At 37.8% G+C, this 288,358-nt stretch overlaps 6 protein-coding genes and 1 long non-coding RNA gene across 26 annotated transcripts in view; 6 read left to right on the top strand and 1 right to left on the bottom strand.

Moving 5' to 3' along the window:
- The first annotated feature begins 91,153 nt into the window (after positions 1 to 91,153).
- Positions 91,154 to 95,820, top strand: LOC148855544 (protein indeterminate-domain 4, chloroplastic-like). Of its 7 annotated transcripts, none has more exons than XM_088984123.1 (4): positions 91,154 to 91,479; positions 91,726 to 91,959; positions 92,226 to 92,622; positions 94,401 to 95,820. In XM_088984123.1, exons 2-4 carry the CDS (start codon positions 91,809 to 91,811, stop codon positions 95,668 to 95,670), a joined length of 1,818 nt encoding a protein of 605 aa, XP_088840249.1. In that variant the 5' UTR covers positions 91,154 to 91,479; positions 91,726 to 91,808; the 3' UTR covers positions 95,671 to 95,820. The 7 variants fall into 7 exon arrangements, with proteins under 7 accessions (XP_088840249.1, XP_088840248.1, XP_088840251.1 ...); XM_088984122.1 differs by having other exon boundaries at positions 91,160 to 91,573; XM_088984125.1 differs by having other exon boundaries at positions 91,248 to 91,479; positions 91,731 to 91,959.
- Positions 95,821 to 139,470: 43,650 nt separating this feature from the next.
- ARC3 (GTP binding protein) lies at positions 139,471 to 238,986 on the top strand. Its single transcript, XM_088941294.1, has 16 exons — positions 139,471 to 140,112; positions 150,508 to 150,566; positions 159,870 to 159,934; positions 162,929 to 163,063; positions 180,203 to 180,251; positions 182,554 to 182,666; positions 182,768 to 182,839; positions 187,546 to 187,656; positions 190,753 to 190,934; positions 233,350 to 233,604; positions 233,732 to 233,799; positions 233,989 to 234,392; positions 235,652 to 235,756; positions 235,914 to 236,051; positions 237,518 to 237,684; positions 238,729 to 238,986. The coding sequence occupies exons 1-16, from the start codon at positions 139,784 to 139,786 to the stop codon at positions 238,799 to 238,801; spliced, it is 2,325 nt and encodes a 774-aa protein (XP_088797420.1). The 5' UTR covers positions 139,471 to 139,783; the 3' UTR covers positions 238,802 to 238,986.
- Positions 238,987 to 248,455: 9,469 nt separating this feature from the next.
- Positions 248,456 to 266,626, top strand: LOC148855542 (ubiquinone biosynthesis protein COQ4 homolog, mitochondrial-like). Of its 5 annotated transcripts, XM_088941365.1 has the most exons (4): positions 248,509 to 248,662; positions 248,752 to 249,041; positions 252,293 to 252,510; positions 265,976 to 266,626. In XM_088941365.1, exons 3-4 carry the CDS (start codon positions 252,328 to 252,330, stop codon positions 266,480 to 266,482), a joined length of 690 nt encoding a protein of 229 aa, XP_088797491.1. In that variant the 5' UTR covers positions 248,509 to 248,662; positions 248,752 to 249,041; positions 252,293 to 252,327; the 3' UTR covers positions 266,483 to 266,626. The 5 variants fall into 5 exon arrangements, with proteins under 5 accessions (XP_088797494.1, XP_088797491.1, XP_088797493.1 ...); XM_088941368.1 differs by lacking the exon at positions 248,752 to 249,041 and having other exon boundaries at positions 248,456 to 248,662; XM_088941367.1 differs by lacking the exon at positions 248,509 to 248,662 and having other exon boundaries at positions 249,027 to 249,166.
- Positions 266,627 to 266,868: 242 nt separating this feature from the next.
- LOC148855540 (uncharacterized) lies at positions 266,869 to 272,122 on the top strand. 10 transcript variants are annotated; one of them, XM_088941377.1, is made up of 10 exons: positions 266,890 to 267,039; positions 267,149 to 267,174; positions 267,341 to 267,412; positions 267,534 to 267,605; positions 268,008 to 268,069; positions 268,996 to 269,101; positions 269,222 to 269,398; positions 269,478 to 269,995; positions 270,136 to 270,383; positions 271,512 to 272,122. In XM_088941377.1, the coding sequence occupies exons 1-6, from the start codon at positions 267,025 to 267,027 to the stop codon at positions 269,010 to 269,012; spliced, it is 264 nt and encodes an 87-aa protein (XP_088797503.1). In that variant the 5' UTR covers positions 266,890 to 267,024; the 3' UTR covers positions 269,013 to 269,101; positions 269,222 to 269,398; positions 269,478 to 269,995; positions 270,136 to 270,383; positions 271,512 to 272,122. The 10 variants fall into 10 exon arrangements, with proteins under 10 accessions (XP_088797496.1, XP_088797498.1, XP_088797497.1 ...); XM_088941376.1 differs by having other exon boundaries at positions 266,903 to 267,039; positions 267,149 to 267,220; XM_088941370.1 differs by having other exon boundaries at positions 266,869 to 267,220.
- On the top strand, positions 269,600 to 272,108 carry LOC148855541 (LRR receptor-like serine/threonine-protein kinase FEI 1). The gene is made up of 6 exons (XM_088984921.1): positions 269,600 to 269,995; positions 270,287 to 270,383; positions 270,700 to 270,767; positions 271,391 to 271,465; positions 271,649 to 271,812; positions 271,955 to 272,108. Exons 1-6 carry the CDS (start codon positions 269,600 to 269,602, stop codon positions 272,106 to 272,108), a joined length of 954 nt encoding a protein of 317 aa, XP_088841047.1.
- Positions 272,123 to 284,938: 12,816 nt separating the features above from the next.
- On the top strand, positions 284,939 to 286,410 carry LOC148855539 (glutathione S-transferase F12-like). The gene is made up of 3 exons (XM_088981935.1): positions 284,939 to 285,140; positions 285,625 to 285,673; positions 285,771 to 286,410. Exons 1-3 carry the CDS (start codon positions 284,994 to 284,996, stop codon positions 286,238 to 286,240), a joined length of 666 nt encoding a protein of 221 aa, XP_088838061.1. The 5' UTR covers positions 284,939 to 284,993; the 3' UTR covers positions 286,241 to 286,410.
- A 1,368-nt stretch (positions 286,411 to 287,778) lies between these two features.
- Positions 287,779 to 288,358, bottom strand: part of LOC148855538 (uncharacterized) — a 1,197-nt gene continuing 617 nt past the window's right edge. Inside the window, exons 1-2 of the long non-coding RNA XR_016112199.1 lie at positions 288,278 to 288,358; positions 287,779 to 288,178 (exon numbers count right to left, since the gene is read on the bottom strand). The exon at positions 288,278 to 288,358 is cut by the window's right edge and continues 617 nt beyond it. This is a non-coding gene — a long non-coding RNA (uncharacterized LOC148855538). The remainder of the gene's footprint in view (positions 288,179 to 288,277) is intronic.

The following is a 288,358-nucleotide window of genomic DNA, read 5'->3' as shown; positions in this document are numbered from 1 at the left end:
TTGGGAGACCTGGTGCAACACATGCTGTTGATAGAGCTGAAGTTGCTGGAACTGTTGCATTTGGGCCTCCATGGTCCGCATCCACTGCGTAAAGTCCTCTAGTTGGTTCGTGCTAGCCACTAGGGGCACGACCGAAGGTTCGGTGAACGTCACTCCAACTGTAGTTGGGAGTGGCGCGATGATGGGTGACACTGCAAGAGGCACATTCAAGCTGGGGTTGTTCCCTAGAGTTATCCATTTCCGTGCTTCATCCGATGTTGTTGGAGGAAGCCATGAGTGTTGGGTTTCTAGAGAGTAAAGAGACGTGAAAGTTTGGAGAAAGGCTTTTCGAAGCGTTTCCCACAGACGGCGCCAATTGATGTAGCGCAATCCGGTCACTCCTAACTGGCACTCGTGTGGCTCCTGGAAGACACCTGAGATGGGGAAGAATAAGAAGAATCCCTTGGGGGTCAGCCCGGCGGGGACACTCCGATGCTTAAGTTAGTACTCGGTAGAAGCAAGGGAAAGGCGAAAGGCTAAGAGTGCAGATAGCGCGTTACCGCTATATTCAAGAGATCAGGAGTTCAAGAAGAAGTTTCTCTTCTACCCTGAGGGCTTTTATAGGGACACTCACACTAGGTCGAGCATAACCGCCACTGGGCTCTTGCCACAGTCGTTACCTACCAGGGCTGCGCAGGTGGCCATTGTGGCATACGCTTCGCCCGGGTGAGTGACACGTTTTCAAAGTGGCAGGCAGACCTTTACCTGCTAAGAGACGTGATGCAGACTGCCGAACGGACTGGGACTACGCCATCAGTAGAGGATATGGCGCAGTCTGACCGGTATGGTTTGTCGGTCGCAAGCTTCCTGAAGAGTGCTAGTGCGGCTCATTCGCGAGCTATTTTGCGGCAAGCTTGGAGCACTCCAAGATTACCCTTAGTGGAATTGGTCATCGTAATGACTTGTCTGCTAGGGAACTTGGGCGAGCTAATAACTTTAGCTCATGAGCTACAGTTGCCTTGGAGTATCTCTCCAAAGATAGCCCGGGGAGCCCGGAGTTCGCGTCGCAGCGGACTCCTCCCCTCGTGAGCTGTAACATAGCGGACTACTTCGTGGGCCCGTCACTTAATCGCACTGGGCTGTTGCTCATGCCAAGTCAGCATCTATGTGTCACCGTTTCATAGGTTGGGTCAAATCATCCTTCATCAATAAGAGTTGAGATATCTCTCTTGATTCTTACAAATCAAATCAGAAAACTTAATCCATGTAGTTAATTGATCGAATTCAAAATACCCCAATCCAATTCGCCATGACTCACTCTGATTTGTTAGTTATGAAATATTATATATTATTTATATATTTATATATTATATATGCATATTATATATTATTTATATTCGTATATTATATATTATAATATATTATTATATTATATAAATAATTTAATATAATATCATATATTATTTATATTATGTCATAAAATTTTTTATTACAATTATAATCAAATTGGATATCTGATAAGATATTCAAATTTGAATTCAGATCATACTCTTAAAAATCTGATAGATTCTTATCCAAATTGGATCGGTAAGATTTCTTAAGGGATTGCTTCAGATATACCCTTTATCGAATCTAATCTGATCTGTTTAAATTGTATTGGTTCAAATATACCCTTTACCGAATATGATCCGATCTGATCCGTTTGCAACTTTAAATATGGGGAGAGAGAATCTCTCGTTTTGCATCACTGATGAGTTGCGGAAGCTTAAATCAGGGTTTCAGAAGATGGGTTCATCGTTTTAGGGTTTCATTCACCATCTACTGTTGCTGCCATTGAAACAACCAAATGATTGCACATTGAAACAGAAAACAAAGTACCAATCAATAGTCTTAAGTCAGGGTTTCAAATACTTGAACTGGTAACTCCTAAAAATGACTTTAACAATCTTTTCCCTTTTGAAAATAGAAATTCTCCTTCATGAGTGTATCCCTATTCTCATCCGCTCCTCCCCTCTCTCCATTACAACTTTCCGATTGAGATTTCAAAAATCAAAGCACAGAATCCTCCTGTTCTCCCTCCTTGAAACTAAAATTTATAAACATAAAAAACACGACCTCAAATTCTCCACCAAAACGAAGCCAAAAAGCATCCACTACCCACCATTACATATCTTTCTCCCTCCCTCATTTCATCATCCAACCTGCTTTCTCGTTTTTCCTGGACAACAGCAATGGATGCCATCTCTCTCTATTAATAGAACAATAAAGAGAACATCCCATTTTTCTTTGCCAACCAGATTAGCCCAATTCATCAAATCATTCCCTTTTCACCGATAAAGTGAGGAGGATCATCTTGAGAACATTACCCATCTCATCTATCCATCAGTTTGATGCGGCTTAGTTGCTAATGTTGATATTCTTTTGTAGGCAACGCCATGCATAAGCTTACCCTAGATTTTGAAGTAGGGGAAAGAACGAATCAAAGTGTGAAGAAGCGGCGTCACTTGACTCCTAGAGAGAGAGAGAGAGGATAATTTACAAAAAGTATATAAAATTATGCACAAAAGGGTAAAATGTATACTTGGAAAATATTGATCCATGGGTCTAACTCTAACGTTTTCCATCTAGATCAATGATGGAAGGGAGGTTTTTGTTGATTTCTTTAAAATTTTGATGGAGGTTTTTATTAAAGTAAAACTAAAAAGGGAGGTTTTTATGATTGTTAGAAACTTGAGAGGAGGTTTTTGTATTTTACCCAAATAGCATTTTATAAATTTATAGAGATATTTTTGGAAAATCGTTTGCAACCCTAAATAAGGGGAGAGAGAATAAAAGATGACTTTGGTGGCATGAAAGTAAATAATTTGATATTTAGTGACAAATATAATTGGGGATAAAGTATAATAATGATTATTTCTGTTTTATTGATAGCTTTTTATAAATTTATAGGGATAGTTTTGGAAAGAGAAAGTTGATGCGTGTTATACCTTTTGTGATGCGTTGAATTAATCTAAATTTGGCAGATCGGTTTGGGTATTTCAAACCAAAATTCATCCAAGATTGTAGTATTGACCTAAGATTTTCATCAAGATTTCTTAAACCTATGGTGAAGAGAATCTAAATTTTCATTCTTGATGTTTGACAGTCCACAAATATAGACTGTCCAAGTTCACGCGGGAATAGCCAATCGCAGTCACACTGGTACAAAGTTGAAGATAGCACGCCTCCAATTTTTTCCTTGATTCATGAAGTAGCAGCAATGAATTGCCTTTGAAATAACAGGTTTGAATGTTGTCCAAGATTGTGAGATAAAAAAAACCCTAATTGACGATCTTGAATTCTCTCTCACTAGTACTAAATTCTTTTCTCACAAATTCTCTCAAAAGAATACTATGTAAGATGGTGCAGGGTTTGATTAACCCAAGGGTTTATATAAGCCTTCCGGAAAATCTTACATAAATCCCCTCCTAACCTGATTAGGAATGTTCCAATCCAATTGGAGTTTCTAATTCAGTTAAGACTTTGAATAGTCAAACTAGTTGGTTATAACTCTAATTAGAACTCTTTCTACTTAAAGTTTAACCAGCATTTGGTCACTTTTAGGGATTAGGATCAATGATAAAAGGTGTCTATATGACGTGGGACCCATAAGATCTCAGTCCAAAACAATTATAAAGAGGGTCCACACTTAAGTGTAACTTACACATGGATTGAATTCAGCTCCTTGTTTATACTAGTGAATTTGGATGTGTGTTATACCCAATAATTGGCCCATTAAACTTTATATCTAAGCTTGAGTCTCAGTCACCCGTTCAGTACTATTAATTTGGTGGGTTAATTTAATGTTCACTAAATATTTAAGGCCTAACAAGACACTTTCATAAAATCTCTCAGCCAATAGTATCATAACATTGTTCATAGGAAAGGACCTTTTCCCTAATTGTCAAACACAGTGATACACCCTCTTCTCATAATGGTTATTGAGATTGAGACAATTGTAAACATTTTATCAAAATTAACTATTTATAGATATAAGTACATTTTTGTAAAATTTAATTTTAAAACAAGTTGAAATCAATTACCGATAATTTTAGGTTTCCATCAAAGAGTGTAAATAAAAATTCTCTTTGTTTGACAAAATGGTTGAACCTATCACAACAATCACTTATTAAAGTATCTTTCCAATATGCTCCAATATATTCAAGCTTCTGACCCCAAAGGATCTCATTAGTTAACATATCAAAAGCATACCAGTCCAACACCTAATGTAGTATCATTATCAATTCAAAGGATTAAATACAAGTTTTCAACTTTACCTATTTGTCTCCAATCTGCAAGGTTAAATTGAAAATATTTCAACAATACAAGAGTGCCAGCCTTGACATGATAAACACACCAAGTTTTTCAATTGGCTAAAATTCTTTTAATCTAACATAAGTGCCATAACTATCCAACTTAAGGGGTATTACATAGAAACAAACAATATATATTTAAAATAATAATGAATTTAATTTATTCAATTACAAATATTAGTTTACATCACTCATGTTGGAGTTAAGGGCATGCACTGTCTAAAAAGGGATCCTTAGAGAAGTGTTTTGCAACTAAATGGTAGGTTTAGGTGTTGTAAACAAGAATGTCTAGGTACGATTCAATGTAAATTTTCGGCAGATTTAGGTTTTCCTTTTGGGTTCTTGTGTGGTTTTTCTAGGTCATTGAATTAGTGAATTGCTTATGATGTAAAAATGAATGGCAAAATTTGGATGCTTCCATTAGTGTTCTTGGTTCATTATGTGGATTAGGGAATAATGTATCATATCTATGGTGAAATTTTGGTTTTCTATAAAATTTGTTTTGAATGATTTGGCAAATGTGTTGTATATTCTTGGTATCAAGATTTTTGTGAAGCTGGGAGAATAAAATCATCGGGTTGAACCAAACTAGATTTTGGCTAAGTTTAATGCAAAAATCTAAGAAAGACTTCTTGCCATTTTGACTTGGGATTTCTTTCTCCAAAGATTAGTGCTCCAAAGACACTTGAGGAGAAAATGAGAATGGAGAAAATTTCATATGCTTTTGTAGTGGGAAGTCTCATTTTATGACATGTCATGTATCATACTAGATATTTACTTTGCGGTGGGTAGGGCTAGTAGGTTCTAAAGTGATTTAGGATAAGAACATTGGACTATGGTCAACAACATCCTGATTTATTTGAGGAATAAACACTATATTCTCATGGGGATGATCTCACACCTCTTGAGTATACATTGTGGATTCCACCATCTAAAGTAGCCAAACAGGTCATGTAGATGAGAAGTTTCTTAGAGAAACTCACAGTGATACCATCCAATGCATATCTACTTATCACCATGATAGTCGAGTAGGTCTAAATTGTAAGAAAGTTGCAAGTCACAAGAGTAGCGAACACATTGAAATGAAGTGTATGGAATCTCCAAGAAATCTATTTGATCCTATGAATGAAGCACTCCTACAAAGGGATTTTGATCACGCGGACATTATGGTGCTATGGTAACTTGATTGATTTTAAAAGACTAAGTGGAAAGTTGTTGTATATATGATTATCATGTGCCAATTTAAAGTCATACCTTAAATGGTGTTTAAAATTTGAACACCTTCTTGTTCACATATATTTTCTTTTAGCACAAGAAGGTTTATAGGAAGAGACCTCTTATTTGGTAAATATAACAATACAAGTTAAAACTAACTTAACTACTAGAGTTCTTTTACAAATGCTCAACATAGAGAAGAGATCTGTAATAGATGGGTAAGACTAAACAAACTCAAGGGCTTCTTAGCTTTTCTCACTTATAAAACTATTAAAGCTCAAGTATCTCTTTAAAAGTTAACTCTACCTAACTTGCTCTCTTTAGAAGTAACTATACAATATGTACAAGGAAAACACATGTTTATTTGTTGATTCATCTTGCTTCATTTTGAATTCAGCTAAAATTCTCTATTTATAGAGGATTTGAGAGTAAGTAACCATTTTTTAGAAATGAGTGAGCTTTCTTTATTCTTGGTAATGATTCAAATTTTTTCTAAACTTGATAGAAGTCTTTCGAAAGATGGTAGTAGTTAGAGCATTTAAAGGGTGGAAATTTCTTCCAAGTAGACGACTATTAAAATTGCCAGTCAACTACTTTATGAAGGGAGAAATATATTTTTTCTCTTCTAATTGACCAGATCCTCATCATTCGATTGATACTAGTTTTGAACTTGACCTATCTGTGTTAGTCGACTATTCAATTTTGGGTCATCATCTGTCTCTCAAATAGGGCATTTTTATGTCTCAACTGTCACATTAGTCAACTATGCTTTTTGGGGCAGTCAATTATGTCTCAAAGCCTAGGAAATTCATGCCTTGATTGTCATTGTTAGCCAACTATTCTTTTTTGGGTAGTTAACTATATTATAGAGCCTGGACAATCTTGTTTATCAAATAGTCCGTCAGTTATAAACTTTAGAAATTTTAGTTCAAAGGCTTGGGATCATTTCCGTTGGCTTTCAAAATGATTATTTATTGTGATTATAAAAATCTTTTTAAGTATAGGAAAGCCTAGGAAACAAAACTATTCTAGCCATTTGGCCTTTAAGACTGCCTAACTTGAGTTCAATCTTATTGAGCATCAAAAGAGTGCATTTGAACAATTGATTACATCAAATTCCTAATGTATGATACAGTTATAGCACAACTTGATGTAATATTCTCTTTGGTGAGTTGTTGTAGCAGATGATGAATTAGAGCAACTCCAAATCTTTAAGTTCTTTAGTAGCCTTGTCATTCTTGATTGGCTGGAGCTTCCTTAGTTGGTTTGAGTTGATGACAATGATGAAAACATTATGTTCAGGTAACAAACTCAATAAAGCTTTACTTCTTCACCTTTGTTTGCATTCTAGCATTAATTCAATTTAGGCTCAAAGAAACTTTTCATAAGGTAGTTGTATATTTAATTACACAATGGATACTCTCAATGAGTTTGTTATCATCAAAAAACACATAGAATTAACAATTTTTTTCACCAATTAAATCCTCTTCAAAACATAGAATGAAAATTTTCTATGATGAAAGGGAATGTGTGTGCAGTGTTGTATGATGGAGATAATAAACTAGGTAATAAAAAAGTAAGTCAAAGTAAATGCAAGAACATAAAGTTCGCATACATTTTTATAGTGGTTCAACTAAACTTAGCTTACACCCTCCCTTAGGAAACGTCATAAGAATTTCCACTATAACCGCTTGGGCATCTGGGTGCCAACAAAACCTTACAATTGGTGGACTTTCAAGTATTAACAAGACCTTACAAATTGGGCTTATGGGTGCCAACCAGAATTGAATAGTTAGACTTACGAGTGGCAACAAGACCTTAAATGCTTGAGATTCTGGGTGTCAACTGATGTGTGTGCATGCTACACATTGTTTTTATTGTCTCATACATGATTTTTATGATAAATCTTAATGGTTATTGCCCTAATTGAGCTTAATTTCAAGAGAACTGAAGTTTGGAATAGTTTGGGGTTAATAGAGAATGAAGACATAGTGATAGTGCTACAAAGGAGCACTTCAGCCTAGGAGAATAGAGGCACAACCACAGCTTATTGGGAGGCTCCAGGAGATGATTGATTTTAGCAGAGTTCGAAGGGGAGTAGGACTCTAAAGCTGCAAGAAAGACTATAAAAGAAAAAGAAAAATAAGAAATTAGGGTTCGACTTCTTGTTATAGGAACCAAGGGAGAAGTGCTGGGAGAAAGATCACAAGGCTGCCGAAGGAGAATTGGAGAGGAGATTGAGAATTCATGCAGAAGTTTTAGGTTGTCTTCTTCTTTAACTCAGCGATTTCGGTAACTTAGGTTCAACTAGAGTTTTCTTTTGTTTGAATCTTTCATTCTTTCTACCATACGAACCATGATTGATGTTATTTCAGATCTATGATTGATCTTTTAAGCTAATCCGATAGATAGTTATTCAGTATTGAGATTTCTTGATTAGGGTTTTCAATAGTAAGAGTAAATTCAGCCGATCTTCTCTTGTTTCTTGGATTACCTATATTGCTTAAGAAAGGGTTTAGGTAATTGGACCAACTGATCAAGAAAACAAATTGAATGTATCTTAGAGATAATTTACATGATTTGTTTGGCATTCATTTAGCAAGAACTAATATCATTCGATTTTCTTGTCCTTAATGCATCTACAGTAATTAAATTCTTGATAGAGATATAAGGGTTGTTACTGGTAGATAGATTGACATGTGCTCGAAAGAGGCTGTTCATAACAAGTAGGAAATTGCCAACCCATAACTGAAATCAACTTCGGTTGGATAGTTTAATGAGATAACCACTGAACCAATTCTGCAATCATTTTCGTGAAGTGTTTTCCCTATTTAATTAGGGTGGTTTAATTCGAGAACACTTAGGATAGTTAGCTAATTAGGAAATAATTAATTGATTTTCGGATTATCAGATAACATAAGGCAGATTTAATACTAGTAGTTATTGGATTAATCCTTGTGGGAACGATACTTTATTCATCAGTATATTACTTGATCGGCTAGTGCACTTTCTAGTGTAGTTCTAAACGCATCATCAACCAAACCTTAATAGTTGGGCTTGTGGATGCCAACCAAATCTTTGATGATTTTGAAACTTGAACACCCTATTACAATAAGATGATAAATAAGCTCAGATGGTGCAATGCGTCTTAATAGGCTAATAGAGCAATTACAATAAAACTAACCTAGTATGAGAGATAACACCAACAATTCTGTAAGCTCAAATGTGGATTTTCTCACTTTATAAGCTCAAGAATTTTCAATCTTTTTATCTCATAGGGAACTCAATAGATCTACTCTTTTCATAGCTCATGTTCACTTCTTTCTTTATCTTGCTAAATACTTTGAATCCTAAATCTATTGCCCACTTTCTTTCTTTCTCATAGATTCATATAAGGGAAAAATTGCATATTAGTACCCTATACTTTGGGCCTAGTCTCACTTTGGCCCCCAAACTTCAAAATGTGCCAATCCAGTACCTAAATTTTCAAAATGTGCCAACTTAGTAGCTACAGTTAACCAGCTATCAGTTTTGTGTGTCATGTGACATCATGTACAATTTAAAATGTTTGAAAATATCAAAATTACCCTTCAAAATAAAACATTGTTCATCATGTTCTTGAGTCAAGAAGATGAAACATAGCCCAAGATCTTTGTCATGACCGCTATGCTCTAAGTATAGCACCCACTTGCATAACTGATGACTGAAAGGTTACTAGAGAAGATTACCATAAAGAATTTCAGACTAGGAAGAAGAGTCATGTACTTTAGCTCCAAGAGATCTCCTTCAAGGTAGTGGCGGCGGATTTGGAGGCTGTAACCAGAAATCAATTGAAACTTAGGTTGGGGACTTGTAATTCACTAACGGAGGTTAAATCCCTCCTTCCACTTGATACCATCTATCATTCCAGTAAGAAAAGTCTTGTGGTACTCTTCTTTCTTTATGTTTTTTTGACAACTCTACCTGAGTCCCTGTTTTTTGACGGATAGGTGGCATTCAGATGCCTAACACCATGAGATGTTTGTAGTGTTTGTCTAATTTAACAAGTTCGTCTTCTCTCTCTCCCCCTATCAAGATATAAATGTGAGTCGGAATTCTGTTGTTGCATTCTTCTATGAAGCATAGGCCATTTTAGAGGATCACATGCTTTGAAACACCTCCTTCATTTTATTATTTTTTTTTAACCTTTTTAGTTTTTCTTTGTAGATTTGTTGTTTCTCTTAGGTAAGGTGGTCAAGCAATGGTAGGAATCTGTGGCGACGAAAGGATTCGTATTGTATCTACTTTCTGGCTTCTCTATTGTATTGTATCTACTTTCTGCATTCTTCGTTTCCAACACTAATGTCCGCCTCTACCCACTCGTCTCTCCTCTCTAAACTCAACTATTACGCAATACCCAGATTATGCATTCGGCAACATCACCAAAGTTTGGCATGCACGTCTCTTTCTTTCTTGACTACTTGCTTCTTCTCCCTTTCTATTGATCAGAGCGTTAAAACTTTCTTTTTCTTTTTTACATGGTTTTATAGAACTTAGAATTCAACTAGAGAACGAGTGGCAATGGTGATTGGATTTCTAGGTTCGGCCTTAGGAATGGTGGGTGGTGTTAGATGTGGAGGGACCTTTAGTCTCAATGCTCAACTTGATCATTGGATTCAACAAAAAATCCACTAATACTCTTTCCAAATGTAGCCCATCTGATCCTCTGTTGTAGGCGACTATAGTTCTTTAAGTCTTTTGTAATGGATCCGAAGAGGAAATTACTATCGAGGGAGAGCTTCTATAGAGATAGAAGCTGACAGATAGAATTAACTCCACCAAATTTGCAAGGGTTGCCATTCATGTTCTTTCCCCTTTCTCATGAAAGTGAGGCATCCCATAATGAGATGAAGATGGCTATTCCTGCTATGAAGAAAAATACAAGTGTTAGAGAATGGACTAACTTGCTAGAATTTGACGAACATGGAGAGAAGTGATCTGGACCACCGAGTTCAGGGTTTCCAATGAAGCTACTGTAGAGATGACAGGTGAGACGAGAGTTCAGGGTTTCCAATGAAGTATCAGTCGCAAAAGCTCAAAAGCCAATCTTGATTAGTTGACAGGTGAGGCGAGAGTACCAAACACAATGAGCTTGTTGAAGCTCATAGAGGGCTTTATGTAGCTTGCAAGCATGATCAGGTTTGGACGGATCTTTGAAACCCTTGGGTTGTTTGACATATATGTCTTATTAAAATTCACCATTAAGGAAGGCATTGTCAAAATTGATTTGATGAATGCACCACTCTTGAGCGACGACAAGAGAGAGAATGGTACGGATGGTTACTAGATTCACAGTTAGGCTACAGGTAGCAGTGAAATCAACACCTGGAACTTGAGTGAATCCTTGTGCAACCAAATGAGCCTTGTAACGGTCAATGGTGCCATCGGCCTTCCGTTTAGCTTTATAGATCCATTTATTATCTACCACATGCATATTGGAGGAACATGGGGCAAGACTCCATGTGCCATTATTAACTAGAGCATTGAACTCTTTTGTTATAGCATCATGCCAATGAGCAGATTTCATAGCTTTTGGAATAACTGGAGGGTTCAGCATTGTCATCATGCAAGTGAGCCAATAAGGACTGAGGAAGAGGATACTTGGTAGTGAGATGTGTGCGAGGAGGCAAGGAGCCATCTGTAGATCGAGTAACCATGGTGTGTTGGCGACTGGGAGCTACAGAGTTGTGAGGAGGAAGAGCAATGTAATTATCAAGGATATCTTGTAAAGGACGGGATCCATGAGGACCAACCTCGGGGGAGATGGACACGTTTGGTGATGCTGATGTACTATTTTGACTGTTAAGCGTCATAGGAGAAGAAGTGTACCTAGTCGGTGGTGGTGATGAGGAAACCATAGGTTTAGACGTGATGGGAGCAACTTTGAAGGAGATGGGAGGTTGTAAGTAAATTCCAGTCGACTGAACTAGATCTGATGAAAGGGCCACAGATATTCCGGGGAATTTGTATTTGTCAAAAGACACATGGCATGAAACATATTCTTGTTCACTAGGAGGATGCAAACACCGATAACCTTTGTGCTTGTCACTATAGTTGAGAAAAATACATTGCTTCGAACGATAGTCGAACTTGTGCTGGTTAATGGTCGAAGCAATGGATAGTAGGCACACCCAAAAATCTTGAGAAAAGGAAAATCCGGAGGAGAACCAAGAAGAACCTCAAAAGGAAACTTACCATGTAGAGTGCTGGTCGGAAGGCGGTTGATTAAATAGATTGCTATAAGAGCAGCATTTGCCCATAAGGAAAGGGGGAGCGACGAGGAGGCCAGTAGAGACATGGTAGCTTCAATTACATGACGATGTTTCCGTTCAGCATTCCCATTCTATTCATGTGTGTGACAGCATGTGAGTTTGTGAGTGATAACGACGAAGTCCAAATATTGAGAAAATTTCCGATATTCTCCACCCCAATCAGATTGCAAGGCTTTGATCTTAGTATGAAATAACACTTCAACATGACACTTAAATGACAGGAATACATAAAAAACACCCAACTTTCTTTGTAAAGGAAACAACCAAGAAAATTAACTATAAGCATCAATGAAAATTACATAATAACGAAACCCTGCATTAGATAAAAATGGGGTTGGTCCCCATACATCAGAATAGACTAAATTTAGAGGACCGGAAGTAGCTTTAGATAGTAGGGACAATGAAAGTCTATGACTTTTGTTCATTTGACATGACTCACAAAGTAGACTCGAACTAGAGTTAAGTTGATCCTCATAAGGTAAACCAAACTATGACACTACCTACCTCACAATTCGCATAGCTAGATGTCCAAGTTGCTTGTGCCAATCATTGATGTAAACACATTCACCGACTAAGGTTGAAGGCTTATTCGTGCTAGACACACTTCCTGGAAATTGATAGAGACCATTTCTACTTGGCCCTTGCAATAGTGTTTTCCCCATATAGTCCTTCACAAGAAAGCAATCACCATGAAACTCAAGTATAAATTGTTATCATGATCAAACTTTTGAAGAGATAACAAAGTTTTAGACAAATCCGACACATGAAAGATATTGTTTAAAGCAAACTAATGAGTAGCATTGTTAATAACTGATGAACCAACATAATTAATTGCCAAACCTGAACCATTTCCCACTTTAACTTGATCAGTTCCTCCATAGTCAGACCGAGTTTGTAGATTCTCAATGTCGGGTGTCATGTAATGTGTGGCATCACTATCTGGGTACTAGGTTGGATCAAACGAAGAAGGTGTAGTAGTACTACTGTTGTAGGCGGCTGGTTTAGTCTCTTCATTCTTCAAGTTTAGATCATACCGGCAACGACATTTCATAGCTCCATGCCCTGGTTTGTTGTATAGTTTACAGACAATGGGGTTACCATGAACTCTTCCTGGTGGGTATATTGGGTATTATTACTAAAATTTTTACTTTTAAAATTAGCAATATTATCCGTGGGGGAAGTGGAATCGGTAGGGGTGGCATTTTGTTCTAACCAGCCCTCATGACCAAGAAGAATGCCTAAAACATCACTAACATCAAGGCCTTCTTTATCTGACTTATTAGTAATTGTAGTCACAACAGACTCATATTCGACTCTGAGTCTGACAAGTATGTAAAGAATTAAATCACTAGTATTGACAAGTTCAACAACTACAGACATACTATCAACTATAGATCTAGCTTTTCGGATAAATTCAAAAATAGTCATACCTCCTTTCTTGAGACTTTGAAGTTGTCTCCTATATTGAAGCAATCTGGAAAGAGAGTATTTGGCAAAAGATTTTGCAAGGGCATTCCAAACTTCGCATGAGGAGCGATGACCAACCACTTGTGTGAATACATTCTCTGTGAGGGACACAATAATCCATGAGAGCACTAGTTGATCTTTCTCAAAACAGTTTGAGTATGCTGTATTAAGAATCATTCGATCACCTTCATTTGGATATGGTATTTGTTTTGGATGGGCAACAATCTATCCATGTACATACCCCATTAATCGATTTGTGTAGAGAATCGACATAAGTTGAACTTTCTAGAGTAAATAATTGTCATTGTTGAGCTTGATAGGAAGATAATGTACTCCATTAGAATGAGTAGAGCTCGAGCCTGAAGTGTTATCGGTGGCTGAGACACCTATTGAGTTCTGAGAGCCAGAACTGAAACCCTTGAGGCCATGAGAATCGATAGGGGCTCTGATACCAAGTCAAGCAGTAGAGTTAATAATAATGTGGATCAATGATGAAGTCCTTCGTCATGTATCTATTTATAACAATTAAGAGTTGTACATATACATGGAGTCCATCAATGATGGAGATTTACAAAGATAAGTGTTAACGAGATTACAGTTGGAAAGATGAGTTTTATCCTGAATGGGATGAGAGTTATCCTACGATGAGAGTTAACCAGGACTCATCGAGAGACCAATGATGCATTAACTCTACTACTATAGGGAAATATACGTGGAGGTATATCTCCAATAGTGAATGAGTTGTGGGCAAAGTTTATAACATTGAGAGAAGCACAGGGTTTTTTACAGCATTCCAAAGCTTCATTGGGTAACCTTTCAACCATCATGCTCTTGAAGGAGTGGATGCTTGATAAAAAAAATTAGATGACATCCAAAGGGAAATTGTGTCTTTTTACTTGTCACTTAGTAGTTAGTTAGCGATAGGTACTAAGTTGGCACGTTTAGGAAGTTTTTGTCACTTAGTAGTTAGTTAGCGATAGGTACTAAGTTGGCACGTTTAGGAAGTTTAGGTACTGGACTGACACATTTTGAAGTTCAGGGACCAAAATGAGACTAGGCCCAAAGTACATGGAACTAATATTCAATTTTCCCTTTTATAACTATAGTAATATAGCCATTTTTAAGCTATTGGTGATTAATCAACCCTCTATTGAAGGTCTTATAGATGATTCCTAGGATGTTTCAAGCTTTTCCTATAGAGGAAAAATGTTTTCTCTACATAGCAGTTGACTAATTACCCTACTCAGACATTACTGTCACAAGTAGTCAACAAATTGCTTTTAGGCTAGTTGACTACTAGGTGATACTAGCACCAGACTGGCAAGGGTACTCGACTACAACTTCCCCAAAGTAGACTATTGACTACATCCAACCTTACAAAACTTTAGTAGTCAACTCTTAGAACTTGGGAATTGACTTAGGCTTCCAAACATATATTTAAGTCTGAGAAGAGCCTAAGAACGCATTTTAAGCTTAACTATTGGTCTCTATGGTTTGGTATAACTGGGGTAGGTTTGAGTAAAGTCTATGTAGTATATGTTGCAACTAAATACATCAAATCCTAAAAAGATAAAAAATAAGTTAAATGCTTTAGAGCTCGATGCCTTCTTTTTCTTCTTTCTTGGAGAGTCTTTAGTTCAACATTTAAATCAATTGTTCCTACTTGCCATAGATTAACAATTACTTCTTCAAATATTTTAAGCTCAACTGAGGATTTGTTATTTGTAACTATACACTTACTTTTCAAACCATTAGTACTCTTATTAATTTTGTTATTATTAAAACACATAGGGTTAACAATAAGAATACATCTTACACTAAAATAATTGGAAAAAATCTAGGGATATCCAATTTAGGTCCTATGATATATGACAAAGCTAGGTGGCCTCATCTTAAAGGTGTTGGGTACATTGAGGAATTTTAAGCAGTCTTTGATAATCCTAGTCTTGATCATACCTAAATCCCAAGAAAAATGGTGAGAAATGTTGGAAATTACTCAAGAAAATTGGTGACATATGCCTATTTGGTTAGATAAAGAAATATTTACTTTTCTAAAACAATAAGGGGAAAAACCTTTCCTTAGGAAAACAAGTAACGAAGGGGGATAATTGAGAAATGAAGTACTCTAAATCCAAAACAAAGGAAGGAAGGTGCACCAACTCCATCAAACTGGGGGAGATCTAAAAAATAGATGATGCATCCATTACATAGAATAGGGGAGATAACCAGATTGCATTTTTAATGTTTATACTTTTGCGATGATTATTTTCCTTTTATTGCTTCTATATTCTTATCTATGTGTTATATTATAATTTTAGGTGAATTTAATCTTGTACTATTTATATGAGCATATCAACTTTATCTTTTTTTTTTTTTTGTTATTGGGTTTTTATCATCGAAAAGGGGAAGATTGTTGACCCTATGCATTTTGATGATAGCAGGCTTATTGAGAGTATTGACATTTGTGAAATGATAAGTATGCAATTGTACTAGGTTTTCCTTAGATTGAACTAAAGAAGAAGTGTGAAGAACATTGATGATCCAACGTGCAGAGGAGCAATTGTATTAAATGATAGAACAAACTTTCTCCTAGGAAGAATGTGCTACCATGAACAAGAATAAGAAAAAGGCATTAATTTCCAGAGCTTACAACTTGTTTCTATTTAGCATTTAATGAAATCATTTGCAAGATTCATAATAATAGGCTTAACTAAGTTACCTCAGTATAACTAAAACCTTAGAAACGAATAGTTAAATAATGAGGCTTTCCTTAGACTTTAACTGAGCTTTAATTTTGAAAATTTGAAGTGTAGATACCTTAGAAATTGACTCCTAGACTTGAAGAGTCATCTACATAAAGTTTCTTAGGTTAGACATAGCCATTAGTCAACTACCCATAATGCAGTAGTTGACACTACCTATGACAGCCAAGATTGGTAGTAATTGACTATTTGTCAATTAGTCAACTACTCATGAGATAGTAATTGACTATTTGTGATAGTTGAGCTTGGTCCTACACAAACTTTGGTTAGTAATTGACTAATGAAGTGATGGTATTTGAATACCAAGAGGTAGTAGTCAACTACCATAGAGAAAATATTCTCTCTTGCAAGTAGTCAACTACATGAATCTAGTAGTTAACTACCTAAATCTAACAAGATTGAAGCAGTTGACTACCTAGTTGTGCTAGTCAACTAATTGATAGAGGGCTAAGAACTTCTTGATCATTTGAAGACTCAATGACTCTTTTCTCTTCTAGTAAGCCTTTAGAATTGTTGAGAACATGTTCTAAATATTTCTTAGAATGGTTTAATCCCTTACCAATGGCTTTACAATGGTCACAAGCTCTCTAAGCATGATTCATGTTATATATGCATTGAGTTAAAAAATGCAAAAGAGTGAAGAGTGCTAAAAAGTTCTAAGTGAAGAAGAGATAAACTTAGTTTTAAAAGATTATAAGCTTAAAGAGTTTTTAAACTTGGAGAAAAGCTTAAAAAAGTTATTTGTGCTATATTGATTATCTCCATATTTGTTTATGCTCTTATTTTTCACATTTGAAAAGTTTGTTTTGTATTTGCATATCAGCCTTGTAAAGGCATTTTCAATATTCTTGTTTGTACATCTTATTGTAATTGATTAGCTGGTAGAGTGATAGTTTCTAGTTAAAAGAGTGTTTAGGGATTGAGCACTAGAAAGGTTGTGATAGGACTCATAAGTCTATCTGGTTGAAGGTTTTGTTTGCATCGAGGAAGCCCAACTGTTGCAAAAGTCTTGTTGGCACATGGGATGTTCAATTGGTGTAAAGGTTTTGTTGGCATTTGAGAAGTCTATCTTGTTTAGTGAAATTTTAAGTTGTTGTGGCTGGGGAAAAGGCATAGGCCTAATTTGGCCAAACCTCTAAATCTTGTGTGCTTGTTTGATTACTTTTCTCATTGTTCTTTACATTTCTTGTTGATAATGATTCTTCTTATTGCCATACTTGTTACACAATACTCTATATTATTGTTCTCAAATATTCTTGTATAATACTCAAGTTTTAGAAGGCATTAGTTGGGCAGAAATTTTGTAGAACCCAATTCAACCCTCTCTTGGGTTAGACAATGTGGACAATAAAACCATTGTTCTCAAAATAGGTAAGATATTTTAGGTGCTCAGAAGGGAGAATTCAACCAATCCTAAAGGGAAATTTGGTCTACCCTATTCTGGTGCACAATTAAACTAGTTTTGAGTGCTATAAAACTACAAACTAAGGGAGCAATCTGACTTTTATTAGAAAGGAGACAATTTGGAAAGTTGGATCAACGAGTAGACTTTTAGACAAAAAAGAAAAAAAGAAACTCTGATTTGGGTGCCAACTTGAAGCTTTTGCAGGTGTGAAACATTAAAAAAAGAAAAAAGTTAGATGCCCTAAATATGGAGATTCTGGGTTTTACACTAAACCAAATCGGTTTCCTTTTTTGCATTTTCACTTTCACTTTTCCGCTCTTTTGCCCTAGTTTCTTCATATTTCTCTTCTTAATATCTTTTATTCTCTTTTTCTTCAATTCAGAACTGTTTTGGACTGATTTCTCTTGTATTTTCTTGATATTTCTATTCAGTTTAAAGCTGAATAGAAATAGCAAACATAATCCAACAGACTCTCATTCTTCTCTCTGCTCTTCAGCAATTCAAAAATAAAATAATAACAAAAGACTGATTGCAATTCTGAAAGGAGGCTTCTGTGACTCAGTTGTTGTAATTTGGTGTTGAACGCATGGTATACCAGTCACCTTCTATTAGAAGTGCAACTTAGGTTAGAGTTAACATCAGCCCCCCACAAGGGGTGCCCCACAATGTCCCACAGCACATCACAGCCGTGTATTAATAACCTGATGATAACACAGTAAGTGATGATAGTACAATAACCTCCTGATGATAGTACAATAAGTGATAACCTATATGATTGGGATGTAGGACATTGTGGGGCTCCCCCTTGTGGGGTTGGGCCATTCAAATTTTGACAAAAGCCCAACCAAGCCCTCTACTGGGCAATTCAAAGAGGGTAGATTGGAAGATGCTACAGGTTAGCCATTTCAATGGTTGAGTATTTTAGTGTGTGCAGTGATTGAGTACGTAGTTGTATGCGGTGTGTTTCTAGGATCCTTTTCTGTGTGTTTAAGATGGGCTGATGGTACAAGGAGTCTCTAGTGGTTCCTGGGTTCGAATTAATGCAGTAAATTGGTGATCATTGATGTGGTTGAAGTAATTAATTGATGAGATCACATTGACAACTTGAGGGAGTTGCGATCTCCTGCCCATACCTATCCACAATATACTACCACCTGTGACTGGGGAATATCTCCCCCTACATAATATCATACAGAGGATGAGATGTTCTTCATGTGTGATTGCGATGAATATGAACAAGATTCTCATAAACCGGAGATCGAGACTAGATTCAATACCCCACTGCACGCCTCATAACACACCTAAACAATGTATTGAAATCATCTCCCAAAATTTTTTTCAATGCACGCTCAGATGTGCATGTTGGATACCTGTGGGGCACAGATGTAAATTCTAATTGATATTTGGTGATTATTATGATTCTTGGGTTGGAATTATTACGGAATTAACATGTGAAGTGACCGACAAAAACAGGATGCAACACAGGCGAACATGATCTAGAGTGTGGCCGGTTGGTTGATATTTGATAACAACTGAAGTGACTGAACTGCATTTTATATTTTCATTTTTTTTTAATAAATAAATTATATAATAAAGTTTTTGAGAGATATAATAGGTTCAGCTACTTATGAAATACAAAGTTCAGTTAAAAGGCGTAGGGCTTTTATTTCCTCTCGTTAATTAGGTCAAACTTTTTCTCTTTCTTATGTAAAAAGAAAATTGAGGTGACACATCTCAACCGCAAATAGTTGGAATACAGAGATCTATAATTGAGAATTGTATTGGTTGCATTCCTCAATAAAGTGTTGGCATCAGGAATCTTAGTTGGCAAAATAATATTAAAAGAATGACATAAACGGACACATGTTGTCTTGCGGATTGTAAACATGAAGGGACAGGGAATAAAACGCAAACCAACTTACTCTTACTTACCCTTTTAATAGTTTCTCATATTTGAATATTATCATCTCTAGTATTTCAGCTTACATTTTGTTTTTGTTTTCTCTCATCTATAATTAATTAACAAGATGAGTGAGTGAAAAAATCGCTATAATTAATTAATAGCGATTTTTTCTTTTTTTTTTATGGAGAAGAGATTTTCTAGGGTAAAAGAACCCCAATAGAATTTGGGATTAGAAGCCAACAAGGGTGTCTGGACAGAGATATGTTATCCAAATAGAAATGGTTGTTAGATATGAATATATAAAGTTATGGTGTCCAAATAGAAGAATATTATTCCATGAAGTGACTATTTATTGTTTGTCTTGATTCGTGGATGGTCTCTCATAGATGCATAGGGCTACCCAACCCCTTTCATTTAGAATTGAGTACTCAGCTATGAGGAAAACCTAGAGAATCTATAGAGTCCTACTTAGTTAGGGTTGTTCAAATCCTGAATGAAGGTATGGCCTACCCAGAATAAGGGTCGTATGGACCATTATCGATCTGCAGAATTGCTTGAACATAGCGAGGTGGGTCTCCCGCCTTTGACTGGTGATCGATGATGATCATTTTATTACTATTCAGGGCTGTCCCAAGAAAAAAACAACACCACAAGTACTAGTGAAGACACCATCTTGGGCATAGAAAGCTCTATCTTTCTCCCAAACACTGTAACAAGACTCCAACGGAACCAACCTTGTAGCCATAAATTGACAGGAAAATTGTATAATACTAAGGTCTAGACCAAAAACTGCCAAGGGTTTGAATATAGCTCTTTATGAGACCATCTCAGTATTATGTCACCTTTTGACTATATTAATGCCTTTTCACATTTAATCTGACTTCTCCAAAATATGAATGAGAACAAATGGAGAATCTTGGTCCAATATCAGCTGTCGGCTAAGGCCGACATTACAGATCAATGAAGATTACACCATTGTTCAGTAGTTTAGGTCCTATAATTCATCACTCCTTGTATCTGTAGCATCTTGGACAGGGATAATTTCTCTAAGAACAGTAAATTAACATGTACAGCACTCCTTCCATCCAACGATTCCTACACTTGTTCTTTTGTTCTTTGATAGTTGAATATATCAATATAGGAGGAATTAATACTTAGGTTGAAGTTGACAGAGAGGCCGAGTGGATAGTCAGAAACCAACAATCTTGTCTTATCCCTTGGTGGACTAGAGTCAAAACTATTGCTAATTAATGAGGAGGTTTGAGGTTGAGGACGCTAAACAAGTAATCAAGTTTACCTATTCAAGCAACTCAAAGGCTCTTGGTTTGTAGTTGACAAGAAAAAGTACTCAATGCCACATGGTAAGCAACAAAAGAAAAAATAAAATGGGTTCCTTTGTAACGTACTTGAGATATAGGTTTTGTTTGCTCACTCGTCTGGTGGTATTCTGACCTTAAGTGTGAGATCAGGACACCCAACATCTGTTGCCAAGCATAGACGCTCTCTCTCTCCCCTTCTCCTCCTCTCTCTCATAAGATGGTACACTATTTGTGCCTTTACCTTGCCCATTAGTCAAAGGGCGGAGCCATGAATTTCATAAGGGGCCAAAACTTAAAATAGATTGGAGGGGAGGGGGTGAATAAATATAAATGGACCTCATAGAAGATTAATCATTGTGTTGGGGAGTGAGAGAGAGGGAAATTTGTATGGCAAAATGTATACTAGTGGGGGATTTAAGATCAAATCAGCCCCCACAAGTCTATGCCCCAATACATCCCCGCCCTGTATTGAGAACATGATATCATCATCTGAAGATGTTCTCAATCACAGCGGAAATGTGCTATGGGACGTTGTGGGACACAATCTTATGGGGGGTTGATTTGAACTCTTATACCAGAAGAACTTTAACGAATGAAAACACCCTGTGAATTTTCGTGAATACAGACTCATTTATTGGATACCGCTATTATGATATACCAGTTGATTGGTTATTATAAGTTTCTCAATTATCATGCCTTTCCGGTATTATAGTATTTTTATAAATTTTTGCATTTTTTTTTAAAGATCTCAGGTTGATTTTCTGGATTTTTTATATTTTTAAATTAAAAGTCATCAACACTAAAATTTAATAAACGGTCATGCGTGTGTTGAAGTTTCTTCATAAGATAGGATTCTCAAGCACACGGTTTTTATATTTAAATAATCTGCACATAAGAAAAGGAACAATGCTTCTCCTTCATCTAGAGAAAGGTAATTTGCCTAGCCTTTTTCTTAATTTCACTTTTTTCCCTTAAATTTTTTCTTGAGGCTGTGTTTGGTTGCAGTGCAATTTTATTTGCAGTAGTATAAAAGCACGGGAGTGCAAATTAATAAAATGTAAATTCTCGTCTAATTTTATTTTGGGTTTTTCTTTATTCTACTTCATGTCTTAATTTACTCTATTTGTAGTGCAATCAAAGAAACTGAGCTAAAATTTGAAACAAAAATAGCTAAGAATTTACACTCAAATTATTTGAACTGCCATAGTTTTACACCAGTACAAATTTATAAGCACAGCTTAACGCTCAGTTTGATAGGAATATAAATAGAAATATATAGAATGCAAAACCTTGTGTTTTGTAAGTATTTGCACAGTACACATTTGCATTTGCACTCTTTCTAAACTGATCCTAATTTACCATTGTTTAGTTTTTTCCCATGTCAACAAAAACAACTTTTCAGAAGAATATTAAAGATAATAATGGTTGTTGGTCATGATGATGATGTCCACACCTCTACTGATTGATTCATGATTCATGATTCATGAGCATTGTCTCCCGTTCCTCCTTAGACTTGTAGTTCTTTTTATTTTATTTTTTCCATTGTCACCTATTCTTTTTTAGAAATAACAATCTAATAGGAAAGATATCATCTTCTTATATTCTCAGTAGAAAAACTTATTCATGCAATCTCAGACCTAACTAGTCACAACATTTAGCTAGGATTAAATAAAAGGGGTAGACATTATCCATATTCATGTGATGAGTTTCAAATCTATTTCGATCTCTTGTTGGAAAAGCTAAATTTAGTACAGATCAACCTCAAGATGCTGGAATCAAATACAGTAGAAATGATGGAAGGTGAACTGGTTTGGATCCCATGAAGTAAGAAAGCAATCCATCAAGGTAAGAAAGTTGTAGAGCGACTCTTGGAGCAAGTCTCGCCGGAGGAACTGGTGAGTTATTTATAGCATCAATTTCCCTCGTCCAAGAATCGTCAGAGAGGACATATATCTCCTTGCTGCAATCCTTTTCAAATAAAAGAATTTACACTAGCAAGACAAGATGATCTTACCACAAGATGATCTAAGTTAGTAATAATTTCTGAAGTAAAGACAGATTTAGAGGGTGTCCTGGATACTTTAGCAAGACAAATTTGTACTTAAGGCTGTGTTTGGTTGCAATGCAAATAAATTTGCATTGATGCAAAATTATGGCAGTGCAAATGATTTGAGTATAAATTCTGACTTATTTTTCTTTCAAATTTTAGCTTATTTTGTTTGATTGCAGTGCAAATCAAGTGAATTAAAACAAAACAGAATGATGTAAAACCCAAGACAAAATTATACGAGAATTTATATTTTTTTTATTTGCACTCCCATGCATTTGTACTATTACAAATAAAATTGCACTGCAATCAAATGCAGCATAAAGGCTCAGTTTGGTAGGAGTACAAATACAAATATGTACTGTGTAAATACATATAAAATATAAGATTTTGCACTCTACAAATTTGTATTTGTACTCCTTCCAATCTGAGCCAAAAGTGAAAAGTTTGTAAAAAGAGAGTGGTCTTGGTCTGGGCTAAGCACGAATATTGGGGTGTGGTTAGGGCCACGTGCAATTGGGGTCGAAGGGGCTTCTGGCTTCTATTAATCCTTCTAGTTGGTGTTGAACTCCTTCTAGTACCTAGTGGCTCTTGTGGTTCCCAAAGCTCCAACATCTTCCCATGACCATCTCAATCTTCCACATTCTATTGTCTTTGAAGAAGCACAAGTAGAGGGGCTCCCTGTCCAAAGAAGAGAAGGGAGATTTAGCATGAATGGTTGTGCATGAAATTAACACCAAAGAGTACACCTCCGAAGCTATGTTGATCTGTTCTAACTTATGCCTAGCCTGACACATTAATCAAGTCACTGAGCTGTTAAGTATCCAACCTTTGAATTTGATTTTTCTCAAGTATTGACTTTGGCTATTATTTGGTAGGTATAAGCATGGATGTTGACAAGTAGCAATAGGTGTGTAGAAGGCACATGTGAGGAAGAAGGCCCCCGCCCTTGCCCAACTTGCTAAGAAGCTATGCATTGAGGAGTACGTAGTGGTGGTGGATTCCAACCATGAGAGGCTACTAGAGTTTAGTAGAAAATGCCATGGCCCCCACCCAACACAAGGGGTGGTCCTCGGGGCAAATGTAGTTTAAGGTTTATCGTCTTTGACTAGAAGGTCTGACTATTCAACACTTTGGAGATATAAGGGGTACCAAGGAGCTTGCCCAAGGTATTCTTCTTCCACATATTTGGACCAAGATAAGGTCATACCTGGCAAGGATAGTGGAAAGAATGGTGATCAAGATCATCATATCAGTAAGTTCAAGTCCTCAATGTGTATTATTTTTACTTGTAGCAATGTTGAAGTGTGTTGTCTTGTGTAGAACAATTGTGCAGTTACCAACATGGTGAACTGGATGTGAAGAATGAATTAGAGAAAGGCAAGGCCATCACAAAGGTTAAGCTAAAGTTGATTGATGGGACTAATGCAAAGGAAGATCAATGGTGAACTCAGATTGACGATATCTACTCTCTCTCTCTCTCTCTCTCCCCTCAGTTCGCTAACCCTGCAGTGAACTCAGATCTAAGGCCTTCACCTTGCCCTTTTTATACCCTCCTTTTAGACCCTAAAGCTTGAAAACATAATTAGACTTGTCAAAACCCAAAATTCCCTCTTTTGATGCAATCCACATGACAAGTGAGAACCTTGAAGATAACTTCCTCCCTTACGGTCCTAATCCACACAATGCTCAAACATTGACTCCAAAAAATCAAACCCAACACATCCATTGCTTCAAGGGTGCTAAGATACAATAAATCTCACCATAAATCTACGATGATCAACCTAAAAAATGTTAAGATTCCATTTTGATAGCCTTGAATGATTAGAGTAAGACAACCAAGATCAACAAATTCTTTTGTAGATCAGAATCATCCACTTAACTCCTCATCTTCCATGCCCGCACACCAAATTTCATCCCAAAATTTCCTCATTTGATCCACCATCGATCAAAGATTTTATTTCAATAACTCTTATTTATCAAAGCTTATCATCCATGGATCTTCATCATCTCAACCTATTTTGATAAATCAAACCTCACCATTATGTTCATAAACCCCAAAAAATCCAACACGCCAAAATTTACAACCAAACTCTTCCGATTGACCATTAAACAAGAAAGATTCCATTTTGGACATTTTCGTTAATTAATGAATCATAAGTTAAAACCTTGATCTGAATCAAATCTTTCAACCCACACCTTTGATCAAAGATCCATTACTTTCATCAGATTCAAGACATCCAAAAAATTCTTACGCACAAAATTTCATCGCAAGACTTCCTTGTTCGACCCTCTACTAAATCAATATTATATTTCAACAAATCTCATTAATTAAAGCATACTAGCCATATATATCTATCATCCAAGTTCCACTTGATCGATCAGACCATGTCACTTTGTTCAAAGGCCCAAAAAAAACCTAATACATCATTTTTCACAACCTAATTCACCTATTTGACTATTAAACTAGAAAAATTTTATTTCGATGCACCATATTAAATCACTATAACAACTATCCCAACCTGAAACCTCAGAAGGGTGGGGTTGGCTAATGTCAATAAAAGACAAAATGACATTTATGGTTAAGTTAAATTTATATTTTATGCCATTGAACGTCTTAAATACGAGACTACAATGATAGGTACATGCCCTAGGCTCTCATCGGACACACAAAACATGTGAAAATCAACCCCAAATTGAGGCAAATCATTTCATCAAAGAGGGAAGTTTGACTGAGCACCATTTTTTTTTTTCTGCCAAAATCTTTACCCATCTTAATGAAAAATAAACTCTCTTGAAGCCCAAACTTTATGATTAGGTGAAATTCAGGCTTGCTTTCCCCATGTTCTCTATAAATAAAGACCCCACTCAAGTTTTAGAGAGAAGAGGGACCTTAGAAGCATCTCTTCCCTCTATAGAATCCCTATTTACACAAAATCTCGAAGAATTTTTAACCTCAGACCTTAAATCCGCCCTTGTGTTCTTAGAATGAAGATTTGTAGCTAGAAGTACTCCCCATCTCATTAGCCCATTCAAGCTTCATTTTAACTCATTCCAGCTGTTGGAAAACCTTTGCCAAGTTCACACATACACGAGAGGTAAGTCTCTCACTCATTTTTATCCCGAATTTGTAATTTCTTGGTTGCTTGAAGTTTGGAGATCCATTGAATCCAAACTAATGATCAACTCTTGTCACCATTGATTTGATTCATGATAAGTTGTGAGTCATTGAGATTTCATTTGCTCAACACCAACCTATTGTTCTAATTGGATTCCCATGATGAAGGTCTTGTCCAAGGAGGAGTAGACTGGCATTGCTTCCCTTTTTGTTGGATAAGTCATTAACATGAGTGGTCCAAGTTGATGGAGCCTCTTCAGTCTTCGGTGGAATGGTGAAGGTGCACATTACAAGAAAGTCGACCAGTGCTTGAAATTTGATGGTTGGATAAGGTTGATACTTAATGTCAAACTCACCAAGTTCAATCATCCATTGGATTAGCTTACCTGAGGTCTTAGCTTTCTATAGCACCTGCCTAAGTGGTTGGTTGATAAAGATGAGGGTGTTTTGGGCCTAGAAGTAGGGCCATAGCATGCGTGCTAAAGTCACAAGGGCTAAAGCCACATTCTCAAGTTCTAGGTGCCAAGTCTCCATGTCCTACAACACCTTGTTGATATAGTAGATAGGCTTCTGCACACTATCTTCTTCTTTGACAATGAACGAGCTAACCACACCATCTCTAGTTGAGAGGTACAAGAGAAATTGATCACCGGGCTCAACTTGACATGTAGTGGAGGGGAGCATAGGTACTAGTTCAACTATTGAAAGGCTTGCTCAAACCCTTCTCCTTAAAAGCTTTGAAGAAAGGTAGGCATTGATCAGTAGACTTAGACATTCATCTGTTGAGCGTGGCAATCTGACTTGTGAGGTGTTCTACATCCTTGATGGACCAAGGAGAAGGCATATCTAAGATGGCTTTGATTTAACTTCATCTAATACTGTCGAAGGATGCTGAAGATCTCTCTAGTTTTGCTAAATGCTATTCGGCTTTAAGGATTTTCACCATCATGCCATTTATGCAAGCTTCGACGTTATAGTTGATCTAGTCCTTGAATATTCTATTCACCAACCTTTGATAAGTTGCACTGGTGTTCTTCAAGCCAAAGGGCATGTCCTTGTGGCAATACAATCCTTAGTCAGTAACAAAGATTATTTTCTCTTAGTTTGTGCATCTAGATTTAGTTATGGATTGATATGCCATCCATTAAGCAAAGCATCTTTTGGCCCAAGGTGGTGCCAATGATATGGTCAATCTTTGTTGAGGTTAGTAAAATCAATGCATATCCTTCACTTCCTCTTGACCTTCTTCACCATCAACACATTTGCTAGTCGGTCCAGATAGTCAACCTCCCTAATGAAATATACTATGTGGAATTTTTCAACCTCCTCATTTATTATCTGCCACCTCTTTAGGACAAAGCTCATGTTCTTCTTCCATATGGGTCAGTAGAAAGAATTAGTCCTAGGCATACCTACAACAAACCAAGCAAAAACATCGACATTAGCCTTTAAGAACTATATGATGTTATTGTGGACACCATCATCTAGTAGGGAGCCTACTTAGATGATTTTCTATGAGTCACCATCAATCAAGGGTACCTAAATCAAATCATTGATAGATGGCCAGTAAGGTGGTAGGTGGGTACTCCGATGTTGTGGTTAGTTAGAAACTTCAAGGCTCAGTGGAAGGTGGGCAGTAAGGCCTTGAGCAGATTCAATATGGGACAGCCGAGGATGACATTTTAAGGTGAAGGGGCCTTTACTTCTAGGAAATCTACCAACAGAGTGTCCTTCTGAAGTCCTTCCCCCACCATGAGCAATAGGGTTATTTTCCCCTTTGGTTTTATAGTGTCTCTAGTGAAACTAACTATGGGGTGTTAATGAATTTCCCCTTTGGAAGAGAGGCCTTCAAAGTTGATCCAAGAGCCGATGGAGTAGGGCAACATGGAGTGCCACTGTCAATCTGCCCCTTAAGCGTGGAGGTGAACACTTTGCACATTTTACACGCATCCGAGGCTCCATGAAGAAGGTGGTAGCCTTGAACCCCTCAACGTGGTTTACGAGGTCACTGGTTGCATTGTACTTCTGAAACTATAACTACTTAAAACCAGTTGGGGAGTTCCTCTATTATGGCCTATGTGAAGATATATCCTTTGGTGATTTAGGCTTCTTCGATTGGTGCTTAGCAATACAGGTGGCTCCTCTCAAACTTATCCAAGCACTCATGCATGTCCTAGATTTGGTTGTTGAGGTCAACTCCCCACTTAATTGATCTAGACTAAGCATGGCAGTAGTGTGATTGTTGACTATGGGGCCCTAGACACTCTTTGGTAGGTAGGGATGTGAACTGCTGAGTGTTGGGTATTCTGGGGATGAGCATTTTGGGTCGGTTCTGAAAGTCATTCTTGGAGCATTATGGTGATGGTGTTGCTCATTTTGGTTGTCCTTGGGTCCAAGGTGTATCTCCTTCTTCTTTATGATATTGTGTAGGAAGATCAACTTGTACTATGGGCACATTATCTGTTGGGGGGACTTGGGGTATTAGTCCCTAAAGTTCTGGGATGGCATTGAAGACTTTTTGTTTAATTTCTCACAGATGGTGTCAATTTAATGTTACACGAATTAAGCTGAATAGGCAGCAACTGAGATGTCTTAACAAACTGGACAAGCTAAACTAGATTTGATGACCTACACACATACAAGGTCAGAGGCCTCAATATTGTCGTTCACTGGGGAAGGAGAACTTCAACTCTCAAGTTAGTAAGCAAACTTGAGTGGTCGACTACACCAAGTTGGTAGCTGAGCTAAAAAGAGTTCGGAAAGTAGGAGAGCAAGAAAGCCAAAAAGCAGGGGAGCTAGAGTGAGAGAATGTAGAAGAGTAGTACCTTATGCAGTGTTCCCTTAAATACCTATTAGGGAGTGTCGATGTACTCCTCACTTGGGGGGCACATGTCATGTTCCAAGCTCGTCTTTAACTAAGGTTCCAGGGGTGCACTTCGCATCTTTCACACGAGAGGCAGGACGAAATGCAGAAGGTTGGGGCTTCGTCCGGTATTCACCATGTGTCGCCCTTCATCCGAGGTTTGCAGCAAGTGAGGGCATTCCACGTCAGCTGAGCTCATGGCCCATGGCCCATTTTGTTTGTAGCAGATCATGAGAGAAAATTCATGTACAGGTGTTCACTTAGAACATAATAATAATATCAAATGCAAAGGAGGGAATAAGCAAGGAATTAATGTCTGAGGTTAACGAGAGAGAGGTTCTAAGAATGAGAGGCATGGCTTAGATTGAATCATGACGGTTTGTCATGAATTATGACACCATGGTCAGACCGGGGTGCTGCACCATGCTCACAGATTCTCTAGACAGTCTTCAATTAAGGATCAAAATTTTGATACGAAATATATTGTATCATATTTTTTGGGTTCTCTAATACCTGTTTATAAATGTTTCGAAAATCCTTTTATATAAACTAATTAAAAAAAAAAAGACCAAAAAAATATATAAAAATGCATGGTTTTAGTACTGATACACAGGTGCATCATATTTGAACCTTGGTCCTCACCTATTATTAGTTAATTAAATTGGACACCAACATGTATCATCCAAGTTCTCTTAAAGCTCAGTTTGAAAAGAGTATAAATATAAATATATACAGTATAAATACATACAAAATATAAGGTTTTGCAATCTACATATTTGTATTTGTATTCCTTCCAAACAGAGCCCAAATTTAGAAGGACTATTTGTATTTTATATTATTGGGTATATATGTATTTTCACTGTACATATTTGTATTCATACTCGTAAACACAATGGTTCATTTATTTAGCTACGTGTACAGAACATGCCTCTGACTACATATAAGGTATTAAACCCCACTGAACTAAATTATGTCAATGTCATATTAAATGCTTTTGCCTTTTCTACATTGATTGCATTTATTTATTTTGCAAAATGGAGACAAACCCTATTTACTCATGGAACAATATACTCATTTGAGGTAAAAAAGCAGCTTTAAAAAGAAAAGTTGGAGAAACCCTATTTGCTAGTAATACAATTTCAATTTTGATTTATTTTTTGGTTAGTGGCAGTTGGTGGGGCTAGCTGCTGCTAGCTGCAACTAGTTGTGTTCATTAATTTCAAGAAATTTCTCAGAATTTTCGCTTCTGTAGAATAGATATGACTTTGGAAGTTGATCTACCAGAGCCACTTTTGTTTTTAAGCCAAGATTACAAAACAAATCAGACTTTCTTCTATATGCAAAACTCTATCATGCATTGGAAGGTCCTGAGTTTAGTACCCAGTTATTATTTTCATTGATTCTAGTTTCTTAGGAAAGTATATAATGCTTTAAGATGCTTCCAGCCTTCTGTTTGAAACAAACCAATTTGTTTCTTCTAATGGAAAATGACCAAAGGTGGATATAGACAAGATCAGTACCAGTTATGGGGATTGTGACATTCTTCGTTTGCAGGCCAGGAAGAAAATAACAAAGAGAACCAACTTCAACGCATAAATAAATACAAGGGGGACCGTATCCCATTTGTCAAATTGCCGACAATGCATCAGAGTCCCCAAATATTTATACCTTTAATAACTTTTTATATTTTGGAATTTTGCACAAGTCTCTTATAGTTTGATATATATATATATATATATATATATTCTAAAATGATAATTTTCTTTTCCTTTTACTCAGTTAAGTACGGGTTTCTAGTAGTGGGATCGGACGAGTTTACTGAACAAGTTCTCCGACTCGCCCAACTGAGAAGTAGCAGATCCTTCTCAATTCTCATCTGGTTGAGATGCCACTGGTATACTTTTATTGTCCCATTGTTAATTTGGTGTGGTTTTTGGCATTTTCAGTCATTTAGGTATTCCATTAAATGAGGAATTTGAGAATGTAATAAGCAGGGAATCATAGATCCATAGGTCCGATATGGGGCGATCTACAGGTCCAATTGTGATTTGAACCCAACTTTTAAAATTGATATTTTATAAATTAATGGACTAAATAATCTATTAAATTCATATTTATATCAAAAAATTTATTTTTAATCTCAATAAATTTATACAAAATTCTTAATAATACAATAATTATTTTAATACTTTATATTTATAACTTTGCACATGATAGCTATCTTAAATTTTTATATATTTTTTATAAATTATTCATTATTATTTTAATTTACATTAAATAGCAACATATTTATTATCTATAAAAGTAAAAATATTGTTTAAAAATATTCAAGACTATAATATTAAATTGAATCTATAAAATCTACTATTCTACATTTATATCAAAAAATGATTTTTATTTCTGCAAAATTATATAAATAAAAATATTATTAATGGAAGGACTATTTTAGTAATTAAAATTATGAATTTGCATATGATATGCATCTTAGAAATTTTAACAATTTTGATAACAAAACTATTATTTACAAAAGTAAAATTATTGTTCACCAAATATCTAAGAATTTAATGTTTAGTTGACTTTTTTGTTAATGCTAGAATGTAAAAATAGTAAAATAAAAAATAATTTGGCATACAAATTAAAATATAATATTTGCATATATCTTGTGCAGTTCTGGTTGCGATCGAACCTTGTAGTTCTAGATTAAAACCTCCCTTTTTATAGAGGTTTTGAGAGAAAGCGACCATTTTATAGCTATTTGAGGGATTTTTCCATATTTAATAAACATTTGAAATGTCTCCAACATGAAAGATGGCTTACCAGACATAGTTGTAGCTGTTTATGCCTCCAAACAGTCAAATTCATCGAAGTAGTTGACTACTAAAACCCAGTAGTCATCTACTAGACGAAGGGAGAAATCTTTTTTCTCGTCAATTCAATTGAATCCTCGTAATTAGTCATCTGATGTGTATTCTATCTCGGATTATCATAGTTAATCAGAAATATTATTTTGGCTAATCGACTACTCTTCGTAGTGTGGCCTATATACGCCTTGGCTATCACATGTAATCAACTATGCCTTTTAAGGTAGTCGAATAGGTCTCATAGGCTGGCACTTTCATGCCTTGACTCTCACAAGTAGTCAACTCTGTCTTAAAGTTAGTCATTTTCATCCTTTATTGTTAAGGTTAATTGAATATGATTTTAATTAGTAAACTAATATTAGTCTAACACCCAAAAACCTTGGAAATATTTGTCCAAAGGTTTAAAATTCTTTCCACGACTTTTAATGATAATTTTCAATTACAGAAAACCTATTTTAAGTCTACGAAATCAAAAAATCCAAACCTATTCTAACCATTTGTCTTAAAGTTGACTAAACTGAGTTAGGTTTGTTGAGAATCATGAAAAGTGCATCCAAGCAACTGATTATATAAAAAATCTTAAAATATGACATCGAACATGGCTTGATGTAGTTTCCCTCCTTAATGTGTTGTTTTAGCATAAATCCACTTTGATTAGCTCAAAAGCCTTTTAACACTTTTGTACCCTTTATATGCGATATTTTCTTGGAACATCCTCATTGGAGAGATAAGTGTTGGTGTAGAGACTATGAAGCTCAAGCAGCTGAAACAAGCAATGTTTCCATATCTTCTTCTTCAGTAGCAATCTTGCTTAATATAGTTAATCTTAGGAAGGATTTACTTAAGTTAGATGCATACTTAATACACCATTAGTACTCTCAATGAGTTTTTTATCATCAATTTACATACATTCACCCCCCTTTTTGATGATGACAAACCATTAAAATGATAACAAACAATTAAGCTAGAATATATACCAAGTTAACTCTCCTGAATAATATGCTACATTGACATTTTTACTCAATAATGCACAATTAATTTAAACCATTCAACATGATATAATGAATGTGGCATTTATAAAATGAATATGAATGATAAGCATGAGAATGACCATTTAAATTGAATCATCAAAAGACATTTAAGCTCAATCGATCATAGTTGATGTTAACATTTAAGCTCATTGCACTAAAAGGTTAGTAAACAATGAGATATCATAATTATAGCATAATATAACCATTTAGCTCCTACTGAATTACATTGAGGATTCATTTGAATATTCTCCCCTTGAATCATTTATAACTTTGGGAAATACTCTAACAATTTCTAAGTTCCTCTTTAACCACATATGGGGTAGTTAATTTAAAACTCTCCCTAAATTATTTGTGGGGAACAACCCAGTTCATCACCCCCTAGACCATATGTGTTAATTGGGAAATAAATATATGCATCTAAAAAATCTGCTCCAACTGAATATTTAGGCCAAGTCTAGTTGCTTGAATGAATCAAGCATTTTTCATGCTTGTTTTAGGGGTGAGGTTGAATTTTCTACCCCTATTTTAGATGCCTTTTAAGAGTTTAAGGAATTTTTATCATTTGCCAATCATCTACAAATTATCCCCTATTTCATATAATAAATTCAAACAATAAACTATCAAAAGCACATAGGGGAAGGAAAGAAGTGATAACCGTGAGAATTAAGTCATGGCAAATTCCATTTGCACGTGAGATTGTCAACATTTATGCACAAGTATTTCTTCACGAGGATTGAGTGCTTACTTCCTCACCATAGACAACCCAAGTGGGATAAATATCCCCACTGCTAGGTAGATTAACTTCATTATTTGAGTTTCTATCACTTTTATGTGGTTAAACACTTTCTGTGTTGAGTTCATTTGATGAAAACTCCTAATGAAGATTTTAAAAGAGGTAACAAAGTCTTAGAGCCTCGGGTATCCATTTATGATATGGACATCCCCAGCTCTATTTGGATTAGTACATATCCCAAATTTCTTTCCTTTTAGTTCTTTTCTCTTGGACACTCTAACTCTTGAGGTCTTCAATCCAGTGGAAGAATTTGCACATTCTTATCATGTCATGTCTGAAAGGGTAAGAGATAAACTTCTTCCCTTCACATTTCTCATCATTAAAGCAAAGACCAACTCTACAAGGACACATAATTTCTTACTTTCCTAGGTTTGGAATTTCAAAATTCAATGTTTGGTGATAGGCTATAGTTTTCTCTATGATGGATTTTAGCAAGCCTTGATGTATTTTTAACTTCTTTTAAGTAGTCAACTGTTTTGATCTTTAGCAATCGACTGCTTTAGCTAATAGTCAACTAAAGTTCTGATAGTCGATTATCTGAAACAATTTGAATGTTCTCAAATTATTCATCATCGATCATCACAGCAAAAGACCTACTAGGGCATGTTGTGATTTGATGTAGGCGCTAATAGCTCAGGTCAGTGGCACGCATGCACGTCGCGGAATGCGGCAAGCAACGCGGGGCCAATAGTGCAACTGCATGCGGCGGCCTCGAATGGTAGTGCCCTCAGAACTAGACTACATCCTGGCCGTCTTGCCGTCTGGCCGTCTAGACCACATCCTTGGGGGTGACCCCCAAGGTGAGCATCTAGATTCTCTACTACTAAGAACTTTCTTGCCTCCCTTGTGGCCTTGTCTGAGCATCCCAACCTCAGGCCTCGCCCAACTCTCGTTACACCTGTACTAATTTGATCGTCGGAGTTTCCACCTCGGGTTAGCACCCGAAGCCTCTAACGTCTTCTCTCTCTTCACAGGTCTGACCTATTGGCCCTTGGCCACAGCGGACCTAGGATTCATCAGTCAGCCCTTGACTCAGAAGCATATTTACCTTATTGCCCTCGGCCCATCCTCAATGGCAACAATTGGTGCCATCTGTGGGAAAGTCGCTAAGACTTCCCTCAACTGAATTTACACTCTAAAAACTTGTCCTAAATAGCTAACTCCTAAACTTTAGTCCAGATGACAAGAAACACCAAGAATGCTCAGAACTTGGTCATAATGTACCAATTCCAAAAGGTCATTGACTGGCTTGACAACCGCGCACAGAGGCTGAACGAGGTGGAGCACCCGACAAGAGGCAGCCCCGCTGGAAGCCTAGGGCATCATGGCGGATGACTGTCTCCAGACCTGCTAGCCATCAGCCCAATCGGACCCAATAGGGTCGACCCCTCAGAGTCCAATAGTAGTCGGTGCACTAATTAGCCGCTGAGGACCTCTTGACACCTAGCCAATGAGGGGACAAATTAGCACAATCTCATGATCACCGACAAGAAAGCCCCCAGGATGAAAGCGAGCGATTGAGCCACCACAACCCACCTTTGAGGGCTAAGGGTCGACGTTGCACCTCTCCCTCTCGCGTCTCAGACCTCCGAGACGTGCCAGAAGGAATGGAAATTAGGATGAGACCCAAGCCCCCATCAACTTGCAAGCATAGCTCGGTGTAGACAAGGACGCCTAGACAAGCTAGAATCCTTCATTCGGGAAAATGGATGCCTTCACCGCCAACATCACCTCGGAACTCTCCTACCTCACTACAAAGCACCGATGCTTGAGATTTACGATGGAACATCCAATCCGGATGACCACCTGGAAAGCTTCAAGGCACTCATGCTCCTTTATGGGTATTCCAATGCCTTGACGTGCCGAGCTTTCTAGGCAACTTTCAAAGGGGTCACCCATCGATGATTCTCCGGGCTCCCCCTCGATCCATCAACTCATGGGAGCAGTTCGCCAGCCCCTTCCTCACCCACTTCATCAGTAGTCGACGATGCCACAAGAGCGTCATCTCGCTCATGATAGTTCGGCAAAAGCGTGGTGAGAGTATGAGGCTCGACATCGACCGCTTCAAGAAGGAGGAGATCAAGGTCCGGCACCTCGACCCCATGGTCTCTATGCACACATCCATCAACGGCCTCTTACCGAGCTCGGCCCTCAAATGCTCGGTTGCTAGGACCTAGCCCAACTCCAAGGTGGATTTCTTGAAGAAATCCCAGAAGTACATCGCCACCGAGGTGGCCTCAACCGACGACTGCCCAGAAAGAGAGGCCGACCACCACTGTGGAGGCCCGAAGAAGAAGAGAAGAAATGGAGACGGTCACAATGATGACAACAACAACAACAAGGACAAGAAGAAACCATCGGCCTCGGTCCTGGCTTATAGCAAGTACACGCCACTCAACTCCACCCGAACACAAATCCTCATGCAAGTAGAGAAGGAGGAGTACGTGAAGTGGCCGGAGAAAAGAAGAGGAACCCCAAGAGGGGCAATCCGAAGAAGTACTACAAGTACCACTGCAGCACTGACCACGACACCGAGGACTGCTACGAACTGAAGAATGAGATCGAGTCCCTCATCCTTCGTGTTCACTTGAAGCTGTACGTGGGTGGTGAGGCTGGTGCCTCATCCTCGCAACAGCAGTAGTAGTAGTTAGCAGGCGTCATAGATATCATCATTGGGGACACGACCTCGAGTGGTGCCTCGGCCTCGGCCCGAAAGGCCTAGGCCGGGTAGTTAAATATCTAGTGGATAGCTCCCAAGAAGCCAAAGCAAAGTGAAGCCCTCACCTTTATGGACAAGGACTTGAAGGGGATTTCATTTCTCCATGATGACACGCTGGTGGTATCGGTCATCGTCGCAAATTTCATGGCAAGAAGGATACTACTCGACAACGGCTCCTTGGCTGACATCCTCTTCTACGACACCTTCGAGAAGATGAAACTGGTGCCTGAGTGCCTCTAGCCCACCGACGTCCCACTTGTTGGTAGCTGACAAGGATGAATGAGTTCTTGGTCGTGAAGATTGGCTCCCCTTACAATGCTACCATTAGGCTGCCAACCCTCCATGCACTCAAGGCAGCCATTTCCTCTTACCACCTCGCCCTCAAGTTCCCCACCGAACACGACATTGGAGTTGTCAGGGGGGACCAGCTAACCAACCACTAGTGCTATGTGGCAACACTAAAGGGAAAGAACAAAGAGGCTTTACCATTAGATGGACCATCATCATCTTTTTGTTGACCGAGCAGCTGCTCACCAACAGAAACCAAGCTGAATGAGTCTGATGGCAGGCTACCCACTACACCCTGCTTGTGGGGAAGTTGTATAGAAGATCTTTCACCTTGCCCTACCTCCGATGCCTTAGCTAGGAGGAGGGCAAGTATGTGCTCCGAGAGATTCACGGAGGCATCTGTGGCAGTCATATTGGAGGTAGAGCCTTGGCCCAAAAAGCACTAAAGCTAGTGTATTTCTAGCCGACAGTTCAGATGGATGCAGCCGAGGTGGTCAAAAGTGTGACCAGTGCCAGAGACACTCCAACATCTCCCATCAGCAAGCTACAACCCTTTTAGCCCTTAGCAGTCCATGCCCTTTGTGGAGTATGGATTTCCTTGGCCCCTTCTCTCAAGACACAAGAAATAGAAAGTACCTCACCATCGCCATTGATTACTTCACCAAGTGAGTCGAAACCGAGCCCTTGGCCACCATCATAGCCAAAATGATACAAAACTTCTTTTGGAAAAACATTATCTGCCGCTTTGGCCTCCCCCACATGCTATTCATGACAACGGGAAGTAGTTTGACTACACAAGGTTTAGAGAATAGTGTGCCACCCTCGGCATTAAGTAGCAGTGCACCTCGGTAGGCTACCCACAAACCAATGGCCTAGTCAAGGTTACCAATAGGACAAATCTAGAAAGGCTAAAGACTAGGCTTGATAGAGCCAAAGGCCTCTGAGCTGACGAACTATGCACCATCCTATGGGCCAACTGAGCAAGACCTCGGACTACCACAGGAGAGACCCCATTCAACTTAACTTATGGCATCGAGGCCATCATTCCAGTAGAGATCGGCCAGCCAACGCTTTGGACTAAGACATACAATGAAACTGAAAATGATGAAGAACTTAGAACCAACCTAGATCTGTTAGAAGAAGTCTGAGAGTAGGCTTAGATCAGGGTGGTGACCTACCAGCAGAGGGCAGCTTGCTATTACAACTCTTGGGTAAAAGAAAGATGCTACAAGGAAGGAGAGCTCATCCTCAGGAAAGTCATGGTGCCCGAGCTCGGTGTGGGCAAGCTCAGTCCCAACTAGGAAGGCCCCTATAGAATCAAGCAGGTCGTCGGCCCCAACACTTTTCGGCTCAAATATTTGAATGGAAGACCTGTTCCTCGGACTTGGAACTCAAAGAATCTATAGATGTATTATCAATGAATGTACTCCCTGGTGATCAAGTAGTGAATAAAGAGCAAAGTTTCTCCCCTCTCGGCTCCAACTTTTAGTGTATAAGTTCTTACTTCGCTAACTACGAGGACCCCTCGGCCACACGACCAGTTGACGCATACAACCACCTTCGAGGTTACATGCTCGGATTGGCAAGCCAGGCCAATGCCACGACCATCAGCAGCATCAAGTAGCCTCGGCCTAGCTTCCTTAGCAGGGATAAGGAATAGGATGAAAGGAGCTAAGGCTATCGCCTCCCTTCCCTTTTCCACTAAGAGAAGGGGCCCTAACACCTTGGTGGCTTAGTTCAGCCTCGTCCAATTGATTTTTAATGGGGTTGGAGAACAAGCCAGGAGAGCTAAGGCCTTCGCCTCCCTTTCCTTCTCACTAAGGAAAGGGACTCCGAACCCCTAAGTGAATGGCTAAGTAATAAACCCCTAAGCAAAAAAAAAAAGCAAGTACAAAAAATAGACAATAAAGGCACAAGTTACGCAAAAGGTGTATTTCATTAAGCATCTTTCGTCAACTTTATAAAAATTGGCCTTGGATGGGTGATGTTGAGCCCCTTACAAAATGACTTAAACAAAAAAGTAAAGAAGAGAGAACAAGGAGCAGCCTATGCAGCATCCTCGGTAGGAGCAGGAACCTCGACGACGTCAACGGCGGGCACCTCAGTAGAAGGAAGGACCTCGGTAGTGGGCACCTTGGCAAAAGGGGCTTTAGCTTCTAGGACCCCCAGCTTGTCTACTAGAAAGTAGGGCATTAGCCACAACACCTAAAGCTAGTGTCTTTGATGCCCTCCAAGTAGGAGTCAGCCCCGTAGTCGATGAGGGCTTCCTGGTACTCGACCGCCATCTTCAAAATCTGAAAGGTGCCTTGGCCCTCTCCTCAACTTCCACTACCTGCGCCCAACCTGCTACCAGGGACTCATCCAACTGGATGCACTTCAGTTCAGACTACTTCAACATCTCGTCCACCTTCTTCAAGGCCTCCTTCAGCTCCAAAGAGCCTTTTCAATCTTGAGGTCTTCCTCCAAGACCTTCCTTAGCTCCTACTCCTCCTGCATGGCTGAGACAGTGGAATCTTAGCCGCTCTTGGCCTTGGTGACCTGCACCTCAAGCCGCTCCCTCTTCTCTTTGGAGTTCTTCAAGTGTTGATGGAGAACTCCAATCTTGTCACTTAGATCGACGAAGTACCGCCATTCCTGCAATGAGAACACTCTCATCAGTGACTAAAGCCAAAAAGACAAAGTTTCAACTGAAGAGATGATACAAGAAGAAGCATACCTCGACCAAGTGATCGAAGGTGCTATCACAGAGGTCCAGTGGACCCTGGTTCATCATAGCTAGACGATCCCCTCGAGGGATCATCCCTGTGACCAAAGCCCTCCCAATCAAGGGAGTCTCCCTTTCTGAGGTTCCATTGGGGGCAGAACTTTCGCTGCTTCACCAACTCTCCCTCACCTCGTGGCTCGGGTGAAGGGTGAGGGCTCAAAGGACGAGGCCTCCTCGCACTCCCTTGGTTGGAGGCTCCCTCGGCATGCCGACGCCCTCTCCTCCTCGGCTACCGCCACCCTCGGCTGGGCAGTCCTTGTGCACCAAGCTCTTCCTCGTGGAGTATTAAGGTGGATCAGCTGGCCTCTTCTAGCTAGTCTCTCGTGCTGGTCCCCCTCGACCGACCTCTTCTCTCGGTCACTCCCAGCATTAGTACGAATTGGGGGCTGAGGCATTCTCTTGGCTAGCACCACCTCCCATGGTGCCTGTCTCTATGATGGGCCACGCCCGACGTCCTCTTCTTGGACTTCGCCTTCTCTACCAACATTTGTTTGGCATTAATCGACATCTCTGCAAAGAAATGAAGCAGACATCAATAGTTACATAAAGGAAAAGAAAAGCCGAAGTGTTAAAAGCCAACAACAGGAATTCTCCTACAAAGGTGGATAGGGCTGAGGCCAACAAAAACCAATAGTAACTCTTCCTCCACTAGGGGCTTGGACTAGATCTTCCCCGACACTCGGATGCAAGTAATCACCTCGGCTTCATTGTCCCAAAGATAAGGAGTGGGATTCTCAACGGTTAAGTTCAGCTTCCCCCAACCTGACCTAAACGACCAACCCTCAGGATAGAAGACAAAGAAGAACTTGCTCTTCCAATGGTGCACCGACGTAGGGTTGTCGATAGCTCAGCCGTGTTGAGCTTGGAAATAGTAAATGCCTGCCTCTCGAGGGTGTGGCCTCAGCAAGAACATGGCTCGAAAATTTTTTTGGGTCAGCTCTACGTCTCAAAGCCGAGCCATCACCAACACCGCGATAATGGTCTTGAGAGTGTTGGGGGCCAGCTAAATGATCGAGATGCCATACCACCTCAGCAGCTCAGGGATAAGGGGATGGAGGGGGAACCTAAGGCCAAACTCTAAGAAGTGCTGGTAGACACATATTTCGCCCTCCTCCGCCGTCCACGGCTGATCACTGGTGTCTGGAACCCTAAGTCTATAAGTGTGAGGGATGTGGTACTTCTTGGCTAGGGCCTTCACTTGCTCAAGGCTGAGGATACTATCCAGCTCCAAGCTGGGAAGATGCCCCACTGTCACACCTCGGGCCGCGTACTCGGCCACCATCCTCAAACTGGGCTCGGAAACTTCCTCACCCTCGACTACCTTAGGTAACCCCAACGACCCCTCGGCCTCATAGATCTAGCACTTTCATTGGGAGAGTCATCACCCCTTCGACTATATTCAGTGCCTACAAATGTAATCCACTTCCATAGAACCTCTACCTTAGGCCTCAAAGCAGGGACCTCAGGCTCACCCAAGTAGCCTACGCTACTGCTAGAAGGCGTCGGGGTTTGAAAGGAGCTCGCTCCTGAGGGGCATGGGAGTTCATAGCATTCTGGGCCGGAGGAATCTTTTACCTAAGATGACGAGGTATGGAGAGTTCTAAGGAAAGTAGGAAGGAAGGCCGAGGTCTCTAAAAGCTAAAGTGCTTGGAAGCAAATGGTGAGGGCAAACTCAACTAAGTCCCCTATTTAAAGGAAAACTAACAACCCAGATCAGATTCAATCCAACGACCACGAAGCGATTGCCACTACACCCCAATCCCGCGACCAACATGCATCGCTCACCTCGAGAAGATGAAACGATGTCAAGCTAGTCGACTAGTCCGCTCGCTGAGTTAGCTAGTTTGCCCAATGATCCTGAACCGGAAGTAGCATGACCCGGCCAACATGGCACTCATCTAACATATGGATATGGTGTGGTGACCCATCCCACGCACGGCTCTGACCCAGAGCCCATCTTTGGCATGGTCCTGACCCATCAATGTGGAGACCCATAGTGCACATGACCTATACCCGGTGCCAAAACCCGTCCCCTGTATGGTCCATAGTTTGCCAGCAACAAGACCCGTCCTGCGTATGATCAACATACGACCACCTACTACCAAGTGTCACCCTCGGCGACCATCAGTCGAGGCCAACACCTTGTATAGATTCACCAATGGCATCAGCAAAGTGCAGGACCCTAGGGCAAGTGCGCCTCGTACCCGTATCTAGCACGGGGCCCGAACTTGTAGAAGCCAAGGCCGAGGCCTCCATGTGGTAGAATCTTTACAATGCTCCTTGGAGGAGGAATCAAATACCACCTCGTCGACACCACCACAATCAATGACTAAGTGCCTCCTTGACAAGCCAAAGTTGAGGCCGAGGTCCTCGCCAAAAAGGCCATTTAGCATGTCCTAGTGAAGATAACACACTCTCTTCAGCCGAAAACAAGGTCCTCAGCTAAGACCTCCACTCCAGCCTCGAGTGTGGGGGGCAAATGATGTAGGCACTAATAGCTCGGTCCAATGGAACGCACACGCGTGGTAGAAGGTGGCGCGTGGAGCGGATCCAATGAAAGTGTCGCACAAAGCAGAGGCCAGTGTGCAATGCAATGCCAATAGCGCGATTGCACACAGTGACCTTGGATGGCCACACCCTTAGAGCTGGACCACATCCTACTAAGAACTTCCTTGCCTCCCTTGTGGCCTCGTCTGAGCATCCAAACCTTAGGCCTTGCTCACCTCTCGTTACACCCATACTAATTTGATTGTCGGAGTCTGACGAAAGCATGAAAATGTATATCTAAAGTGTACTCGACAATTGACATTTGTAAAATAAAGAGCTTAAAAATAATATTTTTCCATAATAATTTTTATAAATGTTAATTTTATTATTTGTGCAATTTTTATGCTGAAAAAATTAATAATTTAATGGAGGAAAGCTAAAGCATAGATCCAAGAAACCCAAGCCCAAGTTCCATGACCGAAGTATGAGTGCTGATTCGTTTCCTGCATTACTCTGAATAGGGTCCGATATTTTAGGCATATCTTTCTCTACAGATGTTGAAATTTGATTATTCTTGAGGCTATGGATAGCTAAGAGATAGATCTACAATTCTTCTATGATAACTTCCTCTAAATCAATATCTATTCAGACGAAAATTTGGGGATAAAATGCGGGTCTGGGCTAAGCAGATTGAGGAAGGAGCCTAACAACATAATAAAAAGGAAAAATCTTACCTAAAAGGGGGACAACTTGCAGAGGTTATTTTGGCATTATTTTCTCAGTCTTTCATTGAAGAGAAGAGGGGAGAATGATGTCTAAGCATGGCTAAAGCTTCAATAAGGATAGGGAGGTTCTTGATCGATGAGTTTTACTTGTTATTTTACTTTGATTCCTTGAGAGATTTCAATTTTTAATTTTGTTCTTGAGAGATTTATTTTATTATTTTGATAAACCCTGAAGTTATATTCTTCAATTTCCATATAAGATTAATCATGCTCTTTTTATGTGCAATTTGTTAGAAAATTATTGATTGGGTAGATTTATTTTATGACTTGATCCTTGACTGCAATACTGTCAATCTGATATGTTGTCGTTCTTGGGTAGCTTGTAAGAATAGATCATTCTGTTCTTCATCGACAATTAATTATCTTAGAATAAATACATTTGTTATTGTCGTTGGTTTCAAAGTTATATTTTTCGATTGTTTGTTTGGGATGTAAAACTTGAAATTAAGTAATAAATAGGAATTAAAGTCGACACCAGCTAAGCAAATCGATCAAGTGAATCTCAAAGCCTTGTTCATCACAAACTACTTTTCATCCTTTAAACATTGTTACTTCTATTCAAATATTTTTGCTCTTCTTTTTATATTTAGAAAATCATTTTTCTAGGTTATTCACTCTTAGCGATAACTCCTTTTGTTGGTTTAATCAGCTTCTCTGTGGATTCAACACTTAAAGCTATGCTTCAATGATTGCTTAGCCAAGGGTAATAATTTTGGGTGAGACAAAGTCTTCGCCTCGGGTTAGCACTTGAGGCCTCTGACATCTCTCTCTTCACAGGTCTGACCTACCGACCCTTGGCCATAGCGGACCTCAGACTTATCAATCAGCCCTCGGCTCAGAAGTGGATTTACCTTGTTATCCTCGGCAACAACATGATTCTTGATAGTTGTGATGATGATTGACAAAGCCTAAAATCTTGTTAATTAGGGTACCTTTTTGTTGTGGCTTTTACAAATTAGTTTTATGAAACTTGTTGTATTGATGATGGGAATAGACTATGCCTTTCCTATCATGCCTTAGTCTCTATCTTCTAGAAGATGGTTTCATCCTTTTGGAATCAAATGAAGTCTTTTCAAAACTTATAGGGTAATCCCTAATTATTGAAGTTTTTCTAACATTGTGAAATATATTTTTATGAATTGAGGATGTCCTAGAGTTTTTCTAATTTGTTATCTTTGGCTTCTTGAACACATTTTTGACTTTGGGGTTTTTGAATGACAATTTTGACTTCGTAAGATGTTCTTTTTCAGATTTTAGAACTTGGTTCTCCTTAGTAACATCTTGAAGGGAAGCATTTAGATTTTCCTTTTTAGTCATTAACTCTCCAATTTCAGTTGACATGGTTGAAATTGAGGAGTCAAGAATATTTTGTTCACCCTTCATATCATTAAATTTAACTTCAAATTCTTTTATATTTTTCCTAAGCTCCTCGTTTTTAATAGCTATTATTTTATTTATTTCTAACAGTTCTTCTATAGCATCAATAAGATCATCTTCATTAAAATTAGAACTAAGAGATTGGGTGCTGGGACTTACCTCTTCAGCCTGGACAATAAGGCAAAGATTGGCTTGTTCACTTTCTAATTCATCTTCACTTGTGCTTAACTCATCCCAAGTGGCCTTTAATGCTTTCTTCTTCTTTCCACTGAACTTTTTCTTCAATAAGGGCAACTTTGTTTGAACTGCCCTTCCTTCTTACATTCAAAAACAAGTAGGTTTTTATGCAAGCCTTCTTATAGTGTACCTTCTGCAAGCCCTTCTCTCTTCATTATTGTCACTACAATCTTCAATTTCTTCTTTTTGATTAGTTGCAAACTTGAGGGCAATATTTTTGTTGTTGTAGTCTTTTTCTTCTTTCTCTTTTAGTCTCATTTCATAAGTAAGAACAACTCATAAGCATGTACCAACATACTAATTTTGGACTCTTTTGCCAGATTGGTTCCCTCATGGAATTTCTAAGGTTGTTTCACATGTTGAAATTTTATTAAACTCATTCCTGCCTAAAGAACACATAGATTGTTCATAGCCCAAACATTTAGGCTATGTTTGGTTTGAAAGAAAAAGTAGGGAAAAGAAGGGAAAGGTAGGAAAATTTTTACAAACCTTGTATTGGTTTCTCTGTCTTTCCCTTCCTTTCCCTACCTTTTCGTTCAAACTAAGCATAGCCTTAGAGAAACCTTTTTCTTTTCATCCTTTGTTCATTCTGAGGAGTCTTTCTCCACAAATGTCTCCCCTACCTTCTCTGTAGGTTAGTATGGTCCAGTCTATACTATTTTTCAAAGATCATATTCCAAGAAAATTATATAAACTCTTATCTTTGTTTTATAGTAATTGTTATAAATTTATAAGAGTGGATGTTTGAAGTTGACTGACCTTCTGTGTAGGAGACATTGGATTGGGTGGCCATATTTTACCAAGTTGTTAAGCTTTTGGACTGGTGAACCTACTCTAATACCACTTGTTAGGACGGATGAACTTACCCGAGAAGGGGGCGAGTTGTGTATAACTTCAAAATTTGAACAGTTCAACCTCAAATACCTTCCCAAAAATCTAAAACTAAGCCTGTAACATAAATAGTAGTGAAATAGAGGCTTCGTCAAATTATTTAGCAATGAAAACAAGTAAATGATCAATGTGATCAACTCACTACTAAAGTATGGGCTGCAGCTTCAAACAAATAAACAATATATACTGAAGAGCAAATATTTAATTTGAATCTTATTAAATTAAAACATCAGTGAATCTATATAAAATTGGCATAAATTAAAAAATTAACTAAAAAATATCATAGATGGATTAAGCAATACATGAATTTGAATTTGATTAATAGACAAATCATATTTTCATATTCAGTGCTACCTGGGGGGGAGGGAAATTTATTCCCGCCTGTCAACCACTAACACACATTCGCACATGCAAAAACAAAGCCAAGAAAAGTAAAACAAAAAAAATGTCATTTACTAAAACACCTCCTATAATTTCATAGATTTATTAAAACCTACCTTATAGTTTGCATTTTCCTAAAACATCCACTATAGTTTACAATTCATTTACTTAATAGATATTCATTTATTTAATAGTGAAAAATGAGAATTTTGACCCTAAAGTTCTTTTGGATAATTTTAATCAAAAGAAAATAAAAATGAAATTTTCATTTTTTTTTCTCTTAGTAAAACACGAGTAACACTCTATTTAAACAATTTTGTTTTATGTATGAAGAAGCGTTAAGGGCAGTTTTTGAATAAATAATCATAGGTGCTTGACCTTGAACATTTTCCATTTAGTTTAGGTATCAATGTTACTATTTTCATATGGCAAAACAAACACTTCTTAGTTAAAGGTCGGTTTTAAGTAAATAGGTTGCAAATTATAGGAGGTGTTTTAGTAAAATGAATACTATAGGATAGGTTCATGTCAATCCATGAAATTATAGGGTGTGTTCTAGTAAACGACCAAAAAAACAAGGAAAAAGCAATAGATAAAAATTTATGAAAAAAATAATAGATAAGAAAATTTATGAAAAACAAGGAAGTGAGTATCTTTGTTCAACTTTTCTTGGTTAGCTCATTATGAACTTAAGTTTTTACAAGGAGCCAAGGCAATTAATAGATTTACTCAACAAAACAAAAAGAAAACAAGAAAACTTAATAAGTTAGGGCTACTGACTCAGTTAATAGATTAGAGCTCACCAGTAACCAAGGAATCTTTGTTCTGATTTTTTCTGAACATTTTTGTTTTTCAAAACAAAAACAAGTGCTGCACTATTAGCAGTAAAATTATATTATTTTTTTCTGATGTGGTAGTTTTTATTTTTAAAATTACAAAACACACCATGTTTTCCATCTCCCCCTGATTTTATGCCTTTTGTATATCTAATAGTTGCATTCTTCTCTTTTACATTGATTGTTTGTTCTTTCTTGATTTAAAATTTGAATCCAAAATTACTTAAAATTATTTTTTTCAACAAACTAATTCAGTTTTTAAATCTTTGTATGTAAATGTAAATTTTCCCCCTACTGTACACTTGAATATAATTTTTGTCAAATTTGATAAAACTATTATAGTTAAAGAGCATTAAGGACTAAAGGCTGAACTGAATTACGTTATTATAAAACGCAAATTCATCAGATTCCCTCCGCTGCACCGTCCCAGCATAAAGGACACAAAATGGATCGATTGTGGACCTGATTCTGCCTGATGCAGTCCGTATCCACATATGAGTTGGATTTACAAGTCTGGATCTGGTTTCTACTTGGAATCCATATAAAAACCCATATCTCTGGTCCACCACAACAAAGTGGACTATGCTCTGGTCCGATCGATCTTCAAGGATCTTATGTTTCTGGCTGTCCCATATCCGATGTTGGTTATTCGGATTTAATTCAACTTCACCGAACCCCCATCACATTCATGAAGAGAATATATGGATAATTTTGATAAGGACCAAACCTTGTAAATATGGATTTGGGTCAGAAATTTTAGATGTGACTAGCTAGGTAGCCCCATCACAGGACGTACATCCATGAAACCTTCCGTTTCATCTATTTGGTTGCTTATACTTTGTACATCATATCATCATCCAACCAATCAAGGACACGATCGATGGTGAGATGCTGGCACCACTGAATTGTGAATACTATTAGCACTACACGACATATCCATAGGGGACTATTAGGTCACCATCACAAGCCATGTGACCTAAACAACCTTGATGGCTCTGTTACAGAAACCAAAAGTCAGGATGATCGTTTTCACATGTCCTTCATAGAGGTCTTTGTTGGGGTATATTATAACCGTGATTTTCTTTCTTTCTAATCCGTGATTGTGAAATTAGTATTCTTGTTGTTGAGTAATGTATACAAGTCACCAAGTGATGGTGGGTCAGTTGGTAGGTTCTCACTTGTCAGTCTGGTTGGAGTAGAGGATGATGATTTTTTTTTACCGAATTTTCAAAAATTGGTGATTTTTGAAATCAATATTTTTTTATTTGGTATCATTTCTGTCATGTAAGCCGAATTTTGAGAAATGAGCTTTGAGCCTATTTGTCACTGATTAATTCTCAAAGGTCAATTATTTTCATATTAGAGTTGTTATTGAGTGCCATGCATGTTAGATGTCATGTCATATTCAAAAAATAGAATAGTCTAGAAATCCGGAAATCACAAAAATATAAGGGCTGATCTCAAGAATCGATTTTCGCCAATTTCCTGAAAATCACCGAAATTAGCCAATCAAATAGAAATTTCAACAACGACGATTCCTCTGACGCTGATGTGGCCTTGGCATAGCAGTGATTTTCAAAAAAAAAATCACCGTTGATGCCAAACATCATCCAAGGATCAAATTCCACTGCCACGAGCGGTGAGAGGTTAAGGGAGGGGGATGAGTTAACCAAAGAAATCCTTGAGTTGGATTGAAAAGAATAAAGTAACTTTGCTTTACAAAAACGTCAGATCAAATGAAGTTTAGAAGGCAACATTTGTAATTTTGAATAATATTGAAAAATGTCCCGCTAAATTGTAAATGTAATTTTTGTAACTTCAAAGTCCTTATTTTGTGAAACCGAAACCTCATTACTGATTTTTATGATTATCCGATATTTTAGGGGAGGTTTTTATATTTTAAAATTTCTGGATAGTATATACAATACTATACGGTAAAATATTTAAACCTCTTTTGATTTATTAACAAATTCAGCATGATGATGAGTGAGTCTTTGTAATATTTTTTTCTACTATGGGTAACAAAGTATAACGTGTATCATCTTTTTCAAGTTGATAGGTATTCTTCTTATCCATGTGCCTTGCATTGTGTTAAACTGTCAAGACCTCTCTAATAAAATATGGCAAGTATTCATATCTACAATATCACAATATACTTCATCATGGTACTTATGAATTGAAAAAGGTACCTTGTAGCGTTCTTCCACTCGTATGCCGCCTCCTTCCTTGATCCACCCAATCATGTATGAATTATGATGTTTTTCAAGAATCAGCTGTAATTGTTGGATGACATCCCTGCAAATAATATTTTCCTGACTCCCCTGTCAGACTTTTGGCTAACGGAATCACTTAAGTGTCATTATTAATTACCCTTGCTAATTTTTCAAATTTTCATTAATCTAATGGAATTCAACAATGATAGTAATTGTGAAACAGACTGTTTAAACAATTAAAAACTCGTGAGGGTTATTAACCAATTGTTCTATCTACATTTTGCCCACTTTCATTTTTTTGGAGATCAAATCAGCTACCCACAAGAATGTCTCCTACAACACATTCTTGTTGTGTATTAAAAACATTTCTCAATGATATTATCAGAAATAATGATGTCATCATCGGGAGATGTTCGCAATACATGAAAGGTATGTGTTGTGGGAAGTTGTGGGGCCGGGGCAATATTGTTGGGGGCTGATTTTTTTGGTAAACCTTTACAAAGATTTAGAGGAAGATATTATTAGAGTTTCCATGATTCCATCCATAGAATGGTCATGAGATTTTGATCGTTAGCATACCAGACTAGAGAAGACTTGGTCATAGCAAGAACTACTGTCCGTGTCGTTTCTTTTGGATCAGTGAAAACTTGGTCATAGCAAGAATTACTGTCCGCGTCATTTCTTTTGGATCTCTCCTCTTTTAGTTGCTACTGTATTCTTTTATCAACTTTTTTCTTGATAAGAATTTCTTGAAGTGGAACCGGACTCAATGGCAAAAGGATGATTAGTAGGATTTTCTGTTCAAAGATTATCTAATCAAATGTCAGGTCCTACTGTACTTTTGTACCAAAGGAAGCATATGAGGGAAGAGATGTAGTGTTTCTCAACTAATGAGATTGGGGTGGCAATTTCTCACTCAACCCGTTGAACCCACCCAATCCACCCATTATCTAAACCCACCCAACCCACCTATTTACTTTGCGGGTTGGAAATAAGTTGATCATTCATTCGGTTAATTTAAATGGATTGTGTCGGGTTGGGTTGCGGATAACCATTGCGTTAACCACTAAAGGTAACAACTCAACATCGTGGCTTCGCAGGAAAAAGTAATGAGCCCTTAGAGCAGCTCGTTACACCTAGCTCGCGAGAAATGGGGTTCGCCACAACGTGAGCTCCAGGTTCCCCGAACTACCCCGAAAGGGACATTCCGAGGCAATTTTAGCTCGCGAGCTAGGGAAACTAGCTCGCCCGAGCTCCGGAACAGATAAGTCATCCCGGGGACCAATTTTACTAAGGGTGATCTTGAAGCACCCCGAGCTCGCTACAAAGTAGCTCGGGAATGAGCCGCATGAGCGCTACTCAGGAAGCTTCTATCTGACAGGTTGTGCCGATCAGACTGCGCCACTTTCCTTACTGACGCCGCAGTCTCTGTCCTTTCAACAGTTTGTGTCCACGTCTCTCGGTAGGCGGAGGCGTGCCTACCAATTCAGGGACGTGTTACTCACCCAGGCGAGGGGTACGTCACAACGGTTGCCTGCGCAGCCCTGACAGGTAACGGCTGTGACAGGAGCCCAGTGGCAGTTGTGCCCGACCTAACACGAACACCCCTATAAAAGCCCTCACGGCAGGGGAGAAACTTCTTCTTGAACTTCTGATCTTTTGAATATAGTGGCAATGTGCTATCTGCACTCTTAGCCTTTCGCCTTTACCTTATTTCTACCAACTACTGACTTAAGCATCGGAGCGTCCCCACCGGGCAGACCCCCAAGGGATTCTTCTTATTCTTCCCCATCTCAGGTGTCTTCAAGGAGCCACGCGAGTGCCAGCTCGGCAAGCCCACGTCACCTCAACCCTCAAGGCCCGGTACTCCATTCCTGGAAAACCAATTCGAAACCTTGGCCACAGGTTCCAAGCAAGAGCTCTCTATCCGAAGTCATCACCAGCGGCCCGAGCTATTTCCTGCACACACCATTCCTGACAGTACAAAAGTGAGCAGCACGAATGTCGAGCCCGTCAGAAAGCAGAAACGCCGCCACCAAGCTCGCCGGTCTACTACCCGCGACCTACCTGAACTCGGATGCAAAGAAGAGGTAAGCTCGGGCGAGGTCAAAGCACCCATTCTTTCAGTTCAATCCTCCCTATCTTCCGAGCTACTGGCAGTGCCAATGCCTAAGGATTTCAAAGCTTCCCCCTCTTGATAAATATGATGAGTCATTCAACCCAAATGATCACATAGATGTCATCCAGTCGCAGATGCACCTAGAAAGAGCAAGTGAGTCGTGCATGTGCATGGCCTTCTCCACCACCTTCAGGGGAGTAGCCCGCACATGGTAGCAGAACCTGACGCCCAGATCAATAAGAAGCTGGGCCCAGTTCGCGCAGGCTTTCATGTCCCACTTTGTTACTAGTAAGCGGTGTCCGCAAACTAAAGAGAGCCTCCTCAACATAGTGCAGAGAGAAGGAGAATCCATCCGGGGCTACGTCAAGCAGTTCAACGATGCTTGCATGCAGATATCGCGCCTGGACACCGTCGTGCGCCTTGCAGCAGCTAAGAAAGGTGTGACGCACAAGGAGTTCAAATGGCACTTGGTCGTCAACCAACCAGCGACCATAACTGAATTTCTTAAGCTCGCAGACAAGTTCATAGCCACCGAAGAGGAAATCAACCAAAAGGGCAAGAGTGCGCCCGAAAAGAGGAAGAGAGAAGGAGAGCTTTCCAACCAAGGGGACAGTCGAAAGAAAAAGGATGCAGTTCACGGGGCAAAGCTAGGACAATCATTTTGGGCTCCTACTGTGGACCAAACTGATTACACCCCACTGAACACAAAGCGGGCTGAAATCCTGATGGAGATCAAGGATGCTCCATATGTGAAGTGGCCACCCCGTTTGAGGGGAAACCTCAATGAAAGAAATAAGAATCTATATTATAGCTTTCACAAAGATCACGGTCATAGTACCAAAAATTGTAAAAATCTCCGCGATGAGATTGAAGAACTCATCCGTCGCGGATATTTAAGAAACTTTGTACAAAACATAAATAATAATAATAAAGCAGATTGGCAAGGGGAGCACAGTAAGGACGCTCCCGAGTCCAGCAACAGGCCAGCCAAGCAGTCACAGAGGCAGCCTCCGAAAGGGAGGCCGGTCTGGGGCACCATCCACGTTATAGTGGGAGGATCGATCGTCGCGGGCTATACTTCAGCAGCAGCTCGAGCGTCAGTTTGCGAAGCCGCCCAAGAAGAACAAAATCCTCCTAAGTGGCCGAGGACAGAAGGGTCAATTTTCTTCACGGAAGATGATGCGCGAGGGGTTCATTACCCCCACGACGACGCACTTGTGATAAAGCTGAGGATCAGCGACTTCGAGGTCAGGCGCGTACTCATCGATTCAGGCAGATCAGCAGATATCCTCTTCAAAGCTGCGTTCGACCAGCTTCAGTTGTAGAAAAGTGACTTGAGGCTTGAGGACACTCTTTTGGTGGGCTTCAGCAGAGAAGAAGTTTGGCCCCTTAGGAAAATAACAGTACCTGTGGAAGTCGGAACATGGCCCTGCGTAGTCAGACTCGACCACGACTTCCTGGTGGTCGCAACCCCCTCCCCGTACAATGCCATAATAGGTCGGTCGATCACCCATATCCTGCGGGCGGTGGTCTCCACCTACCATTAGGCTATGAAGTTTCCTACAGACTTCGGTGTGGGGGTAGCGCAGGGTGACCAGCTCGAGTCCCGCAAGTGCTATGTCGTCGCCTTGAAGGGAAAAACCAAGGTGACGGACGACCTCGAACTAGAAAGGCCAATGGGGCAAGGCGAAGAATGAGCTGCACCCACGGAAAAAACAGTCGTAGTCCCAACCTCAGCGGTAGACCCAGCTCGGACACTTCAAATCGGTGCTTCCATCCAGGAACCTTTACGATCTGAACTGGTAAGTTTCTTACTTCAAAATTTAGATATTTTTGCATGGTCCACGGTAGAGATGCCCTGCATAGACCCCGACCTTATAACTCACAAGCTGAATATTGATCCTGTAATTAGGCCCATTAGACAGAAGAAACACAACCTAGCCCCAAAGCGGTGGAAAGCGGTCAACGAGGAGGTCGAGAAGCTCCTCGCAGCTAACTTCATAAGAGAAGTCAATTACCCGAGCTGGGTAGCCAACCCCGTTCTGGCGCATGTGCGTCAAGAAGAAGTTTGGCCCCTTAGGAAAATAACAGTACCTGTGGAAGTCGGAACATGGCCCTGCGTAGTCAGACTCGACCATGACTTCCTGGTGGTCGCAACCCCCTCCCCGTACAATGCCATAATAGGTCGGTCGATCACCCATATCCTGCGGGCGGTGGTCTCCACCTACCATTAGGCTATGAAGTTTCCTACAGACTTCGGTGTGGGGGTAGCGCAGGGTGACCAGCTCGAGTCCCGCAAGTGCTATGTCGTCGCCCTGAAGGGAAAAACCAAGGTGACGGACGACCTCGAACTAGAAAGGCCAATGGGGCAAGGCGAAGAATGAGCTGCACCCACGGAAAAAACAGTCGTAGTCCCAACCTCAGCGGTAGACCCAGCTCGGACACTTCAAATCGGTGCTTCCATCCAGGAACCTTTACGATCTGAACTGGTAAGTTTCTTACTTCAAAATTTAGATATTTTTGCATGGTCCACGGTAGAGATGCCCTGCATAGACCCCGACCTTATAACTCACAAGCTGAATATTGATCCTGTAATTAGGCCCATTAGACAGAAGAAACACAACCTAGCCCCAAAGCGGTGGAAAGCGGTCAACGAGGAGGTCGAGAAGCTCCTCGCAGCTAACTTCATAAGAGAAGTCAATTACCCGAGCTGGGTAGCCAACCCCGTTCTGGCGCATGTGCGTCAACTACACTGACCTGAATCGGGCTTGCCCAAAAGACTGCTTCCCGCTCCCTAGAATTGACCACTTGGTGGACGTGACCTCAGGGCATGAGTTGCTAAGTTTCTTGGATGCCTATTCGGGCTATAACAAAATCAAGATGGACCCGGCAGACGAAGAAAAGACTACCTTCATCACGGATTTCGGTCTATACTGTTATAAGGTTATGCCCTTCGGGTTAAAAAACACAGGGGAGACCTTCTAGAGGCTTGTGAATAAATTGTTTGTGCCATTAATTGGTAGAAAAGTAGAATGCTATGTAGATGACATGGTCATCAAAACTCAATTCTCACATGAATTAATACAAGATTTGCATTCAGTTTTTGAAATCTTGCGTAAGTTTAATACGAGACTGAACCTGAATAAGTGTGTATTCGGTGTGACCTTGGGAAAATTCCTAGGATACATCGTCAATCGGTGCGGCATTGAGGCCAACCCTGATAAAGTTAAGGCCATCTTAGATATGAGACCACCTCAAAAGTTGAAAGAGGTTCAGAGGTTGAATGGCCGCATAGCTGCCCTAAGCCGCATCATGTCCAAATCGGTAGATCGTTGTCTGCCATTCTTCAAGGTAATCAAGAGCAAAGGGTTTGAATGGACCCAAGATTGTCAGCTCGCGTTTGACGAGCTCAAGAAATACCTCGCTAGTGTGTCGATCTTGACCCAGCTCGAAGAGGAAGATATTTTAGAACTGTACCTCTCGGCAAGTAATGAAGTGGTCAGTTCGGTACTAATAAAAGAAGTAGATCAGATTTAACGACCCATCTATTATGTTAGTAAAGTATTGCAGGAGGTAGAGACGAGATACCCGGAGATAGAAAAGCTAGTGTACGCACTGGTAATTGCAGCTCAGAAGCTCCGCCCGTACTTCTAGGCTCATACTATTATCGTCCTCACCGACAAGCCACTGAGGCAAGTCTTACTTAAGCCCGAGGTCTCCGGTCAGTAAACGAAGTGGGCAATTGAACTCAGCGAGTATGACCTCCAGTACAAGCCGTGAACTGCCATTAAGGCCCAGGCCTTAGTAGATTTCATCGCCGAGTGCACACTCAGCTCCGAAGCCCCCAGGCCGGTTGAGCACGAGGCCCCCAACTCCTCGCCCTAAGGTTACACTCTCACCCCGAGGGGTGGGGGGCAATTGATGAAGGATGATTTGACCCAACCTACGAAACGGTGACACGTGGACCTGACTCAGCACAAGTAACAGCTCAACATCGTGGCTTCGTAGGAAAAAGTAACAAACCCTTAGTGCAGCTCACTACACCGTAGCTTGCAAAAAATGGGGTTCGCAACGCGAGCTCCAGGTTCCCCGAGCTACCCTGAAAGGGACATTCTAAGGCAATTTTAGCTCGCGAGCTAGGGAAACTAGCTCGCCCGAGCCCCCGAACAAATAAGTCATCCCGGGGACCAGTTTTACTAAGGGTGATCTTGAAGCACCCCGAGCTCGCTACAAAGTAGCTCAGGAATGAGATGCATGAGCGCTACTCAGGAAGCTTCTATCTGACAGGCCGTACCGATCAGACTGCGCCACTTTCCTTACTAACGGTGCAATCCCTTTCCTTTCGACAATCTGCATCCACGTCTCTCGGCAGGCGGAGGCATGCCTGCCAATTTAGGGACGTGTCACTCACCCAGGCGAGAGGTACGTCACAACGGCTACCTGAACAGCCCTGATAGGTAACGGCTATGACAGGAGCCCAGTGGCGGTTGTGCCCGACCTAACACGAACACCCCTATAAAAGCCCTCACGGCAGGGGAGAAACTTCTTCTTGAACTTCTGATCTTTTGAATATAGTGGTAACGCGCTATCTGCACTCTTAGCCTTTCGCCTTTTCCTTGCTTCTACCAACTACTGACTTAAGCATCGGAGTGTCCCCACCAAGCAGACCCCCAAGGGATTCTTCTTATTCTTCCCCATCTCAGGTGTCTTCTAGGAGCCACGCAAGTGCCAGCTAGGAGTGACCGAATTGCGCTACATCACAAGTATTAGTTCCTTAGCCGTTTGTTTTTTAATTTTCTTCATTTGACTAAAATAATTTATAATTGATGTATTAGCTTCCTATTAATTATTGACTAAATTAATTTTTCCTCAAATCAAGACACTTCACCCAAATCGATATAAATCCAAATCAACCTGACCCAAGTCCGGACCAATTCAACTCGGTCTAAATATGAATAGACCCGATTACCTCAGTTCGCTTCATTTGGGTTAGTCAGCCTAGCCCGAACCCAACCCAATCTAGAGCATGCCGATTTGGGTCGACCGAAACCCGAAAAAGATGGGGTGGCTCAGCTTGGACCTGGTAAAATTCGACCCATGTACACACAAACCGACCTAATTTCCTTCCATTGACCCAAATTTGGACTAACCAATTGGTTCGGTCCCAAACCCATGCACAACCTGATTTGGGCTGGTCCAAGTCAATCCACCATTGGTGGAACCGGTCCGATCCGATCCAACTGGACTGATCTGAATCTAAACAGTTCAACCACTCTATATGATTAGCTCGAAGACAATCCAATTAGATAGTTCAACTTGGTCTGACTGGTTTGAACTTAAGTGTGATTTAAACCTTCACCACTTGTGTAAAAAACTACTATTACCACCAAGCTATGACTAACTTATTTGTCAAATGGGAATCAATTGTTTATAAGATTAATGGGTTTGGGCGGGTTGGATTGGGTCAAGGCGAGTTTGGGTTGAACCCGACCCATTTAATTTTATATAATTGGGTCATTAATGGGTTGGCAGGTTAAATGAATTGGGTTGAAGCTCAATTCAAACCAAACTCAACCCAACCCGCCCAATTGTCCCCGCTAATGAGCGCTAACAAAAAGCCACATTATCCTCAACACCTGAAGTACATCACTCTTCTCGACAACCATCCTCTATGCTTGGTGGCAAGGTCCTGTCCCCCCTCATAGAAGGGGAGGTAAAACTATAATGACTAAACCCTAAATGTGTAGTCAACACCTTGTTTGAATTCCTGCTTGCCTTGGAGAAACTTTATTAGTTAATTTTACTATGCTCATCTTATTTCTTCACAATTGCGTCACAATAACATCATAAAGCACAACCTTGTTGTAACCTGATGAGGGGAAATTTGGTCCTCCGAATCACATCACAACACGTGGCTTCCAAGTGACACCTCGATCGGTGCCAAGTAGATCACCTCGGTAGGTCGGCTAATAGCACCTTGCTAGGGATGACCTAAAGTACCTCAGCCTGGCCGACCTAAAGAACCTTCGAGCAAGGAGCGACCCACCTTAGGGATCAACCAAGCCAGGAAAGGTACTATCAATGACCTACAAGATGTGTTCGCTGACTTGTCGCATAGATCCATTGCTAGACCGAGTTCTCTAGAATATTAATAAGTTGACCATTAGACCGATCTACCCGCATCACGTGCACTAGAGTCAATCAGGCGGACCTTATCCCTCTGCATAGATTACATAACCAATGTCATTACTCTCTCTCAACTTAGTGGAAATAGCTCCATGAGAGTCTAGGACCCGATACAGGAGGTCTCTGACCACTCACACCTATATAATGGTCTCATTCCCACTTCAAGAGGTATGTGTGATTAAGCTCTTGCACTCTCTAATCTCCTAAGAATCTCAAAGAAATCTTCGTTGACTTAAGCATCGGAGTGCCCACACCAGGTAAAAGCAACCTGGGCATTCTAACTCTCTCTTTTGTAGAATTACATAGCTCGGCCAAACTCAGCTCGGTTACTAATAAAGGAAACTTTCAATTCAGCATCCGAGTCACCTGCAATGTCTGTGGGAACCACTACAAAAGGCTAAGTTCTCGCCCCTCAGCACTTTTTAACAGCATTCATGGCTTCTTCAAGCAACCAACCAACTAACAACAACAACAATCAGCTCACTGGATGACACGACCAACTCGGACTAAGCCCGAAAGTTCCTTTAGTGACAATTGGACAATTTAGTGTACCTCTGACTCCACCAAGCGTCCCTCGCACTTTGAACCCAACCTTTCTACCATCTCAAGTGAACGCGCCTCCTCCTATGGTTGAGCCCTTCGTGGCTCCTACTGGAGTTGATGCGCGCCAGTTCTATGACTTGGTGCAATGTGTCCATGGAATGAGCAATCAAATGAGGGTTTGGGAAGATAAGTTCGCCACCCTAATAGAGGGGCAACAACAACAACAACAACAGAAGACTCAACAACAGAATCAACGAACACATCAGCAACAGCCACAACTACAACAAAATGTCTGGCTAAATACTTCCTAACCAGGTTCCCAACTAGTTTCCTAACCAAAACATGAACCAGCCCTTGGTGGAAAGCCAAGCTACCACACCCATCGGAACTGAAGCTGCCAGTTCGTCTGAAAGGTCCAAGAGGCACCGCAGACATACTCACCGTGCCACAAAGAAAAGTCATCTCACTCCGTCTATAAGTGAGATGGACAAGAAGAATGAAAGAAAGGAAGCCAACCAGTTAGGCACCTCATCTAGGCAGCCACTATCTCACACCTTGCCACTGGTCCCCGAAACACTCACAACCCAACAGCCCAAAGACTTCAAGGCCCCCAGCCTCGAGTCCTACAGTGGAATAACACACAACGTGGACCATGTTGATAGTTTCTATGCCTTAATTCAACTACATGGGGCCAATGACACAAGATTGTGCATGACTTTACCAACAACTCTCTAAGACACAACTCGGCTATGGTACTCAGGATTGGCCCTCGGCTCCATAAAAAGTTGTGATCAATTCGCCAATCTATTTATCACTCGCTTCACCACTAGGAAAAGGCGTCCTAAATCTGCAACCTACCTACTAAACATGGTGCAGTGACCAAATGAGACGCTCCATGAGTATATCAAAAGATTCAACCTAGAACGTCTCCAAATCCCCAACCTTGACCAGGTAGTACAGATCACCATGGCAGTGAACGGTGCCCGCCACCTTTACTTGCGCTGGGAGATCGACCTGAATCCTCCCACTTCAATGGAGAAGTTCCTTGCCAAAGCAGACAATTTCACCAAAGTAGAAGAAGCACTGAGATCCCGGTTAGAGTCGTTTGGGAAAAGGAAGCGAGTAGAAGAAGAAGTAGCAAGCAACAAACAATGGCAAAGGAGTAAGTTGCCAAAAAGAAGTCGCTCACTCTGTAGTAGGTGAAGCAAGTCACCAAGAAGAAAGAGCAAGTCTCCACATTGAAGTTTAGAATCATCAATGATCTAGAACTGCACCTGTACAAAATAAAAACTATACCACCCTAAATACAAAAAGGGGCAAATTTTCAATGCACATTAAAACAACTGAATATGTAAATGGCTGCCCAAAATGAAGGGTGACCCAACAAAGAGGAACCCAAACATATATTGTCATTTCCACCATGACGTTGGTCATGACACAAAGAACTGTAAAAACTTGAAGGATGAGATCGAAGAGTTGATCTACCATGGGTACCTAAAACAGTTCATCAAAAGAGAAGAAACATGTTGACTTGCCAAGCAAAGTAGGGAGGCACCTCAGACCAGTTGGGAGTAGGAAAGAGACCAAGCTCCCCAATCCCAAGACCAATAGCCACCAGAGCAACCCATCTATGGGGTCATTAAAATGATCATAGGAGGGTCGATTGTTGTAGGGTGTACAACTTCAACAAGAAGAAGCTCAGTTCAAGACCTTAAACATGATAGTGATAACTTGCCAAAGCGCCCTCATAGAGAAGTAATCTACTTCATAGAAGATGACACTCGCGGAATACAGTATCCGCACAATGATGCTCTGGTTGTGAGGTTAACGATAAATGACTTCGAAATCAAAAGAATTCTGGTCGACTCAAGGAGCTTGTCCAACATCATCTTCCAAGAAGCATTCGAGAAGATGGAGCTTGGGAAAAAAGATCTACAACAAGCCAATGTACCCTTGGTTGGCTTCAACAAAGAGGTAGTCCAGCCCCTTGGCCGAGTGAGGATACCAGTTGTAGCAAGCTTGGCCCCCCAACTTGGTCTAGTTTGATCACGAATTCCTTGTAGATGCAACCCCCTCACCTTATAATGCCATCTTGGGCTGACCTATCCTGCATGCCCTCCGAGCGGTAGTGTCAACCTACCACCCGACGGTAAAGTTTCCTATGACTGGAGGCATTGGAATTATGCGAGGTGACCATCTCGAGTCTCACAAATGTTACATAGTAGCATTAAAGGCTAAGGGAAAGACAGTCATTGGCATCAAATTAGAGCTGGCCCTAGAGAGCATTGACGAGCGAGCTCAGCCAATGGAAGATACTGTCCTAGTGCTGGTCTTAGAGGCTGAACCAGAGAAGATAGTACAAATACGAGCTTGCCTCACTGAACCGGTGCGCCCCTATCTAGTAAGTATCCTACTTAATAATCTAGATGCTTTCACTTGGTCGGCAGTAGACATTGAAAAACTGGCCTTCGCGTTAGTGTTAGTAGCCTGAAAGCTAAGACCTAACTTTTAGGCCTACACTATCGTAGTCTTGACCGACCTACCTCTGAGGCAAATCCTCTAAAAGCCCAAGGTCTCAGGGAGACTTATGAAATGGGCAATTGAACTCAGTGAATACGATATCCGATTTGAGCTACGGCCAGCAATCAAGGCATAGGTCCTAACAGATTTTGTCACTGAGTGTACCTTCAACACGCCAACCCCTGAAATTGTCAAGCTAGTAACCACTTCGGAGGTGTCTACTAGTGCGGTACCTACCTTGGCTCAGGAAATCCCAGCCTAGTATGAGCCCTAGATCCTCCATGTGGGCAGCTCATCCAACCAGTAAGGAAGTGGGGCTGCACTAATCCTCTACGGACCAAGCAAGGTAAAGCTAGAATACGCCCTTTGGTTCGCACTTCGAACTTAGAACAATGAAGCTGAATATGAGACACTTATAGCCAGGTTGTCACTGGCAAAGGTGGTCAGGGCTAAGCATTTTGTGGTATGCAGCAACTCATAACTAGTAGTTAACCAAGTGAATGGACAGTATGATGATCAGGAGCCTACATGGCCAAGGTAAGGGAGCTCCTACCCGATTTTCACTCTTGGCATATGTAGCAGATCCCAAGGTAAGAAAACACGAAAGCCAATGCACTCTCTAAACAAGCTAGTGTGATTGACTCTACGAAAAGGATGACCTACATGGAAGACCTCCCACACCCAACCATAGAAATGGTGGCAGAAGAGGTTGTCCCCATACTGATATTAGAGCCTAGCTGGATGGATCCGCTTATTGACTATCCGTGCCACTAGATCCTACTGAAAGACCGCAATGTAGCCCAAAGGGTAGAGCGACAGGTAGCATGCTACTTGATTATAGGTGAACAGTTGTACAGAAGATCATTCACACTCCCCTACTTGTGTTGATTACAGCAAGCTGAAGTAGACCGAATGCTACGGGAATTCATGAATGTCTCTACGGAAAAAGTTCTTAGTTGTGGCAGTTGACTATTTCACAAAATGGGTAGAGGCCAAGCCACTAGTAACTATCATAGCTCGAAACGTGTAGTTTTTTATAGAAAAGCATCGTCTACAGATTCAGGCTACCCAAAATACTAATCTCGGACAACAATAAGCAATTTGAAGACATCAAGTTCCAAAACTAGTGTGCGGAGATGGGCATACAATAGAACTTCACCTTGTTCACTCATCCCCATGCAAACTATCAGGTCAAAGTAACGAACAGGGTGATACACCATGGCCTTAAAGCTCGGCTCTCTCGAGCTAAAGGTTTGTGGATGGATGAGCTGCCAATGTCCTATGGGCCTACCGAACCACTATTAAAATGGTGACCAGTGAAACTCCTTTCAACTTGAAAAACGGAACTTAAGTTGTGATCCCAACTGAAATCGAAGTACCGACCTTACGTTCTGAGACTTACAACAAAAAGAACAATGAGGATGACCTACAGACTAACCTCGACTTGGTAGAAGAAGTTTGCGATCTTGCCTACATTTGGACCACAACATACTAACAGCAAGTGGCTCGGTACTATAATGCTCGAGTCAAGAGATGCCAATTTGGAGTTAGCGACCTAGTACAAAGGATGGTCATGGTACCTTAGCCCGGTGTAGGAAAGCTAGGTCTGAACTAGGAAGAACCTTACAAGGTGTTTAAAGTAATCGGTGAAAATGTGTATGAGCTTGAAACACTAGAGGGGAAGATAGTACCTCGTACGTGGAATATAAACAACTTGAGGAGATATTATTTGTGAAAGAGTTTAGAGGTTCCAAGCTACGTCCACAAAATTATGAAATTTTACTAAGTGTGAAAGTGAAGCTATCCGTTCCAGCGACCCGGGCTGACCTCCCAATAGCTCGGCCAAATAAAGCTTAAAGGATGCCAAATTGCTTTCAGCACTAAGGCACCCGGGCTGATCTCCTAGTAGTTCGGCCAAATGAAACTTAAGGGATGCCAAATCGCTTCCAGCACTAAGGTACCCAGGCTAACCTCCTAACAGTTCAGCCAAATGAAACTAAAGGGGAATCCAATATCACCTCTTTGGCTCTAAGGCCCCTAAGCCGAATTGCTTCTATAGGCACGTTGGTCAAAGATAGTTCATACAACACAATATCTCAGCAAAATTGGAAAAATACAAAAGGATACAGCATATGCTGAAGTGAGGTTCATTAGAACTATGGGATAAATATAAAAAAAGAAACTTTAAGAAATAAAGTTTGTAAAATAAGGAGCATGTAGGCTCCAAGGAATTTCTGACAGGAGCACGCAAACTCCCGGAAACATCAACTGAGAGAAAAACTTATGACAGCTCGGCCAACTTATTCATCATCGCCACCCTACAGCTAGTCATCGACATCGTCTACCTCCTCGCCCTCTTCTCTGCCATCCTCATCTTCCTCATCAACAATCAAAAAGCTCCTTGTTGACCTACATCGCCAACTCGTCTGGCACATCTTTAATAGATAGACTGCCAGAGTTAAAGTTAGGGCACAGGGTTTTAAGGTAGTGACGACAAAGTTTGAAGCCTCTTTTCATTGTAGGAACACTGTTGACAACCTGCTCCTAGGCGTACTCGGGCAACAAATGGAAACATTCGATGATGCAACTTGGCCCGACAAATATCTTTATTATACTTCATCCACCGCTCCAACTGGCAATCTTGGGCAGCCATAGTCTCCCTGGCCTCGTTCAGCTCGCACTGCATGTCAACACTTAACTTGATAAAATGTTGGCTATCCTCCTCAGCACTGAGCTGAATTCCCAACATCTAAGTCTACAAGGTGTCAATGTTCACCTGCAGATCGCACCTCTCTCTCCGAGCCGAGGCAACCCGGTCTAGAAACACTTAACCCATAGTGTTCACCTACCAGAAGAAGAAAAGAATAGTTAGTACAAAGACAACAAAGCAGGAAAACTAAAGCATTAAAAAGAAAAAAGACAAACCTAGAGGATGCACTGAGTCATCGATGAATGACCGACCCTCCTCTTCTTTGTGGACGTCTTCTTCTTTGCTACCACCAAAAGTGATTCCATGCTCACCATATCTGAAAAAGACAAGAGAAACATTAGCCGATCTAAAAATGGTTTTTAAAAAAAACGCGAAAAGCATGTTGGTTGACCTACCTATGTGGCTCAGGCCAGCCCAAATAAGCATATACTCAGCTAAAAAATTCTCTACTTGAAAACGTTGACGCACAAGGCGCTGAACTTCAAGTTACAGATCATCATCGAACTCTACGTTGACCTTCCGACAATACCCCCAACATACGGTGTCCATATTCCAGTTGGCTCTAAGAGAAAGGAAGAAGTATCTGTTCTTCCAATCTTTGATCTTGGATGGGAATCAAAGGCCGGAGGCCAGCGCCTCGTCAAAGACGCAGACCTCACCTCAACCGTGACTTCATGGGTAATGATGTGAGTCGGCTTAATACAGTCAACTCGCTTGGGATCTAGTATGCTATGTAAAGCTTGACTATACGCTTCTCATCTAGCTCAGTGTGACCGAACGGGGTTTCCACCTCTTGGGCGTCCACCTCCACCTCTTGCTGAGACGATGAGGCCTCAACCTGAGAGCCCTCTTGATCTAACAACGTGGTTCCTCCTCTTACCCAACGAAAATGTAAGGGTCTACCTTAAGAATGACCCAAAGACAATGTTACAAAGGAAATAGACTCACCAGTTATAGGGGATAGAAGGATAACACTGGCGGCAAACAAACTTCGACAAGCGACCAAGCGGAAACAATCTGATAGAGTTCTCCTCCAACCAGTCCCCCCCTCCCTTAATGAAAGACTCAAAACATTGCAAGTGGGACCCCGATGGGGACCCCCTATTTATAGTCTACTAGGAAGAAAAATCAATGACTGAGGCATGCTACCAACAAATCGACGGCTGAGAAGACAACACTGCACGTGAACTATTTGAATTTCAAATTTTGCGTGCCCCCCTTCAAAATTTGAAGTTTTGAAATTTGAATTTTGTCGCAGTCCTGCCCATCCTCAAGTTGGATCAAATGAGCGAGTCGAGCAACCTGCAAACCCACCAGACAAATTACCATATTGAGAGCTACTCCCTTTGCCGATCCGACGTCAACTCAGGAGTGAGGGGAAATTGATGAGGGGTAATTTGGTCCTCCGAATCACATCGTGACACATGGCTTCCACGTGACACTTTGGCGCTGAGTAAGCAAATCACCTCAGTGGGTCAGCTGGTACCACCTCGCTAGGGCCGACATAAAGTACCCTGGCTTGGCTGACCTAAAGAACCTCCGAGCAAGGAGTGACCCACCTTAGGGACCGGCCAAGCCAAGAAAGGTATTATCGGTGACCTACAAGACATACTCGCCGATTTGTCACATAGATCCATTGCCAGACCGAGTTCTCCAGAATATTAATGAGTCGACCATTAGACCGACCTACCCTTATCACGCGCATCAGAGTCTACCGGACGGATCTTAGCCCTCTATATTTACATAACCGACGTCATTACTCTCTCCCAACTCAGTGGATATGGCTCTACGAGAGTTTGGGACCCATTACAGGAAGTCTCTGACCAATTGCACCTATATAAAGGTCTCATTTCCACTTCAAAAGGTACGTGTAATTAAGCTCTCACACTCTTTAATCTCCTAAGAATCTCAAAGAACTCTTTGCTGACTTAAGCATTGGAGTGCCCACCCCAGGTAAAAGCAACCCGAGCACTCTAACTCTCTCTGCTGTAGAATTACATAGCTCGAAAAAACTTAGCTCTGCCACCAATAAAGGAAACTTCCAATTCGACGTCTGAGTCACTTGCCACTGAGAGCCGCCAGATCGCACATCACCATAACCATTGCATGTAATTACACAAACTTAGTACATGATACATACTAAGGACTTCACTACATTTATGACCTCATTATATGTATTATCTAACTATATCTTTGCATAAAAGCACACATATATACAAAATCCCATGAGTATATATACTACACAGTCATCATATAGTAGGGCACATGCACAAGCAAGACATAGCTATCGTATACATACTTAACACAATTATGGAATGTTTTCAGTTTTTCAACACTGTTGATGGGGCCCAAAAAGTTGAGAGGGCATAAGATGAGTTTAAGGAATGAGTGCAAGAAGAAGAAGGTATGATGAACATTAAACATGACAATACTATAAATGTCACCCTTAAAATTGATATTTAATAATTAAAATGCAACAAGGGCATAGCCAAAGACTTAGCTCAACACCTTGGAGTATGTGGACGAGGTCCATCAGGCACCTAAGTAGCTATAGGAGGAGAAACTATAGGAGGTGGACATTTCATATAATCTTGAATAGAAAAGGCCCTTGTTTATGTCTACAAACCTAAGCGAGGACGAATTTGCAAAACTTCTAGGCTCACTCAAAGGTACTAACTAACCTCATAACTCTATGACCTTTGCTTAAGATTATAAATATTTCAATAGGACAAGGCATTTTCTCTTTCTTGGATGCATACAATAGGTACAACCAAATCGTAAAGAACCTAGTTGATACATCCCACCAAACCTTTAAAACACCACTAAGAAACTTTTATTATATAGTCATGCCGTTTGGGTTAAAAAATGCAAGGGCCACTATCAAAAATCCATAACTTGCATTTTACATGATGTGATACATAAAGAGATAGAATGTTATGTGGATTATGTAGTGGTTAAATAAAAAAAGAGGGACGACCATGTAGAGGTGTTAGGAAGGGTATTTACTAGGTGTAATGAGTATAATCTAGGAATGAACCCTACCAAATGTGCTTTTGGACTCAAGTTAAGGAAAATTCCTAGAATACAAAAGAGAGGTATAAATAAAACATTTCTTAGGAAAGGTGCTCTACATGTATAGATTCATACTGCGTCTCATAGTAGCTATAATCCCCATATGAAAGCTTATAAAGAAAAACACCCCCTTTAAGTAAAATTGAGAGTATGATAGTTCCTTCAAACAATTAAATCTTAGCTAAAGCACATTCAATGGCAAAACCCATAGAATCAAAAGAATTTAAAATTTACATAGCAATGAGTCTAGAGGCAATAGGATGTTTGTTAGCATAGGAGAACGAGGAGGGACACAAAAGACCAACTAACTATGCTAATAGGATACTCAAGCAAGAAAAAAATAATTATTTACCTATGAGGAAGAATTGTTTGGCCCTAGTTTTTGCCACTCAGAAGTTTAGAGATTATCTTTTGGGGTATCAGATATTGTTGATGGTGAAGAGTAACCCTATCAAGTACTTTATAGACAAACCACCACTTTCAAGAAGACTGAGTAAATGGCTAATACAATTGAATAAGTACTCTATTACTTGTGTTAACCCCAAATCCATAAAATTCCAAGCTATAGAAGACCTCCTAGCAAACTTACCGACTAAAGGCAAATTGATTATTATAGAAGAAATCCCTAGAAAGGTCCAAATGATAGAAATAGTAGAAGAAATCTAGTGGAAGTTGTATTTTAATGAATCTTTAAAATGAAAGATGGAGGTAGTGCAGGCATAGTGTTACAATCACCTAAAGGAGACAACACATCACAATCTCATAAGCTTCAATTCCTAGGGTCACATAATATAGTAGAGTATGAGGCCTTAACCATAGGACTCTACTTAGAAGGAGAAATGGGGGTAAAATAACCTAGGGATGGTATATGGTGATTCCCAAATAGTGATACAAGAAATGCAAGGTGAGATGGAAATAAAAGAGTTCCTCTTCCTCCCTTATAGTACTGTAATTTAGAAATTCTGTCAAGACATTAAATTTACATTTAAACATTTGAATAGGGCAAACAAAAGATTTACATACTCACTAAGAACCCTAAGATCTTGTACAACCATAAAGGGAGATGAGGTGATAGTAGTGATACATAAAAAGGATACAAATACATGGAGTGAGAAATTGATGCCTATGCTTAGTTTGGAAGGGATACAAATACAAATATGCATAGTACATATACATACAAAATACAAAGCTTTGTGTTAAACATATTTGTATTAGTACTCCATCTAAACTGAGCCTTAGAGATTGAGCAAGCCAAGATAGTTCCCAAGCAAGTACACAAAAAGTGTTGTGAAAATCAAATGAATACATTATAGAAGTTATAGAGACTTGGTTACTATTCTCCAAGATTGAAAGAGCAAGCTAAGGAGGTTGAAAAAAGTTATACCAAATGTTTAACATAAATAAATACCCATGATTGCTTTGTCATTTTTGAAGGGGATTGGAGGTAACCCTACATTTAGTTACTTGACAGACAAAACATTGCCCATAGATTCAAGGGTATATGAAAAACTTAAAAGGAAAGCACCGAGGTTCTTATTGATAGAAGGGTTACTATTCAGGAGATACTTTATTGGCAAGCCATTAAGGTTCCTCGCAAACAATGAAATTAAGATTGCACTACAATTAGTACATAAACAATAACCAATAACACATCAAGGTAAACATGTACTATGCCAACACATTTTACACCTAGGTTTTTATTTCCCATAAAGATAACCATTGTAAAACATGCAATAAAGATTATTTCTACTGCTAGAAAAAACATGATCACATAGCCAGGAACCGAAATTACAAACTCACATGTCTCCCAAACCCCAAAAAGCCTATGATACTACTTGAGATATCACACTAGTTCTTTCAATGGCAATGATTCCACCTTGAGCACATGACTACAAGAGGAGACACTTCAATGAATGTAGAGTTTAGGACACAACAACGTGAATAATGAGTCACAAAATACTATAGAGAGTTTAGAGCGCGCTATGGAGTTCACCTCGCTACCTAACTCACATTGCAAAAGGTTATTAAGGAAATACCTAATGCAATCACAACATTGAGTTATACACGACGCCACTCCTAACAACTTAGGCATTACTTTAAGGGAGATCACACCACGTGATTGTAGGTGAGCTTCTAGAAGGGGTTATAGCTATGCATGTGTTCGCATGCAAACTCTAAGGGTAGTAACTCCTGATCCTAGGAGACTCTTATTGACACATGGTGAAACCCCAAGTTATTTGTATTAAATCAAACAAACCAACCACTATGAGACCCAAGCACTCCAGCTTCTCGCTTTCCTCAATGCTCTTCTCTCCACATAACCCTCGCCCTTACATCCTCACCTAACCTTCCAATAATATACTATCTTTAAATTAACCCCAACTAATTGTCTCATTGTAATCTTCCTCCCCACATTGGACTTGATGGAAATCATAGAATACAAAAGGCTCCATACCTTTGCAATACAAAAGGTGTTGTGCCTTGATGAGTTCTATGCCTTTATGAACTCAGGTTCTACAATATAAAAGGCTTTGTACATCCACAAGCTTTGAATCTACAATACAAAAGGCTCCGTCCCTCTATGAGCTCCATCTTTACAATTCAAAGGCTTTTTCATCAAGCCTAGTTCCCAAACTCTATGCATTCAAAAAATGCCTTCAAAAAGCTCTATGGATCAAAGATTACAACAAAAACAAAAGTTTGGTGTTCAAAGAAATTTTATCAATTATAATAACAAGAACAATGCTCATAATTCAATACTTATAGTGAAAAGAATAATATAAGTCTTGAAAGTTAATGAAGGCATCAATATAAGGGCTCAGAGCTCAAGAATATCAAAGGTAATGCCTATAACAAGTATAATATTCATATACAAAACATAATTCCTAGGCATTATTTAGAAACCTCATTCATCAAGAAACCTTGCAACACTATTCAATGAAGAGTCTAAAATCTTGTCTATCAAAAGGTACAATATTGAGACATTGCAGCTTCACTCAAACACAATATGAAACTACTCATGCAACAACCTTGTAATATAAATGGTCTTGCAAAAAGAAATCTTGTGACCTTGTGAATCTGTTTATGCAATAATCTTGTAATAGGGTTCATATTAAGGAATCTCACAAATTCATAAAATTTCACAATGATCTCATAGCCTCATTCAAATAAAACATCACGATATCACTCGTTAAATATCCATGACACTATTAATGGAGAACCATTTTCCATTCTTTAAACTTTCTTATTAAATTATAACATGATCACACATTTACAATACACTGGAGACCTCATACTTTTACTAATGACATCATAGACTCATCATTAAGGATTTGGTAGTTCTATCAATGCATAAACTTTTCTTTCCACAACCTCACTATTAAGTATAATATCGTCTATTGTATACCTTATTGTATTGATCTTCATGCAACCCCACAACTTATATTTAGGAAATATCCATTACACTCAAATCATAGAGATTAAATGTTTGTCTTTTCTACTTCCTAATGTATTGACTCTAAGCCTTCTACTTATGCATATAACACTCTACAAGGGTTTAAGGAAAGCAGAAGGCTAAATAATAATAAGACCATGCTTTAGATAGGTACATCTACAAGAGTTGTAGTTGCTACAATAATAGAAGATTAGTTAAGGATGATCCTTTGGATTTTCTCGTAGTAAAAGATCTATCATCTTGCAAGCATTACCTATAAGGCAAGATAACAAAATGACCATTCATTGATAAGCCTAAAAAAAGTATAGGTACAATTGACCACATACATAGACATTTATGTGGTTCCCTGAATGTTAGCACATGTAATGTGCATTTATACTTTATAACCTTTACTAATGACTATTCATAGTATCAATATGCGTACATAATGAGATATAAGTTTGAATCATTTGAGAAGTTCAAGAAATCTAGACATTAACTCAAGAAATAGTTAAAGAGATAAATCAAACCACTTCAATCAAATTGAAAGGATTACCTGAGGATAATAAAATTATATTACAATTGTCTCCTATTGATATACTACAACTAAATGGTGTACTAGAAAAAAGAAATTAAACTTTATTGGATATGGCCTAATCACTCCATGTCAACTCTAAGTTATCCATATCTTTATGAAGAGACACATTAGTGACTATGACTTACATATGAAATCGGGTTCCAATCAAATAAATTCCTAAGACTCCTTATGAGTTTTAGACTAATAAGAAACCAAGTGTTGGACACTTAAAGTGTGGATTGTTTATTACATGTTAAAAATGCATGTACAGATAAACTAGAATTCAAAACCAGTCATTGCCTATTTATAGGCTACCCAAAGGATTTCAATGGGTATGCCTTCTCTAATCCAAGTAACAAAAGGTATTTATTAGTCTAAATGCCCATTTCATAGAAGATGACTACATGCTAAGCAATCATCATCAAGAAATTATTCTTGACAAGGAGAAATCATATGTAATGAGAGATGTCTCACAAATCCTAGATTCGAACACCCATCTTAGAAGATATACCCAGGTGTCCAAACATCTTGTTCGTTTTCATTATGATCAATAAAGTTACCTATGGAAATTGTAGATGGTGAAAAACACCTCTTAGCTTATATGAAAGCTATGTTAGACATAAATTCCTGAAGTGGATGGATGCCATGAAAGCATATATGGATTCCATGAATACCAATAAAGTCTAGACTCTTATAGACCCACCCCTCCCCTAGGATAAAAGCAATTGGTTACAAATGGACTTTCAAGAGAAGGAATAGCTATGATGGAAAGATTGATTCTTATAAGTCTTGACTTGTGGTGAAAGGTTACACCTAGTAAAAAGTAATCAATTATGAGGAAACCATCTCACCCATGGGTATGTTGAAATTCATTAAGATATTGTTAGTAATAGTTGCACAATATGATTATGATATTTGGAAAATGGATGTCAAGACCATGTTCCTAAATGCAGATCCTACTGAAGGTATCTATATACAACAACTAAAAAGCTTCATTGCTAAAGGTTAGGAACATATGGTGTGCACGCTACAGTACTCGGCATACTGTAAACATGTATAAACTCACCACCACGAAACAAAAGAAGGATGAACCAATTGTCGACTACATCAACAAGTGGAGAAATCTTTACCTTAATCTCTACCTTATTGATACTTGTATTCAAGGCATGCATTGGGGTTTGCATTACATCCTCAAGGGAATAAGACCCCGAACATTTGAGGAATTGGCTACCTATGCTCATGACATGGAACTTAGCTAGGCTACTTGCGGAGAACATTGCCTGGATTATTTCCAGAGGGAAAAGAAAGATGGTGAAAATGAGACAAAATTGTCTAGGCTAATGCAAGTTCTAGCAACCTCAATAGCCCCTCTCAAGATTATTGGGAAGAAAAAAAGCAAGAAAGAAATAAAATCAAATACTCAGCAAGAGAAAGAAAATCCAAAGCTCACTCTTAAGGAATTGGAAGCGAATGTCTATCCATTCATTGATTTAGATGTCCTAGAAATGTTGGATGCTCTTCTAGCTGAAAATCTTATAGAGTTTCCTGATAGTAAATGCCTAGAAGAAGAAGGGAAAATTGATCATCCAAAATATTGTCGTTACCATCGGGTAATTAGCCACCCAATCGAAAAATGTTTTGTCCTCAAAGACAAGATAATGCAATTATCCGAGATAGAAGTGATCAAACTAGATCTAAGTGAGGACATAACGACCACCAACATAACAACTCTTACATTTGGATCCTCTGAACCTGAAACCCTTCAATGCCTTAATTGTCCTGTCACCTGTGAACTTACACCGGGGGCATCACTAAATCAAACACAAATCCCCAATGACCCTTCTACTTGTTGCCATACACTAGGGGCAGTACTAAATCGAGCACAAGCACATGCCTTAAATCCCAAGGAAACTTCTTCACTCCAGTCCACCACGTCACTCTCAAAAGATGACTAGATCATCATTACATGTTAAGAGCGTCATGTGACACACCAATCCACTCTATCCTCTGGACAATCAAAGCAAATTAAAAGGAAGGTTCGATCACAAAAACTCCCCAAAAGCAAGAAAATACAAGACAAGAACACTATTACCTAACCACCGAGAGTGGTAACTAATGAAGTTTTAAAACAAGTCCCTCGACTTCCAATTACTCTACAAGAGTACATACAAAAGGAATTATTTTCTAGAAAATGTGTAATTGTGTATACAATCACATGTTACACAAAAAGAAAATGAATCAAAATTCGGTCCTGGATATGAGCTTAAACTATCTGTGCTCCCAGATACGAGCTTAAACTATCTATTAGAAAAAAAAAAAAAGAAAACTCACTCAAATACGATCCTATATATGAGTATAAACCATCTGCAAGACTACTGAGTATGTAGTATAAACTATTCAACTTCTACAGTAACTCAAATGTGCTCCCGGATACGAGTATAAACTGTCTACAAAACTCCAAGAGTATGAGGATAAACTACTTGTCATTTTGAAACTACTCAAAATTTGCTCCTGATACGAGTATAAACTATTTGCAAAACTCCAAGAGTATGAGTATAAACTACTTTTCATTTTGAAACTATTCAAAATTTTCTCCCGGATACAAGTATAAACTGTTTGCAAAACTCCAAGAGTATGAGTATAGATTACCCATATTTTGAAACTACTCAAAATTTGCTCCTAGATACGAGTATGAACTATCTGCAAAACTCCAAGAGTATGAGTATAAACTACTCTTCATTTTGAAAATACTAAAAATTTGCTCCTAGAGAAGAGCATAAATTGTCTACAAGACTCCTGAGTATGACTATAAACTATTCAATTTCCAAGTTTTCTCCCAAATACGAGCATAAACTGTCTGCAAGACTCCTAAGTATGGGTATAAACTATTCAACTTCCAAGTCTGCTCCCGGACAAAAGCCTAAACTATCTACTAAGCGCTCCTAGATAAGAGCCTAAACTATCTACAAAGCCCCAAATCATAAGCACAAATCACTTTGTGAACTATGTCATGACTTGATCCTTCTAAGGGGTATGTAGGCAACCTGAAAAGGTGTAGTCACAAAATAAATTATTTGTATCACTCCTGGGCCACATGAATATAAATTGTGAACGGCCAAATCAAATAAAAACAAAACATTTACTCCTAGCCTACAAGAGTGTAAACTCTACAATTTGGTGGTTGCATCGCCAATTACAATAACAACCACCAACTTGGGGGGGATTTGTTGGAATGTAATTTTTCTTTTTTTTTTTTTTGCCCAAGAAGTCAAGTAGGGCCCAACATGAAATAAAATCGAAAGGGGTTGTTGGGCCCACTAAAACCTTAATCTAAACCAAATCTTTCAATCCACATGTTTAATCAAATATCTATCTCTTCTATCAAATTCAAGACATTCAAAAATTCCTACCCACCAAATTTCACCCCAAGATTCTCTTATTTGACCAACTATCAAGATAAGATTCTTTTTGAATAAATTCCATAGATCATATCAAGCCATAGATCTCCATCATACAAGACTTATGACCAATCGGACCTCACCACCATGTTCAGAGACCCAAAAAATCCTAATACATTAGATTTTTTTACCTAATTCACTCATTTGATCATTAAATTAGAAAGATTCCATTTCGACACACTACATTAAATTGTCCCTTCACTTATGTACAAAAATTCCAATAATATAGGAAGATAATTTCAGAATTTTTTATCCCACCTCAATGCTGAAACCCACATCAATGAGAAATCAAAACTTTCTCATCAGACTATTTATGTAAATAAACCATGATAAATCAAATCCAAGGGATTAGGAAGATCAATACTTAATATGTGATGTCCACAAATGTGTAGATCTAAGTGTTAGTTCATGTCCAAACTTCAATTCTCTCAAGAAAACTTCCAAGGTGGAAAATGGCACAACCTTTGAATTTTAAAGTCCATGGTCGATCTCCAATGCTCCTGGTAATGTGTGACTTTTCTAAGTAATGAATTGGGGTTCAAAACCCTACATATTTTTCACAAAAATACTAAGCTGAAATCAGCTAGTAGGAGTGATAAATTGTCTAGTTCAAATCCCCCTATACATATTGGAGTTGGAAAGGGCTAATAAGAGTCCTTTCGTACACTAACAATCCTTCCTAAATCAATTAGGAAAGGTGGAGAGAATCCAACTCTCCTAATTCAACTTAAACATTGGAACCTTTTCTAGTAAGAATCCTAGTCAAATCGTCCTAGTCATTAGATTTTCTAATTCCTAGTTTTGGTTTGACTAAACTTTTAGAAAACACCTCTCAATAATTTAAGCATCCATATATTTTTTGAAATCTCTCTAATGGGAAACACCAACTTGTATAACATGGGACCTACTCCTAATGGTTAAACCAACTTTAATCCCTAAGCCTACGTACACCTAGATTAGTGGAATTAGCCAATTAAGTGAATTTGCCTACATGAAAAATAGGGGTGGCAAATGGGTGGGTAGGGTTGGGTTCGGTAAGGGTTGAATACAAGCCCACCCAGATTGATTCACCAACCCACCATGACCCATAATCAATGCTTGTTAAAGCGTCACAACCCACCCTAACCTTGACCCACCCATATTAACCCTGACCCACCCTCACCTATAAATGTAGAAACAACTCGGGTCGATCTGTATTCCCAAAATAACAACTTTTAAGAAAATCAACTCTCTCGAGACCGCCATGTGGCAGAAATGCATCAGGTTGACCCATATACCCAAAAACATTTTTCTGGTTAAACATCTCTTAAGATTGTCATGTGGTAAAAAAACAAGTCGGGCCGCTCCGTATACCCGAAAATAACATTTTTGAGAGAATAATATCTACCAAGGCTACCATGTGATAGAAATGGGTCAGATTGACTCGTATACCCAAAAATGCAAGAATCATGCAAAAAAATACCAAAAACTTAGCAAAAATTATAAAAAAATATCAGAAAATTTTCCGAAAATGCAACAAAGGCAGAAATATTGCAGAAAAGCAGAAAATACCAGAAAATTGCAAAAAGTGCAGAAAAAAATATCAGAAATTGTAAAACTTTTGTAGAAAATAAGAAAACAAATGCAGAAAAATACCAAAAATTACAAGAATGCATAAAAACACCATAAAATTCAGAAATTATGTAGAAAAATTGCAGAAATTTACAGAAATTGCAAAACTTTTGTAGAAAATAAGAAAACAAATGCAGAAAAATACCAAAAATTTCAAAAGTGCATAAAAAACCATAAAATTCAGAAATTATGTAGAAAAATTGCAGAAAATTACAAAAATAACAGAAAATTGCAAAAAATGTAGAAAATATCAAAATTTTGTGGAAATTGAAGAAAATAGAAAAAATGAAAAAAATGCATAACTATTATAGAAAAATTGCAAAACAATGCAGAAAATAACAGAAAAATGCATAAATTATGCAAGAAACACCAAAGTTTACAGAAAATGCAGAAAAATACCAAAAAATTATAGAAAATGCAGAAATTTGCAGAAAACACAAAAAGAAAAACAGAAAATATAGAAATAATGCAGGAAATACCATAAATTGAAGAAAATGCAGGAAAAATCTGAAAATGTATAAAAATACCAGAAAATAGCAAAAACAATGCAGCAAATACTAGAAAGTTGCAGAAAATGCAAAAAAAAAAAAGAAGAAAGTTGCAAAACTTGTGTAGAAAAATACCAGAAATTTTCTAAAAATGTAGAAAAATACCAAAAAGTTGTAGAAAATGCATAAAATAGCAAAACGATTATAGAAAATGCAAATAAAATGCATAACTTTTGCAAAAAATAGAAAAATGCAAACAATACCAAAAAAATTGTAGAAAATGCATGAAAACACTAGAAAACATGAAAACATACCATAAAAACATAACAGAAAATGGTAGAAGGAAGCCTCGGCCTTTACTCAGAAACCCTCGACCTGAATAGGGACTTTTGAATTACTGAAATCAAGGACTTAAGTGTTGTTATTGGGTATCAGGTATCGTATCGGATAACATGGATGCGAAAACTCTTTGGAAATGCATGGATATAGACAAAAGAAATGGAAACTTATGGATATGCTAGGGAAATAGATACAAATTTTATAAATACATTAATAACACTAAATTTAATATCAAAATAATCAGAAAATAGAATATAAATACATATAAAATGTAAATTTTAATGATATATAAAGAAATATATTACAATTAATATACTGGTATGTGTAGATATCATATAATTTTAGTTAAAATGGATCAGTCAAGAGTCCAAGATGCTAAACATATGCACCTATTATATTTTAATTATTATATCTATTATTACTTTATTTTAGTATTTTAATTTTTTTTTAAATTAACAAAAAATCAACTCAAATTAAAATATCAATTAATAATTTGTAAAAATATAATCTTAATTTAGAGTATACAAAATTTGTTAAAATTTCTAAGATACATATCATATAAAAATTCATAGTTTTTAATTACTAAAACAACTATTCCATTATTGATATTTTTATTTCTATAATTTTATGAAATAAAAATCGTTTTTTAAATAAGTGTAGATTAGTGGATTTTATAGGTTCAATTTAATATTTTATTCCTCAATCATTTTGTTTATAATATTTTTATTTTCTATACATTTTTTTATTACTTATTAATGTAAATTAAAATATTAGTTAATAATTTATAAAAATATACAAAATTTTTAAGATTTATATCATATGAAAATTTATAAATTTTAAGTATTAAAATAATTGTTCTATTATTGATATTCTATTTGAATAAATTTTTTGATATTAAAAATCATCTTTTTATATAAATGTAGATTTGATAGATTATTTATTCTATTAGTTTATAAAATACTGTTTTTTAATATTATTTTTAAGTTTTTATCTAGAGTTGTTAAATATATAAATATGTGCTTTTTGTTTAAATTTCATGTGAACACAAAAGTTAACAAAATCTATTTTGTTTCATACTTTAATCACAAAATGAGATGTGGCTTGGTAGCTTGGAATTGGAGCAAGATGTGGATGCACAAGGTGGCCCTGAATTTGATTCACCTTAAATGCATTTTTTATGAAACTTGGCGAAATCGTTGACCCAACTCATCCTGACCCCCTCAACATAACCCACCCTGACCCTTTTCCACTAACCCTAATGGGTTGCTCGACCCATATTGACTCACCAATAGAATGGTGGGTTCCAAGTTGGGTGGGTTGGGTGGGTCAAATTATGGGTTAGGGCCAAGATTCCCAACCATTATGAGTTTCACTAATTCATCCCATTAAGAAACTAATACTTAAACTACTTGATCCCTTACCATCCTAAATAGACCAAGCAAAAGTTGACCCAACCCGCGAACCCAACCCAACCCAACCTGAAAAAACAGGGTTAGGGTCTCATCTTTAGCTACCTGAATATGAGAATGACCTTACCCGACCCAACACAGAAAAAACTGGGTTGGGTTGGGTTGGGTCATGGATCAACCCGCTGACCTGATTGGAAGTCTAATTGGGACTATTTATGCATTGCTAGAAGTTTCCACTCTTTAATTTTTTCTATTTAGTCTTTACTTTTTATTGTTTACTCTTTAAATTGTTAAATTTTCATGTTTTTTTATTTTATACTTGGAATTTCAAGGTTAATTCCTTTAATTTTGGCATTTTTCATGTAGTTTTTCTTTATTTTTTAAAATTTCAATTATTATTTGGGAAGACCCATGAGTCAACCATAACCCAAACATTTAGGGTTAAGGTATAGCATTTGATAACCCAACCTGAAATTCAACCTGACCCAAAATCAACCTGAAGTGTCTTGACTCAAAACAAACCCGACCCACCCAACCCGATTGCCAAGTCTAATCCTAAAGGGCTAATTTTAATTGGTTCAGCACACTATATCATTATCAAGTCAAATAAGCCCAACATATCACTTGTAAATTAATCTCTCTTGGGGAAGGACTTTTTCCCTCTTAATCTATATGACATAGTGTCAAATTCCTTCTATGGTATTGACAAATTCAAGCATTCACCTATGAAGTTGTATAGTGTGTTCACTATGTATTAACATAGTAGAAAATCATATCACATAGTCACCAACTACCCAACTGAACTACTCCAACATACCCAAGTATTTGACCCCAAAAGGATCTCACTAGTTGCAATACCAGACGCATCTAAGCTTGATGTCTAACATGGTACCAATATTAAGTCTAGGGATTAAATACAACATCCAATTGTTCTACAAATAACAAAAGTCTAGACACACATTGAATATGATCTAATTTAACATTTCTTAAAACACATGCCCCATACCTTAGGTTACAACCCAAGCAGCTAAGATTCACTACTCCACTACCTTAGGTACTATGAGAATGTCAACCTCATCAAGATAAACTCATTAGGTCCATAAGGAAATAACTCTGCAATGTCATACATAACACAAATATGAACTAAAGGTAATTAGCAAAACACACCCATGACACAAAATAAATGAAATTTTGTTCATAACAAAGCCAATGTACAATACATCAATCAGAGCTTAGGACATACACAGCCTAACATAATTCCTTTTTGGCCTTTAACCCCTTTCTCATATTCCCCTTTGGCCTTGAATTGTATTATGAATTTCTTGTTTTATGCACATAATTACAAAAATAATGAATGTGGGCTTATATGTTGGTCTTGGGTGCCAAAAGTCCATTAAAAAGGGCCTAAACCTGTTTGAAACCAAATTAAACTGATTTGAATTCAGCTTAATTCAATTCAGTTCTGTTTATAAAAATGGTCAAACTAAAATATTGATAAGTTCCAAATTTTAACTGAACCAATCGAATGAACACCCCTAATTGTGAAGGAAAAAAGACATAATTTGAATCACTTCTTTTATTTTCATTTTATTCCCTCTCGTTAAGTCATATAATTAAGGTATCATCTCCCATTCCCTTCCATTAAATCATATAGTTAAGGTATATTAAACAATGAGCTTTATGAACTTTTTATTAACTAAAATACCACTAGTTTAGCATTTAATTAGTCCCTCTTTAACTTCTAGGGTAAAAAATATAATTTGAACTATTACTTTTAACTTCATCCAATCCCCTCATTAAGTTCTATATTTAAGGTGCTATCTCTCATTCTCTTAATAAATCCAATAACTGATGGGTTTTTGTTTCTCACCAATAAATAATACTATTAAATCTATATCCAATAATTTTAACAACACAAAACCTATGTGTTTAAAACTAACTTGAAAACAAGACTATTCTTCCATCCAAGTGGTGGGTAAATAGATCAACCAACTGGGTCAAAGGGGTCAACCTACAATTTCATAATAATAAAAATATAGAAATTAAAAAATACATAATCTTTGGGAAAAAAATTGGGCACATTACCAATAATAGATATTCATCATATGAACCAAAATAAGTATAATAAATAATAAGTATTTATATTAATTATGGAAATAGAAAACAAAATTTAAAACCAAATTACAAACAAAGTTGTTTTCTTATTTGCGTGGTGGGTTAATGGTTCAACATTTTAGGTAAAATGTCTCAACCATGATGTCATAAATGAATAATAACAATTTTAAAAAATAGAAACATAAAAATTATTAAAATTACAAAAATTTTATAGAAAACAATTGATGCAATTATGTATTTATCATATTAAACAAAATTAAGTGTGATTAATAAGAACTATTTTCGTTAATGATGGAAATGTAATAAAAAATTAAAGCTAACTCAATGACAAAATTGCTTTTTTCCATGTGAGTGCTGAATTAATGGTCCAACCAATTGGGTAAAATAGTTCAACTAACGATATCATAATTAAACAATAAATTTTAAAAAAATAGATAAAATACAAAAGTTTACAAAAATATAGAAAATTTTGACATACCTCAAATATTATACAATCATATTAAGAAAAGATAAGTATGGTAAACAAGTATTTTTTATAATTACTTATGGAAATGAAATAGAAAATTTAAAGCCACCAAAAATTAAATAATTGTTTTTCTTTCAAGTCAAATGGGTCGAACCATAATGCCATAATTATATAATAAAAACTCAAAAATAGATGAAAATAAAAATTTGTGGAAAATACATTGGAGGATAATGAAATTACTAATGTTGTCTGAAACTAACACCTACAATGCACATGTACTAAGGATCAAAATTTTTTCGTGACGTATTAGTCCATATCGGCCAATATGTATCATATCAGTGACCCACTTATACACTACTATAAGCAATGTTTTGGGGTTTGACCCATTTCAAGGGGTAGACAGGCCTTATATATTTGATATTAGAGAAATTAGAATAATGTAGGAATTCATAATTTAACAATGGATATGGCATAATACAAAAACGACTGACAAATAAAAATTCAAGCAGACAACCCCGACAGAGCCAGGAATTTTTTATGAGGGGGGGCCAAAACTTATGGATGGGCCATAGGGGGATGGGGGGCAACCATTGGGTGAAAAGTGAGGGGAAGGAACAAACTTACATAGAAAAATGTATTGAGTGTGCAAATTTCTGAACCATAGGGGGGGCCATGGCTCCCTTGGGCCCCCCTAGCTCTGCCCTTGCCCATATAATTGGGAGTTGGGATAAGGTTTTGATGATGATGATGATGATGATGATGATAATGTTTTTTAAAGCTTAAAGTAGATTAATCATCTTAAAAATGGACTCATTTCATCTTGTTAAAGTATAATATAAAATATTTTCATCTTTTCCTCTTGTTTAAGTCATTAATAATGATTTGTGATAATACGATCATTTTAGAGCTTCCTTGGAATGGTGCCAATGACTATTGGAGAGAATATTTTTATGTGGGGAAGTAACAAGATACCATTTCATAAACTATGATGGTCTCCTTTAGTAGTGTAAGAAAAATAATTTAGTTTCAACGATTAACACATGACTTATACGTGTCTAAAGAGAAGGAAAAGAAATATGTTTCTGAAGAGGAAAGTATAGTTGCTTGGACAAAAAGTAGTCATAATCTATTATATATAATAAAGTAGAACATGCCACGTCAGATGGCCTCTCCTTGCTCCATAACACCAATGAAGCAATTTTAGAGGGGATTCAAAAATGCCTTTAGAAGCCCATTGAGTTGCCACCTCAGCATGGCTTATCTCCCATTTTCCTCACCTTTTATTAGGAAAGTAATTATCCTCCACTTCCTCCTAAATTATCTCTAACTATCTCTAATTCCTATTTATCTCCTAAGTTACCTTTATTTCCTATTTATCATCTCCCCCACATTTTATCTATATCTATCTAAAGAAAGTTTCAATTAAAATATTTAATAATTATTTAAATATTATAATGAAATTATGTAAGAACTTTAAAATATTTATGAAAAATACAAAAAATAAATATAATATATTTAACAATCATCATATTATAAATAATTACATATTTTTATAAAATTCATAATGAAATTATGTAATAGCAATATAAATTATAACTTTATGAATTATTCAATTCAATAACTAAATAATTATTTTAAAATATAAATAAAAAATTATTTAAATGTTATTCAAATAATAAAGTTTAAAATTAGAAAATAAAATACGATTTAAATATTTCAATAACGAAATATTTTAAATAACAAAATACTAAAAAAACCTAAATAATTGTACAAAAAATATTTAATACAACGAAATAACTTTAAAATTCATAAAACTTAAATAACAAAAAAATTAAATGTTTTACATATTGTTGAAATAACTAAATAATGAATATTTAACATAACCAAATTTTGAATGCTTAAAATAATGAAATTATGTAATAAATTAAAAAAAAAAATCTTAAGATCAGAGAAATAGTTATAATAGATTTCACGAGATTTGAACAAATAATAATTTTATATTTTACAAAATTAATAACGAAATTATGTAATAATAGTATAAATTATAATATTATGGATTATTAAATTTAATAAATAATTAATATTTTAAAATTTTAATAATAGTATTACTTAAATAATCAAATAATATTATAAATAACCAATTTTAAATACTTTAAATATCAAAAACTTAATAATAGATTAAACAAAAAATAGATTAAATAACAAAATCATGTTATAATTTTAAATGTTTTAAATATCAAAGGCACAAAATTATGTAATAATAGATTTAACAAAATAGATTAATACTATAAATCATATTTTAAATATTATTTAAAAATAATAATACATTAAATAATGAAATTATGTAATAACTTTAAAAATTATCAAAGACACAAAATTAATTATAATAGATTTAATAATATTCAGTAATAAGAATATAAAATATAAATAATTGAAAAAAAAAATTAATATTATTGTAATAGTGAAAGTAGATTATTAGACATTAAAATATTGTTATTTATTAGAGAGTAGACTATCAATTAGCTAAAATAAGGAGAGTTCACTAGGTTGTTCAGTTCGCTTGCAAATTGTTTGGCTTGCCAAATTGATTGATCGGGTTGGGTTGGGGAGCTAGTCACTCGAAACTAACCAACCATTGGTGAAAACCGACCAACTCGAGTTGTATTGGTCAATGTTTTAAAAACCAACCTAGAGACTGACCCACTTTTGTATCTAGGTCGCAGTCCCTAATTCAACCATTCTAGTCGACGGATTAGACCATTCCACGTCAACACTCTAATAAATATATATTTATATACATATATAAATGTGCATATATGTATATATGTGTGAAAATATATATTTTATCAATAAATAATGTAAAATCACGTTTTACATATAATATATATTATGTTATACTTTATTTATATTTTATAATTCCGTTTTATTTTTTTGTTTCTAAAAAAGGTTAAATTTTGCAATTTGATGACAAAAAATGGTTTTTTCCCTAAAATAGCGGGGCAAGGCATCCACGACACCTTAGAACACATAGATCTTGAAAACTTACACAAAATTAAAAAGAAAAGGATCACCTCAATCGGACATCGAAGTGCAAAGTTATGGCCTCCAAAAGTTTGCACATGTATTAAGTATGCAACTTGTAACACAATGACTAAGTCAAATGGGTCAACAGTTGAACCCTCCAAGTCGGGTGGTTTTTACCAAGTCAATGGTTTTTTGATTGAATGATGGATTTCAACAGAATTAGACCCAGAATCAAGGTCGTGTGATGGTTTGAACGGTTCAACTAATCAGGTCAATGGCGGTAAAAACATTAGTATCATTTTGGGTCAATTTTCAGTTTGGTTGGTCGGTTCAAAAGATTTAAACTTAAAAATTAAATTATATTTAAAAATACAATGATATTATCAAAATAATAAATTTGAAAATTTAAGTTTACAATATAAAATATTTTAGACTAAGAAATATGGGAACTTTCCCACTTTCTTGTATTAAAAACTTATATTTGAAATAAAATATTAATATATATTTATGATCGGGTCAATTCAATTTTGGTCGGTTCACAAATGGCCAAACCGAAACTAACCTGACTTGGTTCAATTGGAAAATTGTTGATTGAAGTTGACTGAAAATACTAGAAAGTGACCAACTCGGGTCAAGTTGGGTCAGTTTCATTAATTTGATGAACATCCCTAGCTGAAATTAATTATTGTTATTTTATATTTAAAAATAATATATAAAATATAAATAATTATTAATTATTTAAAAATTAAATTATAAAGCAATGGTCTAGTCTTATGTATTTCTATTATTTAACTTTCACTTAACAAAGTCTATGCAACACATGGATCCCCACTAGTATAAATAATGTAATCTTCAAAATTTTAAAGGCAGGCATGACTTATATACTTCATCTCAATATTTTCAAAGAAAGGAAAGCTAGATGCTTGAAGACTTGGAAATTTCTTATAAACTACCCTAGTTGGTTCTAGATTAGAAAGAGTATTTTTACTTGTCTAAGATTTGATTCAAGGCAATACTATATGAAATAGAAAATACAAGTACAACTTAATCCATTTATAAAAGGGAGCTCCCTCTTTTATATTATGTAAGGTATTTTGGTCCAACATTGTACTTAAATCTTGCAAAGTATGCAGTTGATTCACAATATGTGTCTTGGGTCACAATAGGTTATTGGATAAAGGTGTTAATTTTAGGAGGCCATTTGATATTATCTAAAACTAGTGGGGACCCATGTGATGCACGGGAAAACGAAATTCAATTTTTGACAAATTATTGTTATTTATTTAGGTTCATATTAATTGATAATTTGAAGTAATTATCATCCTAAGTTCTACTAATTTTTGGAATTTAATGGTTATTTTTACAAAGTTATACTAATTTCATCTATTTTATCATATTTTATGGAAATTATTGGTTACTTTTCCCTAAGTTCTACTAATTTCTGGTAATTTCTATTATATAATAATTTAAGGTAATTCTTGGTAAATATAATATTTTAGGGAATTTAGTGGTTATTTTCGGCTAAGTTCTACTAATTTCTGGTAACTTCTATTATATACTAATTTCTTGGTAAATATATACTAATGTATTATACTTATTATATGATAGTTTATTGGTACATTATAGTAATTTATCGATTTTATGGAATTTAGTGGCTATTTATGGACATTTTCCACTCATTTATGATAATTTTTGGCAAATTATTTTAATGTATTTAGGATTATATTATTTGATAATTTCAAGTAATTATCATCCTAAAGTCTACTAATTTGTGATAATTTCTTTTTATTTATTTTTAGTAACTTTTTATAAATGTTGGTAATTTATGTCTAGTAATGGTAATTTCTTTTAATTTATATTTGATATTTTTTATAATTAGTTGACAATTGTTATTGTTACATTATTTAACAATTTTAGGTATAACAGTTATCAAATTTCAAATAGCAATATTTTTAACTTACAATATGTAACAATCTTCAAAGCATAAAATCTATAAATGTAAACCAAAGCAATTTAAGGTTCAAAGTATTGACACGTATCGGCCTGTATTAGCTGATACGTATCTTGCTGGTGGCTTCCTGATATGCCCCTACAGGGGTTGTATTGGGTCAGCCACTAATTCAAAGGATAGCCAGGCCTTAAACTGGCCCCTTCGAATTAATTTCGAAAAAAATAAGTAAAACATAAAAAAAAAGCATCGACACAAGGCATTTCGGCCCTTGTCGATATTTAGAATCTTGAAGCAATTCATTAAGCTAAATGCAAATAGCACTTTTAACTAACATTATGAAACAATCTTCAAAGCACAAAACCATAAAAATTAAACCAAAGAAATTCAATAAGCAAAACAATTAACAACATCTATCAATAATACTAAGTAATTATAATATTTTATTAAATAATTTGTAATGATAGTTTTAATAATATTATTTAGTTATTTGTAATATAACAGTAATTATTAAATTTATGAATAGGATTATATTCATTAAATTAATGATAACCAAAATTAAATTAAATTAACAATATTTATCAGCAATAGTGAGTAATTATAATATTTTATTAAATAATCACTAATAATACTTTTAATAATATTTTTAATTATTTTTAATATAACAATAATTACTAAATTTATTAACAATATTTATAATAACAGTAATTATTAATTATAATCAATAATTATATATTTATTTAATTACTGTAATAATCAGTAATTATCAAAACCGGGTTAAAATAAATAGATAGCAGTATTTATCTAAACTGGGTTTATAAATAAAATCGGGTTTGGTATTTATAGTCAGTAATAGTTAATAATTAGAATCAATAATGATTAATAATTATAACCAATAATTAATTATAATCAGTAAATTACTGCCATTTGGCGAAAGCAAAAACACCCCTTTTATATATATAAGATGACTGAACACAATTAATTTGTCTTATAGTGATGAAAAAGTTAGGTCATTAAGGAGCATATGGGATTGGGTTAATCGTTATACAATTGAGTATCTTATTATTTAATTATTTTATTAATTTATTAAAAAAATCATTTTATCTACTAAAAAGCAAAGCAACAAGTCAATCAATTCAGTCCCTCGAACTTAAACAACAGAAAATACCTATATACATAATTACCATATGTTGGTCCCAGCTATCTGGTAAATTAATGTAGTATAGTGGTCACTCTCAAATTGAAACCTAATTCCTCGATACAAATTTTGTTGAATTTTTACAATTTTTTTCTGTTTTTGTATTTTATATTTATACCCCTATATTATTAAATTACTTTCTATGTATATCCTTACCGAAAGAAAACAGTCAAAGTTTGTCTCTTTTGGCTCCCAACAGCTGAAGTAACCTGTCAAGTAGCGTGTTTGTGCTGTTAGATGAAAATATACAGGATATTTTCGTCATTTCCAGTCTCTTCTAATTTTTTACTTGAGGTGGAGAGTAGTCACGCGCTTGACCTCTCAAATTAAGAGTGTGGAGTGCCCATCAAAATAACAATTTTAAAGGATTAAAAAGAATATAAAAATCAGGAATGGCTGTTTTAGGTGAAGGCTATAGAAATCAATTAAATTAACAGTACGAGGAGATAAATACAAGCTTTAAAAATAGGGAAAATAGCAAATTAACCTAAACAAAGAGGGGAACATTTACAAACTGTTAGAAAAATTAAATAATTACAAAAGAAACAAATTTACTCTTATACCAAACAAAAAAAGTACTCTTATATCAAACATATTCCTGCCCCCACTCTTTTAACCTTGCAATCCGGTCCGTTGTCTCTTAAATATATTATTTTGATAATTAATTAAAAATTTTATTAAAAAGAAAAAAATAAATAAATTTAAGGGAGAAGACATGCAAGATCTTGAACATGAATCAAGAAAATGATAATCCCCAATCTCACCCAATATTGACCAAGGCATGAGTAATGAGACTAATAATCCTTTATTCTTTCGGGACTCCCATATTAATAAAGGCTTCTTACTGTCAAGAAGAATTTATCTATTTTTAATGGCAACATCTTGTGGTGTGTTTTTCCAAGCCAAAAAGAGGCAAGTTTCACTCATAAATGCATAAATTACAAATCTAAGATAAACAAAATCAGCAAGAGAAACTAAAAAAGAAAATACAACACTAAAGATTAGACTCAAGTTGTTGCACAGTAATTGTGGCTAACCCAAGACGGGGTGAATTGGGTTTGCACTTTGATTAAATTATTTATTAACAGCTACAATCTAACTTAACTATTCAATATAATAAAACAAAACAAATAATAAATGAGAGACACTTAGTCTTAATCTATAAAACGTACAAACAGTTAACGCAATTGCTAAGTTGTAGAAGTTAAATATTGAATAACTTTATTGAAGCTGAGATATTGTTGTGTGGTGCCAATGCGTGTCCTTTTTAAATGTTTCTCAAAGAGTTTTTTGGATAAAATTGACTACTACTGATTCTGAGCTTTTCTTAATATTTCAACTTGAATGTGGTTGATGAATTTGGGAGTGAAGATTGCAAAAAGATAATGCATACAATTTATAGTGATTTGGTTCTCCCTAGTAGAGAATAAAACATATTCAAAGAACTCACTTAACAGATTAAGCTTTTAGGTTTAATGGTTCTCTGAGATGGGATCAAAACCACTTTGACCAAATGGTCTAGTGTCGATTTCTGTCACCCCATTATAATTAATTAAGTTTCAGCACAAAGTATTGATGGGCCTGTATTGTCCACGCTTCAAGCCCAATGGACTTTCGTGTGAGGGGGTATGTTAGAGAACTACACCTTTATACTTTGACTTTACAAATTCCAAACTCACATATTCGATCTTCATCAAATATACAAATTATAACACAAACTATATCACCTTGATATTCAGCTTACCCAAGGCATAGATAGAGCTTCAAACAAATTTTCCCTTTGCTTCAATTAATTAATTGATATTTCAACTTCTTTTTCTTTTTCATCATTTTATTTCAAATTTGCTTGTTGGGGTTTAAATATATAATGGATGCTTTACTGTTACTCAATGAGTCGAGTATTAAATTTCTTTATACGATTTGGTCTCAAAGCTAACTAATATAAAATAGAGTTTCAATACCAAAAATCGACTCTTGATAATCTAGGATTGACTCTGGTCCCCAAAAATAATTTAAACTTGGGGCAACTCCTTTACACATGGCAAGTCAACTCTTAGGCTATGTTTGGTTTAAAGGAAAAGGTAGGTAAAAGAAAGTAAAGTTAGGGAAACCTATACAGATTTGTAAAGGTTTCTCTAACTTTTCTTTCCTTTCCCTACTTTTTCCTTCAAACCAAACATAGTATTAGTGTCCAAGGGTGACTCCTAAAGTTCATAGATTAACTTCTAAGATTCATGGGTGCACTCCTAAGGTTCATAGATTAACTCTAAAGGTTTATAGTCAACTTCTTTTTAAAGAAAAAGAAAATTTTATATATAATTAAAAGGAGGGGCCAAGAGACCTTACCCTCAAAACAAAACTAGGAGTAGAAGCTCAACACAAAGGAGAAACTAAAAATAATAGAAACAAAAGTAATTTAAGAATAACGGGGCTGGTAGCCTTTGCTTACTCTAGAGGGTCAATAAACATTTCCTGACTAAGATGTTCCTTAAGTCTTCTTGGACTTGGAGTTCTTTCTCTTCTTGCTTTCCACTATCACCTAATCTTGATTTGAACAATTTGTCTCCTTGGGTATAGTAGTTATAACCGGACTCTCATCCATGAGATCACCTTTCTTCGTAGGAGTGGCCATATGAACGGAGGTCATTGCACCTATATTTTCAGGAACACCCTCAGCTCTATAACGACAAGATCTACTAAATGGAAAGTGGACATTATCATGTATTCCAATCTCCCGATTATTATGACTCCATTGGTTAATCCTTGGCCAAGGAAAATTATGGCCTTTAATCATCGCACTCTTCTTTAATTGCTCGTGTTGTTCCAATCATCTCTGCACTTCTGTGATAGAAAGCGTCTGATTACCTTCCCTTGTTGGGTCTTCTTACTCCTTCTCTGTGTCCTTATCAGAATTTTGTTGAATACCTTTTTCTTCCAACCTTTGGTTCCGTTTCTCATTGATTAAGACTTGTGTTGTGCCCTTTGCACCAATACTCATACCTTCATTTTCCCGAAAACCTAGCATGTCATGTATAGCAAGTCGATCCTTATGGATATTGTTCAGGGATTTTCTAGCAAATCTTGTCTCTCACTCTTCCAACGAGGTTTGAGTAACTAAATTTGGTACAGCAGTAGTAAGTTGATCACTATGAACACCTCCATCTTTTACAACTTTGACTTCACATGGATCCGAATTGGTATTACTGGTAGGAACCGCTAGAGCTATATCTGTTTGCACTGGAGTTGGATCCATTTGAACTAAATAGCTTGTACGCTGAAATCTGCTTAACTACCGGTAAATTGATCTCCATCTTCTTTGGTTCGATAGACTTTTTATCTTTTGGAGGTCATAGCCGCTTTCTCTCCCTCCAACTTCTTTCCTTCCTTCTTGATCCTTTGATGGCATTGATCGTGACCATGTTTATAGCAAAAAATATAGTATTTGAGAAGATCTTCATACACAATCTTTTGCCAAACTTCCTTGCCAACACCAATCCAAACCCTATTCGGGTTTTCCTTCAACAAATCAACTTCCACACAACTCTAGCGGTTGATGTACAAGTAAGTCGAATAGTCGCCAAATAGTAAGTGATCTCTCTTACTTAAGCAACTTCACATGTTATGCTTCAATATGTTTATGCTTAAGCAACGTACGATCTTTCCTTTTTCAATACAAACCACTCGACTTTGAGATAACGGAGTCTCTGGGACACAAATAGTAAGTGATCTCTCTTTTGAGTTTCAGTTGTTTCAATCTCAAGACATTTTTAAACTCAAACAGCATACAAACAATTTCTCTTGGTTGCTGATTTCTTTGAATTGAATAATTGATTGAAGCTTGATCCATACCACTAGGGGTTTTCATGGTCTGGTTTGGAGATCTCAAACCAAACCAGTTAATTACGATTTGAGAAATTCTCAAACCAAACCAAACCACTTTAATATAGAATGGTTTTGTCTAGTTTTAATACAGTTTGGGCCATTCAATTGGGCTTAATCCAATTAAAAAGCCCAAATAACATGTATACCTACATAAATAACAATGTAACTCAAATAATGAATTTAAATATTAACAAGTGCCAACTATTACTATTATATAAATTATACTCCCACTATCTCAAACATAAGTAGCTCCTTGGCATCAAATGATACGAGCAACAGTAATACTACAGTAATACATTAAATGTTAAATGAATATATGCGTACAAATACTTAAACATATATATTATATACATTAATAAATATATTATTAATAATTCAATGTGTGTACAATGTGGTTTGGCGGTTTGGACCATAAAATGAACACCCCTATGTATAATAGATCTTCTTCGTTCATTTTGTCCACTTGCAAGCCTTAAACATCACACTTGAAGAATAACTTTTTAAATGCTTATAACCTTTTAACTCATTAAAGCATATCTATGGCTGCAAGACAATTGTTAGTTCTCAACTTGATTGCTTGCTATCATCAGACCATGCATATTTGTGAGATCAATTTTAACAACTGTGGCTCCCTAAATAGTAGAACCCAAATCTTATTGGAAAGCCTTCAATGCACAAGGTTTTAGAGAAAATAAAAATTGTTATGGAAAATCTCCAATCTGTAGCACAATAACTAATTTTTATGAATATTTGTAAATTCATAAAAAATATTCTAAGATAAAATAAAATTAAAAAACAAAAAAAAAAACCAAAATCTTCTTCTATTATTTAAAATATATCTATTTCAATTTCTCCTCAGGCCTCACCCCTACCCTCTCCCTCCTATGTCCAGCCCTATGACCTCTTTCCCCAAATCAATGATACAAAAGGAAGAAACCCATTTGCATTAATTGTGAGAAAAATAATCAGAAACTTCCTTCCGAGTCCCCGATCAATCTCTCTCTCTCTCTGTCTGTGTTTGTGTTGTGTAAGTATTATATTGTAGTGATAATGCACGTGCCTTTCACCTAGTATACTTTAATACGTATATATACACATGTAGTAGACATGTTGAGAGAGAGAAAAATGGATAATGGGTTGTGGATACACATGAGGTTTGGTTGGTGACGCACGGATGTTCGCATGGTTTACCTACACCGTAACACGTACCGGAGTAATGCCTGAGGCTGAGGTGAGGAGGTCACCGTCAAGGAATCTCACCCGGAAAACAAAAATAAAAATGTCAAAAAGTAAATAATTACTGACTATGCCGATAGCTACAGTTCGAAATTTATCGAGCCTAATACGTTACCATAAGAGAAAGAAAGAGATGGAAAAAGATATACACATAGATACATGTGTTTTGAAGAAAAAAGGAAAATAAAACAGAATATAAATCCGGTAGAATTAGGGTTTTGGGATCCAAGATGGTTAAAATTAGAAAACCAACGAACCTATTTCTTTCTTTATTTTTTTTATATAAAATTTCTTGAAACTCATTATTTATTTATTTATATCTTCTTTTACTGTGGGAGGGTGGTGATGAAGGATAGTTTGTCCTGACGTGGGTGAGAAGATACGATATTAGAGAAGGAGATGGGGAGAGGGTAAGGCCTACAGGTCGGTGGCCCCAATCCGTTGCCGCATAACGACACAGTAGCCTGCGTGAGAGGAGCATGAATAGAAGCTCTCCCTCCTTCCAAATTAATGTTCATTTTGTATTTTTATTTGTGGTGGGTAAAGGAAGAGGAAAATCAGGAAAACTGTGAGAAGGAAAAGGATGTATGCATGTATGGTTGGATGGATGGATGGATGGATGGATGGGTATTGACAAACAAATCATAGAGAGAAGGAAGTGAAAGAAGAACATCTTTGAGTCCTCTCATTAAGAACAAGAAGGACAGAAGGAAGGAGAGGCGAAAGAGGTCTTTGGATTTGGTTGTCTTCTTCTCTTCATGTCTTGAGTGCAACTGTTGCTTTAGATATTTTTTATTTTGGTTTTTTTTTGCTTTATCAGAAGGCCTTAGTTCAGGTAGATCAGTACCCGGAAACTAAAATTTCAAATTTTCTTTCTTCTTTGCTAGTTTTTTTGAATTCTGAGAAGGGGTAGGACTAAAAAGGAGGCTGAGTTTTCATGTGGGTTGATGACAATTTTGGTTATTGATGATGATTTCTATATTTTAGATTAGTTGGTGGGAAACAAAAGAGAAGGAACAGCACCAACACCAGCTAGCAGCTAGAACAAAGAGGCGAGGGAGTTGTTGAAGATGGCTGCAGCTTCATCGTCCACACCTTTCTTTGGAATTAGAGAAGAAGATCAAAACCAGATGAAACAACAGCAGTCCTCAACACCCACTTCATCAACCGCTCCAGCCGCACCACCCCAGAAGAAGAAGAGGAATCTTCCAGGAACACCAAGCAAGTAGCTATTAATTCTACATACATATGCACATAAATAAGTTATAACCAACTAATAAATAATCCTTCATGTCTTCCTTCTTCTTTTATAGCTTTTCTATCTCCTCCTTTCTGCCAGAATTACTCTCAGAAAAACCCTAATTCTAAAATCTGTTTGATGGAAATGAAATGGGTACTTGTTATCTTCAGTTGCTTTTCTTTTTTTTTTCTCTAATTATTATTATTATTTTTTTCTGCTTTTTTCTCTCTGTCTTCTCTTGCAACAGATCCAGATGCAGAAGTCATTGCACTATCTCCCAAGACTCTAATGGCCACAAACAGGTTCATATGTGAGGTATGCAACAAAGGATTCCAAAGGGAGCAAAACCTACAGCTCCACAGAAGAGGACACAACCTCCCTTGGAAGCTAAGGCAGAAGACAACAAAAGAGGTGAAGAGGAGGGTTTATTTGTGTCCGGAGCCCACATGCGTCCACCACGACCCTTCAAGGGCTCTCGGCGACCTAACAGGCATTAAGAAACATTTCTGTAGAAAGCATGGAGAGAAGAAGTGGAAGTGCGATAAGTGCTCAAAGAGATACGCAGTGCAGTCAGATTGGAAAGCTCATTCAAAGACCTGTGGTACTAGGGAATACAGATGCGACTGCGGAACTCTTTTCTCAAGGTAACAAACCGATACCCATTAATCATATTAAGCCCATTAACGAACATAATCAATCGCATTACAGCCAACAATTAGTACTACTTGATGTACTACTTGGGCTCCTAAATGTTAAAAGAGAGTTAAATACTGGTATATTAATTTGATGGGTTTCGGAGAAGATAAATACAACAATTAGAGAGCTAATGGAGGGATCGAACAAAAGTTTCGCAACTTTTTTATTAGGTTTTGGTAGGTTTAGAGTTTCGATTCTTCGAGCTTGCAAAAGAGAGTTTAGATTCTTCGTGTGACAGGAGAGGGAAAAGATCTGAGGAGATATGAAAGTTCGAGAGGTGTTTGTTTTCGCTTCCTGATTATTATTTTCTTTTCTTTTTTTTCCTTTGGCTTTTGAGGTTCTTTCTTTGTCTATTACGACTGTTGCTACTACTACTACGTGTAAGGAAATGGCAGAGGGACTGCTCCCACGTGAATAATCTCTGAAACTGCTATGGTCATAGAGGTTTCAAAAAACAAAAAACAGTTCACCTCTCCTTCTCCTCGGAACCACCGCCCCCTTTTGCCCTCCCACCTCGCTTCCTTTCCTATTCACGTGCTGCCATGCCAATGTAATGAAGGGTGTTCTTGTTAGCAGGTTTGTTCTCTTCTGGGTTGGCTAGATGTGATCACGCCTGAACTTTTGCAGGTTCCCCTTTTGATGAAAACGTTAGGATTAGGAGGAAAAGATCAAAATGCGCTCTCTCTCTCTCTCTCTCTCTCTCTCTCTCTCTCTCTCTCTCTCTCTCTCTCTTTCTTTGGATTTTGGTTTTAATTTAAAAACCAATATCAAGGATTGGTTTCTCTGAAGGGTCCAATTTTTGAAGTTTGGTCTTTGCATCTGAAAGAAAGTCCCATGGTTGTGCATTAGCTAGCTAGAAAGGTTCTTTTGTATATTAGGTCATTATCAGTAATTTTCATGATTTTAGTAGAATTCTTTCTCGGTAAAAAAGACACTGAATGAATTTTGCATTAATTAAAGAACAAGTTCTAGAATTGGGCTTCTTAATTGATGTGCTTGTCAATTCTGAAAAAAAATTCTCTTCTTGCATTTATTGAAGAGTCAGTCTTGAAAGTGGGCGTTCTTGGTTGGTTGATTAATCATTTTCACATTTTAGTAGTAAAATTCCTTCTACCCTTCTTAAAATCCTTCCCGCTTTGTTGGCTAATTGAAGTAAATTCAAGCAGTTTCCATTTCCTATTTTTGTATCTTCAATTGACCGCTTTCTTCTGCCTTAATTGTATCTTGTTTTTCAATTACTGACGAATTGAAAACGCAAGCTAGAATGATCTCTTTAGGAGAGAGAAACCTTTCAATTTGTTAATGAATGAATAAAGAATACCAAAATTGGCCTAACTTCAGAGATAAATTTTAAATCCAATCAACATTCTAACACCAATAATGCTGGCAGAAAATGAGAAAGGAAAGGAAGAAACTTGCTACTGCAAAATATTTCTTTGTGAAGATATATAGTTATTTTCTTGAAAATTTCTTGAATTCAACTATTTTTTAAATTTGAAATTATCTGATTAGTTCTATATTCTTTCTTCATGTAATGTCAATAACTTGTTATTCTACATTGAAACAATAATATTACTTTTTGACATGAATTTATATTTCAAATTTGATTCTAGCTCTCCCTCATCCCTCCGCACCTTACATTGACGTAAAGCCCCATTCAGTCTTGATCCCATTTACCTTTCTACACTAACTGATCTCATTCATTTTCACTTTCCAATTTTTGCAGGAGAGACAGTTTCATTACCCACAGGGCCTTCTGTGATGCACTGGCTCAAGAGAGTGCAAGGATTCCCACTGGCCTAAGTACCATGGGAAGCCACCTATATGGAAGTAGCAGCGTGGGTTTAGGCTTATCACAAGTGGGTTCACAAATTTCTTCATTGCAAGATCAGAACCACCCATCCAGTGATATACTACGGCTTGGTGGTGCCGGAGGGCCACAGTTTGATCATCTGATCCCTCCGTCCAACCCTTCATCATTCCGTCCGGCACAGCCCACGCCTTCGTCGGCCTTCTTCCTTCCAGGCTCAAACCAAGACTTCCATGAAGAGCAACAGTCTCACCACGGCTTATTGCAAAACAAGCCCTTCCATGGATTAATGCAGCTTCCTGATCTCCAAAACAACCCAAGCAACTCTTCTTCTGCCACCGCTGCCAATCTCTTTAACCTAAGTTTCTTCTCCAATAGCAGCACCACCAGCAACAACACCAATAATAACAACCACCATCTATCCTCTTCTGGTTTATTAATTCCCGAGCAGTTTAATGGACCTCCCGGAGGTGAAGGGAGTAGTCTCTTTTCAGGTAGCATAATGGGTGATCACATGGGTTCAAGCGTCCCTTCCATCTACAATTCTTCCGTGCAAAATGACACCGGAATCGCTCAAATGTCTGCAACTGCATTGCTCCAGAAGGCTGCTCAAATGGGTTCAACTACAAGTGGCAATGGTGCTTCTTTGCTAAGAGGTTTCGCCAGCTCTTCGTCGAGTGGTGTCAAATCAGATAGATCTCACATGTCTGCAAATTTTAGAGGAAGTTTTGGAGGAGGTGGTGGTGGAGAAAACATGAGGTCGCAGCTAGAAAATGAAAACAATTTCCAAGACTTAATGAATTCTCTTGCAAATGGTGGTTCTTCTATTTTTGGGAGTGGATCTGGAGGAGTCCCTGGGTTTGGAGGAAACTGCACTAGTGGTGGACATGAACAAGAAGCGAGCTTTGGAGGATTTAATGCCAATAGGATTTCGTTAGATCAGCATCATCACAGCACGAATTTGTGTAACATGGACGAATCTAAGTTGCATCAAAACCTTTCAGTGAGCATTGGAGGATCAGATAGATTAACCAGAGACTTCCTTGGTGTTGGGGGTATGGTGAGAAGCATGAGTGGTGGGATACCTCAAAGAGAACAGCATCATGGCCTTGACATCAGCTCTTTGGACTCTGAAATGAAGTCGGCCACATCGAATCGACCTTTTGGAGGTGGGAATTTGCAGTGAGGCAGTGTTGAGGTAAAAAGGAAAAGAAAGAGAGTTTTTAGGTATGTAACTCAACTTGGGGAATTTTACTGGGCAAAATTTGTGATGGATGCTGTTTAATTATAGTAGGATTTCATACGTACATGGGCCTCAAGGCTTTTTTATCTCTCATCGATTTTCACATAATTTCGTCCTGTGAGTAGTTGTTTTTCTTATAGATAGTCGTGAAACTGAGATTACTTAGCTTTTTTCTTAAGCCTTTTCTTTTTGTCCTCACTTTTGCTGGCTATTGCCAGAAAGGAAAGTGATGAAATAAAAGTAACCTTTTTTCCCTCAAATATGATGGCACTTGCGCTGATCATCCATCTGGAACCAAACAATCTCACTCGTGGGTGATCACAGACGTATTGGGTACCGACCAATACGAATATATTGTACAGTCTATAGCTTGCCAAACTCATCGGGAATCTCTCAAAAGTTAACATGATGTCAATATTTGATACTCTCTAGTTTTTAGCCACTGTATGATGAGTTGTGGGAAAGTCGTACAGGATTATATGTGTGTGTGCGGATGTTTTCATGCATCTTTGCATACAGGTTCCTTTTACTTTTGTGTGTGTGAGTGTGTCTGTGTCTTAGTCTCTTAAGTCTCAGAGAGAGAGAGAGAGAGGTAGGGAATAAAGAGGGCCGGGAAAAACTCTGCATGAAGATATAGGGGTTGATGGCTTGATCTTCCGTGTGCATGTCTGCGGGTGTAATCGTTTGAGAGAGAGAGAGAGAGAGAGAGAGCTCTGCTGTCGCATTTAGTATTGGCTGTTCGATCTGTGTGAAGTGTGAACTCGTGTGTCTGTGGTGTTCTCGTTTGCGTTGAATGTGTATTTCTGCTTAGGCATGTGCCCATGTTTACGTATGTGCATGTCGGTTTTTGGTCCGTCTGAGAGAAAATTACCAGGGGTTGTGTATATGTGTCTTCCCAAGTGTGTATCTGTGTTTTCGACCTCACGTCCTTTCTGGGCGAGTCTGTATGTTTGTATGTGTGTAACAGAGAGAGAGAGAGAGAGGTGTAGAATTATTTAGCTCTGGTTGAGCCCCCTTGTCTTCCATGGTGTCTTCTTTGTTTGTCGTGAGACACCTTCGTACAGAAGCGATTCCATTCTTTGTTTTTGTATATTCATCTCTATTCTCTCAATACAATAATATTACTGTGTTCAGTTAAGGTGTGTGCATGAGAGAGAGAAAGGGTTTTGATCTACTTTGTAGCATGAGAAAGACCTTTCTCAGAGAGTCTTCTTAATTTAAATCTGCCTACCCACAGGCCACAGCCACACTCTAGGCTGCTATCAACTGTTAGTAGCTAGTCTCCTTCTACTCACGAGCCACGACTTTCTAGCAATTTGAAAATCCTGTGCTGGAATTGCATGGTTTGGTTGACATTCCGTTGAACATTCCATTAATTCCACGCTCATTGTTTTCCTCCAAGTCCTCCCCTACGTTGACTCCTTTCTCCCAACCTTATCCTTCAATCCTCTATTGCAACTACGTCCATCGCTCACTCTCTTATCTGCGTTTCTTTGCTGATGACCTGTCAACCTCCTCTGGCCCTTTTGTTTGATTCCCAAACTACTCAGGAATCATGTGAGAGACGCCTGCATTTCATGGAGAAGAGCAGCAAACGGCAGCAGAAAAAGGGAATCCTAAATTTTCGATGTGGTAATTATTGTCAAACTCCGGTGGCAGTTTTGTCGTTTTGGATTTATCCCTCAGATGCTCATGCTACCTTCTTTTATATTAATTATTTAAACTTTTTTTCTTTTTTGAAAAATTTTGTTTTCTATATTGTTTTTATCTTTTTTCCCTTCCCATGCCACATTACTTTATTGAAATATTGAATTAATCAAGATAGTATTCTCTTATTATTTTAGGTGTCCCATGCGCTTGTACGTTATGACCTACATGCCCCACTTGCATAGCAACGACCAAGTACCAAAACAATTTGTCAAAAAGTTGCCATCACTCTCCTTCATTTTATATTATTTAAAACAACAAGCAAATAATTAAATAAATTGTTATTGATAGGGTGGTAATGGATCGGGTCAGGTCAACACAACTAAGATCCTCAAACGGCTAACCCGACGTACCCATTTGCTATTTTGTTGATAGATACATTGCCACCTTAAAGTCAGATGAAATGCTTAATAATTCACTGTGTCGGGTTTTGTGGGGACAAACTGGGTTCGGGTCCTAAAAGGACCTGTAGCTACCCGACCCTTTTTCTAATCTGCTGAAAATTGTACCAATCGAATTCCGGAAAGCCCGGACCAGTATGTCAGTAAACGAATGAAATGGGTCGACTTAAAGCAACCTCATTGTGGGGAAACCAAATTGGGGTTTGGGTGGAATCGGTTGGGTCGGGTCAGATCTGAAACAAGAAACGTTTCACTCCATAAAATATATGATTATGTTGGAATCCAATACATTCTCACATGCAAATTACATTAATATAATTCCAGAATATTGTGGTCGAGAATGCATAAAACCATAACAACAATATCTTCCTTCGGGATTATATCTTAGTTAAGCAAAAGTCAGGAATAAAGGATTGAAAAAGAATAAAATAAATCACAACGCAAAGCATCTATAATCTTGTTTTAATGGAGATAATATATGCTCAGACAGCTAAACGTTTGTTTGTAGTCTCGTGATTGGGTCTGGCGTCTTTTATGGAAGCATTCACACACCATGTAGGGTACTATGGACTTTGAGGGGGTTATACGGACCACTGGGTCCATCGTTCTGTTTCTAACGTGGATATTTAACAGTGTGGGATCCTTTGCTGTAGGGTTTTCTACTAGTTAGGGTTTGAAAAGTTAAACTCTCTCCACTTATTCATCTCTGAAGAGAAAACAAAATGCATTTATAATATTGGAGTACGGCCCTTTGCAAGGAATAGTAATAGTATACTTGGATATATTACTAGAGCTACCCCACTGTTTAAAATCTTTTCTACTTATTCATGACTGCAGTAAAACTCACATATAGGAAACTCAATAACCAACTAATGGTAGTTCATTTGATAGGTTCTCTCACTGGTTGTAGTGTAGTGGAGACATAACATCAAATTCCACAAGTCCAGATCACCTGCCAGTGCCAACAGCATCTGATGCATGGTGGGTCTCAGTTTCATAATGAGATGTGTGGTGTGAGATGAAGTTGGTAGGGTGTTGTAACATATTTCTGTTGGTAGGAAATCCCAACTCAAATTCTACTGTCACTAGGGTTGGGGGGGTTACGACTTACGAGGGTTTGACAGCTTTAGCGGGGTGTCCAGAAGTGAGGAACCGTGAGTTTCGGATTAGGTGGGCCTTGGGCTCCTTGCAAATTCGCTTGGCCCAGAGGTGAAGGCAGAGCAAGATGGTCAGAAGAGTAAGACTGCTGGCTGTTTTTCATGGGAGGAGAACTAGAAGGACATGCCAGGGGTATATTTGTCACTAGAAAAGAGAGTATATGGGTCGGAAACCGGTTGAGAACTCTTGGTTGGGCTAAAGGAAGAACATCTCGTAGTGGATGATGAGTTGGACAAGGTTGAATTAGAGGATTACGTAGTAAATGCTCACAAAGTTGGAGGAATACAAGGTTACAGAAAACTGAAGGACCTGATGTGTCTATGGAGATGTAATGGTTAAGGGAAACAAGAGAGGTTCGAAAAGTGTAACAGGACGAGGTAGAGGGAGCAGAGGCGGCAAGGCTCTTTGATGTTAGGTGGTTTCTGTCTTGATGTCTGGCTTTGTTCCTTGTGAGAGTGTGAAGTTGTAGGCTTAAGGGTCCTGTTTTCCGAGTTGGGTCTGGTTTTTCTTTGTGAAGGTGCATGGTCTCTTGTGGTTAGGGTTATCGCAAGAGTTTTAACCAATCAAAACCCACCTATGAATTCTCATAAATAACACCAGATTCGCTATCACATTTATGATTACAGTTGTTTGAATAGGGCTACGTGGGATGGGGCTTTATATTTCTTTTTCCTTCTTCTTTCTAATAATCTTTTTTCTATTTTCTTTAAAAAAATGAGTATATGAAAATGGGCTCCCAAAAAAAGATTAAAAAAAACTGATGGTGACTCAATTTTGGTAAGTTCTCTGGTTGGTTAGAGCAAAAACTTGGGATCAAATCCTGCTGTTATTGGTTTTGTTATTGCTTAAAAAAATAAGGCCTCATTTGGTTCACATGAATAGGGGTCTGGAATCGGAATGGGCTATTTTGATTCCAATTATTTGGTTGGGCAGAATCGGAATCCCATTCTCATTCCTTGTGGAATGGCATTCTCCCATTTGAGTGAATAGCCATTCTCTGCCCCTCCCTTGGGAAAGAAATCTCATTCCTGTAGATTCCAATTTCCATTCCCATTCCTGTTGATTCCAATTCCAATTTCAAAGGATTTTGATTCTAATTCTAACTGTGAATCAAATAGACCCTATGGGTGACGATACACCCTGTAACTTCAGCATGAAAGCCCACTATGTACCAATTTTCTATAGAGAGAGGTACAAAGAAAACGGGATGGGACCAAATGGTCAGACAGTTGACTCGGGAACCAGCCATGAGTTGGGGTTTGGTTTTGGACCCTAAAACTGTCCAATCAAGTTTCAAATTAGACAATTAGACCATTTGACCCAAGAACCGATGGTCAGAGTGATTCTGTTTCTGATCTAGTTTTCAAAATCATTGTACAAACTATACAAAGAAAGTGACCAAGGTCCGTTTATCTCCTATATGTCAAATAAAGGGTTAATTTGGGATCTCCACATGTACAAATTGAAATACAACATTGTTCAATAAAATGCTTACATAGGGACCGTTTGACAATTTCTTTTAGGAAGATGTTCTGATAACTCTGTTAGTCAAAAGACATATTAAAGTGAAGTCCATTTAATGTCTTTCCGCACGTTTTTTCACGCGAAATGTAATAGCTAAACTTTGACAACTTAGTATCAAAACATCACCTTTGGCATTCGCGGACTTAAATATGATCTCTTCTTATTACCATCTGCTGATAAGTACAATATATCCGAGAGATGTGGAGTTTTGGAAGGATCTTCAGCTTATATCCAATCAAAATTTTGGAACGTGGTTGGTAGCACGAAACTTCAATATTATGAGTCATTCAGATAAGAAACTTAGCTTTGGCCAGTCAACAATTGGCATGCTATTAATGAAGTTAATAATTTCATGGAAAACTATTGTCTATTTGTTTCTGGTTCAGCGGCAACAAATATGATTGGACCAATGAAGAATGCGATGGGATGGACTGTGTTTGGGCTTATCTTTGTAGATGCTTAATAATTGCTAGTAGTTGGATCCATCATTTTGCTTTTTAAGGTAGCGCATCTCTCTCTTTAAATTTTTATAGATGCCTAAATTATTGTTTCAATATACCATGTTAGTTATTGATTACAACTACTAGCTCCATGCATTCACATCCTAACTACTTTTTGGGTTTTAGAGAATTGCCTCAAGGTACAATGGTTCCCTTGTTAATAGTAATGGTTGGTCTTTATCAGAAACTCAGCCATCGAATGGTCGGACTGTGAAAATAAGGAACTGGTGGGTCTTTAAATGAAGGTTTTGACAGTTTTTTATGGGCTGAATCAACAAAATGCTCAGTTAATCGATAAAACCAAGGTTCAAAGTATGGTTATGTATCAGTCGATATGTATCGTTTCGGGACCCTTCCGATACACCTCTACAGTAGGTGTATCAGGGGTCTGACCGGTTCAGGGGATGGAGGGGTTCTAGACCGATTCCCCTGAACCAGTTTTGAAAAAAATTAAAAAATAAATAAAAGATAAAAAAATAAGTATCAAAACGCCCAATACGCCGGTTGAACCTTGGGTAAAACCAGGACCTTATTCCAATTATTAAAACATTGATCTTTACTATGTTTTGAAATCCATGGCCACATTCTCATTCTCAGTGAAATTTGAAGAGACTGATAGTTGTTCATGGAGATCAAAACATGTCCCACTTTGAAAATATATTTCAAGGTTTCTTTCATTTTTCGGTAAGTTATTTATTCCAGTAAATACACTTATTCAGGTAAATGCATTTACCCATGTTTTTTTCTCAAGTAAATAAGACAATGACTATTTTAGTCAATAAAAATTTATTATTAAAAGGGACAGTTTTGTCCCATCTAAGTATTGGCAATACCCAGGAAATTTTTATTTTCCTGATCCCCACATAAACCTAAGAAAAGAATATAAATTTCTTGGTCAATGAGAACCAAAACCCCATTCACCAATTCCCCCACCCCTCTCAAAATCCAGAAAACGAATGTCCCAGAATATTAAAATTGAAGAGGATATTGTTCTCCAATATGAAATTGAGTTTCAGATAATAATCTAAATGTTGAAAGCAAAGATACCTTAGAAATTACAACAACAAGAGCAATCTTAAGTATGACCGCCATATTGAAGATATTAGGAATATAAGTCTGTAATTAACTGGGGTGCAACTTGGGTTGGGTTGTGGGTTGGGAATTTGTTAAATTTTCAATGGGCCCGGGCCCTAACCCAAGCCCAATGTAATTGAAGTTCTAATAATGTAGCAACTCGATTTGCAAGTTGCAACCCTAGAAATTAGCTTAAAGAGGAGGGTAACAAATTCCGGACCAAAAAATAAGAAAGAATCAATAAAATCAAAAGGGAGAACGGCAGTTGGAGTGAATATCAAGACAAAATGATTACAAAAGAGAAGGATTTCTTTGATCAATATATTATATTAAATGGATGTGTCCTTGATGAAGGCATTCTTTTTCTTCTATCACTTCTCATGTTACGGAAGAGGAAAACAGGAACTATTGTGTGAATCCTATTGAAGATGGATCAGGGGCCAGTTGTTCTCTACGTTGAAAAGGTAGTGTTCTAGGTCTGAAATGGAATATTGTTGGTGATTATATGATTAAAGGTTATCCATTGTTTCTCCAACATGCACCTTAATTACTTTTAACTAATAATAATTCTTGGGGGAAGCACTTCAGAAGAGTGATGGATAGATGATAAGTATATCTTTAGAATATTTGTCATTCATGTAGTACACATAATCCCCAACATTATTTCAGTGATAAGGTGCTTTCATTGGAAACAAAAATTTTATTAAAAATGTCTTATGCCCAAAAACTTAATTATGCAGAGTCATAGTTCACAACAAATTGAACATGGCCAAGGCCCGTGACAATGCATGGATCTGCTGAGAAAGTTCAAGTTTTTTGTTTTTATTTAATAATAAGCTTATTATTAAATAAAAGGAAATTTATTATTTATTTAAATAAATCACAATATTATTAAATATTATTAAATAATAATATTTCATAATAATATTATTATTATTATGTAGTTGATCCCATATAGTTGGGATAAGGCATGGATGGAAATAATGATGATGATGAATTATTATTATTAAATAAAATAAAAATATTATCATCATCATCATCCATGCCTTATCCCAACTGTATGGGGCCAATTAAATGAATCCTATTTCGCCAATCCATTATACTTAAAGCCATATCCACTGTTAAATTATTAGTGCTTAAATCATTTAATATTTCTATCCATATCTGTTTTGGTTTACCCTGAGCTCTTCTAGCCCCTTCAATGTGTAAAAAATCACTTCTTCTAACCGGCACAGTTGGTGGTCTTCTATGCATGTGGCCAAATCATCTTAGTCTATTCTCTCTCATTTTATCATCTATCAGAGTTATTGCAGTTTTTAACGGATAACTATATTCCTAATCATATACTTTCTAGGCTTTCTACTCATTCACCTCAGCATTTACATTTCTGCCACATTCATTTCTAAATATATTGTTTATTAACTATCCACTATTCTGTTTCATACAACATAACTGGCCTTATAATTGTTTTATAGAATTTTCCTTTTAGTGATATCCGCCTATCACATAAAAGTCCAGATGCATCCTTTCAAATATCCCTGGTGAGGGGTGGTACCATTAAAATCTTATTAATCTCCAATAAAACCTTAGAGGGTAGATGGAAATACCTTACCCCTCCACAAAAATCTATACAAAAAAGCCTCCAGCTCATAAATAATGTTATTATTTATTTAATAATAATATCATTTATTATTAAATATTAATATTTATTATCATAATTATTAAATAAATGGCGTTAATGAGGAGTCGGTTCCTGACTTTTTTTTCTCGGTTCCTGTCTTGGAGTTAGGGGTGGTGGATCTCACCAAATAAAAAGGGTGGAAAATGACCTGCGTGTCTAGTAAGCCAGCTGGGTTGATTTTCACAGGAGATGAGGAGTAGGACAGGGAGTTGTTTAGCGATTTGGCATAGGAGGAGATCAGACGGGTACGTACTATGGAATGGACAAAGGAAAGTGGTGGTATTGCGGTTTGGAAGAGGAGATGGACATCTATGAATATGCATGGCTTGTTGCCGGGTAGCAGAAAGCTCAGCAAAACTTCGGACTACTATGGTGGTCAAGGGAAGAAGTGGGCAAGGGAAGAAGTGAAGTATGTTAAGAGTATGTTAAGAGGAAAAAAACAAAAAGTATGTTAAGAGGTAGGGGAGAGGTGGGCAAGGGAAGAAGTGAAGTCCTTTTTTGTCCGGTCCTAGCTAGTTATAGTAGTTTAAGTTTTAATGGTCAAGGTGTAGTTGGGTTCATGGTAGGGTTGCCAGTGAGGTCGGGTTGAGGCCAACCCTAGCCCAATCCTAAGTTCTAAACCTCAACCCTAACCATAACCCAACCCGACCTATCCAACCCTAACTAAATTCTTTCAAACCTAATCCAATCCAAAGTCAACTTCAGGTTGCCCTGGTCTCAGGTTGGGCCCAATCCAACATTCTTCCCATCCCTTAAAATCTAGTAGAACTTCTTAATCTAGTATCTTAACTCAATTTCTACTACATGTATTAATCCTATGTTTTATTAGTATTTATTTGTCAATGTTTTTATTGGTTCTTTAAGTACAAAATTCAAAAAAAAAAAGTGTTTGAAATTATTATAGTTTATTATGAGCTATAGCTTATAATAGATCTTTTATGGGCAATAAGCTATGGGTGGCAAACAACAAAGAAGAGATAAAGAATAAAATATTCAAAAAACATAAAAAAAAATATTATTAAAGTTTTGGTATTTCCAATTAGGATTAAGTGAAGTGATTATCTTAAAAGAAATAAATGATAGTATGTAGTAGGGGTTATACAACTATCATGTATATAAACAAATCAATGTATGATATCATATATGTAACATATATTTATATATAATATGTACTATAGAATCTCTGGTTTGCCTGAGGGGTCAACCCTAACCCAACCCGAAGTAAAACCGGGTTCATAAATTTCAACCCTAACCCTAACCCGAGCATCAACCTGACCCAATCAACCCAACTTTTTCGGATTGGATTAGGGTTGGGTTCAGACCAATCTAGCCCAAGTTGCAGCCTTAGTTCATGGCTTCTAATCTTCTATGGTCTTTTTTTTTAAGCTTAAGGCAATGAACTTCCATTAATCAACATACATCTCGATCTTTAGAAACCAGAGACCTTAAGAAGTCCAGGACTATGGACCAGGTCCCAGGATGCCTATCTTTTTTTTTTTTTGCCTTAAAAAAGCCTATAATAGATGGAATAGGCCTATTAATGAAAGGTCTTAAGCTGGTTTAAGTTCAGGATGGGTAGATCTTCCAAAAAATGTTTTTAATTAATTTTTCTTGATGATATTCAATTACATATGCTTGAGGGGTTCTTGAATTATACAAGGGTCAAGGGGTCTTACAAAGACCCTTATCTTGGGCCTTGTTTATTATAGCTAAAGAAGGCTTCGATCAAGTGGTATGCAACCCATAGAAAATTCCTCCAAGTATCTCACCTTTTATTTGTCAATGTTACATATCATTATGATTTTTATTAATGATATGGCTTGAGAATTTCATAGGTTTCTTGAATTACAAAAACTAAAAAAAGCCTTGATAAAGATTATTATAATAGTAGAAATTATTAATTTTTTTAGGGCTTTTAAGGAATGTGTATATATAATAGGGGCATGGCTAGGAATATTTTCTAGTGGGGTCATACAATAATTTAAAGCCTCATAAATGTAAAAAATAAAATATTCTTTTTTTGGGATAAGTAGATTGCATTCCACCTCAGATAAATCTAAAATTGCAGCCTCCTCCTAGTCTACTAGTAGCCCCCCTGTGGATTTGTCATCAATCCACGATGAAGATTCATCATACCCGTATGGTGGAGCTAAGATTTCTGGGGGTGGACAGAACAGTAAAAAAACCCTATTTTTTCACATTTTCAATCACCCTAATCGTAGCTCACATAGGCTTTTGTGCTTGTTTGGATGTTCACAGAATGACTTCTAACACTGTATGAGCCAAGAAACCTAGAAAATTGTGAAACCTTGTTTGTTGAAAATTTGGAAAGCTGAAAATAGGCTTACATGAGCCCAAAAATCAACTTTCCAATCAAAATATCGTAGGTTATTGCTTCTCCAAAGCGGCTCTATCAATGTGGCTCAATCATTGCAAAAGCTCTCCCAAGTGGACAGGACCAGAATCTAAATCGAAATCGAAGTCTTCCAGAACTAGAATTGGAATCATCTATTCCTAATGTTTGTTTCGCTCAATCAACTATCAAAATCAGAATCGGATTCTGATTGTTGTTATTTGGTTCATTGGGAGTTAGAATCGGAATCAACTGAATTATTTCTATTTTGTATCAATCGACTTATTATTTTATTATTACTTTGTTAATATTTATGAATATATAATTATTATTTTATTATTACTTTGTTATTATTATTTTGTTAGTACTTAATAATTAATATCATAGTATTTATCATTAATCTATGAATATATTTTAACATATTATTATTTTATTATTACATTCATAATATTTGTATTACTATATTTTATGAATAAATTAATTTTTTATCATATTTTATTATTACTTTAATTATACTATATGTACTATATTTCTACTTAATTATTACTATTATCTCTGTTCTTATTTTTATTTAATAAATATTATATTTTTCTTTTTATTACTTTATTATTATTATTTTATTAGTATTTAATAATTAATATCTTATTATTGATAATTAATTTATAAATATATCATTTTATTTTTATTATTATATTTTATTCATAAATTATTATTTTATAATGATATTCTTATTAGCTTATTAAAATTCTATTTTTTTTGTTTATTATTTTAAAATTCATTTATTATCATTTAATAAATAAGATGTTAGTATTTTATTACTACTCTAATAATAATATATTCATATTTTAATTGTACTAAATTATTCATATGATTATTATTAAATAAATAATAGTTTTCATTTTCATTAATTTATTAAAATTTTATGATAGTATTATTATTTTATGAATATTTTATTATTATTTTAATTATTAATGTACTCTTAGTTTATTATTATCTTATTATTAATTTTATAATATTTGATTATTTAATTTTTAATGTTTTATTCTTATTATATTTAATAATTAATATATATTTGTTTGTAATTATTAATTTATTAATATTTTATTATTTTATCATTAATATATTATTATTACTATTATTATTAACTTAATAATATTTTATTATTTTATTTATATTAGGATTTGGAGGGATTTTTGTCATGAGTACTTTACTTCTTGATATACTGTAGAATGGGAATCCCATTCCCTCTAGAATGGGAATCGAAATCCCATTCCCAAGGAATTGAAATCAAAATCACATTCTTGCCAAACAAAGAGTAGGAAGATTCTAACTTGAGGCATCTATGGAACTTTTGTTTGACTAAACTATCCAATTTTTTTAATTTGGTTCATGTCTAAGTATAGGGGTATAAATGTAATTTGAACAACCACTTTTCTCTTCATTCAAATCCCTCACTTTAAGTCTTATATTTAAGGTATTAACTCCCATTAACATTCATTAAACTTTTTTTTCCTGAGTAGAATACCCCTATTTTTGAATTTGATCCTGCTCTAGTTGTGAGGGCACAAAATGTAATTTGAACTACTACAATTCTGTGCATTCAATTCCCTCTCATTAAATCTTATATTTATGTATTAACTCCCATTCTTTCATTGAATCATATGTTTAAGTTATTCTTTTTAACAAAAGAAAATAAATAAATTCTATCAATTAGATCTACATCCAATACTTTCAATGAAATTTAACCATTTTTTCCATCCTACTAGCAAGTAAGAAATTTAACCATTTGTATCAAGTAGTCCGATCCATGTTGTCATAATTAAATAAAAATTTTAAAATTTAAAATTAAAAAAATTCCCATATATCTAATGTATAAGTGTAATAAATAATAATTATATTCTTATTGACATTGGATGAAATATAAATTTAAAACCAGCCCAAAAATTAAAAAAAAAATGTTTTTATAGTGGTGGGTGAACAATTCAACCTTTGAGTTAAATGTGTCAACTCTTGATATCATAATTAAATAATAAAATGAAAAAAGATAAACAAACACAAATACATTATGTAATAATACAAAGGTTTTGTAAAAAACATTTAAGCACCTATCTAATATTTTATATTAATAACATTAAAGAAAAATAAGTGTGATAAATAATAATTTCTATATTTATGTTTGAAATAAAATATAAAATTTAAAACCAACCAAAAATCAAATTATTTTCTTGGTGACAGGTCAATAATTCAACCTTTTGGATCATATTTGCCAATCCTTAATTTCATAATTAAATAATAAAAATTAAAATAGATAAAAAAAATACAAAATAAAAATGAAAAAACAAAGAAATTTTGTAGAAAACATTTGGACACAAACACAATAAACAATAATGGATTTTTCTTCACCTACATAGAGGAAATTAAAAACCACAGCATTCATATTATCTCGATTCTATTTGTGCACAGTCAAACTTTGCAAAGCTGGTTGTAGCCATACTTGATTTCTCCACTGAATCATACAAAAAAATATTAACCAAAATTCATTTCATCCTTCTGTTCATCGTAGCCATTAATTCATCATGGAACTGGGTTTCTCGAAGAATGAGGAGGCTGGGGTAAAACTTACGAAAGCAAGACTGAGGATCTATGTTGAAGGCAAGAGGATCAAGGCGAGAAATTAATTAATGTGGAATTACGATAATGCTTAGTGGGAGAGGTGAACAAAGATAAGTTCTTTGTAGAGTTGGATGGAGTTTTCTAGGTGTGATCAAGGCATAGGTGGAGTCAGGAAGCTTTCTAGCACTAGATTCCTACTGATAATGGATTTTGAGGTAGAGTCGTTTCGAGTGTGTGGACAAAGCCTAGTTCATTGTTTTGGTTGTAAGCTAACGCTTCGGAGTAGGAACCTGACGCTGGAGAGAAACGAAGTGGTGAACGGGTTCTAGAGGTGGAAGGTCAGATGTTTTGGGTTGCCTCTACATGGTTGTAGTTGGAATACCTTCAAGGAACTTGGAGATCTGTTTGGGTGGTTTCACCAAAGTGGCTTCAAAGTGTAAGGGGATCGGCCTAAGTAGCAGCACAGACTAATGATTGTGACAAGACCAACTGGGTCCAACCAACCGAACCCAAGTCAAATTGGCCCATTAAATATAAGTGTTGAATATTTCAAGACAATTAATTGATATTCTAGAAACCAAAGAAAACATTCTCAAATAATAAATAAACATGAGAACATTTTATAAATAAATCAAGCTAAGCAAGAAAAGATAATTCTAAAAGGATATAACAATCAATGAGATAATTCTAGACTTAAGTAACTTCTGGAATGAGCACACAAAAACTATAAATGGGGGCATTGAAACCATTTCTTGTCCCATTACTTTGAGGTCAGCCCATTCCCTTTCTCTCATTCAGCCTTTTCTCCATTTCAGCATGTTGGTTGGGCTCCCTTCCCACATGGAGGGCCCACAAAATTTAAAAAAAAAAAGGAAAAGGAAGAGAGGGGGGTTGGAAGTTGAAGAGGCTGCCCCACGTGTTTTTGCATGAGCAAAGAAAGTTATGAGCAAGCAATGCTTGCTCGGTTAGTGGGGTGAATATGAACGGTTTGGTGAAGTCTTCCACCAAACACAGAAGAGAAAACTAGAGAGAAAAATAGAGAGAGAGAGAGAGAGAGAGGGAGGAAAGGAGAAGAGAGTTTCTTGTGGGCTTTCATGGGCGAAGAACGCAGAACTTGCGTGGCATCCCTTTCTACGATCATCTTGAGATTTTAGTATGTAGTTGGTGGCGCCTCAAACTGCATATCTACTAGTTTGATTTGCTATTCCTCTTTTCTATTATCATTTTGGTGAGATTTATTTTTGTCTCTGAGTTATTTGGTAATATGTGATGAAATCCACCTTTGGGTGAGTAGTTGATGCTAATAGCATCTAGATTTATTGCTAGAGAAGAATTTTGCTATATCCCATTGATTTATTAGTGGAAGTTTTTGAGTGGCTAATTGCATGTGGTTTTTCCCTTCGTTTTGGAGGGTTTTTCACGTTAAAATCTTGTGCCTTCTACTTGTGGATTGTGTTCCTGTTATTGCATATATTTTTCTATTTGGTTGATATTGTTTGGCTTGCATGCTCATTTAATTGCACAAAGAGGGAAAGAGAATTATTTTGCTTCAGTTCAAATATATTTTGTTATTTGGCTATTGTGAAATAGCAGGCTTTTTCCCAACAAGTGGTATTAGAGCTAGGTTCTTTTGAAGAATTTCTCGTGCTAATTAAATGGAGGACTCGACCAATAACAACAGTGGCACTATGATTAGGCTCATTGATTCAAACTATTCAATATGGAAGTCTAGAACGATGGATTTGCTTTGTCATTATGACTATGAAGACACCATATTAGGTGATGAAAGCAAGCCAGAGGGTATGTCTGGTAAAGACTGGGAAAAACTAAACAGAAAGGCAGTTGGAAAGATCAGGCAATGGGTGGATAATATTGTGTATCAGCATGTTGCCAATGAGACTAACGCCCATAAGGTGTGGATTATTCTGCATGAGTTATATGAGAAAAGAAATTATCAGAATAAAGTTTTTCTTTTCAAGAAGCTTATGTGTTTGAGATATCAGGATGGAACTTCTGTTTCTAAGCACTTGAATGTTTTTTAAGGTATATTAAACCAGTTGGCTACTATGGAAGTAAAGTTAGATGAAGAGATTCATGCTATGCTATGTGTTTGATTAGCTCTTTGCCTGACAGTTGGGATACTCTTGTGGTTTCTCTTGTAAACTCTTCTCCAAATGGTGTACCCACTTTGAAAATGGTGAAGGAGAGCATGTTGAATGAGGAGAACAGAAGAAAAGACTAAGAGTTAACAACACAGAGTCAAGTTCTAGTTACTGAAAGGCAAGGGAAAAGCAAAAGTAGAACCCCAAAGAATCATGATAGCAATGATAGGTCTTGAGGAAGATCCTAGTCAAGGAAAGAGATTAAATGTTATCACAGTGGAAGGCCAAGACACAAGAAGTTCCAATGCAGAGTACTTAAGAGGGAACAAAGCAAAGAAAATGGTGAAGAAAAGAAAGAAGAAGCCAATACTGTAGCAACTGCAATTAGTGATGATGTTTGTATTATATGCAATGGTGGTAGTGTCAATCTCACATGTCAGGATTCACAATGGGTTGTTGACTCCGGCGCTTCGTATCATGTCACTTTTCGTTGTGATGTTTTCTCTTCATATTCTAGTGGTCAGTTTGGTCATGTGAAGATGGGGAATGATGGAGAGTGCAAAATTGTCGGTATAGGAGATGTATGCATGAACACAAATACTGCTTGCAAATTGCTCTTGAAGAATGTGAGACATGTTCCTAAGATTCGCCTTAATTTGATCTCTACTGGGATGCTTGATGATGACGGCTATCATAACTACTTTGGTGAAGGAAAATGGAAGCTCACTAAAGGGTCCTTGGTGGTAGCTCGGGGAAACAAGTGTAGTTCTCTCTATGTGACAGAGGCTAAATCTTGTGGGGGAGAGGTAAACGCAGTTGAAGACTCTTCCATTGAACTTTGGCATACACAGTTTGGTCACTTGAGTTAGAATGGTTTGCGGATTCTTTCAAAGAAGCATAATGTTTCAGGTTTGAATTTTTCTAACTTGAAGTCATGCTCGTAAACAACACAGAGTCGCATTTAAAAATTTCTCTCCTCCTAGAAGAGCAAATGTTCTAGATTTGGTCCATACTGATATTTGCTCTATGGACTCTTTGAGTCTTGGTGGTGCTCACTATTATATTACCTTTATTGATGATCATTCCAGAAAGGTCAGGGCTTATTGTTTGAAAACTAAAGATCAAGCTTTAGATGTTTTCAAGTATTTTCATGTTGCAGTTGAGAGGAAAACTGGAAGGAAGTTTAAATGTGTTCGTGCAGATAATGGTGGTGAATACAGAGGGCCATAACAGAGTATTGTAGAACTCATGGGATCAAGTTTGAGAAGACAGTGCCAAAAACACCTCAACACAACGGTGTTGCGGAGAGAATGAACCGTACTATTAATGAAAGAATTAGATGTATGCTCTCTCATGCAAAGCTACCTAAGTCCTTTTTGGGGGAGGCAATGAGAACAGTAGTTGACTTGATAAATCTTTCTCCTTCGGTTCCTTTGGATGGTGATGTTCCTAAGAAGGTTTGGAAATGAAGAAATGTATCTTATGATTATTTGAAAGTTTTTTGTTGTAGGGCATTTGTGCATATTCCTAGAGATGAGAGATCCAAACTTGACAGTAGAACGAAGTAGTGTATCTTTCTTGAGTATGGTCATGATGAATTTGGGTACAGGTTTTGGGATCCAGTCAACAAGAAACTCATTAGAAGTAGAGATGTAGTGTTCCTCGAGGATCAGACTATTGCAGACTTTGAAAAGCCAGATGAGCCAAAGTCTACATATCATGAACCAATTGACCCAGGTATAGTTGGTCCACCAGTTGCAAATACTGGAATTAGAAGAGATGTACAAGAAGATCAAGATGAAAATACTACTCCAGTGGATAATAAGCCAGTAAATGAAGAAGAGTAAGTAGATGAACAGAATAATTCAAAGCCACCAGAAGAGCCTCAGTTGAGAAGATCCACTAAAGCGTATCAACCTTCTATAAGATACTCCCCTACTGAGTATGTAATTATTATAGATGAGGGAGAACCAGAGAATTATCGAGAGGTTTTGTCTCATGAGAAGAAACAAGAATGGTTAAAAGCCATGCAAGATGAGATGAAATCCTTGCATGAGAACCATACTTATGATCTGGTAAAGCTACCAAAGAGTAAGAGAGCCTTGAAGAATAAATGGGTTTTCAGATTAAAGAGTCAAGAAAATTGCTCACAACCATGGTACAAGGAAAGATTGATTGTAAAGGGATTTAATCAGAAAAAGGGTATTGACTTTGAAGAAATTTTCTCACCTATTGTGAAGATGTTGTCTATCAGAGTTATTTTGGGATTAGCTGTCAGCTTAAACTTGGAAATTGAACAACTTGATGTGAAGACCGCCTTTCTCCATGGTAACTTAGAGGAGGAGATTTACATGGAGCAACCTGTAGGCTTTGTGAGACAATGCAAAGAAGATCTTGTTTGCATGTTGAGAAAGAGCTTATATGGGCTCAAGCAGGCATCCAGACAGTGGTACAGAAAGTTTGACTCATTTATGGAAGCTAATGGGTACAGTAAGACTACTTTTGATCACTGTGTATATGTAAAAAATTCTCTAATGATGATTTTTTTATTCTCCCGCTCTATGTGGATGATATGTTGATTGTTGGTCATCCAGACAGTGCTGCTAAAATCAATAAGTTGAAGAAAAAACTCAATAAAGCTTTTGCTATGAAGGATTTGGGTCCAACTAAATAGATCCTTGGCATGAAAATCATCCGTGACAAGAAGAACAAGAAGCTTTGGTTATCCCAAGAAAAGTACATTGAGAAGGTATTAGAGAGATTCAATATGAGCAAAGCAAAACCGGTTGTATCTCCACTTGTAGGTCATTTCAAGCTTAGCTCCAAGCAATGTCCTACAAGTGAGAAAGAGAAGGAATAAATGAAGAATGTGCCTTATGCATCCGTGGTTGGTAGTTTGATGTGTGCTATGGTATATACAATGCCAGATATATCTCATGCTAGTGGTGTTTTTAGTCGCTTTCTCTTTAATCCAGGAAAAGAACATTGGGCAGCTATGAAATAGATTCTCAGATATCTCAGAGGTACTTCTAGAGTTTGTTTGTGCTTTGGAAGTAGCAAGCCAGTGCTAGATGGTTATACAGATGCAGACATGGCTAGTGACATTGACTCTAGAAAGTTTACATCAAGGTTCTTGATTACCTTTGCAGGGGGAGTTGTTTCGTGGCAATCAAAATTGCAAAAGTGCGTTGCTTTGTCTACTACTAAAGCTGAGTATATTGCTATTACTAAGAGTTGTAAAGAAGTCTTGTGGATGAAGAAGTTCTTGTAAGAGTTGGGCCATAAGCGAGAAAAGTTTACTCTATATTATGACAATCAGAGTGCAATCCACCTCAGTAAGAACTCTACTTTCCACTCACGTTCTAAGCATATAGATGAGAGGTATCATTGGATTCAAGATTTGTTGGAGATGAAACTACTACAACTTGAGAAAGTTCATACTAATGATAATGGCTCAAATATGATGACCAAGACTTTGTCAAAGGAAAAGCTTGTTGTTTGCAGGAAAGCCACTGGCATGGGGCTGCCACCCTCCATGTGAGAAGTGAGGGGGAGATTGTTGGTTGGCTCCCTTCCCACGTGGAGGGCCCACAAAATAAAGAAAAAAAGGAAAAGGAAGAGAGGGGGGTTGGAAGTCGAAGAGGCTGCCCCACGTGTCTTTGCATGAGTAAAGACAGTTATTAGCAAGTAATGCTTGCTCGGTTAGTGGGGTGAATACGAACGGTTCGGTGAAATCTTCCACCGAACACAAAAGAGAAAGCAGAGAGAAAAATTGAGAGAGAAAGAGAGGGGAAAGGAGAAGAGAGTTTCTTGTGGGCTTTCACGGGCGAAGAACACAGAACTTGCATGGCATCCCTTTCTACGATCATCTTGAGATTTTAGTATGTAGTTGGTGGCACCTCAAACTGCATATCTACTGGTTTGATTTGCTATTCCTCTTCTCTATTATCATTTTGATGATATTTATTTTTGTCTGAGTTATTTTGTGATATGTGATGAAATCCACCTTTGGGTGAGTAGTTGATGTTGATAGCCTCTAGATTTACTTCTAAAGAAGAACTTTGATGTATCTCATTGATTTATTAGTGGAAGTTTTTGAGTGGCTAATTGCTCGTGGTTTTTCCCTTCATTTTGGAGGGTTTTCCACATTAAAATCCTGTGCCTTCTACTTGTGGATTGTGTTCCTGTTATTGCATATATTTTTCTATTTGGTTGATATTGTTTGGCTTGCATGCTCATTTGATTGCACAAAGAGGGAAAGATAATTATTTTGCTTCAGTTCATATATATTTTGTTATTTGGCTATTGTGAGATAGCAGGCTTTTTCCCAATATAGCAATCCACCATTTCCCCATTTCTTGTCATAATTTTAGAGCCGGAAACTACAATGGCCTGATCCCTCACCAGAGGGTATATAGGCAGCCCCTTCATCAAGGTTTGACCACTTGCTTATTTCCCATTTCCAATTTAGTCTATTCCTCAAACCTCATATCACTTCACATTCACAACCTTACACAAAGAACTTGTAATGGAAGGATTTGTGGCTGTGTGCTTGGTGGTCTGGGATCGTACATCGACAAATCTCCCGAAGTTAGTGTCTATTAAGGTGCAGTGGTTGGTGTTTGTAGTGAGAGTGGTGGTGGAGGGGTAGTGGTTCTGGATGTGCGCTCTCATAAGGGCTTTAAGATGATTGTTGTGGATTCGTTGTTCTTTACATGTTAAGGAGTGTGATAGGTACCAGAACAAGGTTTCTTACTTTGAGTGAAGAGGAGCTCCGAAAGGAGAGAGAGAGTGAGAGATGAGATAATTCTATGGGAAAATTTTCCCTGTTCTTCTCACTATTAATGTTTATATAGACAAAAGTATAACGAATTCTGTAACATCAAAAAAAAGTAGATCGTCTCCACGCGTTGTAGCTAACTTCCAATGTGGAAGTGAATTATTCTTTGAATCGTGCAGGCCTAATGATGGTCCTTCTGGATCGAGTGGCATAATCGGTGTAGTTGCTCTGGTCTGCAACTCTATCATTGATCTGGCAGAAGTCTAAAATCTGTTCAGGGGCATACAATGGGTGGGCCTCATCGGTATTAGGTGGAAGGGGTGAGGGTGCAGCAGATGAAGGTTGATGGCAGTATTTTAAAATTGAAATATGGAAGATTGGATGAATCCTTGTAGACTCAGGAAGTTGTAGGTGATAGGCAATGGGTCCAATCCTCTACAAAATTTGAAAGCGACTGAAGTAGTGTTTAGAGAGCTTCTGGAAAATTCATGATGCTACAGAAGATTGTCAATACGGTTGGAGCTTGACGTAAACCCATGGTCCAATTGTGAATTCCTTATCTCATCAATTCTTTTCACTCTGATTCTTCATCTTGAGCCTAGCCCTAAGCAAATGCTCCTTGAGCTGAATTAATATATTCGACCTATTGGATAATAATTCTTCGAGAGCGGCTATAGGGGTGTTGTTCTTGACATAATCAACCAAGGTTGGAGGTTGCCCTCCATAAAGAGCTTCAAATGGCATCATTTCGATCGAATAATATTGAAAAGTATTATACCAATATTCTGCCCAAAGGAAGGAATTTATTCCATTGTGAAGGACGGTCACTGGCGAAGCATCGTAAATAAGTTTCCAGACATCGGTTCAAAACCTATGTTTGGCCATCCATTTGAGGATGGTAGGCACTACTCAGTTTGAGTGTAGTGCCTTGAAGATTGAATGAAGTCCATTGCTATATCTTTCCACACTTGAGATGGAATGGGGAGCGGCTGGACTAGAGCAATCCCTTAGGAGCTACAAGCTCATACTTGTGTTAAAGGCAAGTGTGGCATGAAGAGACGAATGCCTTAGTATGCTTGGCCATGGATGACCAGTAAAAACATGAGTGAAGCCTCACAAGGGTCCAATCATAACCTAAATGCCTTCCAGTAGTTTCGTGGTGAGACCCGAAGAGGGTGGCACATACACTATTTTTGAAGAACAACAAATCGTCTTGAACCTTGTGGTGGGAGTGTAATTGTGGTTGAGTGATGATAGATTGAATCAGGGCCTGTGGCGGTAGATCCGCTGATAAGTATTGGCAAAACTCCTTATAGACACCCAGAACTAGATGGGAGAATGCTAGAAATTGAAGAAGAGTCTCGTAAGACCATTGGGATAATAAATCAATAGCTGAATTGAAAGCTCCGAATTTGTATTGAATAATGAATTCAAAGCCAAGTAGATTAGCTAACCATTTTTGCTACTTAGGCATTTGAATTGTTTGATGGAATAGCTCCTTAAGATTCTTGTGATCATTTAAGATGATGAAGGGGCGGCTGAGAAGATACTGGTGCCATTTGTGAACTGCAGCTGTAATAGCTTTCATTTCCCAAACATACATAGAAGTAGTTGGAAGCCGAGGACCCAATTTCTCACTATGTTGATCTTGAGAAAGAATAACTCTAATAGCAGTATTAGAAGCATTAGTCTCCACTATGAAAGCTTTCTGAAAATCTAATAAGGCGAGCATAGGCGCTGTGGTCATGGCCTCCTTGAGGACATGGAAAGCCTTATAAGCGGCTTTTGTCCAAGTGAACTAGCTGAGTTTCAGAAGATCAGTAAGTGGGGCAGCAAGGGTGGCATAGTCTTTGAAGAAATGCCCATAATACTCTATCAATCCTAGAAATCCACAAAGGGTTGTGAGGGATGAAGGTGGAGGCCAATGAATCATGGCTTGGATCTTTAAGGATCAACCTTAACACTTGCAATAGAGATAATATGGCCTAGGTACTCAAGTTCAAGTTAGCCAAATAGGCATTTTGATAGTTTGACAAAGAACAAGTGAGTTCGTAAAATATTAAAGACGAAAGCCAAATGTTGTAAATGAAATCCCCATGTAGAGTTTTTTTTCTTTATTCCCACGTAGAGTTATAAATCAATAAATCATTAAAAAAGCTAAGGCATACCATTGAAGCAATGGTTTAAAAATGGAGTTCATGGTGGCTTGGAATGTTGTTGGGGCGTTTGTCGACCCGAAGGGCATGATGAGGAACTCGTAGTGCCCTTCGTGTGTGTGAAAAGCTGTCTCCGAAATATTCTATTAATGCATTCAAATCTAAAAATAACCACTGTGCAAATCAAACTTGGAGAAGAACTTTGCTCCATGAAGCTCGCCCGCCATTGGAATTGGAAACCTATCCTTAATTGTGATTGCGTTGAGCGCTTGGTAGTCTATGCAAAATCACCAGGAACCATCCTCTTTTTTTTTTTTTACAAGGAGCACCGGAGCAGAAAAGGCACTAGTGCTGGGACGGGTAATGTTCGACCGTAGCATCTCATGTATTAGTCTCTCAATCCCGTCCTTCTGGAAATGGGGATAGTGGTAAGGTTTGACATTCACTAGAGCAACCATGGGATGAAGGTTGATGTGATGGTCAATGCGGCAAGAAGGCGAAAGGTCTGTTGGTGCTATGAAGACAGGAGAGAAACACTGAGGAGTTACTGCTACTCCATATCAGGTCTATCCTTCTCCTCCCTTTTGGTTTTAGATCTGGTCCAGTGTAGTTCAAGATTGATCATTAAAAATGCAGTTTTCTAAAATAGGGTTCGGCCATCCATATGATGGATATCCCATCCCTTCATTTTCAGTGGTGGTGGAGGTAGTGAAAGGAGTGATGGCTTTAAGAGATGGGTTTGGCGTTGGTAACAATGTGATGGAGGGCGATAGAGGAAATTTCAAGGGGGATGTGGTGGGACTGAAAAGGAAATGGTGGAGAGAGGAAGCAAGTTTGTCTTCGATTAATTTATCAAGGGAAATAGCAGTAGATTGGATGATGGTTTTAGAATGCAAGTCCTCTCTAGATGTCAGGTTTCAATCCAAAGATGAAGCAGTTAAGGATTGCATGGGGGTAGATCATCAACTCAATTACATATGTTCTCGAATTGAGATTGGTAGTTGGTGACGGTTGTTGTTTGGTGGAATTTGAATAAGGAGGCTTGGTGGTTGACGAAGGTTGAAGGATCAAACCTGGCTTCAATGGCGGAGGTGAGATGTGCCCAGGTGGATAGTTGTTGGTTCTTGTGCATCCACTAGAACCAGATTAAGGCCTACCAAGTCATATAAAAGGAAGCAATGTCGACACGGTGGTTGTCGGGAGTGTAGTGGAAGTTGAAGTATCTCTCTTCCTGAAAACTCCAATATTGTGGATTAGTCCCATCAAAATGGGAGATTTTACATCATAATGGTTGGACTGTAATGGCAGAATTTGTGGTGAATGAGGAAGAGGACGACAAAAGAGAAGATGATGATTTGGACGGTGGGTCGAGGTAGGAGAGGCAAAGAACTAGTTCATTGAGTGTGGTTCAGATGTTGTTGATGTTGGGTTTCCCTCTTATGTGGAAGATGGCCCAAGAAGCCCATGTGGTATTTTTTGAGCCCATGGATGAGGGTATTTTTGTCCAAACAAAAATAGTCAAAGAAAATAACCTTCTAGTGGTGTTGGCTGCTGGAAGATTAGAGAAAAAGGAATTGAATCCCGTGTAAAAAAACAGAGAGAAAAGGAGTAGACTTTTCAAATTTCAGCCTGAACAGTTTTCATCTTGTGCTTCGATCGAAGGTTGTTTGTGGTCCGAATAAGCTGATATTTTGTAGGCATGTTCGAGACTTATGTTTCTTCAATCTGAACGGTGGAGATCTGGTTTAGCTCACTAGTTTGTGAGATATGAGTCCGTGAACAGTACCTCTATTTTGGGTGAGATTTCTCCATTATCTTGAGATATTTGTTAGTTTCCAAGGAATGTATTTTCTTGATGATTTGTTGATTGTATGCCTCTAATTTTATCTAGAGAGAACCTTTGTACAATTACTTTCTTGATAGTGGAAGTTTTTGGTGACCGTGGTTTTTTATCTTTCCACACTGGGAAGGTTTTTCCACGTAAATTTGGTTGTGTTCTTGTGTGCTTGTTTTTTGTTTTAAGCTCTACTAAATTGTTTCCTAATAGATTCAGACAAAGAGGGAGAAAAATATTATTTCCGCTTTTTTTGGAACTTGGTTAGAGTTTGCTTGATTTCGTGATTCACCCAATAATTGATGGATGCTTGTTGGGTAGTGCGAGAGGTGCGTAGTTCTTCGATGGTGTCCTCAAGGTACTTGTAACAGGTCTGGACATCGACAACAACGAGATCGGCCATGAAGGGGGAGGATGAATCTCAATGAAAGCATCAAATGATAAGTGCTAGAATAGGGTTCCTTACTTCAAGCGAAGGGGAGCTCCAGAAGGAGAGAGATATGAGATAATTCTGGGGAAAATTTTCCCTGCTCTTCTCACTATTAACGTTTATATAGATAAAAGTATAACTAATTTTGTTACATCAAAAAAAGTAGATCATCATCCTAATGGTGGTCTTTCTAGGTTGAGTGGCGTGATCAGTGTAGTTGCTCTGATCCAAAGCTCTATTAGGGTGTTGGTTTTGGTGGAGGATGGGGAGTTAGAGGAGATTGAGAAGTTGCCTATGGAAAAGGTTCCCTTCATAAAGGTTGGAGTTTGCGTCTTTATATCTTAGTAGAGTTGGTAGATTAGCAGGGAATGGAGGTCGCAACATCCTTGGTCTGCTCTGCATAAGGTAAAGGGTGGTAATGCCGAAGTTGGTTGTTGTGGTGTCAATGGGTAGATTGCTTAGTGGGGTTTGTATGAGTTGGCTCTGTTCTTGGTGCCGAGAGAGATGGGTTCCACGAGTTGGCTCGAGTCCTAGAGGTTGTGAAGACCCTAGGGCTCTTTTTTGTGCATGGAGAGGCTATTGTAAGTGAGGCATTTCGGAGGATGGAAAGGAAGAAGGGGAGTCAGGTAGGGATCTAGCTTAATTAGTTTTTGGGTTCGGAGGTGAAGGATGAGAGGAATGACTTGCTTGACAAAGCCAATGTGGGTTTCAAACTCAATAAGCTTGATTTTGTTTCTATTGTCGAACCTATGCTTAATTCTGATATTGCTAAAAACTTGGCTAAAAGGTTGAATTTTGAATCTTTGATAGTAGTTATATGCATGTTAATAATGATAAGCTTCTTCTGTTCTAGAATTCTTGTTTGGTGGTTTTGATTCTTAGGGATAGTAAGCATTATATCACTTTTCAAGTGTAGTGGGGTAATGGATTTTATGGGAAGAATTACTAGTGGTTGGTGAGAATATTAATATTCCTTTGATTGTTTCATAGTGATTTTAACTACATCCTTAACACAGATGAGAAGTTAGGGCGTAGGGATCCAGACCTAGGGGCTATTCTTGATTTCCAAGATTTTGGTTTAGCTTTACATTTAGTGGATGTTGGCTATTTTGGTAACAAATTTACTGGTGTAATGGAAGAGAAGATTTAGATTGTATCTAGGTCAGGATGGACAAAACAATAATGGATGATTCTTGGCTTTGTTCTTTTCTTACCTTTCTAGTTTATTCATTTGAATAGAACCTATTTTGACCATGCTGCATTGATCTTCTCATCTTTTGATGATATGGCTATAGGTCCTAAGCCTTTTAGGTTTCAATAAATGTGAACCTTGCGCACTCAATTTTTGTAGGTTGTGAAGGAAGTTTTGAAGGGTCCAATTCATGTGAATACAATGGAACTAGCCGACTTGTGGTGATATTCATCAAGTTGTGAAGAAAGTTTTGAATGAGATTGTGCGTTTTGAAGAAAATCGATATAAGCTAATTATAAATTCTAGAACACAACTTTATAATGTGTTGAAAATGGAGGAGGTCCATTAGCGGCAAAATCTAAAATTACATGGATGACAAAAGGTGATAGAAACACTAAATTTTTTTATTCTTTTATTAATTTAAGAAGGAAGATGAATATTATCAATAAAATTAAAAGCCAAAATTAATGGTGTTTGGTTGGAGAACATAGAGGAGATAGTGGATGAAGCTATATGTTACTTTTCTAATATCCTTTCTCATGAGGCTACCTCAGCTAATTATGATCTATTGTAGGTGATTCCTGGTTTGGTTAAAAATCAAGATAATAATATGTTGATGAGGCATCCTATGAAGGAGGTTAGGGAGGCAGTTTTTATTCTTAACAAGGATAATGCTCCAGGTTTGGATGACTTTTCTGAAGGTCGGCCATGTAGTCACTAGTCTTTGAACAATCTAGGTAAAAGCATGGAAAAATAAACTAAAATAATAAAACATAACTAACATGAGCAGATCTTGAAGATTAGTGATTGCTTTGACCAATCAAAACAACAAAAATAAACAAACATTATACCTCCAGTCACCATAACCACTGTTCTTGACTTGCAGAAGTTGATTTCCTTTTCGTATCAACCTTTGGTCTTTGGAATGGAGCACAACCACGTCCACACACTTTCCTTGGCTGAATTGATACTGGTGTTTTCACTTGAATGCAATATCTTCTTTTGTTAAGATGGGTATTTGGTGACTACAAGGACTTAGTTTATCCCCTTGAGTCATAATGATTCTCTCATGTATATATCATTTCTCTAAGAAGCAGTGTCGATTGGGTGCACTCTCATGAATTAGAGGTTTGGATGGGATTAGGTAATAGAGAAAATGCTTCACATGCCCAAGGGAGAGGGGTCCTCTCTCATATTAATTCCTTTAGGCAATCTCCCCCTATCAAAGAGCTTACCTAAAGAGGAAGGATTTAACTCCCTTGAATTTCTCTCAATTAACAGCTCCATTATTTTCAAATAAATGGTCTATTCAAATTTAAATTTAAATTGTCAAATCCCCAAATTCTAGAGTTGTTTTAGGAAGGTGTTTGAGTCCTACCACCCACATAATGAGCTCTATTTGGGTGACTGGATTAGGACCAAACAATTTAGATCATGGTCACTATGGTGGGCCACAAACTAGGTCTTACTCGTATAGGTATTTTTTTAACAATCTCTGAATAGTGGACATAGAGAGAAATCATAAAATAAATTTAGCTTGATCAAGGCTAATGATTGTGTAAATACACGCATATAACCAAACCACATAGAAAATTACTAGCATAATGTAAATCATTATAGTTCCCTCTAACTATTAGAGTTTCCTTCCATGTATTATACCATTATACTTCACAACCCTCAGTGTACAAACCTTGCTATGTTTTGGTTCATTGCCTATCACTAACATATATGTGCACAAAGTGACAAGCTATGAGACATCCACAGATACAAGAGGCATCGACACGTGTCATCCAATGAAGTTGCCTTCGTCCAACAAACTAACAATACCCATGTTTTTCACATGGTTTTGATAAATTATAGGAGACAACCCCTTGGTCATGCGGTCTGCCAGCATCTTGTCTTGTATTTTGTCCCTCACTACCAAGTACTTTAAATCTGTGTACTTGCTTTGGCTACTCCTCTTGTTATTTTTAAAGAAAAACACAGTTGTTGCATTGTCATAGTAAAGTTGTATTGGTATGTTTACATAATTTAATACAAGAGAACCTAGACCGACAATAAAGTTTTTTGACCATATTTCATGTGTCGTAGCATTATGACACCCAATAAACTCTGGTTCCATTTTGGAGGAAGCACTTAATTTCTGCTTATTGCTCCTCCAACAAGCAGGAATACATATATTGATGTATACTTTCCAGTGTATGGGCAATTAGCATAATTCGAATTGGTATACCCACACAGATTCATTTCATCCCCTCTTTTATATGTGAGAACATATTGTTTAGTTCCCTATAGATATCTGAGTACTTTCTTTGTAACTCTCCAATGTTTCCTACCTGGGTTACGTTGAAATCTACTCAGTACTCTCACTACAAATGTAATGTTAAGTCTTGTGCGAACCTATGGATACATCAAACTGCCAATGACCGATGCATAAAGAACTCTATTCATGTCCTCTTTTTCATATTCAGTTTGAGGACAGTTTAATGGGAACTGCACTTGGTGCACAACTTTCCATCCCAAACCACTCTAAGACCCTTTGGATATAGGCCCTTTAGGATAACACTAGAATCTTACGAGCACTATCTCTTTGGATCTCAATTCCTAAAACATAGGAGGTTTCTCCCATGTCATTCATGTCAAATTTCTGTTTTAGAAATTCTTTGGTTTGGTATAATTAGACCATATCTCTGCTAGCTAACAAAATATCGTTAGCATATAACACTAGCATAATGAAACTTCTCCCACTAATCTTGAGGTATATACATTGATCCATAACTTTTTCTTTGTGTCCAAAAGATGTAATAATATTGTTAAATTTGTAATACCACTGGCGAGAGGCCTATTTTAACCTATAGATGGCCTTTTTCAGTCTACAAACCATATGTTCCCTACCCTCAACTGCAAACCCTTTGGGTTGCTCCATGTACATTTCCTCTTCTAGATCACCATTTAGAAAAGCCATTTTCACATCTATTTGATGTAGTTCCATGTCATAATTATTTCCTATGATACAATCAACACAAGTAAGGAAATTCTCAAGGCTCATGCATTGAAAAAGTTCGTCACTCATGTGACATAACCTTCTATGCCACAAGAATAAGGAGTTCTTTGTTGTTGAACTCCTCTTTGTCCCGATTGTATGGAAAATTAATGTCCAAATCCGATAAACAGTTCAACTTATATAAGTTATTAATCAAATCACTAAAACTAATTAATCTAGATGAATAAAACATTTCTAACATTAAATCATAGAAATTAAGTTTATAGCCATCAAGTATTAGTTTGGAAATAGAAATCAAGTTCCTGGAGAATCCAAGAACACAAACCACATTGTTCAAAATTAATTTATAACTAGTACTCAAAAATATTTCAAAATATCCTATGGCCCTCACAGCCACTTTATTTCTGTCTCCCGAGAAGATGAACTATTCATTTGGTTTTGGCTTCCTTGTCCTTCACATTCCCTGCATGGTGTTAACAATACGGGTTGTTGCACTCAAATCAATCCACCATGAATTAAAGCAGGACTTAACAAAATTAAATTCACATACCAAGGAAAGATTAGTATTTGATTCTTCCCCCTTTAGACATTTCTTCTTTTCTAGCCAACTTTTAAACCTTGTTTAATCACTTCTAAAATGGCACTTCTTCTTGCAGAAGAAGCAAGTGGGCTCGCTCTTTGGCTTTCCTTTAGCATTTTTGTGCCCCTTACTCTTCTATGTAGGACCTTTCCTCTTTTTCTCACCTTTTATAACAAGATTGGCAATTTCCAACCTCTCTTGTTTAAGTTTCTCCCCCTCTTATACACACATAGTCAGGAGCCTGTTAAAGCTCTAGGGTTCCTTTTGAGTATTATATGACACTTTGAATAGTCCATACTCAACTGACAAGGTGGTAAGAATAAAGGTGACTAAGAACGGATCTGTAACAATCACACCAAGGCTATTGAGCTTGCCACTTATGTCCTTCATTTCCAGAATATGGTCTCTAATAGATTTTGAATTAGTGAATCTCATGTTAACTAATTTTTTCAATAATGCCTATGAGACCACCTTTTCCGAGGTGATAAAGTGCTCTTCAATGGCTGCAAGATATTCAACCACGGTATCCTTCTTAGGAATAGCACCTCTTATCCTTTTGTTTATGCAGGCTTTTACAATAGATTTGCATATTCAGTTGGATCTTTCCAATCATTAATTACGGATTTCTTCTTTTTCCATATAACTAAATCTAGGTCTTTGCATCCCAGAATTATGTAGAGTATTTCACTCCATTCTGCGCAATTATCACCATCCAACATGGGAATTGCAGTAATGTCAAAGGAATCAAGATTTGCTACAAATTTGAATTAAATTTAGAATATTAGGATTTTGTCGTAAAAGCAATTCAGTTTTACCTCTGGGCATTCAACCCAATTATCATATCGACTAAGTGTGCATCACTCGAGGTTGTTATCCCATACCTTTGGTTATTATGGAGTTAGGTTTCTTCAAATGATTCACATTTAGGATGTCATTAAATCTTAATTGCTCACCTTTGTGCCCAAACAATTCTGATTTAATGCTAACATTCAATTCCAGCATCCTAGAAACATCAATGGGCTGCTTTGGCTAGACCCACTCAACGAGTATGTTCGTTGTAGCGCAACCAATTTGTTGATGTGGTTTATCTTCCAAAACTATCAATTGTAGTGATCTAACATGATTTTTGAATAATCCGTTTGGTTCGGCTAAATATCAGACCACCATCTGAGTTGCAATAGTTGGACTAGTTTGAACCAGTCCGGTTTGACCCATACCGATTTGGGTCATTAACCCCATCAACAAGTTGGTATTTCTCAGTCCAAATGATTACACGCTAAACAACAACTCAGATAATGGGCCTACAGCCCACTACTCATGACAAGAACCAACTAAGAAAATATTCCTTTTCCTGTTTAACTAAGGAAAAATAGTGAGCACGTAGCATGCCATATATGCTTTTAATGATCAAGACTATTAAACATTTTATTAGTCTAATGTTTTTGATCAATCAAAACTTATTTGATCACAAAATTCATAAATAACAGTCCATATAACGATTAACCACGGATCATTGTATTTAAGAATATTTCTTTATCCATGGCTATCATTTAAACTCGTTGGAGACCCATTTACTAGTCATGTTGTGACTAACATTTAAAAAAAAAAAATCAATAATAGTAGCAAACTTGGCTCCCATCATGCCATTAAATAAGAAAAAAAAACAGTACACACAAATTTAGATGTTCATACTCAACTTAGATAACAGATAGCAACTATAATAACCCTTTATGTTAATGGCGGGATTAATCATTTCCACCAACATGGCATGTTACAACAATGATGCCATCCAAATTGGCATTTAAAACAACTCATTAAAAGAATAATGAATCAAGATAAATAAAATTAAATTAAATAAACCTCTTGAATCTAATAGAATGGGCATGAAATACAACCTAAAATTCAAGCCATGTTGAAGATAATCGATATTACCAAAACCCATTAAAATATGTATACAGAATAAAATAATCCTAATGGCAGCCATGGTACCTAACTACGTACGAGAGGTTCAACCAATACAGAGATCTGTATGGTCTTGAAGGACCTACTCTGATACCATTGAAGGTCGGTCATGTAGTCATTAGTCTTTGAACAATCTAGGTAAAAGCATGGAATAATAAACTAAAATAATAAAACAGAACTGACATGAGCAGATCTTGAAGACTAGTGATTTCTTTGATCGATCAAAACAAAAATAAACAAACATTATACCTCCAGTCGCCATAACCACTATTCTTGACTTACAGAAGTCAATTTCCTTCTCGTATCAGCATTTGGTCTTCGGAATTAATGGAACATAGCCACGTCTGCACACTTTCCTTGGCTGAATCGATACAGGTGTTTGTACTTGAATCCAATATCTTCTTCTGCCAAGATGGGCACTTGGTGACTGCAAGGACTTAGTCTATCCCCTTGAGTCATGATGATTTTCTCATGTATTCTTTCTCTAAGGAACAGTGCTGATAGGATGCACTCTCATGAGTTGGAGGTTAGGATGAGATTAGGTAATAGAGAGAATGCTTCACACGCCTAGGGGAGAGTAGTCCTCTCTCATATTAAATCTTTTAGGCAATCTCCCCTATCAAAGAGCTTACCTAAAGAGGAGGGATTTAATTCCCTTTATTTTCTTTCAATTAACAGCTCCATTATTTCCAAATAAATGAGGTCTATTGAAATTTAAATTTAAATCGTCAAATCCCCAAATTCTAGAATTGTTTCAGGAAGGTATTTAAGTCTTACCACCCACATAATGGGCTCTATTTGAGTGGTTGGATTAGTAACAAACAATATGGATCATCGTCACTATGATGGGCCACAATCCAGGTCCTACCCGTATGAGTATTTTTCTAACATTTTCATGTCAATTTTTTAATTGTTGGGAGATCATTTCTACTAATGTTAATGCTTTATTTGTTATACCTTTTAAAGGAGGTGATATTTCTAGAGGTTTTACTACCTCACATATTTCACTTATTCCTAAAGTGGAAAGTCTAGAGATATTTGTCGATTTTAGGTTTCATTGGTGTTGGAAACTTCTTGTACAAAATATTGGCCAAAATTGGCACTATTAGACTAAGTAGTCTGCTACCTTAATTAATTTTCGAAGAGAAATCTGCTTTTACAAAAAGGGAGGAGCATCTTGAACAATGTTGCCATGGTTCAAGAAATCACACAAGATATTGATTGGAGGATTATAGGTGGAAACATTATTTTGAAATTAGACATGGTGAAAGATTATGATGGGTTGGGCTAGGAGTTTCTTTATTTGGTGCTTCAGAAGTTTGCTTTCTCTGATAGTTGGATCTCCCTTGTTAAGATGGTGAACCTGTGGATTTTTTAAATCCATAATAGGTCTCAAGTAGAGAGGTTTTATCTTGCTGCTTTTGTTTATTCTTATCAAGGAAGTCCTCAGTATAGAGCTTTGAGAAAGTTGCTAAATGATAGAATGGTTGTTTATTTCAATGGAACTATTGGTTAGGTCAGAAATCAAATTTAACATGGCCAATCCAGATTTGGTGTCTGGATGACTTATTAAAAAAAATCTAACCCAACCTTAGTAATCGATTTCCCAATAATTTGAAATCTGAATTTTCATATCGATATTGCACTGAACTGGACCATATTTGAAACCAAAATTAAATGTTGATCGTACCTGATACAAAGTCCACAAAAGCAGCTCTCGGAATTGTAGTTCATGCCAAGTTTTTAAAAATCAAACCAGACACGGAACCATTTTACGGACCACTTCCTGTGTAAAATGGTTCGACCTTCCAGTTTGAATGGATGGCCCATTACGATTTAAAAAAATAAATAATTCAAATAAAAAAGGACAAAAATCATAGTCCAAGTTGATGGTTCGACCACCCGAGTTAGAGGGTCACTAACCAAATCAACATTTTTGGCCCAGGAATAGTTTTATAGTGAAACAAAACCAATTGTCAGACCGGTTCCCAGGTCAACCCGTCCAACCGTCCAATCTAGTCTAGTTTTCAAAACCATGGTTCATGCCTAATATTAGACCTAAGCTGGCCTCCTCCTAGAGATGGCAAAGCAATATGTGTGTGTGTGTGTAGTCGATTCAGTAATGCAATTTCAGCAAATTTGAACTTCAACCTACTTGGATCAATGCAAATGTGTGAACCTTGATGTTATTGATGTTTTTCTCCAAAAACTCAGCCAAGGACTAAATGATCCTTTGATTCAGTCACCTATGAAGACACAAGGATAATAAACTTAGGTATGATGAAGCTCATCGAATAATTAGCCATGTAATGGTCTCTTGCCCTTAACTTCTTGTCCCATAATCATCAAAACATTGCTCACAAGGAAGAACTTCTCCCCTAAATGCAAAATGCAATGTCACACTCTTTACTCGGATGGATCCCAAAATTAAAACATTTTGCAAACATTTTTCATAAAATGATAATATGACATATAAATACATTTTGCAAAACAGATTTTAAATATAGTTCAAATCCACTACCAATAATTTAGGTTTCCATTAGAGATAATGCAAATCTTGATATTCATTTTGTCTAACAAAGGGACCGATCCTACACTATGATCACTCACTTAGGTAATTTCCCAAACTTCTCCAATATGTCCAATTGTTTAACCATTAATGGATCTCACCGGTTGACATTATCAAGAACAGTTCAATCTAACACCTATTGTACTATCATAAATTCATAATCAAGTCTAGGGTTAAGTGTAACTTTATAATTTTGTCAATTTACCTCCAAGGTCCATGAAATAATTGAAAATTGGTCTAGGTTTAGAATTTTTTTTTTCAAATACCAACTGACTATACTTAGGGTCTAACCCTAGTAGCTACTCTACTAATTCGATAGCACAACAGTGTCAACCTTGTTAGGATAGACTCCCCAAGTCTATTCAATGGATGAGAACATTACAAACTAACACAAGTCTCATAAGTGTCTAGTTTAAGGAGTAATTCACAAAAAAACAACAGTTTGAACATTAAAAATAATGTACTTATGTTATTCATTTCATAAATATTTATGTACATCAATCTTATTGGAGCTAAGGGCATACACTATCTAATAGCTCCCACTTCCACTTACGTTCAATTGGTTACAAGTTGCAGTCTCATACTATCCACATATCCCTTTAACATGTTCTATGTCAATGGCTAACTAAATGGGTCAGCCACATTTTCTACTGATGCTACCTTCTGAATGTAGATGTCTCTTCTACCAACAATCTCCCGTAGAATGTGATATTTTTTCGTGATGTGCTTTGACTTCGAATGGACCCTTGGCTCTTTGGCTTGAGAAATGGCTCCAATTGATGATGCACAAAAGTACCTCATCATCCCGCCCTTGGGTCGCATCATTAGGTAGAGAGAGATTTTTGAAACGTTTCCCACAAACGGCACCAATTGATGGTGCGCGATCCGACCACTCCTAGCTAAAGGTGATTGTGCTTCTAGCTGGCGATGGGCAAAAGATACCTACGTGAAAAGAGACGAAGGAACCCGGGGTTGCTCGCCCGATAGGAACACTCCGATGGTTAAGTTAGTATTCAGTTGCGAGCTGGAAGAGAATGAGTTTGCAAGAAGGTAAGAAATCTAGAGAGTGGTGAATATGCGATACCTTGGCCCCTGGGGGATCGGAGTCCTTATATGTTGGCGTCCTGACAGGTCTGGTGAGAATGATCCCAAATCCCTGTGGCAGCGAGCTATTATTAGGTAACGTCTCGGAGTGGTTGGTCATTACCGTCAAGACTGAGGACAGGTGGGCTAATGCGACCATTGTAGGGTACGGTCCCGCCAGGCAGGAGACAACCTCTGGGGCTGACAGGCATGACGCCACCAGGCGAAAGACAAGAGTGTGGTTCTCAGGGTTTGGCAGGTACTGCGCCGCCAGATGAAGGACATGGGTGCAGTCTACAAGTTTGGCAAGTAAGGTCCTGTTAGGCAGGGGGCTTCCTGCAAGATGTCGAGCTACCCTGTAGCGAGCTGCTGGCGGCAAGCTGCTTGTGTAGCATCGAGGTGATTTCATCCGAGGTAGGTTGTCTCCAAGGAGATCTGCTTGCTCGGGTTTGGCACTCCTTGGTCCGTGACCAATTGAGGATGCGGTCTCATCCCAAGGTGTCGCTTCGTAACCGAGGTCACTCTGAGGTGGATCAACCATGCTGAGCTGTCGCTCGTGCCAAGTTACTTCTATGTGCCAAACTGTTGATGTCGAGCTATCACTTATGCCGAGTCACGTCCACGTGTCTCCCTATTACGAGGTCGGGCCAAATCCTCCTTTATCACTAACACTTTTCCATCATTCCCAATGAGAAAATTTTCATCTACATATAGAACCAAGATTGCAACCTTGTCTCCCATTGTCTTTTTATAAATATAGGGTTTATCAAATTTTGCTTAAAATCAAACCATTTGTTGAGCTTACACACCATATGTTCCTGACCCTTGGCAACAAAGTTGTAGGTGAAAAGGTTTCCTCATAATTAATTTATTCTTTCTAAGTATCACTTTTTCCCACAAGTCAAGGTTTGTAATTCTCAACTTTTCCATCAAGACCCTTTTTCCTCTTGTAGGTCCACTTGCAACCAATTGTTTTTACCCTAGGGGGTAGGTATATAGGTGTACATGCTCTATTGGTGTTTATTGAGTCCATCTCGACTTTTATGACATTTACCCACTTCAAGGAGTCTATGTCTAACATAGCTTCCATATAAGTCAAAGAATCTTCATCACCGTCCATAGTTTCCATTAAGTAACATTCTTAAGCATAACCAAAATAACAGGAATTCTAGACACCCAAATAGATCTTCTAAGTTGGCATTGGTATCTAGAACTCGTAGGTTATCTTACATTACTCATGGGCTCTCCTCATCAAGAATAATTTCTTAATGATGATTGCTTAGGATGTAATCATTTTCTAAAAAGTTGGCGTTTCGACTAATAAATACTCTTTGTTCACTTAAGTAAAAAAAAATGACACCCAATGTAGTCCTGAGGGTAGCCTATAAATAGACAATGACGGTTTTGGATTCCAATTTATCTACATTAGTCCTTTTAACATGTGTTGGACAACCCCACACGTCAAAGTGTCTGACACTTAATTTCTTGCTAGTCCAAAGCTCATATGAAGTTTTAGGAACTAACTTGGTTAGAACTTGGTTCAACACCTAAGTCACAGTCTCTAATGTGTGTCCCCAAAAGGATATGGGTAATTTTGAGTGGATGATGAGTGATTAGACCATATCTGACAAAGTCTAATTTTTCTCTCTAATGCACTATTTAATTGTGGTGTAATAATAGGAGACAATTATGATATAATCTCATTGTCCCTGAAGTCATCATTGAATTCGTTAGAGAGATAATCACCTCATCGATACGATCAAAGGACTTTTATTTGTCTCATAACTGTTTCTTGACTTCATGTCTAAACTTTTTAAATGTTTCAACAGATTTACACTTATGTATCATTCTGTACACATACCCATACTAAGAATAGTCATTGATAAAGTTTATAAAGTATGAATATGAGCTATATGCCCTAACATTCAATGTGCCATACACCTCTATATGTATAAGGTCAAGTGTGCATGTACTTTTTTCAAGTTTATCTGTAAATGGCCTTTTATTCTTCTTGCATTGAAGGAAAATTTCACAAGTTAATAGATTTTCTACTGTGAAAAATCCAAAGAACCATCATTCACTAATCTTGTAATTTGTTCTATGTTTATGTGACTAGGTAATGCTAGGGACACATAAGATTAATGATTTCTCGTGTTCTTTCCATGAGGGTGTGTTCCAAAATAGTTTCAGTTACATTTGTTTCTATAGAAGAGTGTAATACATAAAGACTATTTTCAAGATCTCCATAGGAAATGAACTTGTTATTCAATATAATTGTAATCTTATTAATAAATAAAAATGAATAATAATTCTTACATAACTTGGAAACTAAAATCAAAATATTTCCTAAACTATGGAATATAAAGACAATCTTTAAGGGTAATGATCCATTTTCTAAAAAAAATCTATTGATCCTATAGCAGTAGTTATTACAGTTGCAGATGTACCTATGTAGAGAACAATCTCGTCATCACTCAACCTTCTACTTTTATTGAACCCTTGCAGAGTATTACATGTATGAGTATAATCTAGAGCCAATACACTAGGAGGTAGAAGTGACCGAGTTGTTGGTCTTTATGACTTGAGTTTCAAAATTACCTTCTTTCTTCTTCTTGAAGGATTCTAAATAACGAGGACATTTCATCTTCTAGTGCCAAGTTTACTTGTAGAAGTGACACTTATCTGATAAATTCTCTCTCTTATACTTCTTTGCTTTGTCAGCCTTCTTCTACGGCTTCTTCTTGCCCTTACATTTCTTCTTTCCAGATTTTCCTCCTTCAACAAGCATATATAATGACTTGTCCCTTCTAATTAGTTCATTGGCCCGTTGTAACAAATTGTCGAGCTTTTGCAATTTAGCTTTTTAACTTGTTCATGTTATAGCTAAGTGTAAGCTCAAGAAAGCTCATGGTCGACTAAAAAAAATGGAGTCGCCACCCATTTTTTAGAGGAAATGAGACCTCATTTTTAGATTTGGAAGTCAATTTAATTGCTTTGATAGTGACTCTATTCTTCGCCAAGAAAGGCACCTAACCGAGAGATTTTGGATCCCAAAGATTGGGAGAAAGGTGTTAGGCACCCCTATATCCAAGCTGCTATAGCAGCCCAATACGAGAGTTGGCTAAGCTCTACATCTAACAAAACACCAATAAAAAGGGTTGCTTAGAACTCTAAAAATCAAGAAAAAGTGCTCCCAATCTTACCTAGAATTGATTTAAAGTGATGTTATCGGGTCTTAGGTATTGATTTCCCTAAGATCCTCGCATCTTTTCCTCTTTTTCTCAATCTAGATGGAACTAGGAATACAAGTTTCCCTTATGAACTTAAACCAAACTGATAACCAAATTTTTTGCTTTGATTTTTTAGTTTTAGTCGAATTGTTCTCACTCCTACTCTGGATCAATGAACATCATATGAAGAACTTTTTTTCTCTCTCTAAACTTTTCTACCATTCACTACAAAAGAAAGATAGCTTACATGGTTGATCACATTGGCTTAAACCAAAATTGATTCTCTAATATACTTGTTTCACAGTGCTATCTTTGCTTAATTATTTTCTTCCTAAATTTTATAGTGTAGGTTGTGTAGCTCATGGGTTTAATCCCCTTATTGTTACTACAACTTTATCATCTTTCATCTTAAATATAGGCATTATACTATTTTTTTTTACATTTATACTACTGAAGTTATTCTGATGGATTTAATTAAAAGAATTTAATGATGATAAACAAAGATACTTTAAACCCAATGACACAATAGTGGCATTCAAATTAAAACTCTTGACATCACAATAGGTGATAGAATTTCTTGAAAGTAAAATCTCTACTAACATTATACAAGCACATTCATCTAGCTACATATTGGGTGTTTCTAGGTTTGCAACCCAAGAAGGGGGGGGGGTGAATTGGGTTACACGATAGTCCCCATCCTAAAAACTATTTGCCTTCCTTCTTAAATGCCTTATCCTAGAGATGTTTACAAATATCCATTTGGCTTCATGGGTACTATCCCAACCTTTAGAACAAATGGGTAAGCTTCATGGTTGCTATCCAAACCTTTCTCCAAAGGATAGGCTTATGCTATCCAAGCTTTGCATGTGTCCTTAGAAGAGCACTCTCTCAACATAAGAACAAACCCATAATTGCTTTACAATTATAAATTTCTAAATGTTTTAACAATAGAAAGCACTAGAAAATCACTTCTTGGATAAAATATACCAATTACAACTTAAACTACTCAAAATAAAGATGCGAAGATTAAGAACTTCTAGTTCTTCAAGGTTGCTTTTCTTCTTTTCTCAAGCTTTTTCTTTATCCAAAGATTTCTTACTCGAAATGTTTTCCATCTTATTTTTCTTCTTTTTGGTCTAACAATTCAAGGTCTCTTTTAATTTTTTGTTCAGATTAGCTTTTTATAGCTTAATCAATAAAAGTAGTTATTAGTCTCGGTCATTAGTATTAAAATCTACTTTCCTTTTTTATTCGTAATATGTAAGAGGCATTAAATATACTTTTTTTCAAATGGCTACTTGACTTGGCAAACACGCAAGGGATGTCTCTTGGGTTGTGAGGGATGTCCCCCGTGATATGGCTTTTTGGGCAGCTTCCAAATGATGTCTCCAATGCTTTTGTGTCATATCACCTCCTAGGGGATGTCCTTAGTGCTATAGGTTTCCTAGGTACCTTCCAAGAGATGTCTTCTAATTTTTGAGGGATGTACCCTAGCCCCAAACTTCAGATTTACTAATTAACTATTCATCTAAGTTAGTCCATTTGGATTTAAGATACTCTAAGTCCAATTAGAATCTTATTTAAGATAACCTTGAAGCTTATAACTCATGCACTACTTTGTACTTTGATTACATAAAATTACTAATTTGACACATTGAGCTTTTCAATTTCACTTGGAATCTCTTCCTCCTCAAGAATTAGCCTTGTTCAAAGCTTTAAGAGAATTGATCTTTCACTTTTGTTGCAAGCCACCTTGGTGAAGATTACTAATTTGACAAAGATCACTTTTGTTGCAAGACTCAATTTCAAGTTAATTTGACAAAGTGAGTTTGTTTTCATCAAAGCAAAACTGTGATTATTGTCAATTATCTCAACACTAGTAACATCTCCCATGAATTTAAGATATATGTACATGAGATATTCTTGATATGCAGTTGGATTCCTTTCACTTAGAGAGGGAGTGAAGTAAAAAAGAGAGACATTTTCATCAAGAAAGAGTTGAGAAGCATTGGGGGAGCTATTCCCACTTTTTATGGTAGCATAGATATAGATATAGGTGTTGTTTTTAGTGCTTAAGCCTTATAATTGAAAGCCTTATTCAGCAATGCCTAAGCATTTAATTGTCTAATAATTAAATAATAATTATTTATTACTATTATGTTTTATTATTATGATAATCATTATTTATATTTTATTATTTTATAAAGGGCAAATTTCTTAAAGTACCCTTATGGTTTAGGAAATTGACTAGCTCTGTTCCTACTATTTATATATTATCTTAAAGTACCCTTAAGGTTTCTAAAAATTGTCATTGAAATTAAGCATTTATGGAAAAAATGAAATGTCAAATTTTCCCTCCACCATTCCCCAAATTTTCAAAATAAAATCCAATTGATGAAAGTTTTCAAGAACTGTAACAGATATTGTCAAGAGCTATGTGGAGGAGAAGATCGGTAAGGCCGTCCAGAAGCACAACCACCTTATGAGAGAAGTTGACGTCTTAGCAAAGGTCCCAAGCTTCACAGATGTGAGATGCACAACAAAAATCTTTAATGGTTTCAATTTTTCTTCAATAAGCTTTAGGTAATTGCTTAGTTGGTTTGAAGAAGGTGAATTTTGTTTATATTGTTTGGGTTACATTGTTCACCAAGAAACATGGGGTGGTTTGAGTAGAGGAAGATTCCTAGATGCTTTGTGGAAGCATAGACTTGGTTTCTTCGATTATTCAGAGGAAATTGAGGATGATTAAGGAGATTACTGCAAAACGATAATTTCTTAACGCTCGTCAATAGTATCTCTCCCTGTTTAGAGTCACTCAACCTGTAGTTTTCTTTTCTTTTGGGGGTGATGAACATGAGATCAAACCCATTTTTGAATTTCTCTTACTTGTAGAGACGAAAGATGCAGGGGCAATGACAAGAATGCAATATTGTAGACTATAACAGAACGAGGTCATAACAATAAATGGTCTCCAGGAAGCAAATATCAATTGACCATCAAAGTTAATTCATTGAACTCGACTCTTTCTTCTGAGCCACCGAGGAATCAATCATTCCATCCAATTCTTATTTGACGGGCTTATGAGTCCAAAGACTCCAAAGCCTTAAACCAATGGGAGCAAAATGCAAAAGCAAGATAAACAAGTAACAAAGGCTTTTCCTCCATTTCTTGGGCTTTGGAGCCTTAGATTTGACACCCTTGACATCGTGATGATGAGCAATTATGGAACCCACTTGGGTCTGTCTCAAGTGGGTTATTGGATGGGTACCTTGCTAGAGTCTCACCATTTTTACTGAGTAGGCATACCCTGCGAAGCACAGCTCCATCACAAGGGGAGGATTCTTGGATGGATTCATGCGGCAATCTTTGCTCTGAATTGCCTGGCACGTTTGAAACCTGATTCAGGCACAGTAGAGTTTCCATAACAGCTTCCGTCCTTTCAGAAATGGCAACAACGGCATCAAGTAACATTTGCTTCGAATGCTTAGAAGAGTGTTTTAGAAATTAGTAAAACTATATCAGCCATGTGATGTTACGTGTGAATGTAGTGTGATATAAAATTAATGATACGGGAGGTTTTAGACAATTGTCAGAAAACTTAAGGGTACTTTAAGATAATATTATAAATAGTAAGGGTAGAGTTAGTTAATTTCCTAAACCATAGTGGTACTTTAAGAAATTTGTGTTTTTATAAATTATCCATTTAATTATTTTATCTAATAATGATTATTTTATTATTTATTCAACTACATAATAATTATTTTTTAATATTTTTATTAATCATTAATTATTTATAATTTATATCTATCTATTTATTAAAATAATTATGTAAATATCTATTTTAAATATGCAATAATAATTAATTAATTATTAAATGTTTGTTTCTTTAAAAATTATTTAATTATTTAAAATTTTGATCAATTTCACAATTTATTAATTATTTTGTAATTATTTAACTATTTGCTAATTAGTTTATTAAAAAATCACAATGTCCAATGCATATCTAAAAAGTAATTATTACAATTTTAGATGCCTGACTTTAGCACAAACAATATACTCATAGTTTGCTTGGGTCTTAATGGCTTTGGTACAACTAAAATCGACCCAACCCAATTATAACTTTTTTGGACATCTATATATATATATATATATATATATATATATATATATATAGATAGATAGATAGATAGATATAACAACCCCACCCTTAAGACATGTGGCATTATAAAATTTCAATAGATAGAATCTTAGAAGAGGTTAAACTCTCACTCTTAAAAAGTCTATCCACTAAAAAAAAGTGATAACTCCAATCTCTTAAAATTTATACACTAGCATCCTAATCCCTAAAAGTGGCCACTTCAAATGTTATGGTAGTAAGTGAATTTTATTCAAATACAACTATTTCAAAAGTAACGATTAAACAAATAATTTAACTTAAAAATATTCAAAATATTGAATGGATAAAAATAAAATAAATGAAATTGTGTTAGTTTTATTCTTTTAGATGAAATAGTTTATTAATTGCAAACTAGATTTAATTTTTTTTGGAAGCATAACCTAATTTAGCTTTTAAAAATAAAATTTACCAAATAAATAGTAAATACCAATTAAAGTAGGCTATTGCTTACAAATAAGACCTCATTTAATCTCTTAAATCATATTAAAAACAACATAAATTAATAGTGATTTTCAAACAAAGTAGGTCAGAATAGATTGTCAATTACAAAGATGTAAGACCCATGTTAATTTTTCTAATTTAATTTTTTATAGTTAAATAGTAAATTTCATATTAAATGATACTTAGTTGCCCCTTAGTATGTGGTCAATCTCTAGATAAAACATGGTAAGTCTCTTAAATCAAATAAAAAGGCTAATAATCCCGTACTTAGTACGGTGGTCATTCATAGTATAAATATAATGCAATCCTACATAATTGAGCCGGTTAAGTTCAAGTTTTCCACAGTTTTGCCCGATCCATTGACAGACGTAAGTTCAGGTCCAGTCTCCACTCTCCAAATAAGCTAATTGCATGGTAGACATGCAAATATTATTTGGGCTCAAATGCTAAGAAGGTTAGATTGCTTTTGTAGTGTCATGATGTCATCAAAACCCAGCTCCAGCCCAAACCTTGGCCCGGTCCATGTTTGCTTTTGCTGGCCAAAAGGGTTTTGTTGAATGCGGAATGTCAATCTTTCCACCGGGTAGTAACAACTAGCAAGGTGTCACGGTCTGACAATAGGCTTAGCCTTGTCTACGCTTGGCGGACTTACATTGAGTGGCATTATCATAAACTTCACTAGTATGATTTTTGGGAGAAGTGATGTTTCCTATTAGCAGACCTCTAAAAGCTTAACATACTTTTTGAGGAGGGGTGGTCAACTTTCTTAGGTGCTTAACCTTGGCACTCCTAGACTATCTTCTTTTGTGGGTGACCTTGATTAATGGCTAACATGGCTAATAGGGTTCCTCATGGGCATACATACGCTCGTGGGGATAGTGCATAGAGCACCACACACTTTTGAAGGGAGGCTTGGCACGTGGATTTGGCTAAAGCATGACCCTTTGCCACACCAACCCCGTGTCTAAGCTAATGGAATTATCTCGTTGCCAACAACGAATGGATGTGCTCCAGCCTAGCTTTTGCCTATCATCATCGGCACAACATGTACTTTTCATCATGACGATCTTCCTTTTGACACATAAGAGAAGCCTCCCGTGAGCTTGATGGAACCATTCATTGGACCACACATGATCCGAACGACGCACGGATTTCTTCGGCTACATATACCCGCGTGATAAAGGGTTGGAGTGGGGTGCTCGTTTACGGTTATAGTGGCGGATGTGGGAACGTTTAGTTGGTAGCAGATTGGAGTGTATTCACCTCCCCGCGTTAGATGGTTGCGTAAAACTGGTGGTTTTTCTTGGGTCCCACCATAGAAAACTCGGAGCTTCAGAGTCGTATCAGCTTATCAGGCTATCAGCCATAGACACGAGAGCGTAAACCGGTAAAGTTTAAGGTTCTAGACGGTCGCTGGTTCTCTCGACCCTTTCCACTTCCAAAAATCCACACCTGCTCTCTACGTGCATGGCGATGGTCTTCTCCTAAACGGCATTATCGTTCCCATGGAGCTTGTCCTTCCGACAGCCCTCTGCACAGTCTCTGGCCTCTCCTCGCGCCATTCTTTTGTGAAGCTCGCCTTTAATGGTCGTTTCTCCAGGCGCAGATTGTGCAGAAAATGTAAGCGTTTCTCGATGCCTCTCCGAGCTTTCTCGAATGCAGAGCAAGGATCGACGTCGAATAGTCATGTAGATCAGGAACCTCGAAGGGATTCTGATGATTTATGGGGGGATTCGGCGGACTTTGTTGAAGTGATTGGAATTGGGAGCAGGAAGGATGCCATTATTGATTTCTGCCTGGAGTCTTCTTTTGAATTGACGTCTCTGAGATTCTGGTATGGAATTTACATTCTTTGCTGTTTTATACATCTGGTTTTTTGTTATGTTAGGAGAGTCCATGCTTGCTAAACTTCTGAACTTATCGGAACTAGGGTTCTGGAAGTGAAATGGACGGATTGACTAGCAGTGATAATGAGTACGGTGATTCTTGGATGAAATGTAGTAGTTAAAAAATGTTCTACATTTTTTTTCTATTTGTCTACAAATTTAGAATATTCTGTTCTGATTAGTTTCGAAGGATTAAGTTACAAATAACAAAAATAACATTTAACCCATGGTTTGTACAATCTTCAATGCAGAACACATGGTATTATGCATGTGTGCGTGTCCAATATTTTATCCCCGACTCCATATCTTGCATGATTTTGTGTGCAATAATGCAACAAGGTAGTGCTTATTTCTTATTTTTTTTGAAAGGTAAGGTAAAAATTTTATTGATGAAAGAGGAAAATAGATTACAACAGCTTCCCCGCAGACTTCACCAGGAAAAAGAACCAGCTTACAAATTCCACACAGACTGAGAGTAAAGCAACTGGAACACATATTGATGCTTAAATTCAGTGATTACAGATAACCAAGAGATTAGTTTCACAGCCATAGTTTTTAAGGCGCCAAGGTGAGGCTAGGCGACAGGGGGGGTGCCTTGTCGCCTAGTCGCCTAGGCGATGGATTTTTTTTTAAGTAAAGCCATATATCCTAGGGTAGTTCCCTAGGTTCCATAACCATCTTTCCTTAATAATTATCCATAATTTTCACAAGAGAAGTATAAGTTTCATGCTTTAAGTTTAGAAAATCAATATTTTATGAGAAGAAAAGGAACAAAAGAAAGAATTAAAAAAAATATAGGGGCTGAACCCCTACTTTTGTTATAGGAAAAGGAGGAAAGAAAAGGTGGAAGAAGAAGGATCTGTAAGAAGAAAATGTGTTGATTAGACAAAATTTTAAGTTCTTCCCTTGCTATTGGTTCAGGTTCTGAAATCTTTGAGGATTCAATCAAGGATCAAAACTTGATATGATACGCCCCATATGGGGTGTATTGTATTGTATCTTTAGCGCCCCAATACACATGTTTATAGGTGTTTTTGGGAACCCATTTTTTTAAAATAATATATATATATATATATATATATATATATATATATATTTAAAAATGAAATTGAAAACCAAAGAAATAAAAAAATAGGGGGAGTATCGTTATAAGTATTGATACACCTCTACTGATACACAGAGGTGTATTGATACTTTGAACCATGGGTTCAATACAGCAGTTAGCAATGTTTGTGTCGATTAAACCCTAACAAATAAGAAAATAATAAAAAGAAATTAGTACATAAACACATAAACCGACTATTCTAGTTTAATATTGCCTGCTTTATAATATAATGTCAAAAAATAAAAAATATAAAAGTATTTTATAACATAGTGCACAAAACTACTTGCCGATTGGGCGAGGCGAGCCTCCAAGGGTGCCTTGTCGCCTAGGCACCCGCCTAGGTGTTGCCTTGACAACTATGCTCATAGCAAGTTGGATTAGTTCATCTGAACTTTTCACTTTGTTACAGAAGATTCGTTTGTTTCTTTCAGACCAGATTGACACTAGAACAGCCGCAGGAGTGGTTTTCCAAATCAGCTTCCATTTCTTCTTCAGACCAGGCAGCTTCCAGCAACATAATAACTCCTTGACAGAACCTGGCATGACCTAGCAAATACCAGAGGCTTTGCGAAAATGCTCCCAAACCTTAGAAGAGATAGAGCAATGAATGCTTAGGTGATCAAACCGCCTCTGGCAGGAGCCCACATGGACCACACTTCAGATCCAGGAGCTGCACCCCTCGCCTATCCAGATTGACTTTGAAAGGCAATTATTCAGCACCAAAGCCCATACCAGAATGTTTGACTTAGGACTGATTGGGTACCAGACCTGTTTGCTAGGGAAGCCAGTAATGTTGGCCCGCTAAGCTTAGATGCCAAGGATTTAACTGAATAACAGCCATCTCCACTCCACTTCCTTCTCCATTCATCTTCAAGATTTGTAGAAATAACTTGCCTTTGTAAAATCTGTAGCAGCTCCAACATCATCCAATTCCCAGTCAAAAAGATTTCATCTAAATTGAGGACTCCAGGACACTAAATTCTCAGCCAAGTCATAGGAGTCAGCAGCTGAAACATCTGGGTTAGCAGCACACTGAAAAAGAAGAGGGAAAACCTCAGCTAAATGGCTATCCAAGCACCATGGATCCTTCTAGAATCTCAGCCTATCTCTGCCAATCTTGAAATCCAGACTTTCCGAGAAGACAGGGAAAAGACTTCATGATTCCTTTCTAGAAGAGAGCACCCCCAGCTTCGTAGAGGGTTCAAGTCTGTCCACTTGCCCCAGTCCACACCATGTTTAGTAGCTATTAAATTCCTCCACCAAGCATTTCTTTCCAAAGCCATTTGCTCAGAAGGATAGTATTAAATACCTTTATTTTCCATATTCCCAAACCCCCTTCCTCCACTGGCAAGCATACTTGATCCCAATTAACAAGATGGAATTTTCTTTTTTCTTCCCAGCCTCTCAAAATGGTATTTCTTTGCAAGGTCTCTAACTTCTTTGCTACTTCAGAAGGGATAGGAAATAAGTAGGGAGGTTTGAAAGAGTACTCTTTATAATGGTATTTCTTTGCAAGGTCTCTAACTTCTTTGCTACTTTAGAAGGGATAGGAAATAAGTAGGGAGGTTTGAAAGAGTACTCTTTATAAGCGTCACTCTACCCCTCAAAGAGAGATACTTTGCTTTCCAGGAAGATAATTTCTTTTCCATCCGCTCAATTATTGGGTCCCAAATAGAACAAGAGTTGCATTTTGCCCCAAGAAGAAGCCTAAGTATTTCCGTGGAAGATAACTCACCTGAGAAGCCAACACTTCAGCCATTTGGACCCATTCGCCGGTTGCAAGTTCCTTTGGTGAATCATCTGTCTCAATGAAACCGCCATAAAAATCTCCTATTGCCTTCATAACATCGGACACTAAAGTACCAGTGGGAGGCCAAAGCTCTAATCGGGGTTGGTTCACCATGATCAAGATCTCTCTCCAATTTAGGGCAGAAACAACCTACACTCCACCCCACCAGTCAAGCAAAAGTTTAATTTTCATTCATACATCTTCATGTCTCAAGATTCATTCTAATCTTATAATGATCAGTGTTTTAAAAGGCATGGGAGGTGTACGCCTGGAGGCGCTCCCTGTAAAGAGACTGGGCCGAATGGGTCCTAGTATCTTCTCTTGTAATATATTTTCTTTTATTGTTGGCTAATGGGCCTTTCTTAATGGGACTGTTATTTCTTTTTGTTTAATCTCTTTATGTTACTGCCTAGCTGGCCGCCCACTTAAGGGCATACTTTTCATTACTCTAACTTTAATTCTTAATAAAAAAAGGATTAGAGGAGAAAGGGAAGATAATTCGATTCTTCTTCTTCTTCCTCCTCTTTTCACCATCTTCTTCTCTTATGTTGCTGCTCTTACTTTTCTTCTTTCTTTTTCTTCTAATCTTCAAATTTACACCTAATATTTGAGGACTGATTTACATCTTGGTATCAGAGCAAGTCTATTTCTTCCTTTTTTTCTTTCTTCTTCTTTTCCCATACACCCTTAGATTAAGAGAGTGTATGGAGAGATAGATTCTTTATAGTTCAGAGGATCTCTGGCCTAGTTGGTGGAGGGCTTGGAGAGTTTAAATCTGCCTGGATATTGCTAAGAAGCGGTGCTGTTCTGTTGCTGCCCAAAACCCTAGCCGATTAGAGATTTTCAAAGGTACAGGTAAAGGTGAAGCTTTGGGTGTGGCGCTCTGTGCTTGGGAGGTGTCTTGTGACTCCTAAAAGAGGGCAGTTCAGGTTTGGAAGAGATTGGGAAGTTCTGGTAGGAGCGGCTGCATCTTCTCTCTTCCTCCCCAACAGTTGGACGGAGTAAAACCCTAGTTTTCAAGCTTCTGGGTTCTGGTTTGACTTCAAGTAAGTTTATATAGACAAAATTTCTGGTTCTTTGATTTTTGTTTGATTAATGGAGCCATACGAAAGTGAGTTCAAGCAAGTGCCGGTTTTAGGCCTTGGCTCGGTAGATTCCGTTTTGACTGGTGTAACCACAATCAAGCTAGATGAGACAAATTATCTTGCTTGGGCATAGTCTATAAGAATTTATGTTTGTAGTAGAGGAAAACTCGGGTATCTCACAGGTAGTAAATGGATGTAAGAAAACTATATTGTCATAGGATGGTTGGTCAATTCTATGCAACCTCATATAAGTCAGCATTATCTCTGGATGCCTTTGGCTAAGGAGATATGGGATAGTGTTACTGAGACCTATTCACAGAAGTTGAATGTAGCCAGAGTCTATAAGTTGAAAAGTGATGTGAAGAACCTAAGATAGGGGGAGAAAAGTGTAGCAATCTACTACACTATACTGAAATCCCTATAGCAAGAAATTGATGTTATGGAGACAATTGTATGGGAGAGTAAGAATGATGCTGAAATGTATAGGAAGTTGGTGGAGAGAAATAGGGTGTTTGAATTTCTCACTGGACTCGACCCTGAGTTTGACATCATTAGACAAAATATCTTGGCCAGAGATGAGGTTACTCTTTCCCAAGCATATGCTATGATAAGCAGTGAGGAAAGTAGGCGGCATGTTCAGTTGCAGGGTCCACCTACAAAACACTTTGCACATGATGGAATAAAGCCAAAGGGTCCTACCGAGAAAAAGGAGTAGATATGTGAATATTGCAAGAAACTAAAGCATACAAAGGACACTTGCTGGAAGCTTCATCCTGAGCTTCTTCCTGATAGGTTTAAGAATAACAACAGTTCTAAGAAGGGAAGTCAGGTAGGAAAGCCTAAGGCAGCTAATGTTGCTACAGTACCTGAAGGAGGAAATAAGGAGAGTGAAGAGAAATCAACCATTGAGTAGTTGGTAGCAATGAAGGAGGATTTTGAAAAGTATGGGAGGCTACTAAATCACTTGGAAGCTACTGTTTCTTCATCTCACTCTTCCAGCAACAACACATCATTTTCATTAGCATTTGCTCATTCAGGTATTCGTGCTTTTGCAAATCATGCTTCAGTTTCAGGTAATCATAAAATCCCTTGGATTATTGATTCCGATGCATCAGATCATATGACCAGCCTGTCTAATCTCTTCTGCTCATACCACATTCTCTCTGACAAAGAGAAAATATCCCTTGCTGATGGGTTTCTTGCTTCCATCTCTGGTAAAGGAGATATAAAGACCTCTGACACCCTTTATTTATCCTCTGTCCTTCATGTCCCTAAACTTAACATAAACCTTTTATCTGTTAGCAGCTTAACTAAATCCATGAATTGCAACATAATCTTTTTTCCCACTCATTGTGTTTTTCAGGACCTGCAATCTCAGAGGATGATTGGGAGTGGCCATGAGGCGAACGGAATATACTTGCTGGACACACTGGATCGAGCTTTGGGACCACCTCATGGAGTTGCCTTAGAGTTAGTTTTGTCAGAGTTTGTTAACAAAGTCTTGTTATGTCACTTTCGGTTTGGTCATTTGTCATTTTCTGCTTTGAGTCATTTGTTTCCAGATATGTTTAAGGGAGTATCCTTATCAAGTCTTCATTGTGAATCGTGTGAACTGGCAAAGCATTGTAGACATTCTTATTCAGTAAGCAATAAAAGATCTCTTTCTCCTTTTCATATTGTTCACTCTGACGTGTGGAGGCCATATCATTTGCCAACTATGGGGGGTTATAGGTACTTTATCCTTTTTATTGATGACTACTCTCGTTACACTTGGATTTATCTCATGAAATCAAGGGATGAAGTACCAACTATTGTGCAAAAATTTCATGAACTCATCCTCACCCATTTTAACACTCGTATCAAAATATTCCGTTCTGATGATGCTAAGGAGTATTTTGAGAGAACCCTCTCCACTTATCTTGAAACTTTTGGCGTTATTCATCAAAGTTCTTGTTCCTACACTCCACAACAAAACGAGGTGGTGGAAAGGAAGAACAAACCCCCCTTTGAACTACTATTATGCATCTTTATCACAATGTCATCTACATAGACTGCAAGTAGAGTCAGGGAATGACCTGTCTTCTTAAAGAGAGTGTGATTTGACTGAGCCTGTATGTATCTGAATTTGTCCAAAGTCAATCTAAACCTATCAAACTAAGCTCTTGGTGATTGTTTCAGCCCGTACAAGGCCTTCTTGAAAAGGCAAACTTTTCTTGCTTCTGTACTATAAAAACGAGGGGGTAATTCCATGTATACTTTCTCTTGCAAGTCTCCATTGAGGAAGGCATTCTTAACATCCAGTTGAAATAGTGGCCATGAGAAGTTTGCAGCAATGGATAGAAGAACTCTGATAGTGTTCATTTTTGCAACAGGTGCAAAGGTTTCTGTATAGTCTATGCCATAAGTTTGTGTGAATCCCTTTGCAACCAATCTGGCCTTATACCTCTCTATAGTATCATCAACATTATATTTCATAGTAACACTCATCTGCATCCAATAGGTTTCTTCCCTTCAGGCTGTATAACTAGTTCCCATGTGTCGTTCTTGACAAGAGCATCCATCTCTACTTGTATTGCTTCCTTCCATTTAGGTATCAAAAGAGCTTCTTGCGCTTTTCTGGGTATAGGAATAGCAGAAATAGATGCCAAGTAAGACCTGTAGGACTCTGAGAGACAATTATAGGAAAGGAACTTGGAGATGCAGTGGGTAGTGGATGAGGTGTAACGGCGCTTCCCTTTACGAATAGCAATTTGAAGATCAAGGTCATTTGTCGGTGAAGGTTGAACATTTGTAACAGTGGGATTGCATCTCCCTAGAAGCGTATGGGAACATTGGAGTTGAGAATGATGCTTTTGGCTACCTCTAAAATATGCCTATTTTTTCTCTCAGCAACCTCGTTTTGCTGAGGTGTGTGAGGACAGGTGCTCTAATGAATAATCCCATGATCAAGGAGATAGGATCCCGAGGGTTTTGCAAAGTACTCATTGGCATTATCAGATCTAAGAATCTTGATCTTGGTTTCAAATTGAGTTAGGATCATTTGATGGAAAGCTTGGGTCAGAGAGGGAACATCATCTCGAGAGTGCATAAGATATACCCATGAAAAACGGGTATAGTCATCAACAAATAATAAGAAATATCTATACCCCCCCCCCTTCCATGGTGGGAGTATGGTAGGGCCCCCAAACATCGGTATGCACAATATCAAAAGGAAGGTTGCTTATTTTATTACTTAAAGGATAAGATGATCTACTATGTTTTGCAAGTTCACAACTTTCACATTTTAACCCAGACACTTCTACTGACTCAAACAAGTTTGGAAAAAGTCTCTTTAAAGACCCAAAAGATAAATGACCTAAGCGGTTATGCCAAAGCATAATCTTACTAAAAGACTAAGAAACAGACAATTTCCCTGCTTCACTTTGTTCCCCTTGTGAATGTTCCAGTAGGTAGATTCCATTCATCTCATGGCCAATCCCAATCACCTTCTTCGTTTCCAGCTCCTGAAAAATACACCGATCAGGGAAAAAAGTTATCGAACAGTTTTGATTTTTAGTAATACTACTAACTGAAAGTAAGTTAGCATTAGGCTTGGGAACATGAAAAACTGAGGATAGGGTGATGGTATCTGATAATCTGATGTCTCCCTTGCCAGGAATTGGTATAAGAGAGCCGTCAACAATAGAAGCTTTGTCTCTCCCAACGGATAAACAATAAGTGATAAATAGAGTATATATGCTGGTCATATGATCTGAAGCACCTAAATCTATTACCAAGGAAGGTCTAGTATTACCTGGGACAGAAGCATGACAAATAGTAGCTCTTGTACCTGTATGAGCAAGGGCTGAAGTAGGCTGTTGAGCTGATGTAGGCCGAGCTGAATTATGAAATTCATTTTCTAGTTGAGTCAGAGCAGCTCAGACTGCAGCTAGGGTATCGAGAGGAGTGCCTCTTGTGCCTGATGAAGTTGTACTATCAGTGTTGACAACCATATTATCATTCCCTTTCTTATTTCTAAGCTTTGCTGGAACTAGATGATGCTGCAACTTCCAACAGGTGTCCTTAGTATGTTTAGGTTCCTTGCAGTGTTCACATACTAAGTCCTTCTTAGCTTCCTCTTTTTCCGTATCCCCCCCAGATTTAGGTCTAACTGCTGCAAAGGCTGATTCAGAGGGTTGTTGCTGCAACATAACCTTTCTCCTAGTTTCTTCACTATGCACTAGGGAATAGACTTGTGATAAAGTCACACTATCTCTTGTCAACAACTATTGTCTCACAATGTCATATTCAAAATTTAGACCAGCTAGGAACTCAAAAACTCTGTTAGTTTCAACCTGCTTTCTATATGTTTGTGCATCTTTTTGACTCTCCCACTCAATTGTTTCAAAATGGTCAATTTCATGCCACAGGGATTTTAAGGTTGAAAAGTAAACACAGACATGCTTCTCTCCTTGCCTTGGATTTTTAACCTCACATTTTAGCTCATAAGCCCTAGCAACATTAAGGGCTAAGAGTAGGTTTCCTTCATAACATCCCATATTTCCTTGGCTATTTTGGCCCACAAGTAGTTTCAGTTGATGTGTGGCTGTATAGAGTTGCACAACCATGCCATCACCAAAAAAATTCTCTTGAACCCACCTAGCATAAGTAGGGTCCTCCTTGGAGGGTTCCTTCACATCCCCTAGCAAGAAGTTCAATTTTCCTCTACCCCCTCCAGCCATCATGGCTGATTGGGCCCATTCCAAGTAGTTTGATCCATTAAACTTAACAGTTGTAATCTGAAAGGTATTTTCAGTAATGTTACCTAAACCACCAGTCCCAAAAGCACCTTCCCCTTGGTTCTTGTACTCCATTCTAAGTTAAGAAGAGGCTTTAAACTACTGTGACAAGAAAAACTGTATTTCAAGGTTGATAACAGCCAACCTAGGACAATGATTTTGTAGTTAGATAACAGTCAACTACTGTCCTGGGATTGATATCAGTCCTGAGATTTTCTATCCGTACCTCTCTGAATGAATAACAAAGTCCTTTTGAGTATCAATCTCAAGATAATGTACTTTATGAAGAAAAATGCCCAGAAAACTGATTGCTACCTTCAGTCTTCAAACTTGATCAATCGACTACTGTCAGCACCTTGAATCTTGATTAAAGAACCAAGAAAAAGCTGATCAGCACCTCCATTCTTGATCAAGAATCGATCTTGATCACTCAATTCCTGCCTGATTCTTCCTAATTACAAGAAGCTCTCTCCAATCTTAGGGCAGCTGCTAAAGCCTTCTTGCAACCTCCAAGAATCAGCTGAAGTAAGGATCTTTCTAAACATTCAGCCCTAAACAATTCTCATGTGGTCGGCTGAATTAAATCCACATGAGAAACCCTAGCTCTGATACCAACTTGAAAGAAGAAGAAGAAGAACCATTTATTGTATTACAGGTTCGAAGAGAAGAAAAAGAGGAGAGAGAGAGTGAAGAGAGGAGAAAAGAAAGAAGGGGTTCGGTGGTTAGTGATCTGATGCCCCATACACTTCTTTATTTATAGCTTTAGGTTCCTCACAAGAATAGGAAATAAACAAATATTAGAAACAATAAGGCCAGCTGGCCCAACTTAAAAGAAATTGGAAACTTCTAATAAAAGGAATTAGAAACTACTAATAAAAGAAATTAGAAACAACTAGGTGTGGGTATGAAACCACACTCACTAGAGCCTGAGTGTGGGTATGGAACCCCACACTCGTGGCTAACCAACTATTTCTTCAAGGAGAAGAGGGATCATAGAGTGGGTTGGGAGGTGGTGACTAGAGGCAAGAAGTCAGGAGATCTTGGGATAGGGAATATTAGGATAAGGAATATGGCTTTATTGGGAAAGTGGTTATGGATGTTCCCTCTAGAGAAGGAGAAGTTATGGGCTAGGCATAGTTGTGAAGGTGAGATCCCTCCTTCCTCTTCATCCTCCTCCTAACCCCCCTCCTCTTAAGAAGGCTTACGCCTCTTGCGTTCTGAATTATGCCTCATGCCTCTAGGTAGTGGAATGCCTCGCGTCACACCTCCGTGCTTTAAAACATTGATAATGATATGTTTGAGCATATTTGTCTTGTTTCCAGCTTCTGCATAATGCATTTTTAGGTAGTTTTCCCATGTCTTGCTTTGATTTCAATCCTATATTATGTTATTGAGTCTTTTCCTTTTGGTTGCGATAGCATTTTTGAGCAGTTGGAATGTTGATGCATCTGAGGTTATCCATGAATGTAATCAGAATCTAGTCCTGTAACCTCATTATATCGTTCCTTTTTTGTGAAGATTTGTCTGCTGTGACCCTGATGTGTTAGTTTTCCCTTCTTTATATTTTACATTTAATATTATTGTAGGAATATCATCCTGAATGATTCATCAAAAGTGCAGTTGATACAAAGGTCCCTTGGAGAAGGTCTTTTCTTGCTCCTTCGCTTTTTTTTTCTATAATCCTTGTTATCTTTTAACCCTTTTATGAACAATCCTTTGTTTTGGTTTATTTCTAATTGAAACAAATGCTTCATAAGAAATTTATTGCTAATTTTAAGAGATGTTGAAAAGCAGATTGGTCAAAATAGTCATGTGGAATTAACAAGAACATGCTCTGGGTGTATTTTTTTTATCAATATGACACCTTTATTGACTCTTTAACAAAAACAAATACAACACTCAACACTACTTTCTCATGAAATAAAAGGGTAGAGACATCATAATGCAGTTACTTTGAACAATTACAAGTTTCAATCTAAATTATTTCTTGTCACCTCCAATCCTGTATGAGGTGGGGTGACTCCTTGTCACCTTGACATTCGATGTTGCTTTCTTGATGAAATAAAACTTCTTTATTGATCTTCAAAGAAAAAAAAGACTTAGAGGCATCTAAATGTAGAGTCATTATAACAAGGGAGAGGTTGAGGGGGATGCCTCCCATAATTGGAGCAGGATGAGCAAAATCTAAGGGTGTATTTGGACTCCCATGTGATAGGAATATACCACTTAGATTCAGGGAAAATTTTATAAGATTGTTATAAAGCCACCAGCATTCTTGTGTGGAGTAGAGTGTCGGGAAGTTAAGGAACAAATTGTCCAAAAATGAGTGCAGAAAAATCCAAATCTTGAGATGGATAAGTGGAAAACTAATAAGGATATGATAGAAAACTGACACAGTTATAGGTAACTAGGAGTAGCCACAGTAGGTGATAAAATGAGGGAAAGTAGACTAAGATGATAAGGACATAAGGTGACATGTAGAGAAGGCCATCTACAACACCAATGAGAAGAAGTCATCTTTTCCAAGTTGAGGGTCTAGAAGAGCTAGGGGCAGGCCAAAGAAGACATGGGTTGAAGTAACAAGTAATAATTTGAAAGCCCATTATCAATAGATAATGCACTAAATAGAGTAGAATGGCAGATCAGGGTTCATGTAGCTGACCCCATAGAGTTTTTTTTTTTATCAATAACAGAATTAATATCATTAATTAAAATGAAAATTAGTACACTTGAAGAGAAAGAAGGGGGAAGGGATGACCTCTCTTAGCTCCTCCCCAATTGAACAAATTAGAACGCAGGCCAAAATAAGCTATTCTTTCCCACTCCTTGTTTAGCAAGTGTATCAGCTGTTCTTGGTTCGATTTGCACTGGATAAGAGAGAAATAGAATAGAAGAAGAAGAAAAGAAAGAGAGAACTAGAAGAGAAACCCTTTGGTTCAGCTAGAGAGAGAATTCAGTCTCACTCCCTAGCTGACCAGATTAGGGAGGATGCTGCTGCTTGCTAGTCCACAGAAAGTCGAGTTACCAGCTCAAAGGTTGAGTCCAGGAATGGTGAAGCTGAGGAAGAGCCATCTGCCAAGGCCGTGGGTCTAATTGATTGCATGTGTTTAGCGATGCTACCCTCAAATGTGGTATCGCACATTGCGTGCGAGTGTAGATCTAGTTCAGCTTTGCGTGAACCCTTGCATTTAATCCGGACCTGTAGTAGCTAGGCTTACCCTGCGAGTTTTCCTTACAACATCCTGCCTCTCTCAAGTCAATTCCAACCTCACAAATAGCTTGATGTACATAGAAAGCATTGACTTCGTGCTACTTGCTTGTAGCGGAGGTCATGCCAATGATTTGATTGTGTCAGTACTCAGTAGCAGATCTTTGAGAAAAGCTGACACTTGGAATTGCCAATTTCCATCCCAAGATTAGTTATACCTTTGTCCTACCAACGATTGTTTTTTCATTTTTGTACATCAGATTTGAGCACCAAAAGGTATGGGTGAGCAAGAGAAACCGAAAAATTGAACCGAACCAGTTGGTTCAATATTTTAATCGAAGGTACCGGTCCAGTTTTGGTTAACCAATATAGAAAACCGGCAGTTAAACAAGCCGACTGGTATACATATATTTCTGTATATTATATGTATATTTATGTATATTATATATATATTTATTTTCTATTTATTATAAATTAATAAATGTGCATTATATATTTATAATATATAATATATTATTTATTATTTAAAATATAATATTAATATATTATAAATATTTAGTGTTTTATACATTTATATATATTTTATAATATTTTATAAATATAAAAAAAACCGAAAAATCGATGAACCAAACTGGTCAACCGATTGGCTTCGGTTCAGTTTCAGTTACCAGTTTTCTAGAAACCGGTAATACCACTTGATTTCAAAAATAGGTCCACGGTTCGATTAATTGAAACGTGAGCACCCCCTACCAAAAGGTGCCTACCTTTTTGAACTTGGCAGTATATAAAGGCTGGCTGCATCATTGTAAGGAGATGAAGGTTGAACTTTAAGGAGATTTAGTTTAATACAATTGCATTCTATCCTTATTTTCTCTCTCGCTGGACTTGTTTAGAGCCATAGAGAACCCCTAGATCCTAACATTGTTTACATGTGTAGAGACTTAGGTTGCTCCTTCGACATGTTGCAAAACCTAGAGTGAGTGTTCCTTCAGTGCTGTGGCTAGCTTTGTGGTGGTAGTAGTGTTTTCCCTGTTGTAGTCGCTTGTCTTCTTTCTGAGTTTTCTCCCCTTGAGGATTACCCACCACACTACATAACTATTCTTGCGTTCAGCCTCATCATTGTGTTGAAGTGTCTATGAATAGGAAGACTGATGGATATTGCCAAGAAAATCAAAACAAGACTAAAACCTGCTATGAAAGTATTCCTTGGCATTATCAAAATGAAAGACCTTAATGGTAGCGCCAAAGTGATTTTGTATTTCAACATAAAATGGGAGAAAAATATAGTACAATTCTGAATGATCTTTCATTAAATACATTTGTGTCATCCTTGAAAAATCATCAATAAAGGTTACGAAGTACTTGAACCCATTGTAAGATGAGATATGACTAGGGCCTCAAACATTACAATGAACAAGTGAAAAAGGACTTAATTATCAAAAAAAAAAAAACAAGTGAAAAAGGACTTGAGGCATGCTTATCTTCTCTTGGGATGAAAGACATTCTATAATGTTTGTTAAGTTGACATTGATTGGCACTTTAAACTTGAAATTTACTTTAAGGTAGAAACTACTTCAAGACTTGGAGAAGGGATGGCCCAAACAACAATGCCATTGTTGAGGTGTGAGTGAAGACTGAAGAGCTTTCTGTGAACCACCATCACTTTCTAGATAGTACAACCCTCCAACTTCCTGTCCACCACCAATTGTCTTGTCTTCCTTGTCTTGGGATCCTGAAAGGCACAATAAGAAGGATAAAAGGTGATTGAGCAATTAATATATTTAGTCATCTTACTCATAGACAAAAGACTAAAGGGGAATTACATATCAAAAAAAAAAAAAAAGACTAAAGGGGACTTTGGGTACATATAACATATGAAGATAAAGTGAGCTCAGAATCAAGAGACACATTACTAGTATCAATGATGGAGGAAGTTGTAGTATCGGCCAAAGTGACATTCTGTGATGTATGACGAGTAGGCAAGGACATAAGCAACTCTAGAGATCCAGTCATTTGGTCTGAAGCTTCAAAATTAATTACCTAAGGTGTAGATTGAGAACAAGAAACTTGACCTGCTATACCTGATTTAGCAAGGGTGGCATCAGTACTGGAAAAATAAACACAAAGCTTTTCATACTCCTCATGTATGATATTTACTAATTCCTTCTCCTTCCTACCTCCTAAAGCAGGTGCTCCACCAACTGATGTAACATTACTAGAATGATCTCCAACTGTAGTATGATAATCCCATGTGGATGATGAGCCATACAAGTCATGACAAAACTTAACTCGATGTCCTTTTTTTTTGATGAGTAATAAAGTAATTTATTAAGATTAATCAAGATGAACCAACAAAAGCTACAGAATAGAGTTCCCACAAAGAGGCATGACCATAATTTTCAAGGCGCCAAGGTGAGGCTAGGTGATGGATATTTTTTTTAAGTAAAAAGCATATATCCTAGGGTAGTTCTCTAGGTTCCATAATCATATTTTCTTCATAATTATCCATAATTTTCATAAGAAAAGTATAAACTTCATGTTAAAGTATAGAAAATCAACATATTCATGAGAAGAAAAAGAAGAAAGAAAAGAAAATAAAAAAATTATATGGTAGGTTTGGCAATTAGGTAAGGCGAGCCAAGGGCGCCTTGTTGCCTAGGCGTCGCCTTGACAACTATGGGCATGAGATTTTGCCTCAAGACAAAGCAAAATACAACTGAGCCCAAAATAATTGATCCCTATGCACCCCATGCTTAGCTAAAAGGTTCCTAGCCCATTATCTGATCTCTCCCACTGAACTCTAACTGTTAAATTGGAGGTTAGCCACTTAAATCTTCTCATCACCCCCTATATGACCATGCTACAGTCTCCGGCTCTTTCAGCCACCCAATTACCAATTTAGAGTCTCCTTTGATGATCAATCTCGCGAAGTTCATTTCTTTTGCTAGTTGTGCTCCTTGTAAGACTGCTTGGACCTCTGCACTAACTGCATCCCTCATTCTGATTGGAATAGAAAACAGGGCTACAATCTGATCCTCTGCATTCCTAAACACTCCTCCAATACTAGAAGGCCTAGGATTACCGAGGCTGCTACCATCAAAGTTTATCTTGGTAAAGCCTTCTTCAGGGGGCTTCCAGGCAACAACTGGCTTGTTCTTAACTGAAGAAGAATTTGCAACCACTTCCTAGTTTCTCCACATGTCAACTAAAGAAAATTGTGAAAAAATACCTGATGCTTTAGCCCAATTAATAGCCCTGTTCAGCAAACAATCCCAAACAGAAGCCTTATTCCTCTCTTTATCATTGAAGATTCGGTTACTTTATAGCCATAATCAATGTTTTAAAAACCGACCCACTTTTGCCTCTAGGTTGTGGGTCACCGGTTTGACTGCCCTGGTCGAACGGGTCAGACCGTTCCATGTCAACAACGTATATTATTTAAGTATCTAAATTTATATACATATATATGTGTATGTGTATATGTTTATATATGTGTACAAATACATATTTTATCAATAAATAGTGTATAATTATGTTTTACATGTATTCATAAAAAAATTATGTTTTACATATAATATGTCTTATTTTATATTTAATTTATGTTTTTATTTAAGTTTATTTTTTATAAAAAAAATAAAAATTGTGATTTGAGGCCAAAAGGGTTTTTTTTTGGCAAAAATAATAGGGCAAGGCACTTACAACACATTGGAACGCATAGATCCCGAAAGCTTACCCAAAATAAACAAAGATCACCCCAATCGGACATCGAAGTGCAAAATTATGGCCTCCAAAAGTTTGTACATGCATTGAGTGTGCAACCCACAACCTGGTGACGGGGTCGAATAGGGTTAGGATTGGCAACAGTGAGGGGTGGGGGTCCCCACGAAAATCCCCATTCCCATCCCCATCCCTGCCAACGGGGAACATGTTATCCCCATCCCCATCCCTATCCCCACTTGTTCTTAACTGAAGAAGAATTTGCAACCACTTCCCAGTTTCTCCACATGTCAACTAAAGAAAATTGTGAAAAAAATCCCGATGCTTTAGCCCAATTAATAGCCATATTCAGCAAACAATCCCAAATAGAAGACTTATCCCTCTATTTATCATTGAAGATTTTGTTACTTTACAGCCACAATCAATGTTTTAAAAATGACCCACTTTTGCCTCTAGGTTGTGGGTCACCAGTTCGACCCTCCTGGTCAAATGGGTCAAACCGTTCCATGTCAGCACTATATATATTTAAGTATCTATATTTATATACATATATGATATATGTGTGTGTATATGTATATATGTGTACAAATACATATTTTATCAATAAATAGTGTCTAATTATGTTTTACATATTATATATGTATTATTTTATATTTAATTTATGCTTTTTAGTTAAGTTTTTATTTTTTATTTATAAAAAATATTAAAAATTGTGATTTGAGGACAAAAGGTTTTATTCTTTTGCAAAAATAGCGGGACAAGGCACTTATTACACATTGGGACACATAGATCCCGAAAAGTTACCCAAAATTAAAAGAAAAAAAGATCACCCCAATTGGACATTGGAGTGCAAAGTTATGGCCTCCGAAAGTTTGCACATACATTGAGTGTGCAACCCACAACCTGGTGATGGGGTTGAATAGGGTTAAGAATGGAAACTGGGCAGGGTGGGGATGGGGAGCCACTCTCCATCCCTGTCCCTATCCCCACCAATGGGGAAAAGGTTATCCCCATCCCCATGGGGATCCCCACACTCTGTGATTTTTTATAATGTCAACCATTTTGTTTTTGTTTTATTAATTTTATTTAAAAGTTTAAATAAAATTAGGTTTGCTTGGATCACTCCAAGCCAGATAAAAGGGTGTGGGCTCCTAGACCCAAAGGAACATTTACTTGGTGTAGGCCAGTTCTCCCAAAGATTATGGTATTTTGTTGGGAAGTATTCTATGGGAAAGTAAACACTCTAGATATAATCTACAAAAGAGAAGACCTTTTCTCTGTATTTGTCCCAATTGGTGTATCCTCTGTATTGCTCATGGGGAGGATTGTTACCATCTACTAATATCATGTCCTTTTTCTGCATACCTTTGGGCTTGGCTACTTTTGATGTTTGGGAGTAGTTGGAGTCTACTAGCAGAAATTCGCATGATCTTTAACCATTCTACTTTCTCTTGGCCTACAAAAAAGAGGGAGACTTATGTGGAGATGTGCTCATGCTGCCCTGATTTGGACTCTTTGGGAAGAAAGGAATGCTAGAATTTTTCAAGCAAAGGAAAGGAGCAGTCAGGAATTGAAAGACTGCGTGTTGCATAGGGCAATGCTTTGGCTGAAGACTTTGGAAAGCTTTCATCAATTCTCTTTTAATGACCTTTGGAGAAACTGGTCAGCAATAGCGAGGTGTTCACCCTTCAAGGACAAGTCAATTACAACATTTAATAATTGAAGGAGACTACAAAGTGGTGGTGGGCTGGTTGAAAAATCCTGAAGATGCTATATGGCACTACAAGAGCGAAATGAAGAAATTCAGTTGGTTGACAAGGGATATGTTGGTGGGGAGATCAGAAAATACTTTGTTCAATGTGTTAGCCAAGCAAGGGGTAAATAGGGAAGAATTGTTTTGGGCTCAGTTGTGATTCCAGTATTTCTTTCCTAGTTTACTTGTAAGATTCTAGGAGGGGCTGCAGCTCGCGCCTCTCCCTAGGATGTTGTATGAATTCACAACTCTAAATCAGCTTTTGAATTAATAAAATTTACTTTTATTCATAAAAAGGTTTAAAAATAAAATAATTAAAATTACAATCCTATTAAAAAAGATTCAAGCATATTCAACCATGTTTTTAAAAATATTAATATATAGATGTATGAATACATATATGCATATATAGACGTATGTGTACATATATACAATTATACATATATATTAGCGGGGATCTCACAGAGCGGGGATCGGGGTCCCCGCGGAGTGGGGAGTGCTCTCCCCATCCTCGCCCCGTCCCTGTCAATGGGGATGGAAATTTCCCCATTCTTGTCCCCGTGGGGGGAAAATCATCCCTATCTCTGCCCCATTCGGGGTGGGTCCCTGCAGGGATTGGGGAAATGGGGAAAATTGCCATCCCTAAACAGGGTTAATGGTTGAACCGCCCGGGTTGGATGGTGTTTGACCGAGTCAACGTTTTTTGATTGAAGGGTGGGTTTCAACAGAACCGGATCTGGAATTAAGGCCGGGTGATGGTTCGAACAGTTCAATTGGCTAGGTTAATGACGGGTTAAAAACACTGGCCACAATAACTGCATTCATGCACCTACTCACATCCACCACCACTTATGGTGCCATCCCTAGCACTTCCTCCATCTCTCCTACCACCATGATCACCACCTCTAGCAATGGCCATAAAATCCAACTTTTTTTTTTATATCTTTTGAAGGGGTACACAACTAGGGGGGGGGTGGTTAGCCCATCTCCCAACCCAGGTGCTGCCCAAGTCTCTGCTACGACCAGCAGGAGACCTTACCAACCAATGCAAAAAAGTCCAACTTTATCATATGAACTATTCAACAACTGCCAATGCAAAAAAATTCAATAGATCTGATTGCCGATCTCAAGAACTGATCAGCCAGCCAGAGGATTGCAGCTTGTTGCCCACACTAGGACCACAGACAAGCACCTTGTAGTTGTAGGCAGAAAACAGAGCTATCACCACACACAAGTTACTATGAAATCATCATTGCAACATAAAAAGGCACACTTCATAGCACCAACACTGCTAGGAATTTCTACAAACACCACAGCTTCGCAACAACTTAACCATCAGCTGTCTAGTGCTATCCAGCTCGCAATTCAAAGGACATGTAAAGAATAAACCACCACGAGTCTATACACTACAGCTAATCACACCACCAACTTTATATCACTCAACAAATTAATCACTATGGCAGTGTGTTCACTCAAAAACATATCTAAAATAACTTCCAGCAATAGCCAACCTCACAAAATCAATGAAAAATCACCCAATAGCAATCGGAATTGACTTTCAACAGTAACCACACTTATAGGCTTAGAACTAGTTTGCTTCTACACCATACCAAATCATCCAAATGCCCCAAGGAAGTAGAAAACATGTATAACCAACCTGACCATCAAAAACACCCTTTTTTGATCTGCCAAATAGAGAAAGGAGAACTAGATTCAGTTAGAAGAGAATGCCTCTATCTGCTGCTCAACTTATTTTATTTTATAATAACTGGTAGAGTTACAACTACCTCTAATTATGTAAAATAAAGACATCATTTTTGTGCCACCTATGATTCTAACAATAATGATAAAGATTATGAATTTTTTCTTAAAATGGTAAGTTGGTACCTAGGGGACTCAAAGAAGACATTTATCAAGTGGAAATGGTTTGTAAACAGGAGGAAGAACTTTGGCAATTGAAACTCTACTCTTTTTATGAAATGGTTTTGGAGGATTCCAATGGATATGGATAAACTGTGGTATAATGTGGTGAGAAGCATCCATGTGGTTGGCTTATGTAGGATTCTAACAATGATTTTCAAAATCTCTCTTAGACGAATATAGAGATTGGTCAATCCAATCACCTCCATGGTGTTTCTGGATTCAGTTTTTGATCTACTTGCAGCATTTAAACTACATACTATTTGCTCCTGTATGCTGCATTAGCCGCTGTTTTGTAGGAGTTCACCTTTATTTTGTATTTTAACAAATCTTACTATTTCTTTGTCCAGATATTGTACAAAGGAATGTGGAAGGTCCACAGTCATTGCAGTCATGTCCTCGGGCTATGATCCTTGTTTGTACATTTCTCCTTTCTTCCTATGGCTATTTATTTTTAGTTTTCTTTAGTCTCATTAAGCTTATGATTTGCTTTTCTCTTGATGTTGTGATAATAGCTCATTTAGTTTGCCTTTGTATAGTTGCACAATAACCGTTTGATAATTAAATGTAGAAATCAATTCTGGCATGGTTCTCTATTGTATGATGGCCTTTCATTATGGGTTTTTAGTTTTATTTCTTTATTTTTTTGTCTTTTGGTATGTATGTGGTTGTATGTGATGGTAACAAGATAAAATGAGCATTAATACGTGAAAAGTGAGAAGCAAGTACATGTGTCTCGAGCAAGAGGAATCAGTTTGCCACCTGTTTATCTCTTGCAAAATTGCAGATTTTATTTGACATTTTTTTTTTCTCTTTTCTTTTTGGAGTAAGATACTTTCAGCTAAGATGTTCAGCGGAAATCTTCTCTTGTTGGTCAAAGATTAGTGGTAGTAAGAAAGCCAGAGTTGTTTGGAGCTGTGTCCCTTTTGTGGTCTTCTGGGGTATTTGGAAGGAGAAGAACAAATGGTTGTTTAAAGGCAAGGTTCAGAAGATGGAGGGGATGGTGGAAAATATTGGCAAGTTGATGGTTGACTGGGTGATGGTTCTTCCAGATTTCACACAGATTGCTCGATCAGAGTTTGGGAGAGATTTTGGGAGGTGCTAGAGATGCAAAGTTGATGGTTGCCTTAACCATAGTTTTCAAGGTGCCAAGGAGAGGCTAGGTGACCATGGGGCACCCAGGCACCTAGGCGATGAAATCAAAAAATATGAAGCCTACATGTTTCTACCCATTATAAGCTAGTTATTTGGTTTTATACATTAACCTACAAACCTCTAAACTAACTTTTGTGCTTCTAATTCTTGCAGTCTTGCTTAAAGTATGCAATATAAAATATTAGAAGTTGGAAGTTCAGACTTAAAAGAACTGAAGGGGGCGTAGTCTCTGTGTTTGACCAAGAAAAGAAAAAGAATTTAAGAAGAAAACATTGAAATTGTTGAACTGAAACTTGTTAAAATAAGCTTTTTAGTTAAACCACTTCAGCTGTTATCAAATTGCCCTATCAATATTGAACAATGTTTAGGGTTACTTGAGGTGTTTGGTTGCTCCATCAATGCTGAACAATGGAGAAAGGCTCAACAATGACAACCGAGGGTTACTGCAGTCCTGAAATCTCATTGAACTCAAGCAGATAGTGAAATGGAGAAGAAAACAATTGAAATGGAGTTGGATGAATACTCATCTATAGTGAAATGGAGAAGTAAAATGGACATCGAAGCTAAGAGTTTTTGCTTTGAAGAATGCAGATACAAGGATAGGTGGATGCTAAAGATCAGAGGAGAGGAGGGCCACCATTTTGCAGACGAGGAAGTGGTTGGATGGTTGAAGGGCTTCTTGGACGGGACGACCTTCTCCATTAAATGACTGCACTGGAAGAGTGTGAAGTGATTGCAGATGGAAAAAAGTTTTGAAGCTGAGCTGAGGTGGAACATGAAAGGATGGTTCATGGTGGTCTTAGAAAGATTTGGAGATAATAGAAAACAGACGCTGTGTGTACCAGAGGGTAGAAAGAGAACAGGTTGGAGATTGTTCGCAGATATATTACAGGAGTTTCTGCTGAAAGGGAAAGAGAGACAAAGCTCAAAACAAAGAAGGGACACAGAGGTCAGTGATGATTAGAGTTACAGAGAAAATTCGAAGGAAGGAATACAAAAAGTTGGAGTTCCACAAATAGTTGTATGTAGTAATACCAGAAGTTGAAGGGTGTTCCTAGATATGGAGAAAGAAGCTTGGAAGAAAAACTTGATTTTACCAGCAGCCAAAAAAGTGTCAGATTGGGGAAGAATTGCAGAAGTGGTTGTGGAGAGATTCAACATAAAAGGAATCGTGAACATCAGATCTTTCGATGATTTGAAGGCTGTATTGCTTAGAGCTGGTGAAGAAGTTGTAATTCCCGGCGCTGAGATGGTGGATTCTCCAGCTGGTAGGGTAAGGGTGGAGAGTTGGTATTTATCAAAAAAAAAAGGGTGGAGAGTTGGTATGTTTCCTGTAGTCAGAACCATACGTCTGTGAGAATCCTTGAGATTCGGCTAGTAGGACTCCCTTTCAATTTCTGGAATGAAGGAATACTGGAAAAGCTGATTCAAACGATGGGGGGAGTTCTGGTAGCATTCAATCTTCAAGATCTGCATGCTGTAAGAGTAAGAATCGTGGGCCTACTTCCTGATGAAGTTCCCAGATGCATAAACCTGCTTGCAGAGGATCTCTGGATTAAGGTTTGGGTTCTTCTGGAAGCTGAATCGTCTCTGTGGGAGAAATGTTCAAAGGAAGAAGGTGATGACATCAGCGAAGGCTGGGTTACACATGGAAAGGAAAGCAGAGGCCAGTCATCGAAGGCAAGTGGCCAGCCGTTGAAGGAAGCTGAAGAGTCTCCATGTGAGATAGGTGTAAAGACTCAAAGAAATAAAGTCCGTAGCCCAAATCTCTTGAAATTTGGAGCAGGTGGATTTAAAGATTTGTAATGAGTTATTGGAAAGTAATATTGTGGATTGGGAATTTGTGGCTGTTGATGGTGTAAGAGTCAAGATTGGAGCTGGTCTGTACCCTTGAAAATACATATGCATCTGTGGTATTTAAGTGGATGCTATCTTGACAGGACAAAAAGACAAGAAAACACTGATAATACCACTGAGCGGTATGTATTATTTTATTGCTTGAGAATGAGTGGCAATACTAGATAGTCTGGATTTTTATCGGTTTTAAATGAATCAAAAGGGTTCTTGTTTCATGTTTAAATATCCCCACAATAAATTGTTGTACCTGGTTCTAACTTCTAACAAAAGAAGCATGCATTGGATGAGCTACAGTATGCTTGTTTATTTTGATTAAAGATTTATAGTTAACTTCTCTTTATTGAAATTCCTTACAAAATGCAATGCTCATGGGTAACATATTCTTGTCTTGTTATAGGTGGCTAGTGCAGGGTATGGCTTGGATCATATGACAGCCATTGAGCTTCTTGGAACAGTAAAATCAACTAATGGATTGGCTGTTGGTGTTGTACTGAAGCCTTTCAGCTTTGAAGGCCAAAGACGCCAAGATGAGGTAGGGTATGCAAATCTGTTATAGAGGTCTGGGCCCCTGGGAGTGGAGGAGAGGGGGAGGAGCTAGAGTATGCTTATCAGATAATACTGCATGCTGATTTAACAGCGAAGTAAGGAAATAAACAAATGTTATTGCTTTGACCAAGATATTTAGGCTGTCTCATTTTTCTCTTTTCACCTTGTTGTTTATTTGTGAGCCATGAAATGATGGCTCAATTATGCACCCTATTTTCTATAAAATATTTGGATCAATTTTTATTTTTAAAATTTGAAACCTTTATTTGAATTAATGAACAGGAGTAGTGGTAAAGGAGAAAAATAAACAGAGTAATAGGAATTCAAGTAGAACCATTGAACAAACTAAAAAAAAAAGCAAAACTTCTGTTTTTGTTGACAAACATATTTTAGATAAGTCATTGAACAGCTTCAGTGAATGACAATAGAGAGAAGTGTAAAAGCGGTGGAAGAATATGTGGTGACTAAGGTGATACATTGGGTTAAAACGTTGGACATTTTTTTTACCTTTTTCCTTTGGCGGTAGCAAATAACTCTTCAAAAAATAAACCGGAACCCTCTTGTTGGTTACCTCCTACTGAAGATCTTATCAAACTGAATTTTGATGGAAGCAGTCAAGGCACTCCAGGTCCCTCTGGCATTGGTGGGGGGGTATTTAGAGATAAAGACGACCATATTGTTGTTTTGTACTTGGGAATGGTGGGGGAGAGGGACTCAAATAAGAGCTGAATTCCTTGTTGTAATTCAAGCATTGAAGCTAGAAAAAAGGAATTGAACTTGAATAAGCTGATTGTGGAAGGGCATTCCAAGTTGGTGGTGGATGGTTAAAGCAGCTGGGTTCTGTCATTTGGGTTTATAGAGATGAAATTAAGAAGTTTAAGTGGTTAACTAGCAACACGACCTTTAGAATACATTGCTAGAAGATTGTCTATTGGAATGGCTCATACATTAGCTAAGCAAGGGGTTAATAGGGATCATTTGTATTGGGCTCAGTTGCATGTTTTTATGTTTTTCTGTGAGAGGTTGCATCTCGCACCTCTCTTAGGGAGCCTAGTACTGATTGTATATATTGCTGCTTTTTAATAAAATTTCATCACTGTTATTTATCAAAAAAAAGTCAGCACACTGGATCAACTCTAAAGATTTTTAAGCTTCAGCTTTCAAATAATTCACAATTTTTTTGATAGGTTTCCAATGATTCAGAGTTCAACTTGAAGTTCCTTGAAATCAAGCCAAAAAATTTCTATAAACTATTCTTTAAGTTTATCTATTTTCTCTACAGTATTCTATAGTTCACCATTCTTGTATTATCTGCTGCATACTTCATTATCTTTTTTACCTGTATCAAAAAGTGCAACTGAGCTTCTGGGATGACATATTGCCATTGATAATGCATTGTGTTTGCGAGGCTTGTTAAATAAAGGACACACTAGTCCTTATTTTATTACTAAACAGGGTTATCATTGTAATTAGATATTCTTATTGCTTAATATATATACCCAGCTGCCTTCTAGGTGAGACTAATTGATTCCAAGTCTCAATCAAACATGAGCTTGGGAGTTTCTCCTCTTTTCTACCTGCAGTTAGTCTTCTTTTTTTCTCTGCTAAACCTATTTCTTCAGCAGCATATATCAGTTTAGAAATGTAATTGATATGGATCATTCACAAGATTTTAAAGTATATAAGATGCACAATAAGCAGAAAAATAGCAGCTCCGAAGCCTTGCTTTGGTGAGAATGGAGCATGGACAATATGGGAACTTCTATAGGGCCTTGATGGGGTGTTTCTGGATTCAAATATTCAATAGACAAATTAGTTCTAGGTTCACTTTTGCTCATTCTATTTACATAATAATGAACTTTTATTACCTTTTTCTTTTCTTTATTTACGTAGTTACATGTATTTTGGAATTTTCAGCTTAGGTATGTCTACAGGACCAGTGCCTATATAAGGTCTTGTAATCACATTTTACAACAGTTGTTTTGAAAAGAAAGAGCAGATTCCCCTCAATGTGTGAAGCTTTCTCTTATAGGAGTGAATCCTAGACACCCTACCACAAAGCTTTCCCTTTAAGATTCTGCTTCTTTTGCAACTGTAATCTTCCAAACCTACAAAACCTGTCCTTTTTCTCATCCTCTCCTACCTCCAAACCAAAACCAGTAACCCTTTAAGACCCTAACTCTACTGAGCTCATAATTTTTCTAAATCCTATTTCCTATGAAATTTCAAGCTTTAACCCTGAAACCATGGTGTGTATCCATTAAAATTTTTGTTTCCTCTAAAGGTACTGCATTAGTCATTCTTCTTAAAGGTTTTGATGGATCTATAGAAGAATTGAGGCCATTCTGTTACTTGAATTCTAGAAGAAAAGAGGTGGAAGTAGGAGGTGAATGGCTTGTTAAATTGGAGAATCTGGGGAGGGGAGGTCCCATGGACTTCTAGGAATGCTCTCAAGGAACATACTTTTGAAAAGTAGGCTATTGGAGAACCTGGGGGAGGAGAGGTCCCATGGGGTTCTATGAATGTTCTCAAGAAACCTATTTTTTAAAGGAACCTAGAGAAGGTGTCAATATAGAACAACTCTAATGGGACCTGCTATCCATGGATAGGAAGAAAATTTGTAAAATATTTGGTTAGGTGAGCAGCATTGCTCAATTATACACTTGGAAACAAGAAACAAGAACTCCTCCCTTTCCTTTTTCCTTTTCCTCCTGCTTTTCCCCTCTCCTCCCTCATGAGGAGGCTTACATCTCCTTGTGCTTGGGAGGCTTATGGCTCTTGCATTCTGAACTGCGCTTCACACTTCCGGGTAGTGGAACGACTCACATGATGCCTTTGCGTTTTAATACATTGTAACAAGTTCCCACCAAGAAAAAATACAGTACCCAGTAGTATTATCTTTGATCAGCTAGGTGAATCTACCCAATCTGCATTAGTGCAACTAGATTTGGATAAATGTCCATGATCCTTAAAAACCATTAGTAAGGCATCTTTTTAGATATTGAAGGATCCTAAACATTTCATCATGATGAGGCATTTTGGGCATTTGCCACTTTATCCTCCCAAATCAGCTTACTAATTGAGGAGATTCTGTTTCGGGCATTTGCCAATTTATGAAAGAACTGAGAATTTTTATCTCCCACTTTCAGCCAGGTAGTTTTGGCTGTCTCCATTTTAACTCCTCCTTGACTGCCAATCTGTCATACAAGGACTTTGCTTAAAGTCTCTTCAACCTTAACTCCTCCAAAATTGGCCCAAATTCTTCAGTTCGATTAATGTCTTCAATCAAACTCAGAAAGCTCTTTTTTCTGTTTCTGAATTCAGATTGCTTTCTAATTTCCAGATCTTGATTTTTTTCCTTCATTGCTTTCAACTTTTTTGCCATAATGAATGAGTTGGAACCATCCACTTGGGATTCACACCAAGCAGCCCTTACCATTAGGAATGAAGCAATCATCATCAAACCATACATTTTCCAACTTAGAGGGGGTTTTCACTTTATCCCGTTTGCCACAGATCAATAGAAGCAAAGACTTTTGTGCTTGAGAGTTATAGATCCAGAGGGAATATAGCATTGAAGATTAGTGAAACTAATATGGCGATTGTACTACTGGTAGGTAAGGAGGTGATTGAATGGTTTATGCTGTTTATGGAAGGAGCATTACAGATGGGCAGAAACTGTGTTCAAAGAATTGATGGTTGTTGAAGAAAGAACCTACAATGTAGAAAGAAAGGAAAATGGTAAAGGCAGGTATTATCACTCTTTATAAACTTTTTGGTTGAGGAAAGAAGCAGGTTGTCTGCTTTCCAAAAGGAAGAAGAGGGGAAGGTTGGAAGGAGATTGCAAAAACTAAGGAGTTTCTGAGGCCGGATGAGGTGGTAGAGGAAGACAAAAAAAGAAAACTAATGAGTCGAAGGAAGAGGAAGCTAATGATAAAATACAGGTTATGACATGCAAAGGAGGTCTATTCAGAGTCATAGCAAATTGGGAGAGAGGTGACTGGGAAAAGAAGCTAGTGGTTCAGAGAATGGAACAACCGCTAAATTGGAAGAAAATAGTAGAAACCATAATTAAGGACTTACAACTAAAGGGGCGGTAATAATAACTCCCTTTAAAAAGCAGAAAGCTTTGCTGGAATTAGTAGATGTGGTAGATGTAACTTGAATATTGTGGGAGAATTTGGAAGCTTCACAGTGATAAAATGGAGCCCATTGTCTAATGAGAAAAGTTTTCCCATAGAAGATGGGGTTTGTTCGTATTCTTGGTCTCCCCTTCCACCTATGGAAGGAAGAAATCTTCAAATCAATTGCATTATTGTGCAGTGCTAAGCTGGATAGCATCTGTGAGTGGTATGGTAAGGCTAAGAGTGGTGGTCTCCTTGAGAGATGAAGGAAGGCAGAGAGCAAAGGGTAGGCTAAGTGCTTCTATTGACAAAATCGTGTGTTCGTTATGAATCATGCCTCCTTTTATAGGGAGAGATCCCGAGGTCTTGAAAGGAAGGAGTCAAAAGAGTTTGATTCCCATTTGGAAAGGGGATCTTTGATTTGGTGTCAGTTGTCAGGGGGACACTGCTAGGGGTTCATCACGTGTCTTATGAGATCTCTCTCCAGGGCAAGGTTTCCTTTTGTCTGAGGATTCTCAATACACGTATGCTACTTCCTTTTGCAGCTTTCCTATACTAATGTGGTGTGGATGATGTCAGCGCTAGTCTTACATCTCTCTTAATCCTACTAGGCGTCTTGTCACGAGTAATATCGTCTAGTCATTATATTTTTCGTCCATTGCTGATTTGCGATGGCTTTGGGCTCATCGTAGGTCTATGGCGACCTTGAGTTCGTCATTGGTACTATGGCTTTGAGTTCATTGCAGGTCTGTGGTGACTTTGAGCTCCTCACAAGCTCGTGTGGGCTTTGAGCTCATTGCAAGTTTGTGCAGGCTTTGAGCTCATCGCAAATCTGTGCTGAGTTGTGAACTCGTCGCGGATGTTTCTGTGGCATTGGTTCAGCACCTTCTATGCTATTGCGGTCATGGTGAATGTGTACCTACAATTAGCACCCATGCTTTTTGGTAAGTGTAAGCTTATTAATAAACATTTGTGTCGTTGGTTCGTTTTGGAGGTCTGTAGCAGGGTGAGGGATTTGTTTTGAGTTGGGGGATTATTGCACTTGTTGGGCTCATTGTTTCAAGGTAGAGGATTGGTGTGGAGAATCATGAGTTTCGTGGTTTCTTGTTTTTGTTACCCTTCATGGTTTCTGGCAAGGGGGATTCTTGGTTTGGAATGTATTCTCGCTTGGTTGGGCTGTATAATTGTTCCTGTTCCTAGCTAAGGTGCATGGCGGATTGTATGTATGTATGTATATATATATATATATATATATATATATATATATATATATATATATATATATATATATATATATATATATTAGCCCCCCTACTTATTGGTAAGTGTGAGCTTATCAATAAGCATTCCTGTCTTCGATATATTTGTTCATCTTCCACCTGGTTTTTGATTTTATCTTTGAGATTTGTCATTGATTGTTTTGGTCATTGGGGTCGATTATTTTGGTACACTCAGCCCCCTGTCTTTTGACGGAGTGCTTTCTATCAAGGAGCATTTTAGTATTTTGAATATTTGGCGAAGCTCTCAGCCCCCTTGCTTCTCGATAGGAAGTAGTTTGTCAAAAGACTGTTTCTAGCTAGTGTTTTGATTTCCAGCCCCCCTATTTCTCGATAGGAGGTTCTTTGTCAAGGATAGTTGTGGGTATACATTGATTTTTAGCCCCCCTGTTTCTTGATAGGAAGTGGCGAAGTGCTTTGCCAAAGACAGTTTTGGCTTTGGTTTGATTTTCAGCCCCCCTATCTTTTGGTAGAGCATTTTCTTTTGGGAAATACTTTAGGCATTTCGGTTGCATGGCCAGAGTTTTCAGCCCCCCTTTGTGTTGGTGAGCATGCTTGGCTCACAATGCTTTGGTTTGTTGGGAGGTTTGTTGGAGGCTAGCCTGCCTCTTCCTCTTCTTTTGTTGCGTTATGGCATATGGTCGACCATTATGTGTGTTGAATGTTCTTCATCATGCCTCACGTATAACTGTTGATTTAGATTCATGTGTAATGGGTCGCATGCGTGTCGGGATTGGAGGTTATCTAATTGAGCTAGCGACTGTGTGATGTGCACTAATTTAAATTAGTCTGTTGGGTGTCTCACCCTTTCTTAAGGGCAACAGTGTAATTGTAACAACCGATTTTTGGCTATGCGACAATGGGTGATTGATAATCATTTCATTTTGTCTACCACGATGCCGTTTGAGATGCCAGGCCTGTGTGAGGTTTCTTTGAAAGTATGTCGTTCAGTCCCTTGTTATGCTTGCCTTTGCTTTCTTGTTTGAGTCCTGTTAGTGCCTTTGTGTGCATTCGCTTTCTCCTTTTGTTTCCCTGTTAACCTTCTTTTTCGGTTCTTCCAGTATTTGCTGTCAATGACTCCTCATGGTCAAAAGAAGACTGTGAAGTCCGAATGTCCTTTCTTGGATTTCGTGAGGAATGTTGACACCGCCGAGCTGCTTTGAGTATGAATCTACCAAAATGGCCAATGATTGGAGGGGTTTTTGGCCTCTGATGCTGGTATCCCGGGGAAAGGATGGCGAGTATGTCATCGTGGAAGCAAAGGAGTTGATGTGCTTGTACGGTCGTGTGTGGAGCGCACAATGTCCTTTAGGTGCCATGAACCGAAGACAGATGCCTCCAGGTCAACGGTGAACTACTCGGCGTGGGCATATTTTATATTTTATATTGGAGAACCCCATGTATTGTCGGTTGCTCCACAGTGCTAGACTTCTTCGGTTCGTGGACTGCTTTTTAGACCTCCTTGGTAGAGGAGTCAATTGCATGATGCTGCTCCTCTCCCACTGGTGTTGCCGGACGCGTACCTTCGTTGGTGCCTTTGGTGTGTTTGGCATCACTGTGGAAGATGTTACTGCTCTACTTGCGCTTCCGTAGGGTGGTGTTGTTTTTGCCCAACACCTCCAATATGCTGAGTCCATCCCCAATAGTTTATCTGAACTCTATGTGGAGTTGGGGGAAGATATCAATGTTTTCAAGGCGCATGTGGATGAATCAACTGCCTGGGAAAGTGGCCTCTCGAAACCTGGATTGCATTCTGGTTTGAGAGTAAGAGTTTGACTGACATCATGGTCAGGAAGGCAGACAATTAGTGCCATCTTGCGGCGTTCATCCTCTACGTTGCATCGCGGTTCTTGTTCCCTAGAAATCCCGACTATGGTCTTCGTACAGTTCTGGTTCCTCTTTGTTCTGGCATCCAACGGTCATCAGTTGCCTTTGGCATCCATGTTCCTCGGCTATCTCTACAACCAAATGGTTGACACAATCCACTAGATCATGGACCCGAGTTGCAAGCGTCACTCATCTTACGTCTTTGCACCATTCTTATTTATGTATCTTTGTGAGTGCTTTTAGTTGAGCTTCACTCCTTGCTGATTGTCCCGCCTGTTTGTCAACATAGCGACTCTTGAGGGTGACTGAACAAAGGATGTGTCTCTCGATGTCTGTCGTGGGAAGCAGTGGCTCAGCGCCAAGAGCGGGAAGCAATTTGGGGTCGCCGAGGTTGAGCTTAGATTCTCTTCTTTGGATTGTTTTGTTCTATGCCCGTATGCGTAGCTAGTCCATCACGCCATGCCGTTTTTCATCGGGGTTAATGTTCCCGAGGGTGGTGACCAATAATGTGTCGTGGATGTTGAGAACCTTGTTGTTCGTGCTGCGCACCTGATATAAATCAGGTGGGGTTAGACGTGAGGAAATCCCAAGGAAAAAACTAGTTGCAGACGATCAATTGGTGTACTCAGTCTGGTTGGCAACTACCATTGAAGCTGCAATGTGGAGAGCTATTAGAAGGGAGGAAGAAGAAAGGTTTGAAGAAGATTTCCTACGTGGCAAATGACAAGTGGGTGAAACTAAAATGATTAGAAGTTATACTGAAATGATAAAACAAATATTGGGTAAAGGCAAGGGCACAGGGAAGGAAATGCATAGTCCAAGGAAAGGAGGATATTTGACGCGTGGCGGGTCTTACACCAAGGCACTGATTGGTGGAGGTCAGCATGTAGCATGTGAAGCAGACTAAATTTCAAAATTTGAATAAGATTACCCTTCCCGAGAGTTCCTGTAAGATAACGCAATGCCCTTTCTGCTATAGCCATATGTGTATCTCTAGGAATAAACTAGCTAATCACACACAAAGCATAGGAAATGTCTGGCAGTGACATACACAAGTATAGAAGCTTCCCCAACAATCTCTGAAACGCTCCCCTGTTGGTCAAGTGCTCTCGATCATTAGCTGAGAGCTTATGGTTTATATCAGTAGGAGTGGAAGCATGATTGGCACCAAGTTTCCCAATTTCAGTGAGAAGATCCAACACATACTTTCTTTGGGAGATGAAAAGCCCCTCTTTAGATCTAGCAACCTCAATGCCTACTAAGTACCTCAACTCTCCTAAATCTTTAATCTTAAATAAAGAAATAAGGAAACATTATCACTACCTGTGACAACAATTTCACCCACATGTACAATGGGGAAGGTGAAATGAGAAGCTTTCCTCTTCATAAAATGAGTATGGTCTAATTATGTCTACTTATAACCAAATTGGATGAGTGCAGTCCATAATTTATCAAACCAAGCACGGGGAGACTACATAAGTCCATAAAAAGATTTCTTCAATTTACATACCTTACCTTGCATCTCCTTACCATACATTCTAGGAGGAAGGGACATATACACCTCTTCTATCATGTCATCATCGAAGAAGGCATTTTTGGCATCAAACTAATAAAGAGGCCAGTCATAACTCACTATTAAAGATAATAGAACCCTCACAAATGTCATCTTAGCCACCAAAGAAAATGTCTCCATATAATCAATCCCATAAACCTGAGTTTACCCCTTGGCAACAAGGCAGGCTTTATACTTCTCAGTCTGTCCATTAACATGATAGGAGGACTCAGAAGAAGGGCTAGCACAAGTCAACAAGAGCTGGTAAAGGTAGGAGAGAGGCAAACAACTCCCTAGAGGGCTCCCCTTCAGAAGAAGGCCTATAAAAATTGACTCTACAAAAGTAACATCCACAGAAACTAATTGAGTGCCACTACTAGGACCAAAACAGCAATAACTCTTCTGTGTGGAGGCATACCCTAGAAAAAAATGCACTTCTTGGATTTGGGCTCAAACTTATGTCTTTGGGAACTAGGATCTTGAACATAGCAAATGCACCCAAAGACACACAAAGGAATGGAGAACATTGAAGGGAGACTTGAATCCCAAAACCCTAGAAGGCATACGGTTTATAAGATAAGTAGTTGTCTTCACTACATCACCCCAAAACCATACGGTTTCAATTCATTCTCTTCGCTACCCAATTTTTCTCTAGAATGCGAGCACAAGAGATTTGGTGAACAACCCCAAACTTCTCAAAATAAGTGGTAAGATCCCTTTCAAAATATTCCTTAGCATTGTCTGATCGGAATGTTTTGATTTGGGTGTCAAACTGGGTAAGCACAAATTCATGAAACTATTGAACTAGCTTGGGCACTTTACCACATGAACGCATAAGATATAACTGAGTGTAGCGAGAAAAGTCATCAATAAACAAAATAAAATATTTATAGCCTCCCATACAGGGTAAATGATGTGGCCCCTACACATCAAAGTGAACAATGTTAAAAGGAACAGTGGATCGTTTATTACTTGTAGGATAAGAGTTTCTATAATCTTTTAAAAACTCACAAGACTCACAATGTAGATTTGATGAAGTGACTTCTTCAAACAATGTAGGAAACAAAATCTTTAATGAAGAAAAAGAAAAATGACCCAGACGATGGTGTCATAACACAACAGGATTAACTTTGAAACTATTGATCCAAAAGCTGATTTTTGAGGTTGTACTCGGCCCTGCTCAAGCATGTCTAACAGATATCTCCCATTCGTCTCATTGGCACTCCCAATCACCTTCTAGGATTTCATGTCTTGAAAAACACAATAAGAAGGGAAAAAATTTTTGCTATAGTTCAGACATTTAGTGAAATTACTAATTGAAAGTAGGTTAGTATTAAGTTTAGGTCCATGAGGAATAGAGGTCAAAGTATGGGTGTTTGAGGTTTTGATGTCTCCCTTGCCTGAGATGGGGGCAAGAAAGCCATCAACAAGGGATATTTTGTCCCGACCAGATAAAAGTTGGTAAGTAGAGAATAAAGTGGATACACTTGTCATATGGTTAGAAGCACCATAATCTATTATCTAGGGTATCCTATGGTTACCTGAGGTAGATGCATGATTTGCAATAGCACAAATACCTGAGTGAGCATACGCAGAGGCGGAGTCATTACTGTGTGGAGCAGAAGCTGAAGAGGTATAATTTAGATGACTTATGATGTTGCCATACTTTTCATATTCAGCCCTAACGACTGCAAGATGTTCCCTTATAGACTTCTCATCACATTGCCCCTTCTCACCATCAGAGGAGGTGTTACATTAACTTCGCCTCCTTTCCCATTCCCATTCTTTCTTTCATTATTATTATTATTCTTGAATCTAGGAGATAGGAACTCTAGGTGTAACTTTCAATAGGTGTCTTTTGTGTGCTTTGGCTTTTTGTAGTGTTCACACAACCTCCTTTCTCACAGTGTTCACCTTCTATTTCGTCCCAACACTAGCAAAGTGTTCTACTAGGGCCTCCACAATCTGAATCTATCTCCTGCTTTTCCTCACTACTGAACATAACATAAGCTTGAGAAAGAGTCACTTCATCCTTAGCTAAAACATTTTGTCTGACTATATTATACTCAGGATTGAACCTAGTTAGGAACTCAAACACCTGATTCCTCTCCACCAGTTTCCTATGAGGTTTCAATATTGAGAAATACACAACTAAGGGCTTCTCCCCCTGACTCAAATTATTCACATCATTCTTCAATTTATAGGCCCTAACAACATTTAGCTTATGTGAGTAGGTCTCTTTAACAATATCCCATACCCTCTTAGCAATCTCCATCCACAGGTAGTTTTGATTGATATGAGGTTGCATAGAATTCACCAACCAGCCTACAATAGTGTAGTTTTTTTGCAACCACTTCTCATAGGTAGGATCATCCTCCTTGGGTTTTGCGTTACTCCTAATGATATACCCCCATTTTCCTCTACTACAAGCATGAATTTTTATTGATTGAAACCATGCCAAGTAGTTTGTCCCATCTAGCTTCACAGTAGTCACCGCCCCACAATGATCCGATTACTTACCTCCAATTTGCAAGTGATATCATAATATTTTGTGAGGGGGTGATATTACGAGGGTAAGGAGATTAAAAGAACTGATCAAGAAGTTTGAAGCGATCTCAAATTTGAAAATCAACTTAGATAAGAGTTGTTTCGCAGGGATTAACATGGAGGATAATGACTTAAACTTGGTAGTGGGCTGCTTAAAGTGTCCCTCCTATCACTTGACATATTTAGATCTTTCTTTAGGAGCCAACCCTAAGGAAAGTATATTCTAGAACCGAATTGTAGAAAGGTGTGAAAAGAGATTGGCTGCTTAGAAGAGGAATTATTATTTTGTTGGGAGGTAGGATCACCCTAATAAGATCAACTTTGGGTAACTTACCAATCTACTTCCTCTCTGTGTTTAGGATTCCACCAAGGGAAGCAAAAAAATATGAGGGATTTCCTTTGGGAGTTGAGAGAGTCTAAAAAAGACCACTTAATTAAGTGGGAGATTGTGCATAAAGTAATAAAGAAAGTGGTTTAGGAATTGGGAATGTGAGAAAGAAGAATGTGGCTTTATTAGGGAAGTGGCTATGGAGATGGCCATTAGAGAGGGAAAGGTTATGGCATAAGGCAGTAGACGGTATTCATGGGAGGTTGGAAAGTGGTTGGGATTTTGGTGTATCACATCGGGCTACTTTGGCAGCACCTTGGAAAGAAATCCATAGCGTCCTTCCTCATTTCCTCAGGTTTATCAGGTATGATGCTTGTTTAGGGAATTTAATTCGCTTCTGGTAAGACATTTGGTTGGGTGATTGGCCTCTTAAGGACTTGTTTCCTTTTCTATATTCCTTCTCCTTGTACAAAAATGAGAGTATCTCAGAATTTTTAGCCCCTCCTATTTTGCCTTTGGGTCATAACTGGGATTTTGGGTTTCAAAGGGGATTGAGAGATGAAGTCACCTGTTTGTCAGGGTTTTTTTGCTTCTTGAAAGAGTTTGTTTAGAGCCTCCTAAACCGGATAGAAGGGTTTGGTGCCCAAATTTTAAAAGTTTCTTTTGCTATGCCTCTTTCTAATGCTCTTTGCCAGTCCCTTATCCCTCTTTCCTTTCCTGATAAGGAAGTTTGGTGTCAACCAATTGTCCCTGAAATTATGGCTTTTGTTGGGAAGTGACTTATGGGAAAGTTAACACTCTGGATTACCTACAAAAGAAGAGGTATTTTTTGTGTATTTCCCCAAACCGGTGCGCTCTGTGTAAATCTAATGGTGAATCGTGTTACCACTTCCTAAAGTCCTGTTCCTTTGTTGTAGATATATGGGATTGTTTTTTCTCTTTGTTTGGGTGTAGGTGGAACATGCCAATGGAGATTAATATGTCATTTGATCCATCTACCTTTGCATGGCGGAAGAGAAAGGGAAGAATAATGTGGAAATGCACTCGAGCATCAGTTTGAACCTTATGGGAAGAAAGAAATGCTAGGGTCTTCCCAGAGTAGAGAAGCAAACAAGAATTTATGGACTGTGTATTGACCAAAGCTATACATTAGCTACTAACTTTGGATTTCTTTAGACAGTACTCCTTTGATGAGATTTGGAGGAACTGATTGTCAGTGGCTTCTAGTTCAGTACAGAAGGCTAAAACAAGGTTGATATGAGTACCTCCCAGTGAAGGTTTTTTGAAATTAATTTTTGATGGGAGTAGTCAAGGTAACTCAGGTCGTTCTAGAGTTGGAGGGGTCATAAGAGATGGGGAAGGGAATCTGGTAGCACCTTTTTCAGGATTGGTGGGGAATGGAGACTCTGTAAGGGCTGAACTGTATGCAGTCCTGCAAGGTGTTCAGATTGCGAAAGAGATGAATTTGGAAAACCTGGTGATTGAAGGGGACTCCAAGGTGGTGGTGGGCTGGCTAAAAGATCCAGACAATGTGATATGGTGCTATCAAGATGAAATGAAGTTCGGATGGTTAACACAGCAGATGAGCTTGATTATACAATGGGTGGGGAAGCTTGTATCAGTTGCTTATCTTTTCTGATTGGATCAAGTAAGTGAAATGTTGTTTCCTAGTGTTGAAGATATTGAAGGACATGAGGGTGAGGTATGGGAAGAGTCAAATGCTGTTTTGGATCAAGTAAGATTGGTGGGGGGAGGAGTTAAAGTTAGTAAACTGATGGGAGTGTTCTTTTTGGGTGGGGAAGAGTTAGAAAGAAAAGCGTTTTTGGAGTTAGAGAGTAGAAGAAAAGAAGGTATGGATTAAAAAGAATTGGAAGGGGGGGGGTTGGAGAGTGAGGAGTTTGAAGAATGAAGAGGGGTGATTGCATTTTAAAGGAAAGAAGTAAAGTGAAGGTTTGTTTGAGTATTGGGTCAAAGTTGTTGGACTGGCTACTGATTTTTCTAATGGTCAAAAGAATCGTTTGGGGCAGGTTATTGGGCTACTCTAGAATAGAACTGTTGGGGATGTTTTAGAAATTAATGTTTTTTTTTTTTATCAATAACATCAGCTTCATTAAATTAAAAGAAAAGAGGGAATATGGATATGAGAGGGGAGATAAAAAATCTTAGCTCCCCAATAACAGAATACAAAGAGAAAAAATTAAAAACTAGCCCAAAATACAGGCTCCCTATTCTCTCCTTGCGTGGCCAACCCATCTTTAAATGAGTTGGCATTCCTCTTCACCCAGCTGTACTGAATCTCAATGTCCCTACACAGCCATAAGAACTGTTTCTTTCTATTGTTAAAGTTCCACAAACCACTGTCCTCTTTCTTCAATCAGCTAACCACCACCTTCGAATCACCTTCCAGGATCAAACGGCTGATATTTAATTCCATTGCTCTTCGAATTCCTTCAAGCGCTGCAAGGATCTCAGCCCTAAGAGAGTCACCTTCTCCAATAGGGCCAGAGAATAAAGCAATAACAATCCCTTCCTCATTCCTGAAAACTCCTCTAATCCCAGAGGACGCTGGATTCCTTACACTGCTGCCATAAAAAATCATCTTTATAAAGCCCGAGGGGGGAGGGGACCAAGACGGACAAAGAGTCCTCTTGCATCTAGCAGTGGAAGCAATCTCTTTTCAATTTCTTAGCAAGTCATCCACAGGAAAGTTTGAAAACAACTCCAAAGATTTTAGCCAGTGGACAGCCCTTAAAAGGATTAGGTCTAACAGTTCTTCCAAGGTTCTTTCTTTGTCTGAAAAAATACGTGAGTTTCTTTCTTCCCACAATGACTAGCATACTGCTGCTCTAATACTCCTCCACATAGTCTTCCATCGCTTCTTAGGCCAACTGAAAAAAGGAGAGAACAAACCTTGGACACTCTCCAGAGGATACCAAGAACACCCAAAGCAGGAGAAAACCCACTCCCATACAGTTTTAGCAGCCTTACAAGAGACCATGAGGTGGTAGCTGGATTCCCCATCAACTTTACAAAGAGCACATCTATTAGGAAGTAGACAATAGTTGGGTCTCTTTCTCTGAAATAAGTCAAAAGTGTTGATTCTTTCCAGGAAAATTTCCCAACAAAAAGAACCAACCCGAGGAGGAATAGACCTGCTCCAAATTTCTTTAACCAGAAAGGACAACCCAAAGGGGATAGGAGGATGAGTTAAGGTTTCAAACAATGAAGCACAAGAAAAAGTACCAAAGCTAGAAGGGGTCCAAAATCTGGTTTCTTCCTTAGCAGGATTTTGGAAGACATTCTCAAGGGAGGCTAGCAAAGTTACCAAGTTGTCCATGTCTGTATTCCTAATTGCCCTATGCAGGCCTAGGTTCCACCCAAAGTCAGAAGTGGAGTCTGAAGGTATCAAGAAAGACGATATGGGTTCATTTTTCAAATGTGATAGAGCATACAAGGAAGGAAACTGGTCCTTCAAAGGAGAATCCCCGACCCAAAGTTGTTTTGGTGTTGAGAAATTTATGTATTTAGAGTTTCTTTTTTGTTGTTGATGTCATTTGTTTTGGTGATCATCACCCAATTTGATGCATTTTTTTTTTTATTTTAGTGAAAATTTCCTTTTTTATTTATTACCAAGAAAATGTAACTAAGCAACTCAATGATTTGGTAAATTTGCTAACAGACGTGTGATTAATAGGAATTGAGGAACATATTGAACATTTTGTTAACTGAATATATGATTGAATTGTCCTATCTCTGAAACATGAGATGATGATTAGGAGTACCTGTCATGTAATCGGTCACTATAGCCATTGACCCATTGAAACTTGATAGACATAAGGCAGGTGGATCCAATACTTGAAGTGTGAACTAGAGTAGCAGTAGATGCCTGTGAAGAAAACATGTGCCTCACATATTCTTCCTTAGATATAGCTACAGTCTCACTCAGGCTTTGCCAATGAGGTAGATGGCTGTGGCGAAGATGATATGCCATCATAAAGTAATTCTTCATTAGTCCACACTATGCCCTTCACGTCCACACAAATATGGATACCATGCAAGTCACTACAATATCCAAATCTAATATTCGTGGTCCTCCCATTACTATGACCTCCAGTAATATCAACATGGCCTTACCATGACTACCACATCCACCTTTAAAGACCCCAACACAGCTGTCCCTCCAGAATGCAAGAGTAGATTGAGCTACTTTTGGGGCACCTTTAGACAATCTTTTTTTTTTTTTTTTATCAATAGACCTTTAGACAATCTAACCCACTGAAGTCTAGAAAATACCTTATTGAAAGGTGGTAATTTAGGACTGCCCAAAATCTGTGACTGGTGGTTCATACTCTGGTTTAATTCTAGATAAAAATCTCTTCTTTTCTTTTATGTAACCATAATAGCAGATGTGATGGGCTTATAAATATTCAGTTGTTCACATAAACTCAGTGTCTGAATAGTACTCAAGAGTCTTCTTCTCTTGTTGATGACAAAACAGGAACTGAAATAACAGATATATACATTTTATATTATTGCTGCCTTTATATAATCTCCTCACTTCTCCCATCTCCATTGAAGTATTAATAAAAATTAAATTGTTGTTTCCATTGAGTATAACCACATTTTTTATTGGGCATCCTCTTGAATTCCTCCAGAATTACTGGGACTCATGTTCTGGTTTCCTCTCAGTTAGGTGTTTCACCTTGCCTTTCCCTGTAAAAATACCTTAATTGATTTTTCCCAAATGGGTATATAATCTGGTGTCAGCATCATTGGAGGTTTTGATTCCATACTTATTCAAAAATGAATTCAGATTGACACAGAAAATTGGACACCAGAATTCTGGTTATATCATTCACTAAGTGGTAAATGGGAAACCAGAGTCTCACTTATCAGTCACTCATGGTGTACCACTCTAAGTGCATGTTACAATGGGAAATATAACCCTATTTCAACATAAAACAAATCTGCACACTGACCTGTAACATAATGATTGATCACAGCACTATGTACCATTTTCACCCGTCACCTCAATGTTCACCACACAAACTAATAAAAAAGGTCTGATTTTCACCAAAATGTCCATCAGATATTCTTCTGTCTTTTCTATATTTTACATTTTTCACATGGTTTCATAAAAGTTTTAGGAACTGTTAATGATAAGAACTGTCTTTGTTGATGTAGGGAAATTATGAATAGTTACTTGCATAATTTTTATGTACTGTACATAAAATGAGTTCCTATTTAAACTATGCATGATAAATGACTGCATATTAGTATTTAGATGTGTTTCATGCAGTGACCTACTTGGTCACTTACATGGTAACTGCTTTGGCGAAGCACATGCTCAATAACCACTTGTATTTGACAACATATTTTTTATGATAGTCATGGAGGTTCCTATTTATAACAACCAGTAATTTGTTTGAATGTTTACTTCAAAAATTTTAACAGTTTTCTGTATTTACAGGTCAAAGCTTTGGTAAGCAAAATTCAGGAGCACACAAACTTTTGTATTGGTGAGCATTTAGACCAAATGTATTTATCAACTAGATTGCTGTTTCCTTTGTTATCAGTGGAGAAAAAGAAAAAAGAAAAAACAAAGTATGAAAATTAAGGGCAATTACATTTATATGGTTGCACGTTTGGTTAGAGAAAAACCTTGATAAATTCTCATCCTGTCATTGAAATGTGTTCAGGAGTGGAAATGAGGTGATTATTTTCAGTTATTCTTCACTAATAGATTCTGGAGATCCAGTGGGAACAAAGGTGCTCTCCCTTCAGTGACTTTCAATTATCTTTATCCATGGGCTTTGAGAGACTCTCAGATGTACATACACAGATCTGGTTGGGTGGGTGAGGGAGAGATCAAATGGCCATTGATAGTAAAGATAGCTATCAGATCAGAAAGGTTAGGCTTTTCTATACTAATGTAGCCTTTTGTTCAAGTTGGCTGCAATACACATGAGCTAGATCATTTGTTTTTTGATAGACATGAACTAGATCATTGGTAGCTTAGCACGGTGTTGGCAATGGGAACTGGATTTTTTTGTCCTAAAGATGCCGAGCTAGATGTATTTTTTGTATATGTTTTACAGGGATCCAATTATTGGGCTTGCATTGCGTTTGAATAGAATCCTGATCCCGTGACAATAATCAGTTGTGGGGTGTGGTGGTGGAACTGTTCTTTTGGGGAATAGCTCCTAACAAGAAAAGTGATTTTTTCAGCCAGTTGGATTGAGAAGGAATTTGAGATGGAAGAAATTGGTAAGGCTATGAAGGAGTTGAACGGTGACAAGGCACTGGGGCTTGATAAGGGGAATATAATTGCTTTAATTTTTAGGGCCTTTTGGGAAAGGAGACTATTCAGGCAGAGCTAATGGCTGCAGTGATTGGCTTGTAAAAAGCAAAGTAGGCCCTGATAAACTAGTTGTTGAAGGTGACTCCAAAGTAATAAAAAGCTGGCTTTTGGATGGAAGTAAAGCTAATTGGTGTTACAGAAATGAATTCAGAAGGTTTAATTGGATATAAAGACATATGCAAATAGAAATACAGTGGGTAGAAAGGTCTGCAAATGGCTTGGCTGTTGGTTTAGCAAAGCAAGGGGTTACTAGACATCAACCATATTTGGCTCAGTTGTAAGATCTGAGTTGGGATGGGATAGCAGGGTCTATTGTTGTACTTCTTTTTCTCTTCTCTAATAATTTTTTTTTTTCTGTTGCTGATCAAATAAATAAAAACAAAAAAAAAAGAAAGAAATGATTTGCATTCTTAGATAAGAGGAGGGCATCACTGCCAATAAGTTGAGTTGAATCAGGACTTTGGCTAAGAATCATTGTTTGACTAGGACTTTGGTAGAGGAATTCAAGTGAGGCTAGGATTCATATATAAGTTTTAGGGAAACACCGGGATGAGTATCAAAAGGCTCCTAGTTGAATTGGGACTCATGGGGAGGAATCCTAGTTGTACTGGGACTGTAATATTTTGTCTCCAAAGGAGTAGGGCTTCTCCTGTAGTGTCCTAATTGAACTAATAACTTCTGATATGCCTGAGTGATCTTACACAGCTATGCTAGTGTTTGCCTTGAAAGATTTTCAATGCAAGAAACCAAGTTTCAGGTGTTTTCCCTAGTTGATGTATGACTTTGGGTGAAATCCCATTTGATAGCGATTGGTTCAGACGATGTCTCTTTATGTGGTATCCCAACTAGATTTTGATACTACAGTGCAAAAGGACAGAATTGTCATTTCACTTTGCATGAAGGGGCCAATGTGATAATTTCTAAGACTTTAGAGTGCTTAGAGCGTGTAGTTCAACCAGCCCAAAAGGAGAGTTCGATCTACACCATTGAGATGTTGGGTTTACAGTTAGTTTGAGTGCTTCTCTTTGGTATGTTTTTACTTTCACATTTGTGGCAGGGCAAGAGCTAGAAGGGATAGGAATTAGAGAGTATAACGTGGGTGATGTGTGTGTATATCGTGATTGAATTATTTAACTGAACTGTTGAGGAGAGGTTAGCAGTGGTGGTGGAGTTGAATGTTGGGGCTATTTAGGATGATGTGGTTTTAATTATCTATAGAGTAAAGAGTTCCTTTTTGGTGCAAAGCTCTTTTTAAACTTGTATTTTCTTTGTTTTCTCTGTGTTGAAAAAAATTATATTTTAAAAGATCACAATCATGTACTCTCCCCATCAGAATTACTTTTACTGTATTCTGCACTCTTAAATATGCTGTCCATACCATTTAGTTGATTGTTTGGTTTTTAAATGGAATTTCTATATAATTAAGTGGTTAATCATGTTTATGTTTCTTTTTGACTCAGTGGTGGACACTGATGCACTGCTCAGAAAGGAAGTGTTAACTTTAGCTGAGGCCTTGAAGAGTGCAAACAATGCTGTTTTATTCTGCATCAATGCTATCTCCATTCTTGTATCTGTAAGTTGCATCCTGAGGATTCTTTCTAATATTCTGAAATCTTATTCTTTTTAGTCCTTGATATATACTTTTATATTGCTTTTGGAATTTGGAATTTACAGGAGAATCATATGAAACTTCTTGATGCCCCATGTAATAAAATAAAGGAGCTTAAAGTTGCTGAAGTGTTAAATGTAAGAGCACCATCTTCAATTGCCTGTGATTTATCTACCATATTATTTTAAAACTGCAAAATTTTGGATTTTCTTTTAAAATTATTATTTTATACTTTGTGGTGTTCTGGTTTTAAATGTTTAATTGGCAGCATGACCTTGAGGATTCAATGGGATGGAATATTGGCTAATGGGATGGCAGATATTGTATCCAAGCAAGGGATAAATATGGATTACATTGGGCTCAGTTCTAATTTGATTTTTAGTTTAAATGATTTAGATATGTGAGAGGTTGCACCTAGGTGTGGCAAATGAGTGGGTTGGGTTGGGCGTGGGTTGCACCTGGATTACCCCCAGAGGACGCCACATGGGAGCCTTACCTTCAGCTCCAGGACAGATTCCCCTATTTGAACCTTGAGGGCAAGGTCAATCTCAAGGGGGAAGGGACTGTTGGGACCAGCCCAGCCCAGTCCAAGGTCAGCTCAGGCCCTGCTCGAAAGGATGCAGCATACCCCCCTAAAGGAATGAAGAAGTTTGTTAGAAGGAACAGAGCACTGAAGACCACATCAACAGATCCCCTGTCAGAAATGGTTTCAATAAGAATGATTTCGCATGGGAATAGCTTCGAGCCAGCTATATGAGGCTCCAGTTTTGTATGGATGGACATAGTGAATTAATATCATTGTTACCTATCTTGTTCTCTGACTTTCTGCTTCCCACCTTCTTCTTTCCCCATTTCTCTGTTTCAGGAGGGCGAGTCTCCCTCGAAGAGACTTCTGAGGTAGGCAGTTCCTACCATTCGTCAAGGAATGAAATTGAACTAAAGGAATTTGGGATAATCCAATACCACCAAGGACTGGAGCATTTGCTTGGATTGTGCCTCTCTTTGGGGTGCTTGTAACTTTTCTTATATTTTGGTAATAAAATAACTTTTCAATCATAAAAAAAAATCTAATTACACAAAATCACTTAAAGAATAGAGGTTTTCAGTTGGGCTATAGGTGTTATTTGTGTGAAGTGAATGAAGAATTATGCTTTACATCTATGCTTTGGTTGCCCTTTTATAAAGTTTCTATGGGATTAATTCTTTTGGCTTTTCAAAATAAACATATGGAATCCTTGTAGCTCTAATGTAGGCGAGTTTATCAAGGCAGCATGAAGGCTTTTTTTTTTTAGCTGCATTCTATTTGTGATATACACTAGTTAAAGATGAAATGACTAAACATATTCAGGAGAAGTCCTATGGTGCTTGTTTGCTGATGCCATTGTTTTAACTGATGAAACTAACAAAGGATTAAATGCAAAACTTAAGATTATGAACAAATACCTTAGGAACAAGAGGTTTTAAAACATGTAGGACGAAAACAGAAAATATGCTATGTAAATTTGATGCTAATAGTAATAGGAGTACAGATTAGGTACACTTGGGATTGGGAATTAGAAGGGTGATGTTATTTAACAAGGCACTCCTAGGGAAATGGTCATTGAGGTTTGGGAGTGAGAGGGAGGTTTTGTGGAGAAGGGTGGTGGAATGCAAATATAGGGTGATTGGGTTTGGGTGGGATTTCAAGGAAGTGAAATTGTCTTATGGAGTGTGCATCTGGAAGGGTATAATGTCTAAATAGTCAGCTTTTCTTAATTATGTATCCTTCAGAGTTGGAGACGTCTCAACAATAAAATTTTGGGAGGATGGCTAGATGGGAGTTGGGAAGTTATGTGATCTTTGCCCACGTTTGTACAGACCGAGTAAGGACACCTCTATAGCAGAGAGTTTTGAAACCAATGTAGGGTAACATGGTGCCCAAACTTTAGAAGACCTCTAGGAAATTGGGGAATATGTGGAATTTCTTTCAAAATTAGAATCAGCTGAGGTGCAAGTGGAAAGGAAAGACTCAAGATGGTGGAAAGAGTCCAGCAATTGGGGAAACCCTTTGCAAAGGAACCAGATAGAAAGATCTGAAGTAAAAGAAGTTTGGGGAAACCATTTATCACATAGAGTGGAATCTTTTGCTTGGCTAGTAGCTATGGACAGCATCTTGACAATAGACCATATTCAGAGTAGAGGTATTCACTTAGCCAAAAGATGCTACTCCAAAAGTGAATGTCCTTCATCTGTTTGTTGGTTGTCCCTACACGAAATTTTTATGAGGCTTCTTCTTTGGTCTATTTAATGCTAGATGGGTGGAACCAAGATCTCCAGGATACATCTTTGCTCGATGGCCAACTATGAGAAGAAACATCAAGGTTAAGAAAGGAAAGAAACAAAAGAATTTTTGAGAACAAGGCTAACAGAAGAGATCAAGTCACTCTCATGTGTGGAAAGAGGATATGGATACGGACACCATGCTTTTAGAGTTGATAGTTCTACTTCTTTTTGTTCTTTTTTCTTATGTACAAGCTTTTTGATTTTGGAGTTTATTTTGTGGTGACCTCTCATCACCCTAGCTGCTGTACTTTTTATTTTTTAATAAAATTTTAATTTTTTATTTACTACCATAAAATGTGACTTTTCCCGTAATTTGATTTGAAAATGGAGGGGTACATATGGACTGTTATGTGAAAGTTAAATATCAAGAAATATGTCCAAGAAATGTGTGGCAAAAATGCATATGTTAAGAGTGGAAAAACTAGAATGGTTTAATTTATCAAAAACAAAAAAAAAAAAAACTAGAATGGTTTAGGTCAGAAATGAAGTCATTTGGAGGATCCTGCGAGTAGCTCCAATAGGTGATAAAATGAGAGTACAGTAAGATGGTTTGGTCACTTGCACAGAAGACCATCTATGACACCTATATGAATAAGTGATATGTTGGAAATTTAAAGGGATAGAAGGGCTACACAGACCAAAAAGGCATTGGTTGAAGTAGTAAGACATGATTTAAGAACTCATAATTTAACAATGGATATGGCACTAAACAGAAATGATGAGAAAACACAATTCTTGTAGTTGATGCCATATTGTTGGGATAAGGCATAGATGATGATGATGATGATTTTATTTGCAATCTGCTTGGAGGTTTGGTAGGAAAAGACAAGGAAGAATTTTCAAAGAAAAAATTAAAAGAAAGGAGTAGCTTTAGGGCTTGTTCTTTTGCGCTGAACTCCGACATCTGAAGGTATTCCTTTCTTGAGAATTCGTTGATTTAAGGTTGCCCGGACAATTTATGTTTATATGAGCCAGGCTTCCTCTGTATAATGCGAGGGGTAAGGCTTCACGTCCCCCCTCCAAGGTTTTTTGCATATCAATAAAGTTTCGGTGGCCACACCTCCACCGGGAGTAAATTTTGGGGTTTAAAAAAAAAAAAACTCTGACATCTGAGTGCCTCTAAAAACTGTACTAATTAATTTTAGACGTACATTGGAGTTGGTGAACTTTTCTTGGTGCTGATATCTAAACGTAGAGAATGTTGTTCTGAAATCTGAATGCTGAGTTCTCAAAACTGATAATTAACCATTTTAACCCTGGATATGATCATATGAGAAAGTTTGTTTTACTATTTAATAAACTAATTAACAGTTACTTAAATGAGTACATAACGATTCATAAATAATGGATTTGAGAATTGAGCATTTAATAATTAATTATTTAAAATAAATAATTACTTAAATATTTATTATTATGTATTTAAAATAATTATGTAATAATTAATAGTTATGTCATTATTAATTAATTATTAAATTTTTTTAATTTAATAAGAACACAACTAGTAATTATAAATAATTGAACAGATAATAATAATTAAACGTAAGTAAATAATTAATATAACTGTAAAATTAAAAATAATATCCCATATGATTATTATAATTGATTAATGATTTGTAAACAATGTAATAAAAAAATATAATAAGTAAAAAGTAGATAGTAATAAATAATACTAAAATAATAATTATTAGAAAACCTAAAAAGAATTAAATAATCATTTATAATGATAAAATAAAATAATAATAAAAATATGAAGTATTTATTTTATCATTAGATAAATAAAATAGATTATTAAATTAGTATTTTAATAAATATATAACTAGTGGGGTAAGGTTGAGTGAGTGAGGGTATTTTTGGAAGAAGTGTATAGAATTTGTGATGTTTATGGAATCTAGCATGATTAAGACATAGCAGAAAATTGAACGAAATGCTCTAAAGACCACTTAAAGGTAGAAATAAGAGATAAGAGGTTTTAAGAGCAACCAAATAGTCCCTTTATCTGCTATTGGGAACCAGCTGTTGGATTGGATTTTGATTTTACCAGAACTCTAATTTGCAATTTGGGATTTTAACAATATTTAGAGCAACTGTGACAAACTCATACATTGTGAACGAATTTCACAAACCAAGAATTTATTTATTTAGGGTTTCTATCCAATCCATGGAGTCTGGACATTTGATCATGGACTTTCTTTCTGATAGCTGTATGGTTTGGTTGCAGCTTTATTTCATAAATAGTGTGAAAATGCCTAGTTTTATTTACCATGCTTTTTGAAAATTCTCATTTTGCACTTGTGCATACTAAAAATATTACTACATATGATGGTCATACTCTTCCTAGCTGAAAATTTCACTCCTGTAGGCTTGACTATCATCTAGGGCATATATTCTTAACTTGAAAGTTCTGAAATGAAAAGGAACCCACTCTTCCATATTGTTGTGTTTTCCATGTATAGTGTTTCATTTCTCTGAATTGCTGATTCTTGATCTTTTTATCCTATTTGAAGCCTAACAATATTTTCAGATTCTAGAAATCTACAAGGAAGCCAAAGTTGGATTTGGTGCTGCTCACAACATTAAATCATCAATTGCAAAAGCTGTCTTTGACTGTCCTTTTCTTGGTGGTGGCATAAGGGTAGGAGTTTGTTCCTGATGAGATCAACACAGTTTTCTCTATAGTAAATATTTCCTTAAATAAGATTTCTGTTATTGTAAATTTGGTATCTACTATTGGTGTATCACAAAAATAGATAAAAACTAGTTGTATGTTTTATAGTACATTATTTGAAGCTTGCTCTGGTTTATAGAAAGGAAGTTTTCATGATGAATAGGAGAAAAACATTAAGGAAAGAGAGCACTCATCTTTGTCTCTCAGATGATTATAATACCAAAATATCAATAATATTTCAAGCTTCTCAAATTGCAGTACACTTTTCCCTACTCAGAACATAAGAATCAAAACAAATAGACCTGATTAGCAATGGTGGAAACATCGATTTGCCAATCCCCTAATCTGATTGCATCAATAAAACCGAGGTGGTGCTTTTTCGAGAGAAACATTACGGGAGTATTTGATTAGTACATGTCCAAATGCTGAGCAAGGATTCCTTAGCCACACTGGTCCGATGTATACCATAGTTGTCAAGGCGATGCCTAGGCGGGCGCCCAGGTGACACCTAGGCGACATGGAGCCCTTTGAGGCTCGTCTCGCCTAATCGCCAAGCAATTTTCTACTTCATACTATAAAATACTTTTTTATTCATTCTTTTTTGAGATTATAATTATAAAATAAACATTATTAAACTAAAATAATCATTTTGTTTGTTTATGTACTAATTTCTTTTTATTTTTTTCTTATTTATTAGGGTTTAATCAACACAAACATTTCTAAATGCTGTGTTGAACCCTCAAAGACTTGAAAACCTGAACCAATAAGTAGGGAAGAACTTAATTTTATCTAATCCGCACATTTTCCTCTTCCATATATTCTTCTTCTACATCTTCTTCTTCTTCTACTACTACTACTACTACTACCAATACTTTTTATCTTCTTCTTTTCCTATAACAAATAAGGTTTCAGCCCCTTTATTTTTTTGAATTTTATTTTTCTTCTTCCTTTTCTTCTCATGAATATATTGATTTTCTATACTTTAATATGAAATTTATATTTTTCTTATGAAAATAATGAATAATTATTAAAGAAATATGGTTATATTGATTTTCTATACTTTAATATGAAATTTATATTTTTCTTATGAAAATAATGAATAATTATTTTTCTTCTTCCTTTTCTTCTCATGACTATACTTTAATATGAAATTTATATTTTTCTTATGAAAATAATGAATAATTATTAAAGAAATATGGTTATGGTACCTAGGGAACTACCCTAGGATCTATGTTTCTAACATAAAATAATCCATCGCCTAGGCGATGTCTAGGCGCCCGCCTAGGTGACTAGGTGACAAGGCGCCCCTCAATCACCTAGCCTCGCCTTGGCACCTTGAAAACTATGATGCATACCCTAGCTCAAGGTAAAGAGAATAGGTAGAAAGTTATGCCTCAGAATTCCATTATCGATCTACTCTAGTTACTGTAAAAGAACAAGGGAGATCAAAATACAAGCAGGAGAGCGCTAAGGATTCTGGGGGCAATGAAGTAAAAGAGGGTTAATAATATTTTAATTTGCTAAAACATATTAAGGCTTTCAGAGCATAGTCTCATAAAACTTTCAGAGCACAGTGCAGAAAACTAAAGGTAAACTTCCACTTAGTAGATCACCCACTCCATTCCAGTTGAGATATGCTGCTGTTGTGGGCTCTAATGGATAACTTGAGCATGCTCCTATACCATATCAAGTTTGCACAAACTTGTGTTTAATAGATAAGAAAGCAGGAAATGCAAAACAAGATTCTTGGTCAGTCAAAAACAATTCCCCACAGTTGCTGAAATAACCTAGAGAGGAGCAAAAATGATATAAAACAAAATTAGAGAAATAATGACTATATACAAGAAGATACATATTTACCCTAATATGATACAAAATCAACCTTCTGTTACATTTTCTTAATGCTATCTTCTGAAATTTGTCCACATGATTGCATATAGTAAATTAAATCCTGTTTCTATTTAAAGCTTTGTTGTATTACCTTTTTCATCAATAACTGAATCAATTCATTATATGCTTAAAAAGAAAGAAGGTACAATAAAAACAAGAAAAAGGGAGGGATAATCTCTCTTAGCCCTCCCCACCAAAAAATGACTTACAACAGAGCCCAAAACATGGTACCCCTTCCCACCCCTTGTTTAGCAAGTACAGCATCAAAGGAGTTGGCACTTTACTTTACCCATTGAAGCTTCACTTCCATGTTCTGTGTCAGCCATATAAATCTTCTTCTTTTTTTTCGTTAATAAAAGTCCAGAAAACATTTTCCTCTTGTAAGCCAATTAATTAATCATCCGCTTGGAGTGATCCTCATCTACTAGCTTTCTGACATTTAGGTCCTTTGCCCTTTGCACTCCTTCCAAACAGCTATAATCTCTGCTTGAGTGAATCACTGTACTTATTGGTCCTGAGAATAATGCAACAACTTTTCCTTCCTCATTTCTGAATACACCTCCAATGCCTGAAGGACCCGGATTACCCTCACTACTTCCATCAAAATTCAGCTTAATGAAACCTTCCACTGGTGGGGACCAAAGAGGCCTGGCTTCAGCCTTAAACAGATCTGAATCAGCCACTTCCTTCCAATTACCAAGCAATGCATCTCTAGATATACTTTCAAACTGCTCCAATGACTTTGTTGTATTGCTTTCTATGCTTAACTCTTGATTCATGTGGAATATCATTCATATGCTGCATGGTAGTAAATTTCTATGTTGTTTAGTAAATGAGCAGCGTGCCAATGCTGGTGACCACATAATGGCAATAAAATGTTCCCATTGCACTTAGAAACATATGAAACTGAGTTGTTCTAAATGAAATCATAGAAGCAAAAATTGTTCTGCATATATTTATTCATCATAACAACTTAGGGGAAAAACAAACAATACTATGAGCTAATACAATGACCACTAGATTGTTTTACATGTGCATTTAAGATTGTTTCTTTCTTAATATTGGTATAGTCTGTTATATCATTTGGTAAATTCTCGGTTTTCATAATAAGTATAAGTAACTTGGCATCTGCTATAGTCTTCCTACTACCTATTGCTGTTCTTTGAGATACAGGAGTTGAATGGCTTGGCTATTTGCACCATTGCCAGTGCAGTTGATATGGACAGTAGCTATCTGCATTCTTTCTTGCACACTTTCCGTGAGACTACACAATGCACAAGGGATATCATAATCTCTATGGTTCATGAACCAAAAATGGAGCCAAACCTTATAGTAACAACAGTTATGGTTTTAAGGTAAGAATATTTTGTTATAGTCAGTATAATGATTCATAAACTCTTTTACTTATTACCATCTTATGGTACTATTTCTCTGTTATTCTATTATTTTTCCGTTCTCATATTATTGGAAACAATGGCATTTCTTTTGGTTCCTTCTCTGTCTTGCATAATGAATGGTCTAGGTGGGAGAAGCTTTCTGATTTATACATTTATATCAGAGACTTGGTAAGGCCATTGCTTGATGGGAAAAGTGTCTTAGGCAGCATTATCAGGTAAAGGAGGTTGTTATGTGTAGAGAGACTGGGCCGAATGGGACCTAGCCCATTTGTGTCTTTCTTATTAGTTCTTTCATGTTATGTTTGCTTATATGGGCCTTTAGCTCTTATTTATGTTTTATAAGTTTAGTGCTGATGTGGACGCCTACTTAAGGGCCTCCTTGTAATTTATGTAACTTAAGTAAGTTTAATAAAAGATTAGAGTAGGGGAAAGAGGAGATATTCAAATTCCTCCTTTCTTTCTCCTTTCTTTTTCCTTTCTTCTCCAATCTTCCTCCTCCTTACTGTCTCCTTCTTCTTCTCTGATTTCTTTTGCTTTATTCTGAAATATTCTACTGATTTTATTGGTTTGAATCACATCTTGGTATTAGAGCAGGTCTCTCTTCCGTTTTTCCTTTTTTTCCTTTTTTCCCATACACCTTTTTTCTAATCGAAAGGTGTATGGAGAGATAAATTGCTGATTATTCAGAGATCTTGTTTGCCTAGTTGGTAGAGGGTTTGGAGAGGCAGAAGCTGGTCGAAGATTCCCAAAACCCTAGCCGACTAGAGAATTTCCAGATATGGGTTGAAGAGGCTGTTTGGGTGTGGTGCTCAAGGCTTGGAGGGTTCCTTTTTATCTCCACAAGTGGGCGGCTGCAGTTGGAAGTGGTTTGGGTAGCTCTGGTTTTAGCGGCTACCTCTTCTCTCTTTCTCCCCAGAGGCCAGGTACGGTGAAACCCTAGTTTTGGGGTTTTTGAGTGCTTAACTGACCTCAGTTAGGTCTATAAAGGTTAAAAACATTGTTTTTTTATTTTTCGTTTGATTGATGGAGCAATCTAGAAGTGAGGTGAAGTAGATCCCGGTATCGGGGGTTGGTTCCGTAGATTCCTTTTTGACAAGAGTGACTACAATTAAACTTCACAGAACAAATTACCTTGCATGTGCACAATCTATTAAGATTCATGTCTATAGTAGAGGTAAACTAGGGTTTCTAACGGGTGGTAAGGCGATGTTGGATGAGTTTGACCTTACATATGAGAAATGGATGCAAGATTACTACACAGTTATTGGGTGGTTGGTAAATTCTATGCAGCCCCATATAAGTCAGCACTATCTGTGGATGACTTCAACCAAGGAGATTTGGGATAGTGTGACAGAGACATACTCTCAGAAATTAAATATTGCCAAGGGCCTACAAACTAAAGAGTGATGTGAAGAATTTAAGATAGGGGGAGAAGAGTGTGGCTGTCTATTATTCAATGTCGAAGTCACTATCGCAGGAGTTGGATGTTATGGAAGCATTTGTATGGAAAAGCACCAAAGATGCCGAAACATTCAGGAAATTTATGGAAAGAAACAGGGTGTTCAAGTTCCTTACAGGACTCTATCTTGAATTTGATATTGCAAGGCAGAATATCTTGGCCAAGGATGATGTGTCACTTGCACAGGCATACTCTGGTGAGCAGTGAAGAGAGCAGGCGACAGGTACAGCTATAGACCCCACCTCCTCCAGAACATTTTATACATGCTAGAATAAAACCAAAGGGGCTAAATGAGAAAAAGGAAGTGATATGTGAATACTGCAAGAAGCCAAAACATACTAAGGATTCTTGTTGGAAGCTCCGTCTAGATCTTCTTCCTGAGAGGTTTCGGAACAACAACAGCTCTAAGAAGGGTGGCCAGTCTGGAAATCCCAAGAATGCAAATGTTGCCACAATATCTAAATGTGAAGAAAAATTTCCTGTGGAACATTGGGCAGTAGTGAAGGTAGAATTTGAGAGATGGGAAGTTGATAAATCACTTGGAGTCTATTGTTGCATCTTCCTCCTCAGGCCCCCCCTTACATCCTCTTTTGCCCATTTAGGTATTCGTGCTTCTGCAAATCATGCTACAGTCCCAGGTAATCGTAGAATTCCTTGGATCATGGATTCTGGTACATCACACCATATGACTACCAGCTCCACTCGAGTAGAGAGAAGATTTCTCTTTCTGACGGGTCTCTTACTCCCATCTCTGCAAGGGGAATATTAAAGCCTCTGATTCACTTGTATTATCCTCTATCCTTCATGTTCCCAAACTTAGCACTAACCTTTTATCTGTTAGTAGTTTAACCAAATCAATGAATTGCAGGATAACCTTCTTTCCTACTTATTGTGTTTTTCAGGACCTGAAGTCTCAGAGGACGATTGGAAGTGGCCATGAGACGAATGGGGTATACTTGTTAGATGTCTCTAATCAAAGTCCTGGATTACCTAGTGGAGTTGCTTTGGAGTCTGTTTTATCAGAGTCAGTTAATAGAGTCATGATATGTCATTTCATATTTGGTTATTTGTCTTTTTCAGCTTTGAGTCATTTGTTTCTAGAAATGTTTAAGGGAATGTCCCTATCGAGTCTTCATTGCGAGTCATGCGACCTTGCTAAGTATTGTTGACAATTTTTTTTCAGTGGGTAATAAAAGATTTGTTTCTCCTTTCCATATTGTGCACTCTGATGTGTGGGGGCCATATCATTTACCTGCTATGGGGGGCTACAAATATTTCATTCTTTTCATTGATGATTTCTCTCGTTACACATGGATTTACCTTCTGAATCCTGAGATGAAGTACCAAATATTGTACAAAAGTTTCATGAACTTATTCTTACCCAGTTTAACACTCAGATCAAAATATTCCGATCTGATAATGCAAAGGAATATTTTAAGAAGAGTTTCTCCTCCTACTTTGATACCTTTGGCGTTATTCATCAGAGTTCCTGTTCCTACACTCCTCAACAAAATAGAGTGGTGGAAAGGAAAAATAGACATGTGGTTGAGGTTGCGAGGTGCCTTCTTTTTGCTTCCCATCCTCCTGTTAAATTTTGGGGTGATGCTGTTCTTACTGCTTCATACTTGATAAACCGAATGCCTTCTCCGGTTCTGGGGTTTAAAACTCCCTTTAGCTTGCTTTTTCCAAATGAGGATATGTTTTCTCTTCCTCTCGGGGTGTTTGGGTGCACTTGCTATGTCCATGTTCATGTTTACAGTCATCAAAGACATAAGTTTGAGCCTAAAGCACACAAGTGTGTCTTTTTGGGATATGCCTCCACACAAAAGGGGCACTGTTGTTTTGATCCAATTCGTGGCACTCGCTTTGTTTCTAGAGATGTCACATTTGTAGAGTCAGACCCTTTCTTTGGTACTTCTCTTGAGGGGGAGCATTCAAACTAGTTGTTTGCATTGTCACCATCTGTTTCTCTTCCAATTCCCATTGAATCTTATATAGAGTCTCCTCCAGTTAAGTCATTTATCCCTGCTCCCCCTCTTCCTCCTACTCATCCTCCTTCTTTCCTTTCTCATCCTATTATCTAGAGGTGGTACCAGAGACAAAGACTCAGAGACATGCAAGTTGTTTCCACGCCTTCAGATGTGCCTCTTGCTCCTCCCATCACTACTAAGATAATAAGTCAGCCCTCTTCTACCACTTCGGATACCTTTCCTGATCTGATCTCCCTATTGCCCTTCTCAAAGGCAAACGGAAATGCACAGATCATTGTATTTCTAAACACCTGTCTTACAACCTCCTTTCCCCTTCCTACTATTCCTTCCTTGTCTCTGTTTCCACACATGTAACTCCCCGGTCTGTCCTAGATGCCTTGTCGAAACCAGAATGGAGAGATGCTATGATGACTGAACTATATGCTTTGCATAAGAACAATACTTGGGAAATTGTGGATTTGCCTGAGGGAAAGGAACCGGTTGGCTGTAAGTGGGTGTTCACTATTAAGTATCATTCTAATGGTACTGTTGAGAGATATAAGGCCCGTTTGGTTGCTAAAGGATATACTCAGATGTATGGTATTGACTACTTAGAAACTTTTGCCCCAGTAGCCAAGATGACTTTAGTTCGAGTTTTGCTATCTTTAGCTATTGCTTTTGACTGGCCTCTTCATTAGTTTGATCTAAAGAATGCCTTTTTGAATGGGGACCTAAATGAAGAGGTCTATATGTCTTTACCTTTAGGGGTGTATGAGAAGGAGATGCAAGGAAAGGTCTGTAAACTGAAGAAGTCTCTTTATGGCCTTAAACAGTCTCCTAGAGCCTGGTTTGATAGATTTTAGGCTGCTCTTGTTGCTTTTGGGTACACACAGACTCAGTCAGATCATACTTTGTTTGTTAAGAGGAGAGATTCCTTAGTGACCCTCCTGATTGTCTATGTTGATATTTCTTGGGAATTGAAATTGCCAGATCTAAGGATGGTATCTTCATTTCTCAACGGAAGTATGTTCTTGATCTTCTTGCAGAGACTAGGAAACTGGGGGCTCGACCTGCTTCTACTCCTATTGACCTAAATCATAAGTTGTCAACGATTGAAGGTGTACTGTTGCCTGATAAGGGGGTGTTCAGAGACTGTTGGGAAGTTACTTTACCTTTGCTTGACTCGGCCAGATGTTTCATATGCAGTTAGTGTAATAAGCCAGTTTATGCATTCTCCCAGAGATGCACATTTAGCAGCTACTGAGAGAGTTCTATGCTATCTAAAACGGACTCCAGGGAAAGGTATCTTGTTTGCTATGCATGGACACATGAAACTGGAAGCATACACTGATGCTGACTGGGCCGGAAGTATTGATGATAGGTCTAATTTAGGTTACTGTGCTATGGTAGCAGGGAACATTGTATCATGGAGTAAGAATTTGTCTGTAGTGGCAAGATCTTCAGCTAAAGCGGAATACAGGCAATGGCACATGGAGTTTTTGAACTTTTGTGGTTGAGATCACTTTTAGATGAAATGGGTATAGACTATGAGAAGCCTATGATGTTATATTGAGACAACTAGGTTGCTATCAACATTGCACACAATCCTGTTCAACATGACAGAACTAAGCACATTGAGGTTGACAGGCATTTTATACAAGAGAGAGTTGCCTCAAGAGAAGTCTGTCTACCATTTGTTGCTTCTGAAGAACAGTTGGCCGATGTTTTGACAAAAGGCGTTCTTAAAGGAAAGCTGGTTCATTATATAAGCAAGCTGGGCATGATGGATATCTATGCTCAGCTTGAGGGGGAGTGTAGAGAGACTGGGCCAAATGGGCCCTAGCCCATTCGTATCTTTCCTATTAGTTCTTTCATGTTATGTTTTCTTATTGGCCCTTTTCTTTATGGGCCTTTAGCTCTTATTTATGTTTTATAAGTTTAGTGTTGATGTGGACGCCTACTTAAGGGCCTCCTTGTAATTTATGTAACTTAAGTATGTTTAATAAAAGATTAGAGTAGGGGAAAGAGGAGATATTCGAACTCTCCTTTCTTTCTCCTTTCTTCTCCAATCTTCCTCCTTCTTCTTCTCTGATTTCTTTTGCTTTATTCTGAAATATGCTACTGATTTTATTGGTTTGAATCACATCTTTATGAATCCATCCAAAATAAATGAAGTTAAAAATTAGAGATAAACTTAGCAGCACATGGTCAAATCTTTCTTTAGTTCTTTTGTTCAGGGTTAGGTGAAATTGTCCCAGATTGAATGAAACTGGGGGAATCCTAATCCTCCAAGATTTGGGGAATTTACAGGTCTTCTATCTATAAATAGCATTTTAACTGTTGATCACCATCATCTAAGCCTTGTCCCATCTATATGAGGTTGGCTACATGAATCTTGTTTCACCATTCCATTCTGTTCGATGTCATATCCATTGTTAAGTTTTTGGTGCTTAAATCATTTTTTATTGCTTCCATCCAAATCCTTTCCTGTCTGCTCCTAGCTCTTCTATCCACTTCAACTTGCAACACAAAACATTTTCTAACAGGTGCTGTAGATGGTCTTCTATGCATGTGCCAAACCATCTCAATCTACTTTCTCTCATTTTATCACCTATTGGAGCTACTCCTAGGTTGCTTTGTATAACTTCATTTCTAACCCTATCCTTCGTACTTTTACCTCTCATCCATTTAAACATTTGCATTCCTGCTACACCCATTTTTTGGATATGCTGATTGTCAATCATCCATTCTAGGAACTGTTTAACCTGGATAGTGCTAATGAGATTTGAAGTATACAAACAATTTCATGGTTAAAGAAGTTTTTACTTTCTAAGTAGTGGTGTATCATATTAATGTACTTCCATTGTAGCATATAAAATGTACTTTTTCTGATAAATAGCATATAAAATGTACTTTATCTCTCTTTTGTGTATTTACCATTGGGTCCCTCCTAGGAGCTTCCATGTTATTGTGAATTGTACACTAATGATATAATTTGATTCCTCTGAAGAATGGGCCAATCATTCTTTAGCCTTTTATTTCTGTCTTGCCAGTCAGACTTGTACATTTGAATCACTAAACCTAGGGAAGATCAGCCTCCCTAGGTGACAGAAACACTTGCAGATTTACCTGTGTTTGATTTTAGGGCTCATAAAACATCCTGTGATTAATGGCTGATTACTGTTTTTTTGTTTTTTTGTTTTTTTCTTTGCTGAAATATGACTTGCCGAACCTTCAAAGGATAAACCATTCCACCACTCAGCCATAGTTTTCAAGGCGCCAAGGCGAGACTAGTCAATAAGGGGTCGCTTAGTCACCTAGGTAATGGATTTTTTTAAGTGAAAAACATATATCCTTGGGTAGTTCCCCTAAGTTCCATAACCATAGTTCCTTAATAATTATCCATAATTTTCATAAGTATAAACTTCATGTTGAAGTATAGAAAATCAACATATTCATGAAAAGAAAAATAAGAAAGAAAAGAAAGTTCAAAAAATATAGGGGCTGAACCCCTATTTTTGTTATATGAAAAGAAGAAAAGAACAGGTGGAAGAAGAAAAAAATGTGTTGAATAGACAACATTTTAAGTTCTTCCTTACTAATTTTTGTGTTGATTGAACCCTAACAAATAAGAAAATAATGAAAAAAGTTAGTATATAGACACACAAAATGAATATTTTAGTTTAATAATGTCTATTTTAAAATGATTGCTACATAGCATATGCCCTTAGCTCTCTCCAATCAGATTGATGTACACAAACATTTACCAATAAATAAATAAAATACATTGTTGTTTTATGTTAAATTGGTACACTTCTATGAATTACTCCTTAAACTAGGAACTTATGAGACTTGTGTTAGTTTAGAATGTTCTCAGCCATTGGATAGATTTTGGGAGTTTGTCCTGACAAGGCTGACACTAGTGTGTTGCCAAATTGGTGGAGCATCTTGTCTCAATTGCTAGGGTTAGACCCCAAGCATAGCTAGTGTGTGTTTATAAGAAACATTCAACATGGGCAAAACTGGAAAGTTGCACTTGACCCTAGACTTGATTATAATACTACACTAGGTATTGAATTGAGTTGTCTTTGATGTGCTAACTAGTGAGATCCATTAAGGGTCAAATACCCGGGCATGTTGGGGCAATTTGGGAGATTACTCGAGTGGGTGATCATAGTGATAGGATCGACCCCTTTGTCAGACAAAACGAATATTAGGCTTTGCACTCTCTTTGATGGAAACCTAAATTGTCGGCAATGGATTTCAACTATATTTGAAATCTGATTTGCAAAATATATTTATATGTTATATTACTATTTTATGAAAAAAATCTTTGCAAAAGGTTTTAGTCCCAGGATCCATCTAAGCAGAGAGTGTGACATTGCATTTTGTAGCCAGGGAAGATGTCCTTCCCTATGGGTAGTGGTCTGATGATTATGGGCCTAGAGGTTAGGTGTAAGAGACCATTACAGGGCTGATTACTTGATGGGATTTATCTTATAAAAGTCCATTGTCCTTGGGTCTTCATAGGGTGGCTGAATCTAAGGATTATTTAGGTGTAAATGTTGGGTCCAAACTAAGCCCAAGCCTAAGTGGCAATGCAACACCTTGGGATGTGAAGAGGATAATGCTTTTGGATCAGCTCCTAATTAGATTCAGAGAGTGCTCTATATAAAGGAGAAAGATGGGAGAGTCCAATTCAGCGAATTCTCTCCATTCTCTCGTTCTCTCCTCATCTCCCTTACCTCCCAGAAACCCTAATTTATATTTTGCTGAAATGGTATTGTTGAATCGGCTTAACATACACACTGCACCATCTTCAGTTGGAGGTCGATTTTGGGACTGATATTGGGTGTGAACTACCACTCTGGGAGCTGCATTTTGTGGTATTTGTATAAGGTATGATTAATTTTAATTTGGGTTTCAAATCTGGTCAGATTCAGTACAAGGTCGATCCAGAAATTTCAGATTTCAAAATTACCGGGAAATTAGTTCCCTGGTTGGGTTAAAAAAAAAATTTGTAAATTCGGCCAGCCACCGAACCTGGTTCGGCCATGTCAAACCTGATTTCTAACCCTTCCAACAATTAAAGCCTCAAAACACTAAGAATTTAAAAGTATTTTATAACACTTTGTATAAAACTGCTTGGTGATTAGGTGAGGCGAGTCCCCAAGGGCGCCTTGTCGCCTAGGCATCGCCTTGACAACTATGCACTCAGCTATCAACTCCACAAATCCTGGCCCTTCAAATCAAGAGTGTTCATACCTTAAAGGAGGATGACCTCTCCTTATACCACCACAATCCAACATGACTGGTGCATGGCTAGATACTGGTCATGGTAGAGCTTCCAGGGACAGATTTGGGAAATTTTCCTCCCACTCTGTGGACACCACAAATCTATCAATCTTTACTAAGATTGCTTCTTCCTGATTATTTGTCCAAGTATATTTCCCCCCTAGTAAGTAATGGTAAATCTATCAGTTCTCACCTCATGAACTCCGCAAAGCCCTTCATTTCCCTCATGTTCTCCCTCCGGCCCTTCTTCTCATAGGAGAACCCGATTGTGTTAAAATCCCCCCTATAACCCAAGGATAGCTCCATCTCCTTCTTGTATCATGTAGTTCCTCCCAAACAGAGTTTCTCAAGCCCTCTTCATTAGGATTGTAGACCACTGACAACACCCACTCCCAATCTCTTTCCTATGAATGCAGTAAAAGAGACACTAGAAATTGTCCTATGATTTTATCTTTAACTGAGACTACTTCTGTACCCCATACCACTAGGATCCCCCCAAAGGTTCCGTGAGCAGGTAAGGTTACCCAATCGCAGTTGCCATCCCCCCAAATGCTTCTCACCACTGCTTGGTTTAACTTATCCATCTTCGTTTCCAACAAACACAAAATTCTCGGATTCCAATTCTTCATAAAAGCATTGGCAACCACCTTCCTACGCCCTGAATTTAGATCCCTTGTGTTCCAAGACACTATTTTGAGCGACTCCATCTGTACACTAGAATTGAAAACAAAGACAATATATACAAGTAAGCTATCCACACCCTTTCACCCATTCATTGCCCCTTTGAAATCTTCTTAACCCTACACGCACTGACGGCCTTCTCATTAAAGCCCCAAGCCAGTTTAAACAATTCTTTTTCTGTTTTGTGACTTCTTCTCCCTTTCTCCTTTAGTACTTTTCTCTCAATTGCTACGAAAATTTCTTTGTCACTCCTTCCAACCCCTTCATTGATACCTCGAAGAAATCTCTGATATTTAGTAGCTTTGAGAGTACCCAAACCCAACTGGAGACTTTGATGTGGTTTACTCCTACAATCGATGAATGAAGTGGTTGCTTGTAGCTATCTACCGGTTCTGATCTCTCATCTGCCATAACCACCGCGTGCGGCTGTACTTCTTCTTCACCAGGCATATCGCTACTCTCATTCACAAATATTATATCTCCACCTTTGGAAGACTCCATCCTTCTGCATCCCCCTGACTCCCCCTGAACTCATGCTTTTTCTTTGTCACCTTCCCCATTTTCCCCCAAATCCCCCATGTATTTCCTTGTCTGCCGCTACTCTCCACACTGTTGTCCAAGGCTGCTTCCCTCCTAAAATGTAACCAGCTGTCAATTAATTCTTTTTCTCGAGGACCATCTTGACTCGAAATCAGTTCAACCATCCTAGACCATTGGCTGGTTTTGCCACAACTCGGGCTTGACACTGGAATAACCTTTACCCTTCTTCCCATGGTTGGTGCCACGTGCTGAGCCAGCTCTAAAGTCTAAACCCCCCGGGGTTAACTGACTGGTTTCCAGGAACTCTAATGGGGACATGAAGGATCTAGAGTGCCTTCTCCTGAATCGGCATCTCGATCTACTCCTCCCTCTCCAATGACCCAGATCACCCCACCTGTCATCCATCTTCTTGAGCATCATTCCACTACCTTTTTCACACAACTCTTCAAAATTCAAAATTTGAAGAGGGATATTAATTCCAGCCTGCCTGCCCTCTGACACTTTACAGCTCATTTCTTCTGGCTGACTGCCCAAGTTAGCTTTATTTCTGCTAAATCTCTCCCTTTTGTTGTCAAAGATTTCAGCTACTGCCACGTCTCCTATCACCTCACGCACACCTGCCCTCTCCATCCCCCTACCCTTACCCTCTTCTCCGGCACCGGCTTCGTTTCTTTCATCCTCTCCAGCCACTGCTTTCCCTTTCATTTTCTGATTCAATGTCTGAACCTGCAAGGGCTAAGTGGATCAAGTGCTTCTCTTCTATCACCACTTGCTTTGCATCTTTCATCTTTCTGCACTGTTTTTGGAAGTATCTCCGGCCACAGGGTTACCATCACCATCTTGTTTCCTTCTAAGATATTTGCTGTTGCCAGCAGGTAGCCCTTCCACTTTGCTTTAATCCTAATCCTTTCTGCTGTCTCTTTTGCCTCCTCTGAGTTATCCATTTTGTGAAAAATAAAGAGGAAGAGAAGAAGAAATGAAGAGGGAGAGAAGAAGAAATACTTCTGTATTGATAATGTGTTGATAAAACATGTTGAGCATACAAATTAAATAAGAAAAGATAGGAGAGACAAATTCCTAGGATCTCTCTCAATTACTCCTAGAATCTCTCTCAATTAGGGATTGATTAAATCTTTCCCTTAATCCTAGGATATGACTTTCCTAATTTTATTCAAACCTAATCTTTCCTAATTTGCCGCAAATCATATCTTTCTTAATTTTCCGCAAATCATATCTTGCCGACACTCCCCCTCAAGTTGGTGCAAAGATATCTATCATGCCCAACTTGCTAACTTGAAGTTCAAATGGCTGTCTCAACAAGCCCTTAGTCAAAACATCTGCAACTTGCTACGTGATTGGTACAAACGGAATGCAAATTATTCCTTAATTTGCCGCAAATCATATCTTGCCGACACTCCCCCTCAAGTTGGTGCAAAGATATCTATCATGCGCAACTTGCTAACTTGAAGTTTAAATGGCTGTCTCAACAAGCCCTTAGTCAAAACATCTGCAACTTGCTGCGTGGTTGGTACAAACGGAGTGCAAATTATTCCTTGTTATCACAATACAGTTTCATAGGAAAACTCACTGGTCTCTTAAGATATGCTAGCACCCTCTTTAACCAAAGAACCTCACACACTCCTTGAGCCATTGATCTGAATTCAGCCTCAGCACTACTTCTAGCAACTACACTTTGTTTCTTGCTTCTCCAAGTAACTAAATTGCCCCAAAGAAATGTGCAGTACCCCAAAGTTGACCTTCTATCAGTGATTGAGCCTGCCCAATTTGCATTTGTATACACTTCAACCCCTATCTTCTCATTTTTCTTGAAGAAGAGTCCTTTTCCTGGTGTGCCTTTTAGATACTTAAGAATTCGATACACAACTTCAAGATGTTCTTCGTACGGGGAGTGTATAAATTGACTCACCATGCTCACAGCGAAGGCAATGTCAGGACGTGTATGTGACAAGTAAATCAATCTTCCTACCTGCCTTTGGTATCTACTTGCATGTACTGGAACCCCATCTTTAACTTCTCCGGGTTTAGCCTTAACTTCTATCGGAGTATCTGAAGGTTTGCATCCACTCACTCCAGTTTCTTTCAAGAGGTCTAGAATATATTTTCGTTGTGAAACCACAATGCCCTTCTTTGATCTAGCCACTTCCATTCCAAGAAAGTACCTTAGCTGGCCTAAGTCTTTAATCTCAAATTCCTTGGCTAAGCTCTGCTTTAGTCTGCTCATCTCTTCAATATCATCTCCAGTCAAGATTATGTCATCAACATAGACAATTAGAACCGATACCTTGTCTTTGGTGGATCATTTTGTGAAAAGAGTATGATCAGATTGTCCTTGACTATATCCTTGACTTTTAATGAACCTTGTGAATCTTTCAAACTAGGCTCTGGGAGACTGTTTAAGTCCATATAGAGACTTTTTTTAGCTTGCATACCTTAGTTCCAAACTTCTCAGTGAAACCAAGTGGAGGCTCCATATATACTTCTTGTTCCGAGTCTCCATTCAAAAAGGCATTCTTCACATCCAGTTGATTCAGTGGCCAGTCAAGGTTAGCTGCAACAGATAAGAGTACTCGAACTGTATTTAGTTTCGCCACTGGAGAAAAGATCTCAGAGCAGTCCACTCCATACGTCTTAGTAAAGCCTTTAGCTACTAGGCGAGCCTTATATCTCTCCAAGGATCCATCTGAGTTGTACTTCAGAGTGAACACCCATTTACAACCAACAACTGTCTTTCCATCCGGTAGATCCACTTTCTCCCAAGTAATATTCTTTTCCAAAGCTCTTATCTCCTTAGAAACAACTTCTTTCCACTCAGGAACATTTAGAGCCTCCTAGATACTCTTAGGAATGGATACACTAGACACTTGTGAAATATAGGCACAATATGAAGGTGAAATATTTTTGTAAGATACAAAATTTGACAGAGGATGTTTTGTACAAGACCTAACACCTTTCCTAAGAGCAATGGGAAGATCAAGCTGACTAGAAGAATTAGAATTACCTGGGGGAATATTTTCAGGTATTTTTGGAGAATTATCAGGAATTTCATGATCCACCCTCAGATCAGATTCTTGTTGATGCTGCGGAATAGTGCCTCTCCTTTTCAGTGCTAGATGTTCCCTTGAATATACAAGGCCTTTATACTGTTTCGCACGCATCTCTGTTGTTTCAGCTTTTTTGTTTTGAGATGGCATCACAGAAGGTTGTTCATTTTCAATATTTAATTCATTTGTTTCCACTGATTTTGTATTTTCTGCCTCACTTTCTTTCGATGACTGGCTGTTAGGAACATCATTATGGACAAATTCAAACATTAAATCAGAACCATCTAAAAGACCATCTTCACTAGTGTTGCTCTCCCCCTGAAGATGGGAATGTCTGTAGTATGAGGTTCCTTCAAAGAATGTGACATCCATAGTCACAAACATCCTTTTTAAAATTGGATCAAAGCATTTGTAACCTCTCTAATTAGTGGGATAACCTACAAAAATACATTTATGTGCTTTTGGATCAAGTTTTGAACGTTTAGGATCATGGTTATGAACAAAGGCCACACTTCCAAAAATTTTTAAGGGAATGTCTGCCACTAGCCGAGAGTTTGGAAAACAGTCAATGAAAACCTGTATGGGTGTTTTAAAATCCAAAATTCGTGTAGGCAGTCTGTTAATCAAATAAGTGGCTATTAAAACGGCTTCTCCCCAAAGATACTTAGGAAACTTAGTTTGAAAACTTAGGGCTCTAGCAACTTCAAGGAGATGTTTGTTTTTCCTTCTAGCCACCCCATTTTGTTGAGGTGTATTATTACACGAACTTTGGTGTACAATTCCTTTCTCAGCAAAAAAATTCCCTAACACATTGTTAAAAAATTCCTTTCCATTATCGCTTTGAAAAATTTAAATTTGAGTTTGAAATTGTGTTTGAACCATGTTAAAGAAAGTTTTAAACACAGTTTCAGCATCTGATTTCTCTTTTAAAAGGAAAACCCAAGTGACCCTAGTATGATCATCAATAAAAGTAATGAACCAACACTTTCCAGAAAGAGTTGTTACTCTAGAAGGACCCCAAACATCACTGTGAATCATGGTAAATGGTTTTGATTTTTTATATGGTTGGGACGGAAAAATAGCACGATGATGTTTTGCTAATTCACAAGATTCACACTTAAAACACAAATGATTTTTATTCATGAATAACTTGGGAAATAGATGCTTTAAATATTGAAAGCTAGGATGTCCTAACCGATAATGCCATAACAAAACTTCACTGTCACTAGAAACAGAGATAGAGCTGAAACAAGTCTGTCGGTCTTGCCTTTCAAAGGTTGATCCTTTATTAAAGAGGTAGAGGCCACCATCCAGTTTAGCACCCCCAATCATCTTCCCCGAGGTTAAATCCTGAAATTCACAACAAGAAGACCAAAAATTAACCCGACAATTATGGTCAAGGTTTAGTTTGCTGACAAATAAGAGATTGTATGATAGGTTAGGAACATGTAGAACATCTTTAAGGTTTAGAGAAGGAGAAATAGACACAGTTCCTTTCCCAACAACAGTAGCAATGGAACCATCTGCAATTTTAACCTTTTGATTCCCTGCACAGGGTGTATATGAAGAGAAGAATTGTGAAGTGTCGGTCATATGATCAGTGGCACCTAAATCTAATATCCAGGAGTCATTAGATTTGGTACAAGCAATAGCTGCAATGAAAAAATTACCTGACTGGGCTAGAGAGCAAGATGGGTTAGAGTTTCTTAACGATTGAGATTAAAACATTTTATATAAGTGCTCTATTTGTTCCTTTGTGAAAGAAAGAGACTCTAAGGATGATTGCTGCCCTGGATCCGAATTGCTTACTTGAAGCGTGCGGACATCTCTCCCTGACTTGTTGTCACTGTTTGATTTTTTCTTCCACATTCGGGTATTCAATTCGAACATTTGTGAATGATTGTCCAGATCTGAATAGGTTTCCCTAACAGCTTCCTACACATCACGAGCAGTCGGCAGGAACATGAATGATTTTCCAACCACAGGATCCATAGAGTTGATAAGCCAGGTAGTAACCATAGAATTTTCAGAACGCCACTGCCTGTACTTTGGATCATCAGTGGCTGGTGGTTTTACTTCGCCATTCAAATAGCTGAGTTTCCCTTTGTCGTTGATCACCAACCGTACGGACAGAGACCACTCAAGATAATTCCTTCCATTCAATTTGTGAATGGTAATTTGAAGAGAATTCTCAGAAAGAGAGATGGCCGCTGACTGAATACCTCCCTCCAAAGATGTCATACTAGTAGTAGCATCCAAAGAGGCTGAACCAGAGCCAACCATGGTGGCCTTAACATTCATGATCGGACCCTAAAGCTCTGATACCATGTGGAAAAATAAAGAGGAAGAGAAGAAGAAATGAAGAGGGAGAGAAGAAGAAATACTTCTGTATTGATAATGTGTTGACAAAACATGTTGAGCATACAACTTAAATAAGAAAAGATAGGAGAGACAAACTCGTAGGATCTCTCTCAATTACTCCTAGAATCTCTCTCAATTAGGGATTGATTAAATCTTTCCCTTAATCCTAGGATATGACTTTCCTAATTTTATTCAAATCTAATCTTTCCTAAATTTATTCAAATCTGTAATCAATCAAATCAAATCTTTCTAAATTTGCAGCAAATCATATGTTTCTTAATTTGCTGCAAATCATATCTTGCCGACACATTTCTACATAACCTCCACAGAATTCCCCTATTCGGCTAACCACTGCCTCGCTCCAAAGCTGTAGAGGAAGACCAAATATTTTCGCCCAATATTCATCTCCATCATTTAGTGGTTTTCCTTGCCCTACAGAGTACACCTGCCAAGGAATCAAGTGCACCACAGAACCTTCAATGTTTCTCACGGGTTTTCCATACCCTGATCACCTCTTCCTTAGAGGGAAGAATAAACAAGTTCTGTCCATGTAGTCTCCTTACTCTTAGCCTGAAAGCAATGTTCCCCTTTCTCACTGCCTACTGCTGCAGCTTTGGCACCAAATAGGATGTCTCCTCCGAGCTAACCAAGCACAATTTCAGGAATTTCTTCCTCTTTTCTTCCACCTCCCCACTTCCATGAAAAAGTTTTTCCTTCCAACTTTTACCATGGCTTCTCCCTCTTTCATCCATTCCAAAGCTTTTGCTTTCTTTGCACACTCCACTCTTTGATTCTCCCCTTCCCTAAAACCTTTTCCACTTATGCCACCTGAAGATCTTATTCTCTGAAAATTTGTCCTTCTGGGATATATTTCTTCATGCCTAATCTCCCCCGAGTGGGGCTTGTCCTGACCAAACTTTCTGCCAATCATTTCCCCAAGCTGTTTAGGGTGGTACTCTGTTCAAGTCATTCTAGGTAGAAATTGTGGATTCATTTTCTATTGATTGCTCCTTGTCAAGATTCTACTTCTCCACAATCGACCCTCAAGTGATGAGACAGATTACACATTCAGCTCCAAGTCAAGTTTGAGAGGACCAATGGCTTCTTCACCAGAGAAGAGGTGAAGCAGCTACAACAGGAAGCTCAACTGCCTTTGACCTGATGGAATTCAATATATATTCCTTTCCTGCCATATAAGAGATGGTGCAGCCACAATGGCAAGCTCAATTTAACTTCTCTACTGTTGGAGACTCAAAGCACCGAAAACCCAAGAGGGTCACCGACTTGCTGCCATTAAACAATTAAAGCACCAATCATGCAAAAGTTCAAAATATTGAATGTGAATCGTCCAAATCGGTTGCAGGTTGGTGGAGATAACCCCTGGAGCTTCCAGCACTAAATCCCTCATTCAACAATGGCAGGATCTCTGTTCACTTATTCTCAAAAGCAAAAACTCCTCTTTCACAATCCAAATGGCTGAACATTGTTTTTTTTTTTTTTTGATGAATAAATGGCTGAACACTGTTTTTGTTCTCACAATTCACAATCCAAACTGATAAACCATAATCTCACCACCTTCATTCCTAGGCAGGAAAATTTCAGAAAAATACTTGAATGTTCCTAAAAAATCATGCAATCTAAGAGAGATGGTGAGGCTTCTCAAACAATCATATGACTCAACAAAATATAATATAAGCTCTAAAACCAACTTGACGATTCAAACCTGTCAAGTAAAAGTGAAAAACAAAATATAAACAATGGGTTATAGAGAATAACTAGAGAGAGCAAGAGGAGATCTTGTTTTCAGAGAAGGGACAGATGCAGTTTTCTATTGCTTCTCATTTTATTTTTATATAGTCGTGTACAAGGCAGATAAAAGACTATTATATCCTTCTAAACACAAAGACATAAACACCCATCAAAACAAAACAATAACATAGCTAGCATCATTCTCTACAATGATAAATTACTTGAAGATAGTGATTTGTATAAATAGTTGATAGGAAACGTGTTATATTTACATTTGTCTTGACTTGACATATCCTATGTTGTCAGTGTATGGGCCAGTACATGAGTCAACTGTGCCTCATCTAGAAACTGCTAAAATAATTATGAAGAATAAAGATAAGATTCAAATATAATGATGGGGAGAGGTAAACTCTCTTAATTCTGCCCCAGAGGGAAAAAATTCTTCCCCTCTTCTTAGTCCAGCTACTGGCAGAAGAGTTGAAGATGCTTTGTGTGTTTGATGGGGGAGTCCACCTGCAACCAAACAGAGAGAGAAACCTAGCCCAAATGCCCAAATAGAAGAAACAAAGGAGAAGGAGATTAATAAGTGGTAACAAGGGGTTGAAGGATAGAGAAGAACTAATAGGGGAAGTGAACAAGAATAAGATGACTTGGTAAATCATTGAAAGGATAATGGGAGAAGTGGAACAAAATGAATTACAGAGGAGTGTGATATCTGGGTTGGAAAAGGAAAAAGATTATGAGAAGGAAGTGAGGATTGAAGGGGAGAGTAGGAGGGAGGAGAGGGATAGTTTAGAAAAGGAAGAGTCCAGCAGAGAGGATTTTGTTGCAGAATTTGTGGGTATACTAGGATGTAAATTGAAGGACCCGAATGACTTAAAATCTTTCTTATAAATGGAGGGGAGTAAGACCAAGAAGAGAAAACCGAGTGAGGTTGAGAGACTAAAAGGGGATGTAGAAGGAGATAAGCAATTAGTGTTAAGGGTGAGAGAATGAAAGGGTTGAAGTAGAGGGGGTGTAGGAAGGGAGCAAAACAAAAGTTGTCATTTGGATTCTTAGCTGGAATGTGAGAGGATTGGGAAGTGCAAGGAAGAGAGCTACAATTAAAGAAGTGATTAGGAAGTTCAATCTAGATGTAGTGCTTATTCAGGAATCCAAAAGAATGGACTTCGATAGCACATGGGAAAGAAGTGTATGGAGGACAAGGGGGTTAGCTGGGTGGCTGCTTCGTCCCGGCGATCCTCAGGAGGGATTGTGACACTGTGGAAGAAGGATGTGATGGTGGGGATTGTAGGAAACTGTGGACCCCAAATTAGTGTACTCGTGTGACAGCCTAAGTTGTACTTTGATTTAATTAAGTCATTGATTAGGATCAACTTTCCTAGTAGGATTAGTTTTAATCTTATTCTATCTTATCTAGAATTAGTTTTTAAATATCTTATCTTGCCATGTAAGCATTAAAGTTCTTTTACAATTAGGAAACTATGTATATAAATTCGAAGGGTGAGGCGGCTGTTTTAACACACAACCACTCTTTCTTTTCTCAAAACCTCTCTATGAGTTCTCCTTCTCCATCTCTCTACTTTTCTTCTCTTCTCCTCTTATCTTCTCCTTTTCTTTTGTTTTCTGTTTGAAACCCAAGGCTGATTGTAGCCTTATACGGCTACTTGGTACAGAGCACTCGATCTAGGAAATCTCATGTGGAATTAATTCAGCCGACCACATGAGAATTAATTAGGGCTGGAAGCTTAGAAAAGTTTTTTCGGCTGATTCTTGGAGGTTACAAGAAGTCTTCAGCAACTGTTTGAGGATTGGAGGATGCTCCTTGTAATCAGGAAGAATCAGAGAAGAATTGGTGATCAAGATTGGAGGTGTCGGTTTTAAGAGGATTCTCTCAGGATCAGTTTGTTTTCCGAATTTTCAGAGGTTGATCAGAATCAAGGTCAGTTTTTTGGAGCAAGACTGAAGGTGACGATCATAATTTACAGAAGACTTTTGTTTAGGGTTTTAAGAGACTTTTGTTTAGGATTAAGGATAGCTTAATCTGAGAGGTACGGCTATATATATACTCTTTTTTTATTTAGGGTTTTAAGAGAAAACCCTAAAATCCAGGACTGTTACTGTGTCCGGATAAGAGTTAGAGTTGACTTTTGTGATTTAACCTTGGTTGATATCAGATTTATGTTCTCATTCTCTGTTCTCTGTATTCAAAGACACAGTACTGCTGAATCTGATTTCTGCTTCTAGATTTAATGTTATTAGTTTCAGACCCAGCAGTCTGATTGTTACAGTAGTTAGAAGGTGTTTTTTGATTAACTCCTAACCAAGAATGGAGTTTAAGAGCCAGGAAGAGGGTGTTTTTGGGACTGGTTCAGGTAACATGACTGAGAACACTTTCCAGATTATGTTAAACCATGATTGCCATTGGGGGTAGAGGAAAACTGAACTATTTGTTGGGGGATATGAAGGAACCAACTAAGGAGGGTCCCACTTATGCTAAGTGGATTCAGGAGAATTATTTGGTGATGACATGGCTGTGCAACTCTATGCAGCCACACATCAGCCGAAACTACTTATGGGAAAAAACAGCCAAGGAAATATGGGATGTTGTGAAAGAAACCTACTATCAGCCCCTTAATGTTGCTAGGGCTTATGAGCTGAAATGTGAGGTTAAAAATCTCAAGCAAGGAGAGAAGCAGGTCTTTGTTTATTTTTCCACCTTGAAATCCCTGTGGCATGACATTGACCACCTTGAAACAATTGAATGGGAGAGTTAGAAGGATGCACAAGCTAACAGAAAGCAGGTTGAAACTAATAGAGTGTTTGAGTTTCTAGCTGGTCTAAATTATGAATATGATATTGTGAGACAGCAGTTGTTGACAAGAGACAGTGTAACTCTATCTCAGGCCTATTCTCTAGTGCACAATGAAGAAACTAGGAGAAAAGTTATGCTACAGCAACAGCCTTTCGAATCAGCCCTGGCAGCAATTAAGTCCAAATCTGGGGGTGATAAAGAAAGGGATATGAAGAAGGAAGCTAAAAAGGACCTAATATGTGAGCATTGCAAAAAATCTAAGCATACTAAAGACACTTGTTGGAAGTTGCATCAACATCTAGTTCTAGCAAAACTCAGAAACAAGAAGGGGAATGCCAATATGGCTGTCAACACTGATAGTGCAGCCTCAATGGCCTCAAGAAGCACTCCTCTAGACACCCTAGCTGCTGTCCGAGCTGCTCTGACACAATTGGAAAGTGAAGTTAGTAACTCAGTCTCATCTCCTTAGCCAACATTAGCTCCTTCAACCTCATCCTTTGCTCAATCAGGTAATCAGGCCTCATCTTATCATGCTTCAGCTCTAGGTAATACAGAACATTCTTGGATAATAGATTCAGGAGCATCTGACCACATGACTGGCTCGCCATCACTTTTCTTTACCTATCATTTATCTTCTGGTAAAGATAAAGTGTCCATTGCTGATGGATCCATTGTTCCTATTCCTGACAAAGGAGACATCAAGTTGTCTGATGCCATTTCCCTATCCTCCGTCTTGCGTGTTCCTAAGCTTAATACTAATTTGCTCTCAGTTAGTAGCATTACAAAAAAACAAAATTGTTCAATAACCTTTTTTTTCCGAATCGATGTGTTTTTCAGGATTTGGAGGCAAGGAAGGTGATTGGGACTGGCCGTGAGACAAATGGAATCTACCTACCTGGAGGAAGTGCTCATCAAGAAGACAGTGAAACCAAGAAATCCTTTGTTTCTCAATCTATTGATCAAGTGATGCTTTGGCATAATAGGCTGGGTTATTTATCCTTTCAGGCTTTGAAGAGTTTGTTTCCTAGTTTATTTGAATCTGTTTAGATGTCTAGTTTGAAGTGTGATAGTTGTGAGCTTGCAAAACATTGCAGGGCAACCTATTCATTAAGTAATAGCATAAGCAGTATTCCTTTTGAAATTGTGCATACTGATGTTTGGGGACCCTATCATACCACAACCATGGGGTGTATAGATGTTTCCTATTATTTGTTGATGATTATACTCAATTTTCTTAGGTTTACCTTATGCATTCTCGAGATGAGGTTCCTGCATTAACCCGAATCTTTCATCAAATGATTTTAACCCAATTTGGGGTTAAAATTAAAATTTTTAGATCCGATAATGCAAAAGAATATTTTGCAGACCCATTAGCCTCCTACATGCTTGATCATGGGATTATCCATCAGAGTACCTGCCCACATACATCACAACAGAATGGGATTGCTAAAAGAAAGAATAGACACATATTGGAGGTAGCCAGAGGCATTATGTTTACCTCAAATGTGCCTATACATTTCTGGGGGGATGTTGTTCTTATAGTGGTTTATCTCATCAATCGGATTCTCTCACGAGTTCTTGACATGAAACCTCCATCTACCCTTTTATACCCTAATAAAGAATTGTTTACCATTCCACTCAAAACCTTTGGGTGCACTTGCTTCGTTCAAATCTTGGCCCTCATCGTTTCAAATTTGACCCTAAGGCCTCCAAATGTATTTTCCTTGGTTATGCCCAAACTCAAAAGGGATATTGTTGTTATGAACCCACTTTTAGAAAAAGACTTGTCTCAATGGATGTCACCTTCTTTGAGGATAAATCCTATTATCCAAGGGTTTCTCCTCAGGGGGAGAATTGTGAGGTTTGGGGCAGCTCATTAGAAGTTCCTTTACCAATCCCATTAAGTGAAGAAGGGTGTAATGGGGAAGGTTGTCAAAGGTGTAGGGATGTGAGAATCTATCACAGACGATGGAGACAGGTTGATTTCGGACATCAGTAGTGCAGGCCAGTCCTAGTCCCCTCTACAGATCCAGATCTCGATACCACAGTAGCCCCAGGTTCCTTCTGCAGAACCTGATCCAGGTACCACAGATACTAAAGATGAGAGACATCCCACCATGGAGCCTTCACCTTCATTAGGTGATCTTGACCTTCCCATAGCAGTTCGTAAGGGCAGGCATCGTTGCACATACATCCACAGCTCACAACATTTCTCAGTTCTTGTCCTATGATCATTTGTCTCCCTCCTATATGTCTTTTCTCGCATCCATTGCTGATATTCCCATTCCCAAAACAATACAGGAAGTATTGGAAGTACCAAAATGGAAAGATGCAATAAAAGTAGAAATGGATGCCCTCATCAGGAACAATACTTGGGAGATAGTTGATCAGTCTAAAGGAAAGAAACAAGTTGGATGTCGATGGATATTCACTGTGAAACATAATGCTGATGGTTCTGTTGAAAGGTATAAGGCCTGGTTAGTTGTAAAAGGATTTACTCAGACATATGGTATTGACTACTTAGAAACTTTTGCACCAGTAGTAAAAATGACCACTATCAGAGTCCTATTATCTCTTGCAACTAGTTACTCTTGGCCATTGTATCAGATGGATGTTAAAAACGCCTTTATCAATGGAGACTTGTAGGAAGAAGTTTACATGCAGTTGCCTCCTAGATTTTATGGTACAGAGACAGGAAAAAAGGTTTTCCGATTGAACAAAGCTTTATATGGACTAAAACAGTCCCCCAAAGCTTGGTTTGATAGATTCAGACGAGCCCTTGATAGGTTCAAATATGTGCAGGCCCAGTTAGACCACACCTTGTTTATTAAGAGAGTGGATTCTTCCATAACTTTGCTTGCTGTGTATGTGGACGATATTGTAGTAACAGGGAGTGATACTAGTGAAATTGAGTCTCTTAAGCAACTTCTTCATCAAGAGTTTGAGGTGAAAGATCTGGGGGAACTACGATACTTCTTGGGCATTGAGGTAGCTGGATTTAAGCATGGGATTTTTGTGTCTCAACGAAAGTATGTCCTTGATCTGCTAGAAGAAACAGGAAAATTGGGAGTTAAGCCTACGGACACATCTATTGAACAGAACCACAGGATTAGTGCAGAGGGTGGAGAGCCTCTTGAAGATAAAGCTATGTTCCAATGATTAGTTGGAAAACTTCTCTATCTTTGCCTCACACGACCTAACATCAGTTATGCAGTCAGTGTAGTAAGTCAGTATATGCACTCTCCCAGAACTACTCACCTCCTTGCAGTTGAGAGGGTATCAGCATATTTGAAGAGCTCCCCAAGCAAAGGCATTTTGTTCAAGAAAAATGACCACGTGAAGATAGAAGTCTACACAGGTGTTGATTGGGATGGGTGTGTTAATGATTGAAGAACTGCTTCTGAATATTGTGCCTTTGTAGGAGATAATCTGGTCTCCTAGAAGAGTAAGAAACAAAGTGTTGTCTCTTGTTCTAGTGCTGAAGCTGAATATAGGTCCATGGCAAATGGTGTGGCTGAGATTCTATGGTTAAGATCATTACTTGAGGAATTGGGTATTGTTTATGAGAAACCCCTAATGTTGTACTGTGATAATCAGGCTGCCATTAATATAGCCCATAATCCAATGCAACATGACAGAACTAAGCATATTGAAGTGGACTGGCATTTTATTAGAGAAAGGGTTACATCTCAAGAAGTATGCCTCCCCTACATCACCTCTGACATGCAGCTTGCAAACCTTCTCACCAAGGCTGTTTCAAGAAAGAAGACCTATGCATGTTATGAATGACAAACATCTACTCCCAACGTGAGGGGGAGTGTAGGAAACTGTGGACCCCAAATTAGTGTACTCGTGTGACAGCCTAAGTTGTACTTTGATTTAATTAAGTCACTGATTAGGATCAGCTTTCCTAGTAGAATTAGTTTTAATCTTATTCTATCTTATCTAGGATTAGTTTTTAATTATCTTATCTTGCCATGTAAGCATTAAAGTTCTTTTATAATTAAGAAACTATGTACATAAATTCAAAGGGTGGGGTGGCTGTTTTAACACACCAACCACTCTCTCTTTTCTCAAAACCTCTCTAAGACTTCTTCTCCATCTCTCTACTTTTCTTCTCTTCTCCTTTTCTTTTGTTTTCTATTTGAAACCCAAGGCTGATTGTAGTCTTATACGACTACTGGAATGGAAGAATTAATAGGTAAATACACAGTATCTCTGAAATTTAAGCAAGTAGATGATGGATTTGAATGGGTGCTAATGAATGTATATGGACCAAATGACTACAGGGAAAGGAAGGAATTAGGGCGGGAATTGAGTGATGTTAGGGGTTTATGGGATGGACCACAGTGTATGGGAGGGGATTTCAATGTGGTTAGATTTACAAAGGAAACTAACAACTCTAATCAGAGTGTAACTACCAGTATGAGGAATTTCAACCTATTTGTGGATGCCTTCGAAATTAAAGAGATCCTTTTATCCCACAAGACTTTCACCTGGTCTAATCTTCAACCGAACCCACTTTGTTTCAAATTGGACAGGTTTCTTTTTTTCCACAAACAGGGAAGTGCATTGGGCTTACTTCTGATCATTGGCCCATTGTATTTGCAAGGAGGAAAAGGGGAGAGATGGACCCACCCCATTCAGATTTGAAAACATGTGGCTACTTCATCTGGGTTCACAAAGGGAGTTAGAGAATGGTGGGAACAATGTCACTGTCACCCTTCAGTGGAATGGGAAGGCACGAGGTTTCACAAAAAGCTCCAATTCTTGATAGCAAAGATCAAAGAGTGGAATATCTTGAGGTTTGGCAGAATTGAGGAAAGAAAGAGAACTTTGATGAATCAGATTGAGGCCCTAAATTTGAAGGAAGGGGAGATTTTTTAGAAGAAGACAAGGTACAATTGGGGAGGCTGAGAAGGCAGCTAGAGGATGTGCGCATAAGGAGGAGACTAGTTGGAGACAGAAATATCGATGTAAATGGTTGGAGGAGGGAGATTGAAATACAAGTTTTTTTCATGCGGTAGCAAATGGGAGGAGGAAGAATTCCATTTCAAGGCTAGAAATTGAGGGCTTAGTCCTCTCTTACTCGGAGGAGATAGCAGGGGCATATATAGAACACTTCAAATCCATCTTTAGGAGACCTTTAGATGAGAGGGTTTGGCTAGAAGGATTGGATTGGCCAAGTATTGGGGTTGAAAATAGAGAGAAGTTGGAAAGGAGGTGTGAAGTAAAGGAAATAAAGGAGGCTATTTCCTACATGGATAGAACAAAAGCTCTGGGCCCAGATGGATTCACAATGGCCTTCTATTAGGATTGTTGGAAAATATTGGAAAAGGATTTAATGCTAGTGTCGATGAGTTTCACAGGAGGGGAGTGATTAATCCTAGGTTGAACTCCACTTTTATTGCTTTGGTCCCAAAGAAGGATGCCTTACACCCAAAAGATTTTAGGCCCATCAGCTTGGTTAATAGTTTGTATAAGATAATTGTAAAGGTGTTATTTCTAAGACTAAAGCTAGTACTGCCTACCATTATTGCACCAAACCCAAGGAGCTTTTGTGAAGGGGAGGCAAATAACCAATCAGATTCTAATTGCAAATGAAAGTGTGGGAATTTCAAGAAGGTTAGAAAGTAGGGGGTGGTCTATAAGTTGGACTTAGAAAAGGCCTATGACTTGGTTGATTGGGCCTTATTGAGGAAAGTGATGGTCAACTTCAGGTTTGGGGGAAGATGGTTTAAACGGGTCATGATATGTGTAAGGAACTACCACTACTCTGTGTTAGTAAATGGGACAGTGGTGGACTTTTTACCAGATTTAAGAGGAATAAGACAAGGAGATCCACTTCCTCCCCCCCCCCCCCCCTTGTTTACCTTGGTGACAGATGTTCTAGGAAGATTAATTCAGAGAGCATACCCGAGGGGTTTGTTAAGAGGGTGGAGATTAGGAAGGGAAGAGGTTCTACTTACTCATTTACAATTTGCAGATGACACAATTCTATTCTGCGAGGGAGGGGACTCAAGTTGGATTAGAAATTTGAAAATGGTGATACGACTCTTTGAATAGATGTCCAATCTGAAGGTGAATTTTGAAAAAGTTTTGTAGTGGGTGTGAAGATGGAGAGGGAGTTTAGGGAACGTGCAAATCTGCTAGGTTGTACTATCCAATGTTTTAAAAACTGACTCGAAGGCCGAACTGTTTTTGCCTCTGGGTCACGGGTCGCCGGTTCGATCAGTCGGGTCGAACGGTTCAGGCCGTGTCACGTAATCACCTATATATATTAAGTATATATGTATTTATATACATATATATGTATATAAATACATGTGTGCGTATATGTATATATATGTGTATAAATATATATTTTAGTAATAAATAACATATAAATATGTTTAGATATGTTATATGTATTATTTTATATTTAATACATGTTTTTAATTCAGTTTTAAATTTTTTTTATTTATAAAAATATTAAAAATTGCTTAAGACCAAAAGAGTTTTTTTTTTTTTTGCGAAAATAGCAGGGCAAGGCGCCTATGGCTCCTTGGGACACATAGATCTCGAAAAGTTAACCAAAACCAAAAAAAATCACCCAAATCGGGCATCAGGTACAAAGTTATGGCCTCTGAAAGTTTTGTATGCATTAAGGGTGCAACCCGCAACCTGGTCACCAGGTCGAATGGGTCAATGGTTGAACCGGTTGGGTCGAATGGTTCTTGACCAAGTTAATGGTTTTTGACCATATGATGGATCTTGACTGAACTAGGCTTGGAATCTTGGCCAAGTGATGGTTTGAACGGTTCAATCGGTCGGGTCAACAGCGGGTTGAAAACATTGGTATTGTCTCAAGTTGACCCTTAATTACTTAGGCTTACCCCTAGGAGATAATCCCAAGAAAGGCATCTTTTGGAATCCAGTCGTGGAAAGGTTTGAGAATTGGGGGTAGGATCGCCCTAATTAGGGCTAACCTAGCCAATTTTCCCATTTATTTTCTTGTATGTGTTCAAGATTTCAACAGAGATGTCCAATATGCTGGAAAATTTTATGAGACTTTTTGTGGGAGCTGAGAGAGGAGACTTGAAAGAAGAAGAAGAACCGTTTACTGTATTACAAGTTCGAAGAGAAGAAAAAGAGAGAGAGAGAAAGAGAGAAGAAGAAGAGTGAAGAGAGGAGAAAAGAAAGAAGTGGTTTGGTGGTTAATGATCTACCACCCCATACACTTCTTTATTTATAGTTTTAGGTTCCTTACAAGAATAGGAAATAAACAAAAATTAGAAACAATAAGGTCAACCGACCCAACTTAAAAGAAATTAGAAACAACTAGGTGTGGATACGAAACCACACACTAGAGCTTGAGTGTGGGTATGGAACCCCACACTCGTGGCTAACCAATTATTTCTTCACTCCCCCTCAAGTTGGGAGTAGATATTTGTCATGCCCAACTTGCGTAGATCTGTCTCCAATTTGCTTTTTGGGACTGCTTTGGTGAAGAGATCAGCTAACTACATTTCTGAGGCAATGTAAGTAAGGCATACTTCTTGAGATGCGACTCGCTCTCGGATAAAATGTCTGTCAACCTCAATATGCTTCATAGTTGTCAAGGCAATGCCTAGGCGACAAGGCGCCTTTTGAGGCTCGCCTCGCCTAATTGCCAAGCAGTTTTGTACTATGCATTGTAAAATATTTTTTTCTTCTTTATTTTTTGACATTATAATTATAAAATAGGCACTATTAAACTAAAATTATCATTTTTTGTGTTTATATACTAATTTGTTTTTATTATTTTCTTATTTCTTAGGATTTAATCAATACAAACATTACAAAATGCTGTATTGAACCCTCAAAGACTTTAAAACCTGAACCAATAAGTACGGAAGAACTTAAAATTTTGTTTAATCAACACATTTTCTACTATTACTACAGTGCTACTACTACTTTTTCTTTTATTCTTTTCCTATAACAAAAATAAGGGTTCAGCCCCTATTTTTTCTGAATTTTCTTTTCCTTCTTTTTTTTTCCTTCTCAGGAATATGTTGATTTTCTATATTTTAACATGAACTCTAGACTTTTCTTATGAAAATTATGAATAATTATTAAGGAAATATGGCTATGGTACCTAGGGAACTACCCTAGGATCTATGTTTTCTATATAAAAAAATCCATCGCCTAGGCAACTAGGCGACAAGGCGCCCCCCTGAAGCCCAGCCTCGCCTTGGCGCCTTGGGTTGTGGGCAATATTAATTGCAGCTTGATTATCACAATACAATATCAGAGGCTTCTCATAATCAACCTCCAACTCATTAAGCAAGGATCTCAACCATAACACTTCTACAACACCATTGGCCATGGATCTGTATTCTGCTTCTGCATTGGAGCGAGCAACAATATTTTGTTTCTTGCTTCTCCAGGAAACAAGATTTCCCCCCAAAAATGCACAATATCCAGAGGCGGACCTCCTATCATCAACACATCCAGCCCAATCCGCATCTGTATACACTTCTATTTTCATATGACCATTATTCTTGAAGAGTATACCTCTCCCTGGATATCTCTTTAACTAGGCAAGGATCCTTTCTACTGCAAGGAGATGGGTGGTCCTAGAAAAATGCATGTATTGATTGACAACACTGGCAGCATAAGAAATATCTAGTCGGATTAGACAGAGATAAAGAAGTTTCGCAACCAGCCTTTGGTACATAGCCCTGTTCTCAAGGAGTTCTCCACTTTCTGCACTTATCTTATGGTTAGGCTCAATGGGAGTATCAGCAGGTTTCACTCCTAACTTGCCAGTTTCTTCCAAACATACTTCCTTTGGGAGATGAAAATTCCATGCTTAGATCGAGCTACCTCAATTCCTAGGAAATAGTGTAACTTTTCTAGGTCTTTCAATTCAAATTCCTTGTGAAAGTGTTGTTTAAGGGTTTCAATTTCACTAGTGTCACTTCCTGTTATCACAATGTCATCTACATAGACTGCAAGTAGAGTCAGGGAATGACCTGTCTTCTTAAAGAAGAGAGTGTGATTTGACTGAGCCTGTATGTATCCGAATTTGTCCAAAGCCAATCTAAACCTATCAAACTAAGCTCTTGGGGATTGTTTCAGCCCATACAAGGCCTTCTTCAAAAGGCAAACTTTCTTTCCTGCTTCTATACTATAAAAACCAGGGGGTAATTCCATGTATACTTCCTCTTGCAAGTCTCCGTTGAGGAAGGTATTCTTAATATCCAGCTGAAATTAGTGGCCATGAGAAGTTTGCAGCAATGGATAGAAGAACTCTGATAATGTTCATTTTTGTAACAAGTGCAAAGGTTTCTGTATAGTCTATGCCATAAGTTTGTGTGAATCCCTTTGCAACCAATCTGGCCTTATACCTCTCTATAGTATCATCAGCATTATATTTCATAGTAAACACCCATCTGCATCCAATAGGTTTCTTCCCTTCAGGCCGGTTAACTAGTTCCCATGTGTTGTTCTTGACAAGAGCATCCATCTCTACTTGCATTGCTTCTTTCCATTCAAGTATCAAAAGAGCTTCTTGCACTTTTTTGGGTATAGATATAGCAGAAATAGATGCCAAGTAAGATCTGTAGGACTCTGAGAGACAATTATAGGAAAGGAACTTGGAGATGCAATGGGCAGTGGATGAGGTGCAACGGTGCTTCCCTGTAGATCAAGGTCATTTGTCGGTGAAGGTTGAACATCTGTAACAGTGGGATTACATCTCCCCAGAAGCGTATGGGAACATTGGAGTTGAGAATGATGCTTTTGGATACCTCTAAAATATGCCTATTTTTTCTCTTAGCAACCCCGTTTTGCTGAGGTGTGTGAGGATAGGTGCTCTAATGAATAATCCCATGATCAAGGAGATAGGATGCCAAGGGTTTTGCAAAGTACTCCTTGGTATTATCAGATCTAAGAATCTTGATCTTGGTTTCAAATTGAGTTAGGATCATTTGATGGAAAACTTGGGTCAAAGAGGGAACATCATCTCGATAGTGCATAAGATATACCCATGAAAAACGAGCATAGTCATCAACAAATAATAAGAAATATCTATACCCCCCCATGGTGGGAGTATGGCAGGGCCCTCAAACTTCGGTATGCACAATCTCAAAAGGAAGGTTGCTTCTTTTATTACTTAAAGGATAAGATGATCTACTATGTTTTGCAAGTTCACAACTTTCACATTTTAACCCAGACACTTTTACTGACTCAAACAAGTTTGGAAAAAGACTCTTTAAATACCCAAAAGATAAATGACCTAAGCGGTTGTGCCAAAGCATAATCTTACTAAAAGACTAAGAAACAAACAATTTCCCTGCTTCACTCTACTCCCCCTGTGAATGTTCCAATAGGTAGATTCCGTTCATCTCACGGCCAATCCCAATCACCTTCTTCGTTTCCAGCTTTTGAAAAATACACCGATCAGGGAAAAAAGTTACCGAACAGTTTTGATTTTTACTAATTCTACTAACTGAAAGTAAGTTAGCATTAAGCTTGGGAACATGAAAAGCTAAGGATAAGGTGATGGTATATGATAATCTGATGTCTCCCTTGCCAGGAATTGGTATAAGAGAGCCATCAACAATAGAAACTTTGTCTCTCCCAATGGATAAACAATAGCTACTAAATAGAGTAGATATGTTAGTCATATGATCTGAAGCACCTAAATCTATTTCCTAGGAAGGTAGAGTATTATTTGGGACAGAAGCATGGAAAGTAGTAGCTCTTGTACCTGTATGAGCAAGGGCTGAAGTAGGGTGTTGAGCTGATGTAGGCTGAGCTGAATTAATAAATTAATTTTCTAGTTGAGTTAGAGCAGCTCGGACTGCAGCTAGGGTATTGAGAGGAGTGCCTCTTGTGCCTGATGAAGTTCTACTATCAGTGTTGACAACCATATTAGCATTCCCTTTCTTATTTCTAAGCTTTGTTGGAACTAGATGAGGCTGCAACTTCCAATAGGTGTCCTTAGTATGTTTAGGTTTCTTGCAGTGTTCACATACTAAGTCCTTTGTTTTGACTGCTGCTACAGTAGTCCGAAGAAGAAGAAGAGAAGAAGAAGGGTCTGTCGAAAATCTGATGGTTAACCCATCCAGTCGACCCCCTTAATCTATATTAGATTCTAATAATGTTTACAAAGGCAGAAATGCCCTTACTTAAGTGTGGGGCAGAGTAACTCTAATAACACTCCCACATAAGCAAGTTACATAATAAACAGAAGAAGACTAAACTACCCCTATTCGGCACATCTTAAGACTCCCCCTCAAGCTGGAGAATATATGTCATATAATCCCAGCTTGTTACATAGATAGTTCACTTTCCCTGAGCTTAGAGCTTTTGTAAACAAATCTGCCCATTGGTCATTGGAGCCCACCTGTTATGTATTTATCTCTCCGGCAAGAACCTTCTCTCTCACAAAGTGGCAATCAACCTCTATGTGCTTTGTTCTCTCATGAAAGACAGGATTGGATGAGATATGGAGTGCAGCTTGGTTGTCACAGTACAATTTCATAGGTTTATCCACGTGAAACCCAATTTCTTGTAGGAGATTCCTCAGCCACACTAATTCACAGCTAGTGTGAGCCATGGCCCTATATTCGGCTTCAGCACTGCTTCTGGCTACAACCGTCTGCTTTTTACTCTTCCATGTCACAAGATTTCCTCCCATAAATGTGCAATAGCCTGTAGTAGATCTTCTATCACTCACTGAGTCTGCCCAGTCTGCATCTGTATACCCAACTATTTCAAGTTTTCCTCTTGGTTTATACAATAGCCCACGGCCTGCAGCTCCTTTCAGATACCTCACAATTCTAAGGACTGCATCCCAGTGAGGTATACGAGGGTTCTGCATGAATTGGCTCACCACACTAACTGCAAAGGAGATGTCAGGTCTCGTGATAGTCAGATAGTTCAGCTTTCCCACTAGTCGTCTATACCTTCTAGGATCTTCAAATACTTCGCTTGTATCGCTGCTCAACTTAACATTTGGTTCCATAGGGGTCTCAGCCGGTTTTGCACCTAACAGTCATGTTTCTTCCAATAGATCAAGGACATATTTCCTTTGGCACAGATTCACACCTTGTTTTGACCTGGCAACCTCTATTCTCAAGAAATACTTTAATGTTCCAAGGTCCTTTGTTTGAAAATGATTTTGCAGAAATACCTTTAGTTTGCCAATCCCCAATTTATCACTACCAGTGATGACAATATCATCCACATAGACCACTAATAAAATCTTCCCAGCTTCTGAGTCATAGTTGAACACTGAGTGATCAACCTGGCATTGCTTCATTCCAAAACTCTTCACCACTTCGCTGAACTTCCCAAACCAAGCACGTGAAGATTGCTTCAACCCATAAATTGCTTTCTTCAGCTTGCACACCTTACCACCCTCCCCCTGAGCAACAAACCCAGGCGGTTGCTCCATATATACCTCCTCCACTAGATCACCATGGAGGAAGGCATTCTTTATGTCAAGTTGAAAGAGAGGCCAATCATACATAACTGCCAAGGAAATTAGGACGCGAACGGAACCAATTTTAGCCACCGGAGAGAATGTCTCCATGTAGTCCACACCATACAACTGTGAGTAACCTTTAGCAACAAGTCTGGCCTTCAGATGCTCCACACTACCATCTGGCAAGTATTTCACAGTATACACCCATTTACAGCCCACAGCATGCTTCCTAGGTGGGAGAGTAGTAAGTTCCCACGTTTGAGTATGTTGAAGAGCAGAAAGTTCCTCCTCCATTGCCCGCCACCATCCAGGTGAACTAAGAACTTCTTGAACATGGTTAGGTATGGAAATAGAAAAAAAAGTGAAACAAACTGGCGATGTGAGGTAGAAAGACGAGATAATGAAACAAAATTGGAAATGGGATGGAGTGTAGAACTACGTTTACCTTTCCGTAAGGCAATGGGTAGGTCAAGATCTGAAGGTTCAGCAATAGGAGCCATGAGAGGATCCGTAGATGAGGTAGAAGCAGGAGGAGGGGCCGGTGTCGTTCGACGTGTATACACTTGTCGGATCGGTGGTCGTTCAGTGGTGACCTGCACTGGATAAGGGGATAAGTCTACTCCAACAACAGCCTCTAGAATTGAATCACTGACAGGAAGAGGAAGAGGAGGTAAGGGTGAGGACAAGGGTGCTTCATGACTGGAGAAGAAGGGAACAGACTCAAAAAAGGTGACATAAGGGCAGACATAGCACTTTCGGGCAATGGGATTATAACACCTGTACCCTTTTTTGAGTCCGAGAGTAGCCAAGGAAGACACATTTAATTGAGCGTGCATCTAGCTTCTCTATTTCAGGGCTCAGATTATGAACAAAGCACACACAACCAAAGACACGAGGAGTTAATGGAAACGGAGATAAAGTGGGAAACAAGATGGAGAAGGGGGACCGACCATGAAGAATAAAAGAAGGCATCTGATCAATAAAGGAGACAAAATACTTGTACCCATTATAAGACTCTATTTTGATTGGACCCCAAACATCTGAATGAACCAAAGAAAAGGGACTCAACATACGACTCTCAACTCTTGGACTGAAGAACACACGACGATGTTTACCAAACTGACATGACTCACCTTGTAAAACTGACAACTGACTCAATGATGGAACCAACATCTTGAGAACCTTGAGAGATGGATGTCCCAGTCGGCAATGCCATTGTAGAGGAGTAAGGGAAGTCTGAAGTGCAATTGAAGATCCACCGTCGTCAAGGTAATACAATCCACCAGCTTCATGCCCCCCACCAATCTTCTTCCCCGTCTTGAAGTCCTAAAAAACACAAGTGGAAGGAAAGAAGGTAACAGAGCAGTTAAGAGCTTTGGTTATTTTACCAACAGACATAAGATTGAATGGAAACTTAGGTACATATAAAACAGATGATAAGGGGACAGAAGCTAAGTCAACATTACCAACACCACAGATGGGAGATGAGGACCCATTGGCAAGTGTAACAGTTTGTGATGTGGAGGTTTCAGAAAGAGAAGAGAACACACCTAGAGTCTCGGTCATATGATCTGAGGCTCCAGAGTCAATAACAGTTTGTGACATGCAAGCAATACCTGATTGGGCATATGTGGTAGTGGTATGCTGTGAAATAGTTTGAAGGAACCGTTCATACTCATCATGCGGAACACTCACCATCTCCCTCCCAGAAGTAGATGTAGATGTGGGAGGTGTTCGGTCTGCCAGTTTACTGTCACTAATAGCAACCTCGCCTACTACAACATGATTAGCTATTTAGAGGGAGGGCCATGTAGGTCATAACAGAAATTCATTGTGTGACCATCCCTACCACAATGAGTACACTTCCTTGTAGAGTTATTTTTTCCTCTGCCACGGCCTCCCTCTGAATCACGGCCACCCCGACTAATCATGGAATTGCCACGGCCCCCTCTGGAATGACCTCCCCCTCTTGTACTTTGTCTACCACCTCTAGCTGTCACAAGTGCTGATCTATCATACTGTGTGGGGTTCTCTGTCTGGCCCAAAGAAATTCTACGAAGTCTTGAGAATACTTCCTCAAGTGTAGGAAGAGTAGAGCCCCCCAATATTTGAGCTCTAACTGGTTCATATTCTGATTTCAGCCCCACTAAAAATCTTGTAACATCTAGCTACTCCCTTTGTTGTTGCTGAACTTGAATATCTGGAGTAAGGGGATGATAGACATTGGGTTCATTCCTTATATTCTTCATGCAGGCATAGTACTCTTCTACTGTTTTGGTTCCTTGTTGTAGATCAAAGTACTCCTGATATAGCTGATATACTCTTGTTGTGTTATCTTGTCTAGAATATAGCTTCTTAGCATGCTCCCTTATATCCTTAGCCGTATCAAGGAACATGAAGTGGGCACTGATTTTGGGTTCCATACTCTTCCACAGCCAAGTCATGATTTGAGCATCTTCTTGTTCCCAATCATCAAACCCTGGAGAGTCAACCGGTGGCTTCTCATCTCTTACATGCTTTACTTCTTTGCCTTGAGAAAAACTTCCACTGATTTAGCCCATGGAACATAGTTCTCCCCATTTAGCTTAATCGAGGTCATTTGTACCTCTAGGTAGTCGGAGGAAATTACTACACTAGGTTTCTGATCATTGTAGACATCTCCTATTGCTGCCGTTGTACTCTTTCATAGTTGTCTCTAACTTTACTTCTCAGCTACAAGCTGATTGATGTTGTTCATAGTTTGATATTTCAACACCTATTGCAGCCTCTAAACACCACAGTGGAAGCACACACTTGTTCTTATTCACACTACTGCTGACTTCACACACTTACGTCCAACATAAGCATCAGTTTACCATTCACTAATCACAAGTAGAGGCCCTCTTACAACCACTCAAGCACCACAACACAGCCAAATCTGCTGCACCCAGTTCAGACTTGTTTAATACACTTAAGAGGGCATTACACAACCACAAGGAGTTCGACAAGGTCACTGCATTCTACCTTACACCACTCGGCCACTTACAGCAACCCTAACACCATTCAACAACTTACAGTAGCCCTACACCATTCGGCTACTGCACACACAGCCCTTCCTAGGGCAACAATGAACCTAGTTCTCTAGGTTCTACTCAATACTAACAACTTCTTGTAGGGTTTCTACCCAGAAATATAAGTAACATTAGAAGAAGAGAGAACCGACCTTCCTTTGAGAATATCAATCAACCATTCACTGTTGAAGTCACTTTCCTTATTGAAGAAGGTTATGCACAGTAGAGAGACAAGCTGTAATGTTTCTGACCTAGGGCGAACCAGTTCTCTCCATCGACTGACCAGAAACGAAGGTGAAGAATCACGAACAATGTTGAGGTACTTCACCAACTGACTTAGGTCAGGAGCATGGCTCTGATACCATGTTTCGACTGCTGCTATAGTAGTCCGAATAGGAAGAAGAAGAAGAAGAAGAAAGAAGAAGAAGAAGAAGAAGAGAAGAAGGGTCTATCGAAAATCTGATGGTTAACCCATCCAATCGACCCCTTAATCTATTTTAGATTCTAATAGTGTTTACAAAGACAGAAATGCCCTTACTTAAGTGTGGGGCAGAGTAACTCTAATAACACTGCCACATAAGCAAGTTACTTAATAAACAGAAGAAGACTAAACTACCCTATTCGGCACATCTTAACATCCTTCTTAGCTTCCTTCCTCTCCGTATCCCCCCCAGATTTAGGTCTAACTGCTGCAAAGGCTGATTCAGAGGGTTGTTGCTGCAACATAACCTTTCCCCTAGTTTCTTCACTATGCACTAGGGAATAGACTTGTGATAATGTCACGCTATCTCTTGTCAATAACTGTTGTCTCACATTGTCATATTCAGAATTTAGACCAATTAGGAACTCAAAAACTTTGTTAGTTTCAACCTGCTTTCTATATGTTTGTGCATCTTTCCAACTCTCCCACTCAATTGTTTCAAAATGGTCAATTTCATGCCACAGGGATTTTAAAGTTGAAAAGTAAACAGAGACATGCTTCTCTCCTTGCCTTAGATTTTTAACCTCACATTTTAGCTCATAACCCCTAGCAACATTAAGGGGCTAAGAGTAGGTTTCCTTCATAATATCCCATATTTCCTTGGCTGTTTTGGCCCACAAGTAGTTTCAGTTGATGTGTGGCTGCATAGAGTTGCACAGCCATGTCATCGCCAAAAAATTCTCTTGGACCCACCTAGCATAAGTAGGGTCCTCCTTGGAGGGTTCATTCACATCCCCTAGCAAGAAGTTCAATTTTCCTCTACCCCCAACAGCCATCATGGCTGATTGGGCCCATTCCAAGTAGTTTGATCCATCAAACTTAACAGTTGTAACCTGAAAGGTGTTTTCAATCATGTTACCTAAACCACCAGTCCCAGAAGCACCTTCCCCTTGGTTCTTGTACTCCATTCTAAGTTAAGAAGAGGCTTTAAACTACTGTGACAAGAAAAACTGTATTTCAAGGTTGATAACAGCCAACCTAGGACAGTGATTTTGTAGTTAGATAACGGCCAACTACTGTCTTGGGATTGATATCAGTCTTGAGATTTTCTATCCGTACTTCTCTGAATGAATAACAAAGTCCTTTTGAGTATCAATCTCAAGAAAATGTACTTACTTTATGAAGAAAAATGCCCAGAAAACTGATTGCTACCTTCAGTCTTCAAACTTGATCAATCGACTACTATCAGCACCTTGAATCTTGATCAAAGAACCAAGAAAAAGTTGATCGGCACCTCCAATCTTGATCAAGAATCAATCTTGATCACTCAATTCCTGCTTGATTCTTCCTAATTACAAGAAGCTCTCTCCAATCTTAGGACAGCTGCTAAAGCCATCTTGCAACCTCCAAGAATCAGCTGAAGTAAGGATCCTTCTAAACTTTCAGCCCTAAACAATTCTCATGTGGTTGGCTGAATTAAACCCACATGAGAAACCCTAGCTCTGATACCAACTTGAAAGAAGAAGAAGAAGAATCGTTTATTGTATTACAGGTTCGAAGAGAAGAAAGAGAGAGAGAGAGAGAGTGAGTTAAGAGAGGAGAAAAGAAAGATGGGGTTCGGTGGTTAGTGATCTGCTGCCCCATGCACTTCTTTATTTATAGCTTTAGGTTCCTTACAAGAATAGGAAATAAACAAATATTAGAAACAATAAGGCCAGCCGGCCCAACTTAAAAGAATATAGAAACTTCTAATAAAAGGAATTAGAAACTACTAATAAAAGAAATTAGAAACAACTAGGTGTGGGTATGAAACCACACACACTAGAGCTTGAGTGTGGGTATGGAACCCCATATTCGTGGCTAACCAACTATTTCTTCAAGGAGAAGGTGGTGACTAGAGGCAAGAAGTCAGGAGATCTTGGGATAGGGAATATTAGGATAAGGAATATGGCCTTGTTGGGAAAGTGGTTATGGATGTTCCCTCTAGAGAAGGAGAAGTTATGGGCTAGGCATAGTTGTAAAGTTGACACCTAGGCGGGCGCCTAGGTGGCGCCCTTTGAGTCTCGCCTCGCCTAATCACCAAGCAGTTTTCTACTTCCTACTATAAAGTATTTTTTTATTCATTCTTTTTTGAGATTATGATTATAAAATAGACATTATTAAACTAAAATAATAATTTTGTGTGTTTATATACTAATTTCTTTTTATTATTTTCTTATTTATTAGGGTTTAATCAACAAAAACATAAGACTTAAAAACCTGAACCAATAAGTAAGGAAGAACTTAAAATTTTATCTAATCAGCACATTTTCCTCTTCCATATATTCTTCTTCTTCTTCTTCTTCTTCTTCTTCTTCTTCTTCTTCTACCGATATATTTTATTTTCTTCTTTTCCTATAACAAAAATGAGGGTTCAGCCCCTATATTTTTTGAATTTTATTTTCCTTCTTCCTTCCTTTTCTTCTCATGAATATATTGATTTTTCTATACTTTAATATGAAATTTATACTTTTCTTATGAAAATCATGAAGAATTATTAAAGAATATGGTTATGGTACCTAAGGAACTACCCTAGGATCTATGTTTTAACATTAAAAAAAAAAAAAAAAAAAAAACTCCATCGCCTAGGCGACTAGGCGACAAGGCGCTCCCCAGTCGCCTAGCCTCACCTTGGCGCCTTGAAAACTATGGGGCTAGGATAGTGGCTAGCATTCATGGGCTCGAGGACAATGGCTGGGATCTTGGAATTCTGGCAACAAGCGCTTCGCTGTGGAAAGCCGTTCATGACCTGCTTCCAGTTTTCTTCCCTCTGATCAGGTAATGATTTAAATTCAGGCAAGCTTATAAAGTTTTGGGAACAAAATTGGGTGGGGAATATCCCTTTAAAGGACCAATTCTCCTCTTTGTATGCCCTTTCTGATCTAAAAAATGAGCCCATTTCCTTCTTCATTGTCCCCTCTACCTCCAGTTCTAGGCTCAGGTGGAATTCAGGCTTGAGAAGGGCACTAAGGGATACAGATATGGACAGCACCATAACCTTTTTGGGTGTCCTTGAAAATGTTTTCTTGGACCCTGCAAAGGAGGATGCCAGAATTTGCATTCCTTCTTCTTCAAGCTATTTCTCTTGTGCCTCCTTTTTCCGAAGCTTAACTCATCTTTCTGGTTCCATTGACTCTTCCTTCCTTGTGAAAGAGGTCTGGTGTAAGCCAATTCCCACAAGGGTTGGGAGTTTTTGTTGGGAAGCCTTCCTGGAAAGATTCAATACTGTTGGTTTGCTTCAAAGGAAGAGGCCCGAGACTTGCTTATCCCCACAGTAGTGCATTCTCTACAAAGCTGATGGGGAGACTAGTTATCACCTTTTAGTTGCTTGCCATTTTGCCAAAACAATTTGGGAGTGGGTATTCTCTCTTTTTGGGTGTAGGTGGAACCCCCCTATGACTGTGCAAACTTTATTTTCTTCCTCCTTTTTCAGGTGGCATTTGAAAAGAGGAAGGATCATTTGGAGGTGCCTAAGGGTTTCTGTTTGTTGGACATTGTGGAAAGAAAGGAATTCAAGGATTTCCTCAGATGGGGAGAGGAGTATTGAAACCGTAATAGAACTGATTCATTTAAGGGCAGCACAATGGTTAAAGACTTCAGATTTATTTACTGAATTTACTTTGGATGACTTGCTGAGAAAGTTGAAGGTCTAAGGAGATTATTAGAGCTGCTCAGATCAGAACTGGGACTAGTCCTTCTTGGACCCCTCCCCCTAATGGATTTAAAAAATTCAACTTTGATGGCAGCAGTAGAGGGAACCCAGTACAATCTGGTATTGGGGGAGTTTTCAGGGATGAGAAAGGGGTTATTTCAGCTCTGTTTTCAGGCTCTATAGGGGTAGGTGACTCCCTCAGGGCTGAGATCCTTGCGGTTCTGGGAGGAATCCGAAGGGCAAAGGAGTTGAATATAAGGAAACTTGTGATTGAAGATGACTCGAGGTGGTAGTAGGATGGCTAAAAGAGGATAAGGTGGGGTTGTGGAACTTTAGCAATGAAAAGAAAATTACAAATGACTGCCAAAGGATATGGAAGTGAAGTAAAGTTGGGTAGAGTTGGGTGAAGAGACCTGCTAACTCTTTTTCTGATAGGTTAGATGAGCAAGGGCTGGCTTGGGATTCTTTATTTTGGGCTATGTTGTATTTTTTCTTTATTGCTTTTATGGGGGATCTTGCCCAACCCAGGGAGTTAAGAAAGTTTATCTCCCCTTGTAATTATTTTTGTTTCATTTTAATGAAAAGTTGTTATTGATAAAAAAAAGGACTCATTATAGACTTAGACTACTTAAAAGGTTAATTTTGCAAAGGAATGTTGTATGCAAAACTACAGGACTGGAGGCTGATACACATACAGATTGGGCAGGGTCTCTGAATTGTAGAAACTAAAATTCAGGTTACTATGCTCTTATTGGAAGTATTGGGTCATGAAGAAGTAAATAACAATCTTTTATTGTTAGATCTAGTGCTGTGGCAGAATAAGAGCAATGGCACATTGTGTGTCTAAGTTGCCTTGGTTGAAAATTATTTTTGTTGACTTCGATATCAATGTTGAAGTTCCTATGAAACTGTATCTATATAACCAAACAACAATCAAATTTCTCATAATCTGATTCAACATGATTGGAAATAACACATTGAGTTGGATTAGGGATTGTGAGGATGTAGTGTTGGGAAAAGGGTGCTTGGCTCCTTGAATTTTAAGGAGACTCATTCTGGTGATATACATTCTGTCCATACATTTAACAACTTTTGAGGTTTTTTTTTTTTTTTTGCTGTTTTAAGATATCACTCCTTACAGTCCTTTTGTACAGCCTCTCACTGTATACAAGGAGACACCCAATTTTTTGGTGGTGAAATTTGTACTTTACCTTTTCTCAAAAAAAATCTGGACTAAATGGTATGCTTGGCAATCTGGACATGATTAACATCTTTACTCAGAACTTGAGGTGGGTCACTGAGGTTTACATGTTTAACTTGAAAAGGTTGTTATTGTAACTCATGTCAATTATTGGGTAGGTGGCACCGGCAGCTAATACTTTTAGGCCCTTACTCTCAAGAGTCCTCTTCAACAAGGAGGTGGGCTCAAGTCTTTTATCCTGAGGTGTTAGATGGCTTCAAATACTTGAACTTTTTTATCCTGTTCAGAGAATTCTTAATTTGGCTAGTGAGAAGCATGTCAAGGATTTGAGGTTGTTCACATGCAAAGATTTGGCAATATAATCTCCTTTGTGGTATGTTAATAGATATACAATGTGAAAATTTTGCCTAGTCAACAGTTCTACATTTTCAATCATTTATCAAAAAAAAAAAGAATGAATATTGCAACATTCAACAAATTGAGGATAATAACACTGTGTTTATGGATAATTCTACTGCAAAATTAAAAAAAAAATGCATTGTAGGATGGAGCTTTCTTTTTATCTTTGCCTTTTAGATTTGCATCCATTTTGCTTTAATGCCATTCAAAAATTATGTGCCCAACAATTTCTTACAATGCTTAGTGCCATGAATGTATCCCCAATCTCCTACCCCCAAGTGACTATGCAATTCAGTTGTCATTTGGGACCAATCTCAAAAATTTAGTGTTTATGCCAAAATACGAGGAACCTCTGTTATATCTGGTATTTGATTTTTTGTTCATGCTTTATATTGTTTCTATAGACATGATGTTGGTGGAAATGTTGTAAAAATTATAGACATGGTGGAGACATTGTAAAATAATGCAAAATATAGAATAATATTTTATGAAATGATAAAAGAAGAATAGGCACACCTTTTTAAAGCATTTCCTTGTTCCAAATCACTAAACAAAGTTAAGAAATTGAGGTTATAGACAAAAGAATGTGTTCAGAAGTTTCCCTGTGAGCTTCATGATAGAAAGAGTTTAAGCAAAATTAAACTCAGAGTAAATGTAAATGGTTGTAATAGATCAATCAAATAATCTATTATGCAAAGAAAACTAAATTTAACTTCATGCTTGAAATAAATATTGATTTAGCTCAAAGTGGTAGTCATGTAAGTTAGGTGGGACATTTTAAAACAACTTATGTTATAATACTATCTCTTGTACTCCACATATGCTGGTAGTGTTCGTTGGGGAATATGTCAATTCCAGTGAAATTTCGTGTTGCTACCCATGGGAATAGAAATATGTCGTGGAAATATTAGGGAAGTTGGGAACATTTTAGACCATGATTTCTATTAACAGAAGGCATTGTCTGTTCTTCCAAAATTCCATGTAAACTCTACCAAGTTGTAAATTATAGTAACTAGTAAGGCCTGAGTGTATTGATATGTTTTCTGATGCTGTTTGGAGTTCTATATGCCAGACTAAAGAGACCACTTAAGTACTAGATATGAACATATATAGGTTGTTATTATTGGTCACTAGATCCCTTTTTTTTTTTGAGGCAGTGCATGGAATATATTTTATCTTATCCTTCTTCTGAGCTACTGATGCTTTCTCATGACATTTTCAGCTGTGATAAACAAAAGGGTTCTTTGAGAAAAAGTCTTCTGTCGGAACTGGCACTGCGTTTCCCATTTGTTTTTTCTCTTTTGGGAGTAAACCATCCAGAATCCAGCAGTGAACTTCCATCTGATTTGCTTGAAAATCCTCTAAGTGGAAATATGCCAAATTTAAATTCACTAGATAGTAAAGATGAAGATATGGGTGTGTCCTCTGAAGAATTGGCAGAACTATCTAACAATTGTGATGGAATCTCTAACATGAGGTTTGTTTAACTTGTGTTTGCTGCTTTTCTTCAACTTAAAGAATATCTTCTTAGTGAAAATTGTACAGATTACACTTGCATAGATATTACATTATAATTTGAGAGAGCCTAATGGTGATGACAACAGAACAGATGTTGAGATTTTAAAGGAAAGCACTGAGGTGGCTTCTGACATGCATGATCAAGTTGCTGAAGGTATATAATGTGAGGGAATGCCCTTTTAACATCATGTACTCTCAAGTCACTAAATAGTATTTTATATTAGTTAAGTTATATAACTATTATTCTCATTTGATGCAATGCATAGTCTTAGGAACAACCTTTTTTGTTCGTTTTTCTTTAAGACATGCATTTCATAAATTCTAGTTTGCATGCTTGATCTAGGAGGACTTGCCGATGGAAGAGAGTTGCTCGTTAGTTTGAACGTTGGGCCAGGATTTTATATTGCACAAGAATGGGCAAAAGAAAGGGCTGTTGTGTCAGTTACTGCTCCCATGCTTGCAAACCTAAGTGTCTATACCCTTCCAGTTGGTGTTAAATCATCTGAAAAAGTGAAAGATGATCCCAAAGTTTCTTATACTACACAATTCTCAGAGAAAAGCTCTCTGGAAGATTTTAATGCAGATTCACTTGGCACTCCAACAATGCCTTCTTGGGATACATTGACTGATGCAGGTTTTGAAGCAGTGACTGATATCTATAATGCTGCATCAACACTAATAAAGGGAAAATTTTCTGACATTCCTAGGAAGCAAGGACTGCTTTCTGTTCGTGCAGCATCTATGCTGGTATTATGCATTTCATGACACTATTATCTTCTCTGATAAAATTCTAGTAACAAAGATTGTATGCTTGTACAACCCATAATTTTTGTTTATTTTAATTGTAGATCTTTTCTGTTTTCTGTCTATGAAACCATATATACATCTGTGCGTGTATTCATTGTCATTTCTGGTTACCAAGTTTAATATTAATAATTCATGAGATATGTCACCGGTATTTATGTTTCATATAAGATGGATGAGTGGAAAAACTAGGAAGTATAGGATTAGGAGTGAAGTTATCTGTGGGAACCTAGGAGTAGCTCCAATAGGTAATAAAATGAGAGAGAGTAGACTAAGATGGTTTGGGCATGTGCATGGAACCCATCCCCATCTTTCCGTATTGTAACCTAATTCACACTTGACAAAATTGTGTCACTATAAACTACCCATAAAACCTAACAAAACAAACCAAAAGCTTCAGCAAGGATCCAATGTTTGAAAGAAACCATTGCCCCTAACTTCATGAAGATTAGAAATGACACCACCTAGTGTTGCTGCCTACTTTATTCTTTTTCTAACTGGACCAACGTCAAGAGAACCCATCCCCCCCTCCCCCCTGAAAGAAAAGTGAAAGTAGAAAGAAAAAGAATTAAAAGTCCAAAATGATGTATCCTATTCAAAAAAGCAGACAAAAATAATTGGTAACACTCAGTTCTGGTTTGTTTCTTTCTTTCTTTTAACAATTAAAATTTTGGACCACTTCCCTATTTCTGGATCTTATAAGCTGTTCAATGCGAAACTTTATATTATTTTATCTTTATCAGATGCAATCCAAAGAGATGTCCTTGTATGGAGACCTTGCTCCTTTCTCTTTTCTTTTTCCTCATCTTATGTTTGAAGCTTCATTCTTCTTCATTTCTCCATGTTCTCGTCTCCTAGAGCTGGTATTCAATCCTCTTTGATGGTGTTTTCTTACCAATTCAACTTTCAACACTGTTTTTCTTCAAGCAGTCCAAAAGGATAGCCATAATCAAGAATACAAAAGAAAACATTTTGAGTTGCCGAAATGTTGAGAAAGCAAATTAGTTTAGTCTCTAGTCAATTTAGTTCAAATTTTCAGGTCTTGCCTCATCTGCAGGAAACTATGTTCACTGGCTCTTCTGGAATCTGATGGTTGATATATTGGATTTAACTATTTGAATAAAATCTATGTTACTTGTTTATGCTTCTATTTCCATTATTAAGTTCTGGGGGTTTTATTTGATCAAATGATTCCCAAACAGGAAGCTGAAAGAGATGTGCAAAAAAAGTGGAGTCCTATCACTGAGATACAATATAGAGGAGGAATCTATAGAGGACGTTGTCAGGGAGGTCTCCCTGAAGGGAAGGTATTGAGCTATAACTTGACAATCTATGACTTTATTAAAGAAAAAAGAAAAAGAAAGAAAAGATAGAAAAACTCCTTTATATTATCTTGCTATTTTGCAGTAACAGAATACATAATGTTGTCAGTTTGTTAAGAGTCGTAATTCTTTGATTCTATAGGGTCGTCTAACCCTTGCTGATGGAAGCATGTATGATGGCATGTGGCGTTATGGTAAACAATCAGGTCTAGGAACATTCTATTACAGTAATGGGGATGTTTTCCAAGGATCATGGAGGGATGACCTTATGCATGGGAAGGTAACCCTGTTTCATATGGACATCCACCTCATTTACTTCAATACAAAGAAGAAATTATTGATATCATTATATACACGTGGTGCATGGACAATTTCAAATTTGAAGCATTGGCTTTGATAAAAATGTCAACCACATAAAAAACAGAAATATGTTGAATATGTTGAAAAATGTGTAGTTTATTGTTAAAAATTTGTAAAATTGCAAATATTATTTTTTGAAAATATGCGTCAATGTGGTGGATTACTGTTGAACATGCTTGTCCATATAGACTACATGATCTCTTCATATGACAAAAATAGGCGGAGTCATATTTTTGGGATATCATACAAAGTATTTTTGACAAGAAAGCATGAATCTCCCTATCAAGTATTTTTGATAACAAGAAACCATATTTTTGGGATATCATACAAAGTAGCATGAATCAAGCACAAAACTCCTAATCAGAGAAAACAAAACAGAACTACTAATATTTGTTAAACCTTTGCATGCAACAAGATAGCCTAGTTGCAATAACATCACCAAAGTGATAGGAAATGCATCCAATTGATAGTTAGAAAATGTGGACTCTTCTCTTTTTAACTAACTAGGTTTGGTATTATTGCTTGTAATTAGATAATGCAATGCATGGCAACAAGAGGAGCCTTGGATGTACAACATAAAAGTCTCTACTTGGTTAAAGAATTGGTCTCTAAAACTTTACCCCATTCTTTTGTTAAATATTAGGCTATCAAAACTTGCTCACAATTTCAATATCCATTTCTATTAGGAAAAATTAGCTAATAATATGGGCTTTTTGACACCAATCCATCCATCGCATGGGTCGCCTCTTGTAATAAAGAAGGAGAAGAGAGAAGAGAACAAGAAAATTAATAGAAATGGAGCATTGGTGAAGAAGTATCACAGTCAATCCATTCATTCATTGCTATAAATAATTAGTGTATTAAATGGCAAGAAATATTGAAATTACAAGTATATGTTATAACTACAAATAAGTCCCTAGAATTTTGTAACTTATTACTACACTACTACTTATGAGGTGTATAGATGACAATCATGCTCATATTAGCAAAAAAAAAAGAAAGAAAATAAACTTGCCTCTATATGCTAACATTTCCTCCAAATTTTCCTTTATTAAGAGATTATCAATTTGATCTTTTGTCTTTGGAAAAGGCAAACCCATTAATATAAAACACCTTTTTCTCTTATGAAGTATCTGTCTACCTTTTCTCTTGTATATTTGTGCATGTGTGCCACATGTAATATTCTCACTGGGCCACTTTCTGCATTGTTCCTGTGTATAAACTTGTAATTTTAGTTTTGTTAGCATTATGAGGTGAACTCTCATTTACATATCTGAGAGTTGGATTAGCCACCATTCTCCGTCCTTCAACATGATTGAATATTTGGTCCCTTTTGAAGAATCATTTACAGTGCAACAAAGCTCAAATGGATATATGTTTTTGTAGGGTTGGTATTATTTTCATACTGGGGATAGATGGTTTGCAAACTTCTGGAAGGGAAAAGCCAATGGTGAAGGACGCTTTTACTCAAAGTTTGGTGATGTCTTTTTTGGCCATTTCCAAGATGGCTGGCGCCATGGGAACTTCTTATGCATTGATGTTGATGGAACTAGGTAGTATATACAGAGATGTTGTCTTACCTGTTTTTCCCCTTTTGGTTCCATGGTGTTACTTTTACAGGTTGTTATATGTAGTTTTTGTCAAAACATATTCAATAAAATAGTATGTGCAAGAATAATAGGAATTGATTATACATAACAGAACCATAGTTGTCAAGGCGACACCTAGACGATAAGGCGTTCTTGGAGGTCGCCTTGCCCAAATGCCTATATGTAAGACACCACATAGTATTTTTATAATTTTATTTTATGTTACTAATAGTAGTACAATAGATATTATTGGACTAAATTATTCATATTATGGGTGTATAGGATTAATATTATTATTCTTATACTAGTTTCTTTTTATTATTTTCTTATTTGTTTGGGTTCAATTGACACACAAGTAGTGACAGTCTTAAACCCTTTAGGACTGAAATTTCAATTGATAAGTAAGAAATAACTTGGAAGACCTTATCCAATTGACACACAAGAAAAATCAATAGGACTTCTTAGACCAAAACAAGTGCTCAACCCTTGTTTCAGGAGGATTATGTTGATTTTCTATGATTCTATCCGTTACTGACTTAATGTTTGTATGTTTGCTTTCTTTTCTTATGTTTCTTCTCATAATATGTTGATTTTCTATCTTTTGACATGGGCTATATACTTATTTCATGAGGATTATTGTAATTATTAGTTAAACATTACTGCCTGTACCATGAAACCAGAGGGAACTGGCCTAGGATTTATACTTTTTTATTTAAAAAAAAAAAAACTCGTTGCCTAGGCGAGTAGGTGACAGGAATGAACTGAAGCAGCTGGCCCAGCTAGTAAAATCAAATCAATATGGTTCCCACTTTCCATTGACCGAGGATCAAATCCCTTTCACCCGCAAAAAAAAGAAATGTTCATCCATTATTAATTTGTATAATATCTTAATTTTATCCCTAATTTTTTGTAGAGCCTTTCTCCTATCTTTGATTCTTGATTAGATTACAATATCTAGTCTCATTGCATAGTGCGCATTTTGTCATTTAATATTTTGTATCTTTACAGGTGGAGCGAAATATGGGAAGAAGGTGTTCTCGTAAGCCGTAAGCAGTTGGACTCTGAAAATGATGCTGAATAAATTGTATCGAGATCCATGAATGTGTAACGTTTTTGTATATGTATGTATATTTGTATAGATCTCAATCTCATAATTTTTATTTCAATTTTAGGGTAGTAAATAGTAATTTTGCACAAATGCTACTGTCGGATATATCTGAAATTCATTTAGTTCTTTCTCGAGGAATCCCATTTTGAATTTTTCAACGTTTTAAGACTCCCCGAATACCCCCATCGGTTTCTGGTTGTCTAATCATTTGGTCCGGACTGAGTCTTAAAAGACTGGAATTTTTCTTTTTTGTCTAAAATATCTTTGTGAGATAAACCCGTCATTTCTTTTTTAGAGTTTTTCTTCTGAAATTCGACCTAGAGCTAGTTCGCAAAATGGGAAAAATATTATTTAAAAAAGTTAATGAAGTTAATTTTACGACAGCAACGAATGTAGAGTAGCCCAAATTAACATTGTATACACACGTTTACATCTCTCTTGTACTATTTATTCTCGTTCATGGGGAAATGATCCCAATGTATCTCTGAGTTGCGAGGTGGCCAACATTTTGTAGTCATCATATCCATGCTCAATGTATGGATGGAGGGTTTCAGAAAAAATCTGAAACTATTCAACCAGGGATGGGTTGGAGGTGGTACTTATCCACCCTGAACCCCAACCCTCAAGCCTCACCCCAACATATATATGGATGGAGGGTTCAAAATTTTACCGTCTTTACTCGTTTTATCATTAAGATGTTAGGTTATATATTTAGTTACTAGTAGGATGCTTGCAATGTACGGGATTTATTAAGTTAAAGATAAATAATGGAAACATGTAAGAGTATATAATTGTTTTATATAATAATTAATAATTATTTATATTTTATATACTATTTTTAATAATTTTTTAATAATATAAAAATAACAATAATTAATTTTCAATAGGGTTTGTCAAACTTAGGAATGGCAATTTTCTCCATTTCCCTAGTCCCTAATCCCCGTCAATTTCAAGTTTCAGTGGCGGTAGAGAATAAACAATGGTTAGGATTTGGAAAAAAGAACTGAAGAGGAGATAGAAAAATATTTTTTCATTTGCTTTGACTTTTGAGTTTTGAATTTGAAATTTACCATTTAAGAGGGTGGATGGGAAAGAGCTTATACATATTAACCAGATTCAGATTTTTATCAGATTGTGGATTGTCCATCCAAACCAATAATCTGCAAAGAAAAAACCTCCATTTGAATCCAGGATAATCTGATCGGATCAGAATTTGGTTCGGGTCATGGATTTTCCAACTTCTTTGATGGCCCTAGGCTTGTTGATTTGGGAAGAGAAACCTTGTGTGTCCATTCATGACTTATGTTCTTGCTTGTGATGCAATTTAAGAGAGTGATTTGTAAATTGCAAGAAACATGTTTTGGTTTTGTTGGGGATGGAAGTGTTCTCTGTTTTCGGGAAAGAGAAAAATAGAGACTGAAGACTAAGTCATGGTCAACTTAGGCTAAGGCCCGAGGCCAAACTTGATTTTTCTAGTCCAAGCTCAGCTTAAACTAAAATTTGACATATTTAGATTGGGCCGAAGTTGGGATTGATCAATTAATGAACAAAGGGGTTAGCAATGGGCATGTTTGGGTAATCAAATCCATCATAGAGTTGGAGAAGAGGACAGTGTTTAGGCTTCCATAATAACAAAGGGGATGTTTGGAACCGTAGCCATTTTTCAAAAATACAGTGCCACGTTGGATCCATATAGGCGTTTCAACAAACACCCATCTATCTCATTGTTTGGTTCAGCTGATTATTAAAAAATCGGGCATGTCTAAAAAATCAGGACCCCACCGATGCATGAAACACCAAATTTGGCGTTTCATGCATCGGTGAACTATTTCCCCCAACGGTTGACTGATGTGTATCCTATGTGGTACTTACCTGTCAGTACATACATGAAAAACGGTGATGAAAATCAACTCACCAAACAACATAGTGTTGCTCACTGCCTATGTGGCAGAAGTGTATTTTTGTGAAAATGGGTCTTAGAAGCATGGGCTTTTTTCTTGAAATTTGGTCCCAAAAAGCCACCACGCTTCCAAACACCATGAAAGTAACAAGGCCAACCAGATTTGATCCAAGATCAGTGTTTGGCTTTGGCCTATTTAGTTATGTGTATGCCCTAGGTTATTAGTTGGTAGTTTTGGAGGATGGGTGGTTCGAGAATGGCCAATGGCTAGCCTGGTAGCTAGGCAGAGAAATAGAAGCTCTGGTTCTAGGGTCTGCCCCATAATCTTCTAGTGATTTTGCAATTGCCCTGAAGGCATCCCACTTTTGCTAAATCAATTGTTGATCTCTATCATATTCCTATCCAACTGCTGCCCTCCTCATTTTCTCTTTTCAATGTGGATTAGTTTTTTAAACTTTTAAAAACATCGTCCTTTTATTCAATGTGACAAGCTTAATACGAATGTCTAGAATTCTGGATCTCACTCAAAATTTTCATTAATCCCATTTTTAAACAATAAAAAAAACAACGAGGATTTGGGGATTATGTGGATTAGAAAATTAGACAGTTGGCTAATTTTATTTCTACAATCTGCTTTTGTTCAACATAAATCTAGACTTGCTATGTTGAAATTCCCTACCTAAGAATAAGAATGACCTTGGGGATAGTTGAGAAACACATGTTTCACCTTATTCAGGTCAAATATGCTATTATGGTGAGGGCCAAAGAGCATTGTAGCTAGGTCTCTCTTTGTTTTTGTTTTTGTTTTTGTTTTTGTTTTTTAACAATAATCATATCCCTGCATTTACAAGCGGAATATGCTAGCTAGTGTAGCCAGGTCTCCTTGGAGCATGAACTCAAACATATGGTGGGGGTAAAATTGGCTCATTCTAGATTTTGTAGAAGCAAAGGATTGGGTACTTGGTCTAGCAAATGACAATTTCCTTCTAATTCATATCAAGACATTGGTTTGGCCCTACACCTCGGTTCTAGGCCCTTTCATAGCCCTTAATGCCACGCGGATGGGCTAGGTTCTTCCAAATAAGCTTGTAGGAGTTGACAAGATGTTTGATGGGATTCACTAGTCTGATGTCGGGCTCCCATTTGGACAAGAGTTGATAATGGACCTTTATGTCGATATGCAAGGGTTGTTATGAATAGGATGGAGCTGAGCCTCTTAGTCTTATCACCAATTAGACTACAAAGGGTTGAATTTAACTGATAAGCAGTGGCCTAGTGGCCCACTATCACATTGACCCATGGTTTTTAAAATCGAACCAGTCATGGGTCCGGTTACCGGTTCGAACAATCCAACCGTTAGGGTCAAATGGTCGGCCCATTTTGATAAAAAAAATCAAAAATCAAAAAATTTGGAAAATGGTCAAAACCATTCGAACGGTTAACCAGCCAATTTAGCAGTTTGCTAACCAAAATCAACGATTTTGGGGGAAACTGTTCCGAATCGATAGTCGATACGATACGTAATCCATAAAACGGATCAAATCTGATTGGATAATGGTACATCAAGATTTTAATTGAATTCCAATTGAATCTTATCAGTCGGATTTCCAATGATGTCTTTGGGATTTGCTCGCATCTCACACCAACCTCATAGCATATCTTACCATGTATTGGGAACACCTTCTTATGAATAGTAATATATAAGTATGGGAGATGTTCCTGATTTGTGATTGATAGATGTTGTGAAGAATGCTCTTTGAGTAACAGATCTAGACTGGATTCATATTGAATTTGGATTGAAATGGATATGTAATGGCATTCCTCAAAGAGCATTCCTTTGAGGAAATCCAATGAATTTGAATTCCAAATTGCAATGGATGTCTTTTCCATCATATTCAGATTGAATTCTAGTAGGTTTCTCCTTAAAATAATTCCATCAAACATATTGTCATCTCCTACAAGTCTATTTGGAAGCAATGTTTTAAAATGCAGAGGCGTGATGTGAGGTGTTCCACTACCTAAAGGCGTGAGGCATAGTTTAGAATGCAAGAAGCGTAAGCCTCTTTAAGAGGAGGGGTTAAGAGGAGGAGGATGAAGAAGAAGGGGGGTCTCACTTTTTCTTTATTTTTAATAAAAATCTTTTATATTAAAAAGAATAAAGATGTATAACATTAGTTGAAAGAGGGAAAGAATAAAAATCCTTCCCCTTATCTTTTCTTCCCTTCCCTTCCCTTCCCTTTTCTTTTCTTTCATTTTCTCTTTTTTTTTCTTCTCTTTCTTTTTCTTTCCCTTCCTTTTCTTTTCCTTTCCTTTCCTTTCCATTCCTTTTTTTTTTTCTTTTTTCCTTTTTTTTCTATCTTTTTATATAAGATGTGCATGAGGCACATGAGGCGTACGCCTCTTGCACCAAAGGCATACGCCTCAAAAGTGTCACTGCCTCTAGCATACGCCCTAGGGCATTTTGGGAGCACCTTGCTTGGAAGCGTGCCTCTAGGTGTATGCCTCCCACACCTCTTAAAACATTGTTTGGAAGAACTTGATCTACATGGCGTTAAGGGCTATGAGAGGGTTTGGGACCGGATTAATGGCTCGATATGAATTAGAAGCAAATTATCGTTTGCTAGACCAAGTATCCAATCCTTTGCTTTTGCAATATCTAAAGTGAGACTATTTTACTTCCACCATGTGTTTGAGCTCATGCTCCAAGGAGACCTGGCCACACTGGCTAGCATATTCCACTTGTAAATGTAGAGATATCATGTATGTCAAAAAGGAAAAAAAAAACAAAAAGAGACCTAGCTGCAATGCTCTTTGGCCCTCACCACAACAACATATTTGACTTGAATAAGGACAAACATGTGTTTTTCATCTTTACTAGGGGCTTTTCTTATTCTGGAATTTCAACATAGCAATTCTAGACTTATTTTGAACAAAAGCAAATAATATAAATAAAATTAGCTAGCTATCTAATTTTGTAATCCACATAATTTCCAAATCCTCATTGGTGTATTATTATTTAAGCTTGTAACATTGAATAGAGGACAATGTTTTTAAAAGTTTAAAGAACTAATCCATATTGAAAAGAGGAAATGAGGAATGCAGCAATTGAATAGGAATAGGATAGAGATCATCAATGCAAGATAAAAGATAACAATTGATTTAGCAAAAGTGGAATAACTTCAGGACAATTGCAAAATCACTAGAAGACAATGGGGGAGACCTTAGAACTAGAACTTCTCTTTCTCTACATAGCTACCAGGCTAGCTATTAGCCATAGCAAAGCCAACCCGTCCTCCTGCATGATTGAGCTGGGCCATGCATGGCTTGAATGAGCATTGACAAAACTGGCCAAACCCAAACACTGTTCTTGCATCGAATTGGGTTGGGCTTGTTACTTTGTTATTATGGAAACCTAAACAATACTCTCCTAAGTCCAACTTTTCAATGGATTTTGATTATCCAGAGCTGCCCATTGCTAACCCCCTTTTACACTAATTAAACAACCCCAACTTCAACCCAATCCAAATATGTCAAATTTTAGTTTGGACTAAGCTTGGACTAGAAACATCAAGCTTTCCCTTAGGCCTTAGGCCTAGGGCCTTGGACCATAGCTTAAAGTCTACCATCTCCATTTTTCCCTCTCGCAAAAACGAAAAACACTGCCATCCCCAACAAAGCCAAAACATGTCTCTTGCAATTTACAAATCACTCTCTTAAATTGCATTACAAGTAACAGCATCTGGCCATGATTGGATGCACAAAGTAGACTTTTCTTCTCAAAATAAGCCTAGGGCCGTCAATAGAATTGGAAAAACCATGACCCAAACCAAATTCTGATCCAGTAAATTATCCTAGATTCAGATGGAGGTTTTTTCTTAGTGAAATATTGGTACGGATGGGTAAAAGGAGTTCATCTATTAACTGGATCGAACTTGGATGTGCATTAACTTGTCTGATAAAAATCTGAATCCGATTAATATGTATAAGTAATTCTTTCCCATCACCCTCTTAAATAATAAATAGGGAAAATTCCCGTAGGTACCCTGTACTTTAGGCCGAGTACCGATTTAGTACCCAAACTTTAATATGCGACAATTTAGTACCCAAACTTTTGTTTTGTGACGATTTAGTACATGGCGTTAACTCACCGTTAAGTGTCATGGGAAAAGGTACAAATTCCCTTTAAGTGTCATTTAATTTTCTTTATCAACCTAGAGAAAATCAAAGGTAATAGAAAGCAGAGATTAGATGGTTCAGATCACGAACCTGGCCATACGATCTAGCAATAGAGGACATACACTCCGACACTCCAGCGCCCTATAGGAAATTGGCAAGCTCAAAGTCTATGGCATGGGCCTTGAAGTCCAAATCAAGTAGGATATTGTTTGATTCCACATCCCTATGAATTATAAGAGGAGAGCAGCCGTGGTGAAGGTAGCATGATCCCTTCGATGCCTCCACTATGATTCGGTACCTCGTCTCCCACTATAAGTGCAAACCCTTCAATCCATGCAATAGTTATCCCACGTTGCCGTTTAGCATGTATTCATAAATCAATAGATTTGTATCGTTGTGGTCTCTCCTGCCACTACTTCTCCCCACCAGGTGCTTAATTGTCACGTCTACACCATCCGGCATGGACCCACGATAGACGATTCCGGTGCTACCTTTTCTGATGATGTTCTCTTCCTTCAAGCATTTGACCACGTCTTCTACCTTGAAATCGAACTTCTGGAATGGGGTCAATTTCCAATCTTTTGATTTGCATCATTTTTTCCAGTAGCTTTTGAGCTTTAAAGCTACAGTGACAAGGCCTAGCAGAACAACCAAGATGATCACAATGACAATAACGACTTTTGAGGATGCAGTCCTTCGGCCCGAAAACCCATCCAAGTTTTGGGGTGGTAAACATTGTAAATGAAGCAATGGGCTGCAAAGATTGTGATTTCTCGTGAAAGAGGTTTCGTTGAAGATCAGGAATTGCCCACCAGTCAGCATTGGACCCGCCAAATTGTTGTAGGATAAATCAAGTGTTGTCAGGCTGGTCATTGATCTTATCTCATTGGGAATTTGTCTTGTAAGTTGGTTCCTTGATAGGTTCAATGTGTTAAAGATTATTACGATTGAAATCTACCGAAGATAGAGACTTGTAGTGCACCAGAGAGATAGGGATCTCACCTGTAATGTTGTTAATGCTGATATTGATCTTGGAAAGCATCTTTAGACCAAATATCATTGGCGGAATTAGGGCTGTCAATCTTGACCCCAACCCATTTGACCCACCCACTATGGAACCCACCCATACCCACCCAATCTATTGATGGGTCAATATGGGCCGAGCAACCCATTAGGGTCAATGGAAAGGGTTATGGTGGATTGGGTTGAGGGTACCCATTAGGGTCAGGATGGGTTGGGTCACGCGGGTCAAGATAGGTTGGGTTAAAGTCAATACTCACCAAATCTCAAAAAATGGAAGTATAGTGATTCAAACCCAAACCTCTTAACATATAAACATTTCATTACAATACCAAACCATTATGCCAAATTTTATACAAAAGCAATTTTATACAAAACCATTATGCAAAATAAAATTGATTTTATTACCTTTCGTCTTCACATGCAATTTTATACAAAAACACTTTTTACAAAAGCAATTTTACAAAGTAATTTTATGAAAAGAACTTTTATGAGAGCACATTTACACGAAAGTACTTTTATAAAAGTACTTTTACAAAATATTTTTATAAAAGTACTTTTACAAAAACACTTTATGAAAGCACTTTATGAAAACACTTTTATGAAAGCATAAAAGCACTTATAAAAGTACTTTTATGAAAGCACTTTTATAAAAGTACTTTTATACGAAAGCACTTTTATTAAAGTACTTTTACGAAAACACTTTTATGAAAGCACTTTTACAAAAGCACTTTTACAACCATACTTTTACACAAAAGCACTTTTACAAAAGTACTTTTATGAAAGCATAAAGCACTTTTACAAAAGTACTTTTATGAAAGCATGAAGCACTTTTACAAAAGTACTTTTATGAAAGCACAAAAGCATTTTTGTAAAAGTACTTTTATGAAAGCACTTTTACAAAAACACTTATGAAAGCATAAAAGCACTTTTATAAAACTACTTTTACAAAAATACTTTTATAAAAGTACTTTTACACAAAAACACTTTTATACAAGTGCTTTTATGAAAGCACTTTTGTAGAAGTACTTTCATAAAAGTACTTTTGCGGAAGTGCTTTTATAAAAGTTTTGCATTTTTTACAATTTTTCTGTTATTTTCTGAACTTTTTTATATTTTTTGGTATTTTCTGTATTTTTTTTTTGTTTTTTTCTACATTTTTATAATGTTTTGGTATTTTTCTAAATTTTCTGCATTTTCTATAATTTTTTTGTGTTTTTTTTTGCATATTTATTGCATTTTTGGTGTTTTCATGCATTTCCTACAAAATTTTGGTATTATTTTGCATATTTTGTGATTTTTTTTGCAAAAGTTTTGAATTTTCTATACATTTTTAGTATTTTTCCTATCTTTTGTATTTTTCAATAATTTTTTGGTATTTTTTTTACATTTTCTGCAAATTTTCTGCATTTATATACAATTTTTGCTTTTTCAAGTATACGGGTTGACCTGACTCATCTTTGTCACGTGACAGTCTTAAGAGAGATTATTCTCTCAAAATTTATTATTTTGTGTATACAAGCTGTCCCTACCCATTTTTGTATTTATAAGTGAGGATAGGTGGGTTAGTATGGGTGAGGGGTTAAAGGTCAATACGATGGGTCAAATGGGTCAATATGGGTGGGTCATGGTGGGTTAGGGTTAGGGTGGGTTATGACCTTTTAATTAGGATTGATGATGGGTCATGGTGGGTTGGTGGGTCAATATGGGTGGGTTGATATTCAACCCTTACCCTTTAATTAGGATTGATGATGGGTCATGGTGGGTTGGTGGATCAACATGGGTGGATTGATATTCAACCCTTACCCAACCCAACCCACCCATTTGCCACCCCTAAGTGGAATTTTGCTAGAAAATAGGTTTAATTCAAGGGAGAGAGTTTGCAAGTTTGTAAGGTTTTAGGCAATGAACGGAGATACGAACATTCAGGCGACGTATAGAAGGATCAATCGCCAAAGTTCTCATTTCTTTGGCAACGAATGGAGGTTTCAAGCAACGTAATTAGCGTCGGTGTAGGAATAGAAGAGAATGGGCAAAACTAGAGAAAAATGTGAACTTCGTAGTCATTGGGCACTTGAGCTTTCTGAGGAATAACAGGTAGACAGGGATGGGATGAGGGTGCCTTTTAAAGGGGTAGAGGTGAAGAGATTTGGATTCACCTCCATCAAGAGATGGAGGTGAGCAGCCATAATCTGGTGGTGGATGGAGGCTTTACCTTCTCGGAACCGATCTTCATTTTCTTGAGAAAGAAAATGATGAATAGTGTGTTTTAATTCTAAAGGTAATTTTAACATTTTCAAAAATCTTAAATTACACATGAAGAGGTCACATGATATACACAACTATGGTAGATACTAGATTATTGCATTTCGAAAGTTCGAATACTAAATTGTGACGTTTTAAAATTCGGGTACTAAATTGTCACTTGCCCTAAAGTGCATGCCACCTATCAGGAATTTTCCCTAATAAATATCAAATTCAAAACTCAAAATAAAAGTAAATGTAAAAACAATTTTTGTATCGTCCTCTTTGGTTCTTCGTATTTCTATTTCTAAATCCTAACCATTGTTTGTTTATTCTCTACGGCCATTGAAACCAACTGGTCTAAAACTGTGTTTTTCCTTTGGCGAGAAAAGAAAAGACATCCCTCAACTGCCAACATTGCTACTGGTGGCCGACCATTGATTGTCGTCGCCTGAGCAACACTTTACAACCCCACTCCTTAATCCCTAGAAAAGGTAAGATTAAGATTACGAAGATCACAATACTTTTCTTTAATTTGTATCATAGGGATTGACCTTGTAATTCACATTTTTTCTTTTCCTAGATCTTTCACTTTTCTATAGCCTCCCCACATCGCAATTCCCTAACCATTAGATTGAGATAAAATCCAATAATTCGATGACTTTGACGGTTTCGAATTCGGATCCAACATTTCCTTAATTGAGTCAAACTTGGATTTTGGTGAATCCGTACCGAGTCCAACCCGATTACAACCCTATTCTACCTCGGCCGTCTAGCAAGTGGCGACCCCGGTAACTGTAAGCGTTTCATCGGAATACAGTAGATGACTAGATGTCCCACCATTGACATTACCGTTGCTGCTGGAACCTTCAGGTATTTGATTTTCTTTTCTTTATGTCTTTCACTTGCCATGATCCTCTTCTTTTTTGCTATTAGAACAGTAGAGAACAAAGGAATATTGACTCTTCTCCTCCTTATTTCGATTTTCGATAAAGCAGGTGCCAGGTCCCATTCCTTCCTTTTTTCCTATATGAATGTTCTTGCGTTAAGGATGTTATGTGCTGTATAGATTTAGAGTTGAATTTGTTGGCACTCTAATTCGAGGGTTTCATCTTCGTTTTTGCTCTTCTACTCATTTACTGTTTCATAACCAATACATCCACAATAGATCCTAATTCGTGTTCTCTGCATGGTTTAAGTTATATTTTTCCTCTTTTATGGCAAAAAAAAAAAGAAAAAAATCTTTATGTGCCTTTTACATCAAGGTGATTTCTTTGATTTTGTTGTTTTAAATTTACATCATACAACTCGTTTATTATCTGATTTCTCTCTCTATTTTTTTTTTCTTGTTGGGACACTGAGCACGTTTCAATTGAAGGATACACTTCTTAGTTTTACTTTTACACTCACTCTGCATTGACTGACACCTTGTGTTTCATATTTCTGTATCATGTCAATGTTAGCCACCGATTTGCTCACTTAAATTTTAACTTTTGTACTTCATTGTTGAATAGATCATTTACGTAATAGGTTGGTAACAAACGAATATATCACATGTTTTCCAAAACTTTTTAATGCTGTGTAATGTATGCCCCTGGTTGGGAAACTAGTAGTGGATTGGGTTTGGGTTAATTTTGATCAAATCAGTAGATCAGATTTAGGGGAGAACTTCTGGAATGTTCTTGAAATTCAATTGTTGTAATTTGGATCGGTTTTTGTTTTTTGTTTAGAGCTGCTATGTTTTGTTTAGTGAGGTGCCATCATGTCGCCTCTCGGATTGTATCTCTTTATTTTGAATAATGAATTTTCACTTTACCCTGCAATTGGACATTGAATAGCAGGGTTTCCCATTATATCAATAAAATCTCTTTTGATCATGGTATTGATAAAAAAAATTTTCCAAGATTTTTGTGAAGGGTAGAGGGATGCAAATCCTTTTAACTATATCCCAAATAGGCACTATTATTCTTCACTTTGAGTCAAAGCAATTACTAATTCTAGGTATTGTAGAGATGTAGAATAATAACGTGGTCCCACCCCACTGCTGCATGTCTATTTATATTGCTGTTTGTATGTTAGCTGGATTAGTTGGTAGTTATTTTCTGTTATTTATAGCTTATGTAAGCAGTAGGGGTAATACTGGTTTTTTATATTAATGATTGTCGCCCCACTCAACTATTTATATTAATGATTTAAAACAAGGTAAAAAACCAGTATTACCCCTACTGCTTACATAAGCTATAAATAACAGAAAATAACTACCAACTAATCCAGCTAACATACTAACAGCAATATAAATAGACATGCAGCAGTGGGGGCCATATTATTATTCAACATCTCTACAGGTATCAAATGGTAAACAGGTATTGTTTCCATAGTGCTAAGCTTAAGGGTTGCCATCTAATTTTACCCTTGACTAAGAAGCTCAGTGGTAGCACACTGTCTGATATCAAAATATACTAAGCAGATGCAAGGAAATTGCTACTCAAGCAAACATCCAAATACAATACTATCGTGTTTGGAGAAGCTATTTAATTAGCTGATTGCATAGCTTGTTTGATCAGTTATTTAAGGCGTAGCTTTCTGAATCATAATGATATTATAAAGGATTTCGATGTCAATTACATTGTAATGATGAACATTTGGTATAGGGCTATCCCCTTTCTGTTTAGATTAAAGGATTATATTTGCTAGACTACTAGACTCATCAGCAAGAGGTACGTAATTACATTGAGTTGTTGGTCCCAAACATGCAGCAAAGTCATCTTATACAAGCACATAACCTTGTATGTCCTCTTACTCCCATTCCTAATTTGGATGGTCATTTTTACCTTTTTTAAAGTCATCTTAAACAAGCAGGAAAATCATATACTTTGTCTTGATCATTCTGATTTTCACTAGTAGGTACTGTCTTAAGTGATTTGGATATATTATAGAAGGCTAAGACCCACCAGTAGCCTTGGTTTCTCCTTTACTCATGTTTTTTGATTGTTTCCATAATTTAGTTCTTTTTATCCCTTTTAGATCCATAACCATGGATTTTTGTTATTTTCTTCTCCCTTCTTGCGATTATTTAGACGTCTTAAGAGAAAAACTAAGGTTGTAATTGGGACCATTGCAGTTTCTTCATGAAGTGTTGGATCAATAGAAATTGATGAGAAAGATGAGTTGTTATGTTACATAAGGGAGTCACTTCAACTGAAAAAAATGCATGTGGGGACTGATCATTGTTGTTTAGAGTTGAAACATCAAATTTGATGTTTCAAGTAACAATAGCAATTTGTATTGATCAACCTAAAATGATTATGATTACGTGACATGACAACTCATATTTTAACACCAATTTCTATTGATCAACCCCTAACTTTTCATGAAGAAACAGCAATGGTACCAAACATAACCTAAATTGCCATTAAAGTTTTTATTTTAAGTTCCAGATTTGAGTTTCACAGAGGTATGTATTGCTCATCATCATCTAAACCTTATCCCAACAATATGGGGTTGGCTACATAAATCCTCTTTTGCCATTCCATTCTGTTTAACAGAGGTATGCATTTCCATCTTCCTAAAACTCGTAGAATGCTGGGATTAGACTCTGAGCCAAAGATCAAAATTTCACAACGTATTGGCAGATATGTATCATATTGGTGGCCACTGAACTGTGAAATACAAAGAGTTTCGGGGTTTGACTAATTTCAGGGGATAGGTAAAAAAAGCTATATATATATATACTGAATTCTCCTTCTTGGTCAACAAGTAAAAAAGAAACCCAAGATGTTTGTAGATCAATCTGTACATAACTACAGATATTGAAAGTCTTGACCCATTATATAGAGTCAAGTTGTTGATGTTTATTGCAAAAGTTTGGGATGTGTGATTGATTAATCAATGCAATGGTAGAAGGTTATTTGTAAGATATAAATGATTTTTTTACTATAAATTGAATATGTAACTATTTATTATTATTATTATTATTATTATTATTATTATTATTATTATTATTATTATTTATTTTATCCTCTATGTGTTGGTTCTTGTTTTTATTTCAAGTGTAACATGACAAATAAAACACATGCCTCACCCTAGTCTTAATTTTGTGTGCTTATGCCTTCTTTTTTTTACAGGTTTATTAGACTTTGATTTTTGAAAGATCAAAATAATGATAAGAGGTCCACACATCAGGCTTAATGGGTGGCAGCAGGCAGCTGTCGCTCTTGGGTCAGCTTTTGGTGCATTACTGGACCCAAGAAGGGCAGATCTAATAGCTGCTTTGGGGGAAACAACCGGAAAGCCAACTTTTGAAAGAGTTCTAGAACGAATGAAGATGAGTCCTGAAGGCAGAGTATGCGTCTTTGTTCTACTCTGAGCACATCTCTTTTATTTTTTTTGGATTGGTAATCATTTGCTTTATTTATTGATGAGCAAAGAATATAAAACATGTACAATAGAGGAGGTGCCAGGCACCCTAAAAGTTCCATAACAGCTGCAGCTATCTTGCCCAATACATTTTAGCGTCATGCCCACCCCTTGTTTTGCTAGAGATTCTATCATGCTGTATGTTGCCCTTTGGGTCCATTGAAATTGATCTCCCAGTTCCTGTGCTAACTGCTTTACTCCCTATAATATGTTTCTATGTTGACATGGCCCATGATCCTTGTTTTTTATGCACTAAACATTTCACAATTATCCAAGAGTCCCCTTCCACCTCTCACCCACATCTCTTCTTATTGAGAAGTTGATACAGAAATAAATAGTTGCTGGTGATGATCTCTGCAGTAGTTCTGTCTCTTTCTGTTGTCAAATTGTCTTCATTAGGTAACCTGATATGTCACTGTCATAAATGTCATCATAGCAACATTTTTCTTGATTGTTTCGCTATTTTCTTGGATGTTAGCTTCCTCTGTTTTGAAGTGGCTATCCATATAAAAGTTCTTAGTTCATATAACAAAGAATTGGAAAGAGAGGAAAGCATATCATTTTTCTTTTTGCTAAGCAAATGTACATTTCATTAAATAGGCATCAAGCAGAAAATCCCAAGTGTACATTGTGAGCATCAAAACAAGGAGGCTTCCAACAAAACAGAGCTCCAAAACAAAAAAGAGAAAAAAAGAGAAAAAGAAAGAAGAAAGCATATCAAGTTGTTTTTTTATTATTAAAACTGATTCTAGTTGCATTTTTTTTTTGTTTTGATATGAAACAGCAACTTTCATTAGCTTAAAAACATAAATACAATTGTCACCAGCAGGGACATAAGGTGACCCCTCATCATAAACCAAATTACAAAACAGCCCAAAACAAAGACTCCCAATTTACACCTTGCTTTGCTAGATTATCAGCCAAAGCATTTGCTGACCTCCTAGTCCATTTAACATGTTCACCCAGCTCCCTTGTGAGGCTCAATGATTTGCTTACAGGTTGTCTAAGGGACCACGTTCCCAAAATATTTGTTTACAGCCAGCTTACTAATTTTGAGTCTCCTTCCACTTCTAACTGTTGAATGCACAATTGCTTAGCCAATCTGAGCCCCTGAAGGAGGGCCATCACTTCTGCTCTAAGCGAGTTCCCCACTTCTATTGGGCCAGAATACATGGCCAGGATTCTTCTTCCTGAATCTCTAATAAACACACCCCCAATTCCAGAGGGTTCCGCCGTCCAGGGTTCCCAACAGAGCTGCCATCAAAATTTAGTTTCGCAGCACACTGCAGAGGAGACCAAACTGCTTCTATGGTAGATAGTGAAACAGAAGACCCTACTATTTACACTCCAACCTCTAATCAAGTCATCTACGGAGACATCCTTGAATAGTTTTACTACCTGCTTGTGAAAATGGTTGGACTGGATTTTTTTTCTGGTTTAAATATGCTTTTGTGCTTGGTTGTAGAAATAAATGTATCATTCATAGAATAGAGAACTTTGCAGTACATATTATTGAAGATGTGGAATTGGCGAATTGCAAAGGACTTTTAAGTAGAAATGAACTGTTCAGTTAGAAACATCATTTTTGCCAATAATTTGTGGGGACTGATCTCTGAAAAGAACCGACTAGTGCCTGTTGGATGCCAAATTCTTTGAATAACATGTGTAAACATCCATATAATTGTCAATATAGTTGTCAGTAAATCTATGCAAACTGAGGATATAGTATTATAGTGATCGATATACATTTAGAAGCTGGTAGGTGTGTTGCCTATTGGTCCTTGTCACCCTAGGTGTGTTACCTTTTCAATACCTATGGTGAAAATACCTACCCCTATCAATCTCTTGAATAGTTTCTTTAGGAATTTGGGGATATTGTTTTGCTTTATTTAGAGTTGGGTGGAATCCTCCACCAGGTATTGCTGGACTAATTGATTCTAATTGGTTCTTGATATCAATGGAAAGAGGGTAAGATACTTGGAGATGCATGAGGTCTGTCATATTGCAGTCAAAATATATGCAATTCTTATAAAAAAAAAGAAATGTATGCAATCTTTTTCCAACAAGCAGCAGGCCAGTGATCAGAAGATCATTGCACATTGGGTTCGGAAAGTGAAGGATTTCAGACATTAGACCACCGATAATATAATATGTACTAGAGCTACTATTGCATCTTCATTAGATAATCAGAAATTCCTATATAGCAATGACCCTTAGAATAGATGGTTGTTCTATTGGCAATCAAAGCCTGTCAGGTGTGGAAGATGTTTTTAGAGGTAATGGAGGTGAGATCTCTTGCAGGTTTACTTAGGTCTAATTGGATGGAAATTGCTAGCTGGACAGAGTTGCTGAGTTGGGTAAAAATGTAAAACCCAATGTGACAATTCTGATATCAGGATTTGGAAGTGGGACAGTTAAGGGCTATTCTCCTTAAGGTCTTTTTCTTTTCAGAAAACTAGACCATGCAACCACTAATGACTTACCTAGTAAGAATGTGGTTCCCTCATATCCCTTCATTTGTAGTGTGGACTGCTTCCTTGGGAAAATACCTAACTAGGGACAGCCTTATCAGAAGAGGTTTATAGATTGACATTGATCAGAGTGTGACATGTGGACTAAAAGATGAGTCGGCCAATCATCTGTTTGTGCATTGTAGTTGTGGCCAGAACAGAATATAGGAATGTTAAGATGTGCCGAATAGGGGTAGTTTAGTCTTCTTCTGTTTATTAAGTAACTTGCTTATGTGGCAGTGTTATTAGAGTTACTCTGCCCCACACTTAAGGGCATTTATGTCTTTGTAAACATTATTAGAATCTAATATACATTAAGGGGGTCGACTGGATGGGTTAACAATCAGATTTTCGACAGACCCTTCTTCTTCTTCTCTTCTTCTTCTTCTTCTCCTCTTCCTGTTCGGACTACTGTAGCAGCAGTCGAAACATGGTATCAGAGCCATGCTCCTGACCTAAGTCAGTTGGTAAAGCAACTCAGCATTGTTCGTGACTCTTCACCTTCGTTTCTGGTCAGTTGATGGAGAGAACTGGTTCGCCCTAGGTCAGAAACATTACAGCTTGTCTCTCTGCTGCGCATAACCTTCTTCAACAAGGAAAGTGACTTCAGCAGTGAATGGTTGATTGATATTTTCAAAGGTCAGTTCTCTCTTCTTCTAGTGTTATTTATATTTCTGGGTAGAAACCCTACAAGAAGTTGTACTGAGTAGAACCTAGAGAACTAGGTTCATTGTTGCCCTAGGAAGGGCTGTGTGTGCAGTAGCCGAATGGGTAGGGCTGCTGTAAGTTGTTGAATGGTGTTAGGTCTGCTGTAAGTGGCTGAGTGGTGTAAGGTAGAATGCAGTGACCTTGCTGAACTCCTTGTGGTTGTGTAATGCCCTCTTAAGTGTGTTAAACAAGTTTGAACTGGGTGCAACAGATTTGGCTGTGTTGTGGTGCTTGAGTGGTTGTAAGAGGGTCTCTACTTGTGATTAGTGAATGGTAAACTGATGCTTATGTGGGACGTAAGTGTGTGAAGTCAGCAGTAGTGTGAATAAGAACAAGTGTGTGAAGTCAGCAGTGGTGTTTAGAGGCTGCAATAGGTGCTGAAATATCAAACTGTGAACAACATCAACTGTGAAAGAGTACAATGGTAGCAATAGGAGATGGCTACAATGATCAGAAACCTAGTGTAATAATTTCCTCTGACTACCTAGGAGTACAAATGACCTCAATTAAGCTAAATGGGGAGAACTATGTTCCATGGGCTAAATCAGTGGAGGTTTTTCTCAAGGCAAAGAAGAAAGTAAAGCATGTTAGAGATGAGAAGCCACTGGTTGACTCTCCAAGGTTTGATGATTGGGAACAAGAAGATGCTCAAATCATGACTTGGCTGTGGAATAGTATGGAACCCAAAATCAGTGCCAACTTCATGTTCCTTGATACGGCTAAGGATATATGGGAGCATGCTAAGAAGTTATATTCTAGACAAGATAACACAAGAGTATATCAGCTGTATTAGGAGTACTTTGATTTACAACAAGGAACCAAAACAGTAGAAGAGTACTATGCCTGCATGAAGAATATAAGGAATGAACTCAATGTCTATCATCCCCTTACTCCAGATATTCAAGTTCAGCAACAGCAAATGGAGCAGCTAGATGTTACAAGATTTTTAGTGGGGCTGAAGTCAGAATATGAACCAGTTAGAGCTCAAATATTGGGGGGCTCTACTCTTCCTACACTTGAGGAAGTATTCTCAAGACTTCGTAGAATCTCTTTGGGCTAGACAGAGAACCCCACACAGTATGATAGATCAGCACTTGTGACAGCTAGAGGTGGTGGACATAGTACAAGAGGGGGAGGTCATTCCAGAGGGGGCCGTGGAAATTCCATGATTGGTCGGGGTGGCCGTGACTCAGGGGGAGGCCGTGGCATAGGAAAAAATAACTCTACAAGGAAGTGTACTCATTGTGGTAGGGATGGACACACAGTGAATTTCTGTTATGACCTACATGGCCCTCCCTCTAAATGGGCTAATCATGTTGTAGCAGGCGAGGTTGCTATTAGTGACAGTAAACTGGCAGACCTAACACCTCCCACATCTACATCTACTTCTGGGAGGGAGATGGTGAGTGTTCCGCATGATGAGTATGAACGGTTTCTTCAAACTACTTCATAGCATACCACTGCCACAAATGCCCAATTAGGTATCGCTTGCATGTCATCTAAAACTCCTTCCTGGATTATTGACTCTGGAGCCTCAGATCATATGACCGGGACTCCCGGTGTGTTCTCTTCTCTTTCTGAAACCTCCACACCACAAACTGTTACACTTGCCAATGGGTCATCATCTCCCATTTGTGGTGTTGGTAATGTTGACTTGGCTTCTGTCCCCTTATCATCTGTTTTTTACGTACCTAAGTTTCCATTCAATCTTATGTCTGTTAGTAAAATAACCAAAGCTCTTAACTGTTCTGTTACCTTCTTTCCTTCCACTTGTGTTTTTCAGGATCTCAAGACGGGGAAGAAGATTGGTGGGGGGCATGAAGCTGGTGGATTGTATTACCTTGACGGCGGTGGATCTTCAATTGCACTTCAGACTTCCCTTACTCCTCTACAATGGCATTGCCGACTGGGACATCCATCTCTCAAGGTTCTCAAGATGTTGGTTCCATCATTGAGACAATTGTCAGTTTTACAATGTGAGTCATGTCAGTTTGGTAAACACCGTCGTGTGTCCTTCAGTCCAAGAGTTGAGAGTTGTATGTTGAGTCCTTTTTCTTTGGTTCATTTAGATGTTTGGGGTCCAATCAAAATAGAGTCTTATAATGGGTACAAGTATTTTGTCTCCTTTATTGATGATTGTTCAAGAATGACATGGATTTACTTAATGAAAGAAAGAAGTGAATTATTTTCCATTTTTCAAAAATTTCATGCTGAAATTCCATTTTCAATTTAGTGTTCCAATCAAAGTTCTCTGTTCAAATAATGGTCGTGAATACTTTCTTACTACATTTCAACAGTATTTAGAACAACATGGCATTATTCATCAGACCTCGTGTGCTTTCACCCCTCAACAAAATGGGGTGGCTGAACGGAAGAATCGTCATCTTCTTGAAATTGCTCGGTCAATGCTTCACCACATGCATGTTCCTAAATGGTTTTGGAGTGATGCTGTACTCACTGCATGTTTTCTCATTAATCGGATGCCCTCTTTTATTCTTCATGGTCGGTCCCCCTTCTCCATCTTGTTTCCCACTTTATCTCCGTTTTCATTAACTCCTCGTGTCTTTGGTTGTATGTGCTTTGTTCATAATCCGAGTCCTGGAAAAGACAAGCTAGATGCACGCTCAATTAAACGTGTCTTCCTTGGCTACTCTCGGACTCAAAAAGGGTATAAGTGTTATAATCCCATTGCCTGAAAAGTGCTATGTCTGCCCTGATGTCACCTTTTTTGAGTCTGTCCCCTTCTTCTCCAGTCATGAAGCACCCTTGTCCTCACCCTTACCTCCTCTTCCTCTTCCTGTCAGTGATTCAGTTCCAGAGGCTGTTGTTGGAGTAGACTCATCTCCTCATCCAGTGCAGGTCACCACTAACGACCACTGATCCGACAAGTGTATACACGTCGAACGACACCGGCCCCTCCTCCTGCTTCTACCTCACCTGCGGATCCTCTCATGGCTCCTATTGCTGAACCTTCAGATCTTGACCTACCCATTGCCTTACGGAAAGGTAAGCGTAGTTCTACACTCCATCCCATTTCCAATTTTGTTTCATTATCTCGTCTTTCTGCCTCACGTCGCCAGTTTGTTTCACTTTTGTCATCTATTTCCCAACCTAACAATGTTCAAGAAGCTCTTAGTTCACCTGGATGGCGGCGGGCAATGGAGGAGGAACTTTCTGCTCTTCAACATACTCAAACGTAGGAACTTACTACTCTCCCACCTAGGAAGCATGCTGTGGGCTGTAAATGGGTGTATACTGTGAAATATTTGCCAGATGGTAGTGTGGAGCGTCTGAAGGCCAAACTTGTTGCTAAAGGTTACTCACAGGTGTATGGTGTGGACTACATGGAGACATTCTCTCCGGTGGCTAAAATTGGTTCCGTTCGTGTCCTAATTTCCTTGGCAGTTATGTATGATTGGCCTCTCTTTCAACTTGACATAAAGAATGCCTTCCTCCATGGTGATCTAGTGGAGGAGGTATATATGGAGCAACCACCTGGGTTTGTTGCTCAGGGGGAGGGTGGTAAGGTGTACAGGCTGAAGAAAGCAATTTATGGGTTGAAGCAATCTTCACGTGCTTGGTTTGGGAAGTTCAGCGAAGTGGTGAAGAATTTTGGAATGAAGCAATGCCAGGTTGATCACTCAGTGTTCAGCTATGACTCAGAAGCTGGGAAGATTTTATTAGTGGTCTATGTGGATGATATTATCATCACTGGTAGTGATAAATTGGGGATTGGAAAACTAAAGGTATTTCTGCAAAATCATTTTCAAACAAAGGACCTTGGAACATTAAAGTATTCTTGGGAATAGAGGTTGCCAGGTCAAAACAAGGTGTGAATTTGAGCCAAAGGAAATATGTCATTGATCTATTGGAAGAAACAGGACTGTTAGGTGCAAAACCGGCTGAGACCCCTATGGAACCAAATGTTAAGTTGAGCAATGATACAGGAGAAGTATTTGAAGATCTTGGAAGGTATAGACGACTAGTGGTAAAGCTGAACTATCTGACTATCACGAGACCCGACATCTCCTTTGCAGTCAGTGTGGTGAGCCAATTCATGCATAACCCTTGTATACCTCACTTGGATGCAGTCCTTAGAATTGTGAGGTATCTGAAAGGAGCTCTAGGCCATGGGCTATTGTATAAACCAGGAGGAAAACTTGAAGTAGTTGGGTATATAGATGCAGACTGGGCAGGCTCAGTGAGTGACAGAAGATCTACTACAGGCTATTGCACATTTCTGGGAGGAAATTTTGTGACATGGAAGAGTAAAAAGCAGACGGTTGTAGCCAGAAGATGTGCTGAAGCCGAATATAGGGCCATGGCTCACACTAGCTGTGAATTAGTGTGGCTGAGGAATCTCCTACAAGAAATTGGGTTTCACATGGATAAACCTATGAAATTGTACTGTGACAACCAAGCTGCACTACATATCTCATCCAATCCTATCTTTCATGAGAGAACAAAGCACATAGAGGTTGATTGCCACTTTGTGAGAGAGAAGGTTCTTGCCGGAGAGATAAATACAGAACATGTGGGCTCCAAAGACCAGTGGGCAGATTTGTTTACAAAAGCTCTAAGCTCAGGGAAAGTGAACTATCTATGTAACAAGCTGGGATTATATGACATATATTCTCCAGCTTGAGGGGGAGTGTTAAGATGTGCCGAATAGGGTTAGTTTAGTCTTCTTCTGTTTATTAAGTAACTTGCTTATGTGGCAGTGTTATTAGAGTTACTCTGCCCCACACTTAAGTAAGGGCATTTCTGTCTTTGTAAACATTATTAGAATCTAATATAGATTAAGGGGGTCGACTGGATGGGTTAACAATCAGATTTTCGACAGACCCTTCTTCTTCTTCTCTTCTTCTTCTTCTTCTTCTTCTTCTCCTCTTCCTGTTCGGACTACTGTAGCAGCAGTCGAAACAAGGAAAAACTCATCGGCTTCTTCAGGGTGAATGGTTGCTTCCAAGCTACATTGGAATCCTACTGCAGAGTTGGAATATAAAAGGATTATCCAGAAAAGGGAAGGTGATCTGGAGTAGTATTTGAGCAGCAATACTTTGGAATATTTGGAGTGGGAGAAACACATACATATTCTAGGACAAGGATGCAATGAAGAGGAATTAATGGCTAAGACAAATTGGCACTATTATATCTTGGACTTCTATACATAAAAAATGGATTTTTGGCTTGGCAATCCTTGAACTTTGCAAAAAAGCCACTTTTGACCCTAAAGATTTTAAAGGGCCATTTTTGCCCTCAAGCTATGGTAAAAAGGCCACATTAACCCCAAAAGTGAAGACTTCACAAACATCGTTGACAGTTTTGTTAAATAAATAATAAAATAACAAGATTTGTTGATGCAACATTACTAGAGTCAAAATAAATTTGAGAAATTACAGGTGGATCCCACTTAAAAGTTCCACTTGTTCACACATGACCAAAAATAAAGTAAAAAATATTTTTTGTTTAATAATTAAATAATTAATTAAAATTTTAATTACGAGTGGGTCCCACTTCAAATTCCCATGACAATTGCATCTCCGTTGTCTACATCTGCTACACCTAGTTTCAAACCCATCATTGCTGCTTGCAAATAACTTCATCCCTCACTTCACTCGGCATCAACCATCAAGAGAGGCAATGTGGTCTTTGTCATGGCTCCGAATGTCCCAACCATGTCGATCTGCACTTTGCCGTCCCGATGGCCAGCGCCATCCTCAACACCATCAATACCTGCTTGGATGCCTGAACCAAGCTTCAAGCACCATCATCACTTAATCTTTCTATTGAGGTGCAACCTTCTAAGTTCAACCTCTAGATACAATGGCAGTCTCAAAAGCATTTGAAGCTTTGGACATTCTTTTATCTTGAGGTGGTGCAGATGAGAAAGCTGGGTAGTGGAAGGTAGGCTATAGATACTGATTTGCATTGGCGTAGAGAGTAGTTTATGAAATTAACCTTCCGAGGTTTGATATTGTTTCCAGCAGCATACGCCCATTTGCATTGAGTAAGTGCAGACTTGGTGGGAGCTTTGGGATTGATTAAAGCCTCCGAGTCGGACAGTTCTCCAAGAAAATCTCCTTCAGTTGATATAGTTGATTCATACTGGCTGGTAGGTTGCTGAAGTTGTTATAGCTTAGATGCATTCTTTAAGTGATGATAAATTCCCCAGATCACTGGGAATTGCACTTTCTAATAAGTTACACTGATTGAGATCTAATCTTTCGAAGGAAGATAGATAGGAGAAATAAATGTGTAGTTGAGTAATAGAATAAGGATGATCTTTTCTATCTAATAAAGCCCAAGACTGGAATGAAGAAATCTGAGGTTTAAATGGAAAACTAACTGGTTTTGGGCAACCAAATAGAATCTATTTAAGAGATGTTAGTTGACAAATGCTGCTGGGAAGTGCAAGGTGCCAATCAGCAGGTTGGCAAGGTCCTCTGCTGGTTGCCTGCACTTGGGTTGGGGGATGGGCTACCCCGTAGCCCTTCAAAGGAAATAAAAAAAATGCTGCTTGGAAGTTTCCTAAGGTTTCTGTAATTTTTCAGGTTTAATAAAGCTAATTTTCTTAAGATTTTCAATAGAATGGTGGATCTGTTTTTGCAATTTTCTAGGTTCAGTATCTCTAGATTAGGGTATACTAAGAGGTTGGATGTCTGGGTTAGGTATTTGAAATGGCTAAGATTAAGGAGTTTTAGATTTCAGCACTTGGTTAAGTGATTCTGCTCGTTCCAGGAAGCCCAAAGATTGGTTAAGTGGAAGCACTTTGCCTTCAAGCATGTCTCAAAGCACTCTGCCTTTAGAAATTTCGCCTTCTTCTCGCCACATAGATTGTATGGTTGTAGGGTACCGTCCTTCACCTTCTAGAACCATATATAGCAACTGGTAACTGGTTCATCCCTAGCAGATCTGGTTCCAATTTTGTTATCTTCTATCTTTTGCCTTCACCCAACTCATGCGTGGAAGGTTGGGAAGATGGTTCTGGTACTTGCACTACTTTGTTGAGGATGGTACTCCCTGGGCCAGATTCCGTCATTGTTTTGCTTGTCACTCTTGAGAGGCAAGCAGGATTCGATGGTAGGCATTTGTCATTGAGTCCTCCAAGTAGGAATATTTTCAGATATAAGATGGAAACATGACAAACCACACTGCATTGTTTGGCTTCAACAATGCACTTCCTAGTGTTATTCCTGGTTTGGCCAAGACTCCGCGAAAGGTTCCTCAGTCTCCTTACATGGTAAACTTTCTATTGATTTTGCTAAGCTCACTTGAATTTTAAGTGGGACACCTGCTTGTAATTGATATTTTTATTTGTTAATTATAAAACAAGAATAATTATCTTTTTCTTTTTTTTTTAGTCGTGTGTGAACAAATAGAAATACCAAATCAACACATCTTACTATTTTATTACTTGTCTAATAGAACCATCAATGGCGTCTCTAACACATTACTTTTGGGGTTAATGTGGCATTTTTACGATAGTTTAAGGGCAAAAATGACCCTTTTGAATCTTTAGGGTCAAAAGTGTCTTTTTCTTGCAAAGTTCAAGGGTTACCAAAGCCAAAAATCCTAAAAGATGTTTGGAATGACATACAACTTTTTTTTTTTTTGTTTTTTTGGGTTTTTGAAAGCATGTTTAGAGATCAGTATATATAAGCCTGACATTATACTTGTATACTCCATTGTGCAGAATCTTTTTGTACATAGGTGTATTCTTTTGCTGTTTGATTAATGAATATACTTTGAAAAAAAATGGATAGTAGACAAAGGTAACTGGTTTGCTTTCCCTACTACATTGACTTAGATTAGCAAGAGCTCATGGTTTTAGAAGATCAGGAGTTGAAGGAGATTCATGGGTTGTAGTTGACTGGAAGGTAGGAAACAAGATAAGCCAATGAGGATTTAAGTATGTCTTTTTATCTCAAGAGATGCAAGATCCCTAGCATTAGGGATGCAAGTCAAGTCGGGTTAAGGTTGAGGTTGAAGCCCCAACCCCATGACTTTAAAAATTTGGGTTGAACCTCCAACCTAGACTTGACACCACTAGGGGTGAGCATTATTCGGTTAAAACCGAATTACCGAACCGAAAATTTCGGTTTCAGTTTTTTCGGTTCGTTGGTTTTTGGGTAATTCGGTTTTTAGCAATTTCGGTTTTCGGTTTCGGTTTTCAGATTTAGAAATTTGGTTAACCGAAAAAACCGAATTAACTAAAATTCATTATATAATATATAATATATAATATACAATATTTAATATTTAATATACAATATAATATTTAATATATAATATGCTATATATTTATATATTAATATATTATATATAATGTATTATAATGAAATTAAATTTCATAATATATATTATAATAATATATATTATAGGTTATAATATATAATATTATATATATACATATATTAATTAAATTCGGTTTTTAACCAAAATAACCGAAAACCGAACAAAAAATTTCAGTTCAGTTATTTCGGTTTTATTGTAATTCGGTTTTGGTTTTCATTTTTTTTTATTTCGGTTTTAAAAATTTTGGTTTATTCGGTTCGGTTGTTAACCGAATAAACCGAATGCTCACCCTTAGACACCACAAATAAAACACATGCCTCCTTTCTTGTCTGGCATTATTCAAGCTCTAATTCCTGAAATTTGATCCTATGAAAGTGTATGTTACTTTTATAATTAAAATAACCCTAGATTTTTCCATTGTTCAACCCACTGCCAGAAATTCTGACTTTTCAAAAGCTCTATGGGACTCCTCACTTGTCCACCCCTTTTTCCTCCCGATAAAGCTTAGCTGTATTATTTTCATCTTGTAAGAAATTAAAGCATTATTACAAAGCAGCTGTTCCATTCTCATCCCACTATAGTTTGATTGTTTAAAAAGGGGCAGCCCAGTGCACGAGTCTCCTGCCAATGTGGGGTCTGGATAGGGACAGATGTAGACCCATATCTTGTAGTACAACAAGCGTATAAGTAGACCATAAGTAACTTATTATACAACAAGCCCTTTGAATGCCTCCGTTGCTACACATATCTTGCAGTACAAGCTCTAGGTATTCTTATTCTTGTCTAAATATCATTGAAACTCTAATTTTTTAACCTTACCTCTGTTTAAATATCCATATCAGTTCTTGTGATTTTAACACTAGATTTGTCTCCTTACAATGAGTCTAATCGTTACATTCCTAGAAACCCTAATTGTCTCTTGCCTGCCTTAAATTAATCTAATTTTCATCATGACACTTGTATCTGAATGAAGTTGTGCTTCTGAGTGAACTCACATAATTTGCCTTTATGAGATGCTCTTTATGAGGATTATCAATGTGTGACTTTGAAAAAGAAAAAAACAAAACAAAATACAATACATATACCCAGGGGGGGGGGGAGAACATTGAGCTGATTGCATCTATGCGTGACATGTTAGATGCTTCCAATACATATACAGCTGATGTTGTTCTTCAGGTTAATTGTCTAACTTCTGCCAAAATACAAGGATGTTGATTTGGAAGTATGTTGTATTTTTTATCCAAAGGAGCTAACAGAAAAATGAACTGCAAATGAAAGGAAAAGGAAGGAAACTCTGTTCCCCTTACCTATTACAACTTCTAGAGCTACGTACCTAGAACATGTAAGGAATGTAGAACCACTTAAAAATGTTTCCTACCAAGGGCATCATAATTTGATTATTAGGTGGTTGCAACCATAAAATGTATCAAGTCATCATGCATTGCCTATAAAATTCTTATGGTTGATACTAGAAATTGGGTGGATCATAGTCATATGTTGGTTTTGGATTTAGGAGATATCCCTTGATGTCCCTTCTGGTTATACTCTAATCTAGCTTCATGTCTGTTGTATGTTCATTTTTATACAATCTACATTGTGTTGATAGCGAATAATGCAAGACCTTTTAAAACTGTGTATATCTTGCTATCATGGCGTATAGCAGGCTCTAGAACCAATGATAACACTCAACACCAGTGATTAAATACATGGGGTCCAATTGTGGGCTCCATGTATTTTATGACTGGTGTGGGGTGTTATTTATTTGGTTCCACAGCCTGCTGAACAGCTAAAGCATTCAGCTAATCCTATCTCAAGTAAAACTATGTAGTTGTCTCTTTTCAGTTTTTGTTGATTTTCTCTTATGCTGCACTGCAGGCAGTTCTCTTGGAGCGTCCGCGTGTCTTGTCTGCAAATGTGGGGAATGCATGGGACCTTCCAGAAAACACATTTGGTGCAGCCTATGCAAAGTTCATGGAATCAAGGAACTTTTCCCCAGATGACCGGCCACCTGTACGCTTCATGGAGACGGAGGAGCTGGCATATGTGGCCATGCGGGCGCGTGAGGTGCACGACTTTTGGCATACCTTATTTGGCCTCCCTACTAACTTAATTGGTGAGACTGCTCTTAAGGTTATAGAGTTTGAGCAGATGCTCCTACCTATGTGCCTGCTATCCGTCATTGGGGGAACAACAAGGTTCAATGAGAAGCAGAGGTCTGTTTTCTACCAGCACTACTTCCCATGGGCGATACGTGCTGGAATGCAGTGTACAGATTTGATGTGTATATACTATGAGCAGCATTTCCATGAGGATTTGGAGGATGTTCGAAGGAGATGGGGGATAATTCCTGTTCTTGTACCTCCTAAACCAAATGCATCCTGATCAGTTATCTCTTTTTAAGTGTTTAAATTGCAATCTGTACCTGGTTCTGTTTCACAACTCTGGACTTTGGGCTTGGTCTGTTAGCTCAGTTTCAGTTGTATAATTATTGTTTTCACATATTTATTTAACATCTTATTCAAGAAATTATGGAAACTAGATCAATTAAGAGGTTTTTTATTATGGATAGACCAATTAAGAGAAATTGCACCCTCAAATTGATTGATTGATACAATGCTCTAATGTCCTTTCTCTGCACTGACGGATTGGAATCCATCCCATAAGTCTCTAGAATGTTCTGTTTCTTTCCAATTGTAAGATAACTAGTTTCTCATTGTTCTTTTCTCTGTTCATTTCTTGCTCATCCCCTTACTCTCGACAGTTTTCCTATTTGGTATGCTTGATTTTGTTCTTTGTGTTTAAGGAAAAACACTGTTGGAAATCAAAGGGGCTTTCAACGACAGTTGGAGCTTCCTAAAAAATTGGAGAGCTTCTGATTTCAACCCATGCAACTGGACCAGTATTTCCTGTCATCCTGATGACCAATGAGTCAGTTCAATGTATGTTACTGTTTCTTCTATACTTGTTTTTCATCTTCACTTGTCTTTTCTTTTTCTTCTTTTTCTTCTGTTTTTGTTCTTCTTATGATTTCTCTAATGGGTCACTCAGAAACCTACCCTACATGCAACTTGGAGGTATCTTATCGCCAAGCATTGGCAAGCTCAGTAGGTTGCAGAGACTGTAAGCCTTCTAGCCTCTCTTCCAAAGAGAAGAAAAAAGAGGAATGGAGGAACTGAAGAAAGCCTTGACTCTTCTTTTATTATTTATTTATTTACTATTCATTCATCTTTTACTAATCAGGGCACTTCAGCAGAACAACTTACATGGATCAATTCCTACTGAAATTGTTAACTGTACTGAGCTCAGAGCACTGTAAGATAAGAGAGCTCTTCTCCTTTGATTTCATTAACAAAAAAAACAGTTCTCAGTTTCCTCCATTGAATGTTTTACTTGAACATTCATGACCTAATTTGTTCTGATGTACTATCTACAGATACTTGAGGGCCAATTACCTCCAAGGAAGTATTCCACCAGAACTTGGAAATCTTTCTCATCTCACCGTATTGTAAGATAACTAGTTTTCTGTTACTCGAATTAATGAATTTAGAGGAAGTTGTCTTCCTCTATCCTGAATTCCTGGTGATAATGTTCTTGGTTATATACTTGCATTAGTTAATGTAAACATATTGCTCACTGGAGACATCCATTTGATCTTGTCTTGGTCCAATATTAATTTATCAAAACATGAATGCATTGACCTATCTAGCAATTTGTTGAAGGGATCCATAGCATCTTCTATTGGCCATCTCACACATTTACGTTTTCTGTAAGTTCAAAGCATGGAACTAGTATGAGTAGTATCCTAATTCTGTTTGGATTATACCATTGTTATTTCAGTTGTACACTGGTAGAAGTGGGTTAGATAATATGTCAGAAAAATGCATTTATTTGGTTCTACACATCTCAGGAACTTATCAACCAATTTCTTTTCTGGAGAAATTCCAAGTTTTGGAGTACTGGGCACCTTTGGTAACAAGTCATAAGTCTTCTTTTATGTTCCCTTCTATTTTAAGTAATATTAGATAGTTATGACACTTTCTAAGCATTGTATGCTAAGTGAAGAAAGGTGATGATCCTAGATGCCATGGGCTTGGTATTAAATCATCTGATTAGATCTGTTTTGGTACTTGGAAAATGTTGGGGCCACTTGTGGGTGTATTATATACGCATAACTGTGAATAGTTATTGGATCATCCAATTGATATCTGGTATATGGCTAAGAAAGGAGCTTCTCAAGTCCCATCTCCCAATCCTCATAAGAAGACCTTAGCCATTTGATCATATGCATGTTCTTTGAACAGTGGGGAAGTGTAAGTGCACATAATCTGCAAAAGTATACAGATATTGGATAGTGATAATAAGCTCATTTAGTTTTTTTTTTAAGATACCTAGGTGTCTGACATGGATAAATCCATTGCCATGTGGCAGATCAGAACCACTGATATTGAATCTCATTCTTCAATGTTTGGGCCCAATTAGTGATTGTTACATCATCCAAACCTCGGTAGCTCTTTTAAAATTTCAGTAGATAGAAATTCTCCTGAAAAATGCTGTGGAACATGTGGCTAATTGGATGGGTGGTTGTCTTGTAAATTAGGGGTAGGTTTAGGATATTTGGGGCCTGGACTTTCAGACTAATGGTCCTGATCTTCTACATCTGTTTTGGCAATGTTGCACCATTGGTGACTAACCAGTAGGGCACACTCTCATTTTCCATTGGACAATTAGGGCTATTGGGCATTTACCATGGTTTTCGGTAGGGTACCCCAATATAAATAATTCATTGCATAATATCATGTATGCCCTGTTTTTATTTTTCATCTCTTGATATGTTTAAGTTCTTTCGCATGCTTTACCATTGAATTTATTCTTCCAAGTACCTTCCTTATCCACAGGTTTATTGGAAATTTAGATCTGTGTGGCAAGCAAGTTAAGGAGCCATTCTAAGTTTATTGGGATTCCCTGCAGTACTACCGAATGTAAATACTGATGAACCACCAGGTAACTAAAATGATGTTTTTTTTTTCATTTTTTTTTATTTTTTTTCATTCCAAAACCACCTAAAAACAAATGAAGTTATTTAAAGACTAATACTGGTTTAACCATTGGTGATTGGGTTAGCTACAGTCTCTACTAAACGATTTCCTGATTTCCTTGATGGAATCCTTATTGGTACCATGTCTGCAATGGGTCTAGCACTTGTTCTGCTACTTGCATTCCTTTGGATATGTTTACTTTCAAAGAAAGAAAGAGTTGCCAAGAAATATACAGAAGTTAATAAAACTGATCAGGATTCAGGCAAGAAATCTGTTTGACATTTCCTTGTTTTCTCTCTTTCCATCCGCCCATCAAAACCTAATCAATTTCCTACTGGCAGGTACCAAGCTCATCACATTCCATGGGGATCTTCCATATTCCTCCTGTGTAATCATAGAAAAGCTGGAGTTACTTGGTTCATAAGATGTGGTGGGATAGGGAGGATTTGGCACTGTATACAAGATGGTGATGAATGATGGTAGCATATTTGCTGTTAAAAGGATCAACCGTAGTTGTGAAGGATCTGATAAAATTTTTGAGAGAGAGCTCGAGATCTTGGGTAGCATAAAGCATATTAATCTTGTCAATCTATGTGGCTACTGCAGGCTTCCAACTGTCAAGCTTCTCAAGCTTCCAACTGTATACAAAATGGTGGTGAATGATGGTGGCATATTTTCTGTTAAAAGGATCAACCGTAGTCGTGAAGGATCTGATAAAATTTTTGAGAGAGAGCTCGAGATCTTGGGTAGCATAAAGCATATTAATCTTGTCAGTCTACGTGGCTACTGCAGGCTTCCAACTGCCAAGCTTCTCATATATGATTATGTAACCTTGGGCAGCTTAGGCACTTCCTTCATGGTATGCCCATTCTTTTAACTGAATATAATGATGTCTACTTATAACACCAAAAGATTATGCACCACAAATCATCATAGTTAGCAATTACATCAATGTTTCAACATTTTAATCCATTTCTCCATGTTGTCTCCAAAGTACAGGCAAGAAAAGCAACCTCTGAACTGGAATGCTCGGTTAAGAATTGCTCTTGGTTCTGCTTGAGGACTGGCATATTTACACCATGACTGTTGTCCACGGATAGTGCATCGTGACATAAAATCCAGTAACATACTCCTGGATTAAAATCTGGAGCCTCATGTTTCTGACTTTGGCCTTGCCGAACTGTTGGTTGATGAGGATGACCATGTAATGACTGTGGTTTCTGGCACTTTTGGTTATTTAGTACCAGGTATGTTGTTAACTTTCATTTATAATTTAACACATTACATCTTCTAGAATCTTGCACAGCCCCCATTTGGGTTCAGTATTTATATCAACAAGGAAATCCAAATAACAGAATCAAACTCTCCTTATGTCTAGCCTAACCAGGTTGTTATCTTTTGTTTCCTTAAATATATTATAAATAGCAATTCAAAAATCTTATGTTTGCCACCTTTCAATCAGTCTGTTTTGTTTACATCTTAGTTGCTATTTGAAAAAATATATACAACGTGGACGAGCAACTGAGAAATCAGATGTTTATAGTTTTGGGATTCTATTATTAGAGCTTGTTACTGGGAAGAGGCCTACTGATGCATCTTTTGTCAAGAGGGGATTAAATATTGTTGGCTGGGTGAGTTCTTGAGACACTGCTTCACTCTATGATTTTTCTTTTTCCTTTGCTCATTTGCTTTCTACAAAGGGGATACCAACTCAATTCTGTCTCCAGAAAAGAGAGACCAGACTTTCTCTGTCTATTTGCATTGCTCATTTGGAGCTTTTTCCTTTGTTATCTGTTATGTGCCTTAGGAGAACTCACCCCTAAAAGCTAGCTGTTAGAGGGAGGGAACCCAAGCACATATATACCCCACAACCACATCTCATACTACCGATGTGGGATACCTCACATTAGCATCCCATAGGACCAATACTACCAATGTGGGACAAATGGATCATAACATTCCACCACACTTTGCAGTCCCGGCACCCACACAGGCTGGCTTTGCACTAGCTCACCTAGTCCCGGCTGAACACTGCAATACTGACGTCACCACCCGCGCTGCACGATTGCAACTGGGAGTTATAGTGTAGGCTCTGATACCAAAATGTTGGGATTCTGCCCAACACAGACTCTTCTTCGAGGGAGAATTCCTCCTACAGAGAGATAGATGACAGGAAGAAAACTGAGATTACTCTTATTATTTTGTAATTCATTACAATATCTTTTATACTTTTCTTTTGGTTACTCTTTAACAGATTTACACAGTTCACAGATGGCATCTTGCAACCACTTCTTGCATCCTTAGATTCTTGATTCTCGATTCTTCTTCTGTTGGTGGTTGTTGACGTGGCTTCTTTTTTTCCTCTCCTGAATTAGGTGTTTACCACCACCGGCTTGAGTTGTCTCCCTGAAGAGTTCCCAACATTATCTCACTGCATTTGAAGGACAGAGGAGATCTGACTCAAAAGTACCTTGATCATAAAATTTAATATGACATATTCTGGTATGTTCAGATGAATACTCTTGTCAGAGAAAGACGGTTGGAAGATATTGCGGAAGGTGCAGTGATGCAGATATGGAGACTGGAAGTGGTCCTAGATATTGCCGCAGGATGCACTGATGCAAACCCAGATGCTCGCCCATCTATGAGCGAGGTCTTGCAGATACTAAAGAGGAGGTCATGTCACCTTGCCCAAGAGAATTTTTACGAGTCTCATTCAGATTGCTCTTGAAAGAAAACGATAGTGGAATATGGTTGTGGTGCATACCAACATTAGCTATATACTAGGTTTTGTCCTTGCCATTTTGATGAATTCTAGGGCTTCTTCCCCTTCCTTTGGGGCTTGTATATTTGTCATGCAATCCAAGGATGATGGCACAATTGAAATTTCTGAGGCTTCCTCTGAGGAGATTGCTGCGGAAAAACTAGAGAAATCCATGAGAAGGCACTGCCTCACCAATCAAAGAAAATAGAAATTTAAGTTTAACTATTCGTGCCATAATTCTTTTTCTCGAGCTGTGAAACCACCCAAGAATGTGTCACTACTCGTCTCCCCTGAGTTGGGGTATTGAACAAGATAACCAATATCAAAATAGAATAATGGAAAATTATGTTAATAGATTCATAAAAGACTGAAGGGGCAAGAGTCAGAGTAGAAAAAGGACATAAACTGAGGTAGTAAGAAACTAAGAATTGATTTAAGCACTCATAATTTAATAATAAATATGGCATGGCAAAACATGATTCATGTAGCCACTCCCCATATAGTTGGGGCAATGCTTAAATGATGACTACCATAATAAAAAGCTTAGCAAATTGTAAACCAAATATATTACTCAAGCACTCACCTTCAGCAGTTAGCATCCCTCCAACCATGGAGGTGTGGTTTCAAACCCACGTAATTTCAGGCTTTTTGATGGTAAGGCTACTGGATTTCGTGTGTATCCTGCTCTGTCTCCTCTCTTTAATTCCCCTTTACTGTGCAATATGTAATGCCGAACTGAAATAGTGTTAATTGTGTATAATTACGTTATGGGAATCAACAGAGTGGAGAAATGGGTTAAGGGAAAGCCATAACTAGCCTTGATCTGCTGTTCGGCCTATTACGAACGAACATATTAGTTCTGTTCACATGTATATGGGTCAGTAGCCACGTAGATTGACAAGATTAATATGCTTGATGCTACCCAAGATTTCGAGCTCGCTCTCAAAAAGTATATCAGATCCTTCACGACTATGGTCAATCCAAGGTTCAAAGTATCAACACGTATTAGCCTGTATTGGCTGATACGTATTGTTCCGGGACCCCTTCGATACGTCTCTGTGGTGGGTGTATTGGGAGTCTGACCGGTTCAGGGGATGGAGGAGTCCTAAACCGCCCCCCCTGAACCGGTTTCAGAAAAAAAATAAAAAAATAGTATCAATTTGCCCGATACGCCCCTACCGACATATTGGGCATATCGATATTTTAAACCTTGGGTCAATTCTTTTAACATACCATCTTCTATGCAGTGCCAAATCCTCCCGATCCCACCACTTCTTCACCAAGTGACTCCAGCTTTTCAATGATTTCACAGGAGGAATATGGAAGATCCCCATAGAATGTGACGTGCTTATTGGTACCTCCCAGTAGGAAAATGATTGGCTTTCCATAGGAAGATTGAAAGAGAGAAAACAGGGAAATGTCAAACAGATTTCTTACCTGAATCCTCAATTTGCTTATTGACTTCTGTATATTTCTTAACAACTCTTTCTTTCTTTGAAAGTAAACATATCCAAACGAATGCAAGTAGCAGAACATGTGCTAGACCCATTGCAGCATGGCACCAATAAAGATCCCATTGAGGAAATCGTTTAGTAGGGACTGCAGCTAACCCATTCACCAATGGTTAAATCAGTGTTCATTTGTCATTTTTAAGATACATATCATATGAAAATTTATAAATTTTAATTACTGAAATAATTATTTCATTATTAATGTTTTTACTTTTATAAGTTTTCTCAAATAAAAAATTAAATTTTGATATAAGTGTAAACTAGTGAATTTGATAGTTTCAATTTATATTATATTGTCAAATATTTTGTAAATAATATTTTTATTTTTTATAAATAGTAAATACATTGTTATTTAATGCAAATTAAAATATTAATTAATAATTTATAAAATTTTTAAGATGCATATCATGTGAAAATTTATAAATTTGCAAAAAATTCAAATAATTATTTTATTATTACTATTATATTTGTATATATATTTTTTGAAATTAAAAATCATTTGTTATATAAATATGGATTTTATAGATTATTTATTTCATTGGTTTATAAAATACTAAATTTGAATATTGTTCTTTTTAATTTGTAGTTGGAGTTGTTGAAATTGTATATATATATATATTGCATATGGACATTAATGTTAATAAAAGATAATCACACTACGTCCACTTTTTTATAGTGAGCATATTGTCAAATCAAGGTTCGATAAGTTTCTATATTGGGTGTATTAGATTGTATCAATGGATATTGCATCAGGATAGTTCCCTCGAGCAAGCCTTGAGGACAAGTCTTCAAATGAGGTGGGAGGAGTGATATACATCTACGAGGACTCATGGGTCCAACCCACATTCATGGTCCACACTAATCCTAGGAACTAGGAAGTATTCATGGTCCATACTGTGCATGCCCAATCAACCTATGTATAAATAATATAGTATCATTCAAATAAAGCCTGATTGCCTTATAAATAGTTGTACCTATCCAAGATCATCTGAGAAATCTCATTTTGCTTATAGAAAATTTTTATATTGGAACACGTCACACTCTCCCTCTCACTTTGAAACTAACAGACTTGAGATGCCGATTTTTATCAAATTTATTTAACCCAAGCCTACATCTCCTTTCATTCCATCATTCCCGCCAAGTATTCTCTTCCCCTCCCTCTTCTCTCCACCCATCGCCCCTTCACCCTCACTGACGTTCGAATCCAAATATAATTCGCCGTCATCGGAGATGACGCTGCATCTGAGCCTCTGCAAGTCCCTCTCTCTTCTCTTTTCCTTCCTCTCCACCAACACGCATCGCAACGACTCTGCAACCCAACATCGCCGCTGCAACTCTATCTGGTGCTGTATTTCGACCACTTCTATAACCCTCCTTTGCCGGTGCTGTATTCCGGCCATCTCTATAACCCTCCCTTGCCGCTGCAATCCTCACCCCTGCAGCTCTCGTGGTTCTATATTTCGGCATATATCTAACATAAATAGTGTTAAGATTCACTCACAGCAGGCTTTCTTAAAGTTATGCTGACATGTTCATTAACAGTTGGTTGGTGTAGTAGACGTTTGGTACCAATCTGAAGATTTAACATTCCAACACAATGATAGTCACACTTTTGTATACCTTTGTATTCATAATCTATCTCCCCTCACCCTGATAGTGGAATGTTTCAAACAAAAGTCCAAGGACATCTTCAATGTCAATTGCTTCCTTTGCTAACGACTCCATCATGGCTTTTAAGAGGAAATCGAGCAAAATGAGTACTTACTGAGCTATTTATGAATCTGTATATATATTATTATTATAATTTGGAAAATTGTCTAAAACTCACCATGAGTTTTCAGCATCTCTTAAACTCACCACAACTTTTTAAAACATCTAAAACTCACCATGTCAGCAAGCTTTTATTTTTCAAAACTCACATTCCTTTAGTGCACCGTTAATGTTTCTTAACAGAGGTGTCACATCAAATGTGTCCACGTCAGCATAAATAACAATTTTTATGGCCAAATCACCTTGAATGGCAAGTAAGAGGAAAATGGTCTTTCTCATTTTTCAATTTTCATTTTTTTTTACATTTTAGTGTTTTGTTATAATTTTTGGTTTTTTTACATTTTTCTATTTTTTCTATTTTCCTATATTCTACAACCTATAAAACTTCCTTTATTTTTTGTTATTTATTTGCATTTTCTGTGTTTTTCTATAATTTTTGGTGTTTTCTACAATTTTTGTTTTCTGATTTTGTTTTTCAATTTCTATAGTTTCTGATGTTTCGCAATCCGGCTACTCCTACCTGGAGGTGATTTGGCTTCTAGTAGACAACAGGCTCAGGAGATTTGCAAGGAGTGAATCAGAGAACCTAGGGGTGCTTACCCGGCGAGGTCGCTCCGATGCTTAAGTCAATAATGGGTTGCGAGTTGATAGTAGCATAGAAAGCAAGAGAACTGTTGAGCAAAGATTACGTGTACCTTTCACCCCCTAGGGTTGAGCCTTTATATAGTGGAGTCCTCGCGGGTTTTGCGGAGTGGTTTCGGGATCCTCGTTATGATGAGGTCCGTTTCTACGTTAATTGGGGATAACGCTGCTAGCTGATAAGATTTATCACTACTACCCGAATTGGACGGGGGAGATAGTGCTAGCTGTTACGAGGCGTGACCCCGTAAGGCATGGAATCTGGTGGCGAAATCTTCGGGGTTGCCATGCAGAGGTCGGTCAATATTACCCGAGCTAGTGCCCTTTGGATTCGACCTGGTACGAATGCCAAAGTGCCTTGGGACCGAGGTGGTCCTGATGCGATCGTGCCCCGAGGTGAACTTGTCCCGTGGTGGTTCGGTTATCTGAGCTCAATCCGTTGCAGACTTGGTGCATCGAAGTGAGTTGTCGTCCTGTCAGTTAGTTCGTGTCCACTTGTCCCCTATTACTAGGTTGGGCCAAATCACCCTACATCAATTGCCCCCCACTCCCCGAGCCAGGGGTCCTGACCTGGTGCGGGGAGTTCATGACGAGCCAAGTAGATTTGGTCTGAGATCCGGGCAGCTAGCACGGGTCGGACTTGTTCGGCCACCCGGCTCAACCAGGAAAACCTATGTTGCGTCTGGCTTACGTGCAGACGTCACACGATCTATAAACTCCGCGGATGCCAAAAAATGCACTAAACTGATTTTATCCTTGGGGGTCGCACAACCGGTTTTCCTAGGAGCCATTGGATTGCTTCGACCTTGACTTTTAGTTCTCGGACATAGCGGCTATAAATAGGGGGTCCGTGACTCATTTTTCTTGCCACAAATTCTATGATTAAGCTCTCGTAAGGTCGCATCGGAGTCTTTCAGCTTGCTCTTCTCTTTGTTTTTCGAGGTCATCCTTCTTTTCGGTGAGTCCGTGTTTTCCTGTTCTTCCTTTGTTTTTTAATCATGTCTAGTTCTAGCATAGATAGGCTTTTAGACAGTTCTAGTGAGATTGAGGGTGTCGTGGTGCAATCCTTGGCCCCTGCTGGGGAGGACAGCTCGCCGCTGGGTGGCTCCTTTCTTCAGTCTTTCGAGGAAACTCCTATTCTCGAAGTTGAGCCATCTCAGCTCAGGGAGACCGAGGTTCAGGAAGAGGGTCCATCCTCTAGAACGAAGGCCCCATCTTCTTCTTGGGTTCAGGATCTAGATGACTTCGGTCCTACTCTAACTTCTGATAGGTTAATATACCTAGTAGCTTGCTATCGTCTTCCCGATAGCTTGGTTTTTAGCCTTCCCCTAGGTCAATATCATTGAGCTCATGATCACCATGAGCCCGCGGTCTTTGAGGAGCAGCTCACGGCCGGGCTGCGCTTCCCACTTCACCCTTTCATTATAGAGGTAGTTAAGTTTTTTAACATTACCATCGACCAACTACACCCAAACTCTATTCGGAATATAGTTGGTACTATCTCTTTGTTCCACACATACAACTGGCCTCTGTCCCTAGACACCTTCAGCTCAATCTGTGCGATCAAGCGAAATTCTACCTGTCTACGTGGGGATGTCAAACAAAGCTATTACATCTGACCTCGGTCTGGGTTCAAAATCCTGTTCGGCTGCCCGAACAAGGTTCCAGCCTGGAAGAGGAGGTATTTTATTGTCCGAAATTCCGAAGGATGGTCTTTTCTAACTCACTGGAGGGTGGCTATCAAGGATCCTAGGGTGAGCTTGGATGCAGAAACTAGGGCAATCAATGATCAATCTAGCTCGCCACCAGCCAGCTCAGCACCTCACAGGCAGCTCGGCACCTGGTCAGCCCAGCACCTCACAGGCAGCTCGGCACCTGATTAGACCAACACCTCACAAGCAACTCGACACCTATCCTGTCTAGCTCGACTCAGCCCGACAGCCAAAGTTCTCCACTTCGGTCTGAGTCATCAGCCACTTGGAAGCATACCAAATGACGAGGTACTCAGCCAAAAAATTGATTCTTCAATTGGCGCCGTCTGTGGGAAATGCTACAAAAAGATAAGTTCACATCCTACAAAAAGGTAAGTCCTCTTCTCCTAGAAAGCTAAGTCCTCACTTTTTAGAATCTAAAGCTCTTGCTTTATAGTTTCCATTTTTTATGAACTCAAAGACTATGTAGGAAGCTAACAAACTAAGCAACTCTACCAACTTTACTTTCAATTCAGATAAAACCTCGTCAGCCCTCTTCGCAAGGTCCCCTCTACAAAGATGATCTCTTAATGGCTTCCGCGGGAGTAGGCGGCCAACAGACTGCACGGACGCCCTTGCCGGTCGAGCCTTCCAAGGCTCCCATGCGAGCTGGTGACCTAAAGTCAGTAGTGCTGCCTCCCGTAGGTCGAGCTCCTAGTAGCTTCTTGTAGGAGTGGGTAACCGACATCACTAATGAGGCTGATGCAGCACAACCATGGCCCAGGCGTGACCTGGCGGACTGGCACAGGCAACACCTGGTGCAGACATGACCCAGCGGCCTGACTCTGGCGCAACCTGGCAACCTGGCCCAGCCACTGACCTGGCTGCCTGGCCCAGATGCGACTTGGCAACCTGGCCCAGGCACCGACCTAGCGGCCTGGCCCAGACGCGACCTGGTGACCTAGCCCAGGCACAAACTTGGCGGCTGGCCCAGGTGCGAACTTGCGAACTGATAAAAGACCTCAGCACTACGATAAGTCCCAGTCGCCTCTTCGGCATGGGCAAAATCAAAGATCAAAGAGAGTGGACTGCGAGTCGCTCCCACATCCTAAGGGCTAAAATACCACATAAGACTCAATCGCCTCTTCGACATGGGCAAGATCAAGGAGAGTAGACTACGAGTCGCTTCCAGAGCCTAAGGGACAAAATACCGAACTAGCGAAGACCTCCTCACCATATAAGACTTAATCGCCTCTTTGAAATGACGCTTTCAGCTCGGGAGTGGGGGGGCAAGTGATGAGGGCAGATTTGGCCCTCCAATGATATTGTGACACATGGCACCTTGAAACAAATAGGTGACACCCAGAACCACTTTGGCAACAACTTGCCTTAGCCAAGTTGATGGTGTCCCACCTGGCGGCCTGGCCTTGGTGCGAGTTGGCAGCCTAGCACAGGCACGACCTGGTGGCCTGGCCTAGGCACAACCTGGCAGCTTGACACAGGTGCGACCTGGTGGCTTGGCATAGGCATCGACCTGGCAGCCTGGCACAAGCGCGACCTGGCGACCTGGCACATGTGTCGACCTGGAGACTTGCAAGACGTGCTCGTCGACGAATTCAACATGCATATCCAAACACTCCCATGATCCTTGGATGTTGGCCCACGTGCTGAACAATCTGGAGGGTGGTCAATGTGCATGGCGGTTACCTCCCGGAACCCCACGTGCCCACGTGCTGAACAATTTGAAGCCCACGCCAAACAATGCCTATATAAAGGCACCAACCCCAGAAGCAAGTAAGAAAATTCTAGCTCTCATACTTTGTGATTTTTAGCTCGCAATCTACTATGAGAGTATTGACTTAAGCATCGGAGCGACCTCGCCGAGTTAGCCACCCCGGGTCCTCTGACATTTGGTTCCTTGCAGGTCTCTAGAAGTTCAACGATCAATCTAGCTTGCCACCAGCCAGCTCAGCACCTCACAAGCAGCTCCGCACCTGGTCGGCCCGGCACCTCACAGGCAACTCGGCACCTGGTCAGCCCAACGCCTCACAGGCAACTTGGCACCTCACAGGAAGCTCGGCACCTGGTCAGCCCAGCACCTCACAAGCAGTTTAGCACCTAACCTGTCCAGCTAGACTCAGCCCGACAGCCAAAGTTCTCCACTTCAGTCTGAGTCATCGGCCACTTGAAAGCAGACCAAATGACGAGGTACTCAGCCAAAAAATCGATACTTAGCCAAAAATCGATTCTTCAGTTTCTATAATTTGAAAATAATTTTTTATTTTGTGTGCAATTCCTATAATTTTTTTATATTTTTGCAATTTTTGTGTTTTTATATATTTTATATTTGAAAATATTATTTGAACTTTTCCTTTTTTTCATATCTAAATATTAAAATATATGTACATATTTTATTTATGTTTATATTTTATATTTTTCTATGAAGGTTAAAATGGTAATATATTAATAGTCGTTAGTCTCTTTAATGTTAAGTTAATGACATGGTGAGTTTTAGACATTTTGAAAAGTTGTGGTGAGTTGAGAAAAATGCTGAAAACTTATGATGAATTTTTGACAATTTCCCTTATGGTTTTATATTTGGAGGTGATTTGGCATTTGGGTATTTTTTCATCAATCATCATAATGGATTTGTTAGCCAAGTCATTTGGTGAACTAATCCAAACTTGTAAAGAACCAACACGGGAAAGAAGTACCATTTGGGAAATATTTCTAAAGGAATTGCAAATGGATTTGCTGGCTCATCAATCATTGGTGGTTCTAAAATTACTACCGGAAAATGATTTGCTGGTTCTAAAATATTTCTAAAGGAATTGCAAATGATTTGCTGGCTCATCAATCATTGCTAAGCTTAAGTTACATGCAATAGTATCTAAAATTACTACCGGAAAAATATATAAAAGATCATTACGCCATGCGGGTTCTCCCTAATAATTATGAACCATCCCTTTAGCCAATTTAGCTCTTAATATAGAATCATTCAAGTCAAGTTTCTTTGTTATGGCAAAAAGTTGAGGTCAAAAATACTTTACCATGTGCCCATTTATATTACATTGAAACATTGAAGGTTTGAATAGAGCACAAAGGTGGGGCACAAGGTTGAGATTACATCATGGGATTGAACATGTATCTAGTCAATTGAGTTCCCTATCTGATAGACAGTTTAGTTGGCCAATCAAGATGATTCATATCTCCAACCTTCTTCTCACTTTATTTATTCTAAGGGGACGTTCTTTTTTGGATTTGGAGAGGGGGAAAGTTGGTCAATGGGATTTTGGTTCCCATTGGTCAAGAATCTCATGGTTTTTTTTTTTTTTTTCAGTTTTATGTGAGGACTAGGGAAAGTTTATTTTCCTGGGTATCACTTACCCAAGAAAGTGATACCCATCTCCTAGGTGGGTAAATAACTTTCCCACATAGAGGGAAAGATGCCAACACTTGAATGGGACTAAAATGCCCATTTTAATAATAGATTTTTATGGCTAATTAAAATGGTCATTGCCTTATTTACCTAAGAAATAAAAGAACATGGGTAAATGGGCTTACCTAGGCAAGTATTTCCCAAGAAAAACTTACCCAAGTAATCGCATTTACACTTATCGAAAAGTGAACTAGGCCTATATACTAAGAAGCATTGTTCATGTTAGAACAAGGACTTTGCCATGCGGATACATTAATAATGATACAACATTGGGGATGGAATCCCCAAATATGTTTCATCGACAGGTTCCAAATTCTAACAAAAAAGAAAAAAAAAAAGAATATAAGAATTTGGAAAACATCATCCATCCATACAAAGAACATACACGTATAATGATCTAGAACCAGAAACTCAATTGAACAACCATAGCTTAGTAGATCATGACTAAAGCAAGTCAGCTTGGCAATTCAAGCAAATAAAGATTTACTTATAAAACAAACTCTTTAATGACAAAAAACTATTTCAGAGAAATGTTGTTTCCTGCGCTTCACCACACAACTCCACACCACGAGTGTTGCAAGGGCGGGGGTTGCAACGGCTAAGGAGAGTTACAGAGCTGGCCGGAATGTGAGGATGGCAGCGGCGAGAGAGGGTTACAGAAGTGGCCGAAATACAGCACCAGAGAGAGTTGTAGTTGCCGAGTTGTCTCATGTGTGTTGGTGGGGAGGCCAGGAGGAGAAGAGAAGAGAGAGGGACTTGCATCGTCTCGGATGACAGTGAATAATGCTATTTGCCTTGGGATGTCAGTGAGGGTGAAGTGGCAGTGGGTGGAGAGAGGAGGGAGGGGAAGAGAATACTTAAGCGGGAACAATGGCATGAAAGGATATGTAGGCTTGGGTTAAACAAATCTGATAAAAAAAATGGTGTCCACACTTCAGTTACCGTTAGCATCTCAAGTCCATTAGCTTCAAAATGAAAGGGAGAGTGTGACGTGTTCCAATAATGGACGGGATAGAAAATTTTCTGTCTTAGGGGGAAGACGATGTGATCACTTTCAAGGAAGACCCAAGGCCGCCTCTTCTTAACATATAAATAGAATTAGGTATTGTAAGCATTTGTTAGGGTGTGTAGGTAAGGGCTCTAAACTAAGGTCAAGTGGTTTGGGGGATAAGGTGTACCAAAACCAAGGCCATGTTGATTGGGTGCACGCTGTGGTCATAAGTTGATTGAGTTGTGGGTTGTTCATGGCTCACAACTGAGTAACAGCCCGATGTGTTATACTGTTAATCATGAACACATTAAGAACAAAACTAGAGAAAGGAAGGTCAACATGCAAGAGATATATAATTTAATTTGTTTCATCACTAAGGCTATGTTTGGTTTCAAGGAAAAGGTTTCCCTTCCTTTTCCTACTTTTTCCTTCAAACCAAACACAGTTTAAAAGAAAAGGTATATCTACATCCAAGCAACAGTCTAGAGGCGAAGGTGGGAACTCCCTCCCACAAAAGATCAGCCTTAGAGTATTTAGCCATGCTCACCACAGAATGAGCAGCTTACTTGATCTATTAACATACTTTAGAAACTAAAAAATGACATGAAAAGGCCAATAACTTTGTCTAGCAAAGGCAAACAAGTCCAAGGCATATACCCAAAAGAAGCAAAAGATAAAATGTTATTAAAATAACTGCCACCAGATGAGTAGGGAAGAGGTTTGAAACCAAAATCTGAATCCAAATTTTTATGCAATTTCTATTTTTTGTATTTTTTCCATTTATTTATTTTCTTATAACTTATGTTATTTTTTTTTTGCTTTTTTTTTTTTGTAATTTTTTGCAACTTCTTTAACTTCCTTTTTTTTAAAATTTTTATAATTTTCCTGTATAGCTTTCTATGTTTTTATACATTTTTATTTCCTTATTTGATTTTTTTTTTATTTTTCTACTAGTGTTGGTTTGAAATAGAATTATTTTAATTTTTTTCAATTTAGGTATTTTATGCAATTTCTACTTTTTAAAACAGTATTTTTTGTTTTTATCATTTTTTTTCGCAAATTTATATCAATTTTTATGTTTTTCATTATTTTTTTGAAACTTTTTGTGTTTTTATTAATATTGACATTTTTAGTAATTTTCTTAATATTTGTATTTTTGTTTGGATAGAATATTTATATTTTCTTAATACTTGCCTTGGAGTAGCAGGTCTTATGGGTGGGTCAGGGTCAAGGTGAGTTATGACCCAGTATGACCTAGTAAATAGAGTAGCAAATGGGTGAGAGGGTGAATGTGGGTGGATTGATATTTATCCCTCACCCAACCCAACCCAATCCACCCATTTGCGGAAATTGATTGAAACTAAAGGGTAAAATAATCATTTTACGAATTATATCAATGGTGGAGGTATAAGTTCTGTTAGAAAAAAGGGGAAAGGTGCAAGTATTTATTATGGTGATGTTTGACGCTTGACAAGTGTTTTCATAAAGATCTTGCAACAACTAGACTGTAGGTAGATCTTTCAACAACCAATAAATAAAAAGATGGATTGAACTTTTGAAGTCGTCTAGACTGTTTCGTTTCTTTCATGGTCTATTGGGCTGTTACAAAATAGTTGAGAAGCTATTTTCATTCCAGAAAGATCAAAAGCTTCTTTTGAAGCTTCCTAATTTTCGACTTTTTCAATCTTTCTTCGTGCATGTCTTCGGGTCTTTCGGTCTACAAGATACCAAAGGGAAAAAATCATTTTTTAGTCTTTTGAACTTTTCACAGACCGAAAGATGTGCTGAAAAGGCTACCCAAACACCACCATAAGTATCTTGGTCTACTGTCGCCTATTGGACTACTAAACATAAGATTTTAGGTGTGAAAACACAGGGAATCTTCATTTCAGCTTCGTAATTTTCACTATTTTGGGATTTCACGAGCTTTACTGGGCATGGGTTTTTTTGGCTTCCCATCTTTTATTCTCAATTGGAATAAAAAGATAAAATTTTGGTCTTCCACGCTCTCAAAAAAAAAAAAAAAGTCACACAAAATAAAAATATAATATAAATCTTACCAATTATTGGATAGGTGGTGTACTTACTCGATCATCAGGTAAGTATACAATTGGTGAGCTTTTGGAGACAAATAGAAAAAGAAATCTGCTAAAACCGTGGTCACATGTCAATTAGATTTGTTCATGTATGCCAGTCGGGCTTGGTCATGTAATTAGGTCCACGGGCCTGACCTCGGGCCTAATACAGTAAGCATGACTGTGTTACGGATCGGGATCGAGATTTGTCAAAAAAGCTCGGCCCAAGCCCAGCCTGACCTGACTCAATATTATATATTTTATAAAATATATAATATGTATTTTATATATTATATAAAATATATAAATAATATAATATTTATTGAAATATATATATTTATAATTTAATATATACATTTATTTATTTTTTTTTATAATTTCTCTCTCACTCTCTCTCTCTCTCTCTATTCAGCCACTTTAGCAGTAGTAATAACACGGGTTAAATTTCGGGCTCGGGCCCAGGCTCAAGTTTCGGGCTTTTATGAGGGCCGGGCTCGGGCCCAAGTTATAAGCCCGATAATTGGGCCGGGCTCAGGCTCGAACCTTAAAAAAATCTGTTAATATAAAGTGAAAACCCAGCCTGACCCATGAACAGGTCTAATGCCAAAGAGTATACATGCAAGACAGATTTTTCTCCACATCAACCATATTGAATGAGTGTAGGCATATATATATATAATGCATGGCTGGTGGCAACCAGTTTGTGCCTAGGCGTGATATCCACCACATGCCACCGATGCTGCACATTTTTCAAGCTTACAGTGGACGGCAGTTTGCCACTTGTGGAAATTCAAACCAAGAACCTGAATGGGTTTTTGTTTGAGACTTGAGAGAGATACCACGTGATAACCCCCATATAGATATGGTCCCAATATCGATGAGCTTTCTCCTTTTTGGGCTATAAAAAGGTAAGATCTACTCAATGACCCTCATCAACCAAGCATTCTTTGTAGTCTTCTCTGCTTTTGCACCCGAAAATGGCGGTGAAGGTCTATGGTCCAGTGACGGCAGTTTGCCCTCAGAGAGTAATAGCTTGTCTCATTGAAAAAGGTGTGAAGTTCGAAATAATACACGTAGACCTCGACTCTATGGAGCAGAAGAAACCAGAGTTTCTCACTAAACAGGTTAGTCCATGTTGGGCAGCTAGCTCCTGGAGTACAGTTCCATGCCTCAGATTTATAATAGTTATGTAAATGCCTCAGATTTATAATAGTTTGTGGGGCTTAATTAGGCTGCATTTGGAAATGATGTAAATGGAGTGTAAATTCTGGTTTAGGATATATTTGCATTCTGCTTTATTTTTGTTTGTTATTTGAAAATGATAAAAAATACATTTTTTAATACATATTTACATTGATAATAAAATATAAAAGTATATGATAAAAAACAAGTAAATTTGTATTCAAGTGAGCTTTTGATAAAAAAGACATACTTTCTTAAAATTCGTGTTTGTATTTAATGTAAAACTGACCCAACTTTACAATTTATATGAAAGGTTTTACACTCTACGTTTGCATTGTTTTCAAATGTAGTTTTAGGAGAAAACAATATAACCACTTTGATTGTTTTTCCATCTCTAACTTCAGATTTGGGGTGCTTATTTTGTAGCCGTTTGGGCAAGTTCCTGTGATAGAAGATGGAGATTTCAGGCTTTTTGGTAACATCAGAACCTCAAATCTGTATAGAATTCCTCTATTAATATCACATCCATGCATAAACTAATTTATTCTCTAATTTTTTTTTTCTTTCTACAGAGTCAAGGGCAATCATAAGGTATATTGCAGCTAAATATGCTGGCAGTGGTCCTAATCTTCTTGGCAATACTTTGGAGGAGAAAGCTATGGTGGATCAATGGCTTGAAGTTGAAAATCACAACTATAATGACTTGGTGTTCGGCATTGTATTTCAACTACTCATCCTCCCACGAATGGGTAAAGTGGGGGATAAGGCTTTGGTTTATGCCTGTGAGCAAAAACTTGCAAAGGTGCTTGACATTTATGAGGATAGGTTGTCAAAAAGCAAATATCTTGCCGGAGATTCCTTCACCCTGGCTGATCTCAGCCACCTTCCGGCCACCAGATATCTGACAAATGAAGCAGGAATGGGGCATCTTGTGAGAGACAGGAAGCATGTTAATGCATGGTGGGAAGATATCTCCAAAAGGCCTGCTTGGGAGAAAGTTCTGAACCTCATGAATGGATCATTTGTAAGGTGTTCAACCTAGCTCAGTTATCTAAGGAGGATTGCACTTTCTAGTCATGGGGACAAATTAAATGGCTAGTTTATTAAGGTTGACAAAAGGAAATTAATAAAAATAAAAATAAACCCCATGTATCGATATGGCCATATATGTAATATTTGTTGTATTTTATTCAGAGAAAAATCTTTTTATCACCATGAGGTTTATTATAAATAATGAAACATCCCCTCACCTTTCTAAAAGGACATAGACCTCCTTGTTGAATGCCATTGCATAACACCAAAACTAGCATTCACTTATGTTTGGTTTGAAGGGAAAGGTAAGAAAAGGAAGGGAAAGGCAAAGAAACCTATATAAGATTTGTAAATAGTGATGGCAATTTCTCCCGTAAAATCGTCCTAAACAGGGTGGGTTTTCCTCGACCCTAAACAAGGACGGGGCAGGGAAGGGGAAAATAAATTTTCCCCGAACTGGGTACGGGGCAGGGATGGGTTTTTTAAATAATTCCCCGAACCTGAAGGGGACAGGTTTTTTATATAATTTCCCAAACCCACCCCGAACCTGAAGGGGATGGGTTTTTTATATAATTTCCCGAACCCACCCCGAACCTGAAGGTAGATTAGTAAAATATCTCTAGGTTTAATATTGATATTTAAAATATCTCTAAGTTTTCCCTAAAGTTTTAAAATCCTATGGTCCCATAATTTTGTTTTTGAATTACCCCTAAAGTATTATAATTCAATTCTAAAATACCCCAAAATTCCTATATTCTATGTATAAATTATCTATAAAATAGACAGCTTTTAAGTAATTGCCTTGTAGCGGGGAAAATTCGGGAATTCCCCATCCCCGATGGGAAATGGATGCCTTGCCCCAAACCCGTCCTGCCATTGGGGATGGGGCAGGTATGGGGCAAGGTATCGTGACTTCAGGGCGGGGTCGAAGAGGGGGTTCATCACCCCAAACTTGCCCCATTGCCATTCCTATTTGTAAAGGTTTCCTTATTTTTCCCTTCCTTTCCCTACCTTTTCCTTCAAACCAAACACAACCTTAGTTTCTATTAACATAAAAGCATTCCAAAATTCCACTACGTAGTGTCCCTATATTTTTAACTTGGCTTTAAATCAAATGGATGAAAATACCAATTGTGTCTCGCGTGACTTTTGATAAATCTGAAATTTTAGATCTGAAAAGTTAAAAAGGTCTTTTTTGTCTGAAATGCTCTCAATCCATATATTTGTTTGTAGGGGATAAAACTTTTACCATCTGAAATTTACTAATTTTATTATTTTACCCCTGAAACATTATTTTTAAAAAATGTTGAGTTAAATTTTCATTAGCATAAAAAATATTTTTCAACCTCAAAATAATATTGAAATAATACAAATAAAAATAATAAATTAATAATTAATAATTAATAAATGAAACGAATAAAAAAAAAAAAAAACTAAATAACACAAGAAACTATCAAACACCTCATACAAATTGTCTTCATAAAGCTGTACAGGGGCGCTATTGTTCGTCAATCTTCGCAGAAAGAAAACATAAAAGAGAAGAGGGAATAGTGAAGCTGTCGATTTTATTGGACTATACTCTGCTTCCAAATTCAGTTCAATGTGATGGGAGAAAGTCAAAAAACCTTTTACAATTTTATTGGGAAAAGAAAAGGATGAATGGGGTGAGTAAAAGATTCACACCCCTGGAAAAGTGTATCTACCTCCGATCAATCCCAGTAACTGCGGCAATGACCTCTGCAGCCTGGTAAACTCTCTGGGTGATGGAAGGCCAAATCCAGCAATTTCCACTGCAAGCTCCCATCTCCTTCGATGCGAGGGCCGCTCTCACCGTCTGTTTCTTCCCTAGTTCCGAGAGCCCGCTGTCCACGGACGTCTTTGCCACTGGATTCGTGTTGATTATGCTAAGCCTTTCGAATTCTGACTCCCCAAATCGAACGAAAAGTATCTTTTTTTTCTCCGAGACAACGAGAGGACGAACAGAGATCGAATTAGTTCAAGTTTCCACCGTAATTGCAAATAAGAGAATTGATAATTTTAAAATTACCGATTGTTGAGACGAACTGGAGGCATTTGGAAGAGGCCTCGGGCAGCTGCTGTCCGTGCCGAGAGGATGCATGGAGTTTCA

The sequence above is a fragment of the Nelumbo lutea genome, chromosome 4 (assembly GCF_056320005.1).
Source record: "Nelumbo lutea isolate HS-2025 chromosome 4, American lotus-T2T, whole genome shotgun sequence".
NCBI lineage: Eukaryota > Viridiplantae > Streptophyta > Magnoliopsida > Proteales > Nelumbonaceae > Nelumbo > Nelumbo lutea.
Note: the sequence above shows the minus strand (reverse complement) of the source record. Positions and strands in the feature narration are given on the sequence as shown.

Coding starts and splice junctions, on each gene's coding strand:
- LOC148855542 (XM_088941368.1), top strand. CDS start 252,328: ATGATAAGAGGTCCACACATCAGGCTTAATGGGTGGCAGCAGGCAGCT. Junction 252,511..265,975: donor AGATGAGTCCTGAAGGCAGA/GTATGCGTCTTT, acceptor GCTGCACTGCAG/GCAGTTCTCTTGGAGCGTCC.
- LOC148855541 (XM_088984921.1), top strand. CDS start 269,600: ATGGTGATGAATGATGGTAGCATATTTGCTGTTAAAAGGATCAACCGT. Junction 270,384..270,699: donor TTTTGGTTATTTAGTACCAG/GTATGTTGTTAA, acceptor TTCTATTATTAG/AGCTTGTTACTGGGAAGAGG. Junction 271,466..271,648: donor TGATTCTCGATTCTTCTTCT/GTTGGTGGTTGT, acceptor TGGTATGTTCAG/ATGAATACTCTTGTCAGAGA.
- LOC148855544 (XM_088984123.1), top strand. CDS start 91,809: ATGGCTGCAGCTTCATCGTCCACACCTTTCTTTGGAATTAGAGAAGAA. Junction 91,960..92,225: donor GAATCTTCCAGGAACACCAA/GCAAGTAGCTAT, acceptor CTCTTGCAACAG/ATCCAGATGCAGAAGTCATT. Junction 92,623..94,400: donor TGCGGAACTCTTTTCTCAAG/GTAACAAACCGA, acceptor CAATTTTTGCAG/GAGAGACAGTTTCATTACCC.
- LOC148855539 (XM_088981935.1), top strand. CDS start 284,994: ATGGCGGTGAAGGTCTATGGTCCAGTGACGGCAGTTTGCCCTCAGAGA. Junction 285,141..285,624: donor CAGAGTTTCTCACTAAACAG/GTTAGTCCATGT, acceptor CTTATTTTGTAG/CCGTTTGGGCAAGTTCCTGT. Junction 285,674..285,770: donor TGGAGATTTCAGGCTTTTTG/GTAACATCAGAA, acceptor TTCTTTCTACAG/AGTCAAGGGCAATCATAAGG.
- LOC148855540 (XM_088941370.1), top strand. CDS start 267,018: ATGACCAATGAGTCAGTTCAATGTATGTTACTGTTTCTTCTATACTTG. Junction 267,413..267,533: donor TGTACTGAGCTCAGAGCACT/GTAAGATAAGAG, acceptor TACTATCTACAG/ATACTTGAGGGCCAATTACC. Junction 267,606..268,007: donor CTTTCTCATCTCACCGTATT/GTAAGATAACTA, acceptor TACACATCTCAG/GAACTTATCAACCAATTTCT.
- ARC3 (XM_088941294.1), top strand. CDS start 139,784: ATGGAGCTTGTCCTTCCGACAGCCCTCTGCACAGTCTCTGGCCTCTCC. Junction 187,657..190,752: donor TTCTTGGTGGTGGCATAAGG/GTAGGAGTTTGT, acceptor TTTGAGATACAG/GAGTTGAATGGCTTGGCTAT. Junction 233,605..233,731: donor GATGGAATCTCTAACATGAG/GTTTGTTTAACT, acceptor TGATGACAACAG/AACAGATGTTGAGATTTTAA.